The sequence below is a fragment of the Prinia subflava genome, chromosome 28, assembly GCF_021018805.1.
Source record: "Prinia subflava isolate CZ2003 ecotype Zambia chromosome 28, Cam_Psub_1.2, whole genome shotgun sequence".
In the NCBI taxonomy this organism is placed as follows: domain Eukaryota; kingdom Metazoa; phylum Chordata; class Aves; order Passeriformes; family Cisticolidae; genus Prinia; species Prinia subflava.
This window is the reverse complement of record NC_086274.1, coordinates 1-245,046: the sequence shown is the minus strand read 5'-3', so window position 1 is coordinate 245,046 and position 245,046 is coordinate 1. Positions and strand designations below refer to the sequence as shown.

The following is a 245,046-nucleotide window of genomic DNA, read 5'->3' as shown; positions in this document are numbered from 1 at the left end:
GGAGAGGGGCAAGGCTGGCTGCGGGCCGAGCGGAGGATGAGGTGACATAAAAGGAGACAGTGAGGGGGGTTTCACCCCAGGAAACCCTGGGTCTCATTTTTGAGGCTGCCGAGCAGCGCCGAGTGGTTTCTGCCCCAAACTGAGCACCCGGAGGGATCCTCAAGGCAGGAGACCCAACCAGAGCGATGATGGCTCGCAGATTTGTGCCCTCAGCTCACCTCACAGGAAAAAGAAGAGCCCTATGAGGTGCAAAGAAATCACATTGCTGGGTAGTTGGCTGGTAGATTATGAAAATCGATGGATGGATGGATGGATGAAGCAGCCACCTGTGACAACGCTATTTCCTCCTGCCGTCCCCTTTCTCTCTATCTCTTCCCCAGGAAATGTGTGGAGGCTCCCCCTGGACATCTCAGGTTCCTGTGATACCTACTCACTGCTACATTAGAAAGTCCCCATGGGTGACACTCCCTCCCAGCTGTTGGCCCAGACAGGACAGCGTTAATGCAAGCAGCAGCAAGTCTCCAAAATTTACAAGAGAGTGTAAAAAAGAATGTGTGTTTTGTTTCATTTTTGTTCCTTGCTTTCTTGATTTGCACCTGAAACTTGATTTGGGGGCTTTTTTCAACAACTTTCAGGGTACCAGTTTATTTTTCTTTTTGTCCAAAAACTGAATCATATTGGGTTATCCATGTGGGAGAAGTTTCATGTTCAGCTGCTGGCTGCCAGCAACACAAACCAACCCCCTTTGTATTCCCTCAGTTAAAAGCTGGCTGACCTGGCACTTTGGCTCAGGCACGACCTACTTACTGGAGGAGTCACAAGAAAATTGCTAGTTCCAGATGACATGAACATAAATATCATTTGCAGGAACAATGGTGGTATGTCCATCACAACACACTTGAAGGGGTTTTTTGAAGCACACCAAGTACTTGGGCTTAAGTCAGACAGTATTTGGATTGCCTTTGGTTCAGATCCATCTTCGCACGCTGACTCCTCTGACACGCAGTCACAATCTGCATTCTAAACCAGTAACTCAGTCCAAAATCCTCTGAATCTACCACGTCCCTTCGATTCTACTGGTTATTCCCTCCTCAAACTCTTCATTTGTTTTGATTCCTCTTTTTCCTTTCATGGATATTTTGGCTTTGCTCACCAACACTTTGGCAGTACTTCCTTCAGAAGACCCTCACAAACTTCCATCTTCCCTCTGAAGTGCTCAGTTGGTCCCAGTTCCATTCCTAATATGATTCCAGCCTGGTAATTAGAGGTCTTCCCACTTTCCCAAGCCATTTCAGAGAAGTATTTTCCTCCCAGGTTCCTTTACACATAGTCCCTCATACTATGGTTCCTTTAACCATAACCTATCCTGCTTTCACTGATTCCACTGCTTTGGGATCTGCACACCAAAGCTAAAGTGACAGCTGGTGACTCCAGGAATGGGCCATTGCTCCTGACATCATCTGGTCTGCGAAGTTTTGTGAATCAAGTATGAGTCTTTTTTGCTTTCAAATGCAAAGAAAAGCAGAAATACTCAAGCCTCCCTCAGCTGCGTTGTGCTTTAAGAGTTATGGAATTGAGTCTTTACTGGATACTCAAAACACAATTCCAATATCTGTGGAGTTTTGAAGATAGCAGGATCATTAGATAAAGTGTGCCATAATCCCTAATCCTGTAGATGAGGAAAGAGGTCAGACAAGTGGTGACAGCAGCCCATGATTTGTACAGGCGTAGCACAGCTGGCAGGGCTGGGTGGTACAGGTGAGGCTTGGAGCTGCTGTAGCTCCTCTCACAGAGTCTTGCTCTGTGTGGGCCTTGTATAAACACAGACTAATTCAGAGCACCCCTCCTGGTTTTGCAGATAGGCTGCCCTCTCCAGCAGTTTTGCCCTCCACCCAAGTTGCATGAACAAGCTCTACTTAAATATAAGTAGAGTTTAGGCAGTCAACGTTTGATGAAAAAGGATTTGTTCTGCACTGAAAAAAACTCCACTTTGTATAAACACCATGTGCATATAGCCACAAAGATACTGAGTTTCTGAAATTTCCTTTTGTGGTGCATTAGAAAATTAAACCAATGCTCTTTGTGTCCTCACCATCACTTGGGAGGGTTTCAGCAGAAGAGAGCTCTCCTTTCTATTCACAGCCCAAAGTTGTGGTTTATACAAGCCTAAAGTGAAAAACAATGTAATATCTTCCCTCTGCTCTCAGAGCATTTTTGACATGTTCTCAAAGAGAGAGCAGAACAGCCACGGGGGAACTAATTGTTGTCACTTGCAATGTGGCTCTCATCCAGGGAGCAGGCAGAGCACTGTGAGCTCAAAGCTGTGGTAACTTTAGTAAGTGTGACATTCACTGGGCAGAATGTGAGGTCCTGTTGCTATAATACACACGTAGTTTTTACCCGTACTACCAGAGGGAGAGATGGTGAGGCCATGTACTTCAGCAACCATGAGCCAGCACACTGGGAAACTCTATAGATCTGCAGTGTCTTCATTCATCTTCTTCTTGGTGGTGGGTGAGTACCAAGCCACCTTCCTTAATTAGAAGAAATATAGGTTGTTCTTGGAGCTTGCTTGAGAAGTTATCTTTTATTTTTTTTTAACTTTCTCTTTAGATACTTTCCTGTTCATCTAATATAAATGTTCAGAAAGAGTGTATTTGCCTGTCCTTTCCCAGATGTGTATTGTTATTCCTAGAAGCTTCATTTCTATTTTGTTCCTCCGATATATTAGCCACCAGTTACTGTCACAAGGTAGTTATTCATATCCATTTGTGAAAGCCAACCTCAGCCCAGGGAAAAAGTCATATAAATTAAGAGATATTTAAGATCAATGTGCAGTCATTGATCACTTGATCATAGATGTCTGGGAGCTGGATACAGCTTGTAAAGCATCTTCGCAGCACCAGCACGGCATGAGTGTGAAGCTGAGCTCTAAAGCAAACAAAACCATCTGAAAGACAGTAATTTCATCAGGAGAGGATATTTTTGTGGGTTGGAAATTGAGCCCTGTTTGCCCTCAACCCCTCCTCCAGCTACTGATTGTGAATAAAGGAGAGGAGATTAAACTGGAAAGGCAGAATTCTGCACTGACCTCCACGCACCATTTTGGTTCCCCCATGCTGTTGGCAGCTGGCAGAAGCTTTCAGGGTGCTCAGATTTACTCCAGGCATCAAAGACTTAAGTGAGGCTCCAGGACAGGAAGAAAGTGCTGCTGTATTTTATTCTTTCCTTTTGTCCCCCAGGGCTCCTCTAGCCTGCTTTGCACATTTGAATTCATCACTTACAGGTTGATATGGCCTTACATGGGGAAGTATCGACCTGCAGGTTACGTAGAGGGGAGGCTGAGGGCTTTAGCAGGTGCCCTATTAGTACTGCCAAACGTGGAGCACATTGCCATATTACAGGGAGTCCCAGAGACCTTTCTCCCCTTGTGGCTGAAAACTGGACCCGAGCTAAGGACTTCATATGACCATGACCTATTAGATCATCTAATCGTTTGTCCAGGTCTAGACAAGGTCATCCATGCTGCATTTCTCTGTACCCTGTCTAGCTCAAGTGCTTTCACCACAAAGCCTTGCATTCCTCTCCATGGGCTTGGGCCCCACAACCCGCATGACAAGGGACCCACACATCACCCTGCTAATGAAGCAGTTGACTTAAAAAGAGCTTTGAAGCAGAGTCAGCAAAGCATTTGGCATGGTATGCTCCCAGATGCCGAAACGATAAGGGCATTGTGTAATTGAATACCAGTGAACTAATATGTTCCAGTTTCGCAGCCTTAAAAAATAAAAAGAAAGAAAAGAACGGGAGAAAAATAGAGGTAATGCTGTAACCTTCTCGGTGAAACCCCCAAAGAGAGTTGGGACAAAAGAGGGCAGCCTACTCCTCTCCTAATTTTCCTAAATAATTTTTAATTTTCCTAATTAAGTCACATGATTTGTATTGGATCAAAGATGTGGAATAAAACCAGACCAGTTATTTCATGATAGGAGATGCGTATAAAACTCATGATGAACGGAGGCAACTTCAAAGCACATTGTTCCTACTCAGTTACATTCTCTGTGCCACTAAGCGTCTGTGTAAAAAGTATACCTTTTGCATCACTAAAAGAAATAAAAATTACAGTTGTGTTACAGTGGTGCATATGGCAAGACTGTAGCAGGGAAGAAATTTTGTGGCCATTCCATGAAAACAAGGTAGCAGTAGCACACTCTAGCTAAAGCAGCAGTTATCCAGTGGAGAAACTGAGATTTTTAAAGAGTACTCATTACAAAACTGCTCAAATTCACTCTAATAGATAACCAAATAGATCACTTCAGAATATTTGATGCACAAAAGTGCAATATGTCAGGCTTTGTCAGTTATTTCAACTATACCTTGTATTTCCTCAAAGTATCTTGTCAAGACACTTCAGCTTTTATGACTGCTGCCTCGATACATGTATTTAACTGGACAGGGAAGATCTGGACCTCAGATTTCCCCAAGAAGCTCCAGTGGGTTCATTGGTAAGATCACATATGAACAAAAGGATAATATCTCACCTGGTACCTTTAATGAGAACTACTAATTTTAGGGGACCAGATTCAAAACTACATTTGGGTACCCATTTCTCAGGCATCTAATTCCCATAGGTTGGTGTTCCAGTTCTAAGGCAAAAAATTTCACTTTGAGGTAAAAGCACAGAGCACCAAACAGCTGGTAAAGTGTTTCACATGCTTTGTTGTTGCCTAGTTTCACAGCCAGTTTATGGTTCCTGTATTTCTGCATCCAGGAGTTCTCTCTTGTCTCATATTTAAACTGTGAGCTCTATACCCCAGTCTTTTGTAAGGTGCCCAGAACAACAGGGCCCTGCTGGCTGATAGAAATCCTCTACTCCCATATGAGTCATAAATAATAACAACTATGAATACAACTGTAATTTTTGTGTACAAGCATGCCTGGAGGAACCATTCAAGAAACTCTCAAACTGATCATAAAGGGGTTTGGTTTTCCATTGCCTCGAGACATTTGTCTCTGAGCAGAGAGTGTCTATTGTCATTATGATGCTTTACCAGACCCACACAATAGCGTTTCACACTCTGTGGATGGCAATGAAAGACTCAAGACAATGGAAAATCAGGACCTTCACTCTGGAGTGGTCTGCAGTCCTTGAGAGGACACCAACTAGCTCGAAGGGAGACTATTTCACTTGAAGAAAATAAAACAACAGAAGAGCCTTTTCCAAAAACTGGTCTGAACTCTTTCTTGGCAAAAACTTATTTTAAGGTTTGCTTTTCCCTCTTTTTGAGACAGCAACTATTCCTCTCATTTTCTGTGCCCAGACTGCTGTTTCCAGAAATGAGATACACTCTCTTAGCTCAAGGGTATGATACTGTAATTAGCACCTGAGTATGAGGAGGCAGGTTGAAATGCCTGCTACAGACATGTTCATGTTTTTCTAACAAAAGTTAGCAGGAGATGGTCCCTTCAAAGAGAATGGCTGTTGCCCTCAGCTTCCGTACGGGCTTAAAGCTGATTTTCTGTCTCCCAGCCTGCTGATAGGGGTTCAGTCTCTGGTAATGGAGAGTCTTCCCATGATTACAAGATTTGCTGTCCTGTAACTGAAAATGTATGCCCAAAATTCTAAGAATCACATTAGGTTTTGGGATGTAGGCAATTTCATTAGATGCACACTTTTTCACTGTACTTGCCAAACTGGAACTGCCAGTGTATAACTGTACATGCATATTTTGCTTTGCCTCAAAAGCAGCTGAGGCAGGAACATCAGACCCTGGGACTTTTCGGGGTGAGAAGAAAGGGGTTGATGGTGCAGATGGAAATGGGCCTGACTGGACTCTAAATTTCACCCAAAGCCATTAGACAACGGCATTAATCTTCCTTCCTCCAGTATGGCGGTAGAAAGGAGCTGATATTCAGGAAAAGACTTGTCTGTACACAAGAACATAATCTAAGCAGGAATAAAAATCCCTATCATAATAACAGTGACTGCTCTCACGTGCTAATTCCAGGAGCCATTCTTTGTGCTGGTTAGAGGTCAGGAGCAGCAGGGACATTTATCTTCCTCAGCTGACCTCTTCTCTCTCTTCCCTGGTCCAGATGTCGGAGTTACTGGTGGAGGTGCAAACAAGGAGAATGCAGCAGCTGTGACTCCTGTAACAGCACAGCCTTTGTTGTTGACACCTGAGCCTTGGAACCTTTTGTTGACTCAAACTCCAGCCAAGGAGAAAGCCAAAGAGGGTGAAACTGTGGTCTTGAACTGTCATCTTAACAGTCCACAGCATCCCTCCATGGCCGACCTGATGGTGAACTGGTACAAAGAGGACGAAAAGGGGCAGACGGACCTGCTAGAAAAGAATGCGACCATCTTGCCAAATAACTCCAGGATCTTCATGAGTGGAGACTTGTCCCAAGGGGATGTTTCCCTGATTATCCTCAATGTGACAACCAGTGACCATGGTATTTATTTCTGTGAGGTTACACTTCCAGACGGGAAGGTGGTGACAGGAGATGGCACAAAGCTCAGGATCAGGAGGGCTCTAGGTAATGCTTGGAGTTATTTACTTTTTTTCTCCTTGTTTTTCCTCCAAAGCTGGCCTACACACTTGCAGAAACAGAGAAGTTGGCCTGTTTAGCCTCTGGCAGTAAGGGCCTGGTGTCATGGAGTGTATGCTCTATAGCATTTCTCATTATTTTTGTAAGGCCAGGTAAAATACATTAGCTCGTCTCTATAAACAATCACAGGTGTTATTATAAGGAGGAGCATTTACACCACAAAAAGAAGGAATAATGTTATCCATAAAAATAAAGTCACTGCAAAGAACGAGACAGTCAGACAAGTTCCCCTTGTACTCACAGCAATGGCAGAACCCCTATGAGTGACAGGTGACAAGGTGCCATCTCAAGGAACAGCTCTAGACTTCTTTTTGTTTTACTTTATTTCTCTCCAACCCACTGACTTGCATAGTCATTCCTTAACTCTGAATGACATAAGTAATCCCACGACAATCATGAGGATCATATAAAATATGATCGTTATATAATTTCTGATTAACTTCACTCACATTAAAATGAAAGTTGCATTGAAAGTGCCATACTATGTTTTCTTAGCCTCACAGATAGACACTAGGCATATTAAGTAAAGAGGTGACTTGCTATGTCTGTAGCAGCTGGAAATATCAAACTTTCTTTTTCTGTAGGCTAAACAGATTCAAGTCCCAAAAAGTCAACACATTAGGAGGGTTATTATCTTATTATCTAATTAACAAAAAATACCTCCTGCTGTGTCAACAGTAAATTATGCAAGTGCCATTTTCCTCTTTTTCATCATCAAAGTTTCTATCTCACCAAGATTCACTAAGCCTTTGGCCTTTTGAGCCTGAGCTACTAATTTTTATAACACTACTCAGTTTGAACTGTAACCCTAAGGCAAGCAAACTGTGCCCCTCTGCAAGGGCTTGGTCGTGTGTCTAATGAGGTCTCCTGTTGGCTTGATCTCATGGTCTCAGTAGCACACAGGTTACTCTTGAAATGTCTGCACTCTAGCCAGCATAATTGCCTTTCTGTGTTCCTGAGAAGATGAAATGTATAATTTCAGCACTGTGCCATCTCTGCCATGCTCAGTCCCATGAGCAACCAACCCATATCTTGGGATATCCCATATCCTTTCCTATTCCGAAAGGATATCGGAAGAGCTCTCTTTGCTCTCTGGTGCTGTCTCCCTTGGAAGTAGGTAGGAAGACTGATGGCTTTCTCAAAGCTGTCAGAGTAATTTTTTCCCTTTCAAAAATAAAGTATACAGGCCTGAGTCCCATTAATTCAAGCAGCAGCTTCTTTTGCTATCCCGTAAGGTCTAGCTGTTGAGGGAGGTTTTCTGAGGCAATGGAGTTGCCCTGTCTCTAAAGCACCAGACAGCACAGCAGCTTAGGAATGCTGCTGAGGAGTTCCTACATAGGAATGAAAAAATCAGTAGCTCTGTGGTGCAAGTCACCCTCTGGTGTAGAAGGGATTTCATGTCAGACAGACATCAGCATGATCACAGTAAGCAGCTTCTTCTGCAGCCACTGCATTGCATATATTTGTCTGGAAAACATCTCATGTAGCTCTGCCTTCCTTTCTCCCCCAGGCTTGTTTGGTATAGAAGAATCCATTGGAACCATCATTGGGGTTGTGGCAGCTGGTATTGGAGGCATAGTGGTTCTGATCGTTGTTTTAACCCCACAGCTGAGGAAGTGCATCCTCTGCATGAGACAAGAGTCTCGCCAAAGGTACCTGTGTTTTACCTGAAAGACAAATTAGACGTTTACTTACTTACCTCTGGTCAGACATGGGACCTGGTTCAGGAAATAAGCAGTGTGAAGGAAGCGCTAGCAGAGCTGGTTCTGTGTTCCATCACTTTTTCAAACAGTTTTTTATTTATGTTGTAGAGCTTCACCAATGGGCCTAATGAGTTACCTATAAAGAAAATAGGATCTTCTTTAATTGCCACTTTGGACTAAGAGTTTTTCAATGAGATGCTGCAGCTACTTTTAACAAAGACCAAAGACTCATTCAGTTCTTTTACATTTATGCTGAAGGATGGTTCTTCCTCCTGCCAGCTTTGTGCTTATATCTGTACTCTTGCAATGCTTGTGTACAGAAAGCCTATCATGGCTTAGGTGTGTGAGGTGTGGTTTCTAAAGCCCTACCTAAAGATCTATTTTCTATTAGATCAGCTAATAACGTTGGGAAAACCAGACATTTTCACCACACATGAGCCAAAGAAATGGCCCAAAAAGAGGCTGAGGTACCCAAAAGCTCGCCTGCTTTTTCTGTTCTGTCAACTGGTGTAATTTGCGAGACTGACACTTCATTCTGAAACAAGTTTAGTTCCCATTTTGAGCAACCCAAGACGTGCTATGCGTTTCAGAGCGAGCTCAGCTGACTTTTTGCATTCATTGAGGAGACGTGTGATTTGCACCTCTTCTCCTGGCGCTCAAAAATCCAGCTCAGCCTGATGGAAAATTCCCCTCCCCGAAGGGCGGAAGGTAGAGCTGCTCTTGCCATTCACTGGAGCGCTGCCGCCACCTGATGGACAGCGTGCCATGCTGACACCGGGAGCGCTGCCTCTCACCGGGGAGCATCTTCCATCCTTTACTGGGAAGGGCACTCCCTTCCATAGGCTGATGCTGCCCACACTGCATCATCCCTCTGCAAACGCTCTACATTAAGAGTTCTCTACTTCTTTTGCCAGAAAACCTCGGAGGAGTTTATTGTGTTGTCCTGACACTCTGTTGCTCACTCATTCTCTCTCCTTTCCTTCTTGCTCAGCATAGCTTGAGGTGCAGCATTACAGGAGCCACTGGGATATGAAGCCTGCAGGTGGAACAACTTCTGATGACCCACAAGCCAAAAAATGGAGTTCTAGATGGAATAAAAGCCTTTGCCTCTACACGTTGACTTTGGTGTTTTTATTTTTGTTCACAAGCTTCTTTTTCCTGCAGCTTTGACAGGCACAGTGGCATATTCACCATCCTCCTGCAGCAAGGAGCAAAGCAACGTTTTGTGTTGAAATTTGTATTACCAGCTGCTGAAACTCCACTTAGTTTGGCTGCATATCTCTGAATTTAGACTCTGATGAGGCACCCTGGGTTTTCCTGTGCCATCAGTTCTTATTTTATAGGTGCAGTTCCAAGTTTGTCAGCTGAGTTTCTGCAGAGACAAAAGGATCCCAGCCTACCCAGGTGCTCCAGGTGCCCATGTCATGTTAGCACTACCCAAGGAAATAAAAACATTGCTTCTGGGGGTGCAGGTGTGGCTCCTGTCTGTCTGTGCCTGCTGCCAAAGAGGCTCCTGTCCTGTTGGCTTGCTCCAGCCCAAACGCTTGAGACAAAGATGCAGAGAAGGCCCACTCCTACATAGTTATCCTGGCTGAAAGAATGGGGTTTTGGTTTCTCTTGCCAGAAGGAAAGGTAGCATTTGAACATAAGCCTCTAATACCCTTTAAAAAAATGAGAGATGAAAGATTTGCATGACAGCACTGATGTTCTCCACAGCCACTGTTTCGTGGTGTGGCAATAATTGATTCCCAGGCAGTCAGTGGCTGGGGGACATGCCAATATAGGAGACCATCTTCTGTATGTATCAGAGAGCAGTGTACCAGCTTTGAAGCCTGTGGAGCAGTGAGTATATTCTTTTGCAAAGTGTGGGTATGCCTGCTAGTAAGTAGAAGTGAGAAATCCTTGCTGACCTTGCAACTGCAATTGCACAGCATAACTCTGCTTACCCTTGAACACAGCTCAGAAATGTCTCCAGTGCTGTGGTGCAGGAGGGGTGAGACAACTGGGCTCTAAGCAACCTGGTCTGCTTAAAGGTGTCCCTGCTCACTGCACAGGGATTGGAACTACATGATCTTTAAAGGCTCCTTCCAATACAAACTACCTTATTATTCTATGATTAAAAAAAAAAAAAAAAAAAAAAAAAAAGTGCACTATTTGGTGACAGGAGATGTGTTCCCACTACACCACAGACCAAACTCTCTGTTTCTGCAAAGGCAGATCTTGATCATGATCAGAGCAAGATCTTCCCTTTGCTTCAGCATGTGTTACCCTGTCACAGAATCACAGACTGGGTAGGTTTGAAGGGGCCCCAGTGGATCATCTGATCCAACATCCCTGCTCAAGCAGGGTCTTCCCAGAGCACATGCACAGGGTTGTGAGAGACTCTCACTGGAATATCTCCAGTGAGGGAGACTCCACAACCTCTCTGAGCAACCTGTTCCAGTACTCAGTCACCTGCACAGTATAGAATTTCTCCCTCCTGTTCAGGTGGAACTCCTTGTCTATCAGTTTCCACTCGATGCCTTCTTGTCCCATTGCTTGGCACCACCAAGCAGAGCCTGACACCCTCCCTGCAGTTATTCATGGACACCAATGAGGTCCCCTCTCAGTCATCTCTTCTCAAGGCTGAACAGACCCAGCTCCCTCAGCCTTTCCTCATAGGAGAGATACTCCAGTCCTTTAATCCCTTTGGTCCCTGTTGTTTCTCCAGAGGGTGTCAGGGTAGTTAAAGTCCCCCACCAGAAGTGGGGACTTTGAGGCTGCCTCAAGCTGCCTGTAGAAGGCCTCATGCCCTTTCTGGTGTTCAGGTGGCCTATAGAAAACACCCAAAACAGTGTCACACTCATTTGTCTGCCCTTTTTTCCTAACCCATGAGCTCTTAACTTGCTTGTTGTCCCCCAAAGGCAGAGCTCAATACATTCCAAGTGTGTCTCACAGAGAGGGCAAGCCCACCACCACACCATTCTGGTCTGTCTCTCCTCCCCATAAATCTAGGCCAGATAGAAATTCTCTCACACCATTGTTAGGTCTGGAAAATGAGGAAAAATTTTATTCCACCACCTTCAGGTTCAAATTGTTAGAATAAAGGTCCTAAAAAGACTATTCTGGCCCCCCAAAGCTGACATGGCAGGTGGGATGAGTGTGTCCACATAAAAAGTCTGGCCAGAGGATGAAGTGTGGATTGTACGGGGCTGCTCCCCAGCACTTGGCTGCTTCTTGGTCACACAGGCACACCATTTTTTCACATCGGTCTGTCAGGTTATCTGCAAAAGAAAATGTGAGCTGAGAGTTAGAGATTCTGTATCAAAGGCAAGAAATAGTTTTAGGAGGACAAATTCCCTGGAAAGCAGTCCTTAGGGATCAAAGGCTGTGGCAGCAGGACCAACATGTTGTGTTGTGAGTGGACCTGACCCTCCCCTGCCCTCTCTCTATCAACAGGTCTGTCCCTAACTGTGACAAAGAGCATCAGAAAGTAGTAGCTAAATGTAAATGGGAAATGCTTATAAAAATCTGCTCAGCACAGAGCACTTCTTGCTTCTAGAACTGTGTGAACTATGAGGGTTTAATTAAGCAAAGCTAAAAAGGAAAATTATTTTATCTTAGCCTGAGGTAAAAATATTCCTCCATTCCTCAGTTGATGAATTTCCCTTCTAACTCCTCCCTCTGCAAAACAGACTGATTTCAAAAGAGAAAACCAGTACTTTGAAAGGAGGAGCCTCCCTGAGGGATATTCAGAAACCTGAAGGCATCAGAGCACTCACCAGGCATCCTTCACTCTTGCTGTATCAGTTGCTGTTGTATCTCTCTGATCACAGCAGAGGAGCCAAGGAGCTTTGCAGTAGGGCCAGGTACCTGATTTTTATGAGCCAGCAGCTAGCAAAGTGATCAAAGTCCTACATGGAACTACACAGAATGCAACTATGTGACTACATTATCATAAATAACATCAAAGCCACTAGCTTAGAAGGCTACATTGCAAATGACTGAGTTGGGGTTAATGAGCCTCATCCCACCTATAGGTGGTTTAAATGCAGCTGTTGGGTTCATAGTATTTCAAAGCACAGTGCCTTATTTATTTGAGGCTGCTACCATGGGTTATCTAACAGCCACAAAAACCTACACCAGGCAAATGTGCCAGTGCATGTGGGCTCCACTCTAAAACCAACTGCAACTGAGTACAGGAATTTTTTCAGATTTCACTGGACTTTGATGGATCAACGCTGAAAAATAAGAAAAGCTCGTGTTTCCTAAGCTGGTCTGAATAATCATGTATTCACTGGTAAAACTGTTTTAAGAGTCAGGGAGGACTTCAGGCCACTTTTTTCTTCGCTACCAGTCTTGCCTGATACTGTCCTTGCCCTTCTGTTCTTGAGCTCTTCCTATGCTGTGCCAGCAACTGTTCGTCAAATGTGAGTACAGAAGTCTGGCTTCATAACATTTCTGTTAGAGAGGAATGATTTTTTGACAAGACCCCACAACTAACAGCCTCTTCTGTATTCCAGATAGCTATTGAATCTGGACCTGCCTACAGGTGATGGCACATCTAGACTGGAGAATATGGTTTGGGCAGGTTTTTTTCATTTTTCATTCAGTTTTTGCACAAACAAAACTACCTAATGGTAACCAAAAGACGAGAAATGCCAACTAAAATGAGTTGCTGTTCATTTTACATGATTTATGATACAGTGTCAGGCAGCAGGCATTTAATTCCTGTTGCATTGAAATGACAGTGCAAACAGTTTTACTTCTAACACTTCTGGACATCATTACCCTGGGCTCAGCAACCATGCCTGGAAATTTAATTCTTCATCTCCTTTGTTTGAATGGGATCAGACATTATACCTTCACATCCCAGCAAGACCTGCTGTGCTGTAGCCTGGGGTAGGAAATTTGCCTTCAAAATACATTTCTGTGGTTCCTCCTCACCAGGGATATCAGGGGGAGTGAAGCCTGCTGAGGGCTTGTAGAGAACAGCTGATGGATGCATCAGGTCCTGCCTAGACATCAGTTAAGGAATTAATGAAATTCATTTAACTTCTGCTTGTTGGCCAAGTCAGAGCAACTGCAGACTGCTGCACTCATATGTCCACTCCCATGGACTCAATGATACATCTCATGTCTGTAACTTGGATTGTTCCTTCACAGCAAAGAGAAACAGGACCTTTTTCCTGTAAAATGACTAGCAGAAAATGTCAGTCAAGTATGGAAATATGGGTAGGCAGGAACAAGGGCATTTGTGCATTAAAGTAACACATTCTTCTTCCAGCACTTTGTGTTTAATGGATTGTTCTGGAACTTGGAATAGAGCAACTGCAGATGTGCTGTGTCCCATCCCCTATCTGCGGCAGATCTTCAGCTGCTGGTGAGGCTGAGGATTGCACCAGTGGACTATGGTTTTCTGATAAGGTAGAAATAGTCTTCTAATGTTCTAGCAGGTAACTTTGATGAGTATGGGGATCAGTTTCACTCTCACAATTTCTTTTCAAACTTTCAAAATGTTCTACAATGGATTTCACCACCAGGGGCTTTCTGGAGACTTAGAAATACGAGTGACAAGTTCTAAGACTCAAGTCATCTGGTGTATGTCAAAACAAACTGTGTGAGCCACTGACGGGCTGTGACTGTGCAATTCAAACCCTCTTGACTGGGTACCAGCTGTAGAGCTGAGCACAGCCCACACTTGCTGTCTGCCTGAAGCACTCGAGAGCATTTGATTCTGCACGGTTCAAAATCCCTGCTGGAACCCCAGGACTGCAGGCTGGAGACCCACAAGGGCAGAGGTGCAGGCTGGCATCCTATTTAACCTGTCTTGCAGCCATGCCAAGTAGCCTGGCTCTTCTCTGGCAGCGCTTAAGGGCAGTAAAAAAAATGAACAGTCCTGCTGGAGGGAGGGCCAGAACTGCAATGGGAAGAGCAGCCCCGAAGACCCACACCTGTGGGAAGAGGCATGCTTAATGCCAGTGAGCAGAAAGTCTCCAGAGAGTCATCTGCACTCCTGCCACACTAAGATGGCTTGTGGACCCCCTCTCCCACTCTTCAGCCTGGGGAAATCTCAGGTTACCCGGAATGGGTTGTGCTGGAGCTCCAGCTTTCCTCCCAGCCCGTGGCAAGGAACAGGCAGGGAGCTTGGAAGAGAAGAGACATTGCCTAGAGCAGCTTTGAAACCAGCTTGGCAAACACAAACCTGCCCCTGGGGCCCCCAAAGCTCCTTGGTGAGCCTGGTGCCTGCGGAGGAGGGAGGGAGGGAGGGGAACCCAGGGGACAGGAGGCGGGCGCTCCTTACCGCACCGCACGGTGTTCTGCTCGCACGCCCACTGGTAGCGCTGCACCTTGGGGTTGCAGCCTTCCTTCTCTGCCGTGTCATAGCAGCAGTCGTGCCTGTGGCAGCACCTGGCAGACAGAAAAAGAGAGAGTCTGGGTGTCCTCCTGCATCCTGCCTCTTGGCACGGACTCCAGGGTGCTTTGCTCACACACAGCTCACAGCAGTGTCCATCCCGGCCTGTCAGCACATCTTCTGTCAATGTATCCTGGCATCTCTGGGACAGCTCACACGTCTCAGGAGCTCCTTAATGCCATATTTACTCCCATGACCACTGTGCTTCTTCCTCTGAGCTTTTGCCCTGGTGGAAGCATGTGTGGTCAAGACATGGTAATCTGGCTGAAAGGGAGCAGAAGTGTTCCTGTAAGTTGCGCTATTGTGGCTCACTGGCTTCGGCTTAGACCCAGCCCAAAACTTGGAATTGGGATGTTTCTTGCCTTCCTCAGTATCACCAAGAAGCTTCACCTCTTCAGTTCACCTGGACATGCCATGAACTGCTTGGCCCATAAAGGTTCTGAGAGGAGGCTACAAATTAATCAGTCTCAATGGTGAAATTCATATCAGTTAACTTAAGAACCTTAAAAACCATCTACATCTAAGGCATTCATCCATCTTCCCTCTATGCACATCTGCACCATAGTTCATATTTTCATGCTGCAGCAATCTAACATAGGGTGAAAATCATCAGATTTGAAAGTGCAGTTGTGTTTCAGTGACCATAGAGGGAATGAGGATGAGTAGCTCAGATTATGACATTTCTCCTATGGGCTAGTCAGTGAGATAATTCTCATTGTCAATTACTTGTGATTTTATAGAAAACGTGACCTCACCTGAATTATATTCTGGTAGTTTAGGGACTCAAATTCCACTGAGAGAATATTCAGCACTTAGAGACATTCTCTGCTGAATAAGAAAGGTTGTTTCAGCTGGAGCCAGAGAGCAGTGATCTCCTGCATATCCAGAGGATATCCTTGCAAGATCACTGTGACTCTACAGAGAAACACTCCACTAACTGGGAAAAATCAAGGCAGGCTGATTTTCCACAAAAAACCTGAAGCTCCAGCAAAGCCTAATCCATCCTCAGGGGAATGATAGGCAGCAGAGCAGGCCCAACACTAGTGTCTCAGGTATGGAACACTGAGCACTGGAGGCTGTGGTCGAGAGCCACACATCAGGCTGAGCTGAGTGCCAGCTATAGGAACCAAAGGTTTGTGAGGTCTGGGGAGTGAGTCAGTAGCCAAATTGGTAAAGCTGGTGTCAGTGGTGGGGGAGCGTGGGGAAGAAGAACAGTGTGGAGGTAGACGGGCAAAGAGAGGCGTTAGGAGCCTCTGAGCAGAGGGAAAGAAATTGCTATTTATGGAGAGACAGGGGGAACAAACAGAAAGAGAGGTAGGAGAAGTGAGGAGAGATACTGCAAGGGACAAAAGATGTTCTGTGCATCAGGCAAGGACAAGCAAATGAGCACTGAATTTGCACAGGCAAATGGTGTTCTAGCTAGCTGTGAGAACTCACTGCTCCTTATCTGGGTTGGCAAAGCCAGGTACATAAACTCTGCAGGACCACAGGATTTGGGGCACAATTCTGCTTCCCCTTACAGCAGCTCCTCCTAATGATCCCCAGAGCTGCAGCAGGGCGACAGGTAGCTTCCTCCAACACAAGGCAAGAAGACGTCTGGCTCCTGTTCTACAACCATGTGAAAGAACTGCCAAGGAAGAAGACTGAGGAATCCTATTGTTGTCCTTTGTCACCTTCAGATGGTCCCCACCTGTCTGGAAATGCCCTTTGCTGCACCTGGGTCGGAGTGGTGCTAAGCTTTTAATAACCTGCTAACATTGGGTTACACCAACACAAGCAGAGGCAGCCTCCAGCACGGCAGAGCCCCGGGCACCAGCGGTGGCAAACAAGCACAGCTGTGTCACCTGGGCAGTGGACAGCCTGCTCATCACCCCTGGGCTACCAGACAGCCCTAATGGCTACGGCAGGCATCAGCTGGCCAGAGCCCTGCTGTTGAGCAAATGCCAGTAAGGTAAGAATTTGTCATCTGGTGTTTGTCACTTCAACAGCACCCTCGTTGCTGTGCATCTCATCAACAACACCTTCATTTTTCCTTTTGCATTAACATTTCGACAGAGGGGGAATCTTGCTCTTCCCTTGGAGTTTGCCAGGATTTAACAGTTGGATGCAATGATCCTAGAGATCTTTTCCAACCTTAATGATCCTGTGACTTAGATGAGTCACAGATGCACCCTGCCTTTGTGGTGTTTTCAGGGAAGTGCTGAGCACCCTCAGATCCTACTCTATAACATAGGAGCTGCAGCAGTCCAGGGAAACAGAAAGGAGAAGGAGAAACAAATCTATTGAACTATGTAGAAGAAATGTCATTATGCCTTGAAGTGATGGAACTGTGAGAGTGGAACAAAAGGGAAAAGGTAATTACTGATGCCACATCAAAGTCAGTATGTGGAATAAACCTTATAAAAGGATTACTCACTCAATGGCTGTTTTTTCTTTTGCACATAAAAGAGAGGTGCTTAGAAGCACTCTAGCCCTGTCTAGACAGATTGACTGAATTACACACAAGAAAATTACTCCTTTTGTAAGGGTCTCTGCAACAAACCTAGAAGGTCAAGGGGGTGAATAATTTCAAACAGTATTTGTCACTCACAGTCAGCATCCTGCCACTCTCCCCCCCTTTTTTTTTCCTTTAGAATGGCAAATATGGAAAATAATGTGGTCACTTTGACAGGTGTGGGGTATTCAACCACACTAATTGTTGCAGTAGATCTTAGTAGCAGATATCAGTATTCCTCTAGCAAACAGAAAATGGAAATTTTTAGGGCTGAATCTAGTGTGGCATTGCTGACTCTTCCTAGCTAAGAACCTAAATAAAACTTTTAAGTTTTTCTACAGCAGCCAAGCAATGCAGCTAAGGAATAGTAATGAGTGTACTTAGAGGGTCAAGCTTCCCTTTTGCAAACTCTCTGATATTTTGAGGCATTTTCACTTGCAAAGTCTCATTTTCTGCCTTTAGGATAAAATCCTAAAATACTCTCTGGAATTTAAACAACAGCAGAAACACTGGCTGATGAACAAGTGGCCATATTTTCCTCTCTCTTTTTCAGGAGTGCTGGCTACTTACATCTCCCAGGGTCATATAAATTTGGACGTCAGTCAGCCTCTGTGGAAAACAGAGGTCACTGCTCAGCCCTTCAATAAAACCAGTACTTCAAATTTGTGAAGTCATGTTTTACTTTCAAGGCTTTATTATGAAATTTGTTAAAGGATAACAGAAAAAAACCAAAAACAAAAAAACCCAACAAACAAACAAAAAAAATTAAACACCTTACAGACACAGCTGTAGATAAGCACTGTGATAAGCAGGTCAAGAGATATTAGTGCAGTTACTCATCATTTGTGAGGCACATATTGGCTGTTTCATAGATGAAATATTTCACAAAGAGAGGAACATGATGAGAGGGCTTTGGGAGTGGAACATCTCACTGCATTAATGAAGACAGCTCCATTAATCTTAAGGGACAGACAACTTCTCTTTCATGCCCACAGAGATCTTTAACCTTGAAATTTTTTCTTCCTTCCCCACTCCCCCCTTTTTCTGTCACTCTAATTCAGCAAAATCTGCTTTTATAGCAACCTGCAATGTTTCCAGCAGCAAGGTGTTCTGGAAAGCTCAGTTTCCTTCCCAGAGAGCTGCAGACTACCTTCACCCCTGCTAAAAGCAGAGCTTGCTTACTAGTAGCACCTGGTCTGTTGACTGTAGATAGACTTGTGTGCTTTGACTTTGATATTTCAAACCTGGCAAGATTGCAAATACCAAGCTCAGAGCACACAAGAGGCCACTATCCTCAGCTTTACTCTCATTTACTCTCTTTAAATGTTGATTGCACAGTACAGGGAAGAAGCCTTTGATTGCAATACCTCTGACACTTGTTGGGAATAACAAGCCCAACATCCTCCCCACTAAGAAAGAAAATGAGAAATAACACCGTGCTCTCCCTCATTGTTCTACCTTGATTCAATGTGAACTAACAGCCAATGCAGGCAACAGGTTTGATTACTCCTTGCAACGATAAGGATTTCTTCAAGAGGACAAACAGTGATATTTGCATTGCTTCCATTTTAGGGACCTGGGTGAAATGACCCTCCAAATATCTTGGGTTACACTTCTTTTGTCAGGCAGGGTGTGATCGCTATGAAAAAAAAAAATGCAGCTATTTCAATAAATTACATCCTGGTTTCTCCTTTGCTCTCTACCCCACATAGTACAAGGTCCTGAAAGCTTTGGTGTCATCCAGAAGGAGGTTAAGCCCTCATTCAAATCCCAAGTGATACATGGGTCACCACTCACAAATCCCCAGTGTGTTCACATATACTAAGTTCCCTGCCCACAAGGCAGCAAATGAGTCAGTGGATCACAGTAGCACAAACAGCAAAAAGCAGCGAGATCTGCACTGCTTCTGGACTCACAGCTGAGCTTTCTCTTACCAGTCTGTTTTATCTTTAGGCCAGCCTCGTCCTCCCAGTCCACAGTAGCACCCATAGCCAATGTATGCCAAGGGAGACCGTCCCGTGCCGCACGTTATGGCTCCAGCCAGCTCAATGATCCCTCGCGTGTGCAGTGAGTGGGACTTTCCCAGAGCACCTTTCCAAACTGCAAAAACAGGACACGGTTACACACAGGCATTAAACATGCCTGCTTCTGATTTTCCTACAGTCCTTAAAGGGACATGGTTTTCATTTTGACTGGTTGGTTGGGGGCAACCCTGACCATCTAACTAGTCATGACATTCAGCTGGCAAGGGGTACTCTGCAGGGAGCTTTGCCTGAGGTCTGGGATAATCAAAAGGTGGATGCAGAAATACTCAAGCATGTTATTTCTTCCACAGGAGCTCAACTCAAGCAGGACTTACTAGTTCTGGAGTACTAGAGTGTGGTTGCAGCTGCACTGCACCAGGAGCAGTGTCCCTGGTCTTGCACATCACAGAGCCCAAGCTGTCAAGCTTTGCAGGGTCTGTGCCAGCACCATGCAGGGCCACCTGGGCTTCACTGCACCCCAGAGCTCCCAAACCTGGGACAGTTTTCCAGCTGTGCTATTGTCCTGACCGGGACATGAAGCAGCCGAGTAGAGCCAGGAAACCAGACCTAACCAGGGCTCTGTGGAAAGAAATGAAGTTTCTACGTTGCTCTTACATTATCCAAGCTTCCCCTACTATTCAGGACCTTTTAACCTATATTCCAGGTGGCAAAACATCCTGATAGTCCAATTAATCTGCATAGAGGTACAGCTACATGCCCTTGAGCCTGTAGAGTACACACTTTGTCAAGGACAAAGTGCCTCCATTAGATAAGATGGATGCATAGCTGCTTTCTCTTGGGACTCTGGAAGTGCTGGCAACACTTGCATCCACTTCCATTATAATGTTCCACCTAAGTCATAACAGGTGGGCAGCAGTAATTTGGGGAAAAAAGAAGAAAGGAGCTCTGTGTCAGGTGGTGTGTGTGGATGGCCACCCAAACCAGTCTGGAGATTGTTGAGTTACAAGTCTTTTGAACAGTGTCGTGATTTCGCACGTTAATTTGGAACTTTTTTAGAAACCACAGGCTCAGTCTTGCAGTAACTGTTATGGAAACCAAGAGCACCCTGCCCCTAATACTCAAACCACTGCGATGCTCTGTTGCAAACGTTGCTGCTTCTCGTGCTACAGTGACAAATAGGAGCATTTCATGCCTGGTTTTACTGTGAAGCATCAAATGCACTTTGCACTGCTCCATCAGCAGGATGAAAATCCTCAGCCCAAAAGCCAAACCCATCTGCTCATCCCTCCCTTGCACAGCCACTCCAAAATCAAACAGGGGGACTTGCCAGCATGCCTGGATGGAGAGGGAGGTGGCACCTGGAGCTGGGAATTCACCACTGGAGTTGCTTTGCCACCTGCCCCTGGCTATTGCAGCACCCTTGACCTCTTCGAAGTGTTGTGCAAACACGGGCTAATTAATCCCCTAAACCACCCAAGGACTCAATACTATTATTAAAACAGTTGCTTTCCTTTTAAAACCTAGCCTCTAATCCCCTTGCTTGGGCCTCTTCCCTCATCTCCTGGGCTAGCTTGCTCCCCGAGACCAATCCAAAAGCCAGTGAAGATCAGGAGGGTCTCTGCCCATGAAGGACAAGGCAGGGCTCTGCTCCCTCTCCCAGCCTGACCCCCGGCAGGAGCGGGTGCCACATTTTCCCCCAGGGATTGACACCTCCGGCTGTCCCGGCACAGCCTCTGTCTGCTTCCTGGGGCATTCCTCGGGGATTAAAGGCACATTCCTGAAAAAGTAAGCGGCTGCTCACCTAAACACTACTTGAGTGTTCAGGTTTCGTGCTAAAAACACATTGGATGGGTTTTATTGAGAACTAAAGAGACGACTTATTTTCCTGGTCTAAACAGCAAGGCTCTAGAGTTAGCAGGGGGCTCAGCTCCCAGGGGAAATCACAAGTAGTGAGCTGCTTTGGATCTGGGTGTATAAATCATGCTTTTTCAACCTGTTGCAGTTTGCAGACCCTGAAAATGTTCCAGTGGAGACAAAAACTTCTTTGTAGGAATCCCAGCCTTCTGACAAGCAGCTTGAATGGTTTTTTTAGCTGTCTCTCACTGGCCTCTTAAGCCAGGACTGCTGGGCTTGGTCTGTTGGCCACTGGCTGAAAATGGTTGAGGCTGGTGTAAGGTAACCTCATCCAGAAGAAAGGCCATTCTTCTTTTGGGGATATCTCTAGGGATCAAGGAACTGTAATTACAGTCCAGAGCTGCTATGAAAGTGGAAAACCCCAAAGGAAATTGAGTCCAAAAGACTCAATTAGCGTGCTTAGGGCTGTGTGTTCTGCAAGAGGCACCCAGGCAGCCTCTGATGTTCCTGTTCTTTGAAAGCTGTCTGGGTTTTGAGCCAGCAGCACACTGCTGCAGCTGAGAGGTCAGCCCCAGCAAGTACATTTTTAATATTCAGGTGCACAGCTAATAACTTGACCAAGAACTGAAATTGCTTTCTCTGTGCTAGGCAGCCGAGCCAACACAGTCAGGAAAGCCTTGAAAAAGTCTGAGTCTCCACAGCAGCCTGCTCCTAGCCAATGTCCCGTTAGCAGCGTGTCCAATCATTAGTTAAACTACTAATGGAGCACCTCAGAGAAGAACATACCTGCAGAGAGGTGAGCAGGGGTGAATCTGACAACTTAGCACTATTTCCTGCTTAAACTGGCAGCCTTTGCTGCAAATGAAGGCAGGGGGTTGTTTTTTCTCTTTTAAAACTCTCCTGCAGGTATAACCTCAGACCAGTGCCAATTTAGTTTTGTTGCCTCTGTGTGTAGTGGCTTTATGTTAGCAGTCATTTATGGCTTTTATAAACAGAATTTTTAAAAATTATTTTAAATTCAGTTGTGTTGAATGCTCACTCCATGGCCACTGGTATAAAAAAAAGGTATTTCTATGAAACACAGACACTAACAACTCTGTAGCAGAAAACTATTAAAAAAGAAGAAGACCCGTGTTTATACAGTTTATGCAAACCATAGCTGGGGCTGGGAAGTGAGGCAGGCAGGCTGCTCACTTACACAGCCCCTCACTGCAAAGCTGAGGACGGTCCAGTGACACTTTTTTGGCCAAATCACACGGAGGTGCTGGCACGAAGCACGCCGAGCTGATGGCGAGGGGAGAGGCCGTCCCTGGGCAGGGGGAGGCAGGGCAGGGCAGAGGGGCCGAGAGGAGGTACAGGAGGTACTCACCTGCCTGGAGCAGCAGCAGCAGCAGCAGCAGGCGGGGGCCCATGGGCAGATCGCTCCCACGCTCGGTATCGGGGGTTCGGCTGCCGGCGCTCCGGCAGTGAGAGCCTCGCCGTGCTGCCAACTCAGCCGAGGTGTGGTTGTACTCAACAATCCTCCCGGGCTGCTGCCCCAGGCTTTATATACACACGGCTCCGCGCCCGTCGGCAGCGAACCACCCTCTCCTGCGCTGCCCCGAGCCCAGCGCTGGCCCCGCAACAGGAGGAGAGGGCGAGGGCTGCCCCTGTTTGCCCGGCATCGCCTTTGGGAGGGAGGGGCTGCTGCAGGGCATTAGGCTGGTGGCTCTGGGACGGCCCAAGACCCAGGCACTAAGCCGGGCTCCTTCTTTAAGCTCTTTGCTTACAGACCCTGGTTAACCTCTGAGAAGTGAAGCCTCCAGCCGGGCTTTCTGTGGCTTGGGCTCGCTGCTGTGGCATTCCCTTGGCAAGGATTTTCTCCTTTTATAGATTGCTTCCCAGGGTATTTTTTTAAAAAAATATTTTATTTTAAGACTGATTATTTTCATGTTTAAAAAAGAAAAGACAAAACTATAAAAATCCAACAGAAAGAATACTGTTAAGTGCAAGCACCTAATTATAAACTGACCAGAAGAGCTAATTCGGCACCACTCTGAGGGATAAATACCCTCCTGGCCTGTTCTGCACCTGACTAACACCAATAGATCTCTTGAAGACTCGTCTGTCTGCAGGTACCAGCCACGGTAGAATTCCAGCAGCTGACTCCAGCCCACTGGGGCTCTGGTCAGCCAGATCCAGGGGTGGCCTCCCTGTCACACAGCCTCTGCTTGTGTGGGGTCACAGGCAACGTGGGCAGGAGGAATGGCCACAGTTATTTTGTCTTTGGGCTTGAAATAGCTTTAAAACTCCTGCTCTCCTTGGTACAGCAGCCACCCAGCTTGTTGGGGTCCGAGTATCTGCGCCTTCCCTGGTGTGGGCATGAAGGGCAGGGTGGGCTGCTCTGCTGGAGTGGGAGAGCAGGGCAAGAAGACTGCTTGCCCTTCCCAGGCACAGCCCAGGACTATCACAGCAGCACCCCTTGCCTGAGTTCTACATGCTAAAGCTGTGCTTCCCTTCTGAACGGCATGAGTTTAAATATTTGCTTGCTACACATTGGTAGTCAAATCAAAGGTCATCAGCAAGTCGTTTATGGGGCTCCCTTCTGCTGGGGTCCGCCCCAGTGCAGCTGCCATCACTCTTTGCCAAGCAAGTTTTCAAGATACAGTACATCCTGGGTGCCTGTGATACAGGGCAAACGAGACAGCAGGACTGAGTAAATCTCATTACAATTACCAGCCTGAAATTTCCTGCCCACCACCACCATAGTGATGGGCCACCTGCTGGTAGTAGGAGAGGGGGAGGACAACTTGAGCACACCACTCACCCAGCTGCTCCCTGCCCTGCTCTACCTCAGACGGGCTCGGGAGGAGCTGCAAAGCTTCTGCCCTTGGAAACTCCCTTCGGTAATTATTCATTTATTCAAGTAATAATGTCAAATCATGCAGAATCTTAGAACCATCAAATCAGAAAATCACAAAATCATAGAATTGTTTGGGTTGGGAGGGACCTTAAAAATAATTTGAAACCCCTGCCATGAGCAGGGACACCTTCCACTCAAACAGGTTGCTTCAAGTGCTATCCAGTCTCACCTTGAATGCTTCCATGAATGGGGCACCCACAAAATCTCTGGGATGCAAAACAGCAAACCTGTCCCAGTGCCTCAATGCCCTCACAGTAAAGGATTTCTTCCTAATATCTAATCCACGCCTATTCTTCTTCATTTAAAAACCATTCCCCCTTGTCCTGTCACTACAAGCCCTTGTAAAAAGTTCCTTTCCAGTTCCCTTGTAGCCCCCTTTAGGTATTGGAAGGCTGCTATAAGTTCTCCCTGGAGGCTTTTTCCCCCCCTCATGAACAGCCCCAGCACTGTGTCTTCATAGGAGGGATGCTCCTGCCTTCAGAGGCCCTCCCCTGGCCTCGCTCCAGCAGGTCCACATCATTCTTGTGCTGGATGCAACACCTCATTTGGGGTCTCACCAGATCAGAGCAGGGAGGGACAATCACCTGCCTCAGCCTGCTGGCCACACTGCTTTGGATGCAGCCCAGATGCAGCTGGGGCTGTGAGTGCTCACTGCTGGGTCATGTTGAGCTTCTTGTCCACCAATGGCCCCAGATCCTCCCCAGGGCTCCTCCTGATCCGTCCTCCACCCAGCCTGAGTTTGTGCTCAGGGTTACTATGTGTGTGAGCTCTTGCTGGCAAATGTTTGACCTTCAGTACGGACCTTTGCACAAAGAGGATGCTGGAGGACAGATGTGCTGTGCTCAAAGGCTCTCACTTCTATGGGCCTGTGAGATTTGCAGCCAAGACAGGCTTTGAAACACCATGTGAGGTTTGGCTGAACTACACCCTGTTAGAGTAAACCCGACCCCTGACAGGACGTGGCTGGCCCACTTCGTAATTGGGGACCAAGAGGGAGTTGTGAGCAACCTCTGCAGATGCTTTACAGGATTCCTGGAGTCCCCAAGTCCAGAGGAACTGTCACCAAAATTATCTGCTCTGATTTGGATTTGTCAGGATAATTTGGATTTGAAAACACACTTAATCTTGTTCTTCCAAAGCCTTGCTGATTTATAAACCTGATCAAAAAAGATATTATAAGTTTCAGATCACAAATTAATTCTATTCTCCCCATTCTCATAGCATCCCAAATTACAGATCAGGTTTTTTTCAGCAAATTCAAAATAAAGAAATAGAGACTCCTGTCACAGCCAAATGTTTCTTGAGTTTTGGAAGATTTCTTCAGGGTTTTAGGAAGAAATGCCCAAATTCAAGCTGAAAATACAAACCAGAGTTAATACATTATATCCTCATGGTTGTTTCACACCACTGACTGGTCAAGTTTGTTAATCTGTGCAAATACTGATTACTGTTGCCTAAGTTAATCAGCCTATTTATTAAATAGTATTAAATACTAATCATGTTCTTACTATGTTACAACAAATGCACTGGGACCATGAGGGCATTTCTAGTACTGTTTAGGGAAATAAAATTAATTTTCCAGTCCTACCCATTCATGTGAATTTTGCATGTTACCTGTGTGAGCTCCACTCTCACTAGTAGCAAGAGGCAGCACATGAGAGTGTTGGATGTCATCTCATCAAACTCAGACTCACACTACTCTCTGTCCAAAACTGCAGGCAAAATAAACCTCCTTTGAGCCTCAGGTCACTTGTGTGGGGCAATCGATTCGTGCTGTTGGGGGGCTGTTTCTTCAGATCAACTGGCTCTGCTGAAAACACTTCCCTTGGTGTGTACCACCAAACCAGCTGGACCTCAGGGGTGGTAGCACTTCAAACTCTTGGGCTTGTTGTTGAAAACAGTATTTGGGAAAAGTCTTCAGCTGAGGGGGAGAAGAAATTTGTAAGCAATCCACAGTTTTTGACAAGGCTTACCCAATGAAGTTCAGGATATTCAAGAAGTTGTAGAAGGTGGGCTGTCCTTCATCTCCTAGAGGCTGTGCTTCCTCAAATGAAATACCCAGCCACCACTGTGGATGTTGCCACCAACCTGAAGAAGAGATCTCTGTTCAGCACCAGCAGAATCAATATTGCTTCTGCTCTCCAGGCCAAGGGGTTTTCCTATGGGAGGCAGAGGAAGCTTTCTTGCAATACCATGAGCGTTAGAGATTCCCTAAAGCATCTGGCCCTCCAAAGACCAGGAGACTGGAGGCTGAAGGATACAGAATGATTGTTTGGGTAGTCAGAATTAGAAGAGAAAATCAGTTCTAAAGAGAAGGAAACTTCACATTACCTGTCTGGAGGAAGAAAAGTAAATCTAAGACTGCCACATGATTTCTGGTGACATAACAGAGTTAACACAGTTATATAATAAGTAAACAGTCTTGCTTAATAATATCTTGCATGGAAGGTCTCCATGTATTTTAGTGCTGATAAAGTCAGCCTTTAATGAAGAAAGACAATATTATTATTATTGTTATTGCTATTGCTGTTTCCAGTTTCTAAGTCAGCCCCAAAACGAGTTCTAAAAGTGCCTCCTGGTTTAAGGGTGTCATGTGTGCATCTCCTTGAGTTTTACTGCTGCTGTGTGCTGGTCTCATCTTGATAGTGGCATTTCTGAATAGTGAAGCTGGATGGCTCCAGCCTGCAGCACCCTCTCAAAATCAGTGTTTGCTTTTGTTATAGTCACACAGCCCCCCTCAGGTGGTAAAGGCGAAAGGCCACCTCTCTCAAGAGGTGTCACAGTTTTCTCCCAGCAGGCTCAGAAGGCACTGTCTCCTGAGCTGACTGTGGGGGACCTTCCCCTCTGAAGTAACTTCTGCACATGTCATTCCCCTTCTGCACACTTTCTTGCACTCCTGCCATGAAGGAGTGGACCTCGTGGTCTGCATGGATAACCTGCTGGAGGGAAGGCAGGTGGAGCTGACAGGAGTCAGGAAATGACAGGACTTGAAGCAGGGAAGTAATATGGTATGCTGAGGGAGCAGCAGCTTCTTCCTTATCAGCATTGCTGAATGTGGGGTAAGCACTGTGGGCTGTGAGCTGGAGAAGAGCTACGCCACCCCAGCAGGCTGCCCTGCCACCCTCACGGCTGCCTCCATCCAGCCCTCGTGAGGATCCGTAGCCACACAAGGCCCGTTCATTTCACACAAAACCCAGAGCTGCATCCCTCCACACACTCCTTCCACAAACCATGGAGAGAGGGGATGCAATCCACAGGAGAAAGATGGGGTGCAAGTATCCCATTGCTGAGCAGTCACTACAGGCAATGACAGGCCCCAGCTGCCGCCTTCTGTTGTCACTGGGAACATCAACAATTTCCCAGCCTTCTTCTCCCAAGTGTTAGTGCCACTCTTATGCTGAGGCCTTCAGAAGTATCCATTTCCTTGTTTGTTCTGCCCGTTTGTTGGCCAGCAGCCTGAGAGACAAACTCGCTCAGGAACAGAGAGGTTCTCGTGTCCTCCAGGAACTGTTGGGCTTTGGTGGAACTCAACCCACTGCAACTGTCAGGACAAGTAGGCCACGACTCCAAAAAGGTTTTCAAGACTGCAGTCAGTGTCCTTTGGCCATAGATAGTCAGAGATCAGAACCACAGAATGCCCTGGCAGTGTGGAACCTGCTGCCATCACCACCTGGGGACATTGCTGTCAATACAAACCGAGGGCATCTCCTTGGAACCACACTGAGCACTGCCTGTAGCAAAAGCCAGGAATGCATGATCAGCTGAGCACCCCGAGACAGCTGGCTCTCAATTTAGAGCCCTGGTGACATTTTCCACTTAAAAGATAAAGTAAATGGGTACAGGTTGAATAAAGGTGTCTTCTTTCAATACTGACACCCCCTCAAGCTGCTTTAGCCTGTGAGATCCACCAAGAGGTTTGGCTGCTTCATCCAACAGGAGACTAGAGGACACCCATACACCCAGAGGTGAACATACAATCTGGTATCCAAAACAAGTTCCTGGAATGCCTCTGAGTTCCCTGAAGAAGAATGACTAACAGAAATGTGCTCATTTAACAGGAACCCCTGTTACAGACAAAGCTGAAAGACCCATGACACAAATTCATACCAATGACACCAAGATTCATGATGCTAATCAAGACTCGGAAGCCCATTAAAATACTTGGTTTGATGTGTCAGTGTTTCAAAGCCTGTTGTTTAAATTCACAGGCAGTTCTCAACAGAGCAAAATGGTACATTTTTTTTCTTTTCTGGTTGTAAAGTTAATGTAAACAGAGGTGTGCTCATAGATCTTCCTGGGAGACAGAGGAAGGGATGGCTTGGGTGGGGAAGGCGTAATACCAATCAGCACATAAAATCCTTATTCCACCTTTGCATGTACATTTCAACCCTGACAACTCTAGACCACTATCCTCACTCAGCTCTGCCCATATATTCCAGTGCTGCCTATCTACATAGTCTGCCATGCACTGCCATGCAGTCTGCTTTAGTTTCTCATTTGCCCACTGTTCAGGCTTCATTTTCCTTTTTTTCAATTGCTAAAAGTTTTCCTGCTTCTACACTTGCCATCTAATATCTCTCTCCTTCTGCCTTTTGTCCCAGCCCACCCCTTTCACCTACAATGTCATAAATAGCTTGGAGGCTCACATTGGTAACTGTCTCCAGCCTCAGGTAGCAAGAGACACAGAAAAGTGTTTTTTTTAGTGAAGGTTTCCATTCATAACAGCAGGCAGTCCTGTTTAAATCATGGAGCACTTGGGAGCTCTGAGTCTTCCACTTCTAAGAGGCAGGACAATTAGAGACTTCCTGAAGAGAAGAGGATGTGTGTTACACTACCTCTGCTCCATTATTCAGATTGCTAAATTAGGATGCATCGAGTGTACAGACTAATGTCTCCTATGTTTGATATCTGAGTATATAAAGACTAAGTCAATAACGGGCTAAATTTTAGGTGGTGTTGCTACTCCTACAGGAAATGTGAAATCATGCCCTGAAGATACTGCTATGATGATTTGCTATCAGCTTTCCTGTAGCCCTTCTGAAGGCTGACCATGAGTTCAAGGTTACTGCTACAGACTTACTAGAAGAAACACAGGATAGCAAAGGTTTAGCTGCTCTCCTTTCTTGATACCACCAGTGCTGCATATGGCAAGTATATGATCATGACAGCATGATTTTAAGCATTCCTGGAATCCCTCTGCAGCTCATCAGACCAGGATTTTGTTAACCTACGTGGAGACACACAATTACATTGATTATAGCACTCCAGAAACTCCTCCTCACTATTTCCACACTCACAGTCTGAATTATCAAGTCCAAGTTCAAACAATCTACTTCACACAGTGGACATCCTGCCACAGGCCCTGCAAAACCTCTCTCTTTCTTTAGATATATACACATCTGCACCAACATTCATAGTCACTACTCCTACCTTGTTTTGTTACATGACTCACCACCTCTGCTGTTTTGGAATTGTTGTTTTCTGAGTTCCATATTGGGTTTATTAAAAGGTTTTGGGGAAAAAAAAAAGAGACAAGGAAAAAACATCAGGACAGTGAAAAGAGCTCCACGCTTCAGTAAGAAGAGAGAAGATGGCTCTGCAATTTGTTCTGCTGGTACACAATGCTCTGGGCTGGTCATTGTGGTCACCTAGTAGGTTTGTGGCTTTTTCCTGTCTGGCCAGCCCCTAGATGAGGGCATGCTGCCTGTATTACATCCCTTCTTCAGCCTTTGTGCTTGCAGCAGGTAAATGACCATGTTGCAGTCCCAGTGCCAGTCCTCTCCTCCCTTACATGACAAGGGTTTATCGGATCAGAGCTGTCCCTCTGTGCCCGAGGACAGGCCTGGTGAGGGCTGGATGCTGCTGTGCTCTGAATGCTGAAGAGCTTAGTGCTTTGTGCCTTGAGACACAGCAAGGAACTGCCAACACAGGAAGCCCCCCAGCCCCATGGAGCTTCAATTCTCTGTCAAGCTGCCTCTCTTATATTCAGCAAATAATTTAGGTGAGGCATTTTGATTGTGACTTCACACAGCCTTTTGCTGATAGGTATAGGAAATTTTCAACTTCTACTCTGCTTTCTTGCCTGTTTCTCATACCAGACATAGTACTTACAGAAAATTTAAGACTGCACTGGAGGACACAGTGTATTTATAATTTTAACTGCTGAAGTATGGTTAGAATGCTGTTGATTGTGAGGTGGTGGAATGAGATAACAGGCTGTGCTGATGAAATGTCTTATCACTTCATGGATGCCAGTCATCACTTGGAAGTTCAGGACTTCACCCAGTTCCCAGCACACCAAGAAACTGGCTGCAATAAGAATGTTTGAATAGTTAGCAGAAAAAAGATCTGCAATGATAAATTGGGTAAATTGATGTTGGGTGTGTGGCCTTCTAGGCTGGGCAGCAAAGACTAGGCCAACTCCAGGTAGCCCTGGTTAAAATGGCTATGTTCTACTTCAGTGCATTTTCTCAAGTCTAGACTCTCACCTTTCCCCCTTTGCTCCATTGTATGTTTAGAACTTGTGTATTTTGTCTCTTTTTGCATCTTGTTCCTATCCATGTATATCCCACTGGACATCAAGTCCCTGATCTCTATCACTATATTTGCGCAGTAAGCAGCATCCATCCCTGCCTGAAGGCATTCTTGTCATTCTGAACAGCTCTGGTATGTGTTGCAATCAGCTCCTGAACTCTCTGACATAAGACTTATTGAAGGTTTCAGTATCTTCACAAACAAAGCTATATTGGATGCTCAGTCCATTTGGGATGTATGAGAAGATGAAGCTTCTCTTTTCTCCAGGCAGAAGAATGAGTGTGACCACTGGTAAAGTTTGTGACACTTCTTTGCCTACTCACAGTTTCTCTCTAGCTTCTGCCTGGAAATTAGCTCAGGGGCAACTCCGTCGATATTTACTCCTACTTCTGTTGGATTGAGGATACAGATTTTTTTGGTTCTCAAAATCCTCTGCTGGGCAGCCAGCGTATTACAGTGCAACAAGAGCTCCAAACGTTTTTTTTTTGTGGGGACTTTCTGCCCATCACTCCAGCCTGTCGAGGTCAGCAGAGCCCTCTAGGGTATTGGCCACTCCTCCCAGTTTTGTGTCACCAGTGAACTTGCTGAGGAGGCCTCTGCCCCTTCACCAAGTCATTGATGGAGAAGTTAAAAAATACTAGGCCCAGTATTGGGGGACACCACTAGTCATCTCCAGTTAGACCCTGTGCCACTGATTACAACCCTCTGGGATCTGCTGTTCGTCCAGTTCAATCCACCTCACTGTGCCCTCATCCACTCCACACTCCCTGAGTTTGCCTGTGAGGATGCTGTGAGGGCCAAAAGCCTTGCTGAAGTCAAGGTGGACAATATCCACCGCTCCCCCCTCATCCACCCAGGTTATTCCTTCACTGTAGAACACAACCAGGTTGGTGAACCATGATTTACCTTTAGTCAACCCATGCTGACTACTCCTGATCTTCTTCTCATCCACGTGAAGAGATGTCTCCAGAGTGAGGCCTCCATTACCTTGCCAGGGATCGAGGCACTGGTCAGTTGGTCCTTGGCTTCATGTGCTTCAGCACAATGATTCTATCTATTTGCTTATTTCTTCTATTACTTGAGAAATACAGATTATTGTCGGGTTTTTTTCTTCAAAAAATTCAAAGCAGTTCATCAAGCTCTGCTGGACTTAGTGACAGAAGCAGTCTAATTCTTGGAGTAACTTATCCAGAAGATGTTATTTGTTTTGCTTCCAAAACATTAATTTTTTCTGCAGTTTTGCTAGAGAAAAGCCAAAATCACATGCATGCTCTTCCTCTAGCAATTGTTTTGTCTGTAGATCTACCGAGGGCATCACTTGCCACTTGTTTAGCATGTTTAACTGTAAATATATACATCCATCAATCAAAACATCTCTCTCAGTGATCACTATATTCACTGATATTTTAACCTTTATATTTTCCTTGGCATTGCAGTTTGGCTTTCCCTGGCAGACTGATAGATAGGCCACTGTTTAGCTTAAATTTGGCTTGGCAAGTTTGCTATCCTCTCTTGCACAGCACTGAGCACGTCTTCACACATTCCAACCACTGCCAAGTTATGTGTTTGCTGCTTTGTTTACTGTTTGTACAGAGAGTATTTTTTTCCGAGACTACTGCTGAATTAATTTTTGCTTATCAGCTTATGTTAATGCCAGATATGACCAAAATATTGTTTTCTGAGTCACATCGTATTTCCTTTGAAAGAAAACATTTCTCTCATTTTCTTCTCCGCAGACTTTTCTGGCTACAATTACTGTACTTGGCTAGTAAAAGATTTCTGAATTTGCATTTCTTACTACCTACATGTGGTGAGAAGTGCCAAGACTGATATTTTGCCCATGGCTGTAATTGTGTACTTGTGCATTTACTCTAACTTGTGTATTCAGGGCTCTGTTGTGCTATTTGCTCACTGGTCTCTGTACCATCCTACAGAGCTTTAACTGGAAGCCTGATATTAACAGGCTTGTGGAAAAGTAGAGATTGGAAATGTTCAACTGGCTGACACTTTCCCTTCACCTTTCACCTAATACTTTTGTAGGTCTTCATAGGATAATGCCTCAGACAAAGTAAATTTGTCGACATTGAAGCAGTCTGACATTCTACAAAGCAGTATAATCCTAGAGATTAAAAGCGCTGATGCAGTGATCTCTGGGGAGACAGTTTTCTTACTATGATTTTCTTTGACTCAAAAACAAAGAAAACCTCAAAGCAAAGCAAACCCCATGAGCTGAAAGCCACAACGTGGTTTCAAAACAAATTCCCTATACCACAGAGTCTAGGCAAGCAACGAAGTCCCAAAGTCTCTCCTTATTTTTTCTGTAAGTGTAGGGCAATATATTGAAACAAAATTAACATCTAACACTAAAATCTTAAAAAATTTATTTAAAACCCTTTAGTGTGTGATCAACTCTGGTTTTACTAGAGCTGAACTCACAGCATTTCCTTCTAAGTTTTGGATACGAGACCTATCACATCAGCATCACAGACCCAAAGTGCCCAACACTGTGGCTTTGAGATGCTAGAAACTGCCTTCAAATTTGATTATTTCCAGTTGGACCAGCTCTCCTCTCCATGGGCTTACCTGCTCATGATTTTTATGTTTGCCTCTTGTTTGCTAAATTTTGTCACTAGGAGAAGATTTGTGCAGCTTTTGATAACAGAGCTGGAAACAGTTCAAAGGATTCATCTGAGAGCAGTCAGTCACACATCAGAAAGGATTTTCATTAAAAAATAAAGACACAGAGAACAAAGGGGAGCTCAAAGAGAATTCTGTCTTAGAAACCTGTGAAAAGTAAAAGAAATCTGTAACAAAGAAATCTTGCTTAAAACCCATCATTTCCAGAGGTAAATTCCAAAGAAGTTTGTGGGGAAACTGCTGATGAGTACTTCTGTGTGAACAAGCTGAAGAATACTATCTCAGAACAGATGTGACTGTGTCACTAGATTGAGACTGTCTGCTTTCTTGCAAGGCCAGAAGGAGTAACAGCTTTATTATTTACAGTTCAGACTTATTTTCCAAATTTTGCTTTTGTATAGTTCTGTCACCTCTAATTTTTGATGCTTTCCTTTGATCACTTTCAGCCTGACTCAGCACAACAAACACCTGCCCTTATTCTCCTGTTTAATTCTCCCTATGAACTACTCCAGCAATGCCTAAGAGACAGCAGTTCTGGGCTACAAATATGTGTGGTTCCATTTCAGCCCTACAGGAAATGCCATAAGTGGGACAGGAATACAGTGAGATCTGTGATGTAGAGTCAAACAAAGCTGCTTCATTTACAGCAAGTGACAGACTTTGTTAGAATACTGCACCAAGGTTCCAAACAATTATGTATCCATTACTGTGAATTTTATAGACCAGATCTGCTTGGCATCACTCAAATGTCTGCAGGATTTCAAGGCTAGTCTTTTGTTTGTTCTAAATCCAGGACAGCAAACCCCAGTGCATTTCTTCCATGTTTTGCAAAATCACCTAAAAAAATCTAGATACCTAATACCTCTCATTCATTGAATAACAGTGACATCAGGGATTAAAAAAGAAGGGTAAGATTACCATGAACTGTCATCTAGACAAAGAATTATTCTGCTTAGAACATCTTAGTAAGCACCTTGATGCCACCTTCAACAGAGGCACCAACAGTGTCCCTGTCCTCTGTAAATTAAATTAGGTTAATTTACAAGGAACAGAACAGTATTTCAGCATCTCTGGCTTGAACTGGCCAATAAATTCTAAAGGGGAAGGAAGGACAACATCATAAATACATAGACATCATAGTTTCCTCAGGTTTGTCTCACTGAGCAACTACATTAAATAAGCCCCAAATTAAAAATATCTCAAACAAATGCAACAAACTAAGATTTTAGGAAATACCTATATAAGTGACTTTTTGGAACACATCTTGGGACAGTGTCTCAGGTAAAATAAGTAATTGAATCTTCACCAAATTTCACAACACTCATTTGAGGGTCCATGCTCAATTAGCAGTTTTGGTATTTGTATTTCACAAATAATTCTGTGACAGAATAAAGGAAGTCCCACATGAACGGTGTATTTCTCTCTAACACTCAGTTAGAGCTCTTGAGTAGATGACACATCCTCCTGAACATGGCTTGGGTGAGGAACAGTGTAGGGCTGAAAGGACATACAACCATCCACCCAGAACCAAGCATGCCAAGACTGAGATGATTTTTTTCTGTCCAACAGCTTAGTGCTCCTCTACTACAGACTGGTTACCTCCTGTCTTCTCACCAATGGATGTGGACAACTACCAGCAATTCTCTATATTCATTTCCTTTGTAAAAAATGTCACCTGGCCCACCCAAAAAGTCCTTCCTTCCCTATCGTGTAGGTTATGGTGTCTAAATGTTCTAGAGGTGCTGTTCACTCCTCTTGGGATACCCCCAGCTATTTACAGCTTCAACACACAATGCCAGTTAAGGCTGAACATGGTCAAGTGAAGAACAATTATTTCCTGCATCTTTTATGCATGCCCCAATTTACTATGCCCCAGAATAGGAAACCTAGAGAAAACATCATCTTTGTCTGAAATTCAACTTTCTGAATCTTCATTTTCAGTGACTTTCTTTGTCCACGTCTCACTGCTTCAGCTAACCCTCATAATTTTTCATTAAGTTGGGAAGTTTGAAATCTGTGACATCTTTGTTGAAAATACTCCTTTCCAATGAGAAGACAAAGGTGACTCCTATAATTTCTAAAAATTCTACCAGTAAATTTAAAACTACCTGCAATAGAGGAAAAATCCAAACTAAACATATGATAGAGCCCCTGAAAAATGAGGGGAGAAAAAAATCTCGTCCTTATCCGTAAATCAGAATCTTTGCATTATGTACGACACCACCATGGCAATTTTCTCTAGTGCTCTCCATCAGTTGATCTCTTTTTCCTTGATAGCCTGTTGAACACCAACAATGTCCATGGATCAGGAAGCTATCAGCTGCCTGCTGGCATCTGGGGTGAAGATGACCCAGGGCAGGGAGCTTAACAGAAGCACAGAGCCCAGACTGTACAATGCAAATCTTTTACTGCAAATTAGGCTCTTATTTCTCATTGTGTAAACACTGGATGCAGAGTTTAGACTGTAAACTGAGCACTTGGCAAAGCAGAGCCAACAGCACCCAGGCCAGGTTAAATTGAGTGCCGGTGGCTGTAGTTGCCTATCCTAACACATCCCTCTGCCTCACATTTCCAATTAGCTGGTTTTAGGATTCCTGGAATGGGGATGTGGACAGATGTAAGGTCCTCGAAGGATGGCCCAAAGTGCCCCTGAAATGAGCAGCTAGTTTATTGTGGTGATAGAAAGAGAACAGGGAGGGGAGAATCAGTGAAGGGACATTCAGGAGCTGGGAGAGGGAAGCAAGGAGACACACAAGGAGAGTTACAAGTTTGCCACCTGGATGATGCCACTCCCGTCAGCTCACCAAGGTGGCTGAAGGTAAAGCACACGTATCTGCTGCAAAATCGCTTTGGCTTCCTCTCCCCACAATGCTGCACACTTCCTTGTGCTCCCGGCAGAGGCCAGCCCTGGCTGCTCCAGCCCCGGCGGGTGCGCAGGGGAAATCCCGGAGCGTGGTCCATGCTGTCCATCCCTCTCACCACCGATCCAGCCGTCCCACTGCTGCTCCCGGGCACATCTGCCATGGCTCTTGCAGAATAGTGAGGCTGCTCCAGAATCTGGGACACGCTCTGCAGGGCTGCTCATTTCCCACTGCAGCCTAAGCCAGTTCAGCAGCTTCTCCTGCCTCACCTCCCAGTGCTGCACTGGGACACGAGAACATGTGCTTATCTGGGGTGTCTCTGACAGCAGCATCGTGCTCCTGGCACCGCTGGTGACATCCTCCTTATCTGTGGATGGGTAAGCACTCCCCAGAACTCCAAGACCTTCAGTGAACCCGGGCAGTCCCAGCGCTGGGCAGACACCGTGGTTCTGCACCACTGCTGCTGTTGTTTGGTGTGGAAGTAAACATCAAAATGCAAATCAAGGCTAGCTGGTTGAATGGGTCACTTCAGCGCAAGACAAAAGGGATCTGTTTGCAAAAGAAACTTCTGCTACAGCCCCAGGAAGCTTTCAGAAAGCAGATGCGATCTGTGGGCAAGAACCCCACCCCTTTCTTAATCAAAGCAATTTTATGAGGGCTGGAGAAATGACTTGAGTAAAGTCACTGGGACCACAGAATTACCCACACAAAGCAGTTTGTTTAAACTAGGGAATTAGCAGTGGGTAAGTGAGCACTGTCCAGTGCAGGGCTGAGACCCAGGAAGCATTTGGAAAGGCTGTGGAACCAGTTCTCCAGCATCTGCTCTCTAAATCACCAGCATGCAGGAAGGCTCTGGCAGAGTTGAGGCACCACAGAAAATTAGCACCCACTCTGCACTGCCAGTCCAGCACACTCCTGCTCTCATGCAGCCAGTGCTCCAAAACCCACCAACTCTGTGATCAACTGGTGGATTCAATCAACAATAAATCAACATCAGCATAAACACTTCAGGTGGCCACCTTTGGTGCTCTTATACGTGTTTGCCATAGGCAAATCCTCTGAAAATGAGAAAGGTTCTTGGGGAATTCACATGGAAATCATTTAATGTAATAAGGTATTGGCATGGTCACTTTACCAACATTGTCAGCTACCTGGCTCTCTAGAAAATTTCCCAAAAAATCCAATCACCGAAAGGTGCAAGCTGGACGCAGAGGATGAAAAAAAGTCCAAAATTCATTGCACTGCTGACTCTAGCTCAGTCCAAGAGTACAAACACTGATGGCACATGTTGGTTGGACACTGCTGGGACAGGCTCTCACCACACTCACCTGACATGGAGCAAAGGAGATTCCATACTAACACAGCCAATGCAACTTCCCCTGGCTGAGCTTCCAGGGGCAGGAATATATTAAAAAATATAATTTTCTAAAACATTTTAATGCAAGAGAGAATTTAAGAGAGACACATGAAAGACGTGAGAAAGTTGGGAGGAAAAAAGACTATTAAAAATATCCCTAACTTTTTTTAAAGAGGATTCTGATTAAGTAAAAATTTTCATTAAACAAAAGGTTCTAGCTTTCTTGAAGATTTGCAGTCTTCACCTCAGGAAACCCAATGTGAAAGAGATGCTTGGATCCCCTACCAAAATCAGCCATTATCTTTACCCTTGCCTGTACACAGACAGCATGGAGCAGAGACATCTGACACTCATGGCTCTAACCTGAAGAATAAATAAAACACTGTCCCTGTGGCTATTTTTAAAAGGGGTAAATTTAAAAGGAGGAGACAAAGGAGTGGAATATAGTATTACTTTCAGGGTTTTTTTCAGTGCTCATTGGTTTGTACAAAGGCTTGGCATATATCAGTAGGCAGACAAGTGTTTGTTAAGTGTCAGTTTTGCATATGGCTGTTACTGCCATAATCCAGATATCTATGCAATCTTCCAGTTATGGAGGCTCCACTCTTCCACGGCCACATATCTGAACCACAACATGATCAAAGGCTTCACTTGGCACTCTGTAGTCCTGAAAGCCAGTTTAAAAACACAGGACAATATTCTACAGCAATAGGAAAATTAAGAACAAGAATGCAAACTTTTCATCCTTTCCTACTTGAAACCAGTTTATAAAGTTCTATAGCACCAACTCTAGCTATTCCTGAGGAAATGAGAAAAAAAAGCAGCTTCAAGATGTTATCCTCTCAGCTGAGATACACAATCCACTCAAGCAGGTGGACAGTCAGTCTGAGATGTAAGGATAACAAGCTGCTGACATTTCAGAATTTTCCTTTGAATAACAGGTGCTGGCTGAGTACACACAGTACTAGAAAGTGGAAAGAGCTCTTCAGAAGTCATTGCCTTGAATCACAGAACACTGCAAGAGACTGACTGCAAGCTGGTACATAACTTGGTGCCAGCCGTACGTGGCAAAAATCAGAAGAGAACAAAATAAACCCAACCCAACAAAAATCCAAACATCTTTCTTGAAAAAATACTTCAGAGCATTTTAGATGAGAGGAGGCATTCACTATCACTACAGCAAAAAGACTGCAACAGACCTGCTCTGAGGAAAGGATCACCAGTCCAGCATGATCCAGAAGGAACACCAGATCAAGACACAGTTTCTGGCATGACAAGATTTAGAAGGGCTTCTTGGGTCATCCCAGACTCACCACTTGCACCCAAAATATATCATTACTTTTATATGTGGCAAATTGTCCTCTTTACACAGCAAACCAGTATTTTGTGTTTGCTCTATACTGCTTTTTATTTCCTTACTTTTTTATTTAAGTAAGGAAATAGGATTGACTATTCTGTTTTCAGCCATCTGTAATACCAGCATGAGTTGTCCTTACACAGAAATAAATAATAAACCCCTCTTTGCAGCTTCATTGATCAGTCCCTTCTCAGAACTGCTGGACAGAGTGGGGAAAACATCCATTTGAAGAAAAAAATAAGAAGCTGCTACCTACATTAAAAACTTTATTGATCTGTGAGGCTTTCTGCTAGTCTTTATTCCCCAGAGCTTTCAGAGTTGGCAAGAAAACAAACCCAAGCCTGTGAGGAAGAAACAATGTCATACAGTGGCATGTCTGAAATGCAGCTGCTGAACTCAGATTTGGCAGGCAGAAGCTTTAGGAGCTTCTCATAAGCACAAGAGCACGAGTCCCCCACTTAAGCCACCACTGTGACAGAGCTGTGAGAGGTACAAGAACAGCAGCTGGCCTTTGCTGTCCTGACTATACAAGACCACAAGGGGAGTTCATGCTGGAGCCCTGGCAGCTTGCTCTAATGTAGTGCCAAGAGTCTTCAGTTCTTATGCTTTCCAGATTCCTCCTGTTGTTCCTCCTTTCCCTTTGACATCCCTTCTATTCACTTTCACCATACAATAGTTAGAGGTGTGTGCCATTTCCCCTGTGCACACAGACACACAGTAGCCCCTTCTGTCACCGATTTTCATCTGACTGTGTCTGCCCCATCCCTACCTTCAGCACTGAACCAGTATCAATAAATATATTCCATGGTCAGACCACAAAAGACTAAGGAAGACAAATACAGCCTGGTGTATTTTTATCCTCCCGAGTCGAAGCAATTCTTGCTTTTTTCAGCAAGGGTGTCTGCATCTGCACACATGTATGTGACCACAAACATACACATATGCCTCAAGTTCCTCTTGAATGCAGCTTCTGAACAAGGCATGAGGCTCTGGCAGTGTGAAGAGCCTGTGTCACACACTCTGGGTCTCTCATTATTTGTTAGTTAGTGTGTTTAACCACATCTTTTACAGAATTATTCCATCCTCAGTATCACCTCTGCTGTTCTGTCCTCCAGTGCCATTTATTGGACCCAAGCCAGCAGTCAAAGAACTCCTCTTGCTCCCATTTGCTCCCCTTGAACAAAACATACATACAAAAGCAAGATAGCAATACACAGATCCACCACCCCAAAGTGAGAGGGCCAGCCCTCTTTCTGGGCGAGATTTGCCTCACCAAGATCCACTCTGATGAAGAAATCTTTACACAAGGACCAAACTGAAAATAATCCCCATCAAATCTGAGAGGAGACCCTCATTTCAGTTAAAATGATCCAAATCAAGGCTCAATTAAAGCCTCTTTTCTTCCTATCTGAGCAGAGAAAACCAAACATTTGTCTCAGGCACAGATACAACCAAGCAATCTTAGTTTTGCTGGTATTTAAAATGATGAAGATCTAACAGCACCTCTAAGATCCCCTTTTCTCCCTATAACAATTCTTTTGGAAGCAAGAAAGCCAACATTTGAAAACTGAGATTTACACTTCAGAAAAACAAGTGTCCCATATAAGAGGAGAGAGTGAGGGCATGGGATTTCCACTGCTCAGATTAAAATCACACACTATAATTATTCTGCCAGCTCCTGAAAAAAAAAAGAACAAAACCCCATAAACTATACTAGATAAAATCAGCAGCAGTGTTTCCTCTCAAGCTGCAGAATGGCAACTTCAGTCCTTTTGACCCAGGCTGAGGCTTGCGTGCCCTAGTAATTCTAGCACATGAGGAACACGACAAGCTGACCAGCTAGGCCTTATCTATCTAAGTCAGGATAATGACTCTGAAAAAGCACCCTATCACACACATCAGGCAGCACAGATTTTCACTTACTCTCAGATACTGCACAAAAGTACCACACCCTCTCTCATGAGGTTACGACTGGCCCAGACTTTGCAGGGGAGGAAAGAGACTGTTTAAAGAAGAAAAATGAAAATTACTCAACAGCAGGAGAAAGAGGATAATCTCGAATGGTTTGCCACTGCTTTTTCAGTGCTTCTGGTTTTCATCATCATCTTTGTTTTACTTTGTAAAGGCTCCAACAATGATAAAAAAGAACCCTGTCACATACTTGAGGAAAAAAAAAAGAAATTACACAAGCAGTTACACCTGATCTTCAGGGAAATCATAACTAGGGCTGTTTGCTGATCCAGCAAACGTAGCTTGGGTAGAAACACCCACTAGGAAAAAAAAAAAAAAGGCAAAAAGGCACAATAGAAAAACAGCCATGAGATAAAAATGCCACTTTCTGTGTCATTCTCATCATCTAGTATCTCACTGAATCCTTGCCATCACTTCAGTTTTGTAGGGAATTATTTCTCCTAAGGCATACTTCTTTTATTAAGCCTGCAGTAAGGAAACAAGGTGAGTTAAGGCCTCAGAATTAAACAGTTCAGTCTTGGAACATCTTTTTCTAGATATGACATGTCACCCAGTCTGGCTAGAGTTACAGTGATTTAGAATAAATATAACAGTTTTGAATTAATTAGAAATTATGGGATCTTGTGACCACCAACGATGAGCAGGAGAAAATTTCAAGTTAGCAGGAGCTCAAGAATTTAATTTAAAAAAATCTGATTTAACGTCATTGTTTCTGGTGGCATTTCCATGAAAACAGAGAGTGATCTAGACACTGGTTCTACTTTCCCCAATAAAATCCACTCTAGATCTTTCCCTCACCCTCCCATCAGATTCATGCAATGCTGAAAATTTCTGAGTATTTATTATTACTATTATTATTGAATTTAAACAAGACGGGAAAAAACAGCACCTTTTAAAAAAACCCTGTTGTGTGCTATACAGGATAAACAGGTGAGGTTTAAAAAAAGTTAAGTTTATATATGTACATATACACACATACACTAAATCAAATTAAAACCAAAAAACTTGTGAGGAGGTCATTTTCAACAAGAGAGAAGAAAGCCTTATTCCACATCAAGCAAAAGCACCACAAATTAAGATTAGAGTGCACAATCACATGTAGTGCAGGTACCAAACTAGCCTGGATCCTGGAAGCAGTGGAGCTACAGCAGGACAGAGCTCCATGATGACCATCTGATCCCACTCCTTGGCAGAAGGAAGTGCAGAGTGTGCCTTCAGGAGGGTGTGCTGTACAGGTACTGCCACAGCTGCCTGCTCTGACTCCAGCAGTTTTGGCAGATGCCACAAAATGCAGCAAACTAGTGATAATGGGAGGCCCAGAGCTGAACTACAGACTGATTCAGCTACAGTACTGCCATAACAGAGGTTTCTGAGTCCCCCCATCTCTCTTGGGTGCTCCCTGTAGGTACTGCCTGCTTCAGTCACAGAGCAGACAGCTCTTGATTATGTGTTATTTTTGCACTGAGGTTCCCATTCTTATGTACCCACACCTTTTCTTGTCTCTCTTCCACCCCACAACACCACTTCTGTTTCCTCCGGGCTGACAGGGTAATAAAATTAGGAAGGGGCACGTACACCCAACTAAGGGGAACTGTCAAAAACCAAATGTAGCTTAAAAATAATAGCAATTCTTAAAAAAAACCCAATTAAAAAACCTGTTCAAGTTCTGCAGACTTCTGGCAGGCTTTGGTCATTTAGCCCAGAGGTCTTTGTCTTCAGGGCCTGCAGGCTAAATTGTCTTGACTGGCAAGAAGCATGCAGTACATGATAAAATTCTGACTAAACGAAAAAAGTAGTGAGGGCTGGGGGAGAAGAGGCTCTAGCATGGAGAGCCCAGACTGCAGCAGCAGCCCTTATGCCACACGGTAGGCTTTCAGGAGGGTGAATTCCTTCCTGTTGGTGCGAGCTGCCCAGATGAAAAGCGCAGCTGCCATGAACTGCAAAGGTGCTGAGACACAGGCGAGGCAGAAGGACCAGCCGAATTCACCCCTCACATCCTCCGGCAGAGGCAGTTTCCTATGGAGCAGCTCAATCCCAGCCACGTAGCAGCCAACGAGGCCCAGCGTACACAGCCCTGTGGAAGGAACCAGCAAAGCTCAGTGAGCTCACCAGGGGCCCTCCTGAGCCGCTGCAGGAGGGTGGCAGGACACTCACCTGCTAGGAAATGCAGGACTCCAGTGGCAATGGCCGGGTAAAGGCTGCGGCAGGCACAAGCACAGAGCCCAATCAGAGCCCCGAAGCACATGAGGCCGATGCTGACAAAGGGCAGCAGAAACTGCAATCGCCACAGATCTGCACGTGAAAGGAACACACGAGTCAAGTTTGCTGAAGATGGGCTAGAAAAAGATCTTCTCCCACCATCTCACACTCCCTTCTACCCTGCTGTTTCTGCTTTGTCAGACATTCGACATTCACAGTCAAAAAGCACCAAAGATTCCACTGAAACAGAAAGAACCTAATTTGTTAACTCTCAAATCCCTGTACAGCATTCACAGGCAAAACCCTTGCTAACACATCTATGTCTTCCTTTTAAACTTTGACCTACTGCCTGTGCAACTGTAAAAAACAATAAATGGTGAGTAAGACCAAAAAAGACAGAAGCTCTCCTCACTAGTGACTGAATTTGAGAAACAGGGTTTTTTTAATTCTACTTGTTTATCTGCCAGAAGTGACAAGACACTTACAGGTCCGATTGAAATCCGTGCCACTGTTGTGATTTCCAGGCTCTATGTACTTCTCTACAAACTGATCGGAGAGGGAGAAACTGATGCAGTTTGTAGTCATATCAGTTTCTGGGGGTGGAAAAAAAGAAAAAGTTGCCATTAGGTATGTCCCCTCAGCCTTCCTTCCCCCCTTTCAAATCCTCCTTTCCCAATGATCTGAGCTAGGCAGCTCCTCAGAATTCCATTTGTGAAAAAGAAATTACCCCTCCAAACAGACCTGTAGATGCTTCCCTGTGATGCAGTTGGCACAATGTGTCTGTTACGAGGTACTGCACTAAGGGATAGCATTCCAATATGCAGAATCTTCAAGCTTCCCTGGATTATCCACAGAGAATTGGGTCATGTGTAACAGACTGGCAAAGTACTGCGGTGGCGAACGATGCTCAGCTATGTTGTCACATATCCTTGAACTCAGGGTCCCTTAACTAAGGTGTGCTTAGCTCCACATGCAGAATGTGCTCTCGTACTACCAGTTAAATCAAAAACGGGACAGAAGGGCCTACTTAAAGAACATGAAGGATTTGCTTCTTGACACTAAGTTTCTGCCTCAGAATTTGAGAATACTATGCAGTAGAACTGGCTTAAACATCTTCCAAAATAAGTATTTTCCTGAGAGAGGAAAAAAGAAAGGTATTTCATGTATGTTTTTTTCTCAACAAAATTGAGAAATTGTAGTTGAAAGTACATCTTTAAGAGGGCTCAAAATTAAGGAGTTTGCACATACAGAGAGTACCCAAAATCGACTTTGAAGCAATTAAAATTAATTATTTTTTTTATTAATAATAAAAAATAAAATTAATTAAAATAAAATTAAAATTAAAGTTTACCACATATTTTACCCCCCAATAATTTTAAAAAATAATACAAACATTTCACTCTATATCCATTCAAGGAGTCCAAGGCGTGCTGATGCAATGGTGGCATATTTGTGACGTGAACAAAGTGAATGACTAGCTAAAAGGAATGAGTGCCTCCTAGATAAAGGTATTGTCTTTATTCCATTGCTAGATCCCGGGATCTGCCCTAAAAAGAGTGTAACTGGTAGAGCAACTATAAATGTATCTCCAACTGGACAGCAGAGGCAAAAATAAAAATCAACCTTGTAAGACTAAATTTAGATCAAGTATCATGTGTCAAAACCAGAAACTGCAGCACTGACAGCCAGAGACCATTTTGCCCTTTGCTTCTTCTGTTTTTATTTAAAATCCAACCAACCAAAACAAAAGCTAGAACTAAGCCATGTGGAGGAACAAAGTGGCACAAATCTGTTCTGAGGAAGTTAACACACAGCACCCCAGGGAAGCCAGGGAAGTGACAACTGCTCCGGAGATACCTGGTGGGCTGTACCAGTGCGAGTTTTTGGGGACGGTGATGCACCTCCGCCACAAGCCGACCGTGCCGTTGCACCGGAAGAGCGCATCCGTGTACGTCTTCTCATCCGCGTCCTTGCTGACAAACTCCTCCCAGATGCTCCTGCCCGCCTCGGTGACGTTCTCGGCGGGGGACAGCGTGTGGTACTCGTACCAGAAGTCGGTGCCGATGGAGGCAGCCATGTAGATGGTGGAGATGAGGCTGAGCACGCAGGCGATCACCAGCGCTGTGGCAAACCGGTTATCCATCATGGCGCCTGGCTGGGGGCACAGCGACCAGTGAGCAGCTCTGCAAGTACAGTGTTAGCCAGCAGTGCCATCAGCCCCCTTCTGCAAGGTCCCTTCAGGACATGCACGCCTTCCTTTTCCTACCTGCTGCAATCAAAGGAACACTGAGCAAATCTACCGTGCTGGCCAGCATCCACTGGATCTGGGAGTTCCAAGCAGGGCTAATATCCTGGAGAGTGCTCTCCAGCCACACAGCACCACCAGCTCGCCCTCAAACAGCAACTGAAGAACAACAGCAACCCGTGCCAAAAGCATGTGCCACAGCTCACTGCCAGTCATGATCCCGACTGTAGGGAACGTCAGAGACTCCATCCACAACGCCCAGGAAGAAGACTTAGCTTTCCTTAAGAGATTATCAAGGGTAGAAGTTATTTTTAGCCTGCCACCCCATACGGCTTTCACAGCTTGTGTTTACAGCAAAGACAAGAACCACAGGCACGCCAAAAAAGCCTTTCCAGGCTGCTCACAAAGGGCAGCCATGCCAAGGAGCTGGAATGCCTTTAGGGAAGAGAGAAATGTATCCAGGCACTAGAGACAGAACATGAGGGAAGCACTGGACGACAAGTTTGGAAATCAAGATAAATGCTGCAATAATGCCACAATATATACCCTGGTATTCTTGAAGACCTAGCACAATGCAGGAGGGTGGCCTGTTCCATGGGAAAAATGTGACAAAACTGAAACGCCTTCATATGCTCCCCATGAGGACTTTGCTCCGTGTCCCTCCCTTCGGGGTCATTTACGTCCTCCTTTGTGGGGTCATGCTCCCAAATGGCAGACTCAGGGTCACAGGAGGCATGGGGAAAATACAAATGCCACACATGCTTATGACAATACCATGACTTTAATGAGTAACTGATTGGTTATACAAAAAATGTTTTGTGGCTGCAATACACCAGAGGACTCCTCTCAGATGCCAGTTGTTCTCATGCGCTTTCAGTGCTTGATTAAATTTATGGATAATTATGAATCAGGCTTGAGGCACTTGCCAGAAAAAAAAAAGAAACTAGCTCAGCAGCTAGAGGTAGGCTGGTGGCAGGAGCTACTATCTAATCAGCTCTTGTCTCCTGCTTGCTCTACTTCTCTTCTCCCACACACTTTGATCAAAATATTTTGGTCTCCTTTCTTTGCAACTGAAGGAACCGCAACTTGAAACAGCGACTGCCTTAAACCTCAACATTCATAAGGAAAAAACAGTGAAGTGCCTCAAGTCAGCCTTGTCAGTAAGGAATTATGAACTAAGAAACAAGCTGCAGATTGAAGAAGGAAATTTCAAAAAGCATCAATGTTTGCTGTTAACAATACCATTCTTATTTCTTTCCCTCTCCATCTGCTCCTCTATTTGTCTGAAACTGGCTAACAAGGAGGAGAAATTATGTGTTCCCATATCATTTCCTCTGTTTCATTTCCATATTAAATGAGGCACACTCTCTGCAATATCCATCCTTGAACTGCATCCTTAGCAAAGAGAAAGAATAGAACTGATTTGGGGTGAACTGACAAGTTCATTTGAAATACTGCGAAGTTTGCACACCACAACTGTACTTAAATAATAATCTACAAGCTGTGAACTTTTATCATGTAATAGAAATATTGAGAGAGAGAACACATCGTAGCCAGGTTTACTTGTGTGGAAAACACAGAAACAAGCTCAGACTTGGAAGCAAATTCTCTGTGCAGTGGTTATGTACTTCCACTCTCCTTCGATATCCCAGCACCTTGCTCCTGGTAGACAGGACATGGGACAGGGACAGCAAGCTCTGGATAGATGTTACCTCACCATTCAGCCATACTGAGCTAACTGAGGGATCCTCACCCTTTCATTCATCACCCCAGAAGCAAACAGGGCAAGTGGCACCAGCAGGGCCAAAGCTCCTGCGCAGCCGCACTCAGAGCTGAGCAGATCTCTCTCAGAGCAAGCAGCACAACAGGCTGCTGAGCAGGCTGGTCTGGATTTTCCACTATATTGCAATCACATCTGCTGCAAGAGGAACCCTCTGCAACAGACTCCTCTCTTTAGACAGGGCTCTCTCTAGGTGGAGGGATCACAACGACCCACAAGCTCCATCCTCAGAGCAGTGTCTGGTGAAAAAGAATATAACCAGGACATTACTGGGCCACTGATCTGCTGTCACTACCTTTCAATATAAATGCTGACAACGACAAAGCCCCATCAAACTTATACCTAACACAGAGAAAGAAAAGAACTGGCCCAAAAGTCTTACTTTCAGCTACATATCCCTGCTGCCACATGCAGGACACTAGTGCTGGCAGTATCCCTACCAGATCACCATTAAAAAACAACCAGACACGTTTGGACCAGCCTCCTGTGTGCTGCTGTGCTGGCAGCACGGCAGAGTTGATGTCAGCTGGCAGCCAAGACCAGTTCATAAGCAAAATGAAGACTTAATCACCAAGCAGCAAATTGCCCAGTGCTCTTTATCCACTTGGTAAAAGGGACATGGCAATGTACACACACTCAATCCTTGTCATGTAACTGCAGGCACAGGTAGAGAGCAGCCAAGGGGGCTACAGACCCCAAAACCTGGCGGGTGAATCTGTGTGGCATCTGTCCCAAAATGACTTTCAGTACAGGCAGGACACTGACAAGGCAAGAGTGGACACCAATCCCTTACAGTAAAGGTCCCCCCAGTGCTTCTGCCTAACACTTCAACCACTCACAGAAAAGATGAAGAATCCTACCACACCTCATGCAAAGCCTGAACCAGTTTTTCCTGCCAGTGGACCAGACTTGTCTATCCTGTCCATTCACTGTGCATATCCACTGCATCTTCATTTACAGGAGACACACTACCCCTTAAATGAGGTGTCCCTTCTAAGGAGAGAACCATCCTGCCAGCCCTAGAGCGAGCTCAAAGGGAGCAGTGAGCACAGTCAGTAAGAAATAGTTACCAGAGAGGTCCATGAGGAAACTCACAGCATGTTTATAGGATTATTGCCACGCTTTACAAAAGATTCTGTGCAGAGCAATGTATAGGAGGTGCTTTAGAATAAACTTACTTGTGAAAAAATAACATTACTACTACCAAAGATGACACTAATTATAAGGACACAAAGATTGATAACAAATTAAAATGCTTTTTATCCAAAAAGGCTGTCAACAAGAGCCTTCATTGTTTTTAACAGGTTTGTTCACACAGCTCAGACAGCACGTTTTTGTCTAACAGCAGAAGCTATTTCAGACAAGTTACACCTGAAACTAAGCTGTGCAACAAATTTAAGATAACACTAGGTGGTTGTAAACAGGCAAAAGTGCTTAATGAGATACTGCAGTTATATTCATTTTTTAAAAGAAGTGAGACACATAAAAATCTTTACATTTTCAAAAAAGAAAATTTTTGAAAAAAGATTACAAAAAGAGAAGGTAAAGGCCAAACTGGAAGCAATACCCAACAGAATGACTAGACTGCATGCACTTCAAAGATGGGAAAAACAAAGGGGACAAGTCAGTAAAGTTGGGAAAGAAAAAACAAAGAACGGAACAAACACAAGCATTCTGGCAAAAAATCAACTCTAAGGCTGAAGACTGGACAGCCTTTGTAAGAAGTTACTGTACCATGGCAGAAGGGAATACAAAAACATGCATATTTTTATCTTGTTGCTCTGGTCACTTCTTTCAGCCAACTGCGGGTCACCACATTTAAGAAACTCCTTTTACATGACATCACAAAGAGCCCCTGCTGCATTCGCTGGCATTCTCTCAGGAAATGAAAAAGGCTAGGCTTTTTGCTTAGCAATCAAAAAGGGATTAGGCAGAAGGCCTACAAGAGGGTGCAAATGTGGGGAGAGGACTGGAAACAGTACCAAGCTGGACTCTCCGTTCTATATTCAGGGCAACAAAAGGTTAGAAAAGATTGCTACCAAACACTTTTTTTACCTTCAGAGATGTTCCTTCAGGACACACAGCTCCGATGATTCCAGGTCTCTTCAGAGGCACGGCGTTGTCTGGGTCCTATGGCCAGCGGAGAGCATGAAACGCAAACTTCCCTTCTGCCCTGAGCGTTCCATTCATTCAGCTCCTTCCACACCACCAGCTCACAACAAGTGACCTGCAAGCAAAGAGCACACCGAATGGCTGGACATCATCATTTTACTCTGAAATTACTTCACAGACATCTCCCAGTGCTATCATTAACGAGAAAAAAAAAAGATAAGATGGAGAGAGGAAATTACTTGGCAAGCCCTCACTCAGGCCAAGAGCACCTGTCCCAGCAGGACCAGCCCAGCCCCGGGCCGGGCCGGGCATCCCCACACAGCGCGACCGCTCCCGGGGGTCTCGGGCCTCCCAGGCGCCAGCCCCGCGCGGGGGGCGACAGCCGCGGGCCGACAACAAACCCGAGGGGAACACCCTGAGCCCCCGGCCCCGTCCCCCGCCTCAGGCCGCCATCCCCTCACCGCCGGCCCGGCCCCGCACCCACCGCCCATCGCCGCCGCCGCCTCGCACCCGGCCCGGCCCCGCTTCCGCCCGCCGCGCCCGCCCGCGCGGGGCACGCTGGGAGATGTAGTCCTGCCTCCCCTTCCGCAGCACGCCCGGCAGCGCTTCCCAATGGCGCCTCATCACCCGTCCCGGGGAGAAATCGCTGCTCGAGTCCGGCCGAACCTCCCGGCACCGTGTCCGACCCTCCTGTCGCTGTTCCCCTGGGAGAAGAGGCTGATCCCCACCTGGCTGCCCTCTCCTGTCTAGTTCTTTCTATTCCTCATGGTCGCTTGTAAAAATAGTGATGTGACAACCTGGCTGAATGACTCGAGAAAACACCAAGTAAGGGGGGAAAAAAAATCAGGAAAAATCGCAAAAATTTGCAACAGTGGCTCCATGCCTGACACCGGCCATTTCCCTCCATCCCTGTACACGAAACCATGGAAATGACAAGAGGACTCTGAAAAGTGGTTAACAACTCCCCTGGCTGAGAGACCTGCCCACCTAGCCTTGGCTTTACAAGACTCCAAACAGGCAAATTAAAAAAACAAAAACAAAACAACCCCACACACAAAAAACCCCAGAAACATCCGAGGCTTTCACACCTCTGAGGACTTCTGGGGAATTATCCTGACCAACTCCTGTGCCAAACAGCCAGGTCAGAAACGAGGATGTAGAGATGAAAGCAGCCATAGACTAAACTTCTTGGGTTTGATGCAACATTAATTTTTTAATTTAAAAAAAGTATTAGAAATTATGTTTAATTTGAGAAATTTATGTCTCTATGCCCCACCTGGAACGTGGAGCTGTCTCAGCACCACCTCATAATGTAACTGTCTACAAAGACGTATTTTGGGATCTGTCTGGGATTTATCCTGGACTCTAAAATACTTGGCATCTTTATCAATAGCCTGGAAGAAAGCAGAGTATTGCTGGTAAACCTCACAGATGATACGAGGGAAGGGTAAATAATGACATGGAGAAGGCACTGGGACAGGGTGACCTGATCATGCAGCTGGGGCAAGCAAACATGCATTTCAATAAGGTCATCGATGAGCTCATTAATTTAAAAGCAAAAACTGGAGGCTTTACTTACCTGCCATAAGGAAAATACATGGGAAACGCAAAATTAAAAGGAAAAATGTTGGTGAAGTACCAACTGTCAAGACGTGGCCCCAAAAAACCCCCAAGTTTCCCGTAACCTCGGATGTACAAACTGAGAAATCACAAGGAGGAGAGAAGTGGTATCACATCTAGAATTGCTGCTGGCTCTGCAATAACATATCTAGTTTTGATACACTGACAAGGTAGAGATAAACCTGAAAAGGGATATGAAAATCACTGAGCAATTAGAAAACCTCTCTCGATTAAATGTATCACAGAAGGACAGTCAATTTTATTTATAGAAGAGAAGTTTATATAAGGAATTAATTTATTGAACTAAGGATTTGCAAGACTATGAAATACATGTAGTAGCAATAGGGAAGAAAAAAAATCAGGAACTTTTTTCCGTATACCTGGAAAAGCTATTGAAGGTTGATGACAGAAAAGATTAAAATTAAAAAAAGCCAACAAAACCCCTGTGTATTCTAAGCTGTGGTAAAAGCAGAATCTGAACCATTTGCTGTAAAGTGCAATGAATTATTTGACACATCTTCAGTTTTTCTGCTAAAGCTCTAATTTCATAAAAATGAAAATCAAATTTGAAGAGCTTTGCATTTTGCATTTTGCATTTGCAGCCATTTCTACTTCCATTATTAAATTAGGTCTCTTCTTTTGCCTAATCTGCCCTGATCAATATGAAATGTGCAGCTTCTCAAAAGCATCCAGAGTGAAGAGCTGCATTTTCCTTTCATTTATTTAAAATCATATACTCTCTACAGGTTTCACCTTTTTTTTTTCTGGAAAAATACCCTTCCATATAGTAAGAGTAACCCAATAAAAACATGACAAGTGAATGCACGGGGTCATTCCTTGCCAACAACTGCCTTTTTTCTTTTTTTTTTTCCTTTCACACCTCCTCACAGTGTGCCTCAGCAAAACTGCTGGTTGATCAGTTTAGTTACAGAATAGGATCAGCTGGGAAGGTTTTCAAAGTAGGAGTTTGCTTTACTGTGCACAGGAGAGCACAAAGGGAATAATGCTGAGGGCTATAGCATAAATGCTGTTCCTGCTTTTTGCAAAAGTGAAGTTTCTTTGGTAGCAGACCTGGAACATGAGCATTACTAACTTCCCAGGCACTGACAAAGAGTTTAACTTCAGAGTGCTGCGAACAAAACAAACAAAACCAAACCCCCAATATGTAGCAAAAATAATTAGATTGTTTAGTACAAAATGTCTGTAATTTTAGTTCTTACAATCTAAGGAAATAAGTAAACACTTGTAGGAGGTGGCACCATCTGTATTAAGTGAAGCTGATACAGGGCAAAACAAGCTTCTTCACGTATCACATTCACATCAGGAGTTATTGATTCAGACCTGAAAAAGGTATTCAAAATTCTCTCAGTTTTTTCCAAAACTACTAGCTGATTTACAAGATGTCACCTCCCCTAGTAAATATTCTCTTTGCAATAACAAAAAGGGCAGATTTAGTTTTAGGCACCAGCTATGAGCATTTTACACAGCCTGATTGAGCAGAAAATCCTTTTGATTCCCTTCAGACTTCTTTACACAGTTTGCCTGGTTTTATTTCTGCCTTCTTTATTTTTCTTTAATATTTTTGTGGCACAGGACACAGTAGTATAACTTTCACAGACAGAAAACCTTCTAGATATGCTTCTCCCAAATACCATGAATATGAATAGCATGAGGCATTATAATATGACTCTGTGTCAGTGGTCTCCAAACCTTTTTATTATGTACCTTGTCAGTAAAAACTTTTTGAGCAGGCAGGCCTATTAAATAGAAATATTTTTTTAGAATTATACACATGTAGTACAGCACCAATAAATAATGTGCATTATACAACTTACACAAAAATATAAATTAAAAAAAGGATGACATAAATGACAAGAAACAATAATCAATATTTTAAAATTAAGTGTACAAAAATATTTTCTTCCTGCACTGCATTTTGTAGACCGCTGCACTCAGCGTGAAACTATTTCAGTCTATCCTGATGCACTCTCTCAGTGCCCATAATTTTACCTGAATAGGTTCCACCCTTTTCTCTTTGTTGAGACATTAAACTTCCATTGGTTAGCCTTCATGTGATTGCTTCTGAGCCTGCCTTCAACTAGCCACAGCACAGTAGGGCAGTTTCAGCCAATTTAGTGTGGGGTTTTTTCTTATTTTTCTTTTTTAATTATATCTGTTTCTTACATAGTTTTTAAAATTATTTAAAAATCATTCAGAAACTAGTACACTTTATTTTACAGCCAAATGAACCTCTGTCCTTTTCAGCATTTATCACTATTAATAATTTACAGATATGTACCTTACTTTATCTAGATGCCTGTGCTTATATAAAAGTGCATGTACAAGCTGGAATAAAATGACGTTTAAACTAAATGAGGGTGAAACAGAGGGTGTTAAACAATAACAACAAAGAACAAAAAATAAACAACCCAAAAAACTACACCCACACCTTGCTACATGAAATGCTTCAATTGCAGAAATTTGTAAGGGGGAGATCGTGCGTGTTACAAAGAAAATCAGCAACACTGGCTACTTCCTGTGCATTTTTCCCACAAATTACGTGACACTTTACCATAACACTTGTATCACAGGCAGTACAGAACCATGAACAAAGACATGAAAGCTTTTCCCTTGCTGCTGCTGGAAATACCTCCACATTCCTATGAGGAAGATTTAAGGAACGATGCAAACTCTGACCTGGCAGATCTCACAGGTGCATTTGAGAGAGGCAGAACCATCTGAGAAATACACAGTTTAAAGCAGATCTGGCCAAATGCAGTGCCACCATCACAGTACCTGCTCTGATTATAAAGTTATAATATAACCTGCCTGGTTATAAAAGTTAAGTTGGTTCTCAGGTTCAGCACTACTCAGCACGCAGAAGCTTCATCTGTTCAGAGCTGTGTCAAGGGCTGGACAAGATGGGTATCCCAAATGGAAGAACATGCACCCAAGCAAAACCAGTAGCTGGTTGCTTCAGCAGAGTATTTTTTGGGGGAAAAGGGTTTGCATGTATCTAGAGAAGCCTGGGAGGAGGAAAATGATGTGGAAATATAGGAGTAGGATGAGGAGAGGATGGAGACTGTCCTCCTGAGCTTTATGGAATATCTATGCAGGAGTGTTATGAGAGGAATTTCCATGTGCTCGGTATTTTTGATAGCTTGGCTCTGTTTCAGGAAAGAGAGCTCTGGGAAGACCCTACACGATGCCCTAAGTGAATCACTATGGCATAAAAGCATCCCAGACTATGGACAAATGTGCCTGTTGCTGCTCCACTTGGATAATCAGATCACTTTATCATTCACGACAATGCTTTAGATTATCTTCAAAAATCTTCACCCAGATAAGGGTGCTTGTATTGCTTGTGGAATACAGCAACATGCAGTGACATCCATAAGTCTGCTTAGAGCATTCAAGGAATACAGAGCAAATTAAGTAGAGCAGAGTTGGTCCCTGTTGGAAAAGGATTAATATTTATTTTTTTATTTTAGTGAGTAAGGTTATTAAACCATAGGGAGACAACCTAGTGAGGAACCACAAACACAGGAATACATAGACATAAACTTATCTTTATGATGCAAACATAATTTTCGTGTTTGCTCTGAGATGGCGAGGGAAGGAGTGAGTTTCAAGGAGTATTAAAGAGTGTGCAATGGAGTGAAGTTTGTGTCTGATTTCTAAAGCTGGTAACTTCTTGTAGGCTGTTATTTTCTAACTGCAGAGTAAAATAAAACATAGATTCACCTTTGCAAGAGAGACAGAATTAATGTAGGACTGAGTGTTGGGTTCAGCTGGCCTCCTGCTCTAGTACTAATAGAAAGAGAATGCCTCTATTTCCCAGTGCTTCTTGGAAAAAACAACCAAAACAAAACACTAAAACACATTCCTTGAAGCAGCAATAAGCAAAGATCACACAAAATTCACCACTGGACTGAATTCATCAAACACCGTTTTTGTAAAGTGTAAGCTACTTGGGCACTTTTACACAAGTCTTGGCTGAAAACTCAGTATATTCTTTGTACTCTTCAGATGGCGAGAGGATGATTTTTAGCCTGTTTTCTTGCAGGTTTACACTTGATGTCACTTGCATGCCAATTGCAATGTCCTCATTGCAACCCGATTTGAAGGGTTTTAGGAGTTTGGTTCCGTGCGTCCTTCTCCCAGCTTTGCCAGGGAAGAAATAAGCTGGCACACAAATGCATACAGTAACTGACCACTGACAAGTCTCTCATAAAGAAAAAGACTTGCAGCAACAGTACCTACTCACTTTAATCACCACAGAAGAGACTTTTACATTTCACTGAAAATAAGAATTGTGTTTTAGGCAATCAGGTGCAGGAGATTACTTCTAGAATAACAGTGAGTCATTTTACAAATCTATGGAGTTTTTTTACTCTGATTCATGAGTGAACTAACTAAACGGAGTTACTGCCTCTTACTAAGAAGAGGAGTGATTTCTAGGATGAATGCTTTAAACCCACTTTGAGATGGCAGGAAGATGACTTTTAGCTTGTTATTCGTTACAGGTTCACATTTACATCTGTGGCGTACAAATCAATCATTTTAGCCAGGGTGTTTTTATACACCTTGATCTTTTTTCAGAGTTTGTGATGGCTGAATTACACTCATTAAGTTAATGTTTACGCGTTCCATCAAAATAGTCAGCTAGAGTCCACTAGTGCCCGACAGATAGGAAGGCAGTTGTGTATAAATGGGTACTTATTAGATATCAGAATATCTACACGTGAGCCAGTGCCCACCCAAAGACCCTTCCATCCAGCAGCCAGTCGTTTTACAGCAGCTCCTGCTTTTCCAGGTGCCTGGAAGTCTACCAGGCACCTGCTGCCCAGGAGCACCTAACCTGAGCAGTGGGAGAGTGAATCTGAGTGCATCCCGAGTGCACTGGAGGGACTAACCCGCTGTGCATGCAGTTGGGAGCTGCTCTTTGCATGTGGAGACACACACAGATGCAGTCTGTCTGCCTGGGGATGCAGCAGGAAGCGATTTCCTCCAAGCTTTGAGAATCCTGGAGGCCCCCCGGTCTGTGAACCTGCTGGTGAGAGGGAGAGGAAGGAGAAAATGAGTTTATTTTTAGAAGAGAGGAAGGATGATGAAGACCAATAGTGCAAGTTTCAAATTAGTATGCACTGACAAAGCTGTAATGAATTCAGTAGTTTTAAAAATGAGAATTTCTGTTTGATTTATGCCACGCTGAAAGGGCTGTCTGCAGGGTAAGTCACAGCTGGAGCAATACTGATATTGCAAATGAAAGCTGAAGGAAATCAGAGCTCGTTAAAACGAGTGCTGTGTATGAGAACAGCTCAAGAGCCCCACAGGCTGTGCAGCCAGAAGGAGAAGGAACAAACCACTGCTCTGGAGTCCAGGACTACGGCTGATAAGGAGGGCTGTGCAGGGGATGGGAGCATCAAGCCAAGTTTCAAATGGCAGAAGAATATACAACACATTGGAAAACTGTTCTCCAAGCTTCTAGTACATTCCTAAGGTTGGGTGTGGAGAGTCCAGATCTAGGGGACTTGGCAGGGCTGCAGGGCAGGAGGGGGGCACTGGCAGGGCAGCCAAGAAACTGGGACTGATAAAGAACAACAGGGCAGAATGGACATAGGAGTTTTAAATGTTTCTCCCTGCATATATTCATACAAGAGAATTACTTTCAAACAGAAAACAGCAATCATAAACGGTCAAGTAAAGTAAAAACCTCCAAGCCTCAGGAAAGTCAGACTTGCCCTGACAAGCAATTTATACAAAATGTTTTGAATTTTAGATAAAGGTTGGGGCACCTGAATTCACTGTTCTCAGAGTTCTTACAAACTGGTACAATCTCAAATTTCTTCAAACTACCGATATACTTTCCTAAAAGAAAAAAAGTTCAGAATCTCAAAAACTACCTTCCCTCCACCTGAAAGAAAAGCAAAACCTGGAGCCAGAAAATGCAAAATGGAGATAGAATCAGTAAAACTAAACCTGATTTTTAAAAAAGCCACACGCATTTATTCTGAAGGCAGGGTTTTGATTAATACGATGCTCTTGTTGCTTGTTCGTTGCTTATGTAGAGTACAAATTACGTCCCCACAAAACCACTTTTCTCCTCCCCTCTCTCCCCCTCCCCCTGCTCACTGACAAAATGTTTCTAAAGAAGGCCTGGAAGGGAAGGGTAGGGGAAGCTCAGAGCCTCTCACAGCGAGAGGATGAGGACAGCTGGGCCAGAAATGGAAGTCCCCCAGCTGTCATCCACGACTACAGTCACCTTCAACTACGATGACTACTACTATGATGACCAGTGCCCGAACCACCACCTGCAACATATGTCTACTTTCCTCCCTATCCTTTACAGTGCCGTGTTCCTGGTGGGCATTGTTGGCAACTCAATCCTGATAGTGGCCTTGATCGTCAAGCGACGGGTCCAGAGGCTGATTGACATCTTCATCATCAACCTCGCTGCATCTGACTTCATCTTCCTCACCACACTGCCTTTGTGGGTGGACATGGAGGTGTCGGACGATGGCTGGAGGGCAGGAGCTTTCCTCTGCAAAGCGAGTTCCTATGTGATCTCAGTCAACATGTACTGCAGCATCCTGCTCCTCACGTGTATGAGCGCTGACCGCTACCTGGCTATCATGCAGCCCTCCATCGCGCGACGCGTCAGGACAAGGTCCTGCTCCACAGCACTCTGCATCTGTGTCTGGTTGTTATCCTGCTGCTTGGGCGTGCCAACCCTTCTGTCCAGAGAACTGAAGAAGCAAGATGGAAAGACTCACTGTGCAGACAAAGCCGTGACAGAAGCCAAACAGTTCATGTCACTGATGCTTTTAATCCTGGCCTTCTTCTTCCCGCTGTTGAGTATCTTAACCTTTTACTGCTCCATCACCAAGAGACTCTGTGTGCACTATCAGAAGGCTGGGAAACGTGATAAGAAACTGAGAAAATCCATCAAGATTGTCTTCATTGTAGTGGCGGCTTTTGTTGTCTCCTGGGTTCCTTTCAACCTTTTCAAGCTTATGACCATCCTTTTGCGACTCCTAAAGCAGCCCGACTGTTTTTCTGGCACGGTTGCTCAGATGGGCATAAAGGTGAGCAGCCCTTTTGCTTTTGCCAATAGCTGTGCCAACCCTTTAATTTACTTTTGCTTTGACAACTACATCCGCAGAGCCATGCTCCAGTGCCTGTGCCCACAGGTGAAAATCAGCAGCAACAGCTCTGATACCCTGGACACCCAGCTGAGCCATTCCTTATCCAATTTTGTGGCAGGGGAGTATGCCACCAGGATGAGGAAGCGCTCTGTGTCCCTCTGACTGCGAGCTGGGACTGTGGAGGAAGGCACTTCTTTCCCCCAAAGGTGGCAGGAAAAGAAAGAGACGAGCAACAGAGGCAGGTGCAAGTGTAATCCAGCCAGTGCTTCGGGTGGGAGGGATGTTGCTTCCTTTTAAATGCAGATAGATGGAATAGGAAACCTTAATCACAGAATTACTTTACAATGATTGCTGTGACAATGCACGGGGTGTAAATGTGAAACCATCATACCAAGAAATAGCTACAAATGCATATGCTGCAACCCCAGTACAAGTGTTACAAACTACAGAGAAGAACCGTGTGATTCAGTCAAGGGCTCTCCGAGACAAGCTTTGAACTTATGTGCATATAGGTTTTTATTCTGTGCAAGAAAAGCATCCCGAGTGTTTCTTTTTGGTTCCTAGCTTGCCCACAAATAGTTCACAATGTTCTCAAACCAACCTGATCAATTCTGGGGTTTTTGGAGGATTTTTGAACTTAGAATTCCAATATTTTAATGAATTTGTGTGTTATCAGTTCTCACAACTAGTCTTGTGCATTTGAAGTCTCAGCTTCTTATTACAGCATTAAATCTTTAGTTTTAATCATAATAATTAAAGTGTTTAACCCCTCTGATTTCAGAAAAAAACAGACTTGAAGGCAGATATACCAGGAGACAAACAAAACCATACACTTAACCTTTCTCTTAAAGAAAAGAAGACCAACAAAAGCACACTTGTGCTTTTTAAGACTTTTTTGAGACACTTGTGCTTTTTAAGACCTGACTCAATTTCTGATTACTTAGTCAGAACTAAAGAGTCGCTATCTTCTACTAAGGAAAAGGACCCAGTGAGTTCTAGAGTGAAAGGTAACACACATGCAAACCTTCTAGAAGGCTTCAAAGGGAAGACAGCTGTATCAGCTAACACAGCTCATGAAAAAAGCAGAGAAAACCCCTGGAGACTGGGCGATGGAAGTGGTATCCCTCTGATGTAACTGCAGCATGTGTACAGTCACCATGGCTTTTCTTTTCACACCTCTGTATTTTCTAAATGTCCTTAGATGGGAATAACTCTTTTGGGTGTTACAAATAAATCCTGGTATTTGCATTTTGTATCAAACCTTGTTGAACAGTTGAGCTGCTTTATGTCCGCAGAGAAATGAGAGCAGGGGCAGTGCAAACCTGGAAACCAAGGTGTGCACACCTTGCCCAGCTCCCCAGCCAGTTCCACACTGGACCACTGGCTAGCAGAGCAGGTGGAGAGCTGGCTCTGCAGGCTCGGGGGAGGCAGAAGTGTCTTTCAGCAATTGCTGGTGGCAGAGTGCTCTCTGGCACACAGTAGGATACTGGGATGCTCACCTGAGCTAAAACGGGAGTATCACAGAGACACACACAAGCTTTTTGCTCTCCCCTCCCTTCACTGCATGTGTTTGTTTCCTCCCTCACTACTTCTTCTAAAAGATTTTGCTTTTCTTCCTCCACATGATAGACTTCCCTTCCCACTCCCACCTAACTCCCAAACTCCCTATTCAGCCTTACACATGAAGAGCATCAACTGTTCCCAGACTTGCCAGGGTTTGAGGATGAGAGCGGTGTCAGTTCTGATTTTAAAGTGATAAAGTTTTACATTTATTTGCAGTGACCCTCAGGAACTGCTGTCTCTCCTCAATCTCTTGTCCTCTTTCTACCTTTACAAGTGTATAACAAGAGACCCGTCTTTTTTTTTTTTTTTTTTTTTTTTAGAAAAATAAGCCCAAGATTTGCATTTCAACTAAGATCTAAGATATGGTTTTTATTATAGAAGAAAACCAGTAAGTCAGATTTTTCATTATTCCCTCAATCCCCACCCAAAGCACTACAATACTTCGGAACACATTCAATCTACACGACTTTAAATACTTCTATTTAGAGCTGCTGGTTTCTTTCTTTCTTTTTCTTTAATATTTCAAAATACCAGATCAAATTGGAAAAATTGCTAAGGAACTTCACCAAGATCTCATGCCTGAAGCTTTAGTTTCTGGAAAATAACAAATAAACTTGATAAATATTGCCAGTCTTGAGGAGAATCATGTATAAATGCCAAAGCAAATGCTACACATGAGCAAAGAAATAAAAGACAGAAGAGGCAACTAATTTAGCAAAGAAAAACTTGCCAGATTCTTTCAGATTTTCATCCAAATTAGTGTAACTTACTTTCTTGTGAGCTGCAGGTCATTTGACACTTTCATGACATGGTAAATATTAATTTCAATTTTTTTTTTAAAGAATAAACAACCAATGCTTGAACAGCTTTACTTCAGGAACTTTTACTATTCCGTGTTAACATTTATTATTTTTTTGTTGGCACTAACATATCTTAGGATGATACCAAAATTACTGTGATTGAATGTATTTAATGTGGTAGACTTCAATAATGTAACAGGATGCCTATTTTATCTATGTTAAAAGAATTGAATGACGGTAAATTGGTTTGCTACGTAAAATGGAAATGGTGCAGTTCTGATATGACACCTGCCAAAGACCTTGGCAAGTAATTTGGATTGGGCTTTTTTCCCCCACAACATTTATTATTTTAAAATAAATCCGGACATTCCTGATGTCAGGAGGAACTTGTGAGTAGTTTTACAAACTGTAAGCACAAATCATTATGTGTCCCAAAATGTCAAACTGAAACGCTTGGACTCAATGCCCTTAAAAGTCTTTCCCGATCAAAATGATTCTATGATTCTTGTCTGGCTTAAAAGGCTTCACCCAGTTAATGAGCACATTTCATGGCAAGTGAAGAACAGAAAGCAGAGAGCCACAATCCTGCAATGGCAAATCGATCACCTCAGGCTGTTTACCAAATATGTCAGCATTCTGCATATTGTCAGAGAAAGGGTGATCAAGTCATGAACGGGAACAAAGAAAGAGCTCCCTAAAGCCACAGCGGATGGAAACGATGTGTTAAATGGCCCCAGAAGTAATTACAGTGCTACCAAATGTCACACACAGAGGTGGCTGGAAACCCCTAGAAAACCAGAAAGGGCCCACGGTATCTCATCTAACATTTTAACATTATACCACAAAGCCTGCAATTAGTGCACTCTAGGTCTCAATAAAAACCCGAGCAGCTGCTCAGTTTGCAGGTGCAAGTGTTCAGTGTGCTGCTGGAGTGTCGCTGCAAGTGACAGGAGCTTTTGGAATAGTCCAGTCTCACTAAATGATACAGGGGGTTTGGCCTCAAGCATCTGGGCAGCCAAGACCTGATTTCATAATGAAGTAAAAGAATGCAAAATATGGGAGATGAGAAAGCAAGTATATTGGAAATCAACAGCCTTCAAGAAGAAAGGCAGCCCTCCACCTCTGAGTTGGTAAAAAATAAGGCAGCCTTCCACCTGTGAGTTGGTAAAAAATTCCTGCCAAAGGCCAGGCTGCTTGTGTTGGTACTTTTTTATAAAATATGCGTTGAAACATAGAGGTTTTTTTCCCAATTCACCTCACTTATGTTTCTGTGACGGACTGCAGCAGCTTTGGAAACTGAGGCCACTTGTTATGGTTTGAGAGCACTCAGCATTATCAAGATCAATCATCTAAATAATGCATTGTGGCCAAAAATACATCTTTTCAAACTTCAAAACTGTTTCATAATTAGTTAGAGATCACATTCTTAGTCAGAATCTCCCAAGATCTGGTAAGTAAACATACATCCTCTGCTGTTTACTTCTCACATTTTCTAGAGTACACGGGATTTTACAAGAGACATCTCAGCAACAGATCCCCAAAAAAAAGGCAAATGTTTCTCTTCAAATTTGGACTGCGTTTAGCTGCTTTGGGGATGAGAGTAGGTCACAGGGATGGTAAGGTGAGAATTCTATCTCAAAGAAAATGCTTCCCACAAGGAGAATTCGGGGGCTTTCATTTGTATTCGCTTCAGAACCGTTGCAAAGCACTGATAGCCAGAAAAGGTGAATGCTCACTCTCTGAACAGCAGATCCTTCAAAAGTGAAGTGGATTCAATAATATCAGGAAATAACTGGATGCATCCAAATGTTACTAGTCAATTCTGGAAAAAAAACCAAAACAAAACAACCAAGCAACCTTCTGTCTTCTACTGGACAATGGAGTCCCCAGAACCTGATGTCCTCTTTCTTTCTACACAGATAAAACTAGTTAATATGAATAGAAAAGAACAGCTGCTTCTCAAAGGATGCCCTTTCTTTAACCCCCAATTTGAGGCAAAGAAAACCAGACTGTGAAACTGTGTGTCATCTGCTCAGAGAATGAAACTTGGTCAGTGGTTTTAAAATCCATCCAAATTTTCTGCCTTAGAACTGTTATACAAAATGTCCAAAAAGTCAGACTTTAAATGCAAAGAGCAGCTTTTTCACTGAGAAACACCGTGTATAATTAAGTACAGCACAAATGTTTGCCATATATAGCACCATGCACCTGACTTGATCACTCACATGACTTCCCTCTATGCACTGCCTAGGAGAGTGCGTGACTACAATCACCATTTCCCCCATCATACATCCTCATCCCCCTCCTCCTGAAACCACAGAAACTTGTACTCATGCCTCCCACAGAGAGAAGATACAAACCATTACAAAAAAAAAAAAAGAAGATTAAAAAAAAAGAGAGAGATAGAGAAAAGAGACAGGTGCATCTTTGGTTTTGCCTGTGTTTGAACCTGTGGGTGTTACCCACCATGGATACAATCACGCTACCTCTAAAAGGTGTTGCAAGTTAAGAGTAGAAGCTTGGCAGCTTTCAAGAAACACATGCACATACATAAACTTCTGCTCTTCTCCTGACCAGCCAGGACACTATGCACAGAGTGGTGCTGAGAGGCAGCAACAAATGTGCCGAAAAGTGCAGTGACATGCCCAAAACCTCAGCTCCAGAAAACGTGTCAGATATTATGAGATCTAGTCAAAGAACATGGTACTTCCAATCACTTAGGAACACACTCAAGTAATTGAAAAACTTTTTCAGATATCTCCCCAGAAGAGAGAAGGCGGCTTTGGAAATATCTAGAGCTAGAGAAGAAAATAAACCTTGAACAACCCTCATAATCCCCTAGCTTCCAGGACTTGTGTTTTGGCAACTGCATTGATGGTGTTGTGACACACACTTTTGTACAGCCACTTAAGAGGCTGTGACCTTCCTAAGGCTATTAAAAATGTCTGAAACCCCTGCTGATTCATAAAGGAGAGGTAACTCTCCTACTCTTAATTTTTAAGTACTTGTGCAACTGGACTATAATGATGCTTATAGGTCCTTATTTCCACTCTTGTCCAAATAAATACTAATTAAAGTCAGTATGGAAACTGCTGATTTTGTTGTAAATCAACTGGAATTTTATATGACTAACTTCAAGAAAGCTGGGGTTTGGCTGACAGAGAAGACTAAAAGCCTAACTCACAGACTACCTACCCAGTAGTGAACCCAGTTGGATTAGTGTGTCTCTCAGAATTCATGCTAATGATTCATCTCCAACAGCTCTGAAGAGCCGTGAAACTCCTAATTCTGTGGCCTCACAGAGAGAGAGGAGCCATCCAAATACGTGCTGCTGGACTAGGTTTCCTGATGCTGCTGGCTGCACCTTCCTTCAAGTGCCTCTAAGCAACTTGGATAAAGCGCAGGGCAAGGTCACGGTGATTTAGGCATCTGTGTTCTCTGTTTAGGCATCTCTGTTCCTGCTCCTCTCCTGTGGCTGTAAGGACAGGACAAACTGTAGTGTAAAACCACAAAGGCTAAAGTGTCTGCTAACAGCTGCAGGGTAACTACCAGCGTTTGACAGAATGTCTCATGTTCATGGAGAGGACAAGTAGTGACATGCATCTTCTTCCTTTTTCTCTGAAAAAAACAAGCCTGTGTTCTGCCTCACACTCCAACAAGTGGCATTACCAGCACAGCTGGAGAAGGCTGCAGGCAATCCTCTGGTTCACTAAGAGCAAACACTGAACAGATTATATTTCACATGCATCTGTCAAAACCCATAAGGGTAGGTAGCCGTCCTTTATCCTCAGAACTCACAAAATTCACTGAAAATCATGAGATGCCATGCAAAGCTATTCAGAGGTTCCTTTTATTTGCTTTTGAACTTGTAGATTTACCCTTTAACCACACGCTTTCCTTGCCCACTGGAAGGGAAACAAACATTCCTTTAAAAGGAAAGCTGAAGGGTTTTGAGGATATAACCACCTATTAGCATCATATAGAGCCAGTCCACTCAGGGGACAGACATGCTGCCACATACCAATTTAGGTGCTTCAAAACCAGGGTTTTTATTTACTCAGTTATTTAAGTCAGGTCTGAGATTTGCTTCAAGGGAGTCAGTCATGAAACCTGGTACCCTGTGGGCACTCATGTGGGAGCAAATGCATGTCAAGAACTGAAGTACTTTCTGCATTTGTGCTCCGTATTTTGATTTTATGTGTTATGACATGAGTCTGTAATGTCTGCAATTACCTGCCAGCCCTCTGTGCTGGATAGCTGACAGTGAGCTGCCCAAAAAACTTTTAACAGTGCCTACTGTTCTTGTCTATTGATATAAGAATTTTTCTCTAGGTTTACAGATGACAATTGCCTGCACCATACTTCTAACACTGCACATGAGCTGGAAAAAATTACTGACCTATGGGGAGTCAATTTAACAGAGAAGTATTTCTTTTCCTCTCTCCTTCACTCCCATAGGGAACCCTCCACAATAATATATGATGGAGCAAAAGGCACTTACAATTGAAGTGGAAAAATTTTAAACCTAACTGCTATTAAGAAGTCCAAAGAAGAAGGATGAGGTTTATATGAACAAAGGGTGTTTTTAGAAACACAGTTAATCAGATTAACGACTTTTCAGATGAAGCATTGCTTCTCAATGAATAGTAAAGCATTACATGCCATGTGTACGTATGTGGATTTTACATAATACGTCTTTATTTTTCTGGGGTATCTATTTGGAAAAATGGGTAACTCCAAATAAAATTATCAATTTCTCTCTCCAGCAAAATCTACCAGTTATTTTTACAAAACAGGACTTCTGTCAAATCAACCTTATCATTAGAATAATAAAAACTCTTTTCAAATCTAAAACCCATAAGTCTTTCTGACCAGAAAGGGCTTAATTAATTACTTAGATGGCTAAAATAATTGTATGTAGCTCCAACGTTTTTTGCCACCCCAAAAGAAGAAATAGGAGACTTCCCACTTCCATGCTGAGTGAAGCAGCTCAGAAACAGGGGTGACCTGAAAGGCTGAATGGGCCCACAGCCACAGCGGCAGTTTAACTGACAAAGGCGGCATTAAACTGAGGACAAAACAGCCTGTGGCTATTAGCCAGGTTTGATTTATGTGGGTTTCCTTCCTTAAAAAAACCCAAACGCAAACCAAAAACAAAACAACAAAAACTCTGGATTTAATTGACCACAACTGAAAACAGATTCCTCCTGCAGGTCACACAGCCGTGTTGGCTGTGTTACAGTTCTGTGCCCTCCAAGTATCAAAGCTGATCTGAGCACAGCGCTGGGGAGCTGCTGCTGGAGGGAAGGTTACCTGGGAGGGTCTGTGCTCCTCTCCAGAGGAAGCAATCCATCACTGGCAGGGCTTGTAACATCAGGCACCCCAGAGAAAAGCATGGGCAATGACACCTTTGGAAAGAAGAGAAAAATGTTACAATCAGGAGAAAACAACCATCTTGAAGTATTTTTTCTAAGCAGGGAACTTAATGCACTTGTTTTCAAACACTGGGTCACTCACACATTTTCCCTCACATCCAAAGTTTTTGTCTCTCGAGTGAAATGAGAATAAAACAGCCCCAAAACCAACATGTGAACCCATTTAACATGGGTGCTACAGTAAACCTGGAGATAGGAAGCTGTGAATATAAAGGTCAAGATAAACGATCTGTGCTCTTCACTGACATGTACAGCAGCAGCACTTGTAAATATTTCTTCTGTTAAGATCTCCAGTAACCAGTGCAGCTCGGGGTTGATAGCAAATATTCTCTAAACCATTTCCAGATACACCCCTGTATGGCAGTGAGCAGGTTAATGCTTCTCCCACAAAGTACGAGGTGTACCTGATGCTGTGGTGTACATCTGAACACCACCGTCTTATGGCACTGGGGAACTTTAATAAAGCAGTTTTATCACAGCTACTGTCAAAACAGCTAGCTTGGACTTGTGCTGCAATTTTCTAGGTTTTTGAATAGCAAACCCAGGAACGCTTTAAGAAACATTTCACAAATAAACACTTTTAGAAGTGCCCTGGTCGCATATCACCCCCAAATCTAACCAAACAAACAAACAAATCTGCAACATGCGATCATCTAACTCGGCACACCCTTTCTCCCTCACAAAAAAAACCTGTCCGCAAAGCACAGCGCGGTCACTACACGCCCAGACGAAAGGAGCCCCCACCTCTCTGGGGAGCCCGCAGGTAAGGGAGCAAACACATGCGAAAAACTTAACAGTGTGTTACGGAAACAACATCCAAACCCTCCCCACCCAACGCCGGCCCAGCTGCAGCCTCTCAACCCTACCCCGGCCCATGCCCAAACACGCTCCCCGTTCCACGGGGTCAGGCGGTCGGCAGAGGGGAATTTACCTGTCCCAGCCTCACCAAAGAGCGGGATTACGGCTATAAAACCGCTCCTCCCTTCCTCCAGCCGCTCCTGCCCGCCTCCCGCCTCCCAGAGCATCCCGTGCTGGGCTGGGGAGCCCTCGCCCCCGCGGGCAGCTCCTGCCTCCCGGGCGTGCTGCGCTGGCCGTGCCGGGCAGCCGGGCTCGCGTGCGAAGCGCGGCGGCGGCGGCGGGGCCGCTCTGAGTCAGCGGCGGCGCCGGGGCCCGCGGGCAGCGGCGCTGACTGATCCCGGCCGCCCGCCCGGCACGCAAGGCTGCCGCTGCCCCCGCGCCCCTCCGGAGCCACCCGCTGCGCCCCCGTGCCTTGTCTCCTTACTGACTCCGCGTACCCCTGCACACACAAGCACCCCGCTTGTCATTTTGGCGTTTACGTGTAAGATGTGGAAGAGCTGCTCTGCGGGGAAGGGCAGAAGCGGGGAACCATCAGAACGATGGCCGTGACTGCTCTGCGCCTTCGTGCGCGGCCGGCATCTCAGCCTGCTTCTTCCCCTCACAGCCCTCACCAGGGGACAGAAACTGCGGTACCCAGAGATAGAATGTCTGCGTGTGAGTGAGTGTGAGCGCCGGCCATAAGGTTCAAATATCTTACAAGACTTTTCCCAGTCCTTGCCTTCTCAAACCTCCCGCTCCCGACTTTCTGCTGCTGAAGGACTTGAGGTGTTCGTCGGCAAGGGCAGCAACCACTACCCAAAGCAGCACAGAGCCCGAGGCGCGCGGTCCCTTAGCATTAATTAAGTGATTTTTCCAAGTGTTAAAGAGGCGAGGAGAGCTAGGAAGTGTAAGAGCCGTCAACGCTCCGAGCTACTGAAAACAGTGTAAAGCACCCACCATAATAAATACTTCTCAAGAAGGAGCGTTTTTGCAGAAATCATGCACACCTGAGGGTTATTCCCCCATCTCAGAAACAACAGAAACCTGACATTTCTTAAGATTTCATTTTAATTGACTCAGTTGAACCAGTTACACCACAAGCTTTTCCAAATCTCCGAAGTGAATGATAATTACTCAACAAGAAAGTTTCTATGACATGAATCTCACTGGAACGAATGCTTCACTTATGAAGCCTCTCCAAGAATCTTGAAGCACTCAGTGAACTCTGCAACAGAAATCACTTGGGAAGTGATTTCTGAACATATTTTAAAAAGAAATTACAGACTAACCTGTTTATTCCAATTGAAAATTGAGAGTAGATATGAAACATTTTAACATTGAGATATAAAATAGCCTTCCCATTACATGTCCCATGAATTTGCCCCAGGGTCCTTTTTGGGATATAAATCTTTTTTTTCCTCTGCCCAATCCCAGCCTGAATGCTGTCTCAGCTGCTAGTTTCTGTCTGAAAGGATGCCAGTAACATCAGGGGCAGAAGTAGCGGTGGAAGGTTGTCTACTTTGCTCTTCATAGGCTGCCCCATGTTTTAGATTGTACAAGAGATTAACTACCTGGAAGGTTTTCTACTTATTTTTTTTCAAATGTAAAAATGCATAGCATAGATAACCAAGTACATGATCAGGAGATTGAGTATAAACAAACACAGAGATCTACAGTCTGATTCCGTTTTGCCCCTCTGCTAAAATCAGACATCAAACTGCTAATCAGGATTTGTCTGGCTTGGATTTTCTTCAGGTTACATTGCAAAGAAGCAAAAGGATATAACTAAAATGTCAATTTTGTTAAGTTTTAGCACAGAATTCATAGCAGCTGCTGCGCTGCTCCAGCTATGCAGTGATGCAATACAGAAATGCCACTGGGTTGCATTGGTGAAGTCACATAACAGGCTCAAAATGCAACATGAGGACCCCTAAACTTTCCAATTTTTTTCTACTCTTTTTGGCAGTGCATACAAGTAGATTGAAAAGGCTGAAGCACAGATTGCCAGGACACTAAATTCTTAAGAACACATTCAGGCTTTTTCATATGACTCATGACTTTCACTCTTTCAGAAAGAAATAGTTTTGAAATACCAGAAGAACAAGCTATATTCTGAGAAAATGATTCCTTGGGATAAGAGGGGGTTTAAGTTGCAGGGCTATTCCTTATAAGTGTTATATTTGGGAGAAAATTAAAACACATTGAACAGACACATGCAAAACCAGCAGGAAGGAAATCATACCTGTAGCAAAAGAGCTAAAGGTCCTGACTTTTCCGTGTGGTATGTGTTCTTATCAGCCAAAACTTCTGCTTTTCTGAATCTCCTCCTAAATACTGCTGCATCTACATAATACATATGCATGTTCATTCATTGTGGCTGCAGAAGCAGACACTGTCTAATGAAAAGAAGCAGCAGTGAATAAACCTGAGAAACAGCTCTGCAGAAGTGGTGAAGCCACCTGGGATGGAAGAACTTGCTGCTCTGCTTGGGGACACTGATTTCATTGTGATTTCACAGGGTAAAAAGGAGCTGCTGGGACAAGGAAAATGGAAGATGAGGGGATTTTATTCCAGGCAAGTGGATAAGTCCAAGCTTATAGCTGATCTGACTGATAATTAAAGAAACAAACCAAAACAACAAAATAATGGGCTTGCTGTAGCCTATGCCACAGCCTCCAACTGTGATTTCAGAAAAATTGCCTGCTTGCTTCTGCTTGCTTAATGAGAAAGAAGAGGGATTTCTTTGTCCAGTGTGGGCATCTGGGCTGATGCAGTTACACAGGACTGATGAGGACCTGCCAGGTCTTCATACACAGTGCTGGGCATAGGTGTCCCTCTCATGAACTGGTGAAAATAGTGAGAAATTTTCCACTCACTTCTCCTTTGGAAAAGCTCGTTCAGTAGCCTCTCTGGCTGGCCAATGAAATACACTTCCAAAGCCCTGTTTAGGTTGATGGACGGTTCAATTTACTGGCATTTGTTTTCCCAAATTATCTGAAATCTTCAGACAGGCGATACAGGTGCCCCTATTTGCTTCCTGCCTAACCAAGGAGCACTATCAGTTGTGGCTACGCTGAAAGATGCTCATGTAGTGCTTCCTCCACTCAAGAGGAATCTGAGCTTAGTTAAAAGTGCCTGAATATTCAGGGTTTGTTCTCATTGCCTGCACATATTTCTTGTGAATCACAGCTACGTGCTCAGCAGAATGGGATGCCAAGGTGAGTCAGATTCCATAATGGTCAATACAAACAAGAAACTTGAGGAAGTGTAACAACCGACATTTTTTTTTTATTAGAGGGGCAATGCCCAAGCCATTCAGGAGGAATTAATTTTCAAGATTTGGCTACAGAAGAACTCTACAATCTCTATATTGCCTTCCCCATGCCCAGCCGCTTGATTTTTTGTCCGGGGAGGCTTCAGCAGATGTCTTCCATCTTTTGGTCTTTGAAGGTGGGTTCCCTCTAGTGGCATTAAGAGGAGCATCGATTCTGTCTTATTGATGGATCTTGGTCCGTAGGAGGGGCAGGGGGAAAGAGGACACTGCAGGGTGTTACACACTCACATCAGGAAACACTGACTTGTCTTCATTTGGCTAATAGCCCAGGATTGTTGTGTACCACAGGATCTTCATTTTTTCAACCAGCTGATCAATCATTATACTGACTTTAGTTGCTTCTTTCGTGATTCTCTGTCTGCAGGAGACAACAGGGTATGTGGTAAGATACACAGGATTGTGAGGGCAATCCCCATCTGCTGTAGCTAACACTGCCTGTCACTGAGTGCAGAGCTCCTCGGCAGTCCTAGAGGGGCTTCCCTCAGCAGACAGGGATAGGCAGTACGTGTGTGCCATGAGTTATGTGAAACGGTCTCTAGGTTGATCATGCTTCTCCTTTTGGGAGGAAACTCATTCCCCCACCTTGAGCAAGACATATGCACAGCTAGAGCCAGTTCTGTGATATGCATCAGGTGATCCTGGCTCACTGAGTACCCAGCCCCTCACAGCACTGCAGCATCCTTCCAGAGCAGCTGATTCTCACCAGCCAGCAGCCTCCTCTCTCGCTACCCATGGAGAGAGAGCAGCACCTGCCATCCCTGTGAACATTGTCATGCACTATGTGCCTCCCTGGGAAGAGCTTGTGCTTTCACAGGAGGCCATCTCACCTGACCCCACCTTCCAGCACCTCTCTCCCTTGGTACATCAGCCTTTGGTTCCTGATTCATTTCCCATCGGATCTCCCCACATAGATAGCTGATCAGTCTTCCTCTCTCCCACACCTCCCTTTCCCTTTTCACACATAGCTATTGGAGTGTGAGTACAGAGAAGCTTTCCATACCTGGCCGCAGTAACTGTTGGACTCTGGACAGTATCCCAAAAGAACTGACTGACTTTAGGGTACACCTTGTTCACAGCTTCATAGAAGTAAGATGTAATTTTCTCAGGGATAGCCAGCCAGTCACGACGGTCTTTGTCAAAGAGGGACTTTGACTGCACTTCTGAGAAAAAAAAGGCAAAACCCCATGAGGCTTCTCACATCACTTGTGTCTCTGGTATCTTCACCCAGGTGCAGGGGAAGAGATTTGAAATTCTGAGATTCAGAACCTGTCCCAGAATTTGCTCTACAGCATTCAGCACCCCCTCTTGCCCAGTCATGGGTAACTGAGTCATAGACCTTCCATGGCAGAGTATTTGCACCAAGTATGGGCTGTTTTCATGCCAGGTCTCTGTTGACTTGTTCCACGCTGCCAAGCACTGTGTGTTCGTGGTCTTCAACTGAATTACTTGGCTTCAGTTCTTCTTCACGGTATGTGAGAACCTGCAGAGCTGAGCTTTGTCGCAGGCAAACAGCAAAGACTTACCAGGGAAAGTGGTGCTGAGGAGCAGAATCAGAGCTATCACCAATGCCCTGGATTGCAGCATGGTTTGAGTACCAGTTCTGCTCTCCGCACAGAGAGACCTGCAGGAATCAGTATACAATGTCTGGGTTGTTTTCAGGGAAAGAAAACATGTTGGTTAAACACCAGATTTTTGCAACAAACCTAACCAATGAACGAAAACAAGAACAGAAAGATCATGGTGCATTTTCTCTGAAGAAGTGAAGAAAAAGCAGTATAGAAATGAAGGTGTCCTTTTATTTGTATAATCACAAATATCCACAAAAATAACTTTCAGAGCTCAAAGAAATATGGACAGTTAAAGCTAGTTCTTTTATATGACAGCTAAAATCCCATTTCAGTACATGAGCAAACCACTAAAAGTGCCAGAGGTCAGAATAGGTTTCCTACATGCTTAAAAATTCATATTGTGGGATTTCTTAATTTGATTTGTTTTGGTAAATTGCTCTAAAGAACATTGTGCTAGTTAGTGCATCACATACAAAGATCATCTTAGTGACCCAGTGATCTGAGTACTTTGTCTTGCTTTAGTTGAGAAAAGTAGCTAACTAGGTTCCTTTGTCTTTTTCACTCTGAGATTTATGCAGCAGAGAGTATCCTAAGCAGAACAAGTTCCCAAAAGTGAGTGGATGCAAAATTTAGCTTCATCGGACTTCCTTTGCTTTTGTCTTTTAAAAAAGTCAGCATTGGAGAATTGGAAGTTTACTACTTGGTACACTGAAAATACGACATTACATCTAAACAAGCTTTCAAACACACTGCACTTAAAAAGGTGTTTAGAAATTAAAATTGATTTATGCCCCCAATTAGAGGGCTGCATCACTCAGAGCAACACGAAGAAAACATTGAACATAGGAATTGCAATGGCAAAAAAGGCTGAAAATCTATTATATGTGAATGCTTTACTAAATCCTGTACCAGGTGGTTACAAGTCAATGTTCTGTCTTATCCCACAGTAAGGAGATTTCTTCCATTTTTATTTCCTTCTGTGCACAGATTACCTCCAAAAGCTACCACCCAGTTCACTAGATGTTTGCACAGATGCTCCTTTATTACCCTTCCTTGATTTTTAATCCCAGAACCAGTTTCCCTTTGTGTACTCCAAAGGCAGAAATTTGCTTCCCAGGAGCATGACCAGATGCTCTTACCCACTTCAGAACCTGAAGTCCCTGTGGTGACGGCACCTGGGAAAGGGTAATGTATCTCCTAACACTGAAATTCTGCAATTCCCACCATGGGCTTGACCCTCCTCTGAGTGTCTTATGGAGCATCCATCTTTCAGCTTCAGAGCAGGTGACCCCAGGTACTCCCCTCCCTCTATTTCAGCACCATTCCCGGCCATGGAGCGTGAGAAGGGCTCACACTTTGGTTTGCATGAGGAGATGGGCAAAATAGGAGACGACCTCCACTCACTTGTCTATGATCTAGATACACTAATCACAGGTCCATGCCACCCAGAACAGAGAGTTCAGCTCTTACCTGTCCTGCTTTCTCTCTTTCTCAGGCCCAAGCTGAGGTAGGTGCTCATCTGAGACCCCGGCATTTATGCAGAGCTAATATAGTGGTAGCAAGGGGTCAAAGGTCCTGCTTTGTTTCCCCATTTGCTCTTTTGCAAGCACATCCAGCTCAGTGAGACAGGCAAGAGGCTGTGGAGGACTCTGGACCTGTTTTTGAGATTTGGTAATGGAGGGTCAGTCTGACCTCGGCCCAAGAGATGCAGAAGTCAGCTTCTGGGTCACTGAGTCCCCTACCTTCGTAGGCAACCATGTCATAGAGACCCCTTTCATAAACTGACCAAACTCCACATTAATAGTAGCTAGAGCTCGGCTCAATTTTGCTCCCACTCTTCCAGTGCTCTAACCCCACTGGCTCTCACAGTTGACACTTACCTGCAGCTCTTACACCAATTTCCTCTCCATTTACAGCAAATGCATTAACCAAATGCACCCCTCTCATACTTCTCTTTTCTTCTCTCTGACCAACTCTTTTTGCACAGGTTGACTAGATAAGAATACACCTGAGACAGCTGTCAAAACTTACCAGGAGGAACATCCAGCTACAGGATCCCCAGGCCAAGAAACCCAGAGCTGTTAGAGTAGATCCAGCAGGGCACAGAAAATCGTCATGGGGTTGGAACATCTTTCCCATGGGGAAAGTCTGAAAGAACTGGGACTGTTCAGCCTGGAGAGAAGGCTCCAGGGAGATCTTATTGCAGCTATTCAATACTTAAAGGGTTCTTATAAGAAACACAAAGACTCCAAGGCTTGCACTGACAGGAGAAAGGGTAACAGGTTTAAGCTGAAAGAGGGTAGTTTTAGATTTGATGCAAGGAAGGATTCTTTACTGCGAGGGTAGTGAGACACTGGAACAGGTTGCTCAGAGAAGTTGTGGACATTGGAAGCATTCAAGGCCAGGTTGGATGGGGCTTTGAGCAACCTGTTCTAGTGGAAGGTGTCCCTGCCTGAGGCAGGGGCAGGGTGGAGGAGATGATCTTTTAAAGTTCCTTCCAACACAAACCATTTGAAGATTCTGTGGTAACATCTCCTGAGGCTCCCCAGTCTCAGTCAGAAAGTGGCTGCGTTGCTGCTGTAGGGAATGTTTTCCCAGAGCTCGTGTTCCAAGTGCCCCTTGGGTCTCCAGTGGGTCCTGTCACCTGTGTTTGGCACATGCAGCCAGGGACAAGAGACAGAAAGGCTGCAACACTGAACTACAAAGGGCATCAGCGGAGGAGTGGGAGGATAGAAATTAGGCCTACTGTGTGAGACTCAACCAATTTCCATTCTTATGTCGACCACTTATTTATTAAGTGACTCTCACGTGTGGGAAGTGCAAAAAGCTCAGCCAGTATCTTTATTTATCAACCAAACAATTTCTAGAGGACTTTTCCTCTCATGGTGCTCCAAATGCTTTAGAACCAAATGGTAAGTGTTCTTATTTTAGACATGGCAGCCAAGCTACGAGTCACATCATTGAAGAGGGCTGCCAGTGGTTTCCAGAAATTTTTCCACTCTCTAGGTATTTATCCAAATGATCTTTTATCTTAGAAAAACAAAGAAAAAAAAGTCTCCCAAAACAAGAAAAAAAAAATCCCACATACAAGCAAACCATTTTGCATTTTTGTCCAAAAAAATAACAACAGAAAATTCTTACTGATGTGTAAAAATGTTAACTCAAGAAATAAGAACAGAGACTTTTCAGTTCCACTTCTGGTGCAAACACTAAAAAGCAATTTATGGTCTAGGAAGAACACACTAGAGCAACTGGTTGAAAGTTCTCTTATATTTCAGTTATACATTTGACAGTCATTGAAAAGAATCTACACACTTATCATCTTCTTTGACAGCTGGAATAACATTCAGAAGACCAGCACAAGGCACATCATAGGCATTTAACTTAGCAGAAACAGCAATGAGCAGTCATTACTAGGAGAGGTTAATTCAAGATAACCTCAAGTGTCATTTCTTTCTTCTGTCAGGTCAACAAATGGGAGGCTCTAAGTGGGTGTTTTAAACTGATGTGCTGCAGGAGGTAATAAGAGAAGGGACTTAGCTGCCCTGTGTGGTAATTCATACTGCTAAAGAGCTTTGCATTGTGGCTGTTACCACACAAGGCAAGTTCCCCAGCCCTGAAGTCAGCCTAACTTAAGGCAGTGGTGTCATGAATACAATCCCAGAGATAGCAACTGGGCATTTCAGCACTTTCTAGTGCCAAACGGGCACTTGCCAAGACCAGATCAATGATTGCCCAGAAGCAGCCCTTGGCCACCATTCCTGGAATGGCATTCCAGAATGGCAGGGTGCTCTGCAAATAAGCAGGAAAGCCAGATATTGCAAGTACTTTCTTAATCAAAGAAAAATCACACAATTCTTTATCTCTCTTATGCTTCTCTGGTCTGAGGTAGAAAGCAGCTGATTGTAGCATGGGTGACCTTATCTGGCCCTGTGTGGCATGGTCACTTACTCGTTACATTATTTTAAATTAGGGTAACAGCGGCTATGAAGGCACTTTATCTGAGACAGAAGATTCATTCTTTGAATCTGGGGGTAAGGTATATTCCTTGTTCTTCCAGCAAGAACAGAAGAACAAAAGTCTAGAATAGCAATAACTCCCATATGTGAAATATTCAAATTTTTCCATCATGAATCATGAATGGGCTGACATATGAACATCAGCTCTCTGGAATGGCTAAAAAATTAAGCATGAATAAATTGCAATGTAGAAAGAATGAGGCCAGGATATTTCCTACTGTTATTTCTTTCAGTGTGCTGTGTTGGAGCAGCTCAGTTCTCTCTCTCTCTTAAAAAGACAAAGACCCTGTGATCTTACTGGGAAAAGGTTCTATGTTGTATTGTGCAATGCTGCCACAATGGGTTTCATTTAAAGCAAATTAAAATCAGAAATAAGCATCTAAAGCAGAGCCTATTTCCTTCCCACTTTTCTGTCTGCGAGCAGTTGTAAAGCACGCAAAGATAGATTTCCTTTGTCGTTATTTTACAGCCCACCAGCTGGTGCTATATGAACCGCAGTGGGCTGCAGACCACTAAGCCTGGTATCATTTCTGCTTCCCTGCTGGATCACCCAATCTACTTCTGTCACAATTTAAGAAGTTGCAGAATTAACACAGAGATACAATCTATTTTCCCTGAAGAGTTTTGTTTAATGGTTCTATAAACATGAACGAAGTGACAAAAGAGGAAATCAAGTATGATATAGATAAAACCCTTCGGACTTTACAATTTGCGAATTGTGTTCACAAATCTACAATTAGTCATCCTAACTCAATTATGGGGACTACAGGAACAAATAAAGATGGAGGGATCCTTCATAGGTGTAGAAAAAAAGCACCACCTCTGCTTTTAGCGTGCTCATACTCCAGCAGTTCCAACAGCTGCTCCCATTACAGAGAGAGTCATCTTAGTTTTCTTGCAGTGTGAGTGGCTTCTTGCTCTTGGGAAAACTTGCTGGCATGTGTTGGCTTGTACACACTTGAATGTGCAAGAAAGAGAACTCCTTCCATGCAACTCTCTTGGGATCTCACCACGTGTCTCAAATAGCCTCTACTCTTTGATGAAGAAAGGGTCAGCCCTTTCCTGAAACCTGGACATCTGGGCTAAGACAGGAAAAAGTTCTCTTGCATGATGGATGAACCTACTGGAGTCACAAGGAGGGAGTCAAATTCCAGGTTACCAATTCAGCTTCCAAGGGTAGAATCTGCAGGGCTCTGGCTATCTGCTAAAAGTCAGCAGAGGGCAAAGCTAATGTCTAAACTGGTTGCTAGTTTTGGAAGAAGCAGCCCCATATAATTTTCCGTCACTGCAGTCAACATAAATGCCTCTTAACTAATAAAAATAGTCCATCATACAAAAAGGTGGTTCATAAAATCCTAAGCATGTCATAAAATTAGAAAAAAAAAAGATCCACAGACAGTGGCTGATTCAAGAGTGATCCTAGCTTTGCAAGTTCTGTGAACACAATTCCCTGTATTTCAAATGTGACTCATGGGTCAATTCACATTGCTGAGTCTGGGCCTAAGGCAGACAAGCACTATGGTAATTAGAGCCCTCCTTTCTTGATTTCAAACATTGGAGTAAGTCTTCTAGATCTTTTAGCTCTTTTTTAATTTTATTTTTTTGATAGCCATCAACTGTGGGAAAGAGACTCTGTCTTCAAAAAGTAGGCCTCCAGTGCTGAAACAAAGTCAACCAGAGAAGCTCCTTGGTCCTCCTGCTGTATCTCCATAGGTAGGAATTATGAATAAGCATGTTCAGCCAAGAAACTGTAGGAAGATGAGCACTCTGGAGTAGCCCTGGGTTGACCAGCAACTGCATTGCATATCCAACTAGGATCACTTCTTCAAAGTGTGGTGTTTCCCATCATTGTCCAAAGAAAAGAAAAAAAAAGGAGGTGGACAAAGTGAAAGTCTCTCCAAGTCTTCCAGGGGAAAGCATAAGCACATCAGTAATTAGGACATTAAAAAACAAACAGTAGCAGTGTCCCATGTGGCAGTGGCTGCGAAATAAACTAGGCAAGACAGTCATTGCTACTGGCCAATCTCCACTGCCTGGGTTACAAAATAATTCTCAAGATTCTCCAAAACATCCTTGCCAACCGCGGAGTCCCTCAAATCCAAGAAGTGCCTCCTGCAAGACAACTTCCCATGGAAGCAGCCAGCATCCACAGAGCTTCTCTTTCTCCAGAACATTTTAAATTAAAACAGTGGATTAATCTCATCAAGGAGAGATGACAAGTTCTCCTTCACAACTGGCCTCAAAGCATAGAGAAATTCTGCCTTCTAGTGTCAGGTTGAGAATGGAGGAAACCCTACAATCCAGCTCCAGATCAGAGGCACCACACATGCTGGTGTAAGTGTCAGGGTAAAGATCAGTAAAAATGGTGACTCTAAGAATTCTTCAGAGTCATTTATCCCACCCCATGTATATGATACATGGCACAGAGAGGAAAGGAAGACTACAAAATGTATAGAAAAGAGTACATGGCTTAGGCAAGATATATTCACCAAAACCATGCCTCCTTGAGCGGAAGGAAATTCTGCTCCACGCAGTCATACTTTGCTCAGTCCTTGTAGGCAAGGACAAACCTTGGTAAATTTAGCCCTTTAAGTTTACAAATAAATTCAAGTCTGTATGAAAGGCTAACACAAGTATCTTTTAAGGCACTAAGGTCTAGGCTCAAAGTAGTAGGTTCTTTCAGTCAGTAAAGAGCAAATAAGCTGGCAGTTTGCAGACATGCCAGTGAGACCTTATTAGACTGTGATCCTCCTGTTTGGGAGAGAGGCTTAGTGGGGACAAAAGGAAGCAACTGTCCCAGCTCTGCTGAGCAGCCAGGCCGAAGCAACAAATGTTACACATTCTGAAGAACAACAAAGGGCATTCCAAAGATGTTGTGACTCCCCCAACAAAGCTCCCAGGGGACTAGATCAGATGACCTCCAGAGGTCTCTTCCAATCTAAATTATTCTACTGTCTTGTTACTTTACAACTCCTTGAACATTGGAACCTTTCTCTGGTAAACTGGTGTGCAAAGCGTTTTACACACTGGGCTCCTTGCAGTGCCATGACACTTAATAAAGAGAGCTGGTTTCTCTCTTTAAAGACTGGGAATACACTATTTACTGAAAAAAATCTGCTGTTTCTACTAGAACGTTTTCAATAAACCTCAGCCCATTAGAACTTAGCTCAACCTAAGCTTCCAAATCACAGCAATAAAAATGTATGGCTTTCATGGCACCAGACTTATATTCTTCAGAGTTGTAAGTCTAAGGGGAAGCTGCTTCATCTGTTTTATTGCTGTTTGTCTGTTCAATCAAAAGCAGCCATCCCAACCTTAATAGTAAAAAAACTAGGAGGAGTCCAGTGGGCATTTTGGTTCTTCCAGTATTGACATTAAATGACTATGCTTCTTCCACTGTGGGAACTTCCTCTGTCCTGCAAGACAAAATAAAAGATTCAGGAACAAGAATCATGAATGAAAATCCCATGTCTTCCTACCTGCTCTGAGCACCATAACATAAACCATTCATACATATACACATTCCAGCTGGAACTAGAATTGCACTTCCTTCCAAAACACAGAAGGGAAAATGATACTGTGCAACATACAGCCCCTCAAAATACTCCCACCTGATAGAATTCTGCACATGTGTGGTAAGAGACACAATATTTTTTGATTTAAAAGATTCTTCATTTTTTCAGGGGGAATACACAGTCTAATTTGGAGACTAACAATTTGATATGAAGCTTTGCACACCTAGGTTGATACCTGAACTCTAATCCCAGTGCAAACTGACAAGAAGAGCTGTGAACAGTTGCTGTCCCACTTAATGTATGTTCAGTTCTCAGGAGTCCCAACAAGGGAGTCATCCTCTCCACCTGGCCTGGAGAACGACACATTCTTCATCCATGCCACCCATGACCTTAAAGCCTATTTCATGTAACTTTAGCCATCTTACCTGGATGTTTTCCCATATGTGCCATCTTAAAAATATCATGCACGTTTTAAAAGAAATCAGTAGTAAACCAACACCAGAGATGGCTACAGAGGGATGGATGCTACTGCCTAGTCTAGACGCGCTTTCTCCCCAGTCAGTACCAGAACAGCTATTTTAACACCAACATATACACAGAATCCCAAAAGCTTTGGATGGGGACAGGAATATAACATGTCACCCTGTAGGGTTCTTAATTCATTGCAGAATCCCAGAATCATAGCATGGTTTGGGCTGGGACCTTAATGATCACCTGGTTCCAATTCCCCTACCCTGGGCCAGGACACCTTCCACTAGACCAGGCTGCTCAGGGCCCTATCCAACTTGGCATTGAATGCTTCCAGGGATTTGGCTTTTTACTTTGCCCCTGAACACACTGCATCCAGGCAATGCCTGTCAAAAGGCAGGAACTCAGCAGTCTCTTCATAACCATGCTGTGCAGAGCACTCCTTGCTCCTTGGCCTCTGTTTGAAAGACAGCAGGCTACAGAAAGTAGGAAACATTCCCTCTCCCTCCCTACACCCCAGCTTTTCCCTTAGATGGGAAAGCACAAAGGCAGCTGACTCACCGAGCGGGTCCCTTTGTGCTTCTTGTCCTGAGCCGGGATGATTTCTAAGGAGCGGTAACTGGGGGGTTTCTCTTCTGGCCACTCGCGGGACCTGCGGTTCCTCCGCCTGCGGTTGGACACCGGGACACGGACCTGCTCTTCTGAGGAGCTCCACGAGCCCCTGCGAGAAGAAGGGGGGGAGTAGCTGTGCCGCCTCTGCCCGGAGTAATTGCTCCTCCCAGCATGGTGCTCGTATTCCCGCCTTCCCCCGGGCTCCTGCCTCCCACCACGGTGGTGGCTGGAACGCTCCTTGGTCTCCTCTGGATAGAAACTGCTGCTGCTCTTGCCCCTCTCAGCCTGGCGCGGGGGTGACGCATCCCGTCTGGGGTGCTGGGGCCTGCCATTGTAGCCGCCTGTCCTCTGCCGCGGAGGGTGATCCTCTCGCTGCCTGTCCCAGGGCTCCTGGCTGTAGCTGGAGTGAGAATCCCCACTGGAAGGCAAGGGCCACCGCCGGTTCTCCCTCCTGTCCTCCGCTGCCGAGTCCCAGGGCCTGGGGGTGCGGGAGGCTCTTTGTGGCCGTGAGGAGTTGCTGCTGCCATGGATGGAGGAGACGTGGTCGGCAAGAGGAGGTGGCACGATGTCGGAGCCCAGCGAGGACAGCAAGCTGGGCTGCACAGCCTGCCGCTGCTGGGAGGACGGCCACGGCTGGGACGTGTGCAGGTTTTGGATTTCAGACTCCAGATAGTCCAAAACACCGTTGTTATGGGAAAGCTGGGCTTGTGGCTGCACCAGTGGAAGACTGTTCTGTAGAGATACATCTAAGGATAAAAGCACAGGAGAACACAGCAAGTGAATAGGAATCACTGAAGAGAAGGCCCTTCTGCACTCATGATCCCGGCTGAGTTCCTTCTCTTCTCCAGCTCCACCTCACTGCAAAGCTGCACAAGTCCCAGGCGCCACAACCAGCACATCCAGACCAAATGAAGTATGGTGCAAAGAATACTAATGCATAAGCTGCAGCATGATCAAACACGTTTTAGGCAGTACGGAGGTAAGAAGTCCAGCATACTTGGAAATACAGGCTGTGTATTTAGAGGAACATTTTTTTCCTACAGCACTGAGACCATATTTTATTTACAAATAATCAGAGAAAGACCATAGTGTTTTCTTTTGCATTTCATTGAACTGGAAGAAGTACTGCAAAATAAAATGAAAATAAAAAAGGAAAATTTTTATACATATGCACACATACACACACGTGTATGTACAGATATAAGCAACAAATGGAGAAGAAAATTCTTCCTGGTTCATTAAAGAGTCCTTCATTTTTTGCTGCATGCAGGCTAGATCTATTGCACAGAACGCAGTTTGCCCTTAATCATTTGAAGACTAGACATTTGATAAGAACTCAAACAAATTGCACCTCACTTGTCATGTCAGTTTTGGCTATAAGGAGTTGACCGTGACCAGCACAGCAGAACAAAGAGACAGTACCCTCCTCTGCCACACAAAGCAAGATAAGCTGGGTATATTTACCCTGCAGTTGCTGGGGTGTAGCACAGATACACCTTAGTTAGTGTTAAACTGCTTCACCCAGCACTGAGCCCAGCAAGACACTTAGGGTAACTGTAAGGCTGTTGTTATGCACCCAGACAAGTTTATGGAGTGCTGCAGATGTGGCAGAGCTGTCATTCTAGGACATGTAGTCATGCTAGGAACATCTTTCTCTCTTTTCTGGTAGAGAGGCTAAAGCCTCAATGCTAAACTTCCCGAAGAAGTTACCTATTTCTCATCCTGATTTCCCTCTGAAATGATGCCCATGGTCTCACCTTGTTGCAGCAGAGGGTTGAGCTGGTAAGAGGAAAGTTTTGAGTTCCTGTCGCCAGCACCGTAGAACATGTTGGGTGATAACCAAGGTGCCAGTGCCTGAGCCCGCTTCATGAACTGGTGCCGTTCCAGGACTGGAAAAGAAAAAGAAAGCCTACAGCAGCTGTCCAGAGGGCACAGCCTGCAGATCACATACCATCTTGCTTCACAGGCTGTAGCCTTTGGATACAGGAAGTTCACAAAATTAAAATCTCTCTCCTCTCTATGACAAAGGTAAAACAGAGCATGGGAAATTCCAATGCAAAGTTGTAGATCTTCAAAAAAGTACCTAAAACAGAAGAAAAACTTTACTGCCTAATATTCTGATTCTAGTCCCAGCAATTGAGAACAAACAACACTATGGATAAGTATGCAGCACATAACTAAGTTAGGACTTCTGCTTGCCCTATCATTATGACATGAGCTGCAGAAAGGTGGAAAATAATGCTTCATACATCAAGACATGCAACAGTTCTCTCTCTCTCTCAAAATTCTTTCAGCTCATCACTGGTCCTTTCCCCTTTTGGCTTTGATTTTCCTGCTAAATGAGACCTTTCCTTGCCACCATTATGTGGGTTCTGTCCAGATCATATTTTCCACTTTACACTCCATCATTTTCTCTCTGTTTCACAAAGAGGGCACTCAGAGGTGCACTGTCCAGCTTTTCCCTTTCTAGTCTTTTGACCGCTCTTCTTGTCACTCCTTAATTTACCTCAGAATGACTGCTAAAATTAAATCCCCTAAGACAGTGTGGTCAAAGTGGTGAGCAAACTAAATTTCCTGTTCTCAACAGCAATGTCCAGTGTGCCAAAAGGGCAAACAGTGGAAATTTCTCTATTTCACAGGGCTTCCACCATTGCTAACTCCAGACCCCTATCCATGGGGTCAAACTCCAATTTCCCTTCCCCTTTTTCAGCATTTCTCTCTCACCTCTTCAACACAGACAAGCTCACTTGCCATCAAACCACAGCTCATTGCTGCTTCTTTTGGGAGAATACCTAAAAGCATCTTAACAGAAACTTATTTCTTCTGCCACAAACACTTAAAACTAAAGTTCACAAGCAAGTAAATTCTGCAAGTCCCTGACTTTACAAAGCCTGGTTTGTCTGTTATTACTGGCTGAAGCTTTTCAGCAATTGCACCTTTAAAAATTTCTTTTTTATGGCTTTCCTGGAGTTTCATAAGTGACAGAGTTTTACTGCAGCCTCTTCCCTGGTCAGGCATGAACAAAACATTACAGTTCAAGAAACAGATAGGAACATAATTGCCTTTGAGACTTTTACCCCTCTGATCAATCTGGCTGAAGCTGGCTGATGAAATTAAAAGCTATTGGAGGGAAAGAGACAAGGGATAGGCAGACAAGTTGACTGTATAAGATTTGCTTCTTTAAGAAACGAGGCTACAGCTAAGCTCCAATTAATTCTGTCCCCTGGGTTCACTGCAGTAGGCAGCATTTAGACTGCACGCTCTTTGGGACTGAGCTCTCCACTTTAGGTAGCACTCCAGTTATTAAACATGTCCTCCTTCAGCTGTTTCACTGGATTTATCCAGAGCACCACTTGCAGCAAAAGAAGGATGCCTCTCAAGACATCCTTCCTTTTCTCCACAGTTCATGCAGCTCCACTTAATTCTCCACTGCAAACTCCTTCCCCCTCCCCAGTCTGGCTTCAACCAGAGGGAACTACAAAGCTGGAAACTTCAGGGGTTTTAATCCTAATAATCTGGTATCCTCAAATCTGTGTGGTTTGAGGTAGCAGCTTCCAAGAATTTTGTGTCAAACTTGATTCTTTTTTGGTCCCAAGGGATATTCTTCCAGTTTATGTTTCGAATTTAGAGGATGAGAGAAAGAATACAAAGAAAAGAGATCAATATAAGGGGAAGGTCTTATCTCTCCCTCTCCTATTCCTCCAGTTACTACTCTGATAATGTCCTAGAGCCTGCTGAGTGCACGTCTTGGGGTTTTGACCTTGGTCTTTGCCTGAGGAGTAGGAGGTCCAGCACCTGTGGGCATACCTGCTTAGCATCCTCCCTCTTAAGGCAGGAAGGCTGTCACTAGGAACAAAGTCATCCTGTCCCAGTCATTTTCTGATCTCTCCCTACAGCTGAACAAATTCAGAATTAGCCCTGGTCTTCCTTCATTACCATCAGCCCCTCTTCCTTCCCCAGATACTTTGCCTTCCAGTTTGAATCCAATATATACTCTGATTCCCTATCTGCAAAACGGAAGTTTTTCATTTTAAAGTGAACATATTTATCTGAGGAAGGTCAGATTCACCCTAATTCAAAACTCCTACCCTGCTTTGCCAGAAGGTTTTGTTGCTCCCTCAACTTACTCTCTGTTGGAAAAATCTGTTCTTCACCTTTGACAGACTTTAACAGCTTCTGGGCTAATTATAAAAATAAAATATTTTGCAACTTAGTGAGACCCAGGTGCAAGTATATCCTATTTTTCCCTGATTCATTACTGGAAGAAGTCCACAGCAGAAAAGGAACAAATAGGAACAGCAGGAGGTCATATGTATATTTACTCTGATGGGCTTTTCTCAGAGCTTTCCACGGGGAATGTAATTGGCTTGCTCCTGGGGCATATCTAATATTTCTGTACATCTATCCTGAATCACTCAAACAATGCCCATTTCAAACCTGTTAATGCTGTGCTTCGCAGCACCCAGGATTGTCCTGCCTCTCTGGCACCTGACTGTTCAGCAGATCCACGCTGTCCTCTAGCGGCCAGCGGCGGGGAAGGAAGCACCCACACTCACCCTGCGCTCGAACACAGGTGAGGATTTCTGCCTCTTCCTCAGCTGTGTGGAATGTTACTCCTCAGCTCACTGTTTTTAAGATGTCCCCTGAAGAACAGACAATAATCTGTCTTCTTGTGTTCTTTGAGGCCCCCAGTTAATTTCTTGGAGTGCAAAACAAGTAAGTTAGAGGCAGGATGAAGTAAAGAGAAGGTGTGTTAGCAGAGAGGAGCAGGTACATGGATCCCTTGCAAAGTAGATAAAGAGGACAGGCAGCTTGCAAGGAAATTGCAGACACAGAATCCAACATCCAGTCAAGGAGACTGGGCTTGTCTGTACCTTCTCTCATGAACATTGAGAGGTTTAGAGAACCCTGCAAGAATCCCTCCTCTTTAACAGGAGGCAGGAAATAGCAGCAGCAATCTGGAGTAAGCTATAATCTGCAGCACAGAAAAACAGAAAGGAGCTCACACAAACTCTGAATCTCTTTTTTGCTGAGAACTAGGAATTCTGGAAGTGTGAGTCTCTCATCTCCATCACCTTTCATCCCCTTCACAGAAACCGATTTTTCTGCCAGATTTCCATAGCCTCTGCAACACTACACATTTTACATGACAACCTGGAAAGCCTCCAATGTTTAGTTTTGGTTTTAGCAATAAAAGGGATGCTCTGTTCACTCTTTGCAAGGGCTAAGCAAATTAAGCTTAAATCTAAAACTCCCACAGCTTACTAACACCCAAGCTATACTAAATAGCTGTTTTGAAGGTAAAGGTAAACCTGAACTAGAGCTCCTTGTTCCTAAATCTTCTCCTTGCAGCATCTGGGGAAGAACCTGGTGATTTCAATGATAAATTAACTTATTTGTTGTATTTTGTTACTGTCAGACTATGTAAGCTTCAGGGAGACTAGTCTACTTGTTGCTAACCAAATTTCAGTTACAGGAATGCAGAGGTTATATGAAATTAAAATTCAAACAGTTGCCTTATTAAAAGAACTGCATCAGGATGCAGAAACTTTATTACTGATAAAAGCAAACACAACAAAGTTTCTTTTGACCCTGAGAACTTCAGAATGTGCTTGCAAGGCTGACCAGCAAGAGAGACCATCTTTCTCCACTTTCTCAATTCCTTCCCCAAAGGAAACCAAACAAAACCTTGTTCTACTAGAAAGAACAGCTTTGAAGAAAACATGCAGATAAAAAAAAAATCCAATTTTTATGTAATTCTTCTCAGAGCAACATATGAAAGCAAGGCTTGTTTGGAGACTAGTACCAAGGCATTTGCTTGCTTTTCTCACAGGCACAGGCATATGAAAAAGAAGACAGGAAAGAAAACTCCTGAGCTACCTAGACAAGGGAACTGATTGTACCCTGGATGGTGTGAGAGAAGCTGGTAACAAGGTGTGAGTGAGGAGAAACTTCTGATAGTTGGACACAGAGGAGCAAGATAGATTCCACGTATCCAAGATACCCTCCTCTATATTCAGATTAGCTGGTCTTGGAGGACACACTGGGCAAAGAAATGTCTCTGTTTATATGGATGCTAAGCAAAAGGGAGAAAGTGGAGCTCAGCAAGCTCTCGGCCAAGCTTTTGTCTTGACAGAAGCCATAAATGGATGCCCATTTGCTTGAATCTCACCTTTCTGGTTACAGCAGCACCGTGTTGGACAGCAGCCACACTGGATGTGGCAGCAGCAATACTGGGGGCAGCACTGGCACCAGCATATCCCGATGAGCAGAAGGAGGAGGAGACCACCGAGAATGATGAGGAGTACTGTGAGCCAGTCTGTGGGGAAAAAACGAGAGAGAAAAAGGATTGATCCTGATGTATCATAGGTTACTGAGCACCTCTCCCCTGCTGGAGATGTCTTGGGGTGGAGGAGAACAGCAGGAGATATCTTGGCAACAAAGCACAGGCACTTACGGAGAACAATCAGCTTAACTTCTTTGTCCGCATCGCCTGAGGTATCTCCTGGTGCTTCCACAGTGCAGTAGTACATGCCATGGTCCCACCACATCACCTCACTGATGACAAGGTCTGCTCCTGTGGGACAGGGACTGAGAGGTCAGTGGGCTATTTGCAACTAGCAGACACTGCTTTCAGGCTCTGCCTGCAGGAGATATAGAGTACTGCATTTCCCCTCTTCCCAAGCACAGCCATCACCTTCAAACAATCCCACTTGAGTCCACTGAGAACTCCCACAAACAGCTTTCACTGCTAGTCTGTGTTTTCTGTGTGGCTGGAAGCCAACATTACTGTTTTCGGAACACAGATCCCTCTTAGGTCAGCAATCCCAATGGCTCTTCTGGCAGCAGCAATATCTACTGGGAGCATATAACACACCTGGACAATTATGCAGTACTTGGAAGAATGTATTGTTTTCTAGCCTCTGAGCACCTCAGCTGTTGTGCTCTCCAGCAAAATGCTCTGGCATTCTCAGCTCAGCCTTGGGTTGTAGTGCCTCCAACACCCTCAGGCCAGCTGGGGACAGGGCCTTTCACTGCTCTCATTCCATTTCCCTGTGCAGTATATAAGCTACAGATGACTTTAGCCATGATTATGCTTCTCTTCACTTAGCAGACTCAGAGATTGGACAGTTGCTGAGCTCCCTGCCTGCCTGGGAGGTCACTCACGGTTCTGAATGGTGATCTTTCGCTGCTGGTAGTCGATGCCCAGCACAGGGTCCTTCTGCCCGAATTTCTGGATGACAATGCGCACCTTCCGCTGGCTGTCATTGCAGTCGTCAGAGGGGTCCTGGCCGAGGGCCAAGCCAGCCTGGTATGCTACAAACACACATCAGCAGAGATGTCAAAAGTCATTTAAAAGACCAATTTCTATCCTCTCGTAAGCAGTAGAGAAATTCTGGAGTACATTGTGTGCAATTGCTTTGGTTTAGTAATACAAACCATGGCTTCAAACCAGTAAGTTGCTCTGGAGTACTCAAAAACAAACAGAGGTAGAGCCACAGGAATGGCAGAGATTTTGAGAATGTGGGAGCTGCAGATGAGATGCCTCCTGTACTCCCAACTGAAAGAACAACAGTAGAAAGAAGCTAATGGTGGCAGGCTGGAAGGCAGCTCCCAGTATGAAGCTGAAAGGAAAAAAAGTCATAAAACACCCAGGAGTACTAGAACTAAAACAAAAGGGTGTTTATCTACCAAGCAAACTCTTCAGACATACATGGACTGCTCTGTGGATTGTCTCCCATTCCCTCCTGTATCTCATTACATGTTGTGGAGCTCATAAAGATAGAAAATAATCTATCATCTAATTCCAGCTAAGGATTAAATGTAAAGACACAAAAGAGAATTAATGGAGGACTAGAGGCAATATCTGTGCAATACTCTTCTGACAGACTCACATCATAAACCAACATTGAATTTCCAAGTATTTAGGAGCTGAGATTTGGGGAAACAGTTGATTCAGTCAGCATTTTCTGTGAAGAGCTTGCAGTGAAGAGAGATGAAGACAAAGCTTGTCAAAGGCTCTTGCACTGCTATATCTAAAATGGAGCATGAAGTCCCTTTTGGGGACTATTAGCTTGGGCCTGAGCTAAAAGCACTCACATTCTGCTGGCATCAGCTGAGCCAGGGACCCACCTGCTTGGGGACTAGGCTGTAGAGCCCTTGGTAACATGCCTACCCAACCCATCCAGACTGCAAAAAAGAGAGTTGGGGCACCAAGCACCCACTGTGAGCTCAGTTCTAGGTGTACAGTTATGCTATGGCTGCCTACCTAAACATTCTGCAGGGTTTACAAACAATAGAACAGAGAAGAATAGTTCAGTTGGCAGGGATGCACGAAGGTCCAACTGTCTGATTACTTCAGGACAGACTAAAATGTAAAGTAGTATACTACTGATGTAGTATTGAGCCATTCCCACACATCCTATCACTGGATACCAGGGAGAGGAGATCAGCACCTCCCTCTTCATGTCCCCTTCTCAAGAAGCTGTAGAGAGCAATGAGGCCACCCCTCAGTCTCCTTTTTCCTGAATATGACAAGCCCAAAGTTCTTGGCTGCTCCTCACAGGATGTGTCTTCCAAGCCTTTTATCAGCTTTGTTGCCCTCCTCTGGATGCATTCAAGTACTCTGATATCCTTAAATCCTAGGATCCATAACCACATACAATACTCCAGGTGAGGCCACACCAACACTAAACATAGAGGGATCCTCACCTTCTTGGACCAAGTGGTTATCCTGGTTTGTGTTCCATATTAAACACCCCTGAATTAAGGCTGCCTGCACCAGAACATCTGCACATGAAGTGCTCCCACCACTACTAAAGGTTATTACTTAGAAGTCTTCATGCCCTTCAAAATGCATGTGTTTCTTCTATTTCCTAAAATCACTAACATCTGGTCACAGGTACCCAGCTCCAACCACAGGTCCCCCATGGAATCTTAAAGCCCATTTGTTGCAGGGCCCTTGCTTTCAAACATGCTGAAGCTTAAGATGGGGCTGCCAAGACTGACTTGTGTTAACCACAGCTGAACTTCCCTGTACTCTGAGTCAATGACAAGGAGGACAAAAGAGCTCCTTTGGATGGGATTTCTATGATCTCATATGGCCTTGACGTTTCAAAGGAAATCACAGACATGACCCGCATTTCCTTGGCATGCAGGGAAAAGCCACCACCTGGTTTCTGCATAGGAAGGGGTCAAAAGCCTGTACTACCCCAGTGAGTCTACCTTCCCCTTTCTTCCCACTTGAAGAGGGATTCCTTGGAAGATGAGCCCAACACTTACAGGCTGAGTAGTAGTCAAAGATGGGGTCCTTGCAGAAGGATTTGAAGCGCCAGGTCACCACCACGTCTTGCAGCTGCGCCGAGGTGCTGTAGTCACATTTGAGGATGACAGTGGCAAATAAGGTGGTGTAACGCTCGACATCCTGCACTGTCACCAGGAGCGAGAGGCAGCCTGCCAACAAGAACACAGGAGGCTGTCAGCCCACAGACTCCTCAGGCCTCCCATCACAGCATCTGCACCACACCAACAACCCAAGTACGTCTCCTTTGGCCCCATCCAGGACCTGCACCTCCCAGCCCCTCCGGGGAAGTCATCCAGGGTTACAAACCCCGGTTAGAACATGAACCCCATCTTTCTCTGACAGAAGAAAGCAAGCTTCATTGGCCCACCTTATGGACTGAATTATTTTCTTCAAAGCACGAGTAGGCATTATGCAGCACATCACTGTGTGTTCTCCTACGTGCGGAAAACTGTCCCAAAAGCACATGAGGTGGGACTTCCTTGGCTTTTAATGCTAATCAGAAAAGTTCTGCAGTGCCATATGTTTGTATAAACACCAAATGAATTTTATCAAGGTCTTGCTCAGACACTCATCAGAATGTTATCTAGTGGTGACCAGGATTAAGACAATACAACTTTCAGGCTGTAGCACTGTAGTTAATTGTTTATCACCATTTCAGAACAGCACACATCAATTACCCTCCTTTTTCCTTTTAAATTAAGCTATCAGTATGTATTTGTTATATACTCATCCTAACAACCTCCACAGCACTTTCCATCCAAGCAGCTGCACACACTCAGGGAGTTTTCACAAAGTTTCTCACACCCTATGCTGTAGTTCAGCTATATTCCAGAAACATTTCTATCTTATTTAAACTTTGATAGTACAGTAAGTTGTGCTTGTCGTTAACAATAGCAAAGTTATCACCAGTTGCCTTTGATAAGGGAATACAAACAGTGCAGGGCAAGTGTGGGATGCCCTCTTTGGAATATATGCCAGAGAACCAAACAGAGATTGCAGTCCTGTACTATTGCTTCTTAACTGCGGAGCATGACAGCAGGAAAGGTGGGAAGGAAACTGGGATGCTTGAAGGTACCAACTGTACAGGTCTCCATGAACCAACACTCGATTTTTATCATATATTCAAAGATTTCCCCTCTAGTTCCTTATTTTTAAAGGGGTTGAAAACCTGCTGTTCCTCCCCAGCAAACAGATGTTGCTGAATGTCCAATGGTTCTCGTTAACCTCCTCCAAGAAAACTGAGAAGTTGTGAAATTAAGGCTGGTTCCTAAACCTGGACTGCATTACTCTCCTGCAGGACACTATCTTTCCTGGTTGGAAAGAACAAATAGGGACACCACCAATCTAGTAAGTTCTGGCTACATCTATGGCTTTGCAGTGAAGACGTGAACCTCTGGAGCCAGCGTAGCCAAGTTTGGCTAGATCATCTCCCAGGAGCATACCCTCCAGGCTTTTTTGCTTCCTTCATGGGTTCTCCATTAAAAGTATTCTCCGAGGTTCACTGTTCAAAGCCAGATCATTAGCCAAGACCCAGGCATCCAAGAAGTGAAACCATCACTTTCTTTCCAAGAGGAGGTTAGAAGCCGTCCGGCGACCCGCAAAGCTCTGCTGGCTGAAGGCCGCCCGTGGGCAAGGAGCTGAGCTCCTGCTCTCCACACGAGCAGTGCCCAGCAGGTGCAGCAGCACTGAATGACCCCAGAAATCCCCAAGAGGCTGAGGCTGCTCAGCCAGCAGCAAAAACTCGGGTGGGCGCTTGCGAGGGGCCAGAGGGGATCCCCCCGTGTCCGCGCCCAGCCCCCGGTCCCAGCCGGGCTGGCCACAGGCGACCGATACCGGAGGCTGCCAGGAAGCAGGAGGCCACTTCCTCCTAGGCGAGAGGTCAGCCGCACCTTTAGGGAGCGAAACTCGTCTCCGCACGGCTTCGTGCCGAGCCCGGGAGAGCCCCGCGGGCGGGAACGGGCCCTGGCGGGGAACAGCGCCCGCCCGGACCGGGCCGCCCCTTCCCCTCACCGCGGGGCCGCCGCCGCTGCCCCGACCCCGCGCCACCTTCACCGAGGGCGAAACCCGAGGGCGCCTCCCGAGTCCCGGCCCTGCGCCGCGGGGGTGTCCGGGGCAGGGCGGGCCGGGGGCCCGGACGGGGCCGTGAGCCCCGGGCCGCACTCACCGGCCGGCAGCCAGGCCAGCAGCAGCGCCCACCCGTGCGGGGCCATGGCGCGCTCTCCTCCTCCTCCGCCCGGGGACGTCGCGCCCACTGTCCCTCCCCTTCCGTGGCACCTGTCCCTGGGCCGGGCGCTGCCGCCGGCTGCAGTCCCCTCCCTCTGTACCTGCACCCTCCGCCGGAACGCCAGACAAAACACCAGCCGGCAGCTTCGAGAACTGCTTTTAACATATATATATATGTAAAATGAAAAAGATACATTTCAAAACATGTGTTTATTGTATCAATATTATATATATATTTATGTCCTGAGCACACAGGTGTATGGGAAGTTCCCCGAGCTGCGCCGCCCGCGGCAGCGCGCCCCAAGCGAGGGGCGAACGGGAGCGCACCCTAAAGAGTGCGGACGGGAAGAACGTCTGGGGAATTCAGGGAATCACACAAATCGGATCGTTTGGAAAAGACCTCCGAGATCATCCAGTCCAGCCTGTGACCGAACACCGCCATGTCAACTAGACCAGGGCACTGAGTGCCTCGTCCAGTTTTTCCTTAAAACACCTCCGGGGACGGTGACTCCATGATCTCCCTGAGTAGCCCATTCCAATATCTAATCATCCCTTCTGTGAAGAAATTCTTCCTAATGTCCAACCCAAACCTCCTCTGGCTCAGAACAAGACTATCTCCTCTAGGCCTGCCGCTAATTTAATTTTCCCGCTGAGTTCTGAAAGCACCGCCACCGTGGCCAAAGCAGAAGTTACTTTCAAGAAAAAAACCCGAACAACCCAAAGTCAAAGAACCACCAGCCCCTGCAATTGGCGCGGTAGCGCGGCGGGCCCGCCCGCTGGCTCCGCTCCCGGGGCGCTGCCCCGCCGCCGCCGCGGTTGCCTGGAGACGGGAGCGCGGCGGGAGCGGGCCCAGGTACGCGGGGCTGAGGGGAGGCCGCGGCCGCTCCGGGCACAGGTACCCGGGGCTGTGGGGAGGCCGCGGCCGCTCTGGGCACAGCCGCCCCCGGCGGGCCCGCGGGTGCCATGGGTTGTTCCCGGTAGCTCCGCTCCTCACGCCGCCGCCGCCGCCTCTGTGCCCCCCGGGGCCCCGCTGTGCCCGCAGCCTCCCCGCGGCCCCGCTGAGGCTCCCTCCCCTGCCCGCCCTGCGGAGCGCCGGGTGTCCCTTGCCTGCCCTCTGCTATCCCCGCTAAACAATGATGAATGTCCTGCAGCGGGAATAGACCGTCCCGTACTTCACCCGAAATGTGGGAATTGTTGGGTTTTCTTTGCCATGTGTGAGGCAGTTATTTTTATTGCCTGTCACATTTGTGGTACTCCTCTCATATTCATTTTAATGATTTTTCTTTACACTATAAGTTAATAAGTAACTGGTGATGTCACCTGCTCTTATTTCTGCTTTGTAAAAAACCTGGTAACCTTTATTCACAGGGCAGGCTTTAATAGACTTGAAACTTTTGCTTGCATGTGGCAGAGCTAGGATATGTGGATCATACAGTGGGCTACTTTAGGTGTAAGACTGTAAATTAGAGTTAGAGTTGTTTCTCCTAATGAAATAGGAAAATACTTAGCATGTGTGCCACATAGTAATAGGAGAACAATAGAAGGGCTCCTGTCCATTAATAGGAGGGTTCAAGTCTTTTCTCTCTGATGAGGAAGAAGAGAGACAATGGGGCTATGATAACATGCCTAGAACCTGCTTTGTAGCTTTATCCATGTTGTCTCAGTCTCTGACTAGTAAATAATTTATATACCTAAGAGAGAGTTGATATCTTCTATTATTCTCTCTGCTCTCAAGTCTTCTAGCTGTTGTAAGAGCAGCCATATTCTCTAGTACTTTTTTTTTTCCTTCGGATCTTGGGTTGATTGCCTAAACTGACTTTTATTACTAATTTTCTGGTGCTGATGGATAATGATATACAGACAGCATTGCTTTCTATGCCTGATTGACACTTGGATATTTTTCTTTCTGTATATAAGTACTATAAGACTTTTTTTTTTTTTTTTTAATGAAAGTAAGATTTGCAAGGCTCTCCTGTTTGCCCATTTTGCACTCATCAGCAGCCCAGTAAATTGCTGATGTACTCTGATGTGGTCTGAAGGCAAAAAGGAATGCTAAGAGAGATGTTTGATGGTCTGCTGTTTTTCAAAAGGAAATGAAAGATTCAGGAAAAAGTACTGGGGAGACCATAATTGAAAGTGAGTTAAAGAAACAGGCAGATGAGAAGAAACCTGACACACCAAAGCAGAGCTAGACTCGAAGAAGATGCCTCACCCTGAAAGAAATGATCAGTGTGGAGTTCCTTGTGGCAGACACCCCTCATGATACCCGAATGCTGCAGCTGTGTTTGAGACCAGTGCTACCCCCAGGACAGAAAGAGCAGAGAGAGCAGCCTGGAAGGCTCACAGTGCAGTGATAGGAGGAGACAGGACTGGAAGTCCTGGGACAAACTGAGTTCCTTCATGTGGAATGAAAACAACTAAAGGAATAACACAATCTCTCACGAAGGAAGGAGCAAGTGTCTTTTTTTTTTTTTTCCTAAAGCCCACCAGTGGGTAAAGCTTTTCTACAAAAAATTAACACATTTTGGAATGAACCAAAAAAATAAAATCCTGCAAAAGTACCACAATGTAGAGATAATTTTTTAATCTCTTGCTTATTGCTGGTACTTAGAGCACTGCAGTTTTATTCTGCAGTAATAGTTCCCTACTTCTACATAAACTGAATTAGTGGTCAGAACTGATGATCACTCTTCTGTGGATATAAAATCTGATAGGAGATGTCATTTAAGCACACTTAAACAGTTAATGGTGGGGCAGAGACAGCTTAAACTAACTGTTAGATATGTTCTGTTTTCAGAAGTAAAACTGTAGGCTGCATTTTGATCATTATTTAATTTCATGTATTTTATGTAGTTGAAGTGTCAGTTACAGGGTTTATGAAGGCAAGAGCTGCATTTATGAGGCTTACACTTTCAAACATCTTTTTTTCTGGAGAGAAAAAAGGTGTAGAATGAGAAAATAGATAATGGTGTCATCTCACTGAATTTGTTTATGTGTTAGCAAATAAATACCCATTTGATTTAATTATGCTGTATTTTGAATAAATGAAACAATTGTCTGAGATGAGAAATCACTTCATGTCTAAATTTAGTGAGATTTTTTCAGAGACTTTCATATATAAAGATTTTGTGTGGCAGCAAATTTGACAGAAAAGAATTATTTTGAAATAACTGAGGTCATATACCTGAATGAACACATTTCTCCATTCTGTGGCTTTTGAGAACATAGCTAAGAAAAAGGCAATTTGAAAGAAAATGGAACTTTGCTGAGATTCCCAGCTTGTAGCGCTGTCCACTGAAACAAGGATAACCTGGATTCAGTCCTGACTTGGAATGAGTTCCTGAGTTCTTGGAATTTATGAAACTGATGTGGATGTGGTACAGTATTTCAAGTCTGTGTCTTGATTTACTAGGACTAGGAGGAAAATATATTACCTTGGTCAGACATTGGCAGAAAAATTATGATTGCTAACTTGTTTTCTTTTCTTGCTAGACTTGTCACACCAGTTCTACTTGTTACTCTCTCAGTTTTCAGTATCAAAAGGCTTAAATATTTCTGATTTAGGAAATCTGTTGCAAAAAAACCTACCAGCTTCCCCTAGGAAAATAAAATCAACTTTCAGAGAGATACATGGCTTTGTCATGGTGACCCTGTGCAAGAATTTTCTGGATCAGCCAGTCAGGAAACCCAGAATCTGCAGCCAAAGTTGACAAGTTACCCCCTTGAGCCTCTTCTGAGTTCTTAAATTCAAAATTTGATTTGGCACAAATTTGCTTGGGTGCCATCACAAAAATGTGCACAGTGGACATTGCAATACCTTTCTTTTAACTAGAACCCAGATATCAACACGAGCAGAAATGTTCATATCCTCTTTCAGCCTAAAGCATTTTCCAGATAGGAATTAATTTATAATGAAAACTATGATAGTCTTAATTTTTAGAAGATAAATGACTGCTAATTAGTTACAATAATTTGAAATCTTATAGCTCTTTTCTCTGTGGATATCAAAACACTTTGCTAAGATGGGTAAGTATTATTATCTAATTTTTCACAGGAGATAACTGAGACAGCCAGAGGTGAAATGGCTGATATAACTTGTACACGTCATTACTGAGTTTGAAATTAGAATTCAGGTCTCTGAACACTCCACTATCTATTTATGCAAATAGTCTGTAACTATTTCTTCAGCCTCAGTGATATCAGTTGTGTTACCCCATTAAAACACCAAGAATTTAATTTAAATATATTGAGATAGATTGCAATTGTTTTCATTTGTTTTCTAAATGTAAAACTTTCTGCTTGTCTATTTTCAAGTTTTTCTCAGCACTCCTAAGGGATAAAAGCTCATTTGTCATTCTTATGTGAGATTATGCAGGAAAGTCAGATTCTGGCAGATATTTAGGACTTTTGGATGAAGATTGGCTATATAATAATAAGAATGACATATCTGAAATATTTCTTTTTCCTCCTTGTCTTTCTCGTGGGTGGCATTATGTTAGGACACTTTGCCTTTCCTGAAATATTGGAAAAGCCTGACATTCCTCAAAATATTTTTTTCCAAACCAATTCTGACCCAAAGCAGGAAACAGGAAATGCATTTTTGGGACTTCTTAGTGGTATCAAAGTCATGATTACAAACGAAGAGACATTTGCTTGCATCCTGCCCATATTTCTTATTCTGAGTATTCATGTTTCTTTATATACAACTTCTGAATTTTCTGATTTTGAATAGTTTTTTAAATGCTGTAATATTGATACAAAGTTGCTCCAATGTGCATTTTGAAGTGTTTCATTTGGAAACAGAGAACACATATGAAATCAAAAGGCAGAAAAGATGTAGAGTAAGAGTAATGCTTATGCTTTTTTGCTTCTTTTTGAGACTTTTGTAAAAATGTGTTCAGTTTTTTATATGGCAAATTTTGACCTTTTCCACTTCAGAGGACAATAGTAACTAGTGAAAATTGTAGCACCCTGAAAAAGATGGTCTGAAAGATGAAAATCATGTGAGGGAGGGGTGTTATTAAGCCGTTTAATTTTTTTTTTTTAATTTTGTTAACATTTAGAATTTGTTTTCCATTATCATAAAATGTTTTGAAGAAAGTCCTTTTTTTAAAAAAGATTCATCTCTCTTGCTTTTCCATTCAAGATATTAGGTGATCTCAGAATGTCTATCTCTGGATATTTTTGTGAGTCCACCACAAAGGTGAAGGAATAACCCTGTTGTCTCTCAAGCAGATCTCATCCCAATATATTAAAGAGAAGCTCAACACATTTAAATCATGTCAGTTCCCAACATTACACAGTGTTTAGATGAAAGTCTTGCTGTAGCAATTTATTCGGAGCTTGGAGTCCTAAAACCTGAGCCAATTAATTTACTACAAAGTAGGACATATCTTTAGGTTATCCATATTTGTGTACAGGCAGAAGACAAACAGCATCTTTGGGAATCTCAAAGCATTTGAGAGGAAATGAAAATGGTCTAAATGGCAAATAAAGGCAAAAATACTAAAGATTTGTCTTTACCACTGCCAGGGAGAAAGTACATCCATCTTTTCCAATGGAACAGGAAGCAGAAGAAGATACACAGGCAGATCCCAGTGGTGAGTATTTCCCCAATATGTCATGATTTCAGTACTGAACCTACAATAACTTTTGGCTTCTTCCACCATTCACCCCTTTCTTGCTTCATCTCCAGTGCCTGCTCTTGTTGTTGCCAAACCTTATTTTTACTCTGGTCATAGTGGAGTTCTGGACTAAGCCCTGTGCCTGCTGTTCCTGCTGTGCCTCAGCTCTCAGAGTCCCTCCCCTGAAAAGTTTTGCTGCTTAGACCTCTGTCTGTAGCTAATACTAAAACCAGATTTTTAACTCCGCCAGACTCTTCCAGTCAAAGGCTGGTATTTTTCTTTTTAACATACTTTTCATCTTGAAATGCCTGTCCAGTGTCTATTTTAGGTGTCCTGCATGTGATCTAACACACTAAATCCAGGCAGCATGAATAACAAATCCAGTTTAGAAGGATTTTTTGATGCATTGCTGCATTATTTTTGGCATTTGTTTGATCTTCCAATTACATCTTTTTTCTGTTATAGGATGTGGTTTTTTTTTCCTTCCCCTAAGTTTTAAATTACTGGGTTTTGGAAGCAAACTTCTTACACTTAATGCTGGAAAGCTGCTGTTGGACAGAGGAGACTACAGAACTATATATTTATTTAATATGACATGTATGAGCAAATTAGTCAAAGGAATTCATACATAAGAGGGTGAACCCAATTACATGTTGCAAAAGAAAACAAAACTAGTGTTTCAATGGAATCACCAACTGCAGAGGAGCAGGAGGAAGAAGGGGAGCAAGTAGAATCAGACATTGAGAGCATTGCTGAGAACTGGTGTCCACTGAGGAGATGTTGGCACAAACTTAAAACCCCCAGTATTTTCTAGTTTTCATTGGTTTTACTGTTATTATTAGGAACAGCTTAACAACCTCAGACTCTAATCAGTTACAGTGATGAAGTACTTCTGCTCCCTTTCAGTGGGCTTAGCTTTGCTCTTTGCCTGGCTGGTCTCTGACCCCTTTGCTTGTATCTCATGGCTCACCTAGGAGAGAAAACAGTCAGGACAGCATGAAATGCTTACAAAATCGATTTAACCTGGGACAACCAACTGGAAACTACTTTTAATGAGTGCTTATGACTAGTTGGAAGTCAAGTTGACAGTATTGTGCATTGTGATCCGGTGAGGAACTACACTGGGTCAGACATCAGCAGTTTGCTTTCTTGAGGACAGTGGTGTCTTCTGGCAGTCCATTATATGTGGTTTTAATAATTGTTTTGTGTAACAATGTGCATTCAATAGCTACTGAAAAGAGACACTTTAAAATTGCTTTGGTTTCTAAACTGGAGACCTAAATACCAAGCAAACCTCAACTGAACTGCTTTGGTAAATCTTGAATTTTAAAACCAGTATTTTTCAAATGGTCTCAAAATTTTTCTTGTTTAAATTCTTCAGTTCTGAATATTTACAGTGAAGTTTTTAGAAGCCCATGGGAGTATTTGTTGCAGACAGTTCCAGGACAAGTATTTACTAAGACATAGGACTCTTGTTTTGATCTATGAAGTATTGATTGCTCTGTCAAAGAATTGTGACTCCTTCCCTTGTAGGGTTAGGTGCAAAACCAGCAACTATGCTGAATATAAATTTCTGTTATGTTCCCACTCCTGAGGTGCAAAAGGCAGTTTGGATGAACAAGATAATCATCAAGTATCCTCAGAATCACAAAAGAAGCCTGAGAAGGTGAAAAGGAGAATCCCAGAAACCTTCGTCTACTCCTATGAAGAGGTATATTCAGGACCATATGCCACTGATGACAATGAGATACCCACTGACCTTCTTACTTTTAAGTATCCTTTCTGTTGAGCTTGTGCAAATTCAAAGCTAATGATATTTAATATACGTTCTCAAGATTGTATTGATCAAATTTGGAGTAGCTTGTGTGGCATTAATGGGATACCTTTGGTTGAGACCCAGGTAAAAATCCTGGCCAGTTGTGGTTCTGGGTGAATTTAATCTTCGGTGTTGTCCTGACCTCATAAACATAAACTGTGCGTAGTGCTTACTAAACATAAGTATTCCTGTAAAACTAGATCACGGAGAAGCTGATGTGACCAGGTGGAACACTGGTATCAGAATATGCCCTGCAAAGGTCTCCCTTGATCTGTAGCCACACTGGTGTTCCCCAAGAAGCTGAGAGGAGCGCAGAAGAGTTCCTGTGAACCTCATAAGAGAGAAGTGGGAAAGGAGCGAGGTAGATTGGTATTCTGATGCTCAGAAGATCTAAACTAATAGAATAAAGGAAGTGATGCCCATCAGTTAAGAACTACAATAGACTCTTCAGTAGGTATGGTCAAATAGGGTAGGATATGATATGTGACTCTCATATATGCTGGTGTTTTTTCTGCAGACATAGTTCAGTTAAAGACTGGATTTCCCCCTTTTTACATCTGCCTATAAACAATTAAGAAGTGAGCTTTAAAACTTGCTTGGTTTGATCTCTTATCTGTAGAACTGTTCCTGGTAATCTGATGGACATCTTTACATTTTGTCTGAAAAGAGAACACAGACAAAATATGAATTCCTTGCAGCTCCAAATGATCTAGTTAGACGCAAAAGTGCTACCCATAGTGGAGATGAAAAGATGGCATAAGAACTTTAGAAGGCCTTTTCTTGTGCCTTCCTTTCAGTTATAGAATCAAGATATATTTTACTTTCACTGTATACTGAAGAAAATTGTCTCCTGGCATCAGGCTTAGTCACTAGTTTCAGTATTCCCACTTCAGTTTCTGTTTAAACATTTCTATCCACTTAGTAAACTGTCTAGAAAGCCAGTGTCTAATCTTTTCCTTATTGGACTGTTCCCAGACAATCTTTTGGATATGACTGTACCAGGCCAGTAAACCTGATGGTAATGGACAGACACACTGTGGGCTATATAGCAGGCAACCAGGTGGTGCTCCAGAACCTGAGAACCAACTACCAGAACTATGTCCGGAGCAGCTGTGGCGGTGGAATTGGGTTTATCACAGTAGGGCTTTGGTTTCCTGTTTAAGAACTTCAGTCACTTTCTAGGAAAAAAAAGTGTTTGTTTGGTTGTTGTTGCCAGATATGAGACTTCTACAGTTGCACATGCATCTACATAAGAAAGTATGGGATTGGTTAAAGGAATGTGTGGACCATGCAGCATGGGCTTCTTGTCCCATCAATGTAATTGGCAGAGAGCAAGTATCTGCACACCTTAATCCCAGGCTCAGCTACCTAAAAGGACTGACAAGTCCAGCTGGGATTAATTTTTAGCACTTCTACATACTTATTTAAATTATTTGGCTCATAGCAATTATTTTATTTTTTTTTCAACACTTCATCTGTCCTAATCACAACTGATACTAATATAGAGTCTTACTTACAATTAAAATTTGGGAAATCAAGCTCCCACACAAATGAAGAGGAAAAGTATCTGGTTTCACTCTAATAAACTTATCAAGAGCTTGAAGTCTCAAGTTCTGTCTCTGAATTTGAAGCACCTTTCCCTGTGAAAGCTCTGCCATCTCTCAGTTTTTATTGCACATGAACGAGGCTTTCAGACTACCAGCCTCAGACTGTCCTGCTTCATTATAAGCAGCCTTTTCTGGGGTGTCAGTGTACATTTTTACACCTTCAGAGTAGTGTCATTTAGGATGGCTTTTCTGCAGCAGTCTGCTGAAGTAGATGGCTGCTGACACAAATGCTGCTATGGAAAGATTAGCTAGTGGGGCTGAGTGAGGTAGGAATAGTAAAAGGATGCATCACAAAGCAGATTGTTTGACCATTTGTCATGATTCCGCAGTATATGTGTCATATACCATTTTGTGTGCATAGTGGCTTCCTTCCGATATTGAGCAATATGTTGGCAGTTGCTCAGAACAAACACACAGAACAATGCAATCTAGTATTTATGGCAGTATGTTTTGGCTAATGAGTGAGGGAACACAATAACTAATAGGATAAAAGCAAAGGTGTTATTACAGCATGCTACAGGACTTCTGCTTTTTCAAGGCACACCCTACTAAGGAGTACTTTGCAGTAGGAGAAAAAGGAAAGAAGCCAAACATTGTCATCTACACATATCCTTCAGTGAGGCCCTACAGAATACTGAAAGGTAGTGTAAAAAGTTCTATTTTAATTTTATACAGATGGACTAGTGTTTAAAGATCCCAGCAGATGGAGTAGTGCATCATTTTTAGTTTAGAAGAAAATAGAATCTTTTGGTCCTTCACAGCGGAAATAGAAAACACTGGTTTCAAGATTTTTCATTGTTGCATGTTTTATTTGATAGAGATACCCAACCTGAAGCCATTACCTATTAAAAAAAAAAATAATTTCAGTGAAAATTGAGCTCCGAGTGGATTTTTGAGTTGTTTCTAACTCTTTCCTGTGACTGTGTATTGTGGCTTGTACAATTTCTTTAGGTGGAACAGAGGTAGCCTATGTTTTTGGTGATTTCAACCGTACTGGCACTTTGCTGGCCAGTGTTGGAAGCAGCCCTGACTACATGTTGACTATCTGGGACTGGAAACAAGAGGAGACTCTGTTGAGGTCAAAAGCTTTTGCACAGGATGTGTACAAGGTCATGTTTTCTGCTGCGAACGAAGAGCATCTAACTACAGCTGGATCAGGACACATCAGGTAGGTTTGCTGATCAGGATTAATACATAACACTTTCATGATACATAGGAGATGACTAACAAGAATGTACCATTAACAATCATGTACCAATGAGGAATTCTGTATTAACTGGCCCTTACAATTACAAAAATGAGGCATTTCAAATCCTTCAACCAGTCAAACAAATCTTTCAATATCTGCTGTCCTAATAGGATGATGCTTGCTGGTCGCCAAGTCATGGATCAGAAACCCTCTGATTTCACCAAAAGCCTACAAAAGATGTTTCCACACATCCCTTCCCTGCTAAGTTCATGGGTCTTTTTAAAAAAGGGAGCCAAACACCCAACGACTTTAAACTTTCTTTTTGTGTTCTGTGCTTATCCAGTACTTGAATGTTAACACAGCAGAGACTTATGCTATGAGTGGGATTCTGTCATAATAAAAATTATATCTTTAAAAGTATAATGCATCTAAAGTTTCTTTGAATTTTAATGGGGAAATCAGATCAAAATCTGAGATTTCCTTTATAGTTTGGTTGCAAGGTGGGTCTGAAATAGCAAATTATTTATTTGGACACAGAACAAATGTGGTTTAAAATGCATTATTTATGGAAACCTGACAAAACAAAATCTCTTGCAAACTTTCCTTTGATCTAAAATACAACAAATAAACTCTGACATAGCTTTATTACATGATAAATGTGACCTTTCACCTAATGTGGACTCAAATTACGATTTCCAACAGTTATCTTAAAAGTAATATCTCTTGCACACACAGGAGGCATTAATATTTAGGATAAAACCTTTGGTTCAGTGAGATTTTATAGTACAGTTTAATTCCACAAGAGAACTTGGATGACATTCAGTGAAGACCTCAGTCCCTTGGATTTACAAAACTGAGCATCATGCACTCCACAGCAAGAATAAAATAGGAATCCCTAAATATGTGTATGTGTTGTAGCTGGAAAGATGTAGCTGTGGATTTTACACTTCTTAATTTTAAATAGTAGTTTAGTCTTCATTCTGCCTATTCCAAATCCTTTTTCTAGCTTTTTCATAGGAGTAGTATAGGGAAGTGTTTGTATAGTTGCAAAGTTTTATGTAATTTTCAAAAGAAAAAACCCCAAGCTCTCCTGCAGAAAAGAGTAATACATGAGTGGCCCTTGCCTCATGGCAAGGCATGCCTGGTAAGAGTATTGCAATGTCTAAGAGGGACTGAACAGTGTTTAGGAAATCTTGTATCAGAGAGGGGTGTGGTTTTTTGTACGCAGGTTCTGGAAGATGGCTCTCACATTAACTGGTCTCAAGTTACAAGGAGCTTTGGGCAGGTTTGGAAAAACAGCAGTGTCTGACATTATAGGTTTTGTGGAGCTTCCCGATGGGAAGGTAAGTAAGAAAAAGTGACAAAAATAAAAAATACTATATACCCTTTTAGGCTTTGATATAAAGTCTTTGTAAGTTAGAGACTTACTACTTGCTTTAAAATGTTTTTAATCAGGCCTGTGATGCACTGTTCTGAGAAGAAAACATTGCCATCAATTTGCCCAAACCCTGTCTTGCTTTGTAATAATTGGAAAATACTCTTGTAATTCACAGAGAAAAGGTCTGTGTTGGCTTAGAGCTGAGTGTTTTCTAATGTGAAAACAGTGTACAGAAATACAAAGAGACTGTTGGTCCTAATCTTCAAACATTTCAGTGCATGCAAATTTGTCACATTGCTAAAAAGTTGAACCTCCTCAACATTTACATCTTCTCTTGCAAATGTCTGCACTTTTGCCATGGATTTCATACTTTCATGGAAGGAAGCCACAAATTTTCACTGGATTCTTGCCTGTATTTCTGCACGGTTACATGCAGGTGCTTATATACTTATCTTCATTTGCATTAAAGGTTATCTCAGGGGCTGAATGGGGCAATTTCCTGCTTTGGGAAGGTGGCCTCATTAAAGTAGAGCTCTGTCGAGTTGGACGCCAACCCTGTCATGAGGGCTCTATCAGCCAGTTAATTTTTGATGAAGGAAAACTTTACTCTGTTGGAAAAGATGGTTTCATTCGGGTGAGTTTTGCTTTTGCTCTGCCTTTAGGTGTGCAAATGTCTGGTCAGCAGGGAAGTGTTATGCATTTCCTTTACCAGGATTTTGGAGGAAATTTTGGAGTGCAGTTTCTTTCTGAAAATTATTTTTTAGAACAAAGAAAATAAGAGCACATCTCCATGGTGTATGTGTTTAAATTGGATAGCATGGCATGCAGTTTTTCTTGTTTCATAGTAATAAATAAATCAACGTTTACTTTAGTAAATCAAAATAATCTCGAGTGGTCTTCTAACAGCTTTGTTCTTGACTGCATTCTAACATTTTACAATTTTCAGGCCTATTAATATGTAGTGTTATCTAAAAGATAAATGGTAAACTACAGGAATATTTGAAATTAATTTTCTGAGTGTTTAAAAGCTCAGATTATTAATGTTAAAATGACAGAAATTAACTAGCATCTCAGAGATGCATATCCTGAAATAGGGGAAAATGAAAAGAAAAAACATCCTGTAATTAACAAATAATTCTATAAATTAAGGTCAAAATATTTTCCTTATGCATAACACCACTTTCTGATCTCACCTGTCAATGATCAAGAATTTTGCAATCTTATTTCCCTGCTCTTCAAGTGAGGACATGATGTGTCTGCTGCTGCTATGTGAAATGACCCAGATAATCAATGGAAACCTGACCTATAGACAGTGGAGGGTTTCATACCCTGCTGTTGTTGTTACTCTGTTTTACAGGTTGGTGTTATCCCCTTAGGAAAATTCAGTTGATTATAAGCATGCTAACTGATATGTTGTCCTTATCCTACAGAGCAGGACATGGAAGGGTTAGACTTCCCATTATTTTGTGCTGCCTCATTATGAGCCATGCTGAGTGCCCACAGATACCATTTATTCTGCGTAGTTCTGAAGCTGCCATGTATAGCTCTGCTGTTGTCAGGGCTGAATTCAAACTTCTGTCACTGTGCTAGGTTTTGTTCAAAGCAGTGATTTTGCTTTCTTAAAATTTTGATTTTCCATATTTATTGTGTATGAAAACAACCTGGTCTTATAAAAAAAACCTTTTTTTTTTTTTTTTTTTGTGCTTCCAATACCATGAAGATGTGGAGCTTTGAGGTAGTAGATACTGCTGATCCTGTGGATGACACAGGGTTAGTGGAGATGGAGCCTATGAATGAACTTTGGCTGGGCAAGGATGTCAGCCTGAATTTCATGACAAAAATTCGTGACCATGGACACACCTTTTGGTATGCTCAGGTAAGACACACTCAGGTACATGCATCCCTGTGGAGAAAATCAAAATGAGGGAGGTGATGGTAACAGGAGGAGTCCATTACAAATCAGTGTGGGTTTTTTGGTAGAATTTAGTCATCTTCTGGATATATAGAAAATCATCTTCTTATCTACCTACCTACCTACCTACAGTTGTTTTTTTGGTGCTTTGTTTTGATTTGTTTTGGTTTGGTTTTTTTGTGGGTTTTTTTTAACACTGAAACAGGCTTCCTAGAGAGGTGTTTTAAGGTCCAAGCCTGTCAATATTTAAGAAGCATGTAATAGAGGCCCTCAATAACATACTTTAACTTTTGGTCAGGCCAGAAATGATCAGGCAATTGGGCAAGATGATCCTTGCTGGTCCCTTCCAACTGAATTATGCTATCTTATGCTGTGCTGTGTTTTTTAATGTACAGTAATGTGTGAGACTCTGGCATAAGCATGGGAGAATGGCAAAAGGTATTGTCCAAGTTCTGTTATCTTAAAATGATGGATGGGATTCATAAGACCAACATAATTGCATTTCTGTTTCACAATGATAATCATTAAGGAGTTTTTAAGAAGTCACCATGTGCAGTTTTATTTCCCAATTGAGCCTGAAAATATTCAATTAATGCTTTTTCTTCTTCAGGATACAAATGGAGCAATATGGAAGCTGGATTTGACTTTTTCAAATAAGGTAATTTTGGAGGTTTTTTTCTTCTGATTTCTTCCGTTCATTTGCAATAGGAACCATATCCTATTACATCCTGTGACTATACTGGTTGCATCTGGAATGAAATTTGTGTTTTATGAAGTTGCACGGTAGAAAATTGTAGCGTTGAAAGATATTTTATTTCATAAAAATTTTCAAGTGTAATTGATTGTAATGATTGTGTAGGATGATAGAGAAGAATTTGATTTTTGATTCTTGAAATTTCAGCTGTCAAATTCAAGTTATTTTAAAAGAGTTTGATTCTGATAAACTGGTAATGAAAGTTGCATGGATGCAGGAAATGAGTTCAAGGAGTGTTGTTATATCCTCTGTAGATAGGTGTTTGAGCCAACCCTTACTGTAGTCTTTAAATGACAGAAGGAACTAGAAAAAAACAAGGAGAAGATGAAACACTCCTGAAGTGTTTTATCCTACTGTAACTAGTGTTACTGCAGGAGATGTTTTTGATGGAGAAAGAGATGACAGAGGTGAAAAAGGGGGAATTTAATTTTTGCTCTGGAACATAATAAAGTAAATAGCAACAATCCCTTGTGAGGAATAAAATCCTTTTGTGAAAAGTAAAATATGCTCCAAGAATTTTATGGTAAATAAAAGATGCATACTATAAAAACTAATGTAAAAAAAATGATAGCAAAGTCTGTAATTCCTTGGATGATGAAATTATTAACCAGGTAGCATAAGCCCAGACTGGAGAGCACAAGTCTAAAATGCAGCAGAATTTCTCTTCTGCTTTGTACTGCAGACACAGGTCCGAGAGCGTGTGTGCACCTTCCACTCTGGGAGCATCGAGGCCGTCGGTGTCTCTCCCTTTACCTGCCTGATGGCCACCACAGCTCTTGACCGTAAGTACTCAGGGCCTTTCCTCTCCTGCCACTGCCACTGTTGGTGTTGAAGGGCAGTGATGCTCGGAACTACTGTGTTTTGTGTTTGTGCATTTGCTCTTGCCAAGTCACCTTACACGCAGTTGTTATTCCTGGGATCCGTTCTTTAATAGTTAAGGCAAATCATTCATGTTTTGGAACAATGCATTAAGACTGCTTCATCTTAAAAAACTGGGATTTTAGCAACAGCCATTTTTAATGGAAATTTTGTAAATTGTTTGTTCTGAAGGAATGGCTGAAAAGGTGAGACATCTGGTTTGAGTAACAGCACTGGTGTTCACTGTTGGGGTTTATTAAATGTTGGGATTTTTATCTTGTAAGGAATTACATACAGCTACAGTATTGTGTAAGCCATTGCAAATATTAATGTTTGTGCCTTTCTTAGAAAATAGAATAGCTATTATGCTCTCAACAACAGATAACAAGCAATTACAGAAATATTAATTTAACTTGTGCAAATATTACTGTTTAGGCCTCTCACTGTTAGCTTCATTGTGCTTTGAAGGAAGAACTACTGGCCAGAACACTAACAATGTCATTTTCACTGTTCAGAAAACACTACAAGGTCTTTTAATTCAATTCTTGTCAGTACTGTTTTGTAATTTGTCTGTGTTATACAATGCACATATTATTCTAGCCTGAAGACAAAATCCTACCAGTTGAGCAAACGACATTTCACATGTATGCCAGTTGGAATGGAATGTTTTGCAATCAATATGTGTGCCTCTGAATCTGTTAATTTTCCCTCTGATGAAATTGGATCTTTTGTGGACAATCTCCTGTATTTTCCTCCCTGGGCAGTCCCAAGTATTAGCCTATCATCTTTTCCTATGTTGTCAGTGCAGATTTTCCTTAGAGTATGCCACAATTCCATGCTCACTTGAAAATTACATGTGGATTGTCAGCCTGGGATTTCATATTACAACCCTCAGCCTTGACAACTCTTGGCTCTGTGTAAGTTGAAGAGTGAAGAAATCATATCTTTTGTTCACGAGCACCATGCTAGCTGTGGTACTCTGAAACCAGCATCTTTCCAGGCTGGAATTTTGTTACTCAAAAGAGAAAACATACATTTTATCCAGATTTTGATTTAAATTAATAGACATTTCTCCATAAATCCTAAGCATGTAAGTGATATTGCAAGAAATAAATTCTTCCTGTCTCCTTTCCACACAGGGTCAGTGCGTGTCTATGATTTTGGCAGCAACAGCCAACTGAGCGTAACCAAGTTCACGCAGGGAGGAACAGCGCTGGCGTGGGCACCGGCTGTTGTGAGTTCTTCATAGCATGTTAGCAAAAATTCATCAAGGGGCCCAGAGCCCGCCAGCATCCAGGAAGATGCTCACCAAATGAGACATTAGAGATCACTTGTTAGGCCACGGTGGGATTTACTGTAGCAGGATGTATGAGTTTGTGGGGTAGTATGTTTGTGTAAAGTATGGGAACGGTTTAACTTTACTGGGGGTTATCAGGTATCCTACTTTGTGCCTTCCTAAGATTTTAAAATCAGATCTCAGTATGCAGTATGGGAAGTAGTCTGAGTATGTAGACTAACAGCTTCTATTTAACCCACACAGAGCAATTGTCAATTAACATGAGTTAGTTAACACATTTTGAGATGACAGCCCAGACAAATCACAAACATTTGGAGATAAATCATTAAAAACTGTTGCCAGAACTGATCATTTGTGGAGTGTGGAGTCTATCACTTTTAGACATATTTGCTAATTTTAATTCAATTAGTGTCTAGTTATGTTCTTGAGAAAACATTGCAAGCCTGGTGGGTTAATTACAAGCAAATTTAGGAGGAAAATAATTATTTAAATGTTCAAGGTGAGAGTTCCACTGAGAGAATCCTTTTATTTTATAAAAATAATTATTTTATAAAAATATAATTCTGGCCATGCAGGCTTTCAGAAATGCTGTTAAGTGGTGACCTGTGCCTTCATGAAGTAAGCTGTCTGCTACAATAAATTGTACAGCAACACAAAACTGACTCAGTTCAGTTTTGCCAAAGTTATTAGTAAACACAAGCTGAAAAACGAAGGGTACTTAGTCTATCCAGCTGCATTTAAAATTGCATTAAATACTTGGTCACAGTTTAAAGTGTGCAAATGCATTTTAAAATCTGTGCTATAAATCTAAGAAAACTTAGTCCAACATACTTTGAAGCATCTGTATACCATAATCTCCTCATAGACAAGCCAGCAGTATATTTGTTAGACTAGTGAACATTGACAAGTCAGCTTATAACTGACTTCAAGACACTCAAATAACAAATATCAGCTAAATCCACAAGTCCAGCTATATCCAGCTAAAACACAGGCCTGTTTCTGCTAACCTTTATCACAGTTCAAGCCTGTCTTAATTGTTAGCAATTGGCTTACCAGCAGGACTTATGGTAGACTCCTCCTTTCCATCTCAGGTAGCAGTCCCTGTTGACTCCTGTGCTTTGTATGGAGTCAGCCAGACCCAAACCTGACCTCTTCAAAAATCATGCTTAGGTTTGGTGCCCCATATTTTGTTCAAGGTAATATAATCCTTTGTTTTGAGTTCCAACTCTTCTGCTTAAGAAGCTACTCATATATCTTTATGTCAGTATGAATTACCTCTTCCTCAGACATTACAACCCCATCCTCATTAATATCTTCAGTCTCAATGGCATGTTACGACTTCAAAAAACCAAAACACAATCCAACCCCCAAAATATAACCCAATCCTCTCTCTTCCTTTGTGGTACTGTATTAGAGAGAATAAACAACATTTCCCATGTATGAAATATTCTTTGTGCTTTAGCACCACTTCCATGTAAGGTGAGTTCCAGAGCATGTGCCATATGGATTATTCTTCTAAGCTCTCTGATGTACACTGTGTTTTTTTCTTCCTTTCCCTTAAAGGTAAATCCAGAAGGAGGTCAGATTGCCGTGGGGTTTGAAGATGGTGTTGTCCGCATAATTGAGGTTTATGATCCCAGACTGCTGCCGGGTCATGCAGGACAGGCCAATGAGATTGCAGAGATAAATCTGAAACAAGTTTTCAAACCTCATTCTGCTGCAGTTACAGCCCTGGCATATGAACCAGAGGGAGATATATTTGCCACAGGGGTATGGATCATTTAGTTTGGTTGTTTTTATTAAGCCACAAATGTAGAGCCTTTTAAAAGAGATAAGATAAAGTTTGTTTGCTGACAACACAGTTTTACTTCTGTTGCTCATGCTGATTGCTTGTTGTAGTTCTCTGTGCTGGGAGAAGGATCTGTTTGCACTCACATCTGTTTTTCTGAAGGAAAGCAACCATGCAGTTCACACAATTCATTTTGTGAATTACTGGACTGTTTAGTGTGAATTCTGTAATCCCCTTTGAAGATGGATTTGGTTCATTTTGGAATTAGTTTAGTAGGATCTTGGAATTAGTAAAAGCAAGTCTGTGGATACACCACATTGGCAGCAATCCAGCTGCTACCCAGCACTGCTTGGCCTTACCACAGGGCCAGTCAGTTAGTTTGTCATTATGCCTGGTAGTATTTGAGATGCTTTCCAGTTAATGCGGTGTCTATTTTTAAAAAGTTAGTCCTTAGCCATGATCAGTGCAATTTGCAGTTACATGGTCCTTGGGCTGAATTGCCATGCATTTCATGTAATGTAAGATTTAAGCTACAATGAATTATGTTGTGTACCAGTTCTGGATTTTCTTGTTATCTGGGGAAATCAGCTTGCGCTGCCTTATCTGAAAAATCAGGCCTGAGACTGAGATTTAAAGGAGCTCCTGGGGCAATGGGCAGACAACACATGGCTGGGCATGCCAGAGAAGGCCCATGAAGGCAGTTAAGAGCTATGGGTGCCACAACATGGACAGGATTTTTATTTCCTCCCAGTAATTATCATGGAAATCCAGTCCTAAGTTCCCCTGTTAAAACACACAAAAAAATGGAAGTATGTGCTTATGTCATAAAGTGCTTAGAGTCTTTTGAATTTTTTGGTCAGCTTTGATTCAGTCATCTTTTTTGTTTGTTTGTTTGTTTGTTTTTCCCTCAGAGTAAAGACAAAACAGTTTTCTTTTTTGCTATTGAGGATGAATACAAGCCAATTGGATTCATCCGTGTCCCTGGGCCTGTACAGGCATTACACTGGTCTCCACCTTCTCATGTGAGTAATGTGTATTTGTTTTCTTTCCATCCCAGCAGTGATAACATCTCATTTTAAAAGGAATTTCCAGTGCAAATAGATGAAGATCCATGACTCTAGTCATGTCCTCTATAGACAATACAAACAATGTTTTGCTACTTCATTCTTCATGCTGTTTCAGCGTGACAGATTCTAAAAGGTTATGTGTAGCTGTATCTCTGGTTCAGTCACTATGGACATATTTTGGGTTTTGGATAATGCAAACTACAAGATTGTGGTATGCTTTTTGAGCCCTTGACTTGAAGAAACAATCTAATTCCTAAGCTTTTGGAAGGTCTGATTCTCTTTGACAAAGAAGTTATTTGGGTGTTACTCTCTGTGACTCTTGCCCATATTAAAACTGGCTTTTGAAAAGCTTTTTGACAATATTAAGAAAGATTTTGGGTGCTTCTTGAAATTCACATTCTGTGTTTGCAATGTGTCAGGGCATATAAAAATAGGCTTTTGCTAATATTTAAACGTGTTCTAGGGTTAGGGTAACATCTGAAATTTTGTTTGGTCCACTATCCTTATTTAGAGGAGAGAGTATTCATTATATTTAGATGCTAGCAAGATATATTTTACAGGTGCATAGTGGCAAAGTGTTGGTATTTTCACTTGTTAATTTGAACTGTTAAAAACTGGCAAAAGAAGGCTATTGGTGTGAATTCTGTCTTACTGCAGAAATAACAGATCTTGATCTGACAGTTGCATTTTGAGTCTTTTCCTTGAAGACAAGGTACTCCTCCTTACTAAAGAAGCACCCATTGTGTCTTGGATATGTTAGATTCTGCCTGAGCAATTCCAGGATCTGGCCTCTATTGCTAGATGAGAACATTTGCTCTACACAGTGCCAGCACCTGAGTGTCACACCACTTCTTTCTTTTGTTTGTTTTAAAGAAGCATTGCTGATTAAATACATTAAATATAATGAATGCATTTCAAACTGAGGTCCTATAGACACAGGAACCATATCATTCCTAGTCAGGGTTTCCATAGCAACTCTAATATGCCCTCTTTGCACATTTTTAGTGATGGGTCAGATAAAATAAGCCTTTTCTCTTGTCTCCAGATAGCTTATGAAAATTGAAACTAAATACTTGTCTTTTAAAATCTCAAAACACTGAATAATTATTACCCTCACCTCACCTGTTCTTCCTAACTTTGCATTTTAAAGGACATGTCAGGTCCCAGCAATAAACAAACAAACTGAAAGGTAAGAAGCATTTGGCAAGACTCCGAGCCAAGTCTTGATGATATAAAAGATTTATTAGTATGGAAATATATGAAATTATCCACCTAAAATCTACTAACTCTTGGGTCAAATCCATCTTTTAATTTAACCAAATTTCCAAAAAATCATCATGCTGCTTTCAAGCTAAACAGTGTCAGAATTATAGCTGGTTTGAACAGTAAAGATTTCTTCAGTTCCTTAGCTTTGCCTAGCCTAAAAGAAGCTCACTGATTTCTGATGTCCATTTAAAAGTGTCCATAGGAATAAGAGCACAGATAAGTGTGGCTGGAGTTTGGCTTTGTGCCTGTGCATCTGCCTGACTAACTTTTCCTTCCATCTGTCTCAATTCCATTTATACCTCTGCCCTATATTTGTAAATTTTTTTGTTTTTTTGCAGGACAAGAGCACGCTGCTCATCCTTTGTGAGAATGGCTTTGCTGTCCAGGTTCCTGCCCCTGTCCCTGAGAAACAGGATACAGCGACCACCTATCACATAAAAAACCTGCCAACACAGTACTTCCATTTTTGTAGTATTAAATCCAAAATCAAGGTAAAAAGTTCTCCTGTGGCAGAATTTCTTGTTCTTTGTTGTGCCAGATGATCAAACTACCCAAAAGAGTTTCTAGTCTCTGTATCAAAGGGTTTTTGCTAAGCTCCTTGAAAGGGAATGTCAGGTAGAAGCCATTTGTGGCTTGAAATTACAAGTTGTTTTTGGTTTATTCAAACCTACATGACACTGAAAGCATGATGTGAATTTTGATTATAATTAGAAGTCAGCATTAGAGAAAGAGAAAGGTAGTATTGGTGCATTTGTTCTCAAAACATTTCAATTTCGATAATTTTCACAAAAAGAGTATTTCTGGTAGTCTAGTAGTCACCTTCAAGCAAACATGAAAGTATCTTTTCTTTTTAGCAGTATTTCTGACTTTTTAAAAATGTTTCAAGTTTAAAGGTGTGCATTTAATTACTGAATGACACTTAGTATTTAAAAAGAATATGTGGGGCCAAAGGAAAAGAGTAATGCTCACTCACAGCTATAGTTAGTTTTGTGAAACTGAAAAGCAAGCTGATGTTAGGCACAGGAGGAGAACTCCAGTGTGTAGGCTCTCAGTTCCATATTCAATCCACTACAATCCAACAGCCTCTCTGGTTCTGTTGTTATCCTGTGATTTCTCTGCCTTCTCTGTTAACTGCTCCTGTATTACCAAAGCTTCATTTCATGTTATAACTTGGAGGAAGTTAGCATTCAGGAAAAAGATCTCTTGGTGTTTTTTCACAGCAGTATCTATGAGAATGATCACAAAGCATGCATATGAAAGGAAAAATTGAAATAATATATGTAGAGTTTTGTTGGTTTTCTTGTTTATTTGTTTACTGGTCAGTTTTGTTTTGTTTTAGTCAAAAGAGAAGAATAATGTTGAGAAACTCTAAATCACTAAAAATAAAAAATATTACAGAGAGAAATAATATTAATGGCTCTCTATTTCCTCTGGAGATAGATCAATAATTAATAAGTTAGAACACGGATGTTTTAATGCAAGGAAAGATTTCTCACAGTAAGGGTGGTGAAGCACTAAAGTAGTCTTTATAGTCTGTGGAGTCCCTAGAACAGGAGATTTTTTAAAAAGGTAAATCAGACAAAGATCAGCTGATAATATTAAAGGGTTTGCTGGTTCTATCTAATAACTTCTTAGGAAGGTACGGTTTTGGAGAATGTTTGGTACTTGTTCATGCTACAGGAGGCTTGAATGGAACAGAGTTTTAAAGGTTTGATAAATCTTTCCTTCATTGTTCAGAAGAAGTCTATTACAGCTTCTCTCTTTTGCTGTATACCAGGGATGCACTAGAACTTGTTTGAGTACAGCTTTCCAGTGCTCTTCTTTCTCCAGGGCATGCAGAGGACAGGACTTAGGATTTCTGCAGCAGTAAGCATAGTGGTGAAGATTTGGAATAATTTCTCTGAGGAAATGTTGGAATCTGCTTGTCATTCAGAATTATTTCTGTTTCAAAGGACTGAGAGTAAATACTTCAGAGGAGGGAAATGGGGGCATTTCACTGGAGAGTCCCATGAAGTCTGGTTGATCTCTGCTAAGTTGACAGGAAAGAGATTTCTGTAGATATCCTGTATGTATAATGCCAGGACCACCTTGGATTTCATTTATGAGACTCCTTCAGTCAGTGATGTGTGGAGTGCCTTGGTTTCATGTCTCCGTGTTTCTCTGCTTGTTGTAATAGCTGGAAGAGGAGATTGCACGGAGAGAGAAAGAAAAGGAGGAGAAGGAGAAAGCAAGGCTTGAATGGATAAAGCAGCAAAAGGAGATGGGACTTGAGGTAGAGGAAACTAAAGAGGAAGAACCTGAAGAAGAGCCATTGCCAGATATCTTCATACCAGAGGAGCCCAGTCCCATCCTCTGTGGCTTTTACTCAACACCAGGAAAATTCTGGCTTTCCTTGGTAAATCAGTTTTTACTTCATGTTGATGATGTGACATCCTTTCCCTTTGAAGCCTGTCATCTCTAGGACATTCAATTCTTTTCATCCATGGCAGTTTCAGTGGTTTTTGTGAAGTAACCCAGAAGTGTCATTCTGTGCAGAGTGTTTGGTAGATTTTCAGTAGATGCCCTTCTTGGTGATGCCTGAATGAGCACAAAGACTGAGCTGTTCTCTCCCAAGCAGCAGGTAGAATTTTAACATAGGGGTAGAATGTCTTGTAATGCCAGTGATTGTGACAGGCTTCTGTCTGTGGATAAATAGGATCTCTAGGTGTTTGGAAGTAGCATTTTCTAACTTATCATAGCTCCTTAAGAAAGGAAGAAATTTGCATCTACCTGATCAGCTGCTTCAGTTTTCTTTTGTCACCATTTCTTTATGGTCCTTCTCTTCTTCAGGGTGGGTACGACTCAGGGTTTCTCTATCACTGTGAATTCTCACATGATGATGAAGAAGACCCTGAGAAGAGGAAAGATGAACCCTTTGAAGTGATTCCTATGGAGAACACCGAAAATAACCCCATTCACCAAATCTCCTTCTGGTAAAACACTGTAATTAACAAATAGCTCTGGGATAAAGCTTGGTGAAATTAAACTTGGAAGGGAGGAGTCTGTAGTCCTTTGTCCCTTTTTAATCGTGGCTTAACACAAACTCTCTCTGGTTTCCCTGGCACTGAGTTTCACTTAAAATTCTTAATGGACATAGCCGGGCCACGTGTCTTACAGAACATTTTTTAAAGACCTTCAATGACAAAAAAGTGGGATTTCTAAATACTGACTAGAACTCGACACACCCCAGAGTGTAGAACTCCAGGAGAACCCTTAGAAGTCCCTGCATATAGTGGTCATCAGAACAGCAGTTCTTTATCATAGTTAACAAAGAGACTTAGAACATGGAGCTTGTGCTATATTCTTGTGCTAAGAATATAGGCTTTTCAGGACATTCTGTGAACTGTATGAATGGAAAGGTTGGATTCTTTTCACACTCCCAGCATTAGGTTCCCTGTAAGACCAGGCGTGTTCTGCATCAAAAGAAGGCAGGTTTCATTCAGGCTTGAATCTACTGCTGGCTGCATTCACCACCATTTGTACTAAATGGGGAGCAGGGAGAAAAAACTTCTTTTCTAGCTTTTAACTTGGTGTCAGCTACCCTGCCCTTCTCAGGGCTGAAACTAGTTCTAATGTATCTAGCAAGTGCTGGAATGTTACTGAGCAGCCAGTTAGCTGAAAAACATTTCATAGTAGAATCACACATACTTTAAATGGTCCAAATTCTTTGCTTTCAGCTTCCAAACTTGGGAAAGTGATTTCGATTAAGCTCGATTAGCTCTTTTCATATTTTGAGCTTGTTTGCTGGAAGTTGCTGCTATTACTGTTTCTTGTTGTTTATTTAACAGTACCAGCCACCCCCTGATGTTCTGTGGGATGCAGGATGGCTCGCTGCGTGCTTATCCTCTCGGTGATAAAGAGGTGTCAGTGGATGCCCTGAAGAACTACTGGTACCTGAATGTGCATGACAACGATAATGGGCAGATCCGAGGGATCTGTTTAAGTCATGATAATGAGAGTCTGATTACATATGGTGGAGATGGAAACATTTTTGCATTCGACCTCTTGTCAGAGGAAGCACCTCCCAAAGAGCTAAAGGTCATAATCCCCCCTCCTAGGGTAAGTTGATACCCTCTTTCACTGAATTAGGCCTATTTGGTATGAAATAACCTGATGGGCAAATGTGCTTCAATTATTTTTCTTAAAGGGGTTTCATAGCAAAAGCTGAAGTTTCCCAAACTATTCAGAGGAATAGCTCTTGCAAATGTTCCCTAATAAGTGGGCTCTGGGACTGCATTGTTCCTTCTCAGTGTTTTGTGTTTTTCTCCAAATAAACATAGTATGAGTTATTCTTATGTAATATTCTACCAGTGCTTTCCCACTCAAATGCGTAGTCATGCATATTCCTGGAATGAAAGAATTGCAAGGATTTCTCATACTTCATACCTTTCTTGGGTTTAATTCCAGTAAAGAATGATTCTGCTCTGAATGGGGACTCTAGAAACCCTTTTGGGGAACACCAAATACGTAGTTTCTCCATACATCTAGTACCATTCATCTAAAATTCACGATGGAGTTTTTACATTTGCAACATAGCACAAACCGATGCTGATCCCGTTGCTCTTTCACTCTTGGACAGCATTAGTAGTAATGAATGTACAGGTGTCCCGTACTCACTGCAGAGCTGATCATCTCTGGCATGCTTCAACAGATGACACTGGGACTCAGAAGCAGTTCTGCTGATAATGCACAAGAAGAGGGATGTCAACTCCTCAACGGAAAATGTTCAGACTTTATTGAATTTTTAAAAAGTCTTAAGAGTGTCTGAATTAGATAAATATAACTTGAAAGAACAGTGAGAGCTACTGAGTGAAGAAATGCCATTGTGCACAATAAATATTACAGTAGACATACATTTGGTAGAGTTTAAAAATCTTGAAAGTGTCAACATAAAACAAATTAAACTTTAAAATATGTTTTAATACTGGTTGGTAACTACATTTTGAAGGATGCTTGCTGGCAGAGACAGAGGAAATTGTGATTTTGGTCATTCAGCTAAATTATTCATGACTAGTTGGAATTCTTTACCAGTATGACAAGACTATATAGCACCGAGAACAGGGCCAGAGTTATTTTCTATAAGTGAATGATTAGAACCTTTGATATCAGAGCCTGCTGACTCCAGTATTACAAGAAATGATTAATATACAATTATAAAGCATATATATAGATTTATAATTTTGAGTAAGTAAGTAGCTCTATATAAAGACTTTTATGGTCAGTTCTATTATTCAGAACTAACAACATTGCTTAATGACCATCCTGGTAGAGTTTTTCCCTTCTCATAGTATATCTTAATTAAATATCTATTCTAGTTTTAAGTCATGTGGAAGATTTAAAAAATTCTGTCTTCATTAAACTTAATGAGATTCTTAGAGAATCAAATACAAATCATCTGAAACTAACTGAGTTAAATTACAGATCAATTAAGTACAACTAAATTGTTGGGTGATAGTCCCCCCTCTTTTTTCAGAGCATGATTGCCTAGGGAAATGAGGCTTGTGCTACTGCAATGTCCATCCATCTGTCATTCTTCACAGTTAATAATTGTGAATCCATTATGCAGTCAGCAAAAGGCAACCAGATTAATGACACATGTAACTGGGAATTAGCTCATGACACTGACTTTTGTCAATGTGGCAGTGAGGGGGGAGGCAAGAGAATTGGGCTGGGGGGTAGAGAACCGAAGATGTTATTGGACAGAGTGAAGTTAGGATGAGCAATGATGTAAGGATTTATGCTGCTGAGGAGGTTATAGGATCTGTGTTCTCTGTCCCTAAGAACCATGTTTCATTAGTTCTTTTACATATAAACCAGCTTCATTGCTTTTTCTGCTTGAAACATTACAGTGTAATGTTTAAAGCCCAGATAGTAACATTGAAAATGAAGATTTCTTTTGGTTTGATGAGAAGTGGTGGGAGCTCTGTCTTAATGTTTATGAAAGCTTTATTGTCTGTTGAAACTATATCTGCTTGTTTAAAGACAAGACAATATTTTTATTCCAGAGTGGTCTTGAGAAGGAGAAGGGTGCTGAAGACATTAAGGATCCTGATGCCTACACGTAAGAGATGCTTAGATAATGATGAAAGAGATTTTCAAGTATTGGTAGCTCTTTTCTCAGCCCATGTATTTCTTTTTGCCTACAAAGAGGAGGGACAAATTGATCACCCTGAATTTGGGCCATTTTTTTTGTGATACACACAGTTTTTTCAGCCTTTCTCTCAATTTCATCTACTTTTCTCTGGCAGTAATTCAAATATTGTACTGTGAGGCAGTGAACTTCAGACTGCAGAGACAACAAAAGGTCTAAGCCCCTTGATGTTAGGAGTGTACAAATACAGAGGAAGATAATTCCTTTCTAAGTTTCCTTAAGAACCAAGAGTTCACTGGGAATTTAAGACTGTCAAGGAAATCTAAAAGGTCATATAAACTGTAATCTTTCCTCTCCTGCATTGAGATACCACCATTTCCTTTTTATGCATTTCCAGTATTGAGGAATACAAGCAGAAAAAGGAGTATGAAAGGAAAATGAAAGAAGCTGAAGAAAAGAAAAATAAGAAAAGAGAGCAGTTAAGTGCACTGAGACAAGACTTTGTTTTTCTCCTTCAAAAGAATCAGGAGTTGCCCAAGCACATGCAGTTGCACAGAGAGGTACACCTGGCTTTTCTGAGAGTCATTTACCTTTACAGGCCCCTTCTTCTAAAATGTTGCTATGTATCATGTTGGGGCCAAAGATGTCCAATGCTTTGGATTAAGGTAGTTTTAAGAGTATATAAATTGCTGAGACTTCTGAATCACAGCTGATGATTTGTGCCAACTAAGAAACACAGGAAAAAATGAGGTTCTCTGTGGAGATAACTTCTGAAATAAAGAATAGTTTTGATGTGAATGCAACTATGGCACCTAGGTAAAAATATGTATTATCAAGACCTAGTAGTCAAAATAAGGTTTTCCATCTTGCTGCAGGAGTTTGAGATGGACCGTAGGATCTTTGAAGAGCTGGACAGGCAGAGACTACAGAGAATCCAGTCAGTGCAAAAGGAGCAGGCTTGGGAGAACGAGAAACAATTGATTGGGCTGCAGAAACTACAAACACAGTAATTACCACTTTTCTTCTACTTCTCTCCCTGACCTTCCATGAGGCTTATTGTCTATGAAGTTGTACCTCCCACAAGGAAAAAAAAATGATTTTTCTTCCTCTCTCATATAATTAGTATTTCATCTGTTCTGATTCTATTCTTGATTTATTTGGAACATAGATGAGAGTATATGTTAATATTTATGTGTAATTGTTTCTATTGAATCTTTGGTAAAAATGCAGATAGTCAAATGAAGGAAATTACTTAATTCTGATTCACTTCTGTATGAGGAAAGCTGGTTGAGGCTGTTTGCCTGGGGTTTTGCCAGTAAGTTCAATAAGAACCAAGAACTCTTACTGAAATGTTGAAAAACAACCTGTGAAATGAATGCCTGTTTTTGAGACATGTTGTGTATCTGTCAGATATTTTAATGTCATTGCTAGCACAATGTTCTCTGTACAATTTGAAGTTATGAAACAAACTTTCTCAAGAACACAAGTTTAAGCATGAGGTGCATTTTGAGTTGGTTTTCATAGATCTAGGTAAGAGCTGAATTAAGAGATGTAATGAATAGTAGTAATAAGAGATGTAATTAATAGAGAGAGTAATTAAGAGATTAATTAATAAAATAATTACACAATAAAAAGCACCTTATGCACAGAGTATGTGACTGAGAAGAAGGATAGAATGAGCATGTTTTTAATCAGTCCTTAATGGAAGATGAAAGTTACTGTCATGAAGAACCTGGTGTAAGTTTCAATATTGGGAAAAGTCTTCGTGTGTTTATCCTTAAGCATCTCCACTCATAGATAGGATAAAAGTCAATAGGTAGTGTCAGATGTCATCAGGCTATGGCAATTACTGATTTGTGAATTTACGTGTAATGATTGCATGTGCAATAAGTAAGCTACTCTATTCATGCCCTTTTTGTCAAGGCAAAACTGTATGTTGTGCTGACATCAGACAGTTTTGTCTAATTTGGGATTCTAGGTTTCAGGACTCTCTGGAATTTACTCTCACTGTTCACGCTATTCAAAGCAATCATCAGATTTCCACCTACAGCCTTCTGACAGTGTCTGAGAAATATGCCCAAGATAAGAAACACGAGGACAGCAAGTTGGCAGGATTTAAAGAGAAGTGGACAGCACTTAAAGAGACAGAACAAGCAGAAGAGATCCCCAGAAAGACAGGCCCTGTGCACAGAGGTAATGATAACCATTTAAATCTTTCAGTGATATGGTTTCTGTCTTTCATCTCAGTTTGTTTTGCTGAGTCCAGGATAAAGAAACACACGTTTAAGTGCAGGTAAAGAAATACAGCTGTGATGTGGTTTTTTAGTACCTACATACAAAGTAACATTCACACATAGTTTTTCATGTTTAGGTCAATGTCAGCAATTGTCTGTCAGCCCCATGGGTAGAATGTGACTAGAAATCAAGTCAAAGAACATGAATGCTTTCAGAACATCCACTACAATGGAATTATCCTGATTTATATCAGCTCTACCAGAGTTGTCTGAGGGAGTTTCCAGTAGCTGGGACCACACTGTGCTGCATGGTATTACATCTTCACATGCTTATGTTTTGTTTCAGAAAGTGTAGTTTTTGAGACTGAGGATGAAAGGCTGGAGACACCAGAGGTCCAAAAGCCAACCACACGTTATATAGAGAGCAGACGTGAGAAAATCAGAAGACTTGTGGAGAAATATGATGCTCTGAAAGCCAAGATCATGAAGAGGAGGGCAGAGTGGCATGAGTTGTGAGTCTTGAACTGGAATCTCTTCCCTTTTAGTTCTGCTTCTTGTTTGAGGTCAAGTAATGCTATTTAGCTGTCATAAGGCACTTCAATCTCCCTACTTAGATTTTTATATTCCCAAGAGCAGTAATTAAAACAGATAAATTTTCGTGTATCTCTAAGTCACGAGAAAGCATTAGCATATGTTTAATTTCTGTGGTTCCTCTAAAATATTATCAAATTTGAATTCAGCTAGGTAGCTGCATTTTCAAATAGGGAATAAAATGTGTCTAAATTAATCATGACTGAGACACACCTACACCATTACAGTCAACTCTTAGTGAATCCTGCCAGCCCCACATGGAGCAGACACAGTAACAGCTGGGTTGGGTCAGCAGTCTCAGCATCTCAGCCATCATGTGAGTGTTTGTGATATGCCTTCATGCTCCATGCTGGTCTTTATCTTTAGAGGCAAGAAAGGGGGACAGGACGTATTTCATAGGATCATAGAATATCCCAAGTTGGAAGAGACACACAGGGATCATCAAACTCCTGTCCTTGCACGTGGCAGCCTCAAGAGTCATGCCCTGTGGCTGAAAGCATTGTCCAAACACTCCTTGAACTCTGTCAGGCTTGGTGCTGTGACCACTGCCCTGGGAGAACCTGTTCCAGTGCCCAGCCACCCTCTGGGTGAAGAACCTTTTCCAAATATCTAACCTAAGTCATATCTTTGAATGACTACTTTTTCAAGGCTCAGTGACTGCTTGTTCATTTGCATGCTTTCTGTCTTGAAGCTGAGCTTTATTTTGTACCTACCAGATACAAGAACAAACCTAGAATTAACTCTGAGAATTCCAAAGATGCTGAGGAGATCAAAGAAGCACGGGAGAATATAGGATGTTACAGGCTGAAGACTGCCACTAACTACACACTCACTGAAGACGATCGTATAAGCACTGAAAAGAAGATGATGCAGCTTGCAACCCTGGAGGACTTGGTATGTAAAACTGTGTATACTGCCCCATTTTGGGGGGAAAGTGAGGCTAGGGTATTAATCACTGAAGAAATTTTTTGAAAGGAATTCAAAGTGAGTGTGAGAATAGGCCTTGAAGGACAGACAGGTGTTTTGAGCAAGATTTAGTTGCAAATCAGCCCTTCTCTTGTGAACCGTCTTGTGATTCACCAAACCCAAACCTGAATCAATCCAGGATGGCTCTTTATAAATGAGAAAGAGCATTTACCTTTACTAGTACTTCAGCAGGAACACCTGTCTTTTTTAATTAAAAGTCTTATAATCTAGTAAAACTGAGCTAAATAACCCCTGCCATGAAATACCTTTACAAAAACAGGGACGTTTACAAATAAAGGTTTTGTAAATACCTTTACAAAAGCAAGGACAAGTGTTCTAATGTGGCCTCTCTCTGTGTGCACTTTGGCAATCACTGCTTCTGGAATTGGAATCTTCCTGAGAAACCAGGTCTTTTGGAGTCACCTGCTATAGTAGGACTCCTACAGTTACCACACATCTTTTAACCACGAAGACACAATAAGTTCAAATGTTGTGCAGTATCTTTGTTGCTTTCCTTGTGACTTCTTTCCCCCCATCCATCTCATAGGAATGGTTTTTCATTGTATTTGGCTGGAGTGCAAAAGACTGACACTGGATAATTTTGACAGCAAGGTCTAAGCATTACAGAAGCAATGCTATAGTCTCAGGGGATTTGTTGGACCATTTTAGTCTCATGCTTGGGCTTCAGCACTTCACTGTAGTGTTGATGCTGCCAGATATCCTGTGATTAACCTAACTCATTAGGACAAACAAAGGGAAGAGTTCTTGTCATAAATTCGGGGTTTATACAGATGAGGAATTCCAGTTGCTGCAGGTGGGTGGTGTGTTATTTTCTTTTATAAAGATCAGAGAAGTTTCTGCTGAGTATATTAATGATAGATCACTGTCAATTATTACTTGACATAAAAAGAGAATATTAATAGTGTCCCCTTATCACAGAATGATTAGTAATCCTAATGTTAACCTTCTTGAGTTGGGTAAAACTGTGGTGGAGAATCCTACTAAAAGTGTTTTTCCTTTGCAGATCCATGAGAGGAAAACAAATATGAACAAAGAGATTGTGTCTTTGCGGGATCTCAAGGTTTCCACCATTGATGAAATCAAGAGTTTAGTGAAGGAAGTGAAATCCATACAGGCAAGCTTAGATGTATCAGAACGTCTCCCTATTCCCCTGATCCCTCAGTTACACCCAGATGAGGTTCCTGAAAAAATAGTTGAGTACAACAGTGATGTCCTCCTAAAGTTCAAAGAGGAGCAGGAGGCCAAGGCAAAGCTCAAGGAACCACTGGAAGGTTCCTCATCTCGTGCATTTAGGCACGTGTTTCTTCAAGCTCCTCCGGTGGAAGAGGGTGGCCCCATGGCACAGGCTGGAGATGCATCAGCTGTAGTCACAGAGAAGCAGAATGCTTTTGGGATGGGGAAAGCAGAGCCAACAGAAATGGAACTGGAAATTTTAAAGAGGGAGAAGATAAAAAATCTATACTTGCAGGAGGCCTTGATTAAAAAGGTAGGAAATTGAAAGTTATTTTTTCAGATTAAAAAATCCCACTGGATCACAAACGAAACCAAAATCCCTTCTGTCTCAGGATTGCAGCTAGTTTTGCCTTTCTGCAGTCCAGGAAAATGCGAACTGTTGCAAAGTTACAGTGTAAATCAATATAAATCCATAACTGTAACCTGTGTTCTGACTATTATCACTTGAAAAAAAGTCTTAGATTTCTTATTGATTGTGCCATGAAGCTATGATCTTAGTGGCCAACATCCCCCAAACAAACAAACAAACAAACAAAAAGGACAAGTAAAATTTTTGACATAACCTGAAAAATTACAGAGTTAAAAAAGCAGCATCACAACAACTTTGTAGATTCTCATTCTCAGCTCTTAAATAACTGGAGTCTCAACTTTTTGGTGCAAAAATTACTTTGTAGGACTGGAAAATGTACAAAAGAGAGTAATCAAAATGCTTAGTCATGAAAAAGATTCTTTAAAAGGTACATCTAAGTGGATAAAGTATCTTTGGCCTGCAAAAAGGGCAACTGAAATGGTTTTAGAGGTGTGATAAAATTCTGAATAGCACAGAAAAAGAGAATGTGAATCATCTCTTAAAAGAAGGAGATATATCAAATGAAATGGTCACATAAAAGCTTAAAGCATGCAAATGAAAATAGTTTTCCTATCCAAAAATTAGCTAAGCTTTGAAACTCAGCCTTAGGATGTGTGGGAAACTATAATTTGAAAGGGTGGAAAAAAATCCATTTAAAGCTGTTGAACACAAGCATACTGCTTCAAACTCAGGATGCGCCTAAGTCAGAGTTTAGGAGGGTACAGAGAGCAGTATACCAGATGTGTGCTCTGTTCACTTGTTTGCTCCACTTCTTAGCATTTCTCCTCTGATTTCTGCTACTGGGCATTGATTCTTTGGTCTGCCTCAACACAGACAGCCTTGTGTTTATGTGTATGAAGGTTTTGAGAGAATATTGAAATTCTGCTGTGAACACCACACACCTGTAAGTTAATGTTAGCAGCTGCTAGTACTGATTTAGCTGTAAATGTCTAAGGGAAGAGCCAACAGCTATTTCAAAAGAAGTCTGTCAAGGGAGAAGAGTTATTTATTGATGCACCTGGGATTGTTACATAAACCTCTGTAAACTACAGACTGCTCTAAAACATTCTCTGAAGAGTAAAATACTTGGGGGATGGAGGGGATGCAGTGAAAGATTCCTGTGAAGCCCTGGTGATCCTTTTACTATTTGTGTGCTGAGAACAAAGGCACATTTGGGATTAACTTTGTCTTTCTAAGTGCATCAGTACTCTCTAGGAAATAGCATGTCTGAGTTGTTGATTTTGCAGAGAGAATTTTTCCCTTCTGCTCCCTTCTCTAGCTTTGCATGTTTAACTGCACTGGTAATACTTTTTCTGATCCTGATTTGATGCTCCTTTGCTCCAGATCAACACACTGGTGATCAACTTCGATGCTGAACTTCGCCTTTTGCGGCACAAGAAACTGAAGATGGATGTGCAGATGAAAAGTGCTGGTCTGCGCTGCCTCACATGCTGTGAAGAGCTGCTCATCCTGAAGAAACTTGAGGTACATGAGGACCTTCTTGAGGAGCAAATTTGTGCCCTCATCAATGAACAGGAGGACATACAAGTAAGTAGGCCATGTGTACCATTAATTTAAAATTAACAGTGCCATTTATGCATGGCTTGAAACAAAAGCAAACCATAAAGTAAATGATGGCATCCCTTGGCTTTGTTTTAGCACTGATTCAGTGAGTAGTGCTAAATTTTGAAAACCAAGAAACTCTTGATAACCAGCCTACTAGGATGGTCACTTCTAACTTCCAATACTTAATTTTTTAATAATCTTAACATTTGTATTTTAATAGATCCTTCGTGATATGGCATAAATGACTAATCACATACTTTAAGAACATACTCCTGGGTGATGCTTGATTGAACTATGGGTTTAATGAAGAGAGAAAGAAAAGTTCTGCCTTTCCAGATGTTCACAGATGCATCCTATATACATACACATGGGTTGTACCTTTTAACTGAAGTAGTTTCTTGTTTGTTTAGTCAGAATTGAAGAGCTACCTTGAACGAATGGAAGACAGGAAGTGTGAGATTGTAATGCTTCAGGAACGTGAGAAAGCTCTTTATGCCAGCTTCAAAGCATCCCTTGGAGAAAACAATGAATTTGCTGATTTTTTGACCAATATTTTGAAAAAGAAAGTTGAGTATGTGGAAAAAGAAGAAGTAGGAAGAGAAGCAGGTTGAACCTCTTGTTCTTTTTACCTTATGGATTTGTTATACATTTTTCCATGTGGTCACGTACATGTCTCTCAGTCTAGCTGGAGCCCTGAGTACACACAAAACTCCAGTCAGTTCAAAAACCCATAGATCAGACCTACCCAGATTGGTTTCCAGACTGACAGTGTGTTCTGTGGCTGTCATCTTGAATGATAACCAGTGATGTAATCCAGTTTCTAACAGGGCTGCAGTTGGTTTGGTAACAGCTCCTGCAATTTACATCCTGTAAGTCAATACTGAGGACTGATAACTGGTAAGAGGAAGAGACACAGCTTTAAATGGGTGCTTCCTATGCTGTACCAATGGGAACCATGGATAAGTGATTAGTCTGTCACACTTGTGACATTCTGCTCTAATCTGCCCACTGACTAATGAGAGATCATAAACCTAATCTACAATCATCCAGTCACAGGACTAAACATATTACAAAAGGATTTAATTTGTCTTAGTGACTCAGTTTTAAGCTGTTAAAGCTAGGCAGTCCTACTGAGCTAAAATACTTGTCCTCTCTCTGACTTGGCTTTTGATTTCAAGTGGGACATGATTAGCAAAAAGTGCAGACAATGGTGATGCTTTTATGACAGACTTATGCTTCCATAGCCTGTTTAGTTGATTAATCCCTGTAGTAGAATGGTAAACCCACACTGTTTAAGTTCCTAATACATATAAGAGAGGAAATATACTGAAGTTAAGTCCCAAAAATATGGGCTGCACCTGTGCCTTTTCTACCACTAGGTGATCCTCTCTCTCTCTCTCTCTCTCTCTCTCTCTCTCTCTCTCTCTCTCTCTCTCTCTCTCTCTCTCTCACTTTTTCCCTCTTCTTTTTTGTTTTTTTCTTTCTGTGAAAACATCGCATCAGATCAGTGCAATAGGCACAAGGTGCCTGGATTCACATATCACCAGAATGATCTTCCATGGATTAATGTGGTTGTGTTCACCAGCACATTGGCATAATGCATACTCGTGGGTCTGGAGTGTTTTGCAAGCCACTCTCTGTTTTTTTCAGATGAAGAAAATGAGAATGGAGAGGAGGATGATGAAAAGCATGACTTAAAGACTGATGAAGAAAATTGTGGATCTGAAGATGTAATCTTTGCTGACTCCATTTGCCCAGAAGGTACCTAAGCTGTTATTTCATTGTGTTAACTGGTTGTTTAGCTTTAGGGGCAACATTAAGAGTTTGAAAAGAAAACACAGATTTTTAAATTATTCACTGCATCGTAAAGTCATGAAGGGCTGGAATGTGCAGCATTTTTCCCCAGAAAGCTTTGGTCAAGATAATAAAAGTACTGGTAGCGTAGACTACCCTAATTTAAAAAGTTTGGAAAAATAGAACTTAGCTAAGCAGTAAGGGTTAATTAGTTTGTGTAAAGAAGCATTCACCATTTCACGGCTGTTATCTGGAGAGAAAAGGCTCCTCTCTGGAGTGGAGCAGTGGCCAGGCTGTAGCTGCTTTCTGGAAACAGCTGCCTGGCCTGGCAGGATCCCTCCCTGTTCAGGGAAATTCTGAGGGGATCCTCATGCTGTTATGAAGCTCTTTGTTACCATCTCGTGGATTTATGCAGCAATTGCCTGTTGCTAGGCTGCTCTGAAAAGTTAGGAGCTTTACTTTTCAAAATCCTCTTAATTTGTGCATTCAAAAAAGGCAGGCAACCTTTGTCCCTCCTTTTCTTTTGCATGAACTTAGCTATTTTAGTATGTTGGTTTTTTTAAAAAAAACTCTTTGAGTGATGTGTCAATGACCATGTAATACCACTGCTCCATTTTCAAGTTTGAACTTACCAACATTTTGCCTTCCCTTTTTATTAAATTGGATTTTAAAATTTCCACAAATTGAATTTTTTATTAACTCCTCATTCATCTCATTTTTCAATGGAATGTTGGGAAGAAAGAAAGATTTTTACTTTTTATTTAAAAAGTCTAAATTTCTAATTTAATAGGAAAATTACATGTTGCATTAGCCACTTTATATTTGTCTCTCTATGTGGAATTTTTTTGCTTTTTGCCTTTATTGGGCTGTCTTTATTATTATTTTGCCTTCTGACTTGGGCATTTGATATATATCATATAATATATATATGCACTTGTTTAGCATTACTGAAATGACAGTATTAGACATTCACAGATCTTCCTTACCATGACACAGGTTCTATGAAATATAGCTTTGTTTACAAATAGAGCTATAAATGATCCCTACAGCAAGTTCATAATTTATAGTTCTATGGAGAAACAACTACATGCTGACATAATTGAAGATTTTACTGCAACATGTATTAATTACTGGGGCTGCATTGCTTACAAAAGCTAATGTTTGAGCACTTGGCTTTAATGCTTTAAATGGCATTTAACCTGACTCCTGGAAACAAACTGTCTTGACTGAATGTAAAGAAGAAAATGATCCATCCAAGATGTTCTCCTGGTCATGGAGGGACATGGCCCCATGGGTTTATGTTTAAGGGAACTCTAGGGAACCAAACCCGTGGTGTTACTAAGGGGAATGCTGGGAATGTGCACAACAGAGGGTGCAGCTCTACCCCGTAATTCCAGTGCAGTCACAGTGAAAGTAAAGCTCCTCCTTGACCCTTTCCCTCCCTAGGCTGCAGTGAGGATCTCTTCCTGAACACCGTCCAGCTCCGGCAGCAGCGGATACGCATTGAGAAAGCTTTAGCAGAGGAGAGGAAAGTTGCTGCTGACCTCAAAAAGGAATATGATGTCTTGGCCATAAAGGTATTGTAGTGTTTCCTCAGCAAGCATCAGCATGTTCAGTGTAGTGCTAGTGATTAGTGCTAGTCTAAGATTTAAAAACAAAATCCTAACCCTCTGAGGGGCCTCCATTTGGGAAGAGATATCTGTGGTAGCACAGAGGCAGGAGGCAGCTTGACATGGGTCACTATGCTTCTGAAAAGGGAAATCAAGCTGGTCCAACCTTAGCTTTCATGGGGCTGGATCCAGGCTTTAGGTCCTTTAGGTCCAGTTCCTTCCCAGCTGTCCGGCCTCATGCAGCAGCAGGAACTGGATTCTGTGGTTTGGATGAAACACTGGTGTGGCCTGGCCTATCCTCTGTGTGTGTGTATGGGAGCAGAGACTGAAGAATTCTTACCTTAACACAAATCCAGGTTAAAATAAATGCATAAAAATTCTATTCTTTCATCTGTTTCTTTGGCTTTTTGTTATTTTTCATTGCTCTTTGTCACAGGTAATCACTGAATAAACTCTTTTGGTACAAATTTTCCATTTTGCTTTCTTGAATTCCTGCATTCATTAAGAAATATGATTTGTATTAATTAAAAAATATCTTATTTTGAAGGTTTATCTGGAAGAGAGTGTGCTACTAAAATAATGTTATGCAAGTCTTGCACTTTTTTTGTCTCAAAAATGTTCCATCAAGCATGCTTAACATACAACATCTTTTAGTTTTTAAAGGCTTTCCTAAGTGCCAGCTGCCACATATTCACCCTGGAGCATGACAACTGAGTCTGAATTGTTTCTTTCTCATGCAGAATCAATAAGCATTTCCAGGCTTAACACAATAAAAATTATCTAGCAGGCTCTGTAGATCTACAAGTGTTTTAGATGCTAAACAAAGCAGCTTTCTCTTGATGAATACAGGGCTTCTCTGAGACATTCACGAGTATACATGTGTGCAAAGGTATTCAGGTTAGAATCTTGCTTCAATATATGTGGATGGTCCTTGGGTTTGGGAAACTCACCTATCATATGTAGTTTAAAAAAGCACATTTTGATGTACTTCTTTGCCTTTGGATCAGGAACTCTAACAGAACCTCGTTGCCTTATGTGTTCTAAGTATCACAGATTTTGTTTGTCCACAATTTATCTTTCTGCAGGCAAAAGAAATAGAAAAAAGTCTGGACACAACAAACGGGGAACTGGAGGCCTTTCAGTGGGAAAAGCTGCACAGACTGAATGAGCTGGATGTAGTTGTGCCTTTGAGACTCCACCAGGTAATTCAAGATGTTGTGCATCTGCATGTGCAGAGTGGCCTGTGTACATCTAAACAATGGTGTTTCTGTTCTCTGGTGCCCTTAGTTCCTGACTCACTATGGTCTCCTGGGAGGGAAGTGCCCTTAACTGAACTTCATGCTGCTATTTCCTCCAAAAATCCCATTTTTTCCTTTTCCTGTACTGACAGAAATGAGGTAAGGACAGGCAGGCTGACCCATTGCTGAAATGTGCATAGTCTTCAAGTGTTGTATAGGTTTGGCATGGTATAATCCTTCAGGTCCATACCTACTGCTATTCTCCTGGGGGAAAAACCCAAAACAAACCAGCCCACCAGAAAAACAAATCAAAAAAAGCCCCAAAACAGATTAAAACTAATGGGAATTCTGCCCCATTCAATAATGCCAGATTGGATGCAATGCATTCATTCACACAACTCCCTGGCCCAAAAAAAGAGTCATACCCATGCTTAGTATTCCTCACTCCCTAGCTCTCTATTGCTCCCACATTTGATATAAAGAGACATCTCCATCACCCTTAATAATTAAGGCCAGCTTTGCTTATTTCTGGCTGCTTCTGCAGGTGCAGTGCTTGGTTGATGGGGAGATGCCCCGTGACTTCTCCCACACTTTAGTATTTACCAACCAGTCCTTGCAGTACCTGCGAAAGAGAATCGTGGACCAACGTCATGAAAAGATAATGCAAAGAGAGATCCACAAGAAGGCCAAGGAGGAACATAAGCAGCTTCTCCAGGACAGAAAGGAGATGAAGAAGGAGATTGAACGTGAGTAACAGGGACTCTGAACCAAACATAGCATTGCTAATGTTCCTTCTGTCCTTCTCACTGGGTGTGGGTAACTCACCATGTCTGTCTCTACACTCACACAGATGTCACAGAGGGTTACTACAGAAAATAGAACAGATCCAGTGGACTGTTTTGATGGAGTAGGAGTTCTCCAGCACTGCAGAGGCTGTGCAAAATAATTTGGAAACTTAGTATAAGTAGAGCTGACTGAGATGAGACATGGGACGACTGGACATGTTTGCTATTTCTGCTTGTAAACCAGAACTGCTAGGAAAAAAGTCATTTTCCCAAAGATACATAAGCTTTTTCTGACAATTTCTTCCCCTTTGTAACATCTGAAGGAAACAAGCCCTATTCAAAACACTTTCCCAAGAGCCAAACCCAAAGCTGTGTCTAGTACCGTCAAACCTGCAGAGGCCCTATACAGCCTGTGGTGTGAGAGTGGCTTTACTAGGACTGGCTTAGAGTGTGGCTTAGTGACCACACAGGCATTAATGGACAAGGACAAATGGCATGACTGAGCTGTGAGCTCTGTGTGGTTTTGGGTGAATTATTGATTACACAGCAAATACCAAAGAGCTCAGACAAAAAGCTGGGGTAAGGCCGAAATTGTTATGAACCAATGAATGACAGACAATGAATTTGTGCCAACGTCCCTCTGGCAGGACTGACGGAGAGGTGCAATCACCTGATGATGGAGAAGTTCGGTCGGCTTGTTGATTTTGAAGCAGTTCAAGTCCACTCTGTTAATATACCCATGGAGCAGATGAAAGTGAGAATAATGGAGAAAGAGTATGAGCATTTCATGGAGCTCAAAGAATGGGAGGTAAGCAGCAGGAAGAGTGTTGTGATGGTCTGTTAAAGCTTAGTCTCCCTGGGGGCTGAAAAGTTACCCTAAAATCTTTTGTGAACATGCTCATGTTTGATTTCTTTTCCACTTGTCCTTAATAGACCATAGTGTTCAACTCCAGTGTCCCATCATCATTCCTACCTCTGCTCCAGTTGTTGGAGAACATCCTATTTTTCACAGAGGTGGTTGATCTCTCTGTTTTGTTTTCCTCAAACACATTGTCCTACTTTATTCCCTATGTTAAGCTCTGCAGAGTGCTTTTCTCTGGTTCTCAGGTGGCATTCAGCACCTCCTGCCTTCTCTCAGTGCCTTTGGTGACAAACTGAGTACAGGGCAGGCTGTGCCTCATGTCTGGGATGCCAATCTGGGCAGTCTGAACAGTTCATGTCTCCATTTGGTGGGGCCTAAAGCTCAGCTGCTGTGGTGCAAGCAGGCAACGCGCTTCTGCTGTCCTTACACAAGAGCACAGGAGGGTACAGAAGTACTATGTACCTTATGGCTTTCTTTTTCCCACACTTTTGCCTAGCTGCTTTATTTACTTAGGCATTTGTGATTTATATAAATTGAAAACAAAAAGATGACATCGCACTAAAGGTACTGTGGGATCAGATACTGTGGAAGGATCAGTCTATTGTTTACCTGTGGCATTTACATTGTACCTAGCACTTCTTCCCCACTCCACACTTTTTGTCCTCTCTCATCCCAGATCAACTTTTTCTGCCTTTCTAGGAAAGAATTGTAGTCCTGCAGCATCAGCTAACAAAGCTGACAAGGGAAAACACCAGCAAGCTGCACCAGCTGAACAGGTTTTGCCATGAAAAGCATCAGCTCGAGACTGAGCTAGAATCACTGGCTGCTCAGGTGAGCCTTTTAGCCACTGCAGTGCCTGCAGGTTTGGGACTGTTCAGAAATGGGTAAGGGATCATCAGAACCCTCAGCAGCTCCCTGGTCTCACATCGTGCTCTGCAGTCAGCAGTTTGGGCTAGGAGTGGCACAGGCTGAATGGCTGCTCCATACCTTAGCATCTCTGCCATTTCTCCCTTAGCTGCTTTCTAAGACTGAAACAAACTCATTTCCAATGAAAATATGCCTTGAAGGAATTAAAAGAATATTCCTTTGTTATATGGAAACAGTCATATTACAGTCATGTAACAGCATTACAATGAGAAGTGGATTCATTGTTCTGTACCAGGGAAGAAGTCTAAGTTAGTGAACCTTCACTCTTTCACATAGTTCTGCCTAGTGTGTGGAGGTCATGGATATGCCCTGGTTCTTGGAAAGCTTCCCTTTCCCTGCTTGAAATAAATTTCCACTGTTCATTCTCCATGGTTTATAGGAGCCATTTTTTTTCCTCCCCATTTTTTCCCACTACAGGGTGGAAAATTTGAGGACTCCCGAAGTGCTGACATCAAAGAGACAACCAGGCTGGAGAGACGGCTGGTGCACATAACTTGTGAGGTGGCCTTTCTGAGAGAGCAGATCAACCAGGGCAGAGTATGTGGGATGTAAAGGAACTTGCTTTCCTTAGCAGAAAAGGTGGGTGTCTCTTTCTACAAGCTTTACCACAGGACTCTGAGACTTCAACTCCCTGTTCAGAAATAGTAACTAACAATCCAAGTCACTCTTAAAATTAGCTGTGGCAGCAGTCATGCCTGGAAGTGCAACACTAATTGTTTTGGCTATCCGGGGCTTAGTTGTAAAGGGTTATATTTGTTTTTTCTATCAAAATACAATTGTAACAACATCTATGGAATAAAAAACCAGCAAATAAAACTACTCAGTACTGTTATCAGTGCATTGCCGAGGGTTGCACTGGACAAGGTGCCCTGTGTGTGTCCATGTGTGTGCATTATGTCTATGTCTACTCTTCAAACAAGTGGCTGTGGAAAGCTGGTTTGAAGTTTCACAGGGACAAATACTGGTTTGCTACCTTGTTCTCAAAAATGGTAAAAGCAGTCTAACTCAAGTGAGCATTTGTTACTGCTGAGCAGCAGTGACCCTGCTCTGCTAACTGAGCTAGTTGCAGTCAAGGGACATATTACTGGCCAGGAGAAAGCAAAAGGCCTTTCTCCTCAGGGCAGGATATGGCATTTACCTGGCAGGAGGAGCGTGTAACCATGCAAAGTCAGCATGCAATTCCACTGCCTTGCACCTGCCTGATCAGTTAGAGGGCCAAGCTCTGTGTTTTCAGGTGTTGCTCTTTCTTGCCTCTCTAATTTGGTGTGGTGGCAGTATGTGATCATTTATAGCACTTACCCTGTCTGTGAAACCTTCCTCCATCCCAAGGGTGGAGGGCTTGTGTTCTTTCCCTGCAAGGCTCCTGAGGTGCTAATTTTTAATGGAATAAATTAAACAACCCCAGCTGCTCTTGCTGTTCCTCCCCACCTCCCGCCACAGGTATTTGTGTCTCTGTCTGGTGTATGCCCAGCAGGGCTCCAGCCACATCCCAGCCAGCACAGGCACTCCCTGCTGGTCTCAGCACAGGCGTGTGAGTGCAGCCTGCCTTTAGGGGTCCCTGCTGAGGAGCACGGCTGGAGCTGGGAGCTCTTGTGCAGCTGGAGGTTGTGCCCTGGGAGGTGGGAAATGGCTGGAGCCACAGGCAAGGGGCTGTCTGGAACCAATCCCTTGCCTAACAAAGGGCAAATACATCCAGTGCCAGCTGGGTAACCAGACACCCAGAGACTCAGCTGGAGACAGGGAGCAGGAAGACCCGAGACTAAGTACCACCAGCGACGATTTGGAAAACTCTAACTGCAGGAAAATGTCACCTTTCTCCAGGTGTCCTGCTTGCTGTATGTCTGCAAGTGAAAAAGAGAAGGCTCATTCTGTGTGAGGAATTAGCATAGAGCCAGGCACAGCAAGACTAAAGCCTTTATTTTAGATGTTAAAGCGTGGATTTGTCTTTACAGATAGGCGGCTGCAGATGGCGTGTATGTGAAAGGTTGTTTAAGTTGATCAGGCAGATATCAGAGTGCTTAACTCCAGTCCATTCGCAGGAGTGTGTTCCTGGAACAAACCTTCCTTGGGGGGAGAGGAGAAGACCTTTTGGACAGCATTATTTGTTGTGAAGCCCTCACTGCAGGAGGGTGCTGGCGCTTGGTGGTGGCAGCTCTGTTTGGACCCATGTCCCGCAGTGTCCCTTGTCCAGCTGATTCCATCGTGTGCTCTGATGGTGCCACCCAGAGCTGCTGCCTTGTCTCCTGGCTCCTCCTGTGACCTTGCTGAGGATGCCTTCTGTCTCCATAGCATTATAAAAGGCACATATACATCTATATACAAGTGCATAAATATATAAATAGGGGTGTTATACAAAAATAAATACCCTTTCTCTTTTTCTCTTTAGAATAAGTCTTTTGCAAAAGGCAGCTCGCTCCCTAGCTGGTGGGAGGATGAGTCTCTAAGGGTCTCAGTGGTGGAGGGCTGCTGTTCAGATGTCTTGGTAGCTCCTGACCCAAAGCTGTGACCACCGGATTCTGGGCATGGATATCTCCTCTGGACTGGCAGCAATCTAGTCTTTCTACCTCTTCAACTGGCACCAGGCCTAAGCAGCAAGGGCTTCCTGAGGGGGAAAGGAGCAAGAAATTATTACAGTGTACACTGGAATGAGATGCTGTGGGAAGTTTCAAGTCAACCGTTCACTTTATGAGGAGGGGTACTCTGATCAAAGAGGAAGATCTGCATGTGGAAAGTCTGGGTGGGAATTTGATGCTATGATCACACAAAACAAGTCTGATCTGCACTACAGGGGTGGTTCAATGGATTAGGTCCTAGGGAGATGGATTCATATCACTTGAACATGAGCCATCAGAAAGGCTCTGCAGTGAGATTTCCCTGCAAGAGCAGCCTCAAATGATGAGACGAAGGAGGCATGGAGTTTTTCAAACCACTGACCCTGGTGGAAGAGGGTATCCCGTCGAGCATCCAGGCTAGGGCCTCCCACTTTGCTTCCCATCACTGGATGATGGAGGCCAACAAAGTGCTCTTGAAGGTGAGGACATTCGTCTTGTGGCTGAAGAAGCTGGTGAGTGGAGTCATCTGGGAGACTGTAGAGGAAAGAGCTGTCTTCTGTTCTGGAGCTGGGCAATCTGGGGAAGGGCAAAGGGGTTTAGTGCTGTTTACAGATCTTTCCTCCTTGAAAAATGTAACTCATGTCATGTCTCAGCCAGCTCATCAATGCTGTGACACAGAACATTCCTAAATGAGGGGAAGAGCAGAAATTGGGATATATTTGTGGGATGGGAATGAGGTGATGTGGGACCTGGTATCCACGATTCAACAGCTGGTGAGTGCCACAGGAGCCAGGAGGAATAGTGCCTCACAGGGAGCATGGTAATGAAGATGTCTGAACAGTGAGACACAAAGCACTCTCAACTGGACGTTGGGCAGATTCCGGGGCTGCTGTTTATCAGCATCAATCACAGATGTTTGCTTCTCTCATCCTGCTTTTCAGTTTCCCACTTAGAAACAGGAGGACGAAAAGCAGATGGAGGGGAGTAGGTCTTGGCCACCTCTACAAGTAAATTATTCCTTCCTGAAATCCCAAGAGGAACGAGTTGTGCAAAAAGAATTTTGACCATGGTGTCCTAGTGCTGGAGTATGGATTTGTTTCTCAAGAGCTGGGACAGACAGGAGTGTATTGAGGGCAGGCTTTTGTGAGCATTAGTCTTGTGGGTCCCAGTGCATTGTTCCACCCTCCCTCCACACACCAGGACTAACCTGGAGGCCTGGTAGTCTTGTTGGGCACTCCCATCCTGCAGCACTCTTGCCTGCAGCAAGGCGTTGGTCTCCTCGTGTGCCTGGAAGGAGAGGGAAGGATTCTTAGCAGAGCAATGGCACACAGCAGCATGAAGAGGCAGGTGCTGATCTGTGAGTCAGAGCCCCGGGGCAGACTGCTGAAACTCTTACAGCATTAGGCAGAAAAAGCTGAAACTTTCTTCTGCTACCGAGGGCAGTGGAACTGACCACTGAAGAACTCACTTTACACTTACTGCTGAATCAGTGGGGGATAAGCAATTTATAGTCTCAGTTCTGGCACTGCCTGTTACCCTTTACAGACGGAGTCCTCAGCACTGTCAGTCCCTGTGAGCTTTGCTCAGGGGACACAGGAACTGTTCCCATAAGTTGCCCTTTCTCACTGCCTCCTCCATACTCAAGAGGCACTGGCCCCAGAAACCACCCCTTCACCAGTGTTTTGGAGACCTTCCTGTTCCCCCCATGTCTCAATAGGGGAAATCTCTTTTGGGAAGCCAGCCTTGCCACTTCTACCTGCTGCAAAGTGTGCCAGCCACATCTGGAGAAGCCCTCTCACTCCAGCTCGTGACAAACCAGCTCTTGATGCCAGGTGTGGACTCACCTGTGGCACTTCATCGGGGCTGTAATCTCGGGGCTTGGTGCTCGTGTAGCCCACTCCTGCGGAGGCACAGATGCCGTTCAGATGTGTCCTGCTGGCATAGGGCTGCCCATTGACAAAGGGATGTCCATTGGCACGAGGAGCAGAGATGCCCCTCAGAGGCACCATCGTGTACTGGCAGGACGACACCAGCAGCCCAGCTCCTGGGAAGCTCATGTCAATGGTTTGCTCTGCAGAGGGAAGGAAAAGAAAATCTGAGGCAAAAATGAAAGGTAAAGTCAAGCTTGCTGAAGCTCAGCATATATAGGGTTAGGCTGTCCTATCAGGCAGCTATTTTGGCACCCAAAGCACTCTTGGAGATAAATGGCAGAAAGGGGCCCTTTGCCCCTAGTCCCAGAAGTTCCTTTGCAACAAGGCAAGCAGGATAAGGGACAAACAGTGGCCTTTGTCTTTATGGGATGCCACAGGACATCTGAGACTTTCCCTCTGCCCAGCCCTTCCCCACTTCCTGGAATTCCCTCACATTTTGGGTGTTTGATGCAATTACACCCAAGGTCAGATTTAATCCACAAGCAAACCATACCCTGTACATCAGCCCCCAAGAAACAACCCTTACTCTGCTTGGACCAAGCTCTCCAAAGGCAAAACGGGATGAAAGCCACAATGAGGAGTACGATGGAGCCCAGCACAACGCCTACAATCAAGTAGGGCAAGTCACTGGAACGGGCCACCATGGCTCCTGTCCCCAGGCCACTGTGCCCACCACTGAGTGGGGGACGCTGCTGAGGGGGCACTGTGGAGGGTGGAAGGCGACCTGGCAGACCAAGAGACTTCCGAGCTGTGGAAGGAAGAGAGAGAACATTAGGCAGAGACATGGCAGATGGCACAGCAGCCCAGCTCAGGGTGTTTATGCTGCTGTGGAGTGGCCAGACTTCTGTGATGGCTTTAAAGAAGCATTCCTGGAGGACAGGATTCCTAGGCTGATACATATGGCAGTACAGACAAGACCTCTGTGCTTGGCTCACAGCTTTGCCAGATCTGTTCTTGGACAGCTCAAGCAAAAGCAAAACCAGAAGAGCTTCTCCAAAGCACACACTTGGATGTAATGCTATTCCTGTCATGACAGTGCAGCTTCTTGAAAGACAACATGGGGCCTGCTTCTAATGCAACATGGAGCTCAGCACAGCAAGGGAAAGTCAGCCCTTCTGCTTCCAGTCACCACCTATGTGAAAGTTAGGAAAACAAAATGTAACTGCTGCTCTGAGGGACTGCGATGGGCTCTACACAAGGTGTGAGTACACAGACCGGTCACACTGATCAACAGCATGGAGGAGCCTGTGCCTCTCCTCTGCAGTGCTGCCTCCACTCCTGTGTTGGGGCCTGGGTAACACACTGTCAAGCAGGGATGCTTCCTGCCCTGCTGTGCTCTGACAGCCGCGGGCAGGGAAGGCAGCAGGCTGTGCTCCCAGAGCTGCCTCGGGAAGCTGCTCACCTTTGGTTTCACAGATCATCACGTTGCTGAACTCGCTTTCGCCCCCCTCATTGAAGCACTGCATCTTAATGTCATACGAGGTCTCCGGCTGCAGGTGGCTGATGGAGTGCCAGTACCGATCTCCTGAGGAGGAACAAACACATGGAGCTCTTAACTTCCTCAGGGAGCAGGCGACTGGCCCAGCTCTGCAGCACTGCCTGGTAAAGCAGCCTGCACAGCTGCTGCCTGTTGTGCACAGGGCTCCTTTTGGCTGTGCTGTCTTCCAGTAGGGACCAGCGGCTGGGACCAATCTCTCCATGTCTCCTACCTTCCACCACGTCCTTCTTGTAGTCACTGTCATTGTCACTGTCAGTGGGGCGGTAGTAGATGTAAAATCCATGGATGGGAGTGTTGTTGTTGCTGGCTGGGATGTACTGCAGAGAATGGGAGGGAGAGCAGAAATTAGCAGAGATATCCATGCTCTTATTGTACTAGATAAGGAGCAGCTGGGATAAATGGGATGGGACAGGAAGATAACCTAGCAGAGCAATCTTCCTCGTGTTGACATTGGTTTGCACAATAAGGGCTTTTCTACAAAAGCTCTGTGCTACTTTCTACTCTCAAGCTTTGCTTCTCTCAGGTAACAGACAAGCTGTGAATCTGAGCCTGTCACTCCAGGCATTCAGTGCTCTGCTCCCTCTCAGCAACCACAGCCAATGATTCAGAGAAAATTCCTCAACAACAATGACTCAGCTGGGCATGGGCAAGCCCACCATCATCTTGACTGGCAGGCTCATGGCTTCCAGACAAACTGGCTCTTGCCATGAACTGGTCACTGCAGGAGCTTTGTGTTTCTGAAGACAGTTCTCTTCCTTCCCCACATCCAGGGCAGCACCATCCCAGCTTCATGTGTTCTCACTGTCTCTCACCCAGTATTTTATCAGCACCTGTCTCAGTTCAAATGAACAGCTGTGGCCATCCTGCCTTGTGGCCATTTCTGGCTAGAAGCAGTTACAAGAAGAGAGCAATGCATCCCTCTGAATAAGCTGTAAGCTGTTGAAAACACTTAGATCTGGGCTCGTGATCCAAAAGATCCTACCCTCTCTTAAAAATCCTCTGGAGCGGACTGCTGTAAATGATTATCAGCATTTAGGACTGTTACCCACCAAATGAGAGTGAAGGATTTATCTACTGGAAAATACTAGGATAGGGAGAGGTGCTAATGGATTCCAGAAATCTGACCAGGAGAGCAAGCAGCTACCCAATGCATTGGATTCAGCTGTGCTTATTGAACAAAATGGCCAAGATCCCATGGTTATCCACTGCAATCTTCCTGTATACAATGTTGGGATTCAGATGGAAAGGGTTTCCTAGGCTCTCTGACTTCCTGCCCTTCTATGTGTCCCAAAGCCGCTCCTCCTCCGGTGGATGTGGCTATCCCAGATCCATTTGTGCTGGTGACATCGCGGTGGCCTGGAGGAGCCGTAAGCTGGGCACGGAGCACCCTCACAGCCGGTTCCTCCCCTGCAGCATGCTCCCCCCAGGAGCTCACCATCCACTTGAGCATGATGGTGGTCTCGTTGATGGCGTCCGTGAAGGTGATGTAGGGCCCGGCCACGGGGCGCTCGTAGGCGCGGTTGCTGTACCCGGACACCACGTACGGCCGAGACGCCGCGCTGGGCTCGCTCTCGCCCAGGATGTTCAGCGCCCGCACACGGAACTTATAGGAGGTGCCTGCGGGGAAAAGGGGAAAGAAAACAGTTGCAGGGATTGGAGTTTTCCGAGATTCCTACTGTCAGCGTGGCCCTGACTCTGAAGAGGGGCTACATCTCCAGAAGGCAGAGAGCCTACAGCAAATTTGTTGTGGAAGTCCAAACATTGAATGGTCGCATTTCAGCTGTGTCCTAGATGGAGCCTGCTTTTATTTACCTTCCCCAATTCCTGTCTGGATGATTCAAAGGTCAGACAGCAGTTTTGGAAGGTGTGCAGAGGTTTAAGAAATGCCTGAAGGGATATCCTGACCTGAAAGCAGGTATGGAAAGGCATTCTTCCTCTACTCCATGAGAATTCAGTACACCAGTTCAAAGCTCAAAGCCTACATAATTTTTACCCAAACTTCACTTTACTGGTCTTTACTTTGGGGTAGTTATGTTCCCCTTTTAAGCTGTCCAGCTCCGTGATGAAATCTTTTCTCATGTGAAGTGCAATGGGATTTGTGTGCCCATCTGTCTTGCCTGTGGCTAAGGAAAGTTCTGTCCTGTCTCGTAAAAGGCAAAACCAAATGCCTTCAGTAACTGTATCCTGTAATACAGAAAAGCATGCCTAAGCCTCCCTGAGGGAGGTCAAACCTGTGCTGGTCTCTGCAGCTGGAGAAATTGGAGACGCATCTGCAGCTTTTTCCCCACGCACCTAAGGCAGGGAAGCTTTGTTTTGCTCATGCATGCCAGGGCTGAGCAGGATGTGACAGATGGTTAACCATCCTACAGGGACCCTGCAGCTCTCCTACAGACCACCAGGAAGCAGGGAGGAGAGCACCTGCCCACCTTTCTCCAGGCCTGGGATTTCCACAGAGAGGCGAGAGGGAGGAATGTCACTGGTGGCCAGGACCCAGTCTCCCAACTTCTTCAATTTCTTGTACTCCACACGGAAAGACTGGATGGGGAAGCCGCCATTCCCGCGGGGGATCCAGGTCACGTACACAGATGTCTCTGATGCCATGGAGATGGTGGGACGGTCTGGTGCCTCTGGAGCTGCAAGGGACACAGAAGGACATCAGGACCTGAAACACATTCTTGTCACCCTCTCCAGAGATTCCTGTAACTCAGAGGCATGTGGGTGAAGGACTACCTGCACTGCACCCCACCACATGCTCTGCAGCTCCTGAGTGCTCTCTTCCTTCTGCCTCTTCATTAGAGCTGGCACCCCCAAATCCTCATGCCTTTCAGTTTGTGCCCACAAGCACCTTTTACTCCTGCTCGCATCTTGCTCCTTTTCCACTCCCAGCTCAAGAAACAAGGTTTGAGGTGTGATCACCCACCGTGGGAGAGAAAGCAGTGAGAGGGGTGGATGCAGGGCTGGAGATGGAGCAAAAAGCCTGGGTGATGTGGAAGCAGTGAGCAGGAGGAGACTGATACTGAGGACAACCAAATGTAGAAGATGGAAACAGGAGACATTGAGAAGAAACAGCTGAAATGGAAATAAGGAAAAGTTCTGAACTGTGGAAATGCAATTTGACAGGAAAAAAATCAAAAGATGGGAGAGAAGGATGAACGGAGCTATGGATATGAAAATAAAGACAACGAATGAGTATGGGGGAGACTGAAGGATGGCACTTCACAGGAGGATTAGGATTGAAAGAGAGAATTTCACAGAAATTATAAAGGCAGCAGTAATGATAGAGGCAAGGTGGGAAACAACAAATGGGATTGACCAGTAAGGATCTGATGTTCTCCAGTGCAGCAAGATACCCAAGTGGAACACTCTGCACCCCTAGAACAGCAATGAATTGCCCCTAGCCAGGGCTTGGCTGAAAGAGGAGGATGCCAGGACATGCAGGGACTTGGTCTTTGTTCCTGCCTCACACTCCATCAGCACTCACTGGAGCAGTGCAGTTTGTTGATCCTGCACCCCACACATTCACAGATTCCAAGACAGGCTTTCTAAACCCTCTGTGTGGAAGTCAGCAGGAGACAGAGTTGCTGAGATGCCCTTGCATTAGAGGTGGGGCCAGGCAGTGGGACTTGCCTGTTCTCCAGGACTGTCTGTCTGTCAAGGGCAGTGGCAGGGGTGTCCAAGAAGGATCTCTCCCTGTCAGAAGCTACAAACCACCCATCCAGCACTGCAGTCTTGATTCACCCAGTGGAGACTTCAACCCCAGCATGGCCTGGCCACTGCCACCCACAGGGACCCAGCAGCCCTCACCCACCCCGCTGCCACTTCAGGGAGGCCTTACGGGACAGGCGGCTGTTGTCGGCCTGGTTACTGCTCTGAGTGCTCGTGCCTGGGTCATCCCTCTGGATCTGCTGCTCTTTGCTGGCAACAATCTCTGGCTTTGGGCGCCGGCCTGTGCAGAAGGGAGAGGTGGCATCAGAAACAGGGAGATGCGCTCGGAATGAACTTCTGCAGGGATGAGGAAAGCAAATATCCCCAGACAGGATGCGGAGGTAAGCACTTCCTGGACTAACAGCCCTAGGGGCTCAAAGCACTCAGCCTGCTGGCAGGAACTAAAGCTAACAGGGCTGATTTGTTAATAGATCCCCCTCATATTTAATTTTCTACAACTTTTAATTGGTTTTCTTGAAATGTTGCTACAATTCTGTCTCCAGGCAGAGGATGGATTAAATAACCTCTTGACATTTATACTAGACCCATTTTCTACAGTTCTGCAGGCGTTCAACTGAGACAGCAAGGGAAGAAGAGATTTATTCCAACCCACAGAGGATGGGCTGGAATTTTCCCCATCCTACCCTCCACCTTCCCTTCTGCCAGTTGCTCTGAGGACAGATGGGTTTCCAGAGCAGAAACACTCCCATTGTCCTGAGGCTGGTGCCTTGTGCCTCAGGGCTGGGACAGGATGTTCCAGAGGGGCCCTCCCCTGACTCAGAGCCCAGGGTGCCCAGGGGAGCCCAGGGAAGGGTGTGCCCTTTACCGGTGCGGAAGGTCACCATGGCCGTCTGTCCCTCGCCGGCACAGTTGTGAGCTGCCATCTCCACCTCGTAGAGGCTCCCGGGGTCCAGCCTGGTGAGGGTCAGGCGGTGCTGCGAGGCTGGGACATCCCTCACAGCCCAGCTGTCCGAGGCGTTGGTGACCTGCTGAGAGACCGATGCAGGTGCTGCAGAGCTTGGGGCAGGCTGGGCTTCTTTGGGCACTGAGCTCAGGAACTTTATTAGTAAGTTGTGTCCCAACCACATCTACCTTCCTTTCCCTCTCTGCAAAGGAGGGAGACATTTCCAGCCTGATTTTGCAAAGCAATTCAGGTATAAGCAGGACAACTCACCCAAGCCCTAGAGTGTTTTCTTGACCCCAGGGTTCAGTCAGCCCGGTTCTGTCCTCTGGTTCCCTTTGATACCACCACCCCTCAACGTGTGCAAATCTCCAGAGCGGTTGTGCCCCACAAAACACAGCATTAGCCACAGGACTGAGCTGCTTTAGGAGCCAAATCTCTCCTGCAGCCCAGCTGCTGAGCTGCTCATTTAGACACTGGCCATTTCCATGGGATGAAGTACCCAGACACAACTTTGTTTTTCTGAGTTTTACCCAGCCTCACCTCGGGCACTTTGAGGCTGAAATGAAGAACCATAATGCTGGAGCAAAGGTCTCAGCAGAGAACAGACTGTGTACACCCACAGCCCTCAGAAAAGCCTGGAAACACAGTTTGGTTTTTGGTGATGCCCTGATGCGCCATGCAGAGGGGGAGGGAAGGTGGAACCTTCCTCCTTCTCCCCAGCTGCAAAGATAATATTTTTGCAGGCAAATAGGCAGGACACTGAAGTGACCCGGTGCCGAAAGGAGCATTAGTAATGCAGGCAATGCAACGGAACGGAAATGCCAAGACTCTGCTGTATCATTCATCTTCTCCAAGCGTTTGACACTGACTGATTAATGCCTGCCTCGTTTTATTTTTATTCCTGAGCCTGCAAAGTTGTGAGGCCAGGGAGGGGAGCCCTAAAGACTGCTAATATCCAGGAAAGGAAAAGAGAAATTCTTAAGAAAGAAAAATAAGGGCTGCATAGCATCTGACTGTTTGCAGGCTGCTGAGAGTTTAGGGCCAGTGTAGGAACAGGGTAAAAAGAGACATTCACAGATATTTTCTAGAGAAGAAGCAGAACCTTGCCCAGTACTAATGTAGGTCTCCTGTCAGTAGGTCTAACTTTCCTCACAGCCATCTTCTACACAAAGAGCCTTTTCTTTTGTTGCTGAATTGATTCCTTCCCTCTCCACACACATGCTTTTCCAGTCAGAAATGTCAAAACCAGATCATTATATAACTTGATCCTAAGGATCTTGGATAGAAAGAGACTCTTTCTAAACAAGTTTAAGGGTTATTGGGACTAATTCCTTTCCACACAATCCTTAAGCATCCCAAGAAAGAGTCTCCAGCTGAGAATTTGGACTACACTGAAAACATATTACTGCAAACTGCAGTGACCCATGGTGACCTTCACTGCCCCACGGCCCCTTCCAGGTGACGCGCTGAAAAACAAATCAAATATGGACAAACTCCAAGGCTGCAAGTTGAGATTGCAAGCAGAATTAGTAGTTACATGATACACCACTAGGGAATAAATCTCTTCTTGGCAGACAACCAGAGCCAGTCGTCTGGAGATACTTTTGGCATCTTTGTTTTTTATTTAAGCTTGCCTATTGTGTTCCTGTGCTGGCATCTTCTCCCTTTGTTTTAAAGGGCTCTTTAAAGAAACGGTTAGCTGAAATCCTCATCTTACATTTTTTTTAGAAAGAAATCAAGGATTGTAACAGTCTTCTATTACACTACATTTTCACAATAGCACACAATTCCAGGGAAATAGCTACATATATTCACATGTACTTGAAAACAGTGCCTTGCAGTGGCTGGGAATCCCAAACATGCAATCTGGCATGTTTTTGGAATATACTCGAACCCTCTGGGGTTCTACTCAAACTCCCTGCATACCCAAAGAAAAGAAAAGCAGCAAATAAATTCAAGCCCTTTTTTCCCCACGTATCTCCAGCAAAATAGAAAGAGGTACTTTAGACCTCAGAAGCAGAAATTTTCCCTCAACAGTGCTTCATCATTTAAAGAAACTGCTGGGTACAGCTGTGCCTGCATTGTGCCCATGGTGCCGAGAAGCATCCCAGAGGGAGGAACCCTTGGGCTCTAGCAGGACTTGGCCGTGCATGGAGTGTTCACACTGTGCCACCTGCAAGTGATGTACTCCACAGTGCATTGCCTTCCAGCTTCCAGAATAGAACTGGGGAGTAAGGACCTTCCCAGAGGATTTAGCACGGCCATGACAGCTCTCTGCTGGCTCCTAGCACTCACTGAGCACAGGCACTTCGGTGCTGCTGAGCAGGGCAGGCACATGCAGCAGACAGGCTGCTCCTCTGTGTCCTGCAGCCCAAGCTGTTCAAGGCAGAGGTGTCCCTGTGGCTTGTGCCAAGACAAAAGCATTCCAGAGCAAGTCACTGTGCAGCCTGCCCTCAGGGCTTCCTACCTGTGCAAGCACACAACTGAGAATTGGACGTGGAAGCTACTGGAGAAGTGTGTGCATGTGCCCTCTGCATGCTTAGGCAGCAGGCACTGACACTGGGCTCTTCCTGGACAGCTCAGCAAACCTGCTGTCACAGCCTGTACCCATCACACCTCAGCAGGCTGAGGCTGCAGCTCAGGAGGTCCCACTAACCAATGCCACCAGTGAGCGACGGGTGCCCCACCCCAAGGCACTCGCTCACGAGGCGTGCAGCGCATGGTGAGGCCACCAGCCTACCCATGGAACAGCACAGAGGGAAGATGGGAGCAGGGCAAAACAGGGATACCTTGCGATGCTTCACCACATAGTACAGGATGGGGGCTCTGCTGTCAGGTCGGGGTCTCCACACCAGGTCATAGCTGTCCGTCTTGGATGTGCGTGGAGAACTGAGGATGATGGGGGCTTCGGCTGGAGTCACCAGCTCCTTGCTGGCTGCACACTGTGGAGATGCTGCTAGAGGGGTTGTCCCAGGCTTTGGCAGCCCAGCTTTATCCAAGGGCAGCTTTAAGGCACTGTCCCTGGAAGGCAGTGTTGGAGGTTGAGCCGAGTCCAGCTGGTCATCTTGCCCGGGGTTGAGTGGAGCTCCTGGAAGACAGTGTCACAGCAGGGTAAACACCCATCCCAGCCTGTGGTTAAGGCAGAGCTGTGAGCCCCTTGTGCAGTGCTGCCTGCTGTGCCACTCAAAAAGGTGCTGGCAACAATCCCTCCTTCCCCTACTATAAACCACAGGGTTTCCTGTCTCTCTGAAGTCTCTCTTACCCTGTGCAAGTTCAACAGGGTTGAAGGAATCTGGTGGTACCTCTCTTACCCCACATGAATTCAGTTTTTAAGCTCTTGCTCAGTGCAAGTTCAGAGCTAAGCTGTGGGGTCAGGCACTACACTCAAATGTCTTGTGTCTCCTGCGCAGAGAATGCCCAAATGTGCACACATGGCCCTGCCCTTGGAAGCAAACTGGTGCCACGTGTTCCCACAGGGAGCTATGGAGACCTCAGGCAGAACAGCCCTTGCAGCACAGGTTAAATAGGAAGCAGGGGCAGCACACCCACTTCCTTCCCCTGTGTCCTGTGTGTTAGACTGAATGGCCACGACGTTGGAGAGAGGGGCTTACCCGGGCGGGCTGTCCTCAGCTGCACCATGGCTTGGGCGCTGCCCACCTCGTTCTCGGCCATGCACTGGTAGATGCCCTCGTCCTCGGGCCCCACGCTGAGCAGCCGCAGCGCCCGGCGCGACAGCCGCAGCCGGCGGCTGCCCGACAGCGGCACCGCGTTGCGCAGCCACACCACCGAGGGCTGCGGGTTCCCCCGCACCTTGCACGTGAACTTGGCGCTCTGGCCCCAGGGAATGATCTGCTGGGACAGCTCCATGGTGACCTCCGGGGGTTCTGCGTGAGGGAAAACACAGACTGCTGAGCGCCACTTGGCTGGAAGCACGGCAAGGTCGTGGCTTTGCACTTCCCTCTCTGGCACAGAGTAATGGATCCTTTCCTACCCTAAAATCCCACTCCCTTTGTGGGGCCCACACGGGTCTGCTTGAATGCCCCTCCCTTTCAGCATCACATAAACCACAAAGGGAGGTAGCCCAAGGCCATCTGCCCTCTCACAGGACATCAGACATCTACGAGTCCCATTTTTCTGAGCTGAAATGCTACTCTGCAAAGACTGTGCTTGCGCCACAACAACACATTGGCACCTGACGAAATGCAATCCGTGAAACAGGGGCTTGGCCTCCCTAAAAATTGTGAGAATGGGAAGTATGTGTGGTAGAAGTATCTAAAGTGTAGTATCCTTTACTCTCTGTTCCACAGAGAGCTTCCCTACAAAACAGAACAAAAACAGGACACTCCAATGTCTTCCTTATGCCTATGACAAATATGTCTAAAAAGCAACCAGGCTTTCACTAGAAAGTATTAGAACAAAAGCAGTGCCACAAATGACAGGAGAAGAGCTTCTGCAGAGGAAGGGAGGATCCATCATCTCCAGCCCATGGTGAGAGCCAAGAAGGAGAAACCACTGCCCTCAAGAAAGAATTAGTCTGTCTCCTGGAAACTAGAACCACAAGCAGGGTTTTGCATTACATTGTGGTTTGTCCAGGGAGGGGAAGAGTGCTGGTATCCTCCCCTAGAAGAAGATGAGATGCCCAAGCCCTTCCTGAAACAACGGCTCCAGCAGCACTCACCAAACACCTGCACGTTGTAGAAGATGAAGGCGGCCCCGGCCTCCCCAACACCGTTGTCGGCCGTGCAGCTGTAGGTGCCCGAGTCCTCCTCGCTCGTGGGGTCGATCAGGAGGTTGCTGAGCAGGAAGCGCGTCTTGTTGTAGGCGGAGACGCCGGAGCCGTCCTTGGCCCAGGTGACCCGTGGCGGGGGGATGCCGCTGGCCACGCACTCCAGAATGAGGCTCTGGCCCTTGGTGACAATGATGGTCTGAGCCTCGGGAGGGTAAATTATCCGGGCTGCCTCCGCTGTGGAGCCTGCGGAGGAGAGATGGAGATGTGTGGGAAGGAAGGTGGCTGTTGAGAGAGCACCCTGTGGAGTGGGCAGGTAGGGATAATGGTAGGGCACACTGTTTCCCTGTGCTGGGGCAGGTAAATGGCAATGCAGGACAAGAGGGACATTCTGCAAGGGTTCTGTGCACGCAGCAAAGCCACCGTGCCAAAGGGCTAAGGGCTTTTGCCCGCCCACCACCAAGAACAAATCCTAAGGAAGCATGGCAATCCCTGAGCTACATACACATACTCCAGAAGCAGAGCTTGGGGCCTTCTGCTGCTGGAAAAGAGTTTTCTCAGTAACTGATAATGGTTCACACAGAAAACCAGCTGCAACAGCACTGGTCAGTGCCCCCAGAGCTGGAGATGTGCAGTGAAGGGAGAATGGCTTACGTCTCACACGGAGCCTCTCACTGGAGACTGAAGTTTTCACCTCCTGTGTCACGGGGTTGTAGGCAGCACATTTGTAAGTCCCCTCATCCTCCTGGCTGGCATTAACGATCTGAAGGTTCCCAGATGGCATAATAAGATAATTGTCTTGTAGAGAGAAAAGAGAAAGATGGTCACAAGACACGCTCCAGCCTCCTGGAAGACATGTAGTGCCCTGAAGAAAAGATGGACAAGGGGGAAAGGAAAAACCATGATGTCCCAGGCAGGATGTCAGGGAGACCATGCCCAGGATCCTAAACTAACTTGTGCTCAGACAGGTGGCAAAGGGACAAGGAGGCAGCAAGTAGAGACAGCTACTGCTGGTAAGGAAGGGAGAAACTGAGGGTCCTGTGACAGAACCTGTTGGGCCAGACCCCTGTGCACTCACCTCGGGAGGCCTCCAGCCACTCCTGCTTCACACTGTAGCGGACCTGAGCCTTGGGGTGACTTTCAGGCAGGTCGCAGGCAATCACAGCTGTGTTCCCTTCATCCACCTCGATCACATGCTGGCCATCGAACTTGAAATCTTTGAGATCTGCAAAGAGAGCAAAAGACAAGGCATCTCAGTGGCTGGCTAAACTTCTCAGTGTCAGCTCATCCTCTCCCCATGGACTCAGGGCTGTTTCATTGTGGTGCTGGCAGAAGACTGCTCTGACCCCAGCAGCTAGTGAAACTGGCTTGCTTTCACAGTTGGGTTTTTTTTCCCTTCTTTTCCCTACAAAATGAGTAACTTAAAACACAGCTTCTGGAGAAACTGCCTGTTCCAGGGCTGGGAGACTGGGTGTGAAAAATCCTGGCCTGAGAGTAAAAAATAAGCCAACTTACTGCAGCAAAGAAGGGCGGCCAAAAATGGTCCTTCTGCTGCCTGCTATTTCACACGCTGCTGCTGTCCTGCTACTGAGAAGCTGACTTTGTAGTCGTAACTCAGGGAGCCCAGCCTGCTTCAAGGGTGTACAGATGCCAGGTGGGAGGAAGTGTGTGATGCCCCCTGAGCTCCTCCCACACCTGAGAAATCAGCGTCTCTGCTCCGGGCACTCTTGCTCCCATCAAATATCTCACAGCTGAAAGTTGGTTAACCAAAATGCTTCACGTGTGCCCAAGCTCCACGTAAAAGAACAGGGACTTGCAAGGAAAACCAGCTCCTCCTCTACATGGCACAGGTGCTCCTTCCCTAAAGCAGCTATGAAAACCCTGTCCCACCATATCCCTCAGCCCAGGCTGTGAAGGGAGTCCCCACTCTGGCTGAGCTCATGTGGGCAGCAGGACTGCAAGCACAGGCACTAAGAGGAAGGGGTAACTGACTTTGTTTTCTTTTCCCTGTCTTTTTAAAGCAGGAGGAGAAGACTGCAGTGAAACCCCACGGATCTGGCAGGGCAGGGAGCATGCCAATGTGGCCTCACCAAACTTTCCAGAGAGAAAACAGGTTTCCATTCTCTCCGGGCACAATGGCAAACCTTGCTGAGGCACTCCAAGCTTGAAGTTTGTCTCAGACAACCTGTGCTGTGGGGGAGGAGGTTTTGTGCCAGGAAAAAAGTCCCTCATGTGCATTTTTACAATGCTGCACACCAGCCCAGGCAACCACTGGTGAAAACGGCACATCCCGCAGTTGGTCATTGTCACAGGTGACAGGTCACGCTGTCACATCAAGGCTCAGGCTGGTGCCTCTTCCCAGGACCCAGGGCTAACAGATCTCCTGAATGGCACGCCACTAAATCTGGGTGAGACCACACTTCCTTCGCAAAACCCCACTCTGAGGCAGTGCGTTGCGTCTGCAGCCACGGCACGGCCACGTGCTGTCGACAGCTCCCTCGCCCCCAGAAACCCATCCCAGGACGTGGCACGGTGACCTCGGGCAGTTTGGGGAGCCGGGGGCAGCAGGAGGGCTGGCGGCAGGCGGGCGGCAGGCGGGCAGCAGGCAGCCTCCCTCGGCAGCCCCGGCCAGCAGAAAAATGTGGGGTTTGTTCTCTGCGAAATGCAGCAGCGCTCCAAGAGCGAAAGACAACTCTGGCTCCAAGCTTCTCCCACCCACAGTCATGGAAAAGTGACATGAAATTTCTCATGCAGACTTTCTGATTAAAGCAAGATCCTTTATGGAGTTTAAATAAAAACCAGCTCTCTTGGCAAGGCATCGAGAAAGCCTCCCCGAGCGTGGGGCGGAGGGGCTGTCGGGCGGCTGCTGGGGGAGCCAGCGGTCCCGGGCCCAGATCTGAAGGGAGGAGGTTGAAAAGAAAAGGGGAGGTTTTGCAATGTCATAAAAATGATTTGCAATGAACATGCTTAATACTTCTGGAATTTCTTGGCATTGTTCAATTAAAAAAATAATAAAAAGAAGGAATACGGCCGAACTTCAGAAATGTGATTAATCCTTTAAGACAAGTTAAGGAGGGGAGCCATGTTTCCACTGGATATTAAAGCCAGATGAAAGTTAACTCTTGACTTGTGAAAAGCTGGCAGCTCACACCTCCTCCAACGAAAGTCACTGCTGGGAAGGGGAAGGATGATGGATATTTTCCCCTCTTTGCTTTTTATATTTGATCAAGGAATAAAATAGTGAGAGCCACAGAAATGGAAAGAGGTGGAGAAGTGGCGAAAGCCCAGCGTCTGCCTGCCCACATTGCGCATGTTTCTGCGATCAACAAAATATAAACGAGCATCAGGAAAATTAATGTGCGCCTTGGTGGTCTGGACTCATCACAGCCAAATTAAGATTTTGGAGCCAAGGCAGAGGCTCCAGCAATGCTGGCAGGGATCTGCACACACATACTTACACAAGCACGTGTACATGCACACATACGCTGAAGAGAAGAAGGGGCCCAAGAGCCTGGAAAAGGAGCAGACCCAAGGTCCTGGAATGGCAGAGCCATCTTGAGGATGGAAAATGATGACCCTGTGCCAGGGCACCCCCTGGGACGAGTGTGGGCTGGGCAGACATGGGGACCTCTCACATGCAGCCCCCCAGATGGAGGCTCAGCCCACATCTCACAGCTGTGGGTGTTGCAGCCCCACAGTAGGGAGCAAGACTTGCAGCTCTTCCTGGCTTCCCCTCAGCCCAGAAGTGAGGAACAAGGGGTGAAACTGCGGGCAGAGGGGGAAAGAACAGAGGAAGGGGATCCTGAGATGGCTGAGGGAGCAAGAACCAAGTGCCTCTGGAGAAGCAGAGTGAAACTGGCAGGGGAGAGGGGAAAAATAGCAGAACTGGGACAAACTACTTTCTCATATGCCAAGTGTGCGAGCTTCCTGCCAAACCACTCTCCTAAATTCCTCCTTCCCCGCAGAGAACAAGACTGGTTTATTTGCCAGTGGATTCTGGCCACGGGCGATCTCAGCTGCCCCACTCACTGCTGGTATGGGCATGTAGAGCCATCCTTTAGCATTGATGGGTCAGCCAGAGCTGGTGAGGGGTGGTCAGGGTCCCCCCGTCCCCCTCTGTGCATGGACAAGCTCCTCCACACACATCCTGTTGCATTTGGCCCCAGCACAGCAAAACAGAGGGCCAGTGCCAAGCTGGGACAACCAGCGCTGTCCTGGGGGGTTCAAACAAGCTGCCTGAGTTGTGGGGGGACCATGCATGTCCCCCCCAGCAGGGAGGGGTGGAGGAGAGATCCATGCCAGGGGCATATGCAGCACTTGCCCCTTCAGCTGCCCAGGCAGCAGCAGCCAGGCCCCACACCTAACCTGCAATTTGCACCAGACTCCAACAACCACTGCAGCTGGGAGAAACCACATCCCCTCTCACTGGCTGGGTTTCCCTTCTCATATGGCAGCAGCCAGCGTGCCAGCCCATGTTCTTGTCCTTAAAAGACACGCCTGACCACAGTGAAACAAGTCCTCATCTACCAGCCATTGTCCGGGAGGTGCTGTGGACAGACAGACTGAGCACTGCCAATCCCAGCCGTGCTGGGATAAGAGGGCTTTTTTTTTTCCCCTTTTTTTCCCTTTTTTTTGTTTAGGAGGGAGTGCAACCAAAGGCCATTGCTTCATTGCTGGTGTCCATCTGCAGCGGCTCCGAGGCGCGATGGGGTGAGCCGGGGTGCGGGGAGGGCCAGCCCTGCAGCCAACTGTGCTGCTGTCACCGGGGAGGGAAACCAGCTGAAACCCAGGGCTGGGGGCCAAGCAACGAGGCAGGACCCAAGCAAATGAATGGGAGAGCACAAATAACTTCAGAGAAGAAGCAATAGTAAATAAAATGATGGCCCCCAAGGTAAAAGTTCTCCCTGCCACAGGGAATAGTGAGAGAGGGAAGGGAGGGAGCCTGAGAAGGGGAATAGGCAGGAATGGGGTCTTCCAGCCTGGGGGTAGGCACCATCCACTATTCCCCCCTCAGCTGTGAGAGCAGCCTAGGGCTATGGCTCTCACCCTCCATCCAGCTAGCACCGCAGGAGCCTGGGCACTGCTGCTGTCATCACCAGATTCCTCCCATCCTGCTGACACAGACACAGGCCCACAGACTCCTGCCTACTCACACCCTCCCAGCACAACTCGCCCCCACGCCTCAGCCCCACTCCCCCACCCTGGGCCCATCTAACCGTCTTCATGCCACAGCTCCGCTGGCTCACAAAACACCACCTGTGTTTTCCTTCTCTCCCCTCCTCTGTCCCTGGGGCCAGAGCCCCCGTGCCTGTTCTGTTCTGCAAATGCTTTTCCAACAGGCAGCCATCCCCTTCCTTCCCTCCCTCCCTCCCGCCATTGCCTCTGGGGAGTATCAGCAGAGAGGCCTGGGCGAAGGAAAATGAATGGGGCTGTCTTCAGAAGGCAGCTGCAAATTCCTGGGGGATGCCCAGCCCGACCCCGTGCAGGGTCACTGCCCACAGGCATCACACGCTGGGGCCCAGCTCCCCACACGTGCTGCCACAAGGCCGAGGACTGACCTCACCCACGGCACAGACAGAGGGAACACAGCAACGAGCCCCCCTTGCCCACAGCATTCCCAGGACACCTGCAATCCCACCCACCCCCAGGCCACAGGGACACTGGAACAGGTGGGGTTCCTTTGCTGCACCCTTAACCTGCTTTTCTGTTCTGTTCTCAAATGTCTTGTCTATCCAGGTCAGGCTTGCCGCTGTGTTTGCCACACTGATTTTCTGTACATACGGATGAGTGTTGGACGCTACACAGCTCAAGCTACCTTGCTCATCAGCTTTTCTCCAGCCCTGCACTTCAGTTGTCCCTGTGAGCTCCATGAAGAGCTCCCGACCTTCCAAGCCTCTGGCTGTTAGAAAACCAACCCTCAGCACCACGTACAAGTCCCTGGTGGAATTTCTTGGCCCTACCAGAGCCCACTGCAGCTATGCCTTTTACATACAGCACCTCTAGGAGTGGTGCTCCCTGGAGAGGGGCTGAGGCAGGGCTTTCTGGCAGGATGGCAACTTTGCTACCTAGAATCAGGCACAGAAAATATCTCTCCCTTCTTTGCAGCTGTCATTCATACGAAGGCTTAAAGCCTGGCTTGGAAAACCAGGAATACTCCTGTTTTATCCAGACTGCAGTGCTGCCCTGGGACCTGTAGGGCCGATCTTGTGCACCACGGTCAGGCCAGCAGTGATCAGCAGGTGTGACCTGCACTGATTTGCCGTGGGCTGCCAAGGTTGTGTGGAACACCAGCTCAGCTCTAACTGGACTCTAACTGGACTCTAACTGGACTCTAACTGCACAAGTAATGCCTGAAGTGCTGCTCCCTTTATGACATCTCTCCCTCCTGCAAATCCCTGCTCCCTCCACCTCTTGGATATACAACAGCTATTTTATCTCTGCTGGAGAAATTAAATGCAAGTTTCAACCAGCTCTCTGAGCCAGGGGGAAGAGAGATGGCCTCGCCGTCACTGTGCTGCAGACGAGAGGAGGAGGTATCAGTCCCAGCTATGGCGTGGCTGCCAGCATTGCTGTGATGGTTATCTGCCTGCTGACTGCCAGCAAAGCACTGCAGGCCCCAGGGCACCTGGACACAGAGCCTGGGGCACTCCAGAGTGCTTCCTTCAAAGGAGGCCGAAAGAAAAGAGGGGAAATACCCTTAAAGTTGGCCAGACGATGTTACCTACACTCCTCAAAACCTAGCAAATCACTTCTTCCAATGACTCCAGGTCCTCTTCCAAAATAAACCTAAGCCTTGAAAATATTTCCATCACCTTCCTTCCCTCCACTGCTTTCTTTCACACATTCCAGTTTCACTTTCCCCCTGCCACCCCAAAATAATTTTTGGATGGGACTGAGACTTTCAGATGGTTTTCTTTCAGCCCTGAAGGTTGTCTGGAGGAGATGTATCTACTGCAATGCTGACCTGCCAGGGGCTTTCCTCTCACCATGGTCACCACCGAATCAGCTCTGAGCAAGGTCCTCTAGAGGAGCTCTGGAGCAGGAAAGTGAGCCTGGGGCACACCTGCTACCACAGCTTTCAAACTCAGTCCCACTACCAAGTCGTGCTCCCTGTTCTCTCAGACCACTGCAACGCCACTGTTGCAAGCAGCCTCCAGCTCATAAGCATGAGACTGGTTATTTGAAGCCCTCCAGAAGGTTTTCCTCTCACATCTTTACTGGGATGCCCTATCTCTCTTAATTCACTGACTGCTAAATCTTCCCCACATGGCTGCTCTTTATCACCCAAGGCTATCCAGCTGTGTGGGATACAGGCTCTGCCATCCCCAGCTACCCCTGAGAATGAGGGACACATGCAGTGCAGCACAGCACAGGGGTTTTCCACAATGGATTAGGTGCTTGATCATCCAACCTCTGGCTCCAGTTTTGTGAGCTCCACTGAATGCTGCTCCTGACTTCCTCTCAGAAGTGCATTTGCCAAGACAGGGATCAGAGCAATGGCGAAGTCCTTCTCTTTTGCACACTCATCCCCAGTTGTGACCTAATAGGCAAAGGTGATTTAGCTTGTGGAAAGGGCTGATGCACTACCCAGTGGCTTTGACTTGCCTTGAAGGACATGCTGGGGGGCTTTCTGGAGCTTTAGGACCTGCCTCCCATCCACCACTGGTGCTAGACTAAAGCACTCAGATAGGTCAGACATACTTTTCCAAGGAGATAGAACTGCTGGTGGTGGGCTGGGGTGCAAGTTAAAACAGAAAAGGGGATCAGCTAAGCAGGAGCTGATCAGGCTGAGGAGTGTGCACACCCTACTCTCCTAAATGCAAACCATGCCTTTGGTAATCCCATCCACCTCTCCCCTCCTCTCCTTCTCTCTATCAGGCCACCAGCACACACAGCCCCCTTTCTGCTCTGGAATGTGTTCTCCGAAACTTAATCTCAGCATGGAGCTCAGGCCAAATCCCCCGACAGATTCGGCCCCGTGACAACCCCCTCCCACCCTGCCTCAGAGTTCAGCAACTCTCTCCTTGCTTTCCCTGGCCTCCTCCTCCTCCCACCCAGCCTGGCCTAAACATTTCACTCCTGATTAATGTATCAGTGTCAAGCCAATAGCTCTTGGCTTTAAAGCAAAGCCAGGCCCCACTCTGCACAAACATCTTCACTTCTTCATTTTCTTAAGACTTAGCCCCAGACTCCCTTTTGCTGGGAAAGATGAAGCCCTTTCTACGCTCAGGGACTGTCACTGCAAGGCAAAGGGAGCCTCCTCCGCACACACTTACTCCACCAAACACTGTGTGGATTTCTGAGAAGGCAAGGCTCTCCACTGCTCTTTCTCAGATGCATCCAAATACATCACCCTCTGGCCAAATACACACAACATGTGGCCAAAACCAGGCACTTGTAAGAAGAATTGCCCACCTAAGACACCTCTGGCCAGGCACACATCTCCCAGTGCCAGAGGGCAGCAGTGAGGAGCACGTAAGTTCAGGGACAGCAGCAAAGTCCCTTGCTCAGAGTTGTGTCTCAGGAAGGCAGTAAAACTCAGCACACAATGTCCCTGTGCTGGCAGCAGTCCTGCAGCAGCCCCAGCAGAAGCTGGGCCATCAGCACCAGCAGGTACTATTTATAAACTCCACCAAAAAGTCAGGAATCAGAGGAGGCAGCCTGACTGTCAGGAAACCAACCACACACATAAACCCCATAGCTCAGGTATTCCCTGGTCTTGCAAAAACTTCTCCCTGCAGGACAGGTCTGCAGCCTACCATGCAGGAGGAGGACAGCTTGGGTCAGACTGGGCCACACCACGTCAGCCAGTCCATGAACAAAAATGCTACAAAAGGGCCTACGCCAAAGGAGTCACCCCTTGATGCCAGCACGAACAAGCCAGAATGGACGAGCCTCTCAAGATGTGTGAGTGATGGCCCAAGCCAAGCAGGGCTGTCAGAGAACCAGAGCTACTCACTAGCTAAGGTGACCACTGCGGGGACACTGGCAATGACTCCCTCAGGCACACGAGCAATGCACTGGTAGCGCCCCACGGTGCGGTTGTTGAGCGCCGTGATGACGAGCTTCCCTCGCTCCACGTGGATACCCAGCAGCTCGTCGGAGCCAGCCAGCTCCTTCCCGTTCAGTCTCCAGGTGAGGTTCACTCGGGGCGGGTCCACCACACACCCCAGGCTGACTGGGCCCCCGAGCTTTTGGACAATAGAAGCAGGTTGTACTGTGACCTGCAGAGATTCACCTGCATAGAGGGAAAAAACGGGAATAAAAAAGCTGTGAGACTCAGCAATAGAAAGGACAGAGGAAAAAACTGCAGTGCTGTGCATTTTGCATTCCCCATGGCCTCTCCTTGTGTTGCACCATCCTCTTGACTCCTCACACACCCACCCTAATTTTTAGAGATGTGTACACCGGCCCCATTTCTTCTTAGCACCGCCTGAGAGAAATGTTCCACTCCAAATGTGTCTCCTCCTCTAGAGGAGAGTTTGAACCCAGACCTTTGGTCAAGGCAAGGGAACAGCAGAGAGGAAACCTCCATCCTTGAGGTATGGCTGTGCTAAACAGCATCGAGCAAACCAGAATGGATACAAAAAGACACTCACTCAGGTTGGCAAAACAGCTGGCGGCCGCAAGCACGAGGCAAGGGATGGGGGACATGGGCCTCCTCCTTCCACTTCCACGTGTCATTGCCATCCCATGCGGTGTGCCCCGGGGCGCCCAGGGAACGGTCCCATAAGCTGCCTCAGGGGATGCAGTGGATCTGTGGCGGTGGATTCCTGCGGATGACAAGAGACGTGGTGGATGAAACCCCCAGGCTTCTCTCTGCTTTCCAGCCCTGCCTGGCTTCTCTACCAACATCTCTAAAGTGCCACAGATTCACCAACCCAGCAGCCTGAGGAGAGTACAGACGCTGATGTAATCATTTCTTTTCTCCAGCCTCTCCCCCAGGCATGGCTGGGAGTCTCCCAAGGCATCCCATCCTCAGTACAAACGCACACACGTACACACGCTCCTCTTCCCTATTTCATACTTGGCACAGCGAATGACAGTGATGCACACCAGGCAGTTTTCAGGAGCAAAACACAAATATTTCCAACAAAGTGTCACTGAAGAGATCCACTGAGTGCTTCTGCCACTTCTTTGCTATGTCTGGAATACAGTCTATTTTGAACACTAAAGTAAATGAGCAGTACAAGTCCATTCTAACTAAGAGACTTAGCCTACAAACATACTTCAGATTAACTGTTCTGCCTGAAACACACCACCTATTTTAAGTCTACACAAACCACCAGGTTCATATTTGAAAGCATTGACTAGCCCCCAAAAACTAGAAAGGTAAAGCCACCTGTCACAACCCAGGTTGCTGTGAAGAGCTGCACACTGCAGCAGCTCCTTCGGAGACTCATGAACAAACACCAAAGCAGACAAGCCAGGTCAGGGGGATTACAGACCTCAAGAGACACCTCAGATGTCAGACTGAATTCATCTTTAATCAAAGGCAACAGGCTGAAGTCAAGAGGAGATTTCCCTCTACTGGCACCATAATGCAGATATAGCATTTTGAACTCCTTCAGCTGCAGCACAAAGATAACTTGCAAGTCTAAGGGCACTGCAGAATTGCTCCTGTGGCATGGCTACCAGGAAGAAGCCCAAGACCAAACCCAAAGCAGCCACAGCAGCCAGCCCAAAGAGCAATTATACTGCCTGCTCCCCCTGCAGCAATCAGCTCATTAGCCACAACCACCATGCTCAGGAGCACCTGACTCTGCAGGTGGTATTTCCTACTTCCACCACAGTCACTGCCTGAGCCATCCCCTGCTTGAGCATGTGCTCTCCATACCCATCTCAGTCAAAAAGAGGGCACAAGTCCCTTCAAGCATAACCCCCAAAATTAAACCTCCTAACTCCTGAAGTAAGGACTGACACATACTCCCCCTAAGACGCTTGGTGAGTTGTTCAAGGCAAGGCTGATTACTGCTAGCAAGGAAACCACAGCCTTTGGGGAAATATCACCAAGCTACACTCAAATGACTTTGCTTGGCTTTTGGTGACAGCAAAGGTGCAAAAGTGCAGCACAGGGCAATGTCCACGGCCAGCCATGCTGAGGTCCATCCACACTGTGACAGCAACAATCCAGCAGGCTGGCTTGAACACCTCTCTGCAAATTGGGCTGTCCCTTTTCCCCCCACATCCCAATGCCCTGCTTGAAGGAGAAGTCACGGAAGTGACATTCATATAAAGTTGAGAACAGAGAAGAAAAGCCTCTGAGCAGGTGATTTTAAAAAGAAGAAACACCAAGCAAAGCAACATGCTGCTGGAGTTTTGGAAAACCACAAAGGGCATCTTTACACGGCCCTTTGCAGGCCGTATGATGTTCAGTGCACTGGCTGGCCCAGCAGGCTCTACACAAGGCAGCTCTTTCCAGGAGTTACACAGTCATGGGTGGAGTGGCTGTGAGGCCAAGATGACAAGCCCTGCTGAGAGGTAGAGTAAATTAAGTCAAGCTTGCCATGGCCCAATGTGGCTTCCAGTCATCCAGGAGCATGGACAGAGCTCAGACATTGGGCACATCCTGAAGGCACCCAGAGAGAACAGCTAGGCCATACTCCAGCTACTGCAGGCCACAGCCCCGTTACATATGAAAATGTCTGTGGGTAACCTCCAGTGTCAAAGAGACAAGACAGCAACTTCCCTCCCACACATCTCATCCGTCTTGGTATTCACCCTCCTTACCTGAGAAAAGTCTCGAAATTTCCCCCCACCAACCAGCACACAGTGTTGTACAAGATCCTTTAGTGATTGACTTGGAGACCCATCTGAGTTGCTCAAGTTTATTTCTCCATGTAAGACAGCCCCTAAAGCACCCTTCACTATGCCACAGCCACCACGGCAAGTCACCACTGATGATGGCTGTAAAAGTGCCCTGAGCCTGTCTGTGCCAGAACATACAGCGTTGACACCACTGCTGATGCACAAGCTAAGGTCCCACTAATTACACTCATCTGGAAAAGACTTTGAGGTAGTTCAGGCTTAAAAACACCTCACACCCTAAGGTTTACTGGAGATGGAAAGCCTTTCTCTGATGTAGAAGAGACATTCTGGGGTAGGTCTTACTTGTCTGGTTCCTCAGCGCTGGAAGCCCATGGAGCAAAGCTGACTCATTCCCAGTATCTGGATGGGTTTGGCAGCAGGATGGAAAAATGTTGGACGGGAAGGAGCTGCTCCCTGGAGCCCAGGCTGAGGGAGGGGGTAGGCAAAGACGTTCCCAACCAGACCTCCCTGCAGCTCTGCATCGCACAGAGCCTCTGGCCAGAAGGGCAAAGCCAAAGGCGCACAACTGTGCATGAGACCCTTCGTGAGCTAGGACCACCCAGGCACATCGGTGCAAGGACTGAACTGGCTGCCCCCAGGTCTGTGAAAAGATGAAGAGGAATAGGTGGGGAGAAAAGAAAGGGGAGCTCAAAAAATTTGGCCGCGGCACTGGGCAGATTGAACAGTATTGAGCAGAGAATGAGGAGGGAAGGTGTGTTGCAACAAGTGTATGTACGGTACCTCCCAAAACCTCCAGGCAAGAGTACGAGCTCTAAATAGGGACATGTGGCCATTTCTTTCACAGCTGAGTGAAGTACAAAAAGTAAATGGCCAGCATAAAAATAATGAGGAAAATGAATGAAAACATCAATTCCAAAAGAACTATTAGGATCCAGGGCCAGATTTTGAAATTCTCAGCTTCCACAATTGAAGCCAGATTTTCAAAAGCATTCAGTTCTTGACATGCTGAGCTCTCCTGAATAGGCAACCAACTTATTTCGATGCCTAAATGGGAGCTGACCTCTTTTGAAAATGCTGCCCTTAAGCAGCCTGCAATAGTGCAAAGCAAGGAACTTTATTAATCAGGCAGCTTTCGATCTGCCTCGTATCCCTGCCAGCAGCACCAGAGTGGACCGCAGTGGGAGAGGAGGCAGAGGTGGGGAGTGCAGGAGACCTCAGGCACTCCAGCTGACTTCCCAGAGGTGGTGGTCCTGAGCAGGGGCTGCAGGGCTGCTGCATGACAGCGTCCTGCTCTGCTGCCTCCCCTCCCCAAGGCAGGTACCTTGCGAGGTACCCCTGGTTGCCGAGGTACCTACTTCTGCAGCCACCAACAAGACCAGCCTTGATAGCTCCTGCTTAATTGCTATCTAGGAAAAGAAAGAGTTAAAGTAATTTAAATAGCTTCAAGAGGGAGGGGAAAAAAATATTAGTTGTTTATTTATTTTAAATTCTTTCCTGCCAGGTTAAAATAACAATTTCCTGTCGGTGGAGCTCTAAGTCCCTTTCAGACAGCCCAGTAAATCAAAAGAGGAGCCATTAAGAGAACAAAATTAACGAGAGCCTAATCAGCTAAGGAGGGGTGGTGGGGGTGTAAAATCTGTCGGCTCGGCTTCCCCACACACACCTGAGGGCAGCGAGGCCCCCGCCTGCAGCCCCAGCTGTGCCGGGCCATGGGGGGCGAGCAAAGGCAGCGCAGCGAGGAGGGAAAACCAGAGGTGAGGATATGAAAGGGAAGAAAGGGCCGCGCCTGCGCTGGCGGGGGGGACAAAGCTCGAAAGGAAAAACGGATTTGAATTAAGCACAGGCCGCAGGAGAGGTGTTTGCTGATTAGAAACTGAAGGTTTTACTGAGGAAATGCAGCTCGCAGCCCCAAGCCCCCTCCTGCTTAACAAGGGCCAGCCAAGCAGCCCTTGTTAGTGCCACACCGCCTGTAATTTACAAGGCTCCCAAATAGGAACCAGCCCGAGCCCCGGCTCCGGGGCAGCATCCCCGCAGCACATCCCGGCCCCGGCAGGCTGCGGGAATGCACGGGAACAGCGGGGAGGCGCGGGCACGGCGGGAATGCGCGGGCACACGGCAGTGGTGCGGGGCTGGGTCAGGCAGACGGACCCCGGGAACTTCTTCGTGCAAGGGATGAACAGTGGGAAGGGGCAGGGACTGCTCTGCACCGAGGGAAAGGCTGCAGCAACTTCAGTCCAGCCACCAGCTGGGGACACCCTGGGCGACTCCGGAGAATCCACTGCAGCTGCTCCCTGTTTCCAGCAGGTCAAGTAGGGACAGTGATACTCGCAGCTCTCTGTTTCATACATTGAGACCTCAGCTTTTCAGAAAAAGCAGTCTTACACAGTATTATGAGCCAATTTTACTTGTAATCATTAGTTTTTAAGACAAGACAGCATTTTTTTCCCCCCATAAAGCAAAAACCACTGAAAAAGAAACTGTGAGAGAGAAAAGAGCAACAGTACCCCTTTGTTTTACAAACTGAGGAATCTGAAGGCTAGAAGAGGAAGCCAACCCGGCCCAAATTATCCAGTAAAGCAGTGGCAGGCAGGGCTGGAAATCAAAAGCTCTCTGACTGGAACCTCCATCCCATCAGGCAAGCTGTTCTTGGATCCCAAATCTTTTCCATCTCCTCTGAAGAATCCCACTGCACAACTGTATAATCCTCTGGCTGCAAAAATACTGTCCAGGTGACATACCTGAGCAGATCAGCTGCAAAGTCCCTGCATGATTCCTGGGCATGGACAGCAATCTGGGCATCCCTGACTGCTTCTCCCCAACCCACCAAACAGTAACATCCCACAGGGCAAAATTAACCTCTACCCAACCCCGTCCCCATTTCAGAGTATTAATTTCACTGTTAAGTTATGCTCATTTTCTCTGAAAGGGTTTGGTAAAAGGCCAGGTTGGTGCAGGACAGAAGCTCCCCCTCGCACGGATGAGCATGGGATGGGGATGGGTGTGCAGGTACCACAGGGAGTGGCAGCATCCCAAATGGAAAGCGGCTGCTATCAGGAGAGGGCAGAAAAGCGGAACCCAGTGTTACACCACCAGGATGAAGTCAAGGAGGTAGCAGAGTGTTTGTGGAAACAGGGATAAAAGCTTGCCTGTTTTTCCCTCTGTAGCGCTGAGAGCTGCTGATTTCAGAGTGCATTAGCTCTTTTAACACAGCCCTTGACTAACTGTATGAGGGGGTCCCCTCCTCCCTTTTTAAAAGTGATTAGGCAAGAAAGACTCTCTTAGTGGCTGCTTGTGAGCTCAGAGAGTCCATCAAAAAGCCACAAGAGAGAAAGCCTGGGAGAAATTCATGCTCATAGTCAGAAGGAAAATATCCAGAATAAAACCTGGCATGACACAACCACCTCCGATCAGAGTTTTCCTAAAAACTGCAACTGGGTGACCCTAAAAAAGAACCCATGTTTTAATTCAAGCAAGTCCTGAGCAATAGACACCTCTTTGAAAAAGAAACTAAACTTGCAAATAAAACATCTCTTTTCCTTGAACAGAACTGCTCATGCAAACCAAACCAGCAACAAACCAAACATGCAAACATCTCTGTAACTTTTTTGTCTTCCTCAAGATGAAGCTACTTCCCTGTGCAGTTCCTTTCCACAACAGCCTGCAGCATCACCAGGGAGAGGACTGGGCATGCTGGCTTTGAATTGGCAACAGGATGCAAAGCCTTCTCATAGCCTGCCTGACTTTTGCCCATATCCCCGAGGACCCAATGCCTGCAGTTTCTGGCACCTCTCCACCCAACAAACAGCTCCTCTGAACTGAGTGCCACTTTCCAGCTGGCATTGATCAGCCTGACTGCTGAGACCCAGCAGACCCCTTCACGTTGGCATTTCAGCAGCCACCAAGCATGAGGCTGCTTGAAGAATGAAATGCCACCATCATACCTGCTACGGGCTCCCCAGTGTCACCATGGGGGTGGCACTGTGGTGAGCGTGGCTCACCTTGGGTGCTGCCTGTGGCAGGGTCCCAGGGTGGTTGGACCTGCCAGCCAGGGACAGCTCTAGTGCAGGCAGGGCAAGGATGCAAGGATGGCCTTGCCCCACAGGATACACATCCTTTTTTTCCACAGTTACCAGGAGAGAAGCCCTGTGCTAAAACAGAGTATACACACTGGCTTTGGCTGCCCCTTGGTGTGCCCTGAAAGCAGCTCCAGTCCTTGAAAAGACAAGGCTAAAGCATAAGAAAAAAAGAAAACCCACGTCCTTTTTTCAATATCATGCTCCCCCCATGCCCTAGACACTTAATTTCCCTCCTTCTACCCCCCCTCCCCGGCTTCCCCCTCCATTCTGAGTAAATTCAATTTGACAACCCTGCTAATTGGATAAACGCTGCTCCCTACGCTCCTTTAAGGCTGCCCGCTTTTCTCTCCTTGTTTTTGGAGGGCGATTGTGGCTGTTCTTTAACATGAATTCCATCTGCTTTATTTCTCCTCTGCCCATTCAAGACCCCTCCTGAATATGTATGAAGGGCTGCGCCCCCCCACCCCCTTTCTCCTCCATCCCACCTCCCTCCCTCATCCCCCCCCCCCACTCCTCTCGCTGCCCTCTCCCATTGCCCGGGACAATAACCCCCCAAATGCCCCCTTCTCCCACCCGGGCCCTTTCTGCTTTAGATAAACACAGGCAGTGTCAAGTGTGAGGAGGGGGGGGGAAGGATGGGGTTCAACTGCCAGTCAAGCCTCGGGCCCTCAATGAAGCCCGGAGGCCTACCCTAATCTGCTGCATGCTTGCCATATGGGAGCTGTGTTGCCCTGGGAAACACTAACAGGCAGAACGGAGCTTAATAGAGTCCATATTCATTGTAATGCAGTGAAATGGCTCGAGGGACTATTGCCCCTTGGGTCTGTTTTCATTCTTCTGTTCCCCCTCTTTCTTTTCTCTCTCTCTCTCTTTTTTTTTTTTTTAATAAATTTTTTTCCTCCCCTCCTTCTCCCCCTCCCTTTTTTTTCTGGGGTTTTTTTTTGGTTTTTTTTTTTTTTTTTTCTTCTTTCTTCCTTTCAAAAGGACGAAGTCCCTGGAGAGCTCTAATCTGGAGAGGCTGGGGGCTCCCCGAAGGGCTGGCCAGCCGATGGGGCAGGAGTGGGAAGGGGGAAGGGAGAGGCTGGAGGTGGTTAGGGAGGCAAGGAGAGGTGGAGGGCAAGAGGAAAGTAGTAACTAATAAGCATGCAGCCGGCCAGCTGTCAAGATGCTGACAATACTGCTCCGGGTGCAAAGAGCCCGACAGCCAGCGCTGGCACGGAGCTGGCGCAGGGTCCTCCCGGGAAGTGCCTGCCTCCCCTAAGAGCCTCCCCGAACGCGGCACAAGCGGCAAAAAAAAGAAAAAAAAAAAAGAAGAAGAAGAAAAAAAAAAGGGCACAGATGGAGCGTGCTGCACAGCCTCTTCAGAAACAAAGTGCACCTAGGAAACAGATGTTGTTGCTGCAACAAGCCTGCAACTACTGGCTGCTCTCTGGCTCCTTTTCCCAAGTGTGTGCAGGGAGAAAGTGGCCCTGGAGCAGCTGCCGGGGCTGCCTTCCATGGCTGGGACACGCTGCCTCTCCAGTCAAAGCCTTTCAGACCGGCTTCACTCCCAAACTGGGAGAGCTGCCACAGTTTCACACCAACTTTTCCTCTGCACTGTCCATCCTTCTCATTCTTGATCCACCTGTAGATTCTCCTGCCTCGACCTAAGGTCTCTGTTTAGAGAGCTGAGGAATCCTGAAAGGAGTGTGCATCCACAGCACCTATGGAACAGTGCTGGTCCTGTACTCGGGGGCTTGATCTCCCAGTGTCAGAGAACCAGCAGAATTGCTGCCATTAAGGTCCTGCGAGATCAAGGCTCCACAGAAGTGCAGCTCAACATACTCTCTTGCTAAGGCAAGGAAAAAAGGGTCAGGAGGATCCCCTTGAAAGCCACATCCATGTAGCCACACACTTCCAATGAGTTATCTGCTCTGGAGTGTTTTCAGTGCTCCTCACAGCTGCTACAAACTCAGCTGCTGATGGTGCAGCAACAAAGTCTTGCTTTTTTGAGGCTTTGCTATGGGACACTGCTGAATCTTCACGGTAAGAAGAGGCAGCAGGAACGGGGTCACCCACTGATAGCAGTATGATGTGAAAACACACCTTCAGTCTTAGAAGCAAGGGATTTAGTGAACTGTATTACTTGCCTGAAGCATTCTATCTCTTGCCACATAAAAACAATATTCGCTTTATCATTCCCATCACAGCTAAAGCTGGAGATCAACATCAGTGCATTCAGAGCTGCAGGCAGATGCTGCACTAAACACAGAGGAAGAACAATCCCACGTCCTCTAGACTTCACACCATTGGTAGAAGAGTTAGTTACTCTAGGATGCTTGATACAAGCACTAACAAAATTTACCTGTCTATACCTTTTTGCTCTTTGGACAAAGAGGAAAAGCCTGTAACAGAGCACTGGGAATAAGTAAGAGTGTACATCTGGGCAAGGAAAGCCCAGGGAACAGCTCTGCTGGCAACTGATGCAGTGGGACCCAAGGATGAGTGGCGAATGCCAGCTGATGGCAGCTGGCTCTGGTCTGGGCTCCTCCATGCTGAATCCTACATCAACATGAGGCAGGCCTCAGGTTGTTCCCTCCCTGTCAGCAGCTGCAGTGGAGGAGGGCGCAGGGAGCGACGGGCAGTTCCCACCAGGAGCTGTCATCACACAGGCACAGATGTGCCTGTGGGTAGTTTACATTACTCAGGGCACTGCTTTTGTTTTTCCCTTCTCATCCTTTGCAAACAAAAAACCCCAAACCTTGAAATCTGATGTTGAGAGTCTAATTGCCTCTTGGGTTAGGGAGAGGTCAGAGACAAGGCAGGCCCGGCAGATGCCGGGGAAGTGATGAAGTGATGCCAGGCAAAAGCCCTCAGAGATACAAAAAGGAGGTGTGGAATAAAGGTGACAGAAAAGAAAAAGCAGGAAAATTAAATTTATATGAGAGAGTCAAGAAAGAAGAAACAGAAGAGTTGGGATTTTGGCAGATTTCCTTATGTTGCTTTTGTCCCCACTGCATCAGGGCAAGGACGTGGCAATGCCACAGCTCACCTGTCACATGTGTATCCAGGCTCAAGTCCTTGTCCTGTTCTCCTCTGAGCAGGGGCTGTCACCTCACACCATCACCTCTCAAGCAACTCTCTCTCTCCAGCTGACACTCTTCCACTTAATTTAAATGTGGCCTGCTCAGAGCAGCAGGAAAACCACTCCTGCTCTCCACCAGAAACTCTTTGGTGCTCTAAGACAAAAGCTTAATTAACAGATACACTTCCACAGTATGCCCTGTACCAGTGAAACAGCACTTTTCCATGGGGATCCTGAACAGGATGTTCTTCTCCAAAGCTGTTTTCAGTCTATATTGCTTACCCAGCAGCTCCTGGGGAACACACAGAGCCAACTCTCACTCCCCGACTACAGGACATCAAGATGTTGACCAGAACAACCAATTTTGCCAATGATGTGGCAGCAACGCTAAAAAACTCCAAATCCTAGGCTACCTAATATCACCCGACAGCCTCTCTGCAGCCAGAGTGGTCAAGAATGGGAAGGAAGACCACAAATCATGGCAAAGGTGTGACATGGAGTGCCCTGAAAAGACCCATCTCCATTTTATTGTTTCTGTCATGTGATGGGTTCAAGCTTGCAACAGGACAGACAATAAATATCCCAGCATCCATTCATGCTGGTAACCACCAGCTGAAACACTCCTCTCTCTGTATAATATAAAGCAAAGCACAGAGGAGTGGTGGACAAACCCCAGCAGTCAGCATCTGCATGGAGCACAGCAGGACTGCTCGGGGAGCAAACACATTTCAGTGTCTGTCAGCTATGGCTACCTGCAAACTGAGACTCAGAAGCTCTTGTTCACAGAGTAGATCACAAGCCAGAGACAGCAACTATGGATGCTTTCTAAGAGCAGCCCACATCTTCATATGCTTAAGCATGAGCCTACCTTTAATTACCAAAAAAAAAAAAAATCCAAACAATCTTTGTCTAGGAACAATAGAAAAATCTTGTCCATGTCCAATTAGGAACAGTAATAGAGTTACACAAAGACACACAAAAAAACCCCTAAACCACAAACCAGAAAAGTCCACAGAAAGCCAGTGACACTGTTAAGCCTTCCTTGGGGGAAGCTGCTATGGGGAAATTTTCCTGTTGGCAGAGCAAAGACTTGGGTAGCTTTTCTATGCTCTGAACCTTCTTCCAGTGTGTACTTGAAGAGTAAGGGTGCATACAACTGTTACAGTAAAAAACTGACCAAGCTTATCATAAACATAAGCCAGTGGCACAGGAGAAATACCTGCTAAAACAACACATCCTCTGGATTATAACAGAGGACTTGATTCTACTGCCACCAAATCAGCCTGATCTTTGCCATGACTTCAATGGGAGCAGGCCCAGAAACTGCATTAACAAGCACAAGGCTAGTTTAACACAGTTGACATCAAAATCCAGAAGAGCACACAAAAGAGACAGGACAAAGTACTTGCCAGTAACGTCAATACAAAGTTTAATCCCCAGATGGCTGGCTTTAGAGACATCCCCATCACCACCATAAAGAGAAACTGCCTTCTAGTTTGCACTCCTTTCAGCAGTGACTTGTTGCTGGGATGCAAAAGAACACAAGCCCATTTTTCTTGTCCTTTGAAGATGGTATTTAAAAGTTGGGGATTTTTTTTTCTTTCATAAATTTGGGAATAAATGGGAGTTTTTACTCTCCATAGCTGTCACTAAATTGCTTTTCACTAACAATAATAATTTTCATTATGGGAGCAGGTCAAAAGCCTCTAGAACTCTCTGCTGGGACAAATTTCCCCTGGAAGACATGTCACTACTCCAAAAAACACAAGAGGAAGCTCAAGGCTAGCAAAACAAAGGGACAGAAAGGACTGTCCATAGAAAATGCTCTGGCTTGTGCCAAATGCCTAAGGTGGGGTGTGGGGATTAGTGGAGAGTGCCAGAACCCAGATGGGCTGAGCCAGAGCCCTACTTTGTGCCATGATCAGCAGCTGCCACACCTCCCCAAAACCCCATGGGGCCCACCCCGAGGTGAAAAACCATGGGGGTCACTCTCACAGTTGGGTCTCAGGATGGGTGACAGATTTCCCTTTTCCCAGAGATGAAGAGGAGAGGGTTGCATTGTTTAGGCTTTTTTAAAAGTTGTGTTTGCATGTGATTTGCCCCATTTATCATCACGACAATAAACATGCCTTTCCAAAAATGATGGTCCCGTTGAGGACAGTGAGCCAAACAGTGAAACAAGACCTCGGCTCGCCCTACACTGACAGATGGGCAGGGCCAGCGTATGGTTCCTCTCTGGCGACAAGGGGGTGCTGCGTAACAAAAGGATGGCAAAACGCTGCTGCCTCAGCGCCTGGGAAGGGAGACTCACCTGCCTGTGCCCCAGCCAGCTGCCAGGACACACAGGCAATGCCACAGCCAGGCTCGTCAGGCAGCAGCGCCCGTGAGGGCTGGGCACAGCGCAGGCCTGCCACTGGCTCCCCCTGTCACTGCTGCCCGTTGGCACTGGAACCCAGGCTGAAAGCACGAGCTCAGAGCCCAGGGCCCCTCCCCAGGCCTTTCACACAACAAGCACCAGCAGCAATTCCAGCTGTACAGTTTGCTTTCCTTGACGCACAGTTTACTTTCTCCATTCCCCCGCATCCCACCCCTGCCACTTACCCCTCACTCCAAAAAGGCTCTCTCAAACAGGCTTAAGCTTTAAACAAATAAGGGCTTGGCAAGCGGCAGCCTGCTCCCGTTTCCCTCCCCACCAGCCCAGCTTTCCCCCCGCCGCCTCCACCTCTGAGCCGTGGCGCAAGCGGAGCTGGCGAGCGCCGCGCAGGCATAGAAAACAAACACGTGGAGCAGAGCCAGCTGTGAAGTTGGATTTGGCATATAGTGTTTGCAGAATGAATAGAAGCACATGGGAGAAGAGGGAATGGGAGAAGGGGGACAGAGTGGGGAGCTGGGGGTGCCCTGGGCTCAAAGGGGAGAGCGTGACTCCATTACAGAGCCCTGGCACATGCCCGCTGGAGGGTCCTGTGCCCTGCCTAGAAGTGGTGGGGGGCAAAGTCCTACAGCCACGTTTCCTGAGCTATTTGGTGTTACACTTCCCCACCCCTTTCCTCGCGAGCTGGACTGTTTTTGAATGTGCTTGCCCTTCCTCCCAGGCAAAAATTAGTGTGTTCTGATGCAACGCATAAAAAATAAATGCACTTTTGCCCCCCCAGGGCATGCAATTCTCCCCCTTTCTTTCTTTCTTAGGGTTTCTATTTCCCATGCACATTGTGCTCCAGGGCCCCACAGCACAGGAAACCCTGACCCAACTGCCCCATCACCTCGGCTGAGATTATGCATGTTGAAGGTCCACATTTACACTAATCCTCCTCCCAACTGTCCCTTTCTGGAAGGGTTTCAGACAAAATATCCCTCCTCTTAAACCCAAGCTCCCAGGAGATGTTAGTTCGGGTATTATTTATTATTCTGCCCTCATCAGTCTGGTCGAGCCATGGGAATGGCACTGGAAGGCTTTAGAAATAGATCACCTATGGCCTTACACCAACACTGGATCCATGCAGGTTTTCCTCCCTCTCCTAGTCATCTCCAAACAAAATGAAAGAGAAACGTAGGCACTCTGCCTGGTTTGGGGCAGAATCCAGCGATTTGACGTGGTTTGCTTGTGGTTTCCATCCCAAACCATAAACCAGCCCAGGTTTGCTTGGAAGGTCCTCAGCTGCGTTTGGAGGCTGTAAGAAAAGCAGCAGTGTCCTACCTGGTCTTGGAGCCTGTCCAAAACAGGCCAGCAGCTGGATGGATTAACAGCCCGGCCTGACCACCCAGACACCTGCAGACATGTTTTCACAAGTCTCATTAGCACCCCTGAAACACAGAAAGGACTTTACCCTCTCCAGGCCAGCCGTGAACACTTGTCCCTCAGCATCGCTCCAAAGCGCCAAACTGACGACAAGAGACAGTAATTGGATAGTTTTCTTCCTGAGAACTACATTATGGACCCCTGATCACAGCCAAGTAAGGTAACTTACCTTGGAGAAATATTGCAATTGCTTTTTTGTTCTTGGTTGGAATTTACTGAGACACCAAATAAAGCCATGGATCACTGCAAATAAAGCAGTGCTCAAAACCAACCATCCCACTCCAATCTCTTTCCCTTTTGAAGGCAAATTAGCAAGACAGAGAGGGATAGAAACTCACGGTCTTGGAGGTTATGACGCCACATTTCTGGAATCACCTCCACTATTGGACAAAATATACCTCCTATCTTTGTGTCTCAGCTTTCCAGGCTGCAAAACCAGGAACAGCTGGTGCAAGCAGTAACAGATGAACATGAGTCAGACAATTTCAGATTCTCTTATGAAAGGTGCTAGACAGGTATGTGGTGTTATTATCTGTACTGCTTCCTGGTAGCCCCAGGATTTTTGGATTAGTAAAATACAGATGTCAGCATCTTGGGGATACTGCCTCGGTAACTGAACCAAGCAGGGAGGGGCATGCTGATTGCAACAAGGGGAAAATATGAATTTTCACCACACACAAAATATTGTGGTTAAGGCAGACAGAGAGATACACTGACAACAGAGAACAGGATAATTCATTGGGGTTTGTCAGACTAAACTTTGTGTAATCAGAGACTGCAGGGAAAGTGTTTGTCAAGCAAACATTCAAACATCCAGCTGCCAAGAACTAAGTAAACAGAGAAGGAGAAGTAGCAGAGCCAATGTGGCACCATTTGCAAATACCCCAGATTAGCAGTCACGGGCCAACTGAGCCCATCAGCAGGCACTAGTGATGCCAAGGGGATGAAGTACTGCAGGACGACCCACCAGCAGGATGGACAAACGATGAGCAATTCACACCTTCAAAATGTTTTCACCCAGAATAGGATTTGCAGAACGGGGCAGGTGTGAGTGCAGCAGTCTGTGTGGGTTCAGTGGACACCTTCCTGCACCACACACATACAACCACCTGAGCAAGTGAATAAAGCCAAGTCCAAGCTGAAAGGAGTCCTCCAAGATAGCATGCAATACCCAACAGCTCTGGTACCATGCATTTAAGTCCCACTTTACCCAAAAGCCTGCAGTGGTATTTACTGTGCTTATGAGGAGCCAGAGACCAGGGCCAAGGAACTGAGGGCAAGCCAGCGGATCCAAGGCCTGAAGCCAAGGGTGCCTAGTGGCACTTGGGCAAGTGAGGGGAAACACTGGTCTCTGCTTCCCACCTGAATGCCTATCCATCAGCCAGTGCTTCCCTCCCATGGTTCACAAGACTGCTGGAAAGGGTACCTGGATGACTTAATGGATCCAAGAAAATGGATAAAGAATATGCAAGTTCAGACATGCTGTGCAGTAAGATGTGCACATGGAATTTCCAGCCAGGTCTGCTGACCTCCATGGGAAAGCATTCAAGATTGAACATGTCAAAAATAAAGCTGAAACCATCACAGGCAATTCTATACATGCATCTTTTGTCTACATGCCCCTGTTCTTCTACACCTCATCCCAACAACGATACCTGAGTGGTATTATACTAATTTCCTATAGATCAGACCTCTCTTGGCTGTCTGAGAGGAGTGTAAGAGATACAGGGCATGTTTCAAGGCCAGCACAGAATGCATCACCTCTCTGTTGGTCACTGGCCATGGATACACCCACAGTAGTGTTGGTATAACCATCCCTTGGCATGTTTGTGGCCAGCTGCATTCTGCACAAGTGATCAAAGACACTCCTGCTGCAGCCAAAGGTGCTGGGAAGAGGTAGTTTGTGGTTCTGCAGCCCCAAATTACTGACACCGTTGTACCTACACTGTGTTTCTGTTCAGGAGGTTCATGGGTGGGTTAGGAAAGCTGTCATCCTCCTAGCTAGAGAGGACTGTGAGAGATCAAAGGGCCCAGAGAGGCTCCGGGTCCTAAAGAAAAAGAGGCTTGCAGGTTTAGTTGTGGTGAACAGTGACTCTGTCTGAGTTGACACAAAGAGACTGGATGCATTTTATGCATACAGCATTGGTGCACTCCAACTCTGAGGGAAGAGGGTGTCCCTCCACAGGAGAACCCCATCCAGATTTAAAAGGCTGAATTTCCATACTAAGAAACAGTCCAGTACCACAGACAAAATCCCTTGAGTTTGTTTTCATCAGGAGATAAATTACCTCCTCTAGAGTCCTGACATAAGTGCTCCAAGTATTTATAACCTGGAAGAGGTATCAATGAAGAGGCAGTGTTGCTTTAACTTTCCCTTTCTGCTCCCCTCCTGTATCCTCACCCTCAGTTTGCTACTGTGCAACAGCCCTTGAGCAGCTAAATCAGCAGCCTACACACACAATGCATTATTTAAGGCCAAGGAGCTATAAATAGGGCAGTAAATACAGGCCTATAGAGGTTTTCTGCCCCCCATACCCTCCAAACTTGCCATTTTCACACATGGGAGACTGGCTCAAAACAGAGGGAAGGAACCAGTGCTGTGACCAGCCAGTGGGCCCCAGCACAGCCACGAAACAAAACAAAAGCCCCACTACCTGGGGTTGCTGCTGCTGCAGTCCCAGCAGTGCAGGCTCCTTTGGTCACAGGACAAGGTGTTTCCCAAGCACCACAAGGCAAAAGTGGTCCCTGCCCTGCAATGGGAACAGCTGAAGCCACGTTCAGCAGCATCCCAAATCCGAGCAGGTGCTTCTGGCAGGGCAGGAGACAGCACAGCAGTCCTCACCCCTGAAAGGAACATGCTGATCTCGTTTTTCCAACAGCAATCGCACTGGTGTTGGACCCTCACTCACAAACAAGTGCAGGCTGCTCATCCACTCATTAGGGTTTCCAACAGCAAAACAAGCACCTCAGACTGTTGACAGCATTTAGTCACAACAGCAGACTTTGGCTTGAGACCATTCACATCAGCTGGGCCACATGACATGACACCTTTTGGACCACTTTTGGTCCAGGCCTTTGCTGTTCCCCTGGATGGCAGAAGCAGGCCAACAAAGGGTTAAACCTGGTACAGCCTCAAAAATCACTCCCTGCTTTCTGAAGCAAGAACATCTTTGGCAGGGTCCCCATCTGGAAAATGACATCCTGTCCCCCCTCACTTCCCTCTTCTCCCCCTGAACTCAGAACAAAGCACTGCACTGCCCAACACGCTCCTCCGCTGGTTTCATCTTGGTCCAAACGCTTCTTGCGTTTCAACTTCTGCCAAAAAGAAATGCATAAAAATATATAAAAAAGGCATGTGTGGGGCAGAGGGAGAGGAAACAGAGAGAGTGGAGGGAAGTCATTAAAATCAAATCTTGATTAGCTACCAGTGGTGGAAAAAGGACACCGGGGAGAGGAGATTTTTCTGTTGTGATATACATCTTGAGGCTGAAACCAGTAGGCCCAGTGGAGACAAGACCTCTCTACACAGGCCTCCACCTGGGACCAAAACTAACAAGCCTTGCCTTTCCAGTCTACCATGTGCCGTTGCCACCATCATCAGAGGAGGCATCTGCTTCCTCAAAATAATTTCTGCCAATCACCACACACATTCTTGACCACTCTTAAAGCTGTAGCTCTCACAGAATTCCTGCACCCAGCACTGAGCCCTGCTGGTACAGGACTGGAGGATGCAGCACAGCTGGCCTGCCCCTTCCACCTTGGTATCAAACACAAAGGTTTGGCCATTGCAAAGCCTTTGGGAATCCTACAGGAAATGAGCCTGGAAAAGATGGCTTGTGCATGCTTTGTGGATAGGCTGGATGGGCCAAATGAAGAGTCCCAGACTGGCTCTGTCTCCCAAGAAGACAGACAGAGAAAATAATTTTTAAAAAATGCATTGGCTAAAGAAGCATTTAAAAGCAAAACAAAAAGCCCAGTCTGGTTCACAGTCTGTAGTAGCTGAACCCAGGAACACGCAGAGCATGTTTTTTGTTCCTTCAGTACAAAAGCCCTTGGTTTCCCCTCCTCCTCATTCCAGCATTTCCCCATCGGGGGTGTCAGAGACAGTTCAAGGCCTCCCAGTATTTCAGACAAAAATGGGTCTTGCTGCCCTGGGAACAAGTGGGGTCTCAGAGAACTGGACAGATTTGGGGAGCTGAAGAGCTGTGCAGGCCAAACCTGCTGCCCCTGGAGGATGGCCAAATGGTCACCTTCCAGCACCCCCATGACCTGCCAGAGGCCAGTGCTTGCCTCCAGGGTTTGGCTTCCCAAGGTGTGACTTTGGCTCAAAGGCTGCACAGCCAGGCCACTTGGATTCCCCAGGGCTTCCCTGTGCTACAGCTGGTGCTCTGCAGCATGTCAAAGAGAGGGAGAGATTAACTCCTTTTTTAAGTATCTCATTACTGTTATATTTTTAAACACAGCTGGTTGAAAATTATTCAGCAAAGCCATAAATAAATAAATACTTTGAGGAAATTTCCTGCGATCTGAAAACTTTACTGACTGCCTTTATCAGATTATGTTCCCTCTCCAGTATGCATAAGCTCCACTTGCTTCTGCTTTCTCTCCATTGAAACATCAATAAAATATCAAGATTTCACTGCCTGTACTTTCTGCTATTTTAACAACCACCCTCCTAACCAGCACAGCAATCACATACTCATTGTTGTCCCACCTGACAATTTTTAATTTTCCCTGTAATCAGAGGTGTCACCTGCCAAGGCCCAAAGAGCCAGACATTAAAAATTTATCTCCTAACCCTGCCTGCAAAACACTTCTTTTCCTGCTCCTCAGGAGAGAGATGACAGAACAGTCAGATGGCAATCTGATGTCTCTGATAGGCTTTCCTCTTTCACAGATCATCCTGCTAGCTTGGTTTAGAAAGCAATTTCTAGAGCTGAGGACAACAGTCAAAATCACCATCTGTCATGATATCTTACATAAAATAAATAAGAAAGACAACACCACCCACTACCTCCTATTAGCAGACTGTTAAGGAAAGCAAACAATCACCCACTTCTGAAGAAGCCCTAGACAGGAGGAGCATTCCTCTTACAGTAGGTCCCTGCCTGCCCGTGGCAGACAAAGCCTATTTCGTAGTGTCTGTACAAGACCCTGCTATTACATAAATAGGAAATAAAGTTCAGCTGAAAAAAGGTGCCTCAAGCTTGAGGCTCTGCATAGAGCAATGGAAATGCTTGCTCCAGAAAGGCTGCCTTTTTACATTACTTCTCATTTTAACAGGATGGTTCCCATTTAAACCCTCTTCAACCTTGAAAGAGATGGCTTGGAGCTCCCAGCCTCCTTTCCCAAATGCTCACTCACTCCTTGTAGCCCAAAAAAGGAAATAATTTCATGAACAAATCATTTCCAGTACTTTTCTTCCAGGCTATTGTTATGTGACTGCATTTGGAACTAAGGGAGAAAAAAACCAAATACATGACTGTGGTCAGAGTCTGGCCTAGAATAGGGGAAGGAAAAATAAAGAAACCTCAAACCCCAAACCCAATCCTTGTTTTATATGTTCAGTCATTTTTGGAGAAAACTGTAAGCAGTAAAGACACCAGGAATAAACAGTGACACCAGCTCCTGGGCTTTGGGGATGATAACAGGAGATTCTAATCTGTTCTCCATCTATCAGCGTATTCTGCACAGCCTAAGACATTCTTAAAACCTAAGTCTAACATGCTAATAATCTAATTGAAGAAGTCTACCTTGTCTTCTGTTGCAAAAGACTAAGAAGCTTCTGTGTCATGAATTGCTTTATCATTTTAGAATGTCTTTTCAATGCAGAAATCACCTTTGTTCGAGAGCTATTAGCAAGTGTTTCAGAGAAAAGATCAGATTGTCTTCTCCAAAGACTCACCCATCAGTGTTCTGGGAGGACACAGCAAACCCCTGACATTTGCTTGTCTACCAGGAAAAATAAAACTAGAACACTTTGGATTTTCCAAAAATCTTTATATTACTGTCCAGTAAAGGAACATAAGGAGAATTTTATTTTTATCCTTTTATTTTAAAAAGACTCCTTTAAGAACTCAGGTACTCTGCAAAAGCCTTTCTCTGCCTCAAGGACATTTATCTCGAATTGCTTACAGGGACTGTCAGCACTTTCTTTGAGAAGGGAAATCTGAGACTGTCCCATAGCACAAAATACCCCCAGCAAAACCTTTCACTGTTCAGTGCAAAGTCATCTGTAGATCAGGTCAGGCAGTACCTACCCTCCAAATTACATTAAATACTGTCACTTGCTCCAGATCACAAAGACAGCATTAGAAGTGGGAAGGAATAAGGTCTTTCCCCTCCCTCTAGCAATTGTGAAAACTTACCTAAGGGAAATACAATCTCAGAATTACCATCAGGGAAATTATTCACCATTTCTTAACTTGGAAAATACCATAAACTCTTTCAGGAAGAAAAGCACTCAGTTTTGTGAAAATGCTGCTCCATGATTTTAGATCCAGTTATGCAGCTGGCACACTCTGCCCTGGGATGGGTAAAACAAGCTGTTCTCATCCAGTCACATCCACAACGTGCTGCAGGATTCGATAGCTCCTCACAAAAGACATAAGCTATACAAAGATAAAATGCTACAATGGGACAGAGAGCAGCTTCAAGAATTCTCTCTGCAAGCCCAGCAGGGAAACAATTATAATGTTCCTCTGCCTTTCTTGTCAGCAGAAGTTTTTCTGTTTCTCTGCTTCACTTTGCCGATAACAAACATCTGTTGGGAGCATCCTGCCCTGTGCAAGAGATGAACACATCCATCGCAGCCTTTGGGGCTCTGTACTCAAGCAAAGCCTCTGGAAATCCTCCTCTGTAACAGCCACAGATAAAGCTCTGCTGGTCCTACCTATTAACTACAAAATTCTTCCATTTGTCTTTTTTTTAGTCTTAGCCTTAATTAGTCTTTTTTTTTTTTTGCAGCCCACAAGTAGTGCAAGTAGTTAAGGAGACATTCAAAAAAACCCAAAATGAGCCTCTAGCAGAGATGATCTCTTGAGATCCCCCATACATGCCTAGGACCTTTATTTTAGGACCTTCCTTCCCAGCTCTTACCTACCATCAGCTCCTACTCACATATTTCTTCAGCAGAAAGCTCTAGAAGCCCAAATCGGCAGGCTCCAAGATAAAGCTGACCATCTGTGGCTCATTAACATCTCACTGAGCCTTTTTGGCCTGGTTCCTACATGCCCCTTGCAGATGCTGGCACGTCAGCACGCGCCGTGTCCACCGCTCCTCTGGCTGCCTGTAAGGAGACAGGTCAGCACAAAACCCTCCCAGCCTGCAAAAAGCCATGAGATCAGAAACGTGGGGGACACTTGAAAACCTTTGAACCCTCAAGGCCCAATCCACCAGCTGAGGGGAAAGAAGGGAAGGGGAGACATGGATCTCACTTGGAGGACGGCGTTTCTCCAGAATAACCTGTGGGGAGGCAGCAGCCCTGCCTGTGTCTGCAGGCAGCCACCGTGCCCGGGCAAGGGCTCCGCAGACCCGCTCCGACACGCAGCGCTGCACTCGCCCCGGGTCGGCGAGGGCTGCGAGCATCCTGCAGCAGTGGGCTGGCGCCTGGGGACGCACCCCTGGTTCTTCCTTATCAGCCTTCCCCAAAACAAGTAAGGGCAGGGGCACCCAGGATAGGGCCCAACAAGCCTTTCTCAGCCCCGGCAACCGCTGCTGGCAGCACTGGGACCTCAGGGAGAGGAGGGGAAATTAAAGGCACAAAAGGGGGTGCAAGGGCCTGGCAGAGGCGCCCACATCCTTTGGGAGGCAGCACGCACGCCGGGAACAGCGGCACGCTAGAATCCCCAGCCACAATCCTGCTCTCCCTTCTCATTGCGAGGTCTGAGGCAAAGCTGAAAGGGAGCTGTGTGCTGGGAGAGAGCAAGAGATTATTCTCAGTAAGCATGAGGAGGGATGGGTGGCACAAACCCATTTTTTAACACCGTTTCCATCCTATGCCCTAATTCAGCTGGACAGCAGTGAAGGCAGCAGCTATGCTGGGGCCTCTTCACAGTCGTTCATGCACAGGGAGTGACCTGGGATCAACAGAGAAGAAAAAGCCATAACTGTGCAGCTGTCTGACATCTCCCACCACTCTTCCACTCCCAAGGCACTGACTGCAAGGGCACAAACACCTCATCTGAGATCTCTTCTGTAATTGAATTATTTAGCTTGCAGAGAGCAGCTCAAAACACTTGCCAAATGGAGGAGTCCTACTACAGATAGGCTCCTCTTCCTGCAGAGTAGAGCAAAGAGTCATCTCTTCACTTAGACAAGAAAGCCCCTGGCAACACAGTGCCATTAAAACCAGTATGTTTCAAAGCATTCCTCAGAGCAAAAAGCCTCTGACTGCAGTTCAGGCTGTTACTCAGACGGCAGTACGGCATGGCCATGAGCACCCTCCCAAGACAGTTTGCCTGCAGCTTTTTGTAAATAGATACCAGAAGAGGATGCATCTGAATCCCCACCTGCTCCCCCAAACAGCGCTCCAAGTCAGACAAGAAAGGAGAGGGGAAAGAACCTGCCCAGGTTTCACTGAAGCAATCCTATCCTTGAGAGGCAGTTCCCAGTTAAAGCATCAAGCCAGGTTTTGCTTATGTCCTGCCACTGGTGTCCACACAGCTGCTCCCTACTGGGCTACCTGTGCCTGCAGGGGTCAGATTACCATTCAGGTATCCCTGTATATCCCCAGACACGTGCTCAATGTGCTCAGGAAGAGCAGCTCTTTGTAACCTTGCTGTCCCTCCACCTCCTTACACTGTAAGGTACCTCTTTGCTGACCTGAACACCTCCTCTTGCATTGGGCACAATACAAGCCATGGACTTGGCCTTAGCAGCATCTGTTAGAGCTTATTCTTGGCTTGTGCACTGAAAGGCAATGCCTCCAGAGCAGGAGAAGCAGTCCCAGACCCCCTGTGGAAAGAAGGCATACAATATTTATGTGATGGTACTGTTTAACTTGAGATTGCATGCTGCAAGCAAAACTGTTATTACGCTGGCACTCTCCTCTTCCAGCTACCTTTCAAAGCACAGTGCCGCAACTGAAAACTGGCTGACAGGAGAGGATGAAAGACATAACTGGCTCCTTTCCTTTCCCTTCAGCCACAAGCTCTTGCTCTCCACCTGCAGCTCCCCAGCTCTGCCAGACCCGCTGCCTGCCCCAGCGTAAGGCACACACACCAGCAGGACACTACCAACACCGCCTGCAGTGCCAAGTGCCCCTTGGGGAAATCACTCCCTGGAGCACATGTAGCCACTGATGTGAGCTGAGGGCTGAGGAAGATGAGACTCTGCTATGGACAACTCTCACCTTCAAGGCAGACAACTTTCAATCAAGGTTTAGTGACACTCAACTTTGACCTCTTCTGAGCAGGGCATGGTGGAAGATGGAGGATGAGACTGAGTATCAGGCACCGTGGGCTCTGGAATTAGCTTCAATCCTGACCTGCCACCTCATTCCAAAGCACATGTCTCCTTTTCATGCTCTATTTTTATCTTCTTTTCCACATTTGCCTCACTGTTTTGAATAAGGATGTAGGAACAGTCTCTCACTACAAGTTAACATAGTATCTATCATAGCTGTGTCCCAACCTTGGTTAAAACTTGTAGACACAACTGTAATACAAATAATAATTTAGGTTTTGGAATATGGTGATGGGGGAAGATGGCATGGCAGGCCTTTCTCAGCCCTTCATCCAGAGAGTCAAGAAACCTGTACTTATCTTCAGTGCTGAAGCTATGCTAAAACTGGGTTATACTCACATTTTTGCGGCTGATGAAATTTGCACTTGTTTGCTTGGTCACTAGTTTGGGAAATTTTTTTAAAGGTGGTTCTTTCAAGTGGCTCAGAGGTTAGGGATGTCCAAAGCTACCCCCAGAGAGATTATAGGGTCAGGCATCAATGATAAACACAGCCTGCCACTTGGTCTTGATGTTGTTCTCTTTGTGTTCTTATTCTTCTCCCCAAACCTGCAGCCCAGGCAATTGTGAAGAAAACAGGACAACTGCATATTTAGCAACTGTGTTCCTGCCTAAATTGCTACATGATGTAAATAGCAGACCCTTCCTTCCAGAGAAGACCACAGCTTCATGATGCTCGTCAGCAGCATCCCTCAGCCCATATGGCACATTCCACACCAGGCAAGCACAGCCAGCTCTAGTGGGAGCAGGAGTAGACTGGTGCCTGTCCTGTGAGACACAGGGCTGGCTTGTCTTGCTGCAGCCACACAAAACAGATCACTCTGCCCTAAGGCTCCCTGAAACTGGCTCCATACCTCCCCACCAAGAGGTGAGTAGGGTCAGCAAGCACACCCAGGCTCCAGCAGCTCCAGCTCTGTACCTTGGTACTGACCTCCTTTTCTCAGCACCCCTCATCAAACTAATGGGCTGTATGGTCCTCTGGCATAGTTGATCATGATCCCAAGACCTTCTTCCTCTCTGCTGCCTGGGCAGCCATCTCTGGCAGGATCTGGAGCTGGGGTGACAATAGCTGAACTACTCTTGCAACATTTACAGCACCTCAGGCACCCAGGGCAGCAAGGTCCTCAAAGGCAATCAGTCCTTGCGTGGCCCTGGACTCTTTCTCTGCAGCATTACAGAGGTGTTCAGGCACTAGCTGGCATAGAACCAGGAGCTCAGCTCCTCATCTGTTGGAAAGTAAACATCTTTTATCTTCAGGCTAGTCCCAGACACCCCAAGGAAAAAGTTGGAGTGATGAAAGGAGATGACGGACACATCTAAAGCAGCTGGCGTGCCTCTCCAAGGATCTCTTCATGCAGCAGCTTCTCACAGGCTTGCCTTGCCCTAAAGCCTCCAGCTGCAGAAATGCCTGACAGCTACATGCCTGATGCCCTGCTTGGCCAGCTGAGGGGTAGGGAAGTCCCCACAGGGACTCAAGAGCTAGCAGATATCTCGCCCTTCTCCTGCAAGGGTCCCATAGCTCTGCTGTGGTCTGGCTGGCCATGCCCATAAGTTGTTATGAATGGGGTGCTCCTCACTGGATTCAAACCCCATTACAACTGGATTATTGAGGCCATCTTGCTCTTTCTGCCCAGATGACTCTGGCTTGAAGCTGCACTTCAAGTGCTTGCAAGCCAGGATATGCCTGAATAGCCACTTACAAAACAGGGTCCACTTCCATGCTGCAGTAGGTGGTCAGGACTAATCTGGGCAGCTGTTTCACTCCCATGACAGTGGGACTGTCCCCTAAACCCACCAAGCATGACCCTGTACTGAAAAGTGAAGAGGGGAGATGGTCTCAATGCACAAGTCTCATTGACTCTCCCCTGCATCATCACAGTCAGCCCAGGTGTTTTCAAAATATCCCACCCAGCATGTTCCTGAAAACATCTCTTGACACTGGGACTCAAACCCAACCCTGCAATCTGACAGTGCTTGGGTTTGTTAAACAAGCAGCTTTCTTCTGGAGAAATGAAACATAAAAATCATATGCCCATCACCATTCAGAGGCCCCAAAGATTCTCTCACTGACAGCAGCAGGCTCCAAAGAAGCTGGACCAGCCAGTCCCTTTTACCCCCTGTGGACAACAAAAAGCAGGAATCTTCTTGCTCCATAGGGGACTTGCATCCAGAGAAGTGGTGGAGCAATGAGAATGCTCTCCACGTCAACAACAGTTCAGGGAGCAACTTGGGACAGAAGGCACAAGATTAAATTTCTTCAGCATCCAGAACACCATTGGCTTCCAAATAATGTCTATTTGTGTGCGTGCATGCACAAGAATCCTCGCTCCATGGTCTGTCTTTGTGCCAGCATACTTCCAGCGCTGCGACTCTCTAGGGACAAGGCCCATACTTGTATTCAATCTCAGCTTTGGCTCCCAAACACTAAGGTTTCAGATTATGTTTTAAAAAACATTTTCTCTGGCAACTGGGCTGTTAATGGATGTGATGTTTTTGCTCTCGCCTCCTCCCCACCTTTAAAAGCTTGGCACTAAAGGGCTTCTTTGAAGATAAGGCCAAATTTTCAATTTAAGGGGAGGAACTTCATAAAGTAGATTTGAAGGGATGGAGAGGAGGAGGAGGGGGGAAATAAAAAAAACAACCAACCCCGGAGCCACTTTGCCTGTTGAGATGTACACTGTACAGCACATAGGATTACAATGGACTCTCTGTACCACCACTGGCTGGAGCCAGAAGTTTGCTGCAGCTGCACTGCTGCTACCTACGCGAGGCTCCCCGAGGGTCGCACTCAGAGAGGGCCTTTGCTGTAGCTGCACACCAGCCTGCCCTCCAAACCAAAAGCATCCTGCAGCCCCTACAGAGCCCACATCCACCCAGCAAGCAGGGGCACACGTCCCCAGAGGCAACCACAGGAGCCGCCCACTGGGCTGTCGGTGCCGCGGGAGGCTTCTCTGCTGAAACCAACCGTGGTCCTCATCCGAGAGGTTTTTTGAGGGCCTGCAAATCTATGGCCTCTCTTGATCTCCAGCAGACCTATCCTCAGCACCACAAGGAGGCAGGGAAGTGCCATTTAGTTTTGCAGGTGGAGAGTTGAGGCAAAGAGCAACTTGCCCCAACTTGGGGGGAAATCTGTGGTGTAGAGGGGAATCAAATGCAGCTGCCCTCACATCCCAGGCTTGCACCCTAAAACACTGGCATCACTAAGCAAGGTGGCTGCTCTCCCTAAAAGTACCAGGATAAATTACAGTGACATTATCAGGAGAAACTGAATTTTGCAAATAAATGCTGCATCCAGGCCAGTGCATCCATATTTGAGTTTTATTTCTCAAAGACTACCTCAGTATGTTTGTATTACCACCAGCTTTCTAAACCACACTAAACACATTAATACACAGGGCTCTGTCTAACCCATCCTTTTGTTAACTGAAGGGAAAATAAAAAGTAACTTCATTCTGGTACTTAAAGGTGACAACACAGTTCTAACAGGGATCTTTACACCTTTTTCCCCTGCAGTCGTCATTTAAAGAACAGCAGAAGGACCTGATGCATAGTCTGCAGATACACAAGCTTGTTCAGACTCGCTGACATTACACCCAGTGCACACATCCCTGCATTTGGCAGGGCCCTGGGTCTGTGGCTGTGCATGAAAGTACAACCTGCTAGCTAATGTCTCTGCCAGAGTGGACCTGAGAGAGCTAAAATGGCATTGCCACTGTGGGGCTCGGGGTGGAAGATTTACTGCCTATGCCAGGCACAGAAGTCAATGAAAAATGACCACTTTCCAAAACACCATCTGGCTTCACATGCACATACAGAGACACCACAGCCCAAAACCTCTGCAAACTTGACAACAGTGGGTTTCCAGAGGGGCAACATGCTGTGCTGTGCACTTTGCCAGCAAGCCTCCAACACTCTGCACAAGCACCAGGCGCAGTCGCCATCCTCACATCTAAAGGCTGCTCAGGGAAGATGACTGGACGCAGGGCAGCAGCCTCTCAAGAGCAGCTGAGCAGAAAGCAAGGATAAAGTCTGGCTCTCACCTCTGTGCTGGCACACTGCCCACAAGGAGGGCAAGGAAGCTCAAGCACGTCCCACACGCTCCCTGACGCACATTTCTCTCCATTGATGCCACTAGAGCCAAAATAAACTGGCACTGCCTCTTACTCAAGAGCTCCTACAAGACACAATGGCAGCCCTCAGAGCCCCTCACAGGCATCCAGTCCAGGTGCTCTGCTACCAACCCCATCAGGCAGAGCTGAGCCTCCCATCCCACTTGTCCTTTTGCAGAGAAGAGAGGCCATTTTAATAAAAGGAGCATGTAACATCCTCAGGGCAGGGATCTGTTGCTCCCTGTTTAAGCAGAAAGCTCTGCAGCGCCTGCAGCAGCTCTGGGACTGTGTAAGCACCAAGTGGTTTCTTTTCCCTGCAATAAATATCCTTCTGAGCTTCTCAGCCAACTTGCTTCCACTGTGTCCATACTCTTCTTGTCTTAGCTTCCCATGGACACTGAAGACAGCTGTGTTGCTGGAGCACATGCTCCTGTGGAGAGATTTTAGAAGACTTGTGCACAAATATGCATACAAAGCAAATTTTGAAAGCTTCCCATTCTGCAAGCATTCCCTCCAGAGAACTGGCTTCCAGCACTGTGTTCAGCCAATGAAGCAGCAGATCCGATGCTGTATGATTCGGAGCCAAGAGGAACTAAACCCAGTATCAGGAAACAAAAAGATGCATATGATACCTTACACTGAACAATTACCCAAAGAACATTTAGAAACCTGGAAGGTGATATTCACCCCCATTCTACCTAAGGACCTGCAATTCATTTAATCATTATTTGCCTTAAATTGTTCTTGTGGCCTAGGAGCTGGAATATGTAACAACCTCTTAAACTGAGACTGACCACAGGAGCACCAGAACACACAGCAGCAGGTTTTTTCCCTCAGGATGTTTTCAGTCTAACCAGAAACAGGAAGTCTCCAAAGATTTTGCAAGAGCACTTTTTCCTTGTGGGATATCCCATCCTAACTGCAGAATTCACACTGTAAATTTTTAGCCCGGGAGGTAACAGTTCAAACCAAGAGATTTGCAAGCCTTGGTCTGTAACACACCAGCAGTAATACATCAGAATCACCTCTGCACATTAAAGAAGTCCAAGGGAATTGTGCCTCATGTCTTTGAGGCACTCGCCATCAGATGTTAAAAAGAACAACCCACCACTATTTACTGCCAAAGGAACTTCTGTTAACCTGGAGTTACCTCGGCATAATGCTGTTGCAACACCTTGCAGCCTGAGTGACTAAACTGAGCCCAGCTGAGCTCAAGTCTCTGAAAACCCACCCGCAGGCCAACCTGGGCTAAAACAACCAGCGTGGTCCCCAGCACACTTTTCCCTGTCATTGCTCCCCTGCTTCATGAAGCACCCAAAGTGGCGTGCTTGGAGACAGCCTGTCTTTGCCTGGGAAGAGAGTGATTTTGGAGGCACAGAGGTGCCTCTCCAGCCCTGTGGCGGTCCTGAGGAGGCTCAACACAACAGAGAGGGTTCAGCCCAGTGCACCTGAGTTCTGCTCTGTGAGACATGAGGGCGGGTACGGGTTAGCTGGCAAAAGCCAACAGACAGCAATAACTGCTCCCCCCTCTCAGTGCTCAACCCATCAGCACAGGCTCCAGTTCCATTTTCTGCATGGGAACACTAAGGCACAGGGCTCTGGAGAAAATTCAAGCTCACAACCGGGCATGTGCATGGGCTGAAGACCCAGCCCAAACACCTGCACTACCAAACACATGCTTCCAACTGAAGTGCCTTTCCTGTCCTGTCACCCATGTTCCCTCCCCCAGCCCAGGCAGAGGGAGCAAGAGTTGGGTTTTTTCCCTATGCTTGTTATCAGATTGCAAGGTTTCTGTGCGCCTAAGGGCATGTGGTTCAGGAATAGGCCAGGAAACACTGGCAGGTAGATCTGGTGGTGTTTCAGTCACGTGTTTCACTTACAATGACAAGAAACTACAAAAACTCAGTTCTGCCCTAAATGAGTAACTTTTCTTAACTCAGGAAAGGAAGTTTCTCCTCTGCAGCACTGGGGAGTATGAGGACAAGGCAGGCTGCGTGCTTCATTGCCCCGCCCGTGATGCTTCTTGTTTGGCAGGAGGCTCCAGCTGGCTCCCAAAGAGGCAATTCTGCTGGCCCTAGTCAGCCAGGAGGAGCTGTACCAGCATCATGAAGGTACTGCAGTGCTGCCAGTTTGGTACTGAAGATTTAGAGGGATCTGTCTGCTGTTAGTTTTGAGGACACAGCAGAACTGCAAGCAGTGAAGTGGATTGAGCAATGGTTCACCTGTCCTTCAATGGAGCAAAACTCCAAGCCAGGAGTGACAGAGTGACACACACAGAGTCAGTCATGCTCTGAGGGCTGGAAAGACCTGTGCAAACACCAGACACCGAGTTTCACTTTGCAATCCCAAAGAACCTCTTGCTCTGTGCTTCTGTATCATGTCAGCAGAAGGCACAGCAAAGCTGCCTTCTCCCGACTGCAGTGACACACAGAACTCATACAATTTACATGCTAGTCTGGAGCACACACATGCAGAATCATGCAGCTCCAATGCCTCTTCATTGTGCCACGCAGAGAAGAAATGTGTGGATTCAGCTACTTGTACTGGGATATCTCTCAAATAAAGGTCCTGTGGGTGTGTGTATGAATGGGAGAGAACAGAGAACTGAACTTGCCTTTCCCATCTGCACAGGACCTCTGTGAACCCTTCAGATGAACCTGTCTCGCATTCCCCAGCAGGAAGCAGGGAGGACTGCACTGTATCTGACTTCAAATTTCACAGCAAACACCTATTGGGACCTCTTCTGCTTGGTATATGCAGGATGAGTCCCTGTAACTCTGTCTGAAGGGGACAATTAAGAAAAGAACATGGAACAAAACTCCATTTACTTATTGTAAGAGAATATCATGCACCCAGCAGGGAGCTCACAGCTCTTCCTAATTGTCCTATTTACTTCAGAAGATCCCCACATGACTCCTAGTAGCATGGGAATTTATTTCACCTTCATATCTTTAGGTCACTTAAACAGAACAAATCTTCACTGCGAACCCACGATTTCTGCTGAAACCCTTCCCCAGGAAGGGGGATTGATGAACCTCAATATTCAACCCATTAATTTGAAGTGTCTGCCATTTAAGTACATAGGCATAAATATGGAGGAACCCTCCTCTTAATTGTAGGCACACCGAGTCAGTTAGTTCCAAAAGCAAACTAAGATAAAATTCTACTTACAAAACGCCCACATTCTTCTAATATTTTCCATGGTAGTTTTTTAGCCCATGGGAAAATAAATTTTAATGGCAGATTGCAAATGAATGTATCAAAAAGACACTATGGTAGCAATGTAGAAATTAAGAGAATTGGGCACCAAGAAAAACATTGAAGACATGCTGGGAATTACATGTGGGTGCTGATGGATTCCTGTTATCCCACTCACATAACGCTGCAGAGAGGTCAAGAGAGTTTCTTTAAAACAAACAAGGACAAAAAAGCCCAACTTTAATAGACGTGAACTGCCTCTCACACAAAGCCAATGAAATAACACTTGGGGTACCAGAATCAGTTGAGGAAATGCCCAAAGATAGATTTGTATTAAGTACCTTCTGCCAGCCAGGGATATTGGTTAAAGTCTATTATTTTCCAAAGTACGTATTAGTATCTTCAGAGCACTTGAGAAAGTCTTGTTTGGACATGGCTACAAATTCAGCATTTCACTTTCTCCCCAACACATTTTCTATTTACAGCCACCATCCAGACGATCTGCCAAAGCTGCAGTCCAAGAAGGGAGGCATGCATGCACAACTCCTACAACATCCCACTGCCGGGCAGAAAACGACTTCTCCTGACCCAAGTCACTCCTCATCCTTGCACCAGAGTTAAAAAACTCCTCGGTCACAGAAAAGGACAAAAATTCTACTAACAGACAAACTACCCACCCCCGCTTTCTCTGCAGCAGCCCCTTCACAGAGCACGATCCGAAATGCCTCCGCATCTGCCAGAGACAGCTCTTGCCTGTAAACTCCCAGCAGCTTTTGACAAGAGTTGGAGCAATGGAGGATGGATCTGCGGCTTACTTTGCACAGCTTCTCCTTCTCCCTCACTGCTCACCGTGCCTCCTCGCCGAGCCGGCAGTGAGGACGCGGCGAGCTCCTGGACCAGGCTGCTGGGGCAGCTCCAGGCGAGCCTGGAGCAGCGCGGAGCGTGTGCGTGCCCTGGGCCCTCCATTAGTTCTGCCCGACCCGCCGAGGAGGGAGGAAGAGCGGCAGGGAAACATCCGAGCCCCCACATCTCACCTGCCTGAGCGAAAACAAGCCCCGTCCCCGTGGGGACCAGCGGGTCTCCACTACTCCCTCGTCACCTCTCCTACATCCCTTGGCAGACCCCCTTGCTCACATCCCCACACCAAGTTCCCAAACTCTGCCGCTGCCTGAAGATGGATGGGGCCAAAGCCCGGCGCCCCATGGCCCGCCACCACCGAGCGTCCTCCCGGCCCCCCGCCAGGGCCGCCAGGCCCGGGCCCCTTCTCTTTCACTCACCGCGGTCTCCAGTGGAGCAGGCGGGGGGAAACACAAAGATGCCCCAAACGAAGGGAAGCAACAAAGAGGCTTAACTCCAGGAGCTGGGAACTTCCAGGCCGGATCTGCGGGGAATTCACTACACACACACACACACACACGCACGCACACACACACACAGAAGGAAAAAAGGAGAGAGAGAGGGAAAAAGAGGGGGAAAGCCTGTTTGGGGGAAGGGGAAAGTGAGGGAGCCCTTGGTTTGGGGGTGGTGGTTGTGCTTTTTCTGCGGGCTGGGGATGGGGGGCCGCGCTGAGCTCAGGCGCGGCGGGAGGAGGAGGAGAAGGAGGAGGAGGAGGAGGAGGAGGAGGGAAGAGGCGCCGGGATGCGGGAAGCCAGACCCTCCATACGGGAGACGGCTTTTGGATGACTGAACTCCCAAACAATTCCCTGCTCTGGCTACTCCTGCCCCAAGAGCCTCCCTCCTTCCCCTCCCCCTGAGGAGGAGGGAAGAAGAGGAGGAGCCAGAGGAGGGAGAAAACTCCAAGTAAAACCCCTTCCCCAGAGGCAGGCAGCGGCCGGGCCCCGGCCCCCGCCCGCCCCGGCCCGTCCCCTCAGCACCGCGAACTGCGACCCGCGGGCCCCAGGGCCGCTCCCGCCGCCCCCCGCTCCCGGGCCGGCGGAAGCGGGAAAGTTGGGACGAAAACTTTGTTATGGGCGGGGGAGGCGGCCCGGCCGGCCCGGGGCGAGGGACGAGGGGCTCCTCCGAGCTGACACCGCACGCTGGAGCGGCTCCATCGGCTCACGGAGCCCCCCGGGCGCCCCGCCTGGGCGGCCATCCCGCCCCATCCTCGGCGGTCACCGGGTGTAGTAAATACCAGAAGGATGAAAAGGTCTTATCTTCAACCATCCCTTCCTAGCAGGTGCCTGCTCTCACGGAAAGTGTCTCAGGCACAAATTTTCAGGCGAAGCAGTGGCACCACTCCCTGATATTAAACCCCACCACTTCACGTCCCTGCACCAGAGTGAATTCATGCCCCAAACTTTAAATTTACCCAGAGGTGCAGGGAAATCTTGGGTCTTTCAAGGCACTTCAGTAAAGATTATCTTGAAACAATTCTGTCACTGAAAGGTCAGGATAGGTTTCTCACATTTTTGTCATGTAGACAAGAGTGTAGATGACAAACATGATCTGTAGTTTCTAAATGTGAAGTCTTCAAAGAAGGTGAAAGAGCTGAAGTTTTTTGGCACTTTAGAAGAGTTCTGACCTGGCTTACTCATTTCTCATAAGGATTATGCAAAGGAATTTTTTTTCTATTTGTATCTGGGGTTCTTACTTCCTCCGTTTATTACATGGGTACTGAAAAGATTAAAACTCATTTTTCTGTAGGACTTTTTGAGTTCCAAGGGAGTGTGTGTTGATGGCTTTGTCAGCTTTCATTTCAATGAGTAAGCTTATAATGTTGAACACAAACTTCCTTCCTCTGAAACGCTAACTTTGCTCTCTAATTATCTTTTAAAGAATTGTTTCCAAGATTCCAAGCTTTTCCTTATATTGCTCAGTAACACACTCCTCAAGTGCTAAATCCATATGTAGACACCTCACTAAGTGGCCTAATTTTTACAAGTGCTAAGACCTCTAGCACCTGCTTTGTCTGAAAAACGCTGGTTTCCTAATTTAAAGCAGTCGTAAACTCTCCTAAATTAAAGCAGGAATTGAATTAGCCCTGACTAGTTTTAGGCTTACAGAGGTGGGAAGAAAAAGGCGAGGGAGCAGAATTAGAGCTACGTTGTGCAAAGAAGTGCCCCAGGGCTTGTTAAACAGTATGAAAGAAAAGATTGCAGCCCTGCAGGATTACATTCCCTGTTTAACCCTGGGCCTGAAGGAAGAGATGGACGCAGCAGTGCCCTGCATATGCTGTGCTTCTCACCTGCCTCCCAAAAGAAATGCCTTGGGACAAAGCAGGGTGCTGGTTTGTGCAGCCATGTCCCCTTGGCATCCCTGGACAAGCCAGTGGCAGTCCTGCTCTCAGGAAGCTCAGTTGTTGCTGCACTGGGGATGCCTGCTCTAGGCTGGCATGCATTTGTTTCAAACTCCCCGCCAGAACTGACTTCTGGATGCCACTGGCCTGTCTGCAGCTCGAAGTAGTGTGAAAGCCCAAACCCCCTCATTAACCCCAGTTCCTCAGGCATAAAGAAACTTTTATTCGGGGCATTGACCAAGCACAGCCTGTGGCTGGGGGTAGGGGGTGTACCATCTCCTTCTGGAGATGCCAGAGCCCCCCTGATCCTCGGCTACCGATTTGCCCATATTGGCCCTTTCCCTCTCTGATCCCAGACAAAATTCCCACTGCTGCTGCTGTCAGACGCAAAGGCTTCTCCTTGGGGCCGCTGAAACTCCAGCTGTTTGATATTGTGAGGAGCAAAGCAGGGGGCACAGAGGGACTCCGCATGAAAGGGCGAGCTCAAAGGAAACCGGACCCTGGCATGTCGGCACGATACTCTGTGGGTAACAGGCTCAGTTAAATTTGCTCATTCAGCCAGCTAAGAGGGAGAGTTTTCTCATCTGTCCTGCTATGTTTAATTCATCCACACATGCCTCCCAATTACAGCAGGAGTAATAAACAGAAAGGGATGTTGGGGGTGGGGGGAAGCCAGCCAGGCCCCAGCCACCAAACCTAAGTGCCCTGAAAAAATGTGAACTGCACACTGCTGGGGTTTGCTGTCCTGGGAACAGCTCATCAGCAGCTCTGGCTCTGAGTCCTTAGGAATTTTAGCCCAGGTTCGTGCCTGAGTTTTGTTGTTTTGTCTATTTTTCTACAGAGATGTACATTGAAGGATGTGTGTTGCAGAGTGCTGCTTTAGGTGTACCATGTCTGCCGCCTGACTTAGGCAAAACTCCCAGTAAAAATCACCGTGGTATCCCTGCCTCCACCAAGGCTCCCAGGCTCACTACCAGGTTCCTCTAGCTCTGCATTTCTGCAAAACTGAAATATTGATGGGGGGAATTGCTCTGTGAGGCAAAGACAAGATGGATAAAATACTCCATCACAGAGAGAGTTCAAAGCTGTCTGGCCATGCTGTTGGAAATTCAGGGTAAGTTTGTGGAAGGATGGAGGAGGAATTGATGACTAGCTCAGTTCCAGGAGTGGCCATGGTCCAAAGTGACCAGCAAGTCATCTTATGTAGAGGAGAGGGGAAAGACTCACATTACCAAGGGATGTGAATGGGAAGCCCCCAGTTCAAAGGAGTTTCAGCATGAGTTTTACTTTGTTTTACTTTGTTTACCCTCTTGTAAAGCTATTTGTTACTTTGATAATCCATAGGAAACGGGATCATTTCTCTCCAGCATGTCAAATTAAATAAACAAATAAAACCTTGTTTGGCTGGTGAGAAGCTTAGAAAGGAAAGTGTATTTGTATAGGGATTCAGGAACTAAGCATCTTTCAGGAGCAGAAGATTAGGAAAGAAATCAGAGAAACAAAGGGGGAAGTGATTCAGTCGTCAGAACTCAGAGAGCCAAATTAAAGAGGGGGTAGGATGAAAGGACAAGAGATAGGGCCTGCCTATATTAGGAAATCTCTGCTGGCATAAACTAAACCAACTTGATGTCAGTTTAGTTTTACCCCTAGGGTCCAAGTCAGGGACATAGACTTGGTTGTGACAAGCTCATCCTGATGTCAGACAGAAATACCAGACATTCAATGGTGTTTCTTTTATTTCAGAAGAAATACGTTACCCCTCATCCACAAAAACAAGCACACACAAGGGATAACACAAGGGATATGTATTTTGAAATCAAAAAAATTTGCAGTGAACCAGTGCTAGCTTTTCCCTCTGAGAGGGGGGTTGGCAGCAAGATAATTTTACTAGTACTGTTCCTGTTTCAGACATGATAAAAACAATATAAAAGAAACACAGACCCACAAAGGTATCATTCTCCTTCTTAGCAGTGAAACAATTATTGGTATAAAACATGTTATATATTGGTATAAAATGTGTTATATATGGGTACAGCTGTGCCTGTTCTGTGCCACATACCCACAGGGGATGTTGTGAAGAACTACCATTCTGTTTGTAGTCAGGTCATTGATAAGAAATATTTGGAGAGTTAGTGGGCTCCCAAGTCTATGAGAAGATTTGGTTCCAGGTCCATTTGTTTCCTTGTCTTAAAATGTTCAGGGATCGGCAGTCAGAGAGATCCTCTTGTGTTTGGCAAGTGTTTTACAACATCACTGAATATTTTAAGTGGAGAACAGAGTAGTTAAGAAAATGTTTTGTTAATGGGAAGTTATCAAAGGCAGTTGGTAAATTTTTTTGTTTGAATAAGGAGATCAGACAAATGCCCATAATAAATAGCCTTTCCCCCCCAACCCCTCTAGAATCCTGCTTTCCTTCCTCAGAACTTAGCAACTACTCTCCTATAGTTTAAAACTTCTCTTGCAGTGGAATCCAATATTACCACATTTGTGATCATGACCACACACTTCCCTGCCAGTGCTGGATGTGGGAAGTCCTGAGACTGGATACAAGAGCACTGCGAACCTGCTGTGTGCAGAAAGGCATAGGACAGGCCATCCTGCCTTTGGGTTCACCTCCAAAGTCCATCTCAGAATAATGATAAGAAATGCTCCCCTGATGGACAGGATGTAAAACCAAGACCGTGCATGTCATCTTTTGCAGTGACAATGTTGCTCTGTGCTGTTAAATAGGTGTTGCATTTTATCCAGAGACAGTGAGATTTCAGCGGCGGGCAAGCTTATTCTCATCCTTGAGTGGGAAATTATTTGGAAACTTTTGGATGCATGTACAGTGGGTAGACAGGGTGGGGTGCTATTAAGTAGTTCACTCTTCCAAGTGGAGATGAGAATTTGGACAGTAGGTGCTGAAAATAGGACTTGCATAGGTGAAATGCATTAGGTGGAATGAATCATTTCAAGTAAATGTTGTGAATCCCAAATTGGAGGAGAGATGTATATAATGTTTTAGTATATGCATTCAAATTATATGCATGTGCATAAAACTACAACATCACCAGCTCTTTAAGAATCAGTTTGGGGTTTTTTGTGTGTGTGCACCCCTTCAGCTGGAAATCATGGCAGAGTGTGAGATATTTTAGTGGAGTTGGCTTAGGTGGCTTTGAATGATCCTTCCCCCAGTATCCATTTTTAGCTTTGTAGAGGTTTGTTGGAAAAAGCAGGTTTTTTCTTCTCACATCAGATTTGTTTTCTCTGTGGAGACTCTACATGGAAACCTGGTGCTACAGTAATTGATGGGAATCTTATTCCCATCAGTACAGACTCCATTAGCTTTACGATTTCACACTTTTTATGATTCCCTAATCTGTAGCAGGTTGTTGCAGGTTTACAGACAACAACAGTGAAGATGAGAAGGCACCTTAAAGGTGTTCCAGGTTAATGCTGAAGACTGAAAAGATCCCTTTAGGTGGAGAGTACTCCCTGGATAATTACACCTGTGGGAAATAGCTACCTGTCATGTCTGTCAACAAGGGAGCTTACCTTTTAAGGCACACAGATCTCCCTTTACATCACATTCTGTCTTTGTTGTAGTCCATTTATTCACCCATTATTCACCTATAATCTCTCTTCCTTTACCACTTTCCCACACACCTGTTGCCTTTCCATCTTTCTTTTTCATTGCTTAAGGCTTGTGCTTACCCTGTCCTCTGCAACAACCCTCAAACAGGTCCTTAACTTCAGGAAGTGAAAAGCCTGGGGATCCCCAGTCTCCCCGGCCCCCACCAGCCCTGCATCTGTCCCTGTGCCCCCCAACAGCCCCCTCCCATCCGTCACCCACATCCTGAGCATGAAAGCCAGCCGGATTAATCCGGCACAGAGCACATTGTGTGTGAGTCATGACAGGCTCACTAAGGCGTGCAGTGCTGATAAAAGGCAGCTCTGATGGGCTCTGTCAGGGATCCCGGAGAAACAGCGTGGAAAAAATCCGCTAACCCACATCCCAGCCTGGCAGCCGGGGCCTGGAGACAGCCAGGCACCGAAGGGAGCGCGGGGAAGGGGTCCTGATCCAGGCTCAGCCTGTGGGGAAACCCCTGGTCCCAGGCATGAGCTGGTGCTTCCTGGGGTCATCCAAAAGCTCATGAAGGAGGGCTGGTGCAAGCTTCAAGGTTTTGAGGATGCATCCTGGGATAACCTCCCTCTCCCCAGTTGACCATCTGGCCAAAGGACATTCCTGACCCCCAATGTCAGAGGCTTCAGTCTCCTTAAACCCACCTTCCCCTGCTCTGTCCCAGTGGCTAGCTCTGCTAAAGGAGCCTGAAAGAGACTGCTTTTGCCTAACTTGGAGGACATGTCTCTCAAAATATTGTTATTTTACCAGCCTGCACTTTCCCACTATTTGTTCCTTTTTCATATGACCCCTTAATACCATCTTCCTCAGTATCTTCAACTCTCTGGTGTTAAGCCTTGCAGACACTGATGTTTGAACCATTATGAGTCCCTCTCCTTTTGGTCAGCCAGGCTATGCATTGCCTATCCGCAGCATCCTCTTAGTACTCTCCTCTCTGCTTGTATATGGTGTCCACTGAATGCAATCACCCCACTGCAATCTGGAGGCTCAGGCAAAGGCAAAGAGAGAAAGAGCTGGTCTTACACCTCCGTGCCTCTGGGCAGATATGCCCTGCTTTGTCTTTTCATTAGGCTGTGCACAAATACACTTACACTGCATTTTAAAGAGCAGGCTAGCAGAGGACCTACCAGTCATTTCTTTGAAACTTTAGAAACTGGGTCTTCTTCCAGAAGAAAAAATCAAGGCTGATGCCAAGGCCATGGTGCTCAGGAATTTACAGGCTCTGAGAACAAGGGTTAGGTGAACTTTAAAAGGTTATATGACTTAGTGTTCCTGATCCTTTTTTAATCCAAAGACCAAACTAACCTTTCAAGGAGGAAAAAAGAAATCCACACATTCTTTCGTGACATGATACGATGCAGCAGCCAGCGGTTATGGGCAAATAAAAATCAGGCAAAGCTTTGAAATCCTTCATTTTTCATTTCTACCAGCTGCTTTTATTTGTCGCCATTTCATTTGAGTGCATGTGTTAGATATTGCATGAGGCATGACTGTATGGGTGGGAATTTGGAGAAGGATGCTGTAATCCACTTGCAGACTGCCTTCTGAAGTCTTGCAAGACACCAGTGCTCAAAATACTCCCATTCCAGTCTGCCTGCTGCATGCCAGGCCATGCTGAGCTCAAAACCCATTTAATCCCCTTTTCTGACTGATGTAAGCCATACCTAGAAGCATCTTGTGGAAGGCAGAACACTTGGCTTAGGGAATGGATGTCAGCTGTAATCTTTTTCTCTACAACTTTAATTTTACTCTTGTATACTTCATTCCATTACTTCTGATTCTAATATTTTTGGACCACCCCTGCTTAGTATTTACAGGTCTTTAATCCTCTCTGTTGTCAGAGAGATAAACTAGGTCTGGGCCCAATTCTCCCTCAGTTAGCTGGGTGTAAATGTCTCTGAATTCACACCAGCTAGATGCAATGTAACATGAGAAGTGTGTGAGGCCCTTTATTCTGTCAGCCTGTCCTCATAAATCAGCTCCCACAGCAGTACCTGAAGTAATTTTCTCAAGACCGAAGAAAGCACGCATGGAGAAGGTTTTGTCAAGAGTCTAGGGAGATCAAATGGTCTCAGAAGGTTTGCTGTTCCCTGCAGTGCTGCAGGCATCTCGGCCAGGGTTGCTGAGTGTGAGGACCATGCACAGCATGGCTTGGCACCAGAAGGGCTTGTGGCAGGGGGATGTTAAGCCACTAGAGAAATCGTAGTTGTGTTGGCTTGTTGCAGTATGATCCCAGCTGAAGAACCATGCATAACCATGTCTCTGTTTCATCTCAGCTGAATACAGAGCCAGTTTACCTGCCCAAGAGGTTTCAATTTATACTAGCTTTTGGGTAGTGAAACTTTCCCATGAGACTGAACTGCTAAGCAGCTTTTTTGGTGGCCCTTTCTACAGCGTCTCTTGTGTGAGCTGGAACAAGAATGACATTCCCTCCCACCCAAGTGACTTGTGCAGCTCCTCGCCTGTGTCTCATGAGAGAGACAAAGCCAGTAGGTCCCTGGCAGTGTCTGTTTGAGGTATGAACCAAATATTGGTCCCAGCACAGTACTACGACTCAAAATATGACACCAGGCAGCACCAAAATTGCTGAGCGCAGTTGTACCATGGTGAATACACCACATCCCTCACTGCCACAGCCACTCAGCATGTCCTTGTCCACTCTCCCACACAGGGACAGTGCTCTCCCTGGTACAGGAGCAAGAAGAGGCACTGGAGGCAGATCTCTTTGTGTGCCTTCAGAGGTATGATGTCTACAGGGTCATACTGCATTCCAAAAATGAGAGAAATTGAGGAGGTATAGCCAGATTAGAGTTTTACCTAGACATGAGGAAGATTGAGCAAATGGCAGTCCTGATAGAGCAAAATCACCTTTTTCTGCTGTTCCTTGGAAGTGTGTTTCTTGTGGGGTGCTTCACATTTTCTAATCTGGAGCCAAATTCTTCTTCCTAGAGTGCTTCTAAAGATTTTTACCAACTAAAAGCCAGACCCAGACTCCTGCCTCCTGCTGAAGTCCTGCTAACTACTTCTCAGAGGGCAACAACCTTCCAATAGGTGTGTGGCTTGGCTCCTTGCATAGGAAATACAACATTGGTGTAAAACACAGGACAGCTTGGCCAGTGTAGTTCTTGATACCACCATTATAATCACTGCAGAAATAAATACATCTTTACCCAAGAGATATTTGTGTCAAAGAATATATTTTTTAAAATAATATATTTGGGTGAAATCAGAGGCTACCTTGCTTTCTGAAAGACTAGTTTGGCTGGTGTCCTTGACCTGCCAGAGCTGTGATTTTCTAAGGACCCTGAAGGAGATAAATTTCCTTATTGAAGCTCAGTGGGATTTGGGGGCTGGGGTGTGTGATTCTTCTCTCCCTTGAATATTTAAACAAGTACTCCTCAGACATCTCTCTTCTGCTTGTCACTCTTTGCCCTGTTTGTTTGTTTTTTGCACTTCTTGCAGCCTGGACAAGGCAAACAGGCCAGTCTATTGTTGGTGTGCATCTCTTTCACTGCAAGATTTGTTTATGTCTTAGCACAGTGATGCAATATTTGGGTTGAACGCTTCAAGGGGAAATGTTTATAGAACTAAAAAAATATTTCCTTTTGATTTGTTTATAGGAAGTTTTTTCTTGTGGTCTTGAGTTTTGAAAAGGCCTTTGCATGTTTTCTTTTCCGCCTCCCCCACTCCCCCTCTGTGGATTTGAAGTTTGGTGCCAAATTCAGTCATGCTAATGCCATGACTGACTCTTTAGGTATTTCTACCATGCTCTACACCACTGGAGTATCTTCATCCTGGCCTCCTAGATCTTCTCAATAGCGTTATCCTTCTTAAATGCTGAAGTTCCCAAAGCTTCTCAGCAGGGCTGAGGGTTTTCCAGGCCCACAGTCCAACAACTCCTCTTTGTTCCTGAATTATCTCTGACCTGGGCCGGCCCTCAGGCAGGGCAGGCTACACTAACAGGGGAGAGTTGGAAGAGTTAAATGGGAACATTGCTTAGAAGGAAAAACAAAAGAGTAATAGGAAAGGCATCTTTGTGTGACCGAGGCTTAACCGAAACCAGGCCTTCTCCCTCTGCCTCAGCCAGGAAAACAAGAGAGTACGTGCAGACAGCCACCGGCAGAGCGTGCACGGGTGTCCTCCTCTGCCTCCGAGGATGGAGGCAAGGCACAGCCACTCACAGCCAGAGGGAGGGCAGACACTCACTCATGTGGCACCCCCAGGGCACAGCTCGGGTGCACTTCCACCCTGGCACTCACACCCTGTGTTGCACATCCCCTCCTCCCTTTCTGCCCTCTCCCATATAGGTGGTGTTTGTCACCTAGAGGAGGCTCCCACACGCTATTGTACTCTATCCTCCAGGCATTGTGTGTCTGCTTTTTGGGAAACACTGAGTTCCACTGGGCTGCCTCCTTGTCACATTGGGTCACTGAGCAAGGATGCTGAAGGGATCAATGTCACAGTTTCTACCATCCCTGACTCCGGCCACTCTTGCAAGCAGGAGGCATAGATGGGGCAGGAGGAGGTGCATACGTTCTCTCATGCTTTGCAATTTTGCCTCTTTGTGCAAAAACCAGAGAGAACACTCACAGGGTCCTTCCAGCCACTGTCCTTCTAACCTAACCCAGCACCATCCATTGCCAGTCTCCATTCTCTTGACAGGATAAACCATTATCACCTTTGCCTTGTACCCACTGGGGTAACCAGCAGAGAACAGAGAATGTAACGACATGTGCCCAGCTCTTTGAACCAACAAATTTCACCAGCCCTCAACAAGGCACTCCCACACCTATGTCACCACAATTTCAGGGCTGGAAATCTTCAGAATATGGCTGGCCCTGAAGCCCAGGTGCAGCTCACTTTCCATGAGCTCACTAACCAGCAGAGCCTCACAGACCATCGTCTGGCAACAGCCAGTGTAGGAAAAAATACTTTGGAGATGTTTCCAGCTACTTCCAGCTGCTGCCTGCACAGAAATAGCATGAGATCACTGGCTCAGAGGAAGCCTTGGCTTCCCCAGCCCCTGGCCATCAGCAGGTGGCCCCGAGAAGTGGAGTGGCCTGTGTGTGCTGTGGCGAGGGGGACCTGGCATATGGGCATGGGCATCATGCACAGATGAATAAATAAAAGCCAGCTCCCTTGCTTTGCTGGCTGGTGGGCTCTCCTGCAAGAGGCGACTGGGACCGGTGTTTGGTTTTTCCCTGGAATGCTCACAGTTCAACACAAAGTGTGTCAGAGCCGTGCTGTGGCTCCCCTGTCTCCCTCCAGGTCCTGTGTCCCAGCAGACTGCTCGGTCACCACAGAGGGACCCAGGACAGCCCCCAGGCCCCCACTCCCACCCTGCCTTCTCCCTGAGGCTGAGATCCATCAAAAAGGAAAAGCAAAGGTAATGAACAGCCTTCAGTTCTCTCACTCTGACAGTCACCTTTTCTAATGGTCAGTAATACAGGAATGCCTCAGAGACGTGTTCTGTGACAGCATCGTTGTGCCTGAGCAGGACCCTTCCAGGAGCACAAAGGCCTCACTTCAAATATGTTTGCTCTGTCCTGTTGTTTGGAACTGAGATTGCCCACGAGTCACAGCCTCCTGTGCATCCATGCACCCCAGCTGTTGCCTGGAGCAAGACACCAGGGCATGGCTTGGGTCTCTGCTGAGAGCAATGCCAAGGTTTTCCTATAAGGTATCTACAATGCTGGGTGAAAAAAACTAAGGCTAATATATTTTGCACAGAATTCTGGTCTTTATGAGAACTATTTTATCTGGGGACTGTGTCTACCACACAAATAGGCCATGATAACTAATACCTGGTAGTCTATCTTGGCTCTTCACACATAAGACAGACACCAGGTCATCGTGTCATCAGGGATTTTAATGCCAGATGGAAGGCAAAGTAGACCAAGTTCACTTACACACCATCACCACAAGCCTTTGTTTGTGAGGGAAAACCAGGAGAGGTATCACCCACAAGCTGTGGCTAAGTGCATACCTTCATGCCATCTCAGTCCCTTCTTGGATGTGATAACCACATCCTTCAGGTCTGTGGGTCACACCAGCTTGGCACAGTAACTGTGTCCCCCACAGATGGTGATTGCACGTGAGTCTGTGCGTTGCTGTTGTTGGATGCTTGTTCCTAGGAGAGGTAGAAATAGCTTATTTATTCTGTTTGGCATCTATATCCATTCCCTCTTCTCCTCCCCACCCATAACCCCCTCCCCCAAACGCCAAGCTAATGCCTTCCAGATGAGGTGCTAGAAGCTGCTAATTGCACCCGGATCCTCCTGATTTGTGCTTCAGTCAGCAAGGCACCTCGCTAATGGATCTGAGACTTGGCAGTGGGCCTGGGACCAGTGTCAAAGGAAATGGATGAGAGGGAAGGGGAGAGCAGAGGGTTAGAGGGAGAGCAGGGAGACCCAGAAAGGAAAACGATCCCTCCTCCTCACACCAAGGGGCCGAATACTGATAAGGGCTTGCGGTTGTCCCCTGAGGCTAGGTGGTTTTGTGTGGGATGGCAGGGCCCGGGCATGTTGCCTTCTCCTGTCAGAGAGCCCACGCCTGTGCTGGGGTACTGCTCCCTGCCCCTGTGGGAAGGCTTAACCTTGCACTGGGGCAGCGAGGCACACCTGGGCTTTATCACTTCCCACACTGGGCAGGGCTTGAGCTCTCCTGATGGGATGCTGGGACACGAGAGCTGGGAGCCAGCTGGGGGCTGATGCTGAGCTGTGGCTCCCTGTTGATCCAGAGCATCTGTCTCACATTCCTGGTGGGTTCCAGGAGAAGAGGAGCCAGCTGGGGTGATTGGATGTGGATCAGAGGTGGAGAGGAGAGAAAACAAGAGGGAAGGGGGTTGGGGAGGTGATAGCAGGCAGGATAAGGAAAGACAGAGGCCTGGAGAGGAAATAGATTAGTAGGTACCACAAATGGAAAAAGCACGAGGCAGAAGTGGAAAGGCAAGAAGGAGAACTGGAGGCTGGAGAATAAGGAGATGGTGTATAACATGTTGTTCTTGCTCCTGTACAGCCTGCAATAGCCACACTGTGGCCTGGGGAGGCTGTGCCAGCAGCCAGACAGGGCTGCAGCCTCTCTGAGAGCCCCAAAGGGAACTGTGCATGCTGTCCTGCATGGGAGCCCTGGGACCTCACTGCAGAGCCTAAGGGATGGAAAACTTCCTATCAACACATAAATGTCTAGGGACTATTCCTCAGTGTCTCACCAGGCTTAACTGCCTGAGGGCAGGTCTGTTTCTGGACATGTGGATGACATCAACACAAAGAGACTTTGCTTCAGCATCTCAGCCTGGGCCTGAGAACAAGGTTGTTGCTAAGTCCTTGAGAGTTAGCTTAAGGGTGGCATGAAGAAACCTCCTTTTTGTGTGCTGGAGAGCCCCAGGAGAACTGGGAGTAGTTCCTCTCTATTTTGAGATATCTCTCCAGCATTTAATCCAGTGTCTTCCCCAAATGGAGTTTATTACACTCATTTTACTGATGGAGAAAAGTGAAGTAACACTGTCTTTGGTTCCAAAAAGAATCCAGGTCCCACCTGGGACAGGACTTGTGGTTGTCAGTCAGGGGATACCTGCTCTGCTAGACCATGAAGGTCTAGCATGAAGAACCAGCAGAGCCATGAAATTGTCAGAGAGGGAAGGAAGGTTCAAGGGCAGAACTGCACCAGATAACTGAGAACAGGGAAAATGTTTAAACCCACACTGGTGGTCTGGATAGATGGGCACGTGGTCTCAGCAAGTCCTCTTCACTGAAAAAAACCCCAAACCAGGGAACACTGGGGTGGAAGGAAGCCAGCAGCTGCCAGGAGGACCCTGGAGGTGTGTTGCAGCATCAGGTAATCTGCATGATAATCCTGGGAAAGATGCTCCAGGTGGAAAGGTGCCAAGCTGAAAGCGGAAACAGGACAACCAGAAGCAACCAACTGCAATGGGAGCCCAGTTGGTTGGAACTGGTAAGACACTGTGCTAAAATGTCTTTGGCTCTGAGTCCCGTTTTCATCAACTTTGCAATTCTTGGCAAAGATGGGAGGGAGTTTCCACTAGACTGTGATTCATTTAGTGAAATTTGATCATGGCCAGCAGGGGAGGGAAGTAGACAGACAGACTGACAGAGAGACAGTGTATTTTGAGAAGAGGAGGCAAGACTGTCAGGCCTCTGCAGAAAGGGCAGAAAGAGACCTGTTCTGTCTGATAGGAATCTTGGTGGGCAATCTTATGGGGGAAGGGGTGAGGAAGTAGAAGAGCAAACTAATTACAGACATTGTGTGTGCTTGGATGTGCCTACAGACTGATTAGCTCATGTCTCCGAAGCACTTGGAGATGGAAACCAGTTAATTATCCTTATTAATTTTTCCCCTTTTGTGCTCCTAGTTATTTTTGGAGACCATTTTAAGCACAATGCACCACCCAGGTGTTGGCTGCCCCAAAACCCATTGAATTCCCTATTTGTCTTTCCCTTTCCTTACACAAAGGCCAAAACAGTCCCAAAGAGAGTGATTCCTTCCTCCTGAAATAAGGACAAATAAAGAAAAGAAGAAGAAAAAAGAAATATATCCCATGCTGGCATGCCCAAATTGCATCACATTTGCCTGTTTCTGTGCCTCTGGGGGCCAAAAGGCAAGGAGGGTGACTGTCTCTGAACTCATCAGTGCCTTAGAATACTGTCAGGTCAGTATCCAGGTGCACAGGAAACAAAAGTACACTTGCTCTGCAGCTTGTTGCAGAACAGTTAGGACTTAGATTTAGCAAGAATTCTTTCCAGTCTTCTTGTTGTGGGTATCCACCAAAGGACACCGAGGAAAACCCCTGTGAACATCCTGAGGCCATTTCTGACAACAGAAGCATTTCAGGCTTCGGGAGTGCAATAGGAGTAGTTATTTTTTTGAGAGAAACCACAGAAAAACCTGGCCTTTAATTTAATCTGCCACCTATTTCCCTTGTTCCCAGATAGAGGGCATGGCCCCTGGATGACACGTGAGCTGTTACCTTCTAACATCTGTGACCTTTAGGTTGCTTGGAGAATGGAGGAGGAAGTCTCAAAATGCTTATATGTGAATGAAGACACTTTGGGATTGAGGATTTGGGAGCAGACCATGCTTTTGCACCTGCGGTTGGTGTGCAGGCAAAGTGGTGGCAGCACCCAGCACCCTGTGCCCCAGAAGAAGGGCACACAGCCTGATGTACCTCTGGATCCATGTGGGAATGGGCATGCCCAGCCCCACAGCCTGCAGTGCCCCTCGCTGGTTCTGTGTGCCCAAATGCTGCCTCAGCACTTGGCTGTCTGCTTCAGGGCATAGGGGTCATGCAGTGGTGTTCTGGACTTCAGGAGCTGCCCTCCTGGGGCGTCCTGGGCACCTCTGCAAGAAGTCCCCCAAGGAAAATCTTGGAAAGGTCTGGCTTTGGAGAAATGCCTGGCCCTTTTCTTCCCCTCCTTCCAATTTCTTGCTGCCTGGGGTCCAGGCACACCCTGGACAACCAGGTGGGAAGCCACAGTCCAAGAAGTGGCGAATTAACAGGTTTTCAGCGCTATGCCAAAGTATTAAACGCTGGGAAACCAGACCATACACACCATGTTAAAATAAAGGGAGAGCTGAAGACTTCCAGACCATGAAAGGTTTGATCTGGCTTGTTTATTTTTTGGCAGGAGGGACTGAGGGAGGCCAGGGCAGGGACTGAGCACGTGTTGTATGTGCCAGAGAGAGCACAGCTCCAAGTCAGCTGCATTCTGTCTGCTTGCACACGTGGCCCATCAGTCCCATTATGGTGGGTTGGATGCAGGAACCAGGTCCATTGCAATGTGATTTATGAATCCTCTCTGAGGTCCCATCTTTTCCCTCCTCCTCTTCCTTTTGGGGACTTGGGGATTTGGTTGGTTTGGGGGTTGTTTTTTTTTAAAAAGAAAGAGCACTTGAAGTTCATTTAAGGCAGAACCCCTTGATTTACTGTGCTTTGGTTTCAGAAACAAAAGATGTTAGTGGGGGCAAGAAGCCATTTAAGTTTTTGAGTATTTTTTCCCTTTTACACCTCAGCCTCTCTGTAAGGACACAAAGCACGCTGTGGTACAACACCAGCACTTGGCTGGTGCTGAGAAGTGCCCAAATGAGTTTGGGCCACAGGTGCTCTGTCAGAGTCACATTTTCTCAAGCAGGGAGTCAATCCATCAAGAGAGAAATCACTCCTCTGTGCTGTTTCTATGCAAAATGCCTCTGCTGAGATCTTGGAACCTGGCAAAGTCAAAACAGGATTTCACCAAGATACAAGAAGTGTTGTTTCAGATCTACAGAACAGAACTGAATGAAACTGAAGGATAGCTGTCAGCAAGGGAAAATTAGGAGCACGGCTGAGTTCTCATACTTTGAGGAGCCTAAACTGATTTTTTTTCTCCTGAAGTCCAGTTTTTGCTTCATTGAAAAGCAGACCTATTTGTTTCTTTCTACTGCAGCATATCCTAGCCTAAAAATCTGTCATCTGCACTTTGCACACTTTTTATAAGTGAGAAATGAAGTGGTCAGATACACACTAAATTATGAAAAAAACACACTCACACTCAGGTAATTTATTTGTGTCTCTCAATGTCATGTTCACAGTAATTCTGAATGTCCAGGAAAGCATCACTGACAAAACCTATGTGGACCTCTTGCACCATAAGAAAACCACCAGATAACAAAACCTTCTGCTAAACCCATCCAGTGATACAGCTCAGGGTGCCTCGCTACACTGGGAAATCAGAGACCCAACTCCAGCAGCTAGTGCCACCAAATGAGTCAAAACCTCCAGAGTAACTTGATCCCTACAGTTCTGTGAGCAAGTCTTGCATGCTTCACCAAGAGCATATATGACACCTTCAGAGCAGGGTGGGGCTGCTGGCTCCTAAGTGGTGTCAAAATACTGCCATGAGGCACTATGTTACTCAGCATTCAAGGGTCAAGACCAGAATCCACTGGGAAAAGCAGCTTGTGCCTATAAGAATCCCCACACTCAGACTTTCTTTGGCCACTGGAGCAGCAGGGAAACCTGAAGTGCTGCTCAGGACTTTATTCAAGGCACAGGTGATGGAGAATGGTTTCCACTTCTTGCCATTTGCACTGGAAAGAGAAATGTTGAGAGAGGATGCAGACAAAGGCTAGCAGCACGGTCAGGGGAAGAGAGTGCCTATCGCGAGACAGGAGACTGTTGATTTATTTTGCCCAGTGAAATGCAGGCTGAGAATGGATATGATTGTTCTTGGTAAACACATCAGAGGGATAAGCACCAGGGAGGGAGCAGAGCTATTTAAGCCTTGGAACAATGTTGGCGTGAGAACAAGTGGGCATGCTCCAGCCAGGAATAAATTGAGACTGGAAATAAGAAGAATGGTTTAAGCCTCAGAGCTGTCAAGTTCTGGAAGAGTCTACTAATGGGGGTAGTGGGAGAATCTTAAAACTTATTAGGATTGTTTGGATCTTCACATTTGTGCGGAAGATTGCACGATGTGATTGCTGACAATAGCAAGGGCCAAGACGTGGTAAAATAGGAGATCCCTTCCAGCACCACATCCCTACTGAGAGGCACTTGGGATTGATTTGTTTGTCATGTGTCCATGTTAAGGCAGGAGAGCTGCAGGCTCCTTTGCCATCCAGCCCTGAGGGGGAGATTGTTGGCAAGCCAGCTGCAAGCAAGGAGATGAGGATACTTTCTCAGATGGCTGAAGATGATATGATGGTTGCTATTAATGAGCTCTGAGGAGAAACGTGTCTCTTGTCCCAGGAGGAAGACTGCAGGCATCACACCAGGCCACAGCCAGGCAGCAGGGCAGAAACAAACAGTAGAGGGAAAGAGTTGAAATTCCAGAGGAGAAAACCAAGGGCAGGCATTTTCTCATTAGAGAGCAGGGGACTTCATGTGTTCTTTGTCTTTTCAAAGGCAACAGAAGTTAAACAATAACCAGGGAAAATTTACATAACCCATTCTGTCATTTGGAGCTGAGGCAGCTCTGCAACAAGCCCTAGGATCAGCTGTGCCATTTAGGCCATGAGTCAGTCTCAAAAAACCCAGGGGTTTATGAAGTCATATACATTTTTCTCTTTTTAAAGAGCCCTTCTTTGTCTATTAACAACCCAAATCCATGGTCCTCCTTGTTAGAACCCGCTGCTCTTTTCAGCATCTCCCAATGGAAACTGCAAGTTTCCACAGTGCTTGAAGCCTGTGGCAAACTTTGGTGATCTCACATGGTCCACCCCACACAGGATCTGAGGTATGGAGCCAGGTGGCTCCTGACATGTGGGAGGTCCCAGAATGCAAGAACTCCACAGCAAGAAGTGACAGCTCTGGGAGCTACAGCCAAGGAGGAATCAGCTACCAAGTAGCTGCCTCAGGCTTGAAATCACTTATCTGTGCTCAGCATGAATGAGAAAACTTACTGGCCAAAAGAATCATCGTGCAGGGCAGAGGGGTAAGACTGAGTGCCCTGGGCAAAGACTGAGAGATATGTCTTTTCTTGCACATGGGATGCTTTACCTCTCAGCCCTGTTGTGTTTCCCCAGGACTGTGTCTCCAGGCTCTCAGTGGGCCTACATGTGTTAAATCCAGCGGTCTTACATGTGGCAACTCAGGAGAGAGGGTGCTGACAACTGTTCAGCAAAGTAATTCCTCTTAGCCTCCAAAACCAGTGGCACCTGGGCAAAATGGGAATGCCACAGCTCTCAGCTGCTCCTATGAAACCTCTCAGCCTCCCACTGAAGGTAACCCAGCCCAGTTTAAATCTTGGCCTCCTGTAGTTGCAGCCAAGCAGATGGAGAGGCTTGTGCTCAGGAAACAGCACCTTCCTCATCCCTCATCAGGGACCCCACCTGAGACAGTGGGGGAGTGAAAATCTGAGCAATATTTCTGTGGGTGTGCAAGAAAGAATAAATATTACAGCAGCTGGTTAATGCATACCCCTCCACATGAGCATGATGAGATTGAGTTCTAAATTCCTTTTCTTTAGTTCACTGCACGCACACATGCAAATTCCCTCCCTTCTCCTTAGGAAACTGAAAGAAAGGAAAAGCAATAATAAAATATTTCAGATGAGAGAGAAAGAATTCTCCATGATTGAGAACATTTAATGGGAACCAGCTGCCTGAGCAAGACCAAAGGCTGATCCTGCTGGGGGTTTGTTGACAGTGTCACTTTCCATAGGTACCTGCTGAGGAAAAGAGAGGGATGCTCAGGGGACAGCGCAGAGGAGGAAGGTGAAAGAATGAGCTGCATAATGTTTTAGCTCCACGCAACCCTGTCTCCCCCTTTCCTTTTTTCAAGAGACTCTCCAAGCTCTTGGAGAAGAGCCATGACAGGACAAAACAAGAAAGCATGAGTGAGTTGGTGCGAGCATGTGGGTGGCTGTATCTGAGCAAAAGAGGGTGGGTGGAAGAAAGGAAAGAGGAGCCCAAAAGTGCGTGAAACAAAAGCCAAGGCTGTGTCTCTGCTCCCCTTCCTGTTCTTCCTTGCAACCAGACAGCTGCAATTAAGATGTAACTGATACACCAAGAGCTGGTCCCTCGTGCTCCCTCGCCTCCTCCGCGCCTGTCTGCCCATGGTGGCAACAATGCCAGGCATGGACCCAGTGGTGCAGAGCTGCTGTGTGACTACCAAACCCAGCCAGAGCAGCCAAATCTCGCCAGAGCAACCCTCAGGACAAGGAGTTTTAGTGGTGTAAAATGTGGGCTGCTTCCAAGTTCCCCTTTCTCCTGTGAGGAATACCCGTCTGCATGGACCTGCCCATGCTGCCACCTGGGTGTTCATGAGGTGGTGGGACCTGACTTATGTCCTGCTCTGTCTTGGCCCCAACCCCTCTGGAAAGAGCCCTCACTCCTGCAGAACCTGGTGCACCACATGCAACCAGCCCAGGGCCCTGATCTTGACCCAAGCCCATCATTCAGGGCCCCACATTTTGAAAGATGCATTTAGCCCTATCCCTTTACCCAGGGATATTCACTCCCTGTTCAAAGCTACATAGATCAGCAGCAGGAAACCTTGTCAGCTTGTCCCCTCAACAGTGACACATGTGTAGATCAGGGCTTCAAGTGTACAGAAGGTTGGAGCAAACATTTACACATTGAAAACCTCGATATGAATTGGGTGATGTACTCTGAGCTGAATACTGGTATGGAACCGTAGTGCTTCATTGGGCCACCTAGCAATTCTTTATATGAAAGTCATCTTTCAGCTGGAAGAGATAGTCCTGTTGCAATACTTTTGCCCAGCTTTTCCAGGTCTCTGTACTCTGTTTTCCATGATTTCTGTTGACAGCCTTCAATGGAATTGGATCTCTTAAGAGTTTCCTCAAAAGCCAGGAACCAAAATGCCCCCTTCCCCCAAAGCAGGAGTTAAGACCATCATGACGCATCGTGCACTCCACTCTACATACTTTAATTGTGGGTTTGTGACAACTTTTGAGCTCTAAGGGTTTATACTTTCCCACCACAGGAGAAAGTCACAGTCCTGGATATTTTACTGGTTCAAACAGGCAAGAACAGTGAGGGGAAATGCCAATGGAGTCAACGCATGTATCGTATGTTCTGTTCTCCGAACACCTGAGATGCCAGGGTTTAACAAGACAGCACCCACAGACCCTGCTCCCCTCCAGGAGGGCTCTGGCACCTCCAAGGTGTTTTGTCAGTGTGATGGTAGGGGAGGTAATGTAAACCCCATAATAGCTGACACATTGACACAGACTGTAAGATCTCAGCACAGCCGTAGCTGCAGCTGCAGGCTGGTGACAGCACTACCTGTTACAGAGATCAGAGGAGGAGACATCATAACAGTCTGGGGCTGAGAAGAGGGAATGTGCTGGCAAGCTGTGGCATGGATCTGATTTTCCATTCAGTAATCCCATGGTAACTCAAGAAGATGGTAAATTGCAACTGCAACAGCTCACTAGCAGCCTAACATTTCCTCATGGTGCTCCTGAGGTGTGGAAAGATCTCTGCAGAGTGAGGCCCATGAAGGGGGGAAGCGTGCAGCAAAAGTTTTGGAAAGTTGCCCTGCAGCCTCCTTCGCCATTACCCTTCCTCTCAGCAGTGTGCAACCCCCTTCTCTTCGGTTCAGCGCACTCGTGCGTGTGGGGCCGACAGCCAGAGGGGCAGGAGCTGCTCCTTCTTCACCCATAACTTCATCTGCCGCTTTTCTTTGCAAAGGAAGCTGCAATTAAACCCCAGGCTCAGTGCAAGGAGAGTTTCCAGGCTTGGCTGTCTCTCCCCATGGGCAGTGCAGCCTGAGCGCCAGGCTCTTGTCACGGAGCCCCTGCTGCTCCCCGGGACTGAGTGGAACCACGGCCAGTTTACATTAGCAGCCAAGTGACCATCTGGCACAAAGGCAAAATATGATTATTATGTTTAGGTGCATGCAGCCTTTGATGTGGTGCCCAAAGGTAACAATAAAGTTTTATTAAGTTTTTTCAATTATGTGGATCGTGACAATACTATGACAAGACTGTTTGAAACAACCTTCAAAATGAGGTGTGGGAGGCTAGCAACACCCAGCCACATGTTGCTTCTTAATCCCAGCTCCACTGACATTCATGAAACTTCAGCTGGTGTAAGGGATACGTGCCACAGCTGCTGAGGATGCGGGTTCCTACCCCAGGGCAGCCTCAGCAAGGGGCTTTTAGCAGAATTCAGGAGATGAGGACCCTGCCTCAGCAAGCCCATGTTGCTGCCTCGCACATCGGCCTCAAGCGAGTCTCGCCTCCTCCTCGCACCTCAGTTTCCCCCTCCTGGAGGCAGACATGGATCAGTTCCTCTGCATGCTGCCGAGCATCCTCCCTCTCTCTGCTTCCTCCCTAACCTCCCTCCCTTTTTAATCAGGATTTGTATGTGGGTTTCCAGGCTTCCTGGCTGTCCCGTCTCCTCTTTCTCCTGCACTGCTTTGATGTTAATTGTCTCCAGCGCTGGAGCGCTCCTTGGCTGATTAAGTCCAAGAGTCCTCCCTGGTTTTGTTGACCCATGAATGGGGGCCTCTTCAGTGCTCAGTGGAGTGCGGGCTCATTGCCCCTCCTCCTCCCCCCCATTCGGTTTGATGGATTAATCGTGCTGTGTAAAGGAAAGTGGGGTGGGAGGGGAAACTGAAGCAGCGGGAAAGGGGGGGAAGGAGGACGGGAGAAAGGGAGCAAGAAAGAGAAGGACCTTCGGCAAATGCTCGACTGCCCTTGCTTAAAATAACACCGTTTATTTAAGCAGGTCAGGCACACAATGGCTTGAGAGGGGCTGCTACTCAGATCATGGGACCCTGCGTATGCTGAGTAAGAGGCTGGAGAGGGTGTTAGCCAAACTCTGAAAGCTGGTCTGTTCTTCCCGATGTCTCCATCTCCCCCCAGCACACACACTTGCACCTCCTCTTTTCCTTCTCCCTCCCCTTCAGACACTGGAGTCCTTTGCCTTTTTGGCAGTGGCACGGCTCAGAGCCAGGAATGGAGGGGCTCAGAGAGAAAAAGGGGGCTCCAGACTCTGTCCCTGCTATCCTGGCGTGCAGCCAGGAGAGGAGAGGCTGCTGGCCCTATGGAGTGGGCTTCCAACAAAAGTCTGTGGTGAAACAGATGCCAGCATTTCAGAAAGACTTGTCCTTCAGCCCCAGCTGCCACTGCTGCCTTGCTGAGGGCCCAACTGCTCCTGCTGAGGCACAGGGTATCTGTGAAGCTCCTGGTAGAAAACCATGCCTCCTGCTCCTTTTTCAAGAAAACAATTGGTTTCATTCAGAGGTGAGATTTGAGTAGCTGGGGCAAAACCAGCAGTATCAGTGTCAGCTGGCTGAGTGGTCTGCTGAGTGTGTTAGACTTGGTCTTTGTTCCATCAGGGATATAGTACACCTCTCCATTATCCAGTTGCTGGGCTGCTCGCAACGCAGCCTTGCTCGTGGTCTGCAGCACCCCTTGGTGTAGCAGTCCTTTGCCTCTTCATTCTGTCCCATCTAGGGATGTCTTAGTCCCTTCTCACCAGAGATGGCCAAACCAGGTGTCAGGAGGCAAGGGGGAGCCCCACAAGTGTCCTGGCCCAGGCTGCCTGCATTGTCATTGCAAGTTGCTCTGGTCTCCAAGCCTGGCCAATGCCAGCAGCCTCCTTCCTCTGAGCAAGACTGACCCAGTCCTAAAGACATGTACGAGAAATCCCAGAGAGACTGCAGTGGGTGCCTCTCCCTTCCCCACCTCCCCTTGCTCCAACCTCCCATGCTGTTCCCATCCATAACAAATGCAGAGTCAGGCTCAGGAAATGAAAAGACTTTTCCCAAGAGGGACCTGTGCAATTTTCCAGCCTCTCCTTCCACTGCCGCTTCCCCTTCTCCATCCTCCCTGCCCCAGTTTTCCCTGGCTGATGGCAGCAAAGGGCCGGTGGTGTTGGCAGGGTGCTGCCGGCTGCCTGGCAGGCTCTCCCGGACAGCCTGCCAGGCTTTTCAGGGCTCATTCTCACTTTCCAGAGGCTGGAAGTGCAGAGCAGGAGACAGGCTGCCTTGGCAGCCTCACTGTTTCCAAACATTGAAAGGCAGAGAGAGAAAAGTCTGCTTCTCCCGGCTCACCAAAGCCACCACCACCATGGATGCTGGCCAAGTCTGCCTAAAAATAACCGCGGTGCTACCGGACACACGTGCTTCCCGGGACAAAGCGGGACAATGCACCCAGGGCAGCAGGGAGCGAGCAGAGAGGGCGGAAGGAGAACTTGGAGCCTTTTCTTCCATCCCCCCTCTCACCAAATAAAGCTGCCTGTGTTGTCGTAGCAGTGCTAGTCAATAGCGACCAGGGACGTCTCTCTCGGTTTGTTTTCACAAGAGGGCTCCAACCAGTAGAGCTCAGAATAGCTGCAAATTGTCTTTTCCCAGCTGGGAACGCCTCGGTTCCCATTGTGCTCACACGTGTGAAAGACAGCACGGCCGGCACTGTGGTGTAGGTGACCCTACAGCCCAGGGTTGCCTGGAGGTAAGATCTCCCTCACCTCCAACTCCACCTCCAGGACGTGTGAGATCTGCTGGGATTGCCTCTCACTCCAGCAGCTGTGATCACATCTGGTCCACCCAGATGTGACTGCAGCACATAATTGACTAAAGTGGACTAAGGACAAAATGGAAAGTGTGTGACTAGCTCAAGCGTGACTCTGGCCTCTTGGGAATGTGTCTCGCTAGCTGTGCTGCCCAGCTGCAACACAGGGGGGTGGGTAGGTGCTTTTCATCCATCAGCCCCCGGGCAACCACGCTGATGCCTCCAGATCAGCATGCGCCACGCCAGGTCCTTCCCACACTCCCATGTCTGATGCTTTCAGTACAGACATCAAGTCTGCCTTTGGAAGCAGCTCTGGGGCTCCCCTCCAAGTGCAAGCCAGATGCGCTCGGTGTAATGCAGATATCCTCTGCTTGTAAAGATACCTGCCATGTGTTTCTGCTTGAAACAGGAGAAGTGAGAGGAGATGTAAAAGCAGATGTGTGATCCGGGGCACTCTCTTCCTTCCTGCTGTGGCCAAGACATGTCCCAGCCCCAGCTGGAGGGTCAGCACAGACAAAATATCCAAGTTCCCCTCTTGGCAGGAGGGCGAGGGTAACTGGAAAAGCAAAGCTGTATTTTACCAGCAGGAAAAGGCAAAATCCTGAATGTTTCCATCGGCTGGAAGAGGCTCCACCAGCCCAGGCTGTCCATGAAGCTGTAACACACCTTCTCTCCAGCCCGTGTGCTCGCTGAGTGTTTCTTGGTGGGGGAAAGCTGATCACAGCCAAAGGCTGGACAACAATCTTTGCTAAGTCTGACAGATATGCTGGGACACCTCACTTCTGTAAAAATAGGGAAGAACTGAGCAGGAGGTTGAGTGTTTCTTATCCCTTCAGATAAGGCTCCTTTTCTTTAAGTCAAAATAATTCAGCAAAATTGACGTCAATTTCTTAAATGTTTCGGGTGACCCAGAGTTTTGGGGTAAGACACAAAAATCCTACCCCAAGAAAACAGTTTCATCTGAAACAATTTTCTTTGCTCTAAATCTAGGGAGTTTTGGCTTCTTTTTTTTTTTTTCTTTTTGTGGGAGGAAGAGAAGAGTGTTTAGAGAGGGTTTGGCACAGGGAATCTCAGTCCCAGCAGATACATACTTGTTTGTCTATTTACAATCAGGACAATCCAAAACTGTTAGCAGATGTAACTGAGTTAAGACATGAACATGAATTTAGAAAACAATACGAACCATCATTTGTAAGAAAGGCTTGGAGGCGAAATCCAAGTAATTGATATCGTAAATCCCTCAAGACATTATTATGGGGTATTTGTCACCTCAGAAAAAGTCAGGATCCCTTGCTTACATACCTGCACCTACTTTTGAGGCATAACTTTGGATATTCATGCTTCAAATGTCAATGTGTAAGCTAAGGCAGACATTATTTGGCATTTCTTCTCGTCCCGAGGTATTTCAAAGAGTATTTGCCAGATCTCTGTGAAACTGCTAAGTGCTGAAGCTGCAGTGAATGATGTTTTAATTTGGTCTCAGGGCTTAAAAGAACATCTTGAAAGACTTAGACAAGTCTTAAAAAGTATGAGAAAGAGACTTAAAACTGAGCTATAAAAAAAGCCCTATATCTGATGTAATAAGTTATTTAAATGAGGCATAAATTGAGCAAAGATGGTGCAACTGGTAATGTGCATGAAATGTTGAAGTGTTTAGCTCTGCAAAACAGACTGGATTTGTGACAATTTATGGAGATGATAAGCTGGTTTTGACAAAATTAATTCCAAATGCTCAGGGAGGGTCTGATTTTGCAAGGTGGTGAGCATTTATTTTTTTTCCTCTCATCCAGAACAACACTTAAACACATGCTTGGTCGTGCTGACTTGGCTTGTTTGCTTCTGGGGTGGGATGCTACACAACACAACGCTAAGGAAAGGTCATGTCGGTGCTGGAACGGGAACCCAGGGAGTGTGTTAGGGTGCCCTCATTTCACTCACCCTCCATCTCTGCTCCACAGGTATAAAACAGGCACAGGTTTCTTTGTCTGGTTGGTTTTTATTGTTTTGTTTGGGGTTTTGTTTGGTTTTAGTTTGGGGTGGTTTTTTGTTGTTTTGTTTTTGGGTTTTTTTTGTTGTTGTTTTATCCACAGCAGCTTTGGAAATCAAACATCTGCTGGTGAGTAGGTTTGCTGGGATGCCATTCCAGAGGAGATCAGCAGCAGGATGCAGACTGGAGGTGGCCAAGTCACAAAGGGACTCATCACCACTGGGTGAGCCTCAGCATTCGAGAGGGAAAGGGAATTGGGAAAGCCGGGCTGAGACCAGGCCTCCGCTGCTGCCCTCCCCGAGGCAAACCATCACAGCCTCCCTCACGCTGAGGAATGCCAAATGTGGACCACATAACACGTGGAGTGTCCCGCTGCCACTGCTGCCACCTCCTCCTCCGCAGCTCAGGGCTGGGATGGTTCACGCCTCGTCAGAGTCCCTCCCGAGAGGTTACTGTTCACATAAAATCAAGTACACATACATATGATTGCTAGAAAGAAAAACAACTTTCAAGAATGAGCATGCAGAAAAGGGGAAAAACACCCCAAACAAACCCTCATTCCTTATAGCATTACTTCTAGTGCAGGCATGCACGAAGGCAAGAGAGTGTTTAAGAGGAGACAAGGTCTCCCTGACAGGAGGGACTCCTCCCTCGACCAAGGTTTTTCTGGGCTTGTTTTCCTCCAAGCAGCACATCACAAAGCCATCTTCTCCCTCTTCCCCTCCTCCCCGGCCCAGGTTGTAAAATAACGAGTTTCTTGTTATTCTTGTTATTGCTGAATGGCAGAGGTCTGGAGCCCTGTGAAGAGAAGGGGGCAGACTAATTAGGGTAACGAGAGCCATCCTTAATGAGCACTCCTGACTAGGTGGGGATTTAAAGAAAAAGGAGGGGGCAGGGGGGAGAGAGGTCAATTCGTAGAGCTTTCTCTCCCCTACCCCCAGCTCCCACCCCTGCCCTCCCCTCCTCCCAGTAAACCTACCGCAGTTTGGGGTCTGAGCATGGGGGCTTCTCTATATCACTATTAGTTATTAAACTGTATTTTCCTGTTTTGCCTGACTTCATAGGGAGTTGATTTCGTTTCACCTCCTTTGCTCATTTTCTCCTGGGAAGGTATGTCAAGTGTTGGACTGTTCCCACCTCTGGACCTTATAGTGTCCTTGGGGGTGCTCTAAGAGTCCCTTCTGGTTGATATCTCATCAGCAGGGTGGTGCCTGAGCAGAAGTGACAGCCAGTTGTACCAAAACCTTGCAGCAATCCCCAGAACGGTCTGCTGGGTGTGCAAGACCTGCTACATCCATGCATTGAACTGCTCCACATTCAAGCTCCACAGATCACCAATGTGGTTCCTCTGGACAGTGCCAACAGTACTGATGCCCCCACCTATATAAGTGAAAACTGGGCTGCACTTGCATGTGTGGGCACAGCAGATGCAGCTTTGCAGCTGGATCTGTCACGGGTGGGTGTCTTTGTCACTAGGAACCATGCCACCTGGGCAGCACAGCCCGGCCATCAACACTGGAGATGTCCCAGATGTAGTTCTGGTACCCTATAACACAATTCAGCGTTAGTTGCTTGCTACATTCTCCCTTAGTAGGAACAAGCCTCTTGAGCTCCCCTGAGTTCATCCCCTCCTGTACGTACACTGGCAGGAGCTGAAAGCCCCACGCATGGAAATTCAATTGCAGAAACTTTCTCATTCCACACCCACCTCCTTGGGTTTCTCTACTGTTCTGCTTTCCCTCGCTCTGCCTGAGCTGTGACCAAAGGCCCCCGTGAGGCTGCAGCTCCGGAGCCCTCAGTGCCGCGGAGCCGCGTCTCCTCCATGTCCCAGGGACGCGGCAGATAGAGCAGGTTGCCAGGCACACCCCGTCTCAGCGGATGGCCAGGGGGGTCTCCCAGGGCCCAATGCTCAGAGGGGCCCTGGCAGAGGCTGGGAGCACACTGGGATGGCTGGGTTTCTCTTTGCCAGCCTTGTCCTCCTGAACGTGCCCCGAGTCGGCATTAGGCTGTCACCTCCAGCAACTCCTGTGATGTTATTTGCAAAGATCTGTCAGAATCCATGCCCAGTTAAATCATCACATGCTGAAATGCTTAAAGAGGCTTCCAAGGAGCAAGCTCGCAGCCAGAAGCGTGGGAGGAACGTAGTCTGACAGAAAGGAAATAAGCAGGGAACATTTTACCCATAAAAGCACTTTGCTTTCTCTTTGCTTCATAAATCAGCTTTCTCTGATCTCATCCAAAAAAAGGCAATTAATTCCCCACTTCTCCCTGCCTGGGAGATGTATTCTTTGCTGTATTTGGATCTTGCCTCAGAGAATTTAAGAGACCTAATTGTTTCCACTGCTCCTTCCAAAATCAGGGAACAAAATAACATCAGCACTGAGGCCCTGGGCCACACCTCCCAAGGTGCCAGGCTCCTTCCTTTGGGAGACAGCGCTCTCCCCACCTGCAAGAGCCAGGTCTCCCGCAGGGGTCCCTGAACCTGGGGACGTTCCTGTCAGCACCCAGCACCTGGCACTGAAACCTCTGGCCTTACCATCATTGCCAAATGCCAGGTAGAGCCAGATGAGGGGGGAGCACCCCACTCTTTTTGGGAAGAAGTCACTAATGGGGTGTTCTTGCTGCCTGCGGTGGAACAGGTCAGGCAGATAATTATTCACCAGCAAGACTAAAAGGTTCAATTGGCCAGTAGTGCATGGCCCCAGAGTAAAGACCTGTGCACAGCCATGCAGATTCCCTCCCTGTGCTGAGCACACTGCATTCTGCCAAGCCTACCAGAAGTGTGGCGTTTTATCAGATCCATTTCTCTTCTCTGTTTATAGCTTGAGGACGCCAGGGCCCCTCTGGACTATAGTTTGAACTAATTTAGCATTTTTTGTGGGTGAATTCCTTGGATTACCAAGAAAGTCTTGACACAAGGGCCAGTTCCTTTCTATTCCTGCCCTGACGTGCAGGCTTGCTGGTAGTCTCTCCTAGCAGAAATGACCACACATCTCCAAAGCAGATGGCCTTTACGGCTGCTTCTGATGACCAAATAAGAAGAGAAAAAATGAAGTAAATTTGACTTTCATTGCTGGGTACAGAGGATGTGCTCAGCTTGCACTCCTGTTATTCTATTGATTCATGCCAGAGGCACTTTACCCTATGCATTTCTTGGTTATTCTAGAGGAAAACAAAACAAAAAAAAAATCAAAGAAAATGTGGGAAGAGAGGGGACCAGGGGCATTTCTGAAGCAGTGGTGTTTCACAGGGAGGCTGTAAAAACCAACGGCATTAGATGAGCACCACCAAACTAGTGAAAGGCTGAATTACAAGCTGAAGAAAATATGCATCTGGAAGGTCTTGAAATAAAAGCATCCCTTCCTCAAGCTGTTCCCCAACAGCTGTCTAACTGGAGGTCTGCCTCTTCACATTTCATCCATCTTAAGTCAAATACACTCAACTGGTGCCAAATTATGGCAGGGGACAGCATGCCCTTAAGTGTCCAAAAACATGCTGCTGTCCCCCAAGGAGGTCTGACATTAAGGCTGACATGGAGAGGATGTTCCCCTGGCATCCTCATGGCCCTGCCATGGTGCTCAGATGTCAGGACATGCTCCTGCAGTGGTGGCATGCACAGATCTACCTCCTCTGGTGGTTTGCCAAGTCCTCCAGCGTGGAGCTGTGGTTACTGTCGGTATGAGAGAGACCCATTAACAATGTATTACCCAGGGCCTTTTGCAGTGTTTTTCTAACAGGAGAAAGTTTGCACAGCTTGTGGGGAGCGATTTTAATAGAATAATTAACCACTGTTGCTTCTTCATCCCAACATACAGTTGCCAGGTCCCTCGCCCTTGGGTTCCCTACCCTTTCTAGGCTCTGGCAACACCTATGAAAGTACAGAAAATCTCTGCTACAAGCACCTTTCTGTCCATTATAATGAGAGAGAAGCACAATGAGTGGGATGTTCATTTTAAGGGAGTTTTATGATTGCCACTGACCCTCCCTGAGACCGAGTTGGCACACTGTGCTTTAGAAACACAGTGATGGGCAGTGGATTGTTGGCAGGAGCTCGACATCCGCTCTGGCCCGAGAGCCCCAGGTTTGCTTGGCTCTGCTCTTGGGAGGCACACCACTGTGTGGGAACCCTGGGCAAACGCTCCCCCATCTGCAAACCAGGCAGATGCACAGCTCAGAGATCCCCCACTGCACCCAGAGATATGCCAGCACATTGATTTTGCTGGAATCAGGACAAAGAACATGGACGTGGCTCTCTAATGTGCTGACAGCACTGTAACTCCTGGGCTAGGGGGCCTCAAGCGTAGCCTCACAGGGCTGTAAATGACCAGGCTATAATTGACCACCACAATTGTCATTAAATCTGCATTCACAGACCACCAGGTCAGAGAAACCATTTCTTGAATGTATGTCCATATTTCACATTCTGGGGTGGAGCACTTGCTGGCTTCATCTTTCTGTCTGATTTTTTTCCCCCTCATGAAAAAAAAAAAAAAAGAAAAGAACAACCAACATCTTAAAGGCTCATTTTCTTCCCAGCACAGAATGAGCTCAAACAGCCAAACCTCAGCATTTTTCACAAAGTGTAAGCCTTGTTTTGCAGCCAGCCGAGGAGTGAGTGGAGCTCAAGCTGGATGTGTGGATGGCTGTGGAGGCAGGTGAAGGTACAGGGAGAGCCTGCACATGCCCAGCAGGTGCACAGAAGTGTGAAGAGAGGGAAAGCATGGATGTCATAGCATGGGATATATGACATGTTTGCACACATGTGTAAGGGTACATACACACACACACATGCATACATGGATGAAGATTCATTTTTGTGAATATCTGCCCAAGAGGACCCCGAGTGTGCAGGTCTGTGCAGAATTGGGTATGCAGAAGAGCTCCCTGGCTCCTCTCTCAGTTTAAAGACTTGGCAGGAGAATGGGGACAGTCACTGAAAAGCTTCATTTTCTGTGTTGGATTTGTCTGGGGGACTGGGCTGTAGGCTGCTTCTGAGTCTGCCTCTTGTACCTGCTCTGAGAACCTGTTTTGCTTTCTAACTTTATTCCTATTTTCTATTTCTTCCTTTCCCTCTTTCTGGCTGCTTTTCTGTTATTCCTTCATCTCATGTTTCCTCCCTCAGCCACTTCTAAAATGTTTTTCTCCCTCCCTTTCATTTCTCCCTTCTGTTTCTCCTTTCTAGGTCTCTTCTCTCATTCCTCCCACGCTGGCATCCTCTCATTTCTCTGCCTCCCTCTGCTCCCCCACCCTTGCTCTCCATCCTGCCTCTTTCCCTCACTCTCCTGTCTCACATGCTTTTGTTTTCCCTTCCCTCTCCCCCTCTGCTCGGCCTCTCTCCCCTCTTCTCTCCCTCCCGCTTCCTCACTCCCTTCTCTCTCTGAAATAAACTTCCCTGTGTGAAGCCCCTGGCCACCTTCCAGCCTCTGGTGAGATGAAGGGGTCCCTGGCATACACTCAGCTCTGTGCTCCATAGGGCATTGTAACCACGGGTACCAAGGCCATAAAATCTTTAGTGTCTCTAGGAAAGATGACTGTAAATTCTTCAGAAGTCCCACCATGGGTGTAAAGATTCTCCCCCCCACACCTCTCCCCTCCTTCCCCGGGCCTCTGTGAAAGGAGCAGTGTAGTAAAGCGAGAGGCTCACTCCTCCCCTTTGCTAAAGCTCCAGCTCTGATCAAGATTTCAGCAGAGCATGGCTCTCCCCATTGACTTCAAGAGGAGATTTCAGTACCCTGCAGAGCAGAGAAGCAGTTCTCGCCGCTCTTTTGGTCACTTAGGTATTTGACTTTATAAACATGATTTAAAAATGCTAAGAAAGCACTGAAGAGAGGAAGGCCTCCCCTCTAAATGTTGAGCAAACAGAAACACACGAAGCATTGTTCAGCTCTGAAAGATGAACCAGCCTCGGGCCAGCAAGGGAGTGTGGGGAAAGCAGGCAGTGCATTAAAAATAGGTTAATTCTCACATATTACAGATTGGCTGGAAGATCCCAAAGAGTGTTTGTTTTTTTAAAAAAACTGCTTCCCAACCTGATGAGCACCAAGCAGATCTTCTCAGGGTTATTCAGCAGGGAATTTAGACAAGGCTTGGCAGAGGCAGCACAGATTCCAGCTTTTGGCCCCAGGGATCAGTGTTTAGCAAGAGCCAGACCTGGTTACTGTCAGGCTGATGGGTGGATGGGACTTGGATGTGCAGAAGGCCATCGTGACACTTTTTTATCTAATGCATGGATTTCCTGATGCTTCTCATAGGAAGAGGGAGCACAGGGTTGCCATGTGAAGAGCCATATGGCAAAAGCTTTTTGGGACTCCCACACCACGCACCAAACGTACAATACGCTCCCATCCCGTGCTCCCAGTCGCTGCCAGCCCGGAGCAGGACATCCCCCTGGCACTGCCCTACAGAGGAGGTGCAGCAGAGACAACATGCTGGCCATGGAGAACATACAAGAAACAGCTGCAGCAGGAGAGAGCCTGACTTCTCTGCCTAATTCTCACTTTCAGTGTGACAATCTTGACAGGCCTGCAAACACAGGGCCCATCCCTCCTAATGGGTTGTACTTCGGCATGTGGCAGGGATAGTAAATTCCCTAAGGCTTCCAGGTTGGTGTGCAGCTAACAATCCCATGTTTACCTTCTCTAGACTATGGGCCAAGTTAATTTCAAAAAATACAGGATGAGGAAGTTGGGGCATTCATATTCTCATCAATTACTGTCCACAGTGTGTCTCATGAAGGGGAAGCAGTGAGGGGGAATGGGGTGGCACGGTGGTGTGTGTAGGAGTGCCCGTGACTGCAGCAGAGGCAGAGGGGGCAGAGTGGGCCGTGGGAAGGGGCTTTGACAAAATTGCATCTGTGAAAAGTAGTGGAGAATTTTGCAGCTGAGGGGTGCTGTGAAGTTGGCAGAGCCTTGTGGAAGACCATCCAAAGCACCTGGCTCTTTGGTTGCTGTTCAAATAGCAGATTTGCCCAAAATGGAGGAAAGCATTGAGTGGAAGTTGCATGGCTCTTTTGTTCTGCTTCTCCCTTTTGCTTCCCTTTGCCAAGACCTGCTCCATACATTTCCTGCTGGAGAACTGCAAAGCCATTTCCCGCCTTCCCACTTAACTGCAGACAGCTACAGACAGCTCCTTTCATCTTCCTTTGCAGCCTCCTCCTCCTCCCGGGGTGCTTTAAGCATAGCCAAGCTTCCTCTGCAGTTATTGCCACCTCCACAGCCTCTTCTGAGCTTTTGGTGTTTCTGACCTGTTGTTTCCATGGCACTGTGGGGATCAGTTCCACTGGGTCATCTCCAGCTCTCCACTAACGTGCCAGTGCCTCCAGCCCTGCTGAAACCTGATGTGCTCAGCCCACTGCACAGCAGAGGGCATGGACATGCCCCACTTGTTCAGCTCTGGTGGTCTGCTGCCTGGGTCCTAGTGAGCACCATAACAAGAGTGCAGACAGTAGGACCTAGGCTTTCTTCCCAGCTGTGCCACTTTTTAAGGTAGGATGTTTTGGACTGAACCACATGTTTATCTGTGCCTCAGTTTCCCCAGGCAGAAAATAGGGTTGCATACTCTGACTGGTTTTGGCAATTGATCTCATCGTTAGGTATCTACTGATGCATGTCTGATGGCCTCCTTCTCTGGATGAGCTCCTGCAGTTTGAAGCTGAGGTGTCCTGGTCTGAAAAAGCCCAGGAGTGACAAGCCAAAGCAAAGAGGCGAAAGTGTGTACCTGGGTGTTAATAGCAATCATCTTTCCCAGGGGGTGTAATGAAGTGGTGTTCCCCACCCATTCCATCAGTGTGATGTCTGGGAAGGGGCAACACCAGGCACAAACCTCCAGCAGCTGATGTGGTGGACATGCCAGCCAGTCTGAGGCCTGGGCTGGCTGGTGAGACCACGTAAAAACCACGACTGTCCCTTGTGTGGGGGAACTCATGGCCTCAGCTAACCACTGAGACAAAGGGAGCTGGCCAGGGAGGAGGGAAGGGGTCATGGGGCCAGGAGAGGAGTGGAGTGATAGCCCTGGGGTACCACGTGGGGTGACAGCTTCCAGGCTGGGTGCATTCCCATGAGAGGACTGGGGTGTGTGGGGGTGTGTGTGAGGAAACTGAGAGAGCCCCTTCTGTGGTGCACTGCCAGCTCTGCCCCACTGTTCAGCCCAGGACGTGTGCTGACCTGTGTAGTGCTAATGGGGGAGGAAAAGAGGGGCTGCAGGTTACAGCCTTCTTCACCCTCCAGCAAATCCACCCTTTGGGTTTTCTGCAGACAGCTCCTGCTTGCCAGATATTTCAGCCACGCAGCCCTTGGAGGGAAGGTGCAGGAGGAGGAGGAGGGAGGATTCAGGTGGCAGCATTTGTTCTGTGTCCTCCCGGTGGCCCTGAAACCCTCCAAACCTCATTTTTCAATAGGCCACCAAAACAACCACTAGATGTTTAATGACTTTCGATCTCTCCTGCCCCAGACTGGCTTTGAAACAGTGACTCAGATGCCAAAGTCCCAGTAGCGAAGTGGCTTTTTAATGACACAACTCGAGCTCGAATTCCAGGCACAGGGGAGGCTTTGACACTGCTGTTTGTTTTCTTATTGGAGAAGTTCAAGAGAAGCTCAAGGCTTAAAAGCAAACCCTTGAAAGCAAAGCATTCCTAATCACATAAAAGTGTCTGAGCAGGCCAGGGCTGAAGAGGGGGCTTGTGACTTTAATCTTTGCATATCCCTTTCTTTTTTCAAGCATCTCTCCCTCTCACAGAGGGGACACACACACGCACACACAAAACTCTCCTCAACGCCAATAGTATAATGCTGCAGGAGAGGAAAGAGGAGGAAGAGGAGGAGGAGGAAGCCAGCCCGCCTGCCTGCCCCCATGCTGAGCCTGAGCAGACTTTGTGAGAAAGCTTCTCTCCATCTGCAGCCCAGCCCGGTGGGAGTCAATTAATTCTGAATAACCTAAACCGACAGAGGTATTTGCATTCACAACCTGACTGATGACCGTATAAAATTGATTTATGAATTGAAGTACTTTCCCTCCCCTTATCCCCAATTCAAGCCATAATTGATTATACGTGCTGCAGCGAAATTAAAGAAAGGAAAATTAAAAAAAAGAAAAGAAAAAAGGGAGGCTCCACAGACGCTGCTCTATATTCTCAAGGTTTCCCGGGATTAGCCGATCTATTCATCACTTATTTTTTTTATTTAAAAAGTTGCTTCCTTTACCCTCTTCACCAACTTCTCCCCCCGCTCCCTCCCCTTCATCCCTGCCCCTCACCACCACCTCTCAGCCCAGGCAACAACACAGTGGGTCGGACCTCAGGAGAGATGGTGGGAGGCACAGAGGCCCCCCAGCAACATTCCCACAGTGTGACAGCATGGAGAGAAGACTTTAAGCCTGGCATCATTCCAGGGCAGAACAGACCCCTCCAAAAGGAGAAGGGGCCTAAACTGGAAATCCTCAACCCAGTACTGTCCGAAGGTCCAGCTTAACTTGCTGCCTTGTGACTGCTGCCTTGTAGACCTCTACGGGGTGGGGAATTCACTTGGCCCTTCCAACCAGTCATCTCTTTAAGAGATGCTCTCTTATCCTCATGCAGTGCTCATACAGTGCCCTCCACGACCTAGGGAGAAATGCTGTATGAAAGCAGATACTATTTATTGGGCAAGATCCACTTGCCCAGTGTCAATAGGAAGCACAAGAAATCTTGATGGAAGCTGTTGAATGATGCAGCTCCACAGATTTTCTCCTGGCCTGTAGTACATTGAGCTGAATCCATAAGCATGAGAACTGGTAACCCTTTTAGTCTTTTTTTTCCCCTCATTATCCACCTACTCCATCCTATCTGTCATCCCATTTTCATTATCTACTCATTGTTTTTCTTCCCATTTTACATATGGGAACATAGGTCACCTCTTAGTCCTGCTCTTTTTTTTGTTTGTTTCTTTCTAATTTTTTTTTCATTTTAAAGGAATGGATATATCCTCTTATTCCTTTCTCTTGAGTGGGAAGAGACAAACAAAAACCTGGTATAGCTAAACCCATGTATGATTTCACTAAAACTCATTTGCCTAGAGTGCTCTGTAAAGCTCGCAGACCTCTTGAGCAGGTTAAGTACAACTTTGTATCACTTTGTGCAGTTGCAATGCTTATTGTTCCTTTTCCTTTAGGGAAGTATTTAAACCAAGCACCTGGACACAGCTCAGCAATGCCATCTGCATTCCACCTCCAGCGAAGGAAGAAAGACTGAGATCCAAGTGAGGCAAGGCAGGCATTTGGAGCTTGTCCTAGTAGCTACAGGTCTGATGAGGAGGGCTCATTTATTTCGACCTCCACAAAGTTGTCTCTCTCTATTTGGGTAAAACTGAGAAGAATAAAAGGGCTCAGTGGAAAAACATCACACAAGACCACTTCCCTTAACTGTTCAGAGAGGCCTTCAGCAAGGAGCTTATCCAGGGACTTTTTTGCGTGGCAGCTATGGTGCTACCATGGAGTTCAAGGAGAAACCACTCTGCTTTCCCAAGGAGAAACTCCTCTGACAGGCCCTGGGAGGGTGAGGCAGGGGCAGGCAGGGAGGCAGTGCTGGGCAGGGATCCAGCTGTGCCTCCTCCGCCGCAGCTGCTTGCCTGCCCCTCACGTCCCCGTCCCCCACTGCCTGACGCCTTTGTCCTGCTCTGGGGCCATTTCCCTAGAAGTTCAGTTTTGCAGGTGTCTGACCTCATTGTGCTGGGAACAAGGGGAAGGCTGGGGGAAGGGAGCTCTGTGTAATTAAAGCCAAAAGCCCTAGGCAGTGCTGGAAAGCTGAACCTTAACTGGCATCTCACATCTCTGGTGGGGGCTCTGGGCGGGACTTCGGAAAAGCTTCAGAGCAGAAAGCTTCAGAGCAGGATTCAGGAGATGCTGCCAAAAATCACAGGGGACCCAGGAGGCAGCACTCCACATCCCAGTAGTCAAACTCTGTGCAGAATAAAACCCACTTCACAGCAAATAAAGCCTTTATGCTGCAACCTGGGACATCATTTGGGAAAAGGCTGTCTCTGGTTCAAAAATTTACAAGTCCCTGCTTCTGGAAAATGGTGCTGTGTCCATCCCACCTGTCAGCTCTGATGTGAGCTGCACAGCCAGGTTCTGCAATGGTCTGTGGTCCCCTCATAGCTGCACGGCTTGTCAAACTTTTGCTGCGCAGGGAGGGCGTCTTGCACCCTGAGGTAATGTAAGGAGCAAATGCAGTGTCCTGGCTCTGGGGGTGTCCTCCAAACAAACCTCTCATTTCAAAAAGCAGCAGCTCCAGGGTGCAACAAGGGGCACTGTATGTGGGCTGGGCTTTCTCACCAAGAATGCCTATCCAAATTAACCTGATGATAAAGATTGTGTCTTGAGGAGGTGAGAGCCAGCAGTGCCATGAGCAACTCAGGAACTCCCGAGCCAGCAGACAGCAGAGGGTGAAGGCTGCCCATACACTCGTGTCTCATGTGGGAGCTGCAGACCCAAATTTGTGATTCTTTCATCCCAGGCTGAGGTACTGAGCTCTGGGACGGGGAGCCAGCAACACAGAGTGGAGGTGGGCAGCAGCCCTGGCACTGCCCAGATCCCACATCTGCCCGGCTCCCTCCTATCTCCACCGCAAAGAGTCTCGCAGATGTCAGCCCCGACAAAAGCACGCAAATGGGAGGGACGTCAGCGCAGATTTACATCCAAAGGTCGCCATGTCCTGAGTGGTAAACGGGTGGACAAAGAAGTTAATCGAGGAGTCAAAAAGGGCAACCTGAAGAGGAGCGGCAGCTGGGAATGTAGAAGCCGAAATCAAGGCAATTAGCAGGAAAAAAGGAGGGAGACTTTTGCATGCCTTTCTGATTTTTTCCACATGGAAAGAACAACACCGTATTATCTGAAATTGAATTATTTTTACTGTCAGCTGAGAGAGAGCAATCAGTAGGCTTGAACTGATGCCTCTGCCAGCAGTCACAGTCTTTCTTCCCACACAAACCAGCCACCCCTCTGCAGACAAAACAGCTGCCTGAAATTCCAGGGCTGGAAAGGGGAGAGCAGTGCCATCCCTGCTCACACCTGCACTGACAGGCTCTGCTATCACTTATCTGCTGCGACAACGTGTGGGAGCATCCATCAGAAAACTGATACTGCTTCCACACTGATACACTGATACACTGGGTGCTCCACAAACAGGGAGCCCAAAGATGGTGGGAGCTGCCTGGAGCCTGCAGTGCAGCCACCACAAGCAGCAACAGGTCCCTGCAGCCTGCAGCCAGGCAGGCATTTCTGAACTATTGTTCAGGGTACAGACTAAGGTCATGTTCCCTTTTAAGCTGAGTCAATCTTTTTACTGAGTTCATTGGGAGCTTGGGCTCAAGCCAGTAGTTGCTAGATGGACCGAACATCATCTTTCAGAGCTTGGACAGAGCTGTATTAGCCCCAGGGGTGTTTGGGTGATGTAGACTTGAACACCATCACCCATGTGACTAAAACTAAACTAGAAAAAAAAAGTTTCATAAATATTGATAAATATGCTTTTCTAATAATAATAACGCTTTTCTCTACTGCTTTAAAAAATCCCCTACAACATGAGGAGTTGCTTTTCTGGTTAGTCAAGGAATTCTCCTCTTTCAACAGCACAAATTGATCAGCCACCTTGTAATACCATTAATTCAAATGAGCAGAGACACTAGCCAGCTGCTGGATGGGTACCAGAGGGGCTGGATGCTCTGAGCAAGCCCAGTCACCTCCCAGGGCTTGCTCTGCTCCCTGCATTTAACATGCCCACTCTGGAGTCATGGAGAAACCTTACCACACTGACCTATTGCTAAGGAAAAAGCTGTTTATTGTTCCCAGGAAATCCAGCTCCCCTTTCCTGTAGTGTGTGACTCCCAGGCAACAGAAAGAGTGAGGACTCATTGCTTCACCCACAGCATGAACAGTTTGGGGAACTGGGGTAATTCCAGGGGTCTCTGGACTTAACTTGGGAGACAGCTGGGCACCTTCCTCTTTCAGCCTAGAACTGGGCAATTAGCCTTGCTCAGCCAGCAAACCTGTGAGGAACTGGCTTCCCTATGCTGTATTGCCACACTTAGGATCTAGCAAAAATACAGCATCTACTTAAGTGAGGCAAATGCAGGATGAAAAATGCATTTTGCCAAATTCCTGGGAACTCTTGACTGGCTGAGTCCAAGCATTTTTTGCATAGGGCCTAGCTGAAATAAAGAGACAAAGGACAATGACAAAGAAAAAAAAAAGTGGCTACTGGTCAGATACAAGTCATTTAGCTCTTTCTCCCAGCCAAATTCTGTCTGGATCAAAGAGGGGTAACAAAATATAAAAGTAATTGGGTATCGTCCTGGGGTCTTTACAACACAGAAGATCAGACTAGCTGGTCTAATGATACCTTTTGGCCAACAAAATATGAACTGATGCCCCATCTTTCAGACACTCACTTTCCCTCTCAAAAACTCGGTGCAGATTAGGTCTAAAATCTAAATGTCCCTTGTTGCCACCACGGCTATGCTGGGCTTGTCTGATAGTTGCACCCTTGCCCCACTGCCTTGGGAGCTGTTTCTTCTACACTTGTCCCCATTCGGTCGCTTCTGTTATTAAATTCCAAAGTGACAGACCCCGGAGAAATGCAAGTGGTTAATTTATTTTTTTCCAGCTGTAAACATGCAAATACTTTTATCAGATTTTGTTTCTTAAAATGTCACAGACAATGGGGCACTTTTCCATGAGTAAAGCCAAAAACATAAAAATGTCTCCCGGACAATATTTTGTCTGCGACACTGGAACATGTTTGTGCAACTGGCTTCAGGACAATAATAATAATAAAAAAATCTAGCCCTTCCTCTGATGGGTATCAAAGCATCCTCAGGAAGGAGTAGGATGACCACAGGGCCGAAGCTGCCAGGTCACACACCTGGGAGCGGGGGAGATTTCTCTGCCCGCTCCCCAAGCCCAGAGAAAGCACAGCAGGGGTTTTGTTTCTCGACGCTGCAGCTTGGCGGCCGTGCCGGCGGGTCATATTTTACAGTCTGGGCCAGGGCAGGATGAAAAACAGAGCTCTGGTTTCGCGATGGCACCGAACCCGCAGCCGACGCCCTCTGAGAGCGCGGGGACCTCTCCCCTGGGGCCGCTCGGGGCTTTTCCCTCCGTCCCCCGCCCCTCTCCTCGGGGAGATCCTCCCTTGTGCCCGGCGGCCTCTCCCCGCATCCCTCCCCCGGCCGCGGTCCCGCCACACACACGCACGCACGCCCCGCGGGCGGGCACAAAGCCTTTCAAAGCCGCCCTTTATGTCCCCCGCAGCTGCCCGCGCAGCCCCTGCTCCAGCGCTCGCCCAGCGAGGATGCGTATTCTTCGGCTCCCAAAGGCCCCCATTGCTGTCAATTAGTTACGGGACGCCACCGGGATTCAAGGCTGACAGCTCCGGCAAAGCAGGAGAAATGGACTCAGTGGGGAGCGAGGGGGCCTGCCCTCTCTCTTTCCCCCCCCTCCGCGTCTTTCTCCCCGCAAGAAATACCTTTCTCAGCGAGGCTTTTTAAGCCGCCCCCCCAGTCCTGCCGCCCGCATGCAGGGGCACGCAGGCAGAGAGGGATGCACGGCGCCGAGAGATGCCAAACGTGCTGTGTGTGAAAGGGGCGAGCCGGCCTGCCCACCTAGGGGGGCATCAATATCTCTGAGGGTTTCTTTCTCCCCCGCCTCCATCCTGGTCTCCAGTTACAAATCCCCGTCTCTCAGCTCCCCGGGATGAACGTAACATCTTATTTCTCTTCGACTTTCCCACCCAGGCTGGCTTTCTGGAAGGGGAGGGATGGGACAAGGTTAAAATGCGACTCTGCAACAAGCGTGGGTTTCACTTGGCAGTATTTTATCTGTCGCTTCTGGGGATTCTCAGCTCGTCTCCCTGTGTGTAACCTGAAGTGTAACCCAGCAAGCTCCCAGAGAATGGGGGAGTAAAGCCAGGAGGGGGATGCTGACCCGGTGATTTCACGGCAAACGTCGGTGCTATGAGATTTAGGAAAGAAACAAAGGCTGTAATGGTTTGGGAGTGAGGGACCTCTTTAGCAAGACCGTGGAAATAAGATATATTTCAAGAGAAGGCATTCCCACGCTTTCAGCCTTGATATTTGGTATGGAAGAAAATCCAACCTAGGCACTGGCTTTGGTGATTTTAAATGGGATGTGTTTCATGTGAACTCCAGCCTTGGCTCCTGACATAAATTCCAGTTAGAAATGGGGAGCACTCACTCCTAACTCAAACTTTATATGTTTGTATCTTTCCTAGACATTTGGATAATATGGAGGGTCTTACGCCAGCTGTGGATTTGGCCCAGCAAAAGTAGTCTATCGGGATCAAAGAGGGATAACAAAACAATATTTAGGGGTTTTTTTTCCTTGTCTCTGCTATGGGCTGTTTGTGTGTCCCTTGTCAAGTCACTTCATCATGCACCCACCCGAGCCATGAGCAGTTTCCATTACTGTCCCAGCACATCTCCTGCCTGGAGGCACAACTAAGTCAGGGTGACTGCATTTCACACGCCTTCTTGGGCACAGATGATCCTTTCATGTGAAACACTTGAAGATAAGAGCAGCTCAGATTCAATTTCTTGGACCAGAATTTTCCCCCTGAAGTTTGGATCCTGACTGGTCCCAACCCAGAAAAAAAAGAGTTTTTTGGTTTGGCTGCATCGGAAGGCTCCAGCTCAAGCCCACATGGCAGAGTCTTGCACAAACAGCTCATCTCGAGAGACTTCTGCTTCCTGGAGAGATGAAATCTTTCAGAAATAGCTCAAGAAGAGATTTCAAATCCCTAGGAATAAATCCTCCCCTCCGCTCCCACCCACATCTTGGCATTGACATGGAACCATGGACCTTTGCCTAATTCAAAATCAGATTTAGACAACAAGCTCTGGGCTATTACAGTGGGAATGAGAAACCCTCACTCACAGTGGGAAAACCCATGGACATCCTTGAAGGCCAGCAGAAGATGTTGGGAGAGTTGTGCATGGCTTAAATTGCATGTGCACTATTATTTTCGTGCTGTGGGGGCTGGAGAGGGAACAAGGCAGCAAAATAACTTGGTGTTACAAAAGGCAGATGTGGTAAATAGTTCACAGGAGAGGCTGACAGCATTCCTAGGCCACTGGAGGAATAAGCTGTCCAAGGAATGGCTTCTAAATGAAACAGCCTCCGTGCAGTTTCTGCATCAGGACAAAGGATAGGTTTATTTTGGATGTGCTAGTAAAACTGCTGTCTGCGAGCCATAAGGTCATACAGCTAAGGTCTGGCTGCTGTCTGGTGAGGAAGCATTCCTCTGGGCCTCCTCTGTCAGTGTGCAAATGCAGGCCTTGTAAAAAAGAATAATATATTCCCCATTCCCCTACAGAGCAGCACTGCAAGGAGTGAACTCACTGCAAGGAGTTCAAACCTACTTGTGCTGCAGCTGAAAGGTTATTCACATGGAGAGTACTCAGTAAGAAAATGCTCTGTATCCTGAGCAAGGGATTGGTGATGGTCAGATGATGGCACATGAGAGATGCACTAATTGTGTCTTTTATGGTTTCCTTGTGCACAGCAAGGCAGAAGAAGCCTGTAATCGTGATGGCACCAGCTGGCTGCCTCATTGATGAACCATCAAAACATGAGAGCGTCCAAAAAAACAGAGTGCATCTGAAAAGATGAATTCTCTTTTCCATCTTTTGACATGGTGCTGGGCTGTGTTACTGCTGATGGTATGTTATATATTTTACAGCCAGCCTGAGAAGGCACTGGCTTCCATAGCCATGAATCCAACACTCGTGACTTTTGCTTTGTTCGTACAACCATGTACAACCATCACACATTGCTCATTTAGAACAAACCGTGCTAGAAAGGAAAAATTCAAGGGATTTGTGTTTGGTGGATGAGTGTTGAGCCATATTGACTTCTGGGACATGGACCTCAACACACCCAGCAAAAAGCAGTAAGAATGAGAATGGCTGAGCTGGAAACACCGAGGGATGTCTCATAAATAATGGAATGCATTAGCAGCACCGAGGTGGGCGGGAGATGATGACGATGGGGGGGATGGTGAAGAGTGGCCAACGAGAAGAGTGGATCTCACACAGCGCTTCCTGGGAGGCCACTTGGGTCATGGACGTTCTCATCAGGTTGACAAAGAATGTCAGGGCGTGAAAAAGTTAATGTAGTCCCTCTAATTAACACCTCTTCACTGGCTGAGACCAGAACTACCTCTGCTCTCTACGCCTCCTTTGCCATGCACCCTCAGAGCACCTGGTACCTGAGCTGCCAAAAACAGCCTCTGGTGAGAGGTGCTTGTCACCATGTCTTAGTGCATCACTGACAGAGCCAAGAGACTCAGCTCACCACCATGGGGAGCGAGCAGGTAACAAACTGACAGGGTTTTCTGCTGCAGTCAGTGTTGGGGAAGCAGTCAGGAAAAGGTGAAAATCTCTGGGATGAAATCCTCCCAGAAATGCTGGCTCTCTTCCATCTTGCATGCTAATGCTGAAACATGAGGTTCTCAGGCAGGGAGGAAAGGAAAACACATCTCATATCAGACAGGACCCTTGGGACTGGGACGGGGGTTAGGAGGATTTGAGGCAAGAAAGAAGATCTTTCTTCTCCTTTACATTCCCATTAGCACTGAGCACCACACAGGAAGAAAAAGGTTTGATGTCACAACACCGAAGTGCTCTCCCTAGTTCTCCTTAGGGAGATGCAGGCCTACAGGAAAGATCCTACCAGTCAGCAGTCTCGTGGCATGGAGAATTCCACTGCTTGAGCAGGCAAAAGAGACTTTTACCATTTGCTTTAGTTTGCAGAATGGGGGACTGCACCTAGTCTGTAAATATGCTAAATCTTTCTGAAAGGTGAATTTTCATCCAAGTTTTGATGAAAGGTTTTGTGGTCTGCATTGGACTTGTCTGTTGTAGTGCTCTCTCCTGAGTTACCCTATGGACTTCCCCATCTCATCAGATGGGCAGTAGGGGCCTGATTTGCCCTCAGCTTAAGACTTGTAGCTCTGATTAAAATACTCAACTGTGAGAGATGAATCCTGTTTTTCAGAAATGCAGTTCAGTGGGGAAGGCTGCCTCACCTGCGAGAGGGTTCTGTGATGATGAGCCAGAGTTAAAAGAGCAGGGTTCAGATCCTACTGTGCTGTAAATGCTCTGGGGTGACCTGTTGCAGATTACTTTGCCAAGGACAGTGTTTCATATTCCCCAGCTGTTGTAGCCAGTGCTGGTTATACCCAACTGGCTGTAATAACTCAGCTGGTTATAACCCCAGGGAGTTGTGAGTGTGGTAGAGTAGCAGTGCTCAGCATCCCAGACCCTGCATGTTACAGATTGTGGCACTCCAGCAACCGAGTGGAGATGCATGTGGGCACTGGAAATGCCATTCTGCATGAGCTCTGGGGTAATAAACAGCAGCGATACTAGGCTGCAGAGCTGACAAACAAACAAAAGCTCTCCTTCCATTGCTGACACAAACATCTTTTTATTGCAAAACTGGGCAGGAAGATAGTTTTTATACTTTGTGAGCTCGAGGCTTCATTCAAAACCTTTCCCACTTTTATGCCATATTCCCACAAGAAGTTAAAATCTGAAAAATCAGTGTTGCAAACCAACAATCTTTCTTTTTTTTTTTTTTCATCTCCATATACAGACTTCTGTGGGTTAACACCTTTGATCCAAGAGATGAATCTGTTCCTCCAAGGCTGCTGGTACACAATGTGCTGGTCGGTTTGCAATCTCCCTCCCACCCTTCCACTAGTGAAGGTCAGGCTCAATTGCTCTGACCCACTCAGCATGCCATGACTTCCTCAGCAGCAGACACAGCAGAAGATTTTATTTCATTGGTCCTTTCACACATAAGGAGTAGCCCCTCCATGGCCAAATGCATCTGTCAGGTCTCCCCCAAATCTCTGCTCCCCTGTGGGTCCGTGCATGACTGTGTCTACATCTTGAGGGCATCAAGCATCCCGTGCTGGCAGACAGCCCTTCACAGTGCCAGTGAGGGTTGCAGGAACAGGTGTGGATGCCAAAGGATATTTAATGTTACATGGCTTAAACTGGAAAGGTTTGAAGTCTGGACAATCCACCCTACAGAGTGCAATTTAAGAAGGCACGATCTCCCTGGTTCTTCCAAGGAGTGATTTGAAGGCACCTCAAGGGAGAGAGAGAGTCCTGATATCAAAGGGTTCTTTAATCTGGCAGAAAAGGGCATTTATGAGAACCAGCTGCCAGCAGTTGAGGCCAGACAAATTCAGACTGAAAATCAAGGTGCACGTTTTCAACTGTGAAAGTCATTAATCTGTAAGGCACATTGCCTAGAAGGCCAGCGGTGGCTCGGTTGCCGGCAGGCCTGAAATCAGGACCAGATGTTCCTGGAAGAGATGATATCACCTAGCCAGGGACAGCAGGCTCAGGGAAGGAACCATGCAGGTCTGAGCTGGAAAGTCACAGTCGCTGCCACAGCCACCAGCCTTACAGCCCATGTTCCATGCAGGAATGTGTTTTTTTATATAAATATGCACATGTAGATGTGCAGCTTCACACGTACAGCCCCAGCTGGCATAGACTAGCATGCCTCCAGCCAAAGGTCTCCTCTGTACACTCTATTTATTTACCCATTTCAATCTTATAGAGCAGCACAACTGCCCAGCCTGAGCTCAGGGGCCAGAATCTCCACTAGGAGATTTGACTGGGCAATAGGACTGGGGGAAGGGAGAGCGGCTGGGCTCCCGCTCACCTGCTGGGAGGGATGCCTGCCATTGCCTGCCTTCCCCCCACAGCCCATGAAGGTTCTTTTCTTCGGGCCTGTGCTGCCTCACAGCGCCTTGAATGTTGCTTAGAGCCTCCATTGAGAATCAGTGGATTGGGCAAAATCCTATATTCACCCTTCCTTCCCTGGCCCCAGCCCTCCATGGCTGAACTGCAGCCCAGACGTTACGAGGAAAAAAAACAACAAAAAACCAACCTAAAAACCACAGACACACATACAAAAAAACCACGCAAAACAAATAAACAAACAAACATAAACAAGAAAATAAGGAAAAAAGAAAAACATAAAAAAGCAAACCCCGACTCTCCCTGCTGCCAACAATGACAACAAACGGGGCCCTGGGCCTGTGGTTGATGGCATCAGCAGAGGGACCCTGCGTGTCTGGCTGCCTCCCTTGCTGCCAGTCCCCTTCCTGCCCAAGCCCCTGATGTTGCTACATCTATGCTCCTCTTTGTCCTCCTCCTCCTCCTTCTCCATTTTTTCCTGGTTAGCAAGTGTGCACTTTTACAGCTGTGGTCCCTTGCTCCTTCGTGCTTTTTGCCTTTCTTGTGGCAGCAAGGGTTATTTGCTTGGGGCAGGGGGAATGTAGGTGCAATTTATCCTTTCACAGGTTGATGCCTCTCTGTGTTGGCAGTGGAACACAGGGAATGGCTGCAGCTTGTGCTCCAGGGCTGAGCAACACAATGTTGATGGGCTGGGGAGAGGAGGAGGGGAGGGGGTGAGTCAAAAGGGCCTCCTGAATCGATGGGGAATAATATGAAAGGGAAACTCTGGCAGGCATGGGACGACCCAGATGGACAAAGTGCAGTGAGGCAGCTTAGTTAATGGGCTGCATTAAAATTAAACAGAGACATTTTCCAAGCAGCACGGTGACCGCAGAAGGGCTTTGCAGTCCCTGTGGGAAGGTGGTGTAAAACAAAACCAGGGAAAACCTTTCCCTCCCTTGCTGCCCTGTCCTCAGCAGGTGTAAACTGGGGCAGCCCTGCTGTCCTCCCCCTGCCTGGGTTAACACAAGCCAGCTCCCAACATCCCTGCCACCAGCCTGCATTTCCATAAAAGGGAAGATGATCTTGTCAATGTTGCTGTAAATCTGAATTTTTTTTGTACACGGTTGCCGCTCTCAGAGAGGTGACAGCCGCTTACCAGCTGGTCACCAGCACAGGGAAGGACCTGGGCAGCCTGCAAGACCAAGACAAGCTTTAAAGAGGAGGATGATAATAAAATGCATCCCTCCCCACTCCCAGCCCTGTCAGGAGGAGGATTTATACTCCTCCTTACAAAGGACTAAAAGTAGTCATTTAGGCTGTGCTTCAGAAAAGCACCTGCTTAGTTGCTCAGTTACTTCACTGCAACTGGAGCAACTGGAGCACATGGTTAAGGACACGCTTAGAGCCGCTGCTGGGTAGGAATAAACTTAATTATATGCTTAAACTTAAAGAGGTGTTTAAACACCTTGCTAAATCATGGCCTTGCACCTGAGGAAAGTGAAATGTAGAAGCTGACAAAGCAGAACAGAAGAGCAGCTTTTGGAACAATGAACCATTTTAGGTTCTTCGTTCCACAGTTAACGAAGAGGAATGAAAATCCTTGTTACTTGGTGACTGAAGATGAAATGATCAACCACCGAGAAAGAGCTATGTTGTGATGTATTACACAATGGAATGCCTTTAACTGGCAAGAAATATGTATATGCTTTACTGCATCTTCCTTTCTGTTTCTTCTTTATATTGACTAGGATATGAAGCATATGCCTTTGTTCAGAAAGGCACAGTAATGTTTGATTTCTATTCTGCATACCTCAAAACCATTAACCAAGATGTCAGTGCATATCAGGGCCCCCGAGCAAATTTACTACTCTTCATATAAAAACAACCAGGCCATTTAATCAAGTGCTGGACTGACAGTCCCCATATTACCCTCATGTAATATACTACAGGAAAACTCCCCGAATAGTCTGTGTTTGGCACTGCAGGCTGTAGTTGCCCAGCCCCTTGTGTTGTACCCACTAGGAAGGTGCCAGCAGAGAAGGCAGCAGTAATGCCCATATCCTGCCCTACAAGGTGTATCAGCACCAGGGAGGTGGGTTGAGCTCCCTCCTCTGTGCCTGTCTGAGCTGTTGTGACTGTCACCAAAGGCACTAGTCAGGTTGCAGCTCTTCTCATGGGAATACTTACTCCAAAGAGAGTCTGGAAGACACAAATATGACTTTTCTGCCCTCATCTTGAATTGCCATAGTTTGGACATGATTTAGGAGACACTGATTGCCCACAATGATGGACTCACAGAAATTAACTATGCAGGAAACATAAATTACTGGGTATTTTCTTACCTTTAGGAGAAGTAACTCTCACAGTTCAGCTTCACAGTTCTTTATTTCAGAGGCAAATAATTCTCTAGAATTAAGCAGAAAGAGATCCCAAATTTGCATAGCATGCAGGTAACTGGGATGTAAGTGAAGAGCTTTCCTCAAGCTTCCCATACATTTTAAGAAGGACTGTCATGGTAGCCCTCTCTGAAGACATCCATTTCATAAACAATACATTTTTGAGAAATGTTAATTACTTTGGAAATGCAGTCCAGAAAAAAAGAAAGATGAGCTATAAACATTGTCCTTCCTCAGTTCATGCACCAAGACTTCAGACCTACCTGTTTCACAGACATGTAAGCCCCCTGAGTGTTCTGCTTTAACAGATGTGTTTAGATATCAGAGAAATGTCACATCTAAATCAAAAGTATTAGCAGCCCCAAAGAATGTTTTTGCACATGAATCAGCAAATATCTCTCTCTCTCTCTCTTAGGGTTGGATGGATCTGTGTAACAGAGATGAACGCCTAATTATACTCATGTTTCTGCAACAACATACACGCATGATCCCAGCTGGACCCATATCACACTGACTCTCTGGAGCAGCAGAGCTGCAGGAAATCTTCCATACATCCTTAGCACTCTGTGAGCCCACAAGCTGGGAATAAGTTATGGTTGGCTGAGTGGATGATTTGGTGGAAGAAATAACATGGGATATGCCAGGAGCTGGAGGGACTCAAGATGTGGCAGGAGACAACCAAAGCCAGACAGTGACAGCATGCTCATGGCTTTGGGACAAAAGGTTAACTCTGCTCTTAATCAATTCCACCTATAAAATACTGTGTAAACAAATAGTAGCTGCATGCAATGTCTCATATTTGCTGCTTTACACAGAATCATGGAATCACAGAGTGGTTTGAGCTGGAAGGGATTTTAAAGCTCCTTCAGTTCCACCACCCTGCCATGGGCAGGGATACTTCCACCAGACAGGGGTACTCCAAGCCCTATCCAACCTGACTTTGAACACCTCCAAATGAAGGCCACGAGGATGGTGAAGGGTCTGGAGGTGAAGCCTTTGAGGAGCAGCTTAGGTCTCTTTGTTTTTTCAGCCTGGAAGAGACTGAGGGGAGATCTCATAGCAGTAACAATTTCCTTGTGAGGGGAAGAGGAGAGGCAAGTATAGAGCTCTTCTTTCTTGTGACCAGTGACAGGACTCAAGGAAAGAAGATGCAGCTGAGTCAGGGGATATTTAGGCTGGATATCAGGAAAAGGTCTTTCATCCAGAAGGTGGTTAGGCCTTGGAACAAGTTCCCCAGGGATGTGGTCACAGCACCAAGCCTGACAGAGTTCAAGAAGTGTTTGGACAAAGCTCTCAGGCACGGGGTGTGATTGTTGGGGTGTCCTGCATAGGCCAGGAGTTGGACTCGATGATCCTTGTAGGTCCCTTCCAACTCGGCACATTCTATGGTTGTACGTGGCAAGAGTTGCCTCCCACCCTTGGCTCCCTCAGGCTAAAACTCAGATACTCTTGGGAAGTTGGAAGTTAAAGCTAAGGGAAGGAAGTTAAGGGTGTGGCAGTGCAAACAAACTCACTGATGGGGCTGAACACCTCTGCACAACTCCCTGGCATGGCTCCTGCTAAAAAGTCAGAGCAACAAGTACCTGCAGCTGGAAGGCAGCATGCCACCTGTTGCTCTCCTTTCATTTTTGTGCCTGTGGCTTGTTGTCTCTTTGTCCCTCCAGATCATATCGAAACAAAGTCCTCCTCCTCAGTACTTCAGAGCCCTCAAGGCTGCCCATGTCCCAGGCCCCCTCCAGCCCTGCATCTGTCCCTGTGCCCCCCCACCCCCATCCCTTGCCCGTCACCCACATCCTGAGCATGAAAGCCAGCCGGATTAATCCGGCACAGAGCACATTGTGTGTGAGTCATGACAGGCTCACTAAGGCGTGCAGTGCTGATAAAAGGCAGCTCTGATGGGCTCTGTCAGGGATCCCGGAGAAACAGCGTGGAAAAAATCTGCTAACCCACATCCCAGCCTGGCAGTCGGGGCCTGGAGACAGCCAGGCACCGAAGGGAGTGTGGGGAAGGGGTCCTGATCCAGGCTCAGCCTGTGGGGAAGCCAGGCATGAGCTGGTGCTTCCTGGGGGTCTTGGGTCATCCAAGAGTTCGTGGGGCCAGAGGAGGGCTGGTCAAGCCCTCAGGTCCTGAGGCTGGACCCTGGGATAACCTCCCTCACTCCAGCTGGCCAGGGTAGGCATTTATGAAGCCATATAAAGGGAAGTCTGCCTGATCCTTCTGTGCATCTTTCTGCTTGAAACTTCCCTCTGGATAATTTTCTCTGTTCAGTTTGTCACAGCTGTGGACCACAATTTTTTTCCCACTCCTTTGCACTTGGCAGTGCTGCTCCCAGAGGACCAGCAGGAGAGATCATGGCCCAGCAATACCCAGTGGCCTCTGGTGTGCTGCCTCATAAACCACCAGGAACCTGTGGTGTGTGAAATCTTGCTACAAGCAGGTGTGTGGCTTACTGTAACACTGTTCCAACAGGTTAACAGCTGTGTTTGCTGCAAAAAGGGTTCAGCCCCAAGCCTCAGGCAGTCTAACAGCTTGTCTGACCACAGAACTGGAGATAATAGGGACCACAGCGTCAGGGATATTGCGGAGAAATCGGGATAACATTTATGTGCACCACTGAGCTGGGAGGAGTTGCAGCCATGGGGTCTGTGTGGAGGGGAAGGCAGCAGCAGCAGATTTCAAAACAATCTAGATAAATTGGAAAATTGGTCTCAAATCAGCAGGATGGAAATCACTCAAGAGCGAGCGCAAAATACCACAGTGAGGTGTTGGAACTCAAATGCAAAATGGGGACTAATTGGATAAAGAGCACTGCTGCAGGAAACGCTCCCAGGATTGCAGACAAAAAATTAGTCAACACTGTCATGCTGTTTCAAAACAGGCAAGTCTCATGATGGGACCCATTAATGAGAGATTTACAGGGCAGGCATAGGAGAAAATGACTGTGCTGCAGTTGGCCTGAGGACGCTGGGCACAGCACTCTCCAAACTGGGTAAACAAACTGGGGAGCTCTCTAAGGTGCAGAAGCAAGCTCCGCAAAAGCTTTGGAAAACAAAATCTATGAGGGCAGCATGAAAGAACTGGGTTTATTTAGTCTGGAGAAGAGAAAACCAAGAGGGAGCATTAACAGCCCTTCAATACATAAGGGCTTGTCCTAAAGACTGCAAAATCCAAGGAAGGAGCATGAGGAGAACTGGGGGTGGTTTGCAACAAAGTTTTAGGCCAACAGAGCAATAATAGGGAAACTTTGGAGCTGATGAGGGATGCTCCAGATTCTCATTCATGGGTGCAATGTAAGTGGAGGTGGAGATACACTTGTCAGGAAGGGTTCAGGTATAGCAAACCTCGCTTCAGAAGATGAGGTCATCTACAAGACCATAACCAAGCACATAATGCTGTGCTCCTTCCCTCTCCTGCTCCCCAAGTGAACCTGCAGCTTTAATTACAGCTCCTTTATGACCTCCAGCAAGGCGAGGGAATAGGATTACTCCAAGGAGAAAGCTATAAAGTGATCATCTATGTCCCTTGCCTCCCAACTCCATTTGCCATGCATGTACCAAATAATAATACCTATCCCAAAGACCCTACTGTCCAAATAAGATGGAAAATTACTACTCAGTAAAAGATGTGGGAGCTACATGGGAGTGTATCAGCAACAGCTGAGAGAAAGGGACCTGTTTAACCTGGAGGAGAAAGGGAATGCTGGATATGGAGGAATCTACTTGCAGTATTCAATCAGCTAAAGGAAGTTAAGGAGAAGACAATGCCAGGCTGATCTTGGAAGAGGCCAGTGAGAGAACAAGAAACAATGGGCACAGGTTGCAATTAAAGAAATATTCATCAAAGCTAAGGAAAAAAAATCTTGTCTGGAAGGATATTTCATCATTGGAACAGGTTTCACTGGAAGATTGTGAAATCCCTGTCCTTGGAGATCTTCAGAATTGAACTGGACAGAGTCCAGGACAACACAACCTAAACAACACAACCTGTTAAAAACAGCCTTGCTGTGAGTGGGGGCCAAAGCTGGAGCCTGCCAAGGTCCTGTCTCACCTGAGGCACACAGAAGCTACCTATGCACCTGAACCCTGCCACTGGTGCTTCATACAGGATCCTCTCTGCTACACTGGACCCTCTTAATACAGGCTTTTCTGCCCCTTTGCTCCGTGAGCCTTTCTTTGGTCTTTGTGTTCTGCAAAGCTGAATCCCCACGGTTCGCATCAGGCCCCAACCCAATGTAAAGCTCGATGTAATAACAACATTTCTTGACCATGATTCACAACAATAGCTACCACCCAAGTTCTTGGCTCGTTGTGTAGCCCAATATCTAATGGTGTTCAGTTCAACCCAATATTATCTGCATCTTCACCCCCTCCCACTCCAGTTTCAGAGCCCGGCCAGCACTGAGCCCATGCTGTTCCTATTTGAAAACCTTAAGCACCCTGACTGCTGCTCGGAATGAAGAGGGAGCACTTGGAGATGAACTTTTAGCACTGCAAGCTCTAGGGAAGGCTGAAGTCCTTGCTTGTCACTGATTTATTGATGCTTCCCTAATTGTGGAATGCCAACCATACATGGAGATCTGCAGAAAGAAAGGACTTGGATTGAGGCAAAGAGGTCATTGCAGGCAAATCAGATGCAGGCACCAAGAAATCATTTTGTTTTATTTTGTTTTCTTTGTTGCTGCAATGAATGTAATAAATGTGCATCTGCTGAGCTGTTCGTACTGACAGAGTTTTTCCTTGTTTCAGATTTGGCCTTAACTCTTCTTAGTAATCCTGATTTGCAGTGATCTGCCCAGCAAGAGTATGTGTGCATACATATGAGAGAGGGAGAGGCAGTGCTCATTCCCAAAGCAGACATTTTGTTCAACCTCTGCCAGCCATTTTTTGGATGGAAGTATTTCTTTCCTTCATTCTTTTGGATCACAGTGTAAGCATGAATTTGAAAATGATCCATAGAAGTAAGATTTAATGAGCCTGCTGACATAGTAATACACCAAAATGAAAAAAAAAAAAAGGCAAAAATCACAGAGACTTTCTCAAGACCTTCTTCTCTACAAAAGTGGGTTCTTTTTTAATTAAAAGTTAATCTATGGCAAACATTAGAGAACAGCATTTGTTCATTTCAGAGACTGCAATCTGTAACAGTTCTTTGTGTACCACTCTAACACACATCTTTTGTGCCTTCTTCTCTTCCCTCTCTTGAGATGAAGCAGAGCTCTGGTTCAGCAGCCGGCATCTGTCACTGATTACAGCGGCTTAAGGTTTTACCTCTGAGGAGCTGAGGGGGAGCACACTGGGGTCCCTGTGAGTAACTGCACACAACTCTGCTCTGGCACTTCACTCCACATGCTGTCACTCCTCCCTTCCAGATTTGCTCTTCCAGACCTCCCCAAATCAGCCCTCTCCTCCATTAGCCCTCTTCATACATCATGCCCACAAGACAGACCCTGTTGATCTATCCCATTCCAGTACCAGAGCTGAACAGCTCTGACTCAACAGCACAGCAGAGAAAATGCAGTTCGCTTTATACTTGGGGTTAATCAGACTAATCCAGCACTTTGAATCTGGCCTGCTGTGGCTGGGCCAAGTGCAGCACCCATATTAGGCTCTACAGCAGACAGGCTGTTGTTGGATTGAGGTTTCTGAGTCACGCTATTGAAGCCACACTCATGGCAAGGCATTTTATTAATAACTTTTGTTGCAGAACTTTATCCCAACAGTCTAAAAATGGCGCTACTCAGAATTGCACTTAGATCTTGAGCATGGGGTTCTTTTGTCATTTATTTGTGTCAAGTGGGCCTGGGTTGCCTTTTTTTTTTTTTTTTTTCTATTTTAAACTTTGTTCACTGTAAGCTGAAGCCCTGCTTCAGTTGCTGTAATACAGCTCTGTTTACTGCAGCAGGTTTTTTCCCAGATGTACAGACCTGAGGGTTAGTTCTAGTTCAGGTCCAGGACAAGCTGGCTAACAGAAGCCAGATAACGTGGAGACAGCAGGTTACAGACACAGCTGACCAGAGCAGAGGCTCTACAGAACTCAAGACACATTGGTTTGAGTATGGCTGGTGCTGAGGAGGTTCTAAGAAAGAAACAGCTTCTTGCAGCGCAGCAGCAGCAGGCTGTGGGTGGCAAAGTCTGTGTAGCACCTTCCTGCACTAAACTTGGACCTAGTCTCTGGAAATCTCTCACATTCTCCTGGCAACGGATTCACTTTCCAAAACAAAATGAACTCAAACAGAACCATTTCCTATGAATGAAGTCGGGATGGAACATAAAACGCAGGCAGGGAAATAAAGATGTGAGACATATTTGAAGCAGCAGAGAGAATGATTTCATCCAGCATCCAGCTGACTGGTAAAGAGAGTCAGCTGCCCCGAGGAGAAAGCCATTAACACACAAACACATTTTATGCTGGCCAAGGTGAGAAAGGAAGGGCTGTAGGTACTGAGGTGACAGATACTTTAGGATCAAAGGAGAAGGCTGAGAGGAAACTGTAAAACTAACTTCAGATCTGTGTGGGGGAGGCTGTGTGAACAGAGGGGGGAACTTAATTAAATGTGGCAAACAATGACTATATTTTCTGGGAAAGGAGCAGCAATGATTTCACTTCCAAGATACTACACCTGAGCAAACATTATCCAAAGCTGGCTTAAACTAGGACTTCACTGCCAGTATGGTAATGCAGATCTAACCTTGACTTTGAAGGGTAAGAAAAGTAACTGAGTGGTGAGACTTTAGTTTGCCAGTGGTCCTCAGTATTCCTTCTCTCTCCTGTGGAGTAGCTGGAATGGATAATTGCTGGGCATGGCAGGAGATGTGTCTGTCTTATTCATGCCAATAATTTCTGACAAGGCCTAAAAAAAGAGAAAGAAGAAGGCACCAGTGCTGAGGTGTGTGGCCCAGAAATGAAATACCAGGCGAAATTCTGTAGCTAAAACAAGGGAGAAAACAGGAGCCTCAACAGCAGAGGGTGGCCCACAGGTCACCAGGTGTGGGCCTCGTGACAAGTGTCCTGCAAACCATTGAGCCAGGAAGCCACTAGCAGACTTCAGGGGATTTTTTCATCCAGCTAGGAAGGCAGCAAGACAGGTTGTGTCCAAGCAAGCTCTACACAAGTGCAGAGAAAGGAATATAAGTACAAGAAAAGAATAAATTGACTAGAATGCCACTACTGACCTTGAGCATAAAGAAGACATTTATACAGAGTGAAATCTGGGCTGATTAACTAAGAATTAATATAAAAGCATAGCAAAAGCCAGAGAAGTTAAAATCAAGAAGTCTTTGGAAAAAAAAGAAAAGAAGATGTAGAATTATAGGCTAATTAATTCAATTTCAATTACAGGAAAATTTCTGGAATTAGTAATGAAAGAAGCTATTTGTAAGAAACTGGAATGTAATGGGATGAGTAACAACCAATATTAGCTTCATAGTCTGGTCTTGACAAACCCATCTAATTTCCTTTTAAAACAAGCAGACAGACCTCACAGGCCAGTAAGGAGAAGCAGATGTCAGTATCTTGACTCGAGTGGGTCCTTTGACACTGTCTTGCACGAAATTCTCATAAACCAGGCAGGAATGTGTGGTCTATCTACTGCAGAGCAGACACAGCACTGGCACTCAAGAGGCTGCGAGCAGCACTTCATTTTCCACAGAACAGGAACTTGTTGAACAGAGGGGTACAGGTCTCTGTCTCCAGCTGCAGTCTGTTGGTGACTTGGATTGTGGACCAGAAGAAAGATGATTGAATTTGCAGAATGTTCAAAGCTGAAAGGATTTGCAGGGACATCAAAGACGGGATTAGAATTTTTTTAGAAAGCAAACAACAGCCTGACAAATTCAAGAAATCATCAGGGGAAAAACTGAAAGGATGTAGTCAGAATCCACGTGATAGTCCAAACTGAGGAATAACTGACTGCACAAATATGGATATGGAGATAAGGTTTAGGATTAGAGTAAGGGCTAGGGTTTAATGCAGATTAAGACCCGAAATGTTTGTCATCAGTGCCATACTCTTGGAAAAAGAAAAGAAAAGGAAAAAAAAAAAAAAAAAAAAAAAAAAAAAAAAAAAAAAAAAGGGCTAAATAAATACAATCCAGACAAAACCACAAAGAATTGTTAGAGTCTAAAGAATATGATCTGGGAGGAGAATATGAAAGTCTTGGTAAAGCTTAACCTTAAGAAAAGAAGAACTATAATAAGCAGAGTAAGTCTTGTTAGTTCATGAAAGATTGCAACAAGGGGAGAAAGACACCAGTCACTTCTACCTGCCCAAAACAGAGAGCTTCAGAAATAATAACAGGCTTAAACAGCAGCAAGAAAGATTCAAATTTGATGTCACAAAAAAAGTTAGGGCAAATTGATGGAGGCAATGCATAAAGTGTCCAGGCATGAAGCATCCTTAAGGGGAGAGCTTCAAGAACATTGGGTAGCTGTCAGGAATGACAGCAGTGTCCTGCCTCAGGGGTTTGGAGAGGGACCGGAGATTTGAATTTAGGCTGTATCTCTCCTGGGGGAGCTGAGGGGAAGGGCTGGGAAGGGTCCACTGTATATGAAAGGCCTTGTTAGGAGTCTTCACTAGGAGAGGAAGGGAGGAATACTAGGATGTTTCTCCTCCCTCCTTCTTCAGTCTGCCCCCCGAAACTTTCTTTTCCCTCTTTCCACTTACTCCCCTTGCAGTGCCTCATCTGCAGCAGGTGTCACTGAGATTTCTGCACTTCTCCCTCTGCTGCTGAATGCCTGAGGATCAGGAGGCACCCATCCAGACCAACCTTGTCCTGGAAAGGTGAAGGATGCAAGGCTAGATGGGAGAGCACTGAAAGCCCTGGAGGCAGGGCCTGCTGCTCCCAGTGCCACTGGAGAGATGGGGTGAGGAAGCAGCTATTGCTGCTGCAGAAGGAAGATGCCTGCAGCCAGCATTGCCCGTGGTGACAGGAATGGAGGGATAGGCCTGCAGGAAGTGAAACTCTAGTGATTCGCCGTCAT

General features: G+C 45.9%; 7 protein-coding genes across 18 annotated transcripts; 2 read left to right on the top strand and 5 right to left on the bottom strand.

Annotated features, from left to right (window-relative positions):
• Positions 1 to 11,334: 11,334 nt before the first annotated feature.
• Positions 11,335 to 22,626, bottom strand: LOC134562510 (phospholipase A2-like). The gene is made up of 4 exons (XM_063419939.1): positions 22,412 to 22,626; positions 19,138 to 19,303; positions 14,599 to 14,705; positions 11,335 to 11,578 (listed from the first exon to the last, which is right to left on the bottom strand). The coding sequence occupies exons 1-4, from the start codon at positions 22,452 to 22,454 to the stop codon at positions 11,415 to 11,417; spliced, it is 480 nt and encodes a 159-aa protein (XP_063276009.1). The 5' UTR covers positions 22,455 to 22,626; the 3' UTR covers positions 11,335 to 11,414.
• An 18,857-nt stretch (positions 22,627 to 41,483) lies between these two features.
• On the bottom strand, positions 41,484 to 66,632 carry LOC134562489 (claudin domain-containing protein 1-like). 3 transcript variants are annotated; one of them, XM_063419900.1, is made up of 7 exons: positions 66,495 to 66,632; positions 65,442 to 65,536; positions 48,941 to 49,112; positions 44,718 to 45,015; positions 43,346 to 43,453; positions 42,816 to 42,953; positions 41,484 to 42,735 (listed from the first exon to the last, which is right to left on the bottom strand). In XM_063419900.1, the coding sequence occupies exons 4-7, from the start codon at positions 45,004 to 45,006 to the stop codon at positions 42,515 to 42,517; spliced, it is 756 nt and encodes a 251-aa protein (XP_063275970.1). In that variant the 5' UTR covers positions 45,007 to 45,015; positions 48,941 to 49,112; positions 65,442 to 65,536; positions 66,495 to 66,632; the 3' UTR covers positions 41,484 to 42,514. The 3 variants fall into 3 exon arrangements, with proteins under 3 accessions (XP_063275970.1, XP_063275971.1, XP_063275969.1); XM_063419901.1 differs by lacking the exons at positions 65,442 to 65,536; positions 66,495 to 66,632 and adding an exon at positions 49,482 to 49,625 and having other exon boundaries at positions 44,718 to 45,043; XM_063419899.1 differs by lacking the exons at positions 65,442 to 65,536; positions 66,495 to 66,632 and adding an exon at positions 49,482 to 49,625.
• On the top strand, positions 55,678 to 58,334 carry LOC134562488 (G-protein coupled receptor 15-like). The gene has a single exon (XM_063419898.1). It carries the CDS (start codon positions 56,824 to 56,826, stop codon positions 57,925 to 57,927), a length of 1,104 nt encoding a protein of 367 aa, XP_063275968.1. The 5' UTR covers positions 55,678 to 56,823; the 3' UTR covers positions 57,928 to 58,334.
• A 2,863-nt stretch (positions 66,633 to 69,495) lies between the features above and the next one.
• On the bottom strand, positions 69,496 to 74,349 carry LOC134562491 (apovitellenin-1-like). Of its 2 annotated transcripts, none has more exons than XM_063419904.1 (4): positions 72,773 to 74,349; positions 71,258 to 71,378; positions 70,735 to 70,894; positions 69,496 to 70,092 (listed from the first exon to the last, which is right to left on the bottom strand). In XM_063419904.1, exons 2-4 carry the CDS (start codon positions 71,316 to 71,318, stop codon positions 69,993 to 69,995), a joined length of 321 nt encoding a protein of 106 aa, XP_063275974.1. In that variant the 5' UTR covers positions 71,319 to 71,378; positions 72,773 to 74,349; the 3' UTR covers positions 69,496 to 69,992. The 2 variants fall into 2 exon arrangements, with proteins under 2 accessions (XP_063275974.1, XP_063275973.1); XM_063419903.1 differs by having other exon boundaries at positions 69,498 to 70,092; positions 71,258 to 71,355.
• A 205-nt stretch (positions 74,350 to 74,554) lies between these two features.
• LOC134562490 (immunoglobulin-like domain-containing receptor 1) lies at positions 74,555 to 91,481 on the bottom strand. The gene is made up of 8 exons (XM_063419902.1): positions 91,385 to 91,481; positions 89,199 to 89,369; positions 87,084 to 87,233; positions 86,374 to 86,493; positions 86,089 to 86,235; positions 81,674 to 81,805; positions 79,866 to 80,662; positions 74,555 to 78,737 (listed from the first exon to the last, which is right to left on the bottom strand). Exons 1-8 carry the CDS (start codon positions 91,428 to 91,430, stop codon positions 78,696 to 78,698), a joined length of 1,605 nt encoding a protein of 534 aa, XP_063275972.1. The 5' UTR covers positions 91,431 to 91,481; the 3' UTR covers positions 74,555 to 78,695.
• Positions 91,482 to 91,771: 290 nt separating this feature from the next.
• LOC134562472 (cilia- and flagella-associated protein 44-like) lies at positions 91,772 to 150,664 on the top strand. 8 transcript variants are annotated; one of them, XM_063419857.1, is made up of 35 exons: positions 91,914 to 92,296; positions 96,976 to 97,043; positions 98,663 to 98,840; positions 99,859 to 100,021; positions 101,029 to 101,131; positions 101,442 to 101,658; positions 102,908 to 103,022; positions 103,527 to 103,691; positions 104,778 to 104,933; positions 105,580 to 105,627; positions 106,406 to 106,505; positions 107,721 to 107,815; positions 109,442 to 109,648; positions 110,579 to 110,689; positions 112,339 to 112,491; positions 114,177 to 114,395; positions 114,830 to 114,972; positions 115,828 to 116,098; positions 118,045 to 118,100; positions 118,528 to 118,690; positions 119,006 to 119,136; positions 120,109 to 120,323; positions 120,711 to 120,876; positions 121,672 to 121,849; positions 122,946 to 123,428; positions 124,869 to 125,072; positions 125,501 to 125,696; positions 126,741 to 126,851; positions 128,331 to 128,461; positions 129,580 to 129,696; positions 130,277 to 130,478; positions 131,165 to 131,325; positions 132,079 to 132,210; positions 132,724 to 132,885; positions 149,647 to 150,664. In XM_063419857.1, the coding sequence occupies exons 2-34, from the start codon at positions 97,001 to 97,003 to the stop codon at positions 132,856 to 132,858; spliced, it is 5,268 nt and encodes a 1,755-aa protein (XP_063275927.1). In that variant the 5' UTR covers positions 91,914 to 92,296; positions 96,976 to 97,000; the 3' UTR covers positions 132,859 to 132,885; positions 149,647 to 150,664. The 8 variants fall into 8 exon arrangements, 7 of the variants coding, with proteins under 7 accessions (XP_063275927.1, XP_063275926.1, XP_063275925.1 ...); XM_063419856.1 differs by having other exon boundaries at positions 149,644 to 150,664; XM_063419855.1 differs by lacking the exon at positions 149,647 to 150,664 and having other exon boundaries at positions 91,915 to 92,296; positions 132,724 to 133,125.
• Positions 134,250 to 188,773, bottom strand: LOC134562473 (brother of CDO-like). Of its 2 annotated transcripts, none has more exons than XM_063419863.1 (19): positions 188,374 to 188,773; positions 157,222 to 157,395; positions 156,582 to 156,860; positions 148,701 to 148,847; positions 148,277 to 148,420; positions 147,575 to 147,868; positions 146,508 to 146,780; positions 145,686 to 145,984; positions 142,819 to 142,981; positions 142,123 to 142,233; positions 140,714 to 140,920; positions 139,723 to 139,904; positions 138,499 to 138,604; positions 138,192 to 138,314; positions 137,316 to 137,537; positions 136,703 to 136,929; positions 136,066 to 136,145; positions 135,241 to 135,434; positions 134,250 to 134,908 (listed from the first exon to the last, which is right to left on the bottom strand). In XM_063419863.1, the coding sequence occupies exons 2-19, from the start codon at positions 157,310 to 157,312 to the stop codon at positions 134,724 to 134,726; spliced, it is 3,327 nt and encodes a 1,108-aa protein (XP_063275933.1). In that variant the 5' UTR covers positions 157,313 to 157,395; positions 188,374 to 188,773; the 3' UTR covers positions 134,250 to 134,723. The 2 variants fall into 2 exon arrangements, with proteins under 2 accessions (XP_063275933.1, XP_063275934.1); XM_063419864.1 differs by having other exon boundaries at positions 142,819 to 142,978; positions 188,374 to 188,772.
• Positions 188,774 to 245,046: the final 56,273 nt, after the last annotated feature.

Excerpts from the sequence above, each read along its gene's own strand:
- LOC134562473 (XM_063419863.1), bottom strand. The coding sequence starts at position 157,312 with ATGGCAATGACACGTGGAAGTGGAAGGAGGAGGCCCATGTCCCCCATC. Across the intron at positions 137,538-138,191 it reads GATGATCTGTGAAACCAAAG|CTCGGAAGTCTCTTGGTCTG; the intron begins GTGAGCAGCTTC and ends TTCCTTCCACAG. Across the intron at positions 136,930-137,315 it reads GAGAGCTTGGTCCAAGCAGA|AGCAAACCATTGACATGAGC; the intron begins GTAAGGGTTGTT and ends TTCCCTCTGCAG.
- LOC134562491 (XM_063419904.1), bottom strand. The coding sequence starts at position 71,318 with ATGCTGCAATCCAGGGCATTGGTGATAGCTCTGATTCTGCTCCTCAGC. Across the intron at positions 70,895-71,257 it reads CCTCAGCACCACTTTCCCTG|AAGTGCAGTCAAAGTCCCTC; the intron begins GTAAGTCTTTGC and ends TTTTTTTCTCAG. Across the intron at positions 70,093-70,734 it reads CCAACAGTTACTGCGGCCAG|ACAGAGAATCACGAAAGAAG; the intron begins GTATGGAAAGCT and ends TGTCTCCTGCAG.
- LOC134562472 (XM_063419857.1), top strand. The coding sequence starts at position 97,001 with ATGGAACAGGAAGCAGAAGAAGATACACAGGCAGATCCCAGTG. Across the intron at positions 104,934-105,579 it reads ACACCTTTTGGTATGCTCAG|GATACAAATGGAGCAATATG; the intron begins GTAAGACACACT and ends TTTCTTCTTCAG. Across the intron at positions 110,690-112,338 it reads ACTGGTCTCCACCTTCTCAT|GACAAGAGCACGCTGCTCAT; the intron begins GTGAGTAATGTG and ends GTTTTTTTGCAG.
- LOC134562488 (XM_063419898.1), top strand. The coding sequence starts at position 56,824 with ATGAGGACAGCTGGGCCAGAAATGGAAGTCCCCCAGCTGTCATCCACG.
- LOC134562510 (XM_063419939.1), bottom strand. The coding sequence starts at position 22,454 with ATGGGCCCCCGCCTGCTGCTGCTGCTGCTGCTGCTCCAGGCAG. Across the intron at positions 19,304-22,411 it reads GCTGCTGCTGCTCCAGGCAG|TTTGGAAAGGTGCTCTGGGA; the intron begins GTGAGTACCTCC and ends CTGTTTTTGCAG. Across the intron at positions 14,706-19,137 it reads CCTAAAGATAAAACAGACTG|GTGCTGCCACAGGCACGACT; the intron begins GTAAGAGAAAGC and ends TCTGTCTGCCAG.
- LOC134562490 (XM_063419902.1), bottom strand. The coding sequence starts at position 91,430 with ATGGCCCCGCACGGGTGGGCGCTGCTGCTGGCCTGGCTGCCGGCCG. Across the intron at positions 87,234-89,198 it reads CTTTGACTACTACTCAGCCT|CATACCAGGCTGGCTTGGCC; the intron begins GTAAGTGTTGGG and ends GTGTGTTTGTAG. Across the intron at positions 78,738-79,865 it reads AGCACAAAGGGACCCGCTCG|GACAGAGGAAGTTCCCACAG; the intron begins GTGAGTCAGCTG and ends TTTGTCTTGCAG.
- LOC134562489 (XM_063419900.1), bottom strand. The coding sequence starts at position 45,006 with ATGATGGATAACCGGTTTGCCACAGCGCTGGTGATCGCCTGCGTGCTC. Across the intron at positions 43,454-44,717 it reads GCACTGGTACAGCCCACCAG|AAACTGATATGACTACAAAC; the intron begins GTATCTCCGGAG and ends TTCCACCCCCAG. Across the intron at positions 42,954-43,345 it reads CACGGATTTCAATCGGACCT|ATCTGTGGCGATTGCAGTTT; the intron begins GTAAGTGTCTTG and ends TTTCACGTGCAG.